The 238,519-nt window shown below is 39.5% G+C and overlaps 7 protein-coding genes across 24 annotated transcripts; 4 read left to right on the top strand and 3 right to left on the bottom strand.

Moving 5' to 3' along the window:
• Positions 1-28,148: 28,148 nt before the first annotated feature.
• LOC129775442 (myb-like protein AA) lies at positions 28,149-106,265 on the bottom strand. 10 transcript variants are annotated; one of them, XM_055780181.1, is made up of 16 exons: positions 105,332-106,265; positions 54,086-54,190; positions 46,270-46,390; positions 46,051-46,211; positions 45,799-45,980; positions 45,579-45,735; positions 45,242-45,511; positions 44,792-44,839; positions 43,804-44,049; positions 43,616-43,740; positions 38,685-38,763; positions 37,984-38,046; positions 37,110-37,163; positions 36,720-37,044; positions 36,609-36,623; positions 28,149-30,799 (listed from the first exon to the last, which is right to left on the bottom strand). In XM_055780181.1, exons 1-16 carry the CDS (start codon positions 105,443-105,445, stop codon positions 30,678-30,680), a joined length of 2,187 nt encoding a protein of 728 aa, XP_055636156.1. In that variant the 5' UTR covers positions 105,446-106,265; the 3' UTR covers positions 28,149-30,677. The 10 variants fall into 10 exon arrangements, with proteins under 10 accessions (XP_055636156.1, XP_055636155.1, XP_055636157.1 ...); XM_055780180.1 differs by having other exon boundaries at positions 45,799-45,983; positions 105,332-106,263; XM_055780182.1 differs by having other exon boundaries at positions 43,804-44,019; positions 45,799-45,983; positions 105,332-106,262.
• Positions 106,266-120,008: 13,743 nt separating this feature from the next.
• Positions 120,009-121,081, top strand: LOC129780468 (protein JTB). Its single transcript, XM_055788781.1, has 4 exons — positions 120,009-120,361; positions 120,430-120,530; positions 120,625-120,858; positions 120,922-121,081. The coding sequence occupies exons 2-4, from the start codon at positions 120,475-120,477 to the stop codon at positions 121,079-121,081; spliced, it is 450 nt and encodes a 149-aa protein (XP_055644756.1). The 5' UTR covers positions 120,009-120,361; positions 120,430-120,474.
• Positions 121,082-121,106: 25 nt separating this feature from the next.
• Positions 121,107-141,550, top strand: LOC129780466 (glutathione S-transferase C-terminal domain-containing protein homolog). Its single transcript, XM_055788780.1, has 2 exons — positions 121,107-122,208; positions 140,840-141,550. The coding sequence occupies exons 1-2, from the start codon at positions 121,107-121,109 to the stop codon at positions 141,517-141,519; spliced, it is 1,782 nt and encodes a 593-aa protein (XP_055644755.1). The 3' UTR covers positions 141,520-141,550.
• On the bottom strand, positions 141,542-155,664 carry LOC129780465 (transcription factor TFIIIB component B'' homolog). 3 transcript variants are annotated; one of them, XM_055788778.1, is made up of 6 exons: positions 155,548-155,664; positions 155,145-155,480; positions 154,448-155,089; positions 154,237-154,388; positions 143,033-143,223; positions 141,542-142,976 (listed from the first exon to the last, which is right to left on the bottom strand). In XM_055788778.1, the coding sequence occupies exons 2-6, from the start codon at positions 155,437-155,439 to the stop codon at positions 141,644-141,646; spliced, it is 2,613 nt and encodes an 870-aa protein (XP_055644753.1). In that variant the 5' UTR covers positions 155,440-155,480; positions 155,548-155,664; the 3' UTR covers positions 141,542-141,643. The 3 variants fall into 3 exon arrangements, with proteins under 3 accessions (XP_055644753.1, XP_055644754.1, XP_055644752.1); XM_055788779.1 differs by having other exon boundaries at positions 155,530-155,639; XM_055788777.1 differs by having other exon boundaries at positions 155,145-155,635.
• Positions 155,665-173,157: 17,493 nt separating this feature from the next.
• On the top strand, positions 173,158-175,166 carry LOC129777854 (putative nuclease HARBI1). Of its 2 annotated transcripts, XM_055784410.1 has the most exons (5): positions 173,158-173,399; positions 173,461-173,899; positions 173,964-174,108; positions 174,477-174,868; positions 174,939-175,166. In XM_055784410.1, exons 1-5 carry the CDS (start codon positions 173,272-173,274, stop codon positions 174,948-174,950), a joined length of 1,116 nt encoding a protein of 371 aa, XP_055640385.1. In that variant the 5' UTR covers positions 173,158-173,271; the 3' UTR covers positions 174,951-175,166. The 2 variants fall into 2 exon arrangements, with proteins under 2 accessions (XP_055640385.1, XP_055640384.1); XM_055784409.1 differs by having other exon boundaries at positions 174,477-175,166.
• Positions 175,099-197,438, top strand: LOC129777853 (peroxisomal multifunctional enzyme type 2-like). Of its 4 annotated transcripts, none has more exons than XM_055784406.1 (6): positions 175,099-175,230; positions 186,174-186,847; positions 186,906-187,420; positions 187,477-188,074; positions 196,805-196,990; positions 197,062-197,438. In XM_055784406.1, the coding sequence occupies exons 2-6, from the start codon at positions 186,199-186,201 to the stop codon at positions 197,271-197,273; spliced, it is 2,160 nt and encodes a 719-aa protein (XP_055640381.1). In that variant the 5' UTR covers positions 175,099-175,230; positions 186,174-186,198; the 3' UTR covers positions 197,274-197,438. The 4 variants fall into 4 exon arrangements, with proteins under 4 accessions (XP_055640381.1, XP_055640380.1, XP_055640383.1 ...); XM_055784405.1 differs by lacking the exon at positions 175,099-175,230 and adding an exon at positions 185,814-186,006; XM_055784408.1 differs by lacking the exons at positions 175,099-175,230; positions 186,174-186,847; positions 186,906-187,420; positions 187,477-188,074 and adding an exon at positions 196,284-196,437.
• Positions 197,439-202,295: 4,857 nt separating this feature from the next.
• On the bottom strand, positions 202,296-237,198 carry LOC129774861 (putative phosphatidate phosphatase). 3 transcript variants are annotated; one of them, XM_055778890.1, is made up of 6 exons: positions 236,913-237,198; positions 203,846-204,000; positions 203,612-203,776; positions 203,482-203,552; positions 203,129-203,426; positions 202,296-203,064 (listed from the first exon to the last, which is right to left on the bottom strand). In XM_055778890.1, exons 1-6 carry the CDS (start codon positions 237,019-237,021, stop codon positions 202,933-202,935), a joined length of 930 nt encoding a protein of 309 aa, XP_055634865.1. In that variant the 5' UTR covers positions 237,022-237,198; the 3' UTR covers positions 202,296-202,932. The 3 variants fall into 3 exon arrangements, with proteins under 3 accessions (XP_055634865.1, XP_055634866.1, XP_055634867.1); XM_055778891.1 differs by lacking the exon at positions 236,913-237,198 and adding an exon at positions 208,631-209,087; XM_055778892.1 differs by lacking the exon at positions 236,913-237,198 and adding an exon at positions 204,755-208,544.
• Positions 237,199-238,519: the final 1,321 nt, after the last annotated feature.

Genomic DNA, 238,519 nt, shown 5'->3' with positions numbered 1-238,519 from the left:
TTTTGCCGCGACTAAGTAAAAGTTTATAGATAGGATAGGAGGGATATGAAACAGGGACACAACGAAGAAAACATCATTAGACGTTGACATCAGCGTTTCTGAGGAACAGATATAGATTAAGCAAAAGATCAGGATCACGGCTACCTAAGATATCCCGAACGGGGATATCCGATTGTCTGCCTTGTGCTCTCAGTGCTCTAGAAAGCAGCATGGAACCGGATACACGACCAGACAATATGCTCGATGTCGTGGTAGCCATCGACACAATCACAAAGATTGTTTGCTGCAAGCCCAATGCGATAGAGATGCGCGTTTAGGTTATAGTGATTGGACATAAGCCGAGATATCACGCGAATGAAATCACGACCTACATTCAATCCCATGAACCATGCACTCGTCGAGACCTTAGGGATAATCGTGTGTAACCAACGACCAAACTCATCTTCACTCCACACACGCTGCCAACTTACGAGCGTGTGCAGACGAGGAATGTTGAAAAATTCGTTATAAGCAATTTGCCTTTCGAAAGGGTGCCTTTCGAAGCGCCCACCTTAGCTAGCGAGTCCGCTTTCTCATTCCCCGGAATCGAGCAATGAGAGGGAACCCATGCTAAGGTAATCTTGAATAATTTTTCGACCAAAACACTCAATATTTGTCTTATACCAGGGACAGGCATACAGCTGTACTTGCGTTGTACGTGTACAGCGTTGTACAGGTACCATCGTACCATGACAGACATACCAGAGAAGAGAAGTGGAACTTGAGAGAGAAAAGTGGCAACGATTTGTGGCAAGAAAATGTAAACAGTGAAAAAATTGACAGATAGTTTACGCTCTAAAAATTGAACATAATGTTAAGATGTCTCTAAAAGGGTGGGAGACATCATATATAAGGTGGGAGGTTCGTATATAATGTTATTAATGTTAGCATCATCATGATAAACACGGCGAATGGGATAGAAATTACGAACTGAAATGAATAAAATATACATATAGACGCTAAAACGCTGTGGATAGATATTATAATGCATTTTTATCGGTTTATGTATAATGCATTATTAAAATAAATCCATATGTATTGTAATCATAACTTGCTGTGCTATTCATAACATCATTTATGATCGTATTCCACCAATGATGACAAATGTGTAATTTACGAATGAAGCTTCGCCATAGAAACTGAACATTGAATAAAAAAAAATTAAAATGTGGTAAGAGCATCAGTTGAAATATTTTAAAGCATTCTCATCGGAATAAATTGAATGATACAATAATGATACGACGGTACGCTTAAAAAACAACATAAAAATATGATTTCTGAATATTTTTTTTCAGTTTTGAACACACCCCATAAAAAGCTATTTTTATTTTTTTAAATACCCTCTGTTGGTATTGTATCTAGAATTTACAAGGTAATAAAACGTTAACGTCAATTAGTTTCTAGTAATCAGTTTCTTAGTTGCAGGGGAAATTGACACCAAACTTTATTTTTTTAGTATTATATATAGATTCCATGCCAAACCGACATAGTGGTTCTCAGATTTTCGTGTAAATTGGTAGTTTAGTTTCTTTTCGTTAAATATTAGATACCATTCCATTTTAGTGTGGTTCGAAAAATCTAGTTTTCTCCTTTTTTCCAAAAATATATATTATAAAATATAAAATATATGAGGATTTTTTAGATAACATATCCAAAAATGTGTCATTTTTCTCTTTTTTTTTTTTCCAAAAATGACGTTTTTTGAAAATTCATAACTATTATCTACTGAATCGATTCATATAATCGACATAGTTATTTAGGTCAATAATTTCACACGTGCAAACATTTTTTTTTTATTTATGAAAAACAGATACAATTATTAATCACGAAAACAAAAATAATTTTGACGCAAGTGCTATATTTTTTCAAAATTTATTTTTCGTTTTATTATTTCTCGAACAACTCTGAATTCTTGGCTTTAATTTGATGTATCGATCATCTGAATCGCTCTAGCAGTTCAAATGTTATGAATTTTTGAAAATAGGAAAAAGGGGAAGAAATTAATATTCCGAACTATAAAATTTTGGGAAAAAGTGAAAAAATCGAATCACCCAAAAAAAATAATAATACAGGTTCAATGTTTTACCATAACGAAAACAAGCTACCAATTTTCGAAAAATCTGAAAACCACTATATCAGTTTGGCATGGAATAGCTGAAGTAATACTGCAATAGTTCACAAATTTCAAAGTTCGCGTTTTTCTTGTTGTTTTTCATGTCTTTTAGTGCGGCCATAATAATAATTAGAATTACTGCATTTGGATTGATGCTAGAAAATATCATTAACTTCCTTGAATAGTGAATGTGATATAATTCATTTTATATATGTATATATATATATATATATATATATATATATATATATATATTAATAAATATTTTCAAACGAATACATTTGTAAAACAAACTGCAAAACTAAATACTTTTATACTGTGCCTTAATTTTTTGAGTTTAACGTTCAAAGACCCTTCGATAAAAATGGCATTGGAACAACATAGTAAAACTGACATACAATTATGACAGATGATTGCTTTTTGATTGGCGCGTGCTCCAACTGGTAAACCGCCAATTAAAAGGCACTCCAACTAAAAAAACGCCAATAAGCGCCATAAGCAAATGGTACTGTAAAACTGTGAAAAATATATAAAAAATATACAATCTAAGGCTCTTTTTGTCGTTTATGAGTTTGTTTTTTTTAAGTTACTGCTTGGCTTGTTTGCGGATAACGGAAAGATATGATATGTTGGTTTGCACATGCCACTAGGGCCTCTTGCTGATTAAGTAAGTAAGATTTCTTACAAAACGTCATAACTTTACAACCATTGAGTCCATTTCAAAAATCGTCATATCAAATGAAATCTTATTCTTTTATGAATCAACTTTAATCTGTCATTCACACAAACTCAAAAATTAACTACAGAAAAACTTTAATTATAACGCTTAGAGAATTTGCGACTTAATTTTCCACAAATCGCTCTTTCACACCAAATTTTTATCTTGTCGCAATTTTAAACCTCTCAAATTGAATTGTTAAAATGATAGGTCAAAGAACGAAAAGCAGGAGAAATTAACAAATAATGGAGGGTAAATAATAAAGCAATATTAATCATGGATTTTTAATAACCATTTCAGAAAAATATTGAAAAAAAAACATTCCTTTTTTAATTTCTCTTTCAAATTTTGATAAAATTGCACTGAATAGTTAAATAAGAGCAATATTAATATTTGAATAAACTTATGTAATTATAAACATCCTTCCCATCTTCTCATTCTTCATTAAAGACCTTGCGTCAAGACAGCTAGAAATCCATACACTCTCAAATCAAGTGTGCCTGAAAAAATTATATTCTTCATTATATTCTGGACACTTTTTAGTCAGTGAATTGTATGGAGTTCCACTGCTGTGGACATACTTTGGTTGTACATTGTACCGTATGTCAAACTGACAATCAGATATTTTTCCAATTTCCACCACATATTTCAATGAAAAAGGTTTTTATTTAGTGTCTAAACTATCAAACACAACAGAAAAGTTTCCAATCTGAGTTATTAACTTAAAAGAAAGTCAATGAAAAGAACGTTTATCAAGTGATTTGATTCTGCTTGTTCATGCTACCCACCACTAACCGTCTATGGCGCTGCGCACAGTACAACTGTAGCCATGTACAGCGGTAAAACAGGTCGGTACAGGTACAGCGATTGTACCGAGTTACTTGCATGGTTCTAGCGCTGTACATGGTGACAGACATACAATTTTCGAAGTACAACGCAAGTACAGCTGTATGTCTGTCATAAGTATTATTCTTGTTAGGAAATAAGATGAGAGTTTATCAACTCTCATTGATAGGAATGAGTCTATTTAGCTGAGACTGTCTGAAAAAAAAATGGTCGATGGGCAGTGTTTCAATGATCCCTAGAGCATAGTATATCGCACGCACTTCAGCGACATACACGGAACAAGGATCTTTGAGTTTGAAAGGGGCACTGGAATTTTCATTGAAGATGCCGAAGCCAGTGAACCCGCTCTATTTATGAACCGTAAGTAAAAAACATTTTATCAGATCTAACTTTCCCATATTTTTCCGCAAATATCGACGGAATAACATTGGAGCCCTTATCATATCATATTTGATCTTGGATTCCATGGATTTTTTGTCGCATGGATAGATAAAAAATGACAGAACAATTGCAAAAGTATGGGAAGCAAACTTGGTTGGAGATGCCCTTCATGGGTAAGGAACTCATGGTATAAAGACATAAACCTAGACTGAGGAGTCAGTTGGAGTAGATTTTCGAAGTTATCAATCACCAATGGATTCATGATCTTGCAACGGATGAGAAATCTGTAATCCTCTCCAGCTTGAGAATATGAATCCTGGCATCTGATCGGAATCAAAAACTGCCATATTCTAACACTGATAATATCGTTGTTTTGTACAACTGAAAGAGGTCTCCTGGATGGGCACCCCACCATGTTCCGGTTATTGTTTGGAGAAAATTGATTCTTTGCTGGCATTTCTGTTTCAAATACGCAATGTGTCTTCCCCAGGTACATTTAGAGTCAAAATATACTCCAAGGTATTTGAAAAACATCGAGTGCCTGATCGTTTTGCCGGATAGGTGAAGCTGGAATTGGGCGGGTTCGTTCTTCCTAGAAAAAACGACCATTTCAGTTTTCTCCGTAGAGAATTCGATACCCAGCTTGAGGGCCCACGTGAACAGATTGTTCAGGGTATCTTGCAACGACTTTTGCAGAACGACGGGATTAGTACCCGTGATGGAAATAACTCCATCGTCTGCAAGTTGTCTCAGCGTGCAGTCTCTAGTTAGACAATCATCCATATCATTGACGTAAAAACTGTACAAGAGGGGGCTTAGGCAGGAGCCTTGCGGTAGGCTCATAAAACTGTAACGAGAACATTTCGAGCTACCATGAGAGAAAATCATGTGCTTTTCTGACAGTAAATTGTACAGGAAATTATTGAGAATTGGTGAAAGTCCACGATTATGAAGCTTCTCTGAGAGAATTTCCATGGAAACTGAATCAAATGCCCCTTTGATATCAAGAAAAATAGAAGCCATTTGTTCTTTACGAGCAAAGCCGGCGGAAGCCAAAATGCGTATTTGACAGCAAATTGTTCATTTTAACCCACTTGTCCATACGAAGTAGAATTTCTCTAACAATTTACGGATACAGGATAACATTGCAATCGGCCTATACGAATTGTGATCGCAAGCCGGCTTGTTGGGTTTTCGTATGGCTATCACTCTCACTTGTCTCCAGTCATGCGGGACAATATTCAGCTCCAGAAACTTGCTGAACAAGTTCAGCAAACGCTGTTTCGCCAAGTCGGGAAGATTCTTCAATAAGTTGAATTTAACCTTGTCCGACCCCGGAGCTGAATTGTTACATGAGAGATGGGCAATTGAGAATTCCACCATCGAAAAATTCTCATAATCGCTTTGAAGTGGAATGTCGCGTACGACGTTTTGTGCAGGAACGGAGTCGGGGCAAACCTTCCTTGCAAGTTAAAAATCCAACGGTCAGAGTATTCCTCACTTTCGTTTGTATGGTTCCAGCCACGCATTTTCCTAGCCGTATTCCAAAGAGTGCTCATAGTGGTCTCCCTTGACAAACCATTGACGAACTACCGCCAATATCCACGTTTTTTTGCTTTAATCAAACCTTTTAGTTTGGCTTCTAGAGCTTGGTACTTCAGAAACCATTCCACTAATCCATTTTTCCTGAATTTTTTGAAAGCGGATGATTTTTCAAGCTAGACCTTTGAACATTCCTTGTCCCACCAAAGTGATGGAGGACGACATCGGAAAGTGGTAGCAGGAACACGTTCCTTTTGAGCATGCGTATTCCATGATCTTGAAAAATTCAAATTGGTCGCCGCTAAAAAATGGCTGAATGGCTTGACATGGAGAATACACTACATTATGAACAACATAAATTCGAAAAGCCACCGCCACAAAATGGTCGCCTATGTATTTTTTGCAATCCCCTCAAAATTGGTATCAAATGAAATGCTTTGACTAATAGAATACAGTACATCATCAAAATATTCCGATGAATATCTATCTTGTCGCCATCGCCATCTTGTGGTGGTGGCCATTTTGAATTTGCATTTTCCATAAATAACTATGTTATACTAGTCAATCCCTTTCGTTTGATATCCATATTGATGAGGTTCTGAGAACATATGTAATCCGCCATTTTGTAGTGGCCGTCATCTTAGATTTGCATTTTTCATAAATAACTGTATTATACTAGTCAAGCCAAGTCAAGTCATTTGATACCCATATTGATGGGGTTGTGAAAAAACTATATATGGCGCCATCTTGTGTTGGTGGCTATTTTGGATTTTCATTTTTCATGAATAACTGTGTTATACTAGTCAAGACCTTTCATTTGATACCCATATTAATGGGGTTTTGAGAAAATATGTAATCCGCCATTTTATAGTGGCTGCCATCTTGGATTTACATTTTTCATAAATAACTGTGTGCTACTAGTCAACCCCTTTCATTTGATAACCATATGGGCTATTCAATATGAAATTATTATACAAATTATTCAGAATTTCCGAAATTCAAAAATAAAATACTCCGGATAATCGAATCCCGGATAATCGAGTCCGACCTGTATTGAAATCTGTTTGCGGCATATACAAGGTATGACCGATAAAAAATAGGAATTCACACTGCATGTTTAGAAAAATATCAATGTTGAAAATGTTCAGTTTTCACATACATTCACACACACTATCTACAACTGATTTATGAAACACTAATTTGAAGGAATTACATATCAACATTTGGGAAAACGGTTTTGGAACAGATGAGACGTGGGGGAGTAGTCTGATACATGCAAAATGAACACTTAATATTAGGAACTAGTATACGAAACAATGACATCAAGAATAATTTAGAAGCTTTCATGTCATAGTAGAGCCACCCAAAACGGCCATTAATGAGGTTTATGGTTTCATTCAAATATTTAAATGTTACGTAACGCAATCAGAAAGGAGGAGGGGATGCATTGGGAAGTCTAAAATAGTAAACAAACTGCGTTTCGTAATATTTGGACGACCCCTAGTTGCAAAATCAGCAAACTTGGCTTTTATCATGTCTGTGTATTCATAAAATATGTAGAACATATTGAAGAACGAAATATGAATGATTCTTATTTTTGAATTTATCATCATTTATTCATACAGCAATCATCGACAAATAACATCCGGCATCTGCAGCAATGTCGAAAATAATCGATTTTCATTGGTTTCAACTTATCTCAGGGTTGAAAAAAACATGGGGTGAGTTAAAATGCTCATAGCTATACGAAAAAAGATTTTTAAGTTCAGTTTTCAATACCACTCCCTATTTAACTATCTGACGTGCAATTCTGGCTATATTTTTGAAAATATCAGTGTTTCGGACCGATTGAGTCAGCGCGCAAAAATGTTTGTTTTGATTTCACGGAACACGGAAAAGTAAACAAAGGTGTGGGTTGCATAAAGGCATTCCAACATTCCGTAGCCACATTGGTTGCGCGTTCGCTTAGTAAGCGATCGATCGTGAGTTCAAAACTCAGGACCCTCATTGACCATCTTTGTGTTGTTACAGAATAGCTACGTCCACGCAACAATCATCAGCGACGGAGATCGATCCACGGTCGAAATAAGATCGATTCATCCATACCACTGCTCTGCTCTGCAAGACACATCGGGCTGCTGTTCTATAAATAACTCAACAATGATCAATCAACTGTCTCCGCTGTCCGGTGGTCTAACTGGATAATGGAAGAAAAGAAAGAATACTCTTACGCCTAAATGGCTACTGTGTGAATGTACCATATGTAATGGTATAGAAGGAATACTGGCGAACGGCAACTGTGTAATGTGCTAATTATAGATATGATAACCATGTGGCATGTACACGATTAAAATTTGGCACTGTTACAGCTAAAATGCTAATGAGCCTTAAATAAATAAATGGGATAAAAAAAACATTCTGGTAATGGCTGTCATAAGGTGGGTTGAAAGATAATGTTTACTATATATATTTTCAAAATATCTTGGAGTATATTTTGACTCTAAACGTACCTGGGGAATACATATTGCGTATTTGAAACAGAAATGCCAGCAAAGAATCAATTTTATCCAAACAATTACCGGAACATGGTGGGGTGCCCATCCAGGAGACCTCATTAAGCTGTACAAAACAACGATATTATCAGTGTTAGAATATGGCAGTTTTTGCTTCCGATCAGCTGCCAGGATTTATATTCTCACGCTGGAGAGGATACAATATCGTTGCTTGCGTATAGCCATGGAGTGTTTGCATTCGACACATACGATGATTCTCGAAGTCTTGGCAGGAGTACCTCCGCTTACTTTTCGGTTCACAGAATTATCCTACAGATTTCTCATCCGTTGCAAGATAATGAATCCATTGGTGATTGATAACTTCGAAAATCTACTCCAACTGACTCCTCAGTCAAGTTTTATGTCCTCATACCATGAGTACCTCACCCACGACGTGCACCCTTCACCAGGCATCTCCAACCAAGTTTACTTCCCATACTTTTGCAATTCCTCTGTCATTTTTTATCTGTCCATGCGACAAAAAATCCATGGAATCCCAGATCATCTATGCTCCAATGTTATTCCGTCGATATTTTCGGAAAAATATGGGAAAGTTAGATCCGATAAAAACGATTATTTTCACATTCCTCTTCAGCACATACAGGTCGGACTCGATTATATATTGTCGACTATTTTTTTTCAACAATTATTTCAAATCCTGTACATAATCGAATCTCAAGAAAACAATTTTTCATTAATGTATGAATGTCAAACATTAATAGAAAAATAGCTTTTTAGGTAATTCGACTATGTATTGGATTCGAAAATTAACGTTTAAAGCGAAATTGTAATTATACATAATCGAGTCCGACCTGTACTCGTAAGTTGGCAGCGCATGTGAAGTGAAGATGAGTTCGGCCATTAGTAATACACGATTGTTCCTAAGGTCTCAACGAGTGCATGGTTCAAGGGATTGAATGTAGGTTGTGATTTCATTCGCGTGATATCTCGGCTTATGTCCAATCACTACAACCTAAACGCGCATCTTTATCGTATTGGGCTCGCAGTAAGCAATCTATGTGATTGTGGCGATGGTTACCACGACATCGAGCATGTTATTTGGTCGTGTATCTGGTTCCATGCTGCCCGCTCATAGCTCTCCAGAGTGTTGAGGGCACAAGGCAGATATTCGGATATCCTCGTCCGGGATATCTTAGCTAGCCGTGATCCTGATCTTCTGCTTCATCTATACATGTTCCTCAGAAACGCCGATGTTAAAGTGACCAGACGTCCCGCATTTCAACAAAATGTCCCGCGTAAGATTACGTCCCGCGAAACGTCCCGCGAAACGTCCCGCGTTTGGCAAAAGAAACGAAAATGTCCCGCGATATCAGTATATTCCAATATCACAATCTAATCATGTTGATTTTCTTAAATGGATGAGCCTCAAAAAAAAAACTTTTATTTGGCAGGCTGTTCAAGAGCGCTTCTAATACATCCTAAGACTAATACGTTGAGCTGGTTTCATCGCACCGACAGTGGGCTTTTTGTTTAGAGAGTGTCAACTGGAAGCAACAGCAACAAAAATGGAAAATGATTTTTATAAAAGTCCCCTATTGATCCGCAGGGACCAACGCGAGTCAACCGAAAAGATCATCTTTGGTCCTCTAGCTCAGTCAGGGCTTAACGTTTTAAATAAACTTAAAACTAGTGTATACTCGACAGGAAGAGGGAGGGTTGTTTGATGAAGTATCGTGAATTAAGCGCTGGGCGGTTTTACGGAAGTTGGTCGGAACCTCAACCATGGTCAATGAAAAGATGTATGTCGGTGTGTTTTTTTTAAATTTTCGTGGCTTTAGTGGTCGACTGTCTCTCCATTTTGGCCATTCACCCAAAAGTTTTTAATGGTCGCAGCTGAGGAGTGTTGAGAAGGTTGGCGGTCTTCGCGACAATGTTTATCTCCAGCCGATCCACCCTCCAGTGATCTTTTGGCATAATGGGCTGATCCCAGGTTCGGCATAAAGACCACATCACCTTCGCAACTTCCGGCAATCAATTCGTACTATATATCTCCCCGTTCACAATATGATTAGAAAGAAGAGCGGCTTGGACATTTGCTTCACATCTGTCAGAGAAGGAGCTTCTTCGAGAACTTGGTGTGGATGTTATATTCGACGTCATCGCTTACCTGGGGAACGTAAAGTACCCGATCCCCTGCCATTCGTTAAATTCTAGCATCAAGTACGTCTCGTCTTTCATTATAAGCACGGAAAGAAGTTTTTCACCAGTGAAAAAGAAGTTTTTCACTTCTTCGGCCGGAAAGAGGATTTTCACCAGCACCTCAAGCTATTCCTTCTGGGTGATTGCTTGCTGCTCAGATACGGCCGGTCTCATCTGACGCTTCCACATAAAAATGTCCAGTTTGACCAGATTCTCCTCCGCCGTTTGGCCGGTTGCTTCGATGTCCCGGCTTAAGGAGCAGCAGGGATATGATGTTGTAAATACCAGATCGGCTATATCTGGCGGACACAAAGTGCCTCAGGATGTCCAACACCTTCGCTGTGGGGTGGAGCTTGCAGTATGAAAAAATCATCAAGTTGCTTGACAGTGCTGCTGCTGCGAATCAACAGCCTTGAATAAATTTTGTTTTAGGCTTAATAAACGAAAGATTTAAGAAAAAAATCGAGCATTCCATACGGTAATATTCGTAATTTCTTTTTCAAAGAAAATTGTAGAATTCTAATCGTGCTTGCCAGGCGTAAATGCTGAGCGAGTGATTGAGCTGCATCCCAATCAGAAGTATCCCGTGTCGCGCACACGTACATAGCATTGGAGACAGCAACATCCCAATTACGAGAACACTTGTAATCAGGGTTGCCAACTATAATTTGAAAAAATCAGGAAGAATGAAAATAAGAATCAGGATAAATCAGGATAGCTCATATTGGGTTGTCCGAAAAGTTAATGTCGATTTTTGGGAAAACAAAAACATCATTTTTAATCAAAGCATTATAATTTAATTTTATACCCATAGTTCTGTTTCACAATCTTTCGCCATCATTCACACAGCTTAAATATTCTATCCTCCCAGAACATGTTTGCTTCCTCGTCGAAAACTGCTGCGAGCCGTACATGTGAAAAACAGGTTACTTGGTAGTAGCTCATAATACAGAATCCATTCCAAATCCCACCAGAGACAGAGTATATGTTTCTTCGGGCGGATATGTAAAAGAATTGATAAACATGGTATAAATCCTCGCATAAGCGGAAATGCAAGTGTTTCGCCTGACTTTTTGATCGTTTATATTTTTTCCGAAAAACCTACAGCATCGCTCCAATCAATTGCGGAGAAATCAATATTCAAAATTTCACTGAATTCATCATCCATGCTTTGGAATAAATTTTTACTCTACAAATGAGAAAAGCATATCAGCAGTGGAAGACTTGTTGAATTTTTCCTAATTTTTATGATATTTAGTACGGTTTTTTTTTTTTTTTTTTTTTTTTATCTTCGCTTATTTTTCGTCGGCCTATTTCCGCCACTTTTAGTGCCAATCACCGACATCAGGGAGGCGACTCCACCTGTTCCTACCTATCAGACTCAACAACTCATGAGCCGGGCCAACTTCTTTTACTTCCGCTCCGAAGGAAGACGTAACCAGAGATTTTTCGCCTCAGAAAATCCCAACGACGCCAGCTGGGATTGAACCCAGGCCGATCGGATTGTGAGGCTGTTACGCTAACCATACAACCACTGGCGCCGTCAAATTAGTACGGTTATAGATATATATTTACCATGGTCCCATCATTAAACTTTGTTTTACTTTGAATCAGACGAAAAAATTACATACAAAATCTTTTTATATTGACTGTGGATTCAAAAATTTTCTCTTGAGTAATTATACACTCTGAAAAGTATTCCTACATAAATAACTCTGGGGATACATCTACATACACATTATCTTCAATAAAACAATGGTGTCCCTAAAACTTAATCTAGTTGTAATTTCATAAATTCGTCAGACAATCTGGTTTCATGAAATTTTCTAGCAATGCTTTGGGAAGCCACGAAACAATTGAGGGTACAGATAAAAACAAGTTAAGTACACAGTTTAACTTAATGTGCGAACCGGAGAACTATAATGACAGAAAACTTTGGCATGGAAACCAGTATATTTATTACGAATAATGTAAAGAGTACAAAAATCAGGAAAAATCAGGATCATTTCAGAAAAATCAGGATAAATTGAGTGTTCGTCAGGATATCAGGGAGCGTGCTAAAAAGTCTGGGAAATCCTGAAAAATCAGGAAAGGTTGGCATCTCTGCTTGTAATACTAACTTCGAGCCAACCGCGAGTAGATCAGTTACATATTACTAACATAGATAATAAGAAAAATTGTCAAAATATTGCACTCCCGGCCCCGTCAGGCTAACGCCATATGAGCCTTGATAAGAAATATATATTTTGGGTGAAAAATATATATTTTTTTATCATGTCAATCCATCATTCCTAGTAGAAGTTATGGTTCCCGTTTTAACTTACCCCGAATTTCAAACTGGCCCGGTGTACCTTATAATTTTTTTTAAAAAAAAAAAAGGATACAAAATCGGATATAAGGAGATTGTAACAATGTTGATGATCAAACTCAATTCTTAAATCTATTCGTATATGTTATTTTATTATAAAATACATTCATCTGACATAAGTCGTAATGAACCAGAGGGTTTAATATTATATGAGCCTAGAACCGGTAATACGTCGCTGGAAACGAACAGCAAGTTCTTCAAACTCGAAAAGCTCTTCAACTGAAGAAAACGTGTGGATCATACTCGTAACAGGATCGTGTTGTCCATAAGATGTGCGGTGTAGCTCATGCCGCAACAGGTACGTTGACCGGAAAGATCTGTTTGGAGACGCAGATTCGAGCGCAAGAGTAGGTAGAACGAGTCGATTTCATTGGCCAAAATCTTTGCGACATAAGTTGCTTGTTGAATTTTCTGTCGGCGTTCTAATTTACTCAATTACCATACGCAGCAAACGACATCTTTCAGCATACCGAGGCAAATTTCAAGGATCTCTCCAAGGAAGTTGCCTTAGGGCTCGACGAATGAAAGTTCTTTGGAAACGTTCAATTCTGATGCTACAAGACAGTTGGTACAGAATCCAAACCACAGACGCAGTCTCGACAATTGGTCGCACAAGTGAACAGTATAGTGCCTTTAAGCAGTACGGGTCGGAAAAATCTCTCGAAAACCTAGATATCTAGATCAACATGTCAAAAGGGTCTATCTTCTTTGATCGATTCTCTTCACCGTCTTTCTCTTTCGATAACCACGGCCTTTCAGACAGATTTTGCTCCAGTTTTGCCATGTAGTTTGATAAACGAGGTCCCCTTTCACACTCCTTGTCGTCGAACACATCGGGAAATCCTGTTACTGCTGAGTTATTAATGAAACAGAATGTAGATGAAGAGAATCGATCAAAGAAGATAGACCCTTTTGACATGTTGATCTAGATATAAATCATAGCTGTCGATTCACCGTAGTGACTACCATCGATCAATGCAAATCAAACGAAAGCTTTGGGCCTTTGGGAGATTCAGGGTTTAACTTCAGATAATACCCCAAGTATCGGATGGGTTGAGAAATAAATACCGTCGCGATTGATGGTCAACTATATACTAAACTTTATTTACAAATTTTAATAATTGATTTTAACATGTGCCATCGATCCGGCTTGCCGAGTAAGCCGATGACCGTCATAATCGGGTGGAGAATCGGTGTGTGTAGAGATGTAGCGCTAGTGGTAGCTCACCAGTACGACAAAATGATCGTGTCCGCCACAGTACTTCCCCCTTAAACTTTCCAGTGTTGGCAGTGAATATGAACACGACGACCTGATCTTGTTTGATATACTGGACGATCGGCGATGGTTGATGTTGTTCCACTGCACAATGGTCCAGGAGATGCATTTAAGTGGATATTAGCATTTAGAGCTCGACGGTTATTCTCTAGACAAAAACTGTCTTCGACAAAGTTGTTACATACGATAGAGCGCTCATTTTTATGTTATCAAAAATAGGGTGACCAAAATGGTCTATGAAATAAAAAATATAACTTTCTTATCTTTATAGATAGAGGTAAACATAGTTCAACAATGTTGTAGTCCCAGTTATTTGAGACATCTTTGTAGAACAAAGGTTTTTTTCTATCTCTTGAAATAACCAACATAGCACCTTTTTTCTAAGTTGCGTTAGGGTCACCATGAAAAAAATGGTTTTTATACTTTTACTTTTATATTTCAAATTCTACATAAAAACTGTCCTCGTTTTTAGAACATACTAATACAAACATTTTGCGATGCAGAACATGTCTATATCTCAACTTCACTCAAAGTTATTGAAATTTCTTCCCAAAAAATACTCTCTCTTCAATTGCTTGCCATTCTTTCTGGGGCAAACATAAAACATGTTTAGTGACGGAATTTGAAAGAACAAATTTTACTCTATATAATATGTGATTTTCGAAGATATGTTATTTTTTGTATTTGAGTAAATTAAAATTGAAATCATGACTTTATGGGTAAAACCCCATCAATAACTTTGAGCAGGATTAAGATATTGACAAATTCTGCATCGCAAAATATTGGTATTGATAAGCTCTAAAAGTCGTACGAAGATAATTTTAATGTCAAATTTGAAGTATAATAGTTAGAGTAAAAAAACCGCTTTGTTCATGGTTACCCTAATGCAATTTAGTTAAAAAACAACTTTGTGGCAGATATTTATTATTTAGACAAAAACTGTTTTCGAAAAAGTTGTTACATATGATAGAGCGCTCATTTTTATGTTATCAAAAATAGGGTGACCAAAACTGCCGATGAAATAAAAAATATAACTTTCTTATCTTTATAGATAGAGATAAACATAGTTCGACAATGTTGTATCCCCGATTATTTTAAATAACTTTGTAGAACGAAGTTTTTTTCTATCTTTTAATATAATCGATTTAGCGCTTTTTTTCCTAAGTTGCATTAGGGTGACCATGAAAAAGCGGGTTTTTTTGCTCTAACTTTTATATTTCAAATGCTACATCAAAAGTGTCTTCATACGACTTTTAGAACTTATTAATACCAACATTTTGCGATGTTTTTTTTATCCCATTTATTTATTTATCAGGCTCATTAGCATTTTATCTGTAACAGAGCCGGGTTTTTATCGTGTACATGTACATATGTTTATGTTTCTATAAATTGTAAATTACACAGTAGTTAGTAGTAGCCATTTAGGCGTTAGGTTTTCTGTTCCATTACATTATGGTAAATTACACTGTAGTAGCCATTTAGGCGTAAGGGTATTCTATCTGTTCTACCATTGTTCAGCAGACCGGACAGCGGAGACAGTTGATATTGATCATTGTTGGGTTATTTATAGAACAGCAGCCCGATGTTTCTTGCAGAGCAGAGCAGTTGTATGGATGAATTGATCTTTGTTCCACCGTGGATCGATCTCCATAGCTGATGATGGTTGCGTGGATGTAGTTATTCTATAACAACACAAAGATGGTCAATTGAGGGCCCTGAGTTTGAACTCACGATCGATCGCTTAGTAAGCGAACGCGTAACCAAGTGGCTGCGAAGACCCCCATTTTGCGATGTTGTTAATATCTTAATCCTTCTCAACGTTATTGATGGTGTTTTATCCAAAAACTCATGATTTAAATTTTGATTTACTCAAACACGAAAAATAACACAGTTTTCTAAATCACACATCATGTAGAGTGAACTATGTTCTTTTAAATGCCGCCAGTAAACTTTGTTTATGTTTGCCCCAGAAAGAATGACAAGCAATTGAAGAGAGCGTATTTTTTGGGAAGAAATATCAATAACTTCTCTTCGAGAGACTTTTAGAGCTTACTAATACAAACATTGTCAACATGTCAATATCTCAACTTTACTCAAAGTTATTGATATTTCTTCCCAAAAAATACGCTCTCTTCAATTGCTTGTCATTCTTTCTGGGGCAAACATAAACAAAGTTTACTGGCGGCATTTAAAAGAACATAGTTCACTCTACATGATGTGTGATTTAGAAAACTGTGTTATTTTTCGTGTTTGAGTAAATCAAAATTGAAATCATAAGTTTTTGGAATTTGAAATATAAAAGTTAGAGTATAAAAACCATTTTTCTCATGGTTACCCTAACGCAACTTAGAAAAAAGGCGCTATGTTGGTTATTTCAAGAGATGGAAAAAAAACTTTGTTCTACAAAGATGTCTCAAATAACTGGGACTACAACATTGTCGAACTATGTTTATCTCTATCTATAAAGATAAGAAAGTTATATTTTTTATTTCATCGACAATTTTAGTCACCCTATTTTTGATAACATGAAAATGAGCGCTCTATCATATTAGGCTGTCAAAAAAGTCCTGCGGTATTTCCGCGAGGTGTCGTTGTAAGCGCGTAGTTCTAGTTGTATTCATTGTATCGAGTCATACTATAGCTTGTTGGAAAGGTATTTTTGCGCGCTATAATATAGTCCTTGACAGTGTTTTGTTTGGTTAAGTCGTTCGTGAGTTATAGTGTCGCAAATATGGAGCAAAATAAAGAGAAAATCCGACATATTTTACAGTACTACTATGACAAAGGCAAAAATGCATCTCAAGCTGCCAATAAAATTTTTGCGAAAATTGCGACAAAATCGCTAAATTAGCCGAGATAGACCGGCATAGTAGCAGCCGTAGTATCGGCCAAGAGCTGGGGATAAGTCATCAAACAGTTATTAACCATTTGAAGAAGCATGGATTCACAAAGAAGCTCGATGTATGGGTGCCACACACGTTGACGCAAAAAAACATCTTTGACCGTATCGACGCATGTGAATCGCTGCTGTATCGCAACAAAATCGACCCGTTTCTGAAGCGGATGGTGACTGGCGATGAAAAGTGGATCACTTACGACAACGTGAAGCGCAAACGGTCGTAGTCGAAGCTCGCTGAAGCGGCTCAGACGGTGGCCAAGCCCTCATTAAAGGCCAGGAAGGTTCTGCTGTGTGTTTGGTGGGATTGTCAAGGAATAATCTATTATGAGCTGCTTCCCTATGGCCAAACGCTCAATTCGGACCTGTATTGCCAACAACTGGACCGCTTGAAGGTAGCACTCATGAAGAAGAGGCCATCTTTGATAAACAGAGGCCGCATTGTCTTCCATCAGGACAACGCCAGGCCACACACTTCTTTGGTGACGCGCCAGAAGCTCCGGGAGCTCGGATGGGAGGTTCTTTTGCATCCGCCGTATAGTCCGGACCTTGCACCAAGTGACTACTACCTGTTTTTGTGTAGCGGCGAACGAGCTAGGTAGAACTACGCATTAAATTATGAGCTTGTCGTGTGTTATGTCCATGGTTCATTGTATGTACTATAGTGTTATGGTGACTATTATTATCATTTATCATATTGTGAACGAGTTTACTAATCTCAAAATTGCGCAGCCCGATGAGTGGCAGTATACAATGAGAGTTGTTGAATACAACTCCATGGTAGGATGCAGATTCGGTAGCTTGTATATTACCTTCAAACAACGATTTTGTAACACTTGCAGTCTCCTGAGCCTTGGTTTGCATGCATGCCCCCATACTAGATTCCGTATTGTAGTTGTGAATGGATGCATGCCAAATAGAAGTTTATAAGGGCTCTTTGGGGCACAAAAGAGGACACTCTTTTCAAGACACCGCAGAGCGAAGATATTTTGTTTTCTAAGCAATTTATTTGGTACGTCCAGGATAAGTTACAATCTAGGTAGACACCAAGGTATTTGAAGTATGAAGATTTTTTTCCTTGGTGAGTGAAATAGCAGGTATTTAGTTTTTCTTAGTTTAAGTGATAATAAGTTAACCCGGAAATATTCACTGAGGATAGCTAGGTCATTTTCCATTAGTGAGACTACCGATCTCGAGTCACAGCATGGATAAAATAATGCTGTGTCATCCGCAAACAGTCTGACTGTTCCTTTCAAAGGCAGGTTTCCTATGTCATTGACGTACATTAGGAATAGTAGAGGCCCAATGAGGACCTTGAGATATGCCAATATTTATTGGACTTAGGGTACTTTTACCATCATTAAGAGTTACATATTGTTGTCTACCGGAGAGATAACTACTGACAAGGTCGTTCGCTATCCCACGTATTCCATAAATATTGAGCTTTTTTAGCAATATTTGGTGATCTATTGTATCAAATACCTTTTTGAGATCTAGGAACAGGCCACCAACAATCATTTTATGATCTATTCCACCAATTAGCTCATCTAAAAGCTCAGTGATGGCGGTTGAAGTGCTGCACCCACGTCTAAATCCGTACTGAAACTTGTAGAGAACGTTATTTTTATTCAAAAAATCAAGCAATCGATTCACAAGCAGTTTCTCAAATATTTTGTTTAGAACCGATAGTGTTGAAATCGGTCGATAGTTGCCTTGATTTGTGGAGTCACCGGCTTTGAGAACCGGTACAACTCTAGCAATTTTCAAGGAATGTAGATAGCTTCCGGTTGATAGCCTTATATTGAACATTGGTGAGCAGATTCTAGAAAAGGCAACGTGATTTTTCTTTATGAGAAATTGAAAAAATATAAAATCAGCAAAATAAGCATTTTGGAAGCCTCCTATCTACTCAGCGCAGTCGAGTCCATTAGCCATGTGTGCAGCCCTAGTCGCCCCGGCCCTGTGTATGACGTGAGAGAAGAGGTCTTCCGACTTGCTTGTCTAGGCAAGTATGGATGTAATTTTCAATATATCCTGCCAGATGATGTTCGCAACGCTTCGAACCATCTCTTGTCAACAGATGTGTGACCACCGGCATAAACGTTGCCTGGATGTACTTCCAGAATGTACGCGGTCTGAAAACGAAAATCGATTACCTCATCGTAGCGATTTGTGATTGTAAGGTCATTATCCTGATCGAAACTGGTCTTGACGACAGTGTCAACTCGCTACAACTTTTTGGAACCGACTTCAATGTTTTTCGTTGCGACCGTAGTCCACGCAATAGTCGCAAAACTACATTAGGAGGAATGCTCATTGCTCATCTAGAACAAGTTTGTGTATGTGTCTGTATTCGTGAAAAGCGGTTAATGCTTTGCGCCATTAACCGACTTCCACGATGTATGCTGCCAGCGCTGCTTTAGTTGATGTTTTGAATTTCTTGCACTTTCGGCAATACAGCTCAGTTCGCAACTATCGGGGCTGGATCCTAGATTTGGTTGTATGTGATGCTGATTGCAACATTGTTTTGAACGAAGCGATATGCCCATTGTTACCTATTGATTTGTAGCATTCTCCGCTATGATTCTTCTTACCAACTCTAACAGATTGTGAGGACCGTGCTAACTGTGAATCATCTGACCATGTTCAACAAACGCTAGACTACTCCAAAATCGATATTGACATGCTCAACGATTATTTGCAGAGTTGTGACTGGAACAGTAGGCTGGCAACAAATGACGTTAACCTTTTCAATACGGCAGGGTGCTCCGCCGAAGTACTACCGCTGTACGGAGCACTGCGCCGAAAAGTATGCACATCGCGCTGGTGCGATCAATGTGCAGTATTACTCTAATGTCGTCTAAAGACGACGCTTGTACACACAGCTCATCGCGCGGATGTCGTCTATAGACGACGCTCGTAGCGAAAGGGTTAATGGTATGGCTGCAACATTTTGCCACATTATTTGCAATTGGCTTAATGACAATACTCCGAGACGAAAACCTGCTGCCTCTCCTGTATGAAGCTCTCCTCTCCAACGACTTTTGAGACGCGATAAATATTCCTGTCAGCGTAAACTCCGTCAATATCGAACCACTGAAACTAAACGCAACTTTCATCGTGCTTGCAACGCCTATAGAAAGCTCAATTCAGCCCTCTACAAGTCGTATGTCTTGCGTGTTCAGACCAATTTGCGTCGAAATCCCAAAAGTTTCTGGAACTTTGTGAACTCCAAACGTAAATCATCGACTATTCCAAAGTTCGTGTTTCTGGGCGATTTGGAGTCAACATCTGTGCTCGAATCATGCAACCTTTTTTCTCGTCACTTCAGTTCCGTTTTTTGGAATGCGACTGCGAATACGGATGAAATTGTAAAAGCTGCTAACAATGTTCCAGAGAATCTCATTGATGTGCGCTTTTGACGTAGAACTACGTCTAACCGGAAAAATTTGGGGGGTTGAATGAAAATCTAGGCACTGAACAAGTAGGAAAAAATGCAAGATTTGGAACGCTTATAACTCGAGCATTTCTCAATAGATCGCAAAGGTTTTTGCATCAATTGATAGGAAATATATCTACGAAAAATATATATCTGCGTGAAATATCAAGCATTGTCCAAATGCACTATGTGCCCATTTTTGATTGGTCCATTTTGTGCTCCTCAAATCGTACCGACCAAAACGGACAACCAGAGCAGCAGCGAAATACAATGAACCACGATTGGAAAGGAAAAAGAAAAAAAAATGAACGAATCATTGGTCGCAGTCTCACACATGCGTAATTCTCGAGCCAGCTAGTCAGCTTAAAAATCCCCGCTCCGCTGCCGTAACAATCATCATTCTCGTCCAAACCGTAGTCACATTCTTTGTGTGGACACCGACTGGACAACATCGTTGCTGGACGATCTGGACGGCGAGGGATCGAGTGCCTTTCTCAAGGCAATGAGGGTGGAGGTGTAATGCAGGAGTTAGAGTAGAGTTCCAAGGGCCTTTCTTCTGGCTAGAGACTAATGAACTGAAAAGTTTAAAGTCTCTATAATACAAAACCACCACCACCGTAACAATCATTCTAATCGAAACCGTACATCGGTTCGCATCACATCACATCAACAAACCAACACAAGCAGCCATGTCTGGACATGACAAAGTGAAGGGAAAGGCAAAATCCCGCTCGAACCGTGTTGGTCTGCAATTCCCCGTAGGTGTATTCGCCAATTGCTCCGCAAGGGTAGCTAGGCCGAGCGCGTTAGTACCAGTGCACCAGTCCACCTAGACGGCGTTATATAGTTTCGGCCGCCGAAGTGATCGAGTTAGCTGGCAAAGCTGCTCGCGACGATAAGAAAACCCGCATTCAGAACAGACCACATTCGGTTCGGTGGACATCAAGACAACAACAGGCAGTTGCAGCGAGTGGCGAGTGGCAAACGCAATCGCAAAACGGCTGCAGGTAGCAGAAGAAAAAAGTTTGTTCTTTATACAAACTGCTTTGGTGGCAAATCCAGTACAAGGCGGCATCGAGTACGTTCGAAATAGTTTTTTTCAAAACCACGAGTACTAAGTTTTCTAAATTGGAACCATTCCATAAAACAAGGCGCTTTTCAGGCGCCATCCAAAAAAGAGTTTACGAAATACAGTTCAATGCTTTCTAAAACAATATCCCAAATAATAATAAAACACAAATTGATTTTTTCATAATTTGTTTTCCAGGATATGATGAGTATGAGAATTTGGCAGTTGTTCTGAGCTTATTGATGGTTGGGGACTTTCCCGATTATTCAATTTTCACCAATTCTTAAGGTGAAGGTGGAAGCTAGCCACAAATCGCTGCCACAATGGCGCTCATTTCTTTCATCTCCCTCCCTCACCCTTCGCCCGAAAATCAATAATTTTGCGAAACAGTGTGGAGAAAATGATCATTTTCGCACACTTCCCATGAAGTAATATCAGCCAAACTCTAATCGATTACTCACAAGATATTAAATTTTCATCTGCTGTCGCACTGTATAGTGAACAACGTCGGAAAACTCGAGCAAGTGCTCTGAAAGTTAAATTTTCATTTTTCACTGATGCCAGACAACATCATCGAAACATCTATCAAAACCACTCAATAAAATGTTATTCCTGAGTCATAGCGTTTCATATCATGAAAATCAATAGAATAAAATTGTGTTGATATCAATACAATCATTATTTTCACGTTTAATGGGTCTATAATGTAAGTTTCAGCAACTTCAACATTGGGTAAGAAAATTGTATTGCAGAGTTCGGAACACTGCCACGGCTGCCTATGCTTTCAAAAACAATAAACGGAAAAGTACTACATTCAATCAAAATGTCTCGGCCAACGAAGAGAAGAGTTAAGGCTCTCCAACGTGAATATGTGAAAACAATACGACCAACGAAGGAAAATATGAAGGAATTATCAGCATGCGGAAGAACTTGTTAATATCAAAAGAGGCCCAATTCGCATGTGTTATAAATTTGCTCATGTTACGCTCGCGTATAATCAGTATTGTCAGTGTCAATGAAGCGCCACACAGTCTGATAAGTGAATTGATCTATTTACATGTGCTTCGCTCTTCTCTCACAAACACTATTACTCCATTTTTACACGTGGGTTTACCTATACTACTACAATGGCTAGCTTCCACCTTCACCTTAAATTGCTTCTAGATTGAAAGTACAGTAATTTACATTTAGCTCGACATTTAGCTAATTAGACGGACCTGTAATGCGACATATTTAGTTGGATATTTTTGGAAACATAGAGTTCGGGGTCCAAATTATGATCCCACATTCACACTGTACCACTCGACTTTCACACTGTACCACTGTCATCGCAAATGTTCAATTACAGGTTAAAATCGCCTCCAACGCGACACTGAGTGGTGCTTCGGCACGTCGCATTAAATAAAATTTACTGTACAACATGTCACAAGCTAGATGGGAAGAAATTTTCCAACTGTGAAAGCTGTGGCGAGTGGCAAACGCAATCGCTAAACAGGAAGTTTAGCCGAACAAAATGGGGATATCGAGTGATAACAAAACAATAAACTCTTTAGATTAAAGATAATTTTGCGATCCTGAAAAGGACCCTTTTTAGCCTGCATGTGAATCCAACGAGCGAACAAATCGTAATGAATGTATTTTTTTTTGCCATCGCTGTATTTTTTTTGCCATCAGCATTGTATAGAAAAATAACTAAAGAGCAACATGATGAGCTATGTATTTCCTGCTGCTCTGCTCTTATTTTAAAGGATTTTAATCCGAAGGTCGTCCGTCCCTGTATTTATTGTCGGTTTTTCAGAACGCTTATAGCTCGTTTATCTCTCGACAGATCGCAGAGTTCGTCTCCAAAACCTCGGTTCTTTTTCATTTTTATTTACCTTGTTTGCGGAGACTACAAATCTTACAATTCTTTCGTCTCCGAAACCACAGTTTAAGGTACGGTAATGTGTTCAATAGTGAAATATATGACAGTGAATGAGCTGATGACCACCTATGCACCTATGCTGATGACCACCCTATCACAGCCATCATTTTGATTGTACAATATGTACATACGCCGAAAGATGCCCGGCGTTGAACATTTAATAAGTACAAAGCCTTCAGAAAAAAATAAAGAATCAAGTTTGTAAAAAAAACGCAAAAACACAACACCAAAGGTTCTTTTCAGAACCCCCAACATGTTCATAAAGAGTAAACAGTAAACTAATCCATTTTCCAGGTAGATAGGTAGGTATTCACGTAGGAGAAGAAAATAAAACAATATATTTAAAATAAAGATTTAGCAAAAGTTGTCCCCTTTGTATAGTCCTACGACACTCCGGTTATGTCCCCGACATTACCCACCCGTCTTTTTTTTTTGGGATTAGCTCTACAGATATCATTAAAGCCGTTAAGAAATTAAAGAAATCGGTCTCTCCGGGTCCCGACGGTGTACAATATTTTTTTACCGCTGTGTTAATGCTTCAGCCGAGCCCTTAGCCTGTATCTTCACTGCAGGATTTTTTCCCGAGATATGGAAGCATTCCTTTATGTTTCCAGTTCAAAAGAAGGGCGACAAACGAGAAGTAACATGGACACCGATCACATTCGATTTCTCGATTGATGAAGAGAGGAGAGAGTTGAACAAGTAAGTGACTCGGGGATAACGTTGGACCCAAAGCTTTCGTTCGATTTGTATCGATTAATGGTAGTCACTAAGGCGAATCGGCAGCTAGGATTTATATCTAGGATTTCGAGGGATTTTTCCGACCCGTGCTGCTTAAAGGCACTATACTGTTCACTTGTGCGACCAATTGTCGAGACTGCGTCTGTGGTTTGGATTCCATACCAACTGTCTTAAATCATCAGAATTGAACGTATCCAAAGAACTTTCATTCGTCGAGCCCTTCCTTGGAGAGATCCTTCAAATTTGACTCGGTATGCTGAAAGATGTCGTTTACTGAGTATGGATACTTTAGAACGCCGACGGAAAATTCAACAAGCAACTTATGTCGCAAAGATTTTGGCCAATGAAATCGACTCCTTTTACCTACTCTCGCGATTGAATCTGCGTGCACCAAGCAGATCTCTCCGGTCAACGTACGTACGTTGCGGCATGACCCACGTCGCACTTCTTATGGATAAGTCGTGGCTGCGGCAATTCCTCGATGATTTAAAAAAAACTGATGGAAGAATATATAACAAAGACCCACGAGGTTATGCACCAGAGAACCAAATTTCAAATCTAGTTTGTTTGAATAAGCACTAGTTATATCGTAAATTCTTTGAAACGTATTTGATTTTTATGCACCAACCTTAGAGAGAGACGAGTTTAGAAAACTACATAAATTATATTTAATATATTTTAGGTTTTCACTATTTTTATGTTTCTCAAGATATCTCTGCAGTTGCTTAACCAAACTTCAATATCTATATACCATTGGATAGATAATTAAATACTTGTTCGAAGAGCCGTCGGTAGACCAAGGTTTCATTTTGTAATTCGTGAGAAACAAGGATTTGAAAAACAGGTATTTTGAAGCGCCGTCACGTCACAAAAATAGAGCATTTTTTTAGTTTATCAGACTAACCTAAGTTCAAACATTTTTATACTTGGGTTTTTCTGAGCGAAACAATGAGGGTCAACAACCCACAAAATTTGGTTAAGATCGGTCCACAAATAGAAGTTTTTGTCACGTCAGACAAAGTGTACGATCCACTGCAGCGTGACGTAACAACATTTTGACTCACTACAAACCCTTTTTTACGTTTTCATGTATAAATCACACAAAATTAAACGATGTTCTAGTAAAATTAAGAAAATTTCCTACAAGAATCAACAGTTGGAGAATATTTTATAGTTATATTGGCTTGTTGTCAGTCAAATACTTTTGTGAGTCACAGCACCAGACTTTTTGCTGTTTCCGACTTTTGAACATTATTGTTGCATTTTCAGTTTCAAACATACAAATGAACATCTTCTATGTTTTGTCAACAATAGATGAACGTAGATTCAAGAATATAGAATATAATCATGTTTCGACTTCCGGTTTGCTGATAATAGTATTGAATGGCAAAAAATATGGAAAACCCGCGTGTGAAGTTGGACAAAGAAAGTGCACACGCAAACGTCAACGGTCAACGATCAAAGTCAAAGTGAAAGTCATCTTCAACACGCAAACATAAACGCCCTCGCTCACATGCACACGGATGCATACGAAGAGTTTATTAAAAGTCCCCTTTATTCCGCGCGGGGAGTGAGGTGAGATGGCTGAAGTCACTGCATTCCTGGAGGTGAATTGCGTGACTATAGTTTATCACTAGGTGAGATTTGAAGTCGTGTCCTCATATGTTATCAACACTGGTATCACTTAGGAGCTAAGATGTAAGGTGGGTTCCGCAATAAAGCGAGAAACTTTGTTATCTCACGTCATTCGCCGCGCGAATTAAAGGGGTCTATATGATGGCAAAATCAGATGCGATTCCCGAGTAGTGAACGCCACTCGTATAAACAATCACGGTGTTAGAAACTGGGGGTCGGTTCAGGACCACCCAGCTTTTCCCAAATAACGGAATGCCGTGTACTACATGTAACAGGTAGATTCAATTTGTACAGGTAATTTTGATGCACATACCATAAGCAAATTGCCTTATTTTGTAATGTTTCGCAATCTAAAAAAACGGTGAACTCATTTTGCAAACAATTCAAAAATATTTTTTCTCTGTTTTTGAAGCAATGAAGACGCAAAATAGCGCTAAAACGCTAGAATAAAGAAAAGCAGAAAAACGTTACCATATTATCAAATTGTCAGCGATATGACACCTTTCATTTAACACTACTGCAAATTCGGTAGGAAGTACCGTTCCTGAGATACAAAGAGGGGTAGCTACGGCTATTTAAAGACGACAATCTGTGATAAAAGTGTCGTTTTGACAGTGTTGTGATTGTCCTTTTCAGTCTCAAGTTATAGCGCGTCAAAGATGGAGTCCACCAAGCAAGAAATTCGCCATATTTTACGTTTTTACTACCGGCGAGGTAAAACTGCAACGAAGGCGGCCGGAAAAAATCGTGTATTTTATGGACCCGATACTGTAACGACTCGCACAGCACAGCGTTGGTTTGATCGATTTCGTTCTGGTGTATTGGCTGTCGAAGATACACCCCGTACTGGTAGGCCAATCGTCGTGGACACCGATTAAATCGTTGAAATCATCCAAGTAGACCGGCATGTGAGCACTCACTCGATTGACCAGGAACTGGGTATAGACCATAAAACCGCCTGGAACCATTTGCAGAAGATTGGATTCCAAAAAAAAACTGGATGTATGGGTGCCACACGAGTAGACCCCAAAAAATCCTTTAGACCGAATCAACGCCTGCGATGCACTACTGAAACGGGACGAACTCGACCCATTTTTGAAGGAAATGGTGACTGGTGATGAAAAGTGGATCACATACGACAACCTAAAGCGAAAAAAGTCGTGGTCGAAGCGTGGTGAGCCGGCCCAAACCATCGCCAAGCCCGGATTGGCGGTTAGGAAGGTTTTGCTGTGTGTTTGGTGGGATTGGAAGGGAATCATCCACTATGGGCTGCTCAACTATGGCCAGACCCTCAACTCGGTTCTCTACTGTGAGCAGCTTGACCGTTTGAAGCAGGCGATTGACCAGATACGGCCATAAATGATCAATAGGAATGGTGTTGTTTTCCACCAGGACAACGCTCGGCCTCACACATCTTTGATGACCCGCCAGAAGCTACGGGAGCTCGGATGGGATGTCCTATTGCACCCACCGTGTAGTCCGGACCTGGCTCCAAGTGATTATCATCTCTTCCGGTCCATGCAAAACGCTCTTGGTGATACTAAGTTGGCCTCAAAAGAGGCTTGCGAAAACTGGTTGTCTGAGTTTTTTTGCAAATAAGGAACTTTATAAGGAGTTTATAAGGAGGGGACAATGAAGTTGCCTTCTAAATGGTAACAAGTTTGCGAACAAAACGGCGCATATTTTACTTAAATTGGATAATTTTAAGTATGTTAAATAAAGCGTCAAAATTCGATCAGAAATACGACATTTGTTTTTCCCCAACCCTATATATTCCTCCCAGAACTATGGTAGTCATCAGTTTTTTTAACATCATCGATTCCTTTCCGGGCCGCAACTAGTCTTTGGAGACTTATGTTACGATCAGCTCCTGCTGCTAGTATGTGTTTAGTCTTAGAGCCCAATCCCTGAGCCCAATCAACCCTGCTCCGTGTTTCAGCCAGGTATACAAGTCCGTTACCGTTGCATGTGTTCTGATTATGTCCACGTAATCGACCACGTAGATAGACAGCATAACACCTTCGGAGCAATGGTGCTCGAGGGAAATCAACCTGGAGTGAAAGCAGTAAGATAGGAAAAAGGTGAGAATCCACTTAAGCGTAATACTAGACTGCAAGTAGTACGGATCCGTTGGCTGTTGGTGACTCTTTTCGACACGTCAGTTATGTAGTATTGAATTTTCACATCGTGTTGCTTCAATGGAATCCCAATAGCTATTTCCGGGATATATCGGCATAGACAAAATTACACGCGTGCTCCGTTTTCTCATTTATTTATCATGCAGTTGAAATTTCTATCACAGCGATAACTGCTAGATTCCTCTTGCGGTCATAAAGACATTCGTTCATCTGGTTTGTTTTTTAAAAATGTAACCATTAAGTATGATTAACAACAAGAGTTGGTTGACAATGGTCGTTTTATCTTTCATTGTTTCTGAAAACAACGTATGTGAGCTTGAATGACTTTAATTAGCATCTGTACACTTCGGACTACTTTGAAACATAATTAAACCAACGTATGCAGGATTTTGGTAGTTGTACAACAAAAACATGTGTCTAGAACATCCTGCAGAAATCCATAATCTCGTTGCGATAATTGACAAACACAAAAGTAACGATTGCTGATCTCGCTATTCAGTTCATTGTCGGGTCTCTCATCTGATAGTGTGAATAAAATCCAATCACGATTCACAGCTGTACGGTACGGTGCTCCCTTTCTAGTCGCGTATTCCAGTTTATTGGCTTAGTCTAATACACCTTTGGAAACATTAACAAATTTTAAGTTTGAATGCCGTAACTAGTCCTAAACTCAAGGGCATTTTCTTAAATATTTTCGATAACAAGTTTTTGCATGTAAAGGGAAATTGTGGCAAATGTGGTTACATACTCTAGGTTCATCTCATTTAAATATTTACATCCATTTTAGCTCAATTATAAATATCGTTCAATATTGTTTTTTTTTTCTGATTTAAAAAATAAGTCTATACAAAAGGTACACTTACAGAGACGTAAGGCGCAAGCTGGAATAAACTTGTGCGAATTCTCTTTTCCTTTTTTGTTGTTGTTGTTTCTTGTTTTTTTCTCTTTTTGTGTTCACACAGCATATCAACGTTAGATTTTGGATCGCATTCAAAAGGTACTCACGATGGTTAAAATTAATGCTCTAATTGTATATAGTTTTCTCGAAAAATATTTACTATAGTCATACTTTCATCAATCTCATTCATAAATGAACAGAACAAGTTAGTAAACAGGGTTCCAAGAGAATTTCCAAAACATGAATATCATGAAATGAAATTGGGAAGAGAGAAATAAAACAAATTGAAAAATCATCAACTATCTGCGAATAGAGTATAAGATCAACATTGGTCACATGACCCTCACTCAAAATAATTGTAAAAAACGAATGTGTGAACAGCAGCTAGTCTGCTCACAAAAAAACATTTGTTAGAAAAAGATTCAAAGCATAAACGCAGAACCATAATTTATACTATTTTGGCCTTAAATACACATTAACTCTCAATGTTTTATTCTCGGTTGAAGTGTTCGTAGTACAATAACAATGACTTTATAGGTTCTCCCATCTGTTGTTTAATTGTTCATTTACCCTTTTGAGTGAAAAATTTGTGGTATAATGATCTGGAGATATCTTTTTCAAAGTATTGAATTGTCTTTAACATGATTTTAATGCTTAATCGATTTGTTGTTGTCAGAACGAATCAGATAGAAAAAGAGAAATTGTTGGTATATTATGAACTAGAGGTTCGGTTTCAGCATATAACTAGACACAGTACTGGACCGGTTATGCTAGATAAAAATGCAAGACTTTTGGAAAGATATAGAGAGAAGAGAGAGCAGTATCTTGGGAAAATGTTCATTATTCGAATTGTTATTTCGTTCATTTGTTTACTGTTACTTGTTTGGTTTATTTTGTTCAAATGTGTTTTTTTGTCAGATCGGTTAAGGGATTTGTTTTCTTACCGTTAAAGTAGAAAGATGGGTTTGATATGTTACGATATTTACCTCTTCAACTTTTCTCTTTGAAATTATACACACTTTCTGTTTTTTTTTGTATCGTTTTTTGTTTGAAAAGGCTCTGAAAAAACACCCACACACCTTTCTATCTAAATACACTTTATTATCGTTCCTTAGTGTTTCGCACTAAAGATTGAGACTCATGCATAAAACATCTCTCAGTCACGAATCGGTTTGAAGTGTTGCTTTGAAACGATCGTTCACAACAGTATGGTATACTTTCGTCCCTCTTGTTTCTTTTCTGCTAAAAATAACAGGCTTGTCTCGCATACGCGTTACACTACTCTCGAAAGTTGCCTGCCTAGGTCCTATGCTGTGAAAATATGTTCCATGGCCATGTATAAATTCGCTAAATTTGGTACATGAAATATCATTCTATTTTACGGGTAAGTAATGTCTAATGATCAACACAGAACCGAAAAATTTGCGCCGACGCGAAGGTAAAAGTATACAAACTTGATTTGTGCTTCACACAGTTATTGTTTACTGCAGTTTAAAATTTTGAATTTGTTGTTTTCCTCATGCTCAAGGCGATGTCTAAATTCGATTCTTCTATCTTATTGTTGAATAGTATTAAACCTATTCACTGTTTCGTCCTATTACTATCGTAAAACTTACTTGTAAGTTTCCTTTTCTCAAGTAACACTCCGTGCTTAGACTGAAAACGTAACGCTAAAATATTCTAACCACTTGTAGCACTGACTGCATTCACGATTCGTCACATTTGGTTCCATACGTATCTTAAAAGCATAATTCTTATTACAAAAAAAAATGAACCATCTCTAAAACTGCTAGTGCTAGTGCTTCTTTCTAGCAGAGAAAGCCTGTTCTGTTCTTACATGCACGTTTTGATTATATCATAAACGAAAATACCTAACTTATAGCATAGTAACAAAAGCTTGTAACCTTGTCATCTTGTCGGCCTGGCGAATTTCATCGTCGTCTCACTGAAGCTCCCGACGAAAGCTGTCGTCGTCCATCGGATCGATCATGGTACCGGTGTCGGAAAGCATTTGAAAACTTTGAAAATCCATCTGACCCAAACCGAGATCAGCCTCAAAGTCGTCTGAGGGTAGAAAAAAGGGAAAGTAGAAGTTATTGGTAATTGAACTTGATGTTACGATAAGACTCTACAAAATCAATTCTATCTAATGTTGTGGGTTAGTTTAACCAGTTATTATATACAAGCAATCTTCATTTTTACGATTCCAAGATTTACCACATATTTGCTGATCAAGAAGAATTGGTACGATTGTTGTCAATTACAAAACACTTTTTTTTTGCAAGTGAGCAAAAGTCATCAACATCACATGACTTTTGCTCACTTGCAAAAAAAAATCTTTGAAAGGCTCCATCACATTGTAGTTGGAGAAAAGAGGAGGCTTTTTTACAGAGTTTAGACTAGTAATATATTCATATGAAGAAATATGATCAGATTTATAGAAATCGCATCAACCGTTTACACAAGCGCGAACTTATATGATGAATACTATTCACCTGAAATTGAACTGCCTCCAACTTTAGTGATTTCTCACAAGTGAGAAATTCACCAGCGTTTTTTATATGCCTGATTTTATTCTGTTCATAGTAGTTATATATATCTCGAAGAAGTGTATTATATATGATACACTTCTCACCCGTTGCGACTCGCTTTCAACAAAGATGTATCAACCTTGATCAATCGTCTCTGATATTACGAATTGTTTTCGATCGGACAGGTAACTTTTTATCAGATCTATGGCAACTCCTCTTACCCCATATCGATCATGTTTTTTCAGTAGAATTTCGTGGTTAAGAGTGTCGAAAGCTTTCTTGAGATCGATAAATAAGCCTCCTACGATCCTTTTTTGATCAATTTCGCAGATCAGTTCATCGACGAGCTCTGTAATAGCGGTCATTGTTCCACAACCTTCATGGAAACCATACTGATGTTTGTATATAACATTGTTGGCACACAAGAAGTTGGTAAGTCTACAGATCAACAGTTTTTCCAAGATTTTATTGAGAATAGACAATGTTGAAATTGGTCGATAATTCGAAGGATCACTATATTCGGATAAACTCCAGTTAGGATTATTCTATTGAAGATCTCGGAAATGATTTCAGAGAACCGACCTATGTTAGCTTTCATCAATCCCTCTGGAAAGTTGTCATAACCTTTGCTTTTCTTAACATCAAGCTGACCTATCAAGATGCGAACTTCGTTCACGCTAGTAGGTCTCAGAAAGATTGAGCTTCTAACACTTTTTACTTGTTTTATATAGTCGAAATTTTGCACTGTTAATTTACTAGCCAAATTGTTACCAATAGTAGAGAAATAATTATTAAATACTTCTGCAATTTCATAATCTGAATTAATGGTTCTATCATCAACTTTTAATTCAATTTGCTCACTAGACTTAGAGCGATCAAAGATTACGTTTAACTTTTTCCATACATTGGAATGATTAGAACCACTGAGAATAGTTTCATAGTACTCCTTTTTACATTGTTTCTTCATATGTGTTACTTTTTTGGATACATAAGTTAACATATCCCTGGCGCGTACATCATTGGGACTGTTTTTCACCTTTTCGAGATTATTATTCTTGATTTGTATCAACTTCCAAAGTCTATAAGTCATCCATGGACATTGATCCCTCTTTATTTTGACAAGTTTAGTCAAGGTTCTGGTACAGCTTATTAACAAGTTATTATAGGTTGTAGTAAGAGAATCTAAAGTAGCGTCAACATCGTCAGTAACTACAAAATCTTTCAAAAATATTGAGAACTGATTTTCAAGTTTAACACGATCAACAATATTCATTCTCGGTTCTTTTTGGCTCTTCTCATTATTCAAAGGGAGAGATGAAATAATAGGAAGATGGTCGCTAATATCATTAAAAATAGTGTGATTTTGTAGATTTTCAGCAAGGTTGATCGGACATAAAAAATGGTCTAAAATATTATTACTTGCTGGACGAGTTGGAATAGTTACAGGCTGATAAAGTGAGGAGGTTAAAAAAAATTGTGCCATGGCGTACACGATTCCAGCTCTTCTGGTTATCTGAAACAAAAAAAATCGAACAGATTCTAAATCAGTGTGGCAGTGTGAACAATGCGCTGAGTTACCAAGCTCTGGTCATTTTGGTTTACGATCGAACATTTTTTATTCACGGAGAAACCTCGCTCCAATTCATGCCATGCGACAGAATGAGGATCCCTCTGACAAAGTCAAACAAGTCCCGCTGCGCCTATGTTCTTATTTTCGACGATAGTTTTTCAGCATATCGCACGAACCCAGAGTATCACAAAACTCGACGAATTCCTGTTTGATTTTGTCCGCCACTGTACCACTGACTCTACCTTTCTCCACGAAATCTTCAAGAGCGAAATTCATGCGCTTTTCGCAACATCAGGATAGCTTCCGATAACTGCTGGATCGATACAAGAAAGATATCGTGTCACGGGATACGAAAAAGAATCGTTCCTTCATTTTTCGAAGAAATGCTCTTTACAGTTCGTCGAAAAATCAAGATATTTTTCTCAGAGACTTTATTTTTCTCCACAACAGCAATGTATCCTCAACACCCTCTGCAACTACTCCAAAGGTACTGGCAGTGGAAACAACAGCAAAGCTCCTACGGAAATCTGGATGTGTATCTTTGTACTTACACTTCTTTGTGCTTTGACTGCGACTACGTAGGTTTTAAGATACGGCAGCATGTCCAGGGCTCTTTCTGCATCCGGTTGTTTTCAATCCATCTTACTCCGCAAAACTTCCCGTCAATTGGACTTGCCTGTGCACGCGTTGTGCTTAGTAAGGCTGAGAAGTCTGGATTCCACCGTACCCTTCGTTTCATTTCAGTAATTCCAGTAACTAACATCCATCTGTTGCTTTTGAGAAATCTTATTTAACGTTTCCTCGAATACGATAACGATGTCCTTGCAATTTTCGAGTAAACGCAGGGTGCCATTCAAAAAGTATGGCGCAATGCCGTCTAGAACAGTGGTATTCAACCTTTTTTTCAGAGGGGCCACAAACACATGTTAGGCAGGGTATCGCGGGCCGCAAAAAATAAATATATTACGAAACTATAACCGCCTTGCTTATGAAAATTCAAGAATGAAACTCTTTTGTATGAACATTTGGTAACACTGATAAGGGCCAATGAATGAATGCTTTAACTGAGTGGGGACGCGGACTTTCACCAATGTTTATAGATTTTTTGTATGAGTCCCAAACATCATGCACACCAGATGGGCCAACTAGAAAAGCCCACAGGGCCACATGCGGCCGCATGTTGAGTATCGCTGGTCTAGAACGTCTCAAATCACGTTTAAAGGAGAAAAGTCGCCAAACCAGTCTCGAATTGACGGAAAAAAGAACTGCGATCATAAAACGATTCATGAATGAGGCTATTCGACTGAAAAGACCTGGTCGACATGGTCAGAGTATACTCCTTCACGACAACGCCAGGCCCCCATGTTGCACAAGTCGTCAAAGCCGCACTTCAAGAGCTCGAATGGGAGGTCCTTCAGCATCCGTCGCATTCTCCGGACCTTGCACAGACCGATTACCATCTTTTCCACTTTCTGTCAAACCATATGAAAGGATTACCTTCGAGAACAAAAAAGTTCTTTAACTCTTTGTGGCTGTTTGCTCTCAGCCACCATACCTTTTTTACCGTTCTGGTCGTTTGTCTGCTCTCAGCCACCACAGCAAGAAACCACGCTAATCTTATATTTTACTCAACCAAGTATCAGTTTATGCTTTCCCTAAACGAAGCTTGATGTCTAGGGTATCTGTCCAAGAGTCAATACGGTGCTCCTATGAGTAATAGATAACGGTACTCAGTATCAAAAACAGTAGTCACCCACAAGATAACGCACATTCGTGCGTGCATTCAATAGGAATGAGCAGTGTTTGGATTTCGATCAATATCGAATGATACACAATGTGTCATGCAAGTAACCTCTCACGAACATATAACCAAATATGAGTGGATTATTCAGATACTTGTATGAATGACAGTAATAACTTGTGTTACACTAAATGATTAAACCAAGAGAGGAACGAGGACTGTTGATTGCATATCCGAGCTGTACCAAACATCGCACACCATTTTCGAAGCCTGCATACAAGTTTGAACCACATGTTTCGTCCCGTTCTACTATAGCGAAAACTTTTCGGCGCAGTGCTCCGTACAGCGGTAGCACTCCGGCTGAGCACACTGCCGTAGTGAACTACCCTTCCCTTAGCCTCTATCGAGCTGAATAATCATATAGGTTGCACTCTCTGAGAATTGAGAAGCAGTATCTGCTACATTAGTTGAATAGGAATCATTCGCTTTGCGTAGTCCGTATGATCCTGCTGTTTCATGATGCATGGAGAGGTTCGATATGTATATGCAAAGAAGAAAATAAACTTTCTACACTGAAAGCGTACATGACAGTTTCGCTTGCATGCTGGTGTATCATGAAGTGCGAACCGATGCAGAGTTGTTTCGTTCTCTTTTGTGTCGTGATTTGTAGCACGTAACAACAAAAGAATGCCGCTGGGGGAAATGATTTCTGTAAGATCATATTTGAACGAACGAAAGCGATTTTTTCAGAGAATGGATCAATTGACAAACACTGGGAATGTGGGACAAAAATCATAACCATTAGCCATTGTAACACTTTGGTGTGATGGAAAAGATTGTTCATAAGTATCAGAACTACTGTTTGCATAAATGTCTCATGTTATTTGAATAATCGCATAAGTTTCTCAAGCGACAAAATCTTTTTTATAAAAAAATATCACATGAAAATACATTGTTAAGTTAATACATATATACAGTTCACAAAAAAAATATATAAAAAAAACTTTAATTTTCATAATCTTGCATGTATTACTGCTTTTTGAAGCAAAAATAATTCCGACCAGTACGACACCCGTGCCCAAATTTAATACGACCGCAAAGGGTTAAAACTGGATCAACAGCGATTTTTAGCGAAACGGCATCTACAAATTGGTCGAGAGGTGAGAACAGGTTGTAAACAGCAACGGCTACTGGATTAGAGGTTGGATTTTCCTTAAGGGGTAACTCCGGTCAGGAAGATCGAAAAAATAGAATTTTTGTTTATTGCATTTTTGGGAAGCTTATGCCCTCAAAAATGTTGTCCTAAAAGCTCAGCGATATTTGATTTAGCTGGAAAGTTACCGCCAAAAGCGTGAAGTCACCTCAACGGATATAGTATTGTTGTACGAATATTTAAACGCGTTTTTTCTCGAAACCATGTTTTTTCAACTAGTGGTATCGATATATCAGGATCTACTCGACCGATTCGGCTGAAATTTTATATCAGCATGTTAAAATGAATTATCTAAAGCGTTAAATAGTAGTTTTTTTGATATCTCCTTTTTTCTTCTTTCTTTCTTTGTTTTTAAGAGGCTTTAAACTTTGCAGTTCATTCGCCTCTAATCTCCTTTTTTCGATTTTGCATGGGAAATAAGTCATTTTTCCAGAAAAATGGCAGCTATTTTGGCAATTTTTCGAATTTTCAAAAACCCCTATGTAACGCTTCAGGTATTATCCAAAAGATTCAAAATTTTCATTGGGATTCGTTCTGCAACACCCCGTTGCTTCAGAACCGATACCACCAGCTAGGTACCGATTTTCAGACAGCATTTACGCGTCCAGCTGTCAACAGCGTAATAATCATTATTCGTGCACTCAAAAAAAAATAAAATGGAAAATACATCTTCAAATATATCTGCCATCTTTTAAAAATTCCTCGAATCTTATCGGTACTTCCAATGACTGTTGAAAAGCATGTAACTTAAGCAGTATGATAGTATGTTAACTATAACGATTCTATCTCTCGTCTCATTTAGAAAACTATGTACTCACCTCTCGTCGAGAAATCTGTAATGAATGTGAGAATGAATCGATTAGTCACACAACATATGAACGAATCTGCAGCATACGACAACTTTTAGTTAAGATGAATGAATAACCTACCCGTAAACACAATCTCTGGTATCGTGGTGGGAGTTGGCTGGATTTGAGGTGCTGTTTGTAGGCTGAGCAGTGGTTCATTGCTACCATTGTGAGTATGACTGTATGTATGGCTACTCAGGTGATTCTGATGATTCACATTGTTCGGAAGCTGACAGCAGTTAATCGTATTTATGTGCGACGATTGCTGCTGTGACGATGGCTGCTGCTGCTGCTGTTGTTGTCGCTGTTGCTGTTGCTGCTGTTGCTGCTGCTGCTGCTGCTGTTGGTGAGACGTATCCGTTCGCAAAATGAGATCGTTGTTCATTGTAAGGTAGGAATCCTCAAACTGGAATATAGATCATTGGAGTGAGTTAAAACATAATTGCTCGAAATGCTAGTTGAACAAAATACCGTTCCGAATACAAGATGGTTCGCTGCGAAGTCCGATGATAACGCATTGTCTCCCTGTCAGATACAGAAATTATTGATTTGTTAGATACTCATCAGAAATAATGCACGAGAAAAATCGATCACACTTCAGTGATGTCAAAAGCTTCTACGTAGAACTTATGCCAGCTCAACAATGCAATGAAAAAGTATTTCGAACTACAAATCTTGAACGAATAGAAGTAAGATAATCAGCGGAATATAATACATAGAAAATAAACAGATGAAGTAGAAAAAAAAACAAACAAATATTTCATTTGATAATGATTCGCAGACAAATATTCTCTTAAGGAAAACTTTATTGATGAAATTTGAACGACATGGTTCCTGGGGATATAAAACTCCGAAATGCAGAAAACGTAGAATTCTTCTTATGCGAAAATACACATTGATAAAATCTTTAATTGCTTGCTTTGTATCTTGAATTAAAAAGTTGCACCTAAACATCGTTCAAATACATGATAGAATCTCATTATATAACTTCTTTTTTGTAATAAAAACTAACACTACATAGAAATAAAGCATGTCGGGTTCAAGCACAAGTCACAAGGCTAAAATAACAAAATTTTGAACTGGAGATTCTCATGCGAAACTGTAATTGCTGAAATCTCAACATGATAAGCAGACGTGAGTACAATAATAAAGTTCGCAGGAGACTTAATGTATGTTTTGGAAATATTGACAACGCTCGAATAAAAACAAAACCCAAAACATTTTTTTTGTACATTTGCATTCATCAGAAACATAAACAATGATATATGTGGCATCAGCATGATTAAGAAAAGTAGAGAAAGAGAGTTTAATAAAGAGAAAAAAGTTTGACAAAATAGGTATCAACCTGAACTTGGGCGGTTAACGTACATCCAGATTCGACAAGACTTTGAACCAAAGTAGTCCAGTCCTTTGTAACCACAACGCACGTGGTTCATATTCCAGAAATGTATATTGAGTGAATGCCATTGCATTGTTGCATTCGATAAGCATCCCGATATTCATATTTTGCGTTAGAACAGTTACACATTCATTCAATTCACGGCCCACACGATGCATGAAAGTGATGGCAAACGGAGGCGATCATGATTGATTTGGTGTGGTGTGGATGAATTTAGTTTTATATTGTCGTAGGTCGTTTGAAAAGTGAATTGAATCGAGATTAGTTATTTGGAAATTATCATTTCAATGAAAATGTGTTAACATTTATTTGACTATACACTTTTACGAACGAAAACTGCCAGTTAGCAAATAATCTGAAAACGTAAACTATAGAAAATGGGATGAGACAATAATATCCAAGGTAAATAAAACAGAGGTAGAAGCTTCGGTGATGATTATTTCGAAAAATTTTGGTTCTATGAAGAAAATGTAAATGTGGTGGAAGGTATTTACAACAAACAAGTGAACGAAAAAGGCAATGATACATAATCAGCTCTCTGATTAATACTTGCTTAAAGTAAACGCCAACGTAATAGTTTAATAAATTAAAACAGTCAAAATAGTCAGTTTTATGTTTTACTTTAATTCAAATTCAAAGTTACTCACCAGCGTTATCGTTTCCAAGTGTTGGGGCAGGGTGTTCTGAACGTAAACGTCACTCGATGGATACTTGTCATAAGATTGTCTAGAAATAGAGTTGAACACGAAAATTAAAAATGAATCCATTAAAGAAACCGTAAAACCCATTCTGTCCTTTATATTTATAGTTCGGTCATGAACTAAACATGTAAAGAAATTACGACCATCCTAATATTGAAAGTCTCATGTAGAGAAAGTACATGTGATAAGAACTAAGAAGAAAGAAGATAATTGAACAAAGTTCGTGGAGTTTCGTTTCATCTGCACAATTATGTATACAACAGTTTCGTTTTCATAGTTTAGTCGAACTAGTTTACCAGAAAATATTGTTGCCTCCTAAAGCGAAATAGATGCTCTGAAGTAATATTTGTTGCGGTTTTTACGAACAGTAATAATCCTGAACACCAGCTGCACAATACTTCACACATAAATTTAATCCATAGCTACATCATCTCTACCTCACTCTGTCCAAATTCAAGATAAGTCCGGCCTTATCTGATGGAACTGGATTTTTGACCTAGGACTACATCTTTCATTTCTATACTGGAGTTTCGAGACGAGAGCGTTACGTCGGAGCAACAAGATTTTGAACATTAATACTTCCTAAACAACTGAAAGAAATGTTATGATAAACACTTCATTCGAAAGATAAAATGACTACGCGTTATATGCTTGTTACTTACTGATCCAAAACCTTGTTTCAATAGCTTTAAAATTGCTTTCAAAACAGGTGTCATTGAAATCACACAAATCTGTATATGAACGGGTGCTCGCTCCGAAATCCACTCAGTTATAATTGTACAGCGATTGGAGAATGTTGTCGCTGTTGTGGCGAAGCTAACTTCGTTCATCATGAAAGCGCTGATGAACGGTGTCATCAAGAGGTTGTATGTGCAAACAAACTGCATTGGTGGATCTGGTTCGTTAAAGATTCCCCCTCAGGTCAAAAGTGAATTCACCGGGGTAGAAGAATGGTACCGCTAAGAAGACGACCAAGAAAGCACCAGTATCAAAAAAAGGTTCCACTTGAGGAGGACTAGTGGACATTAAAGACAACCGTCACACACTGAATAGTTTGCCTTCGCTGCAAACAAGTCTTTCAACGACGTTTTGCACAGAGCGAACGACAATCTTGCTTTGCTAGCCATACCTTGCATAATGACTGAGATGACTGAGATGAAATTTCAAGCAGGGTATCGGTATCCATAGATTTTTGTGATTTCAATAATTTGTTGTTGTCTTGAATTATAGAAACTTAAAACTTCTTCAGTTCATTCATTCATCCATTCATCAAGAATTGATTCAGATTAAATTTTAAACAAATGATCACTAAACAAACGGTAGTTCTACGTCATCCTTGCGGCTATACCACAGATATAATTCACTTCCTGTTTTTCAATCGAAATTATACGAATTGATCAGGTAATTCTTTATTGAATTTCAGAAAATTCTTGCTGTTTTCAGAAACGGTCTTCCTACTGTTCACACTATTCCAGTTTTACGAACAGTTTCCATGGTGCGTTGCCCAATGCATCCAGCGTCGAGCGCACCAAGCATAAACCGGATACACCGGGTAATTCCATAATTATTCAAAGCCTCAAAGGTACTGAAGTTGGTTCGATGCCACCTCTTACAATTATTTATTCATTTCTATATTGCGACAACAAGCCTGTGACCTTTTAATGTTACATCAGTATATGTACGGTGGTACAAAAAGTATGAACATGATTCACCGAAACACCCTTCCAGTGATACCGACAGGACAACAGGCAGGTTCTGCGGTGGACTCCACTACGCTCGGGATTACAGGTACGAGAGTCATAAATGTTCCGAAAATGACCAGTACGGGCATAGTGAACATTGTGTTCTAGTGCCAAATCCCGAAAGACCAGAAGTGTCCGCCAAAGTTGTGGCCGTGTGCAGCAACGATGTAGATATGTCTCCGTTGGCCTTTCCGGAACGGATATTCGCTTGCAACTCGAAATCCCTGCCATCAGTAGGGTACTTGGCTGTCCTACGTTATCGTCAGCAAGGATGAAAGCGAAGACTGCATATGACAGCATACTATCGCTCGATGAAGAATTCGAGTGCGATGTCCCCATCGGAAACAGTACACGACGCGAGTTCTTACGTGTGGCCGAGAAGCAGCTGTAGTTACTAGGATCCTATTTGGTAAACAGTTTCAACCTTTGGTTACTTTCGCCGCCGTTGTGGCATCCATATCGACTTCGATAGTCTAATCGAAGGTGACTACTACCTGCTCGTCATCGAATCGAACGACGACCTCCAAACAATCGAGGACCATCGAACGAAACGTTACCGTATACACTAAACTCCATGGTTGAAACGGTTGGAATTGGGCTCCCGCAGGCTGCACTATCGTCATCAGGCTCATTAAATGATTTGCAATGATTCTATATCTCATTGAGATTAGATCTTCTTCACAACGTTTCGTCAAGAAAACCCGGTCCATGGATACAGCTCTCCAACTCTGGGCTACACCGAATCTCCACCTAGTCCGACCACCTTGCTCGCCTGGGCCCTTCTTCTTTTTGTCCCAACCGGATTTGATGCGAACAACATCTTTCCAGAGCTGCTGTCTTGCGACATGTCCTGCCCATCACACTCGTCCAGCCTTGGCGACTCTCTGGATGCTGAGGTCGCTCTAGACTTGTTCCAATTCTTGGTTCATCCGTTTTCCTCACATGGTTCGAAAATACCATATGCTTGAAAGTCCTCTTCGAGCATCGTCCATGCTTCGTGCCCTTAGAGAACGACTGGTCGAACCAAGGATTTTTACATAGTACGGAATCGGTAGTTTATTACACCTTAGGGGTTTGTTGATTTCATCATAGGCACGACTTCCGTTGAGTACCTACTTCGTATTTCATGGCTGTTGTTGTTGTCGGTCGTTATTAATGAGCCAAGATAGACGAATTACTCGATCACCTCGAGCTCGCCGCCGATCACAACACTACTACCAAGAAGGATTCTGTTACGATCACTCACTCATGCTACTATGTATTTAGTCTTAGACATTTTGATCCCAAATCCAATCAGACCTGCTTCGTGATTCAGTTGGGTATAAAAGTCCGGTACCATCGCATAAACTTGTTGAATATTGTGCCCGCTCTCCGCATAACACCTTCCAATGCCACGTTGAATAGCAGACAGGAGAGTCAATCGCTTCGTGGAAGACCCCTGTGAGTCTCAAACGATTCCGACAGATCGCCCGAGATCCGCACACTGCCCCCGCATACCGTTCATCGATACCTACATCATTCCTGTCAGCTTTTGGGGGAAGGTCGTGCTCGTAGATGATTCTAAATAGATGTCGTCGTTCGATTGTATCAAATGCGGCTTTGAAGTCAATGAAGATGTGTTACGTAGTGACTTGATACCCGTGGCACTTTTGGAGGATCTACTGCAGAAGCCAAAGACGCCAAAGCCAAAGAAAGCAGCAGCGGCTCCGAAAAAAACTACCGCTGACAAAAAGTACACAACTGCTACATCCGGCTATTTTTTGTTATCAATACATTTACGTTTTCTTACTTACGATCATGGGTCCCATCGCAGAACTGTTCATTGATTCATCTTCTAATTGTCCCTTTACAATTTACTTTTAATTTAATTTTCTTAGGACTTCTACCAAATCTCGTCATTATAATATCAGATTATTTTCATACACAATTCTCGTTCAAATTTTGTCAATTATGTGCAAATAGCATGTTTCTTCGTTACATCGAATACATGCTTGATTAAGAAAATATGATAGAATGAAGATAGCCCTAAATCGAATAATTCCTTCTTCGAGTTTTGCTCTTATCAACACATTCGGTGATCCATTTTTATTTACGAGGGTCGTTTAAAAATAAGTTTCAGTGCCTCAGAAATCGCGGAAATAAAAATGTAAGGACAAGAAACAAGGTGATTTTCTACGTTTTATTTTCAATTTTTCTACATAATCGCCGTAACGTTCGAGGCATTTTTCATAGCGTGGCACGAGTATTTCTATTCCGAGCGCGAAGTGCGTAGCGTCCAACTTTTTGAAGTACGATGTAACTGCGTCACGAATTTCTTCAGTTTTATCGAACTGTTGACCGCCGAACGCTTGTTTCATCACCGGGAATAAGTGATAGTCGCTAGGGGCGAGGTCTGGGTCTGGAGGTCTGGAGTAAGGAGGATGCTCGAATACAGCCCATTTGAATTTTTTCAATTGCTCTTGAGTTACGCGAGCAGAATGGGGCCACGCATTATCGTGGATGAGGAACACTCCTCAATAAACCTAGCCTTTTGTTCTTAATCGCGGTTCTTAATCGGTCCAAAACTTCACAATAATTATGTTCTATTGAATTGAATATTCCGAATTTTCCCATTCCCCTTCGAAAATTTTCAATTGTCATGATTTTTTTTCATCCCATCCGTTTATTAGGCTCATTTAGCAATTCAGCTGTCACAGAGCCGAATTTATTCGTCATGATTGATTGAAATATGTGTAATATTTTTATGGGGCCCCCTCTCGATTCCAGAGAAGGGAGGAGTGCCATACCATCATAGAAACATTTCTCTTACTCAAAAATCCTCACATCCCAAATTTGGTTCCGTTTTCTTGATTGATTCTCGAGTTATGCGAGTGTCAAACCACTATAGAAATATTTATTATAATTCATTGATTTTCGAGTTCGGCAGCATCCCCCTGAGGGAGGGGGAGGAGTGTCGAACCACCATAAAAATATTAATCGATCCCTAAAAACTTTTTACGCCAAGTTTGATTCCATTTGCTAGATTAATTCTCGAGTTATTCAGCCCCTCTCCCCTTCAGAGAGAGGGGAGGATTGTCAAGCAAATAAACATTCCGAAGAATGATCACACGACACAATTAAATCCGGCAAACTCACCCATTGTGATTCCCTATACTTTGAGATACTGGACTACATGGCGCACTAGAATTTGAGTCTGTGATGGGTACGAGACCAGGACTGGAACCAGGGCTCGGTCGATTTCGGTAGTCTAGCATCATATGCTGAAATATGCAGATAACAACTTTAAATATGAGAGTATTACCAACAAAAACTTCAACTCTCACCGGTGACACATTCCCATGAGATCCATACAGTATGTTTTCAGGTGAATTCTGTTGGTTCGGTGACGACATTCCATCGTTGAATTGACTGCAATTATCGTAACTTATCTGTTCTAATGTTGGTATCCTTTGTTGTTGCTGCGGTGACTGCTGCTGCTGTTGTTGCTGTTGCTGCTGCTGCGGCTGAGGCGACTGACTCACATCGTAAGTATTGTTACCCTGCGACAATGACCAATTATCAGCGCTAATCTAGGAAGAACGAGTTCTTTTTCAATTTTTTTGGGGGTAAATTTCTCCCATTAGTGTGAAGTCGTTCGCGATGGCGACATACGATATAAGTGGCTTGTTACGATTGGATTCACGAAAGGTAAATTATTTGTGGCTACATTTAAAGACCCCACCATATCAGATAATTCTCCATGTAATAGGATGTTCATTCTAGCGAATCACTGAGATTTTATTATCCAACATTATTTATTTTTTATTGAGTCTCGATAAAATTTCTTTAAATTTTGATCAAATATTTTGCATCTTCAATCTTAACAGTGCCTGAAATATTCGCAGGCATCCTTTCTAGTTTGCTGCTAGAATTAAACAAAATATGTCTGGAATCCACATCAAACTGCGGCTCAAATACAAACATCATAGCATTGCCACCCAACATGTGAACTGTTCAATCGCGAGCGACTTCAGCAGGATGAAATCTATCTTAGATTAACATGTGGCACACGACTGCGATATTTATTATACATCAATTGAACTGTTAAAACCTAAAACAAGTGAAGGTGCTATAGCAATGCGTTCTAGCGTCATACAGAATGCTTTATTTACAAATATGCAATATTTATTCGAGCAACATATATTTGACAACTCTATAAAATAAAACAGACGCGTGTTGCAATGAGTGAGAAAGAAAATGAAACCAAACCAATCTCGCTGATTGGTCTGATGCGCGCTTAGAACTAAAGATAAAAAAGAATAAATTATATACCTTTGACATAAACGTAAATATATTGCTATCTGGTACAGATAAAAAAGGCTGTAAAAAATTAATGATGAAGAATGTCAATAATCTAACACATTAAATGAAACAAGCCTGCAAGCAAAAACAAAATTCAAAATCTAAGGTAATGATTAATTAGAAGTACATCGAAAACAATCCATATTTACATGGAAAACGTTGAAGCCTCCACTGATTATATAATTTCAATTCAATCGAAAACTAACCTAAATTTTTTACTAGTAGCACAATTCATGCAGGCTTCAACGTTAAAACCACTGTTAAGGTGAGTGAACGTGAGATCCACAACCGCATTCAGGTTGTAACCGAGATGACCCAACGTAGTTCACATTATCAGCTTTTAGTAAATTCTACTACTAATAACATATCATTACAATGAGGAAGAATCTGCCGCAATTTGGGAAAGATACTCGCACTTACTTGACTAGATTTTGGCTTTTTATTTTTATTCTTAACGCTGATATGGTTACTACTACTGCTGGTGTTGGTAGTGCTGTTTAGATTAGTGGTACTGGTGTTGTTGTTGTTGCTTGGACTGACGTTGCCACTGTTGGGATGACTGCTGGTTGGAATCGGATAGCCTCCTCCCCCTCCACCGCCACCGCCAAAATTATTTGGCCGTGAGTGTGGATGGTGGTTTTGTACAGCCGACGTGGGCGATAACGACGACGGAGATGTACCAAGAGGACTCTAACGAAGCAAACATCAGAGGCTTAATCGAAACGTACGCCCCAAAGCAAAGCAAATGTATACTCACTGGACAGTAACTACTATTTTGCGCATTATGATCGTACTCCTGATCCAACGACGATGGATACATAGAATAACCCACCGACGTCAAATCCGGCAGTGAACCCGTATTATTGGGGATGGGAATTTGTATAGCATCCGAATGGTTTTGGGAAGGATAAATACTGAAATGCAAGAATTATTATGTTTACCACTATCGCCCATTAATTCGAGCTGCCGAAATATACTTTATTCCTGGTAACCTGGTTAAACCGGTCGATGATCGGGAGCGTAGATCATGCGTTGAATTGTTCTCAATGTGGTTCGATGTCATGTGATGAACTTTGGAGATACTTTGAGCATTTGAAATCTTTCTTTGAACTGTGGGACTTAACGTTAGCGGTGAGTGTGTATTTAGATGGCTGGAATCCTGCTATAAACCACGAATGAGAGACAGTTAGTTGCAATGGAAAGCTGGATGACACCATCGAATAATCTACCTGGTTTTGACATAAACTTTGATGGATGGCGGAATCGGATATCGATCGATGCCAATTGTTTTCCATTGGGGGTATGAGATGCACCGAATTGTTGCCATAGGGTGATGTGTCATGGTTCCGGCTCGATTGTCGATTCCTCATAGGACCACCAGGCGTACGACCTACAAAACGCACAATGTTACAATTGTTATTAGACATGTTCATGGAGTGAAGGTATACCTCTCGATTCCCTGCTATGGTTTGATGGAGTGTTGGGTTTAGGCACCGATTCCTTCTTCAGTTTAATATTCTCCAGTTGTGTGTATGATTTTAGTTCTGTTAGTGTGTTGCTATCATCAACCTATATCATGGAAAGTAAGAACACATTAGAACAGAAATCGATCGTTAACGAAATAACATTGACTATAAATAATAGAACTGAGGAAATCTAATAAATACTTCAGATAAGAACAAGTATACATAGGGGAGAAGCACAATGGAACTTCATTAGATGAACATGTACATGCATGGAACTAGAAAACGATCTAACATTGATCGCCTATTACTAGGAACGAAATACTAATGTCCGATTTCATTTGAATCATTTCACAAATTTCACAGAAAAAAAAAATGAAATGCTCGTATAACTGATACAGTAGATATCTGCTTCAATTTATCGCTCATTTTTTTAGGATCAAATTATGATTTGGGGGGTACGATTGAATACAAAAAAGTCGTAGTGAAACGAAATCCATTATTGTCGCGTTAACTTCAAGGCTTCAGCAATATAATCTTTCTCTAATAATTCCTTGTCACTATAGGCGAAACTAGGACAGACGGTGTTTTGACAACGACCGTTTCCACTTATATGTTGTCATAGGTAACTCATTTTCTATTACCGGTCTTCACCCAATTCAGAAATGGGTCGATTTATTGTGATTTGGAAGACATTCACAGGTAATAATTCGTATACCAAAAATGTCCGTCATTGGCTACTAAGGTGTAGTGACCATAAACACCATTCACATTTTCGACCGTCTGGCTTGCGTTTACAGTTTTATCGAAGCTGCTCATTATGAGCATGTTTGACGCGTCCTCAAACAATACTGAACTAGGCAAGCACTGAAATTGTATTAGGAACCTATACAATGCGAAAAACAAATTTTTAAAATCATTTATGGGAAAATAATGGATTTCTATTACTACACCTTGGGTAAGATGGGAGTAATAATGATATCCCGATCACTATCACAAATAAGCACAAAAATGGCAACATTCCTTAAACAACTGTCTACTCAATATGTTAAACACTTATAATGAAACGGAATCATATTGTCATAGAATATTCTTATATATATTCTATTTATTTCAAGCAGAAAACATTATGCAGAGTGGGGTCGTGCATCGGATGGGAGGTACTATATCTAATTAGTCAGAAATCAATGGTTCAAATCTCCTATTCCAGTCACGAATGTCACGAAACACTATTATCGAGAACCCAACAACTGCCGATGAGTTTGAGAGTTTTCCTGATTCACATTGTGGGTGTAACCAAGGGTGTAACGATCAAAAATTTGTCGATGAAAAATGCGTGTTGTTTTATAATTTTTTTTATTTGTATACTCATCTTATTTTTCTTTTGATAGTTCAATGAATATTATACAAAGAAAAATATTAATTTAGGGTTCCGCTATTCCAAATTCGAACAGTTATGTCGTGCGCTTAACACCCGCCATTATGTTTTGTACGGCGGCCTCATCGACTTTCGACATAGAACGATATAGAACGCTGATTTTCTTCGAATTTTGTTTCGCTCCCCAGTGTTTTTTGCGTCTTCTTCAAGATCTGCTTCAAGTTGGCACTATATCTCTCTATGGGCGGAGCTTCGAGGTATTGGGAGGGTTGTGGTCTTTGGTCACCACCATCAAGTTATTCTATGCATACAATTTCATCATCTTCTTTCCTAATGGCAGGATTCCAAATCCGGCCTAAACAGAATGTGTTTGTCGTGCTAGTTGAGGAAGAGCATCAGACGTTTCTTCAGACATTCCATTACGTATATGTCATGGATGATGGTCCCAGTGGCGATGAAAATTTACCTTTTCCAGCCGCAGATGTAGATGATCTGCCAAACGAGTTATTTTTTGGGGGAATTTGAATAGTGTTATGGTCTTGGAAATGTCTACCACGTTTCCCTATTTTCGTCGTCATGTAAAACTCCTGTCACGAAAGCACTCGAAGTCCAAATTTGCATACGTTGCGTCGTCCATAAACGACACAATCGAACTTTTTGAATACACACCCAGGAGAACTACTTCAAATCTAAATTTACCAAATTTTGATCGTTCCACCCGTCACGAGGTTTGTTCCATAAGTAAGAGTTACAATGTATGAAAACGTATTTGAGTACTATAATCAGTGCTGCACAAGATCATCACATTGATCAGTGCGAGCCTCAGAACGTTCATAGCCTAGCTACAAATAATTGGACGGATCGCATGTTACAGTTATGTAGTTAGTGAGGTTATGAAGGCTGGCCATCGCTTCCCTAGCAAAAAAGCATAGAGGAATACTATGAACAATCTGGAAAAAAAATAAGAACCGGAACAATCAGCAATGACCTAGGCGACGAATTAAGGATTGGAAATTGTATTTCCTGGATGGCGATGGAATCTACTATCTCGCCACTGCGGTATCGGTCCGTTGTAGAAGCCTTACCGAAAAGGGAAGATATTACTGAGGATGTGCATTCGCAGAATGAACTCCAACAAATTAGGTAATGTTTAATCAAATGACAGACGATCAGCGACAGAATGTGTATGTTGAGGATGGAAGACCAGTTCTACAACTACATCATCAACAACCAGTACTGTCGAAAGAAAGCACGGAGGCAGACCAGATGTCGAGAAGTAAGCGTTCTAGGAGTCTAGGACAGCTATTCACGTAGGGTCATTAAGATAGCGCAAACGCGCAGATCGGAAGTATAGATATATACAAACCGATGGTCAGAAAAGACAGTCTGCACACCGAAACAAACGACAACAACCAACGATGCGTGAACTTTGTGGCTTCCCGAGGACTGATAGTACCAAACTACCCGCAAGGACATCTACAAGGCCAATAAGTAGCGGTAGCATGCGCTCGAAACTGTCAACTGTGTCTGTGTCAGATGAGACCGAACCTAACCCCGCCTTACCGAGGGCCACAGCACAGCGGCTCGAAACGAAATAGCCCCCAACAGAGAGGTTAGACGCGGCACCTCTCGAGGATAGTTGGTACAGCCATCAGGGAATCCGCGACTTACCAACGTGAGGAGATACAAACTTACCAACGTGAGGAGATACAGTCTGTTGAAAGCTCTCCTTGAATGGCGTTAACGTTCCCTGTGGAACTTTTGCCGTCTCAACGTATGCATTAACTAGCGTCATTTATTAATGCCTAGTTGAGATTTCTTAAGCCAAATGACACGCCTTGAATGTATTCCGAGGGGCAAGCTTTAGAATACGCGTGACCACAGTGCGAGTCGAAGGAAATTTCTCTGACGAAAAATCCCCCGGCCAGAACGGGAATCGAACCCGAACACCCGGCATGATAATGTGAGACGCTAACCACTCGGCCACGGGTGGACTCCCAAAAAGCTTGAAAGCTCTAGTCATGCTGAATGTAAGACTGGCCAATGATGCTTTTACCAGCACCTTTTGCAGATATATTCGAAAATCCATTATCGATGTCGCTATCTACAGTTCATCGTTGACATCGAACATGAATGAACGATGACTACACGCACGGTGACCATTAAGAAATTCATTACGACGTCTGCAACGAGAATGCAACGATGAACTTCCTTGGAGCAAATTGTCTCCGAACCAGGTTGATACAAAAGGCTAGGACTCCCACCGACAGAGTAGATCGCAGGGTAGTACTCAAGCATGAAATCCGGTTTAATAAAAAAAACTGTTTCAAAAAGCTATACTGCTATGCGAATCCCTGGGACAAAACATATAGAGTAGTGATGGCAAAGATCGGGGGTCCTTTGACGCCCCGTGAAAGTTATCCTGCACCATATACTAATGAAGAAACCATTATTATAAGAGGATCAACACAGGGCCTGTAGAGGCAGCAAAAAAAACTGAAAGTAAACAATGCACCGGGCCCAGACGGAATCCCTCTCGAAGGCTCTCAAACCTGCAGTGCAAGCGAACCCAAATATCTTTAATGAAACGCTGCAGAAGTGTCTGAATGAAGGTATCTTCCCAGGTATATGGAAAGACTGGTGCTGCTAACGGAACCTGGGGAGGGAGTCACCAGGTGATCCATCTTCGTATAAGCTCATTTGCCTTTGGAATACGTTCAGAAAACTGATGGAGGCTAACTCTCAACAGATTGTCGTTCGAAATTACAGCAGTGGTACCACAAGACTCCATGCTGAAAGTCTTTTTCACAAATCTCACACCTGCTACTACTACTACCTGGGCTGAAAAGTTCTGGAATTTTTCAACAGATGGCGCCACTAAAAATGGACAAGATTCATTTCGAGAGGTTCATCTGTTACTAGCTTATGTGTTAAGTTTCCTGACATTTCATTTATTTGATCACAAACTACAATTGTCTAAGTGTTACTACCTGAGCATTCGTATAGAAAATGGAAAAAAGAAAAATATCGTATTTCGATCAAACATTGTTTTTTGATGGAAAAAAACTCCGGAACTCCACTGCATTGAATAATGCAGTGGTTAACGAAATATTATTCCACTTCTGCTCCTTTGAGAACAACAGTTTATCGGTGGATTAGTGAATTAAAACAAGCACCGCAGATGCACCTCGCTCTGGAAGGCCAAAAGAGGCTACGAATCCATAAATCAAACAAGTCCATCGACTCGTTTTGAAGTGAAGTTACGTGAGTTAGCTGAGGCCGTAGGCATTTCAAAAGAACTAGTGGGATACATTTAGCACGACATTTTGGACATGAAAAAGCTATCCGCGCGATGGGTGCCGCGTTTGCTGTTTTGTGACAATGGATGAAACGTAGATCCATTACCACACTCCTGAGTCGAATAAGCCGTCTGCAGAGTGGCATATTTCGATGAGTTTTCGTACTACAGAAAGGGAATCGAAATGTTGGAAACGCGCTATACCAAGTGTATTGCCCTCAAAGCAAACTATGTTGAGAAATAAATACAGCTTTGCCCAAAAAACGATTGTATTCAATAAAAATCCCGGAACTTTTCAGCTCATGTGTACTACGTAAAAAAGGAAACGGAAAGGACCTAGGTACATCAGTGCACGTGATCTACCGGGAGATTGGAGGACTGAAGAACAACAAAGCCGCCGTCAAAGACGGATTATCGGGCCAGCTTCGCAAACACAAGAGAGCATTGTACTGGATTATTACTAAGATCTGGGAGATGGAAAACAAACCACAAAAATGTCTTAAATACAATGTCCACACATTGTATTTTCATCGACTTGAAGCAGCGTATGGTGCAATTTATCGAGAACAGCTGTGGTACATCATGCACGAGAAGGAGTGGGATAAACATACTGCGATGCGATTAAGACTACCATGAAACGTGTAATGTATTTGGACACACTCGAAGTTTTCGAACAGAAGGTGTTGCGAAATTTCTATGGTGGAGTAAATACGGGAGAGAGAAAGTGGAAAACGAATAACCTCATCGCTCATCTGACAAAAGTCAATAGTTGGGCGTCGTGAGCATGTCGGATAACATCTCGACGAAAAAAACTCCTTTTCAGTTACCCTTTCCGGCACCAGGATTAGAGGAGCACAGTTTGCACGAAAGCTCGGCCAAATCGAAAGCTACTTGCGAATGGCTAGACGCCTGGGAGCCCATCCCAGGAGCCGAATTGAATGAAGACGACTTCTTGATACAGCACTATCCAGCCCAGCTCTAGCCTGCAAAACAAGGTAAGATAAGGTAATATAAAGTATGGTAAGGTAAGGTAAGATAAGATAAGATAAGGAAATATAAGGTAAGGTAAGGTGAAGTAATCTAAGGTAAGATAAGGTAAAGTAATATATGGTAAGATAAGGTAAAGTAATATATGGTAAAATAAGGTAAGGTAACTGAAAAGTGCGGGTAAAATAAATGTAAGTTGGGCATCAGGCTTGAAATTGCAGTAGTCCTAACAGATCCAAATTGTGCAGAAAGTGCGTTGCTAGAGACTGCACAAAGCAGCCGACGTACAAGCTTTGCAATAAAGAGGACGGAAACAACCACGCAACAGGTAGCGTCTAAGGTCCGGCATGCAAGAAGGCGATGGCAGGTCCACAATAATCATTGCGACGCAGCATAGCAACTATTGTGGCAAACAACAACAGAAATAAGTTGTAACGTTACAATGATCGCAGTGTCGTACCGATTTTCTCGCGATAACAATACTAGCTGCTTCCGAAACCAGAAAAGCCACTTGGATATCCAGTGTCATAAAGGTCAATATACTTGCTGGATTCAGTAGGAAAGTTCTAGGAGCGGATTGTTCCGAACAGACTGATGAAATGCACGGAGTGACCACGGGTTACCGAAAAGGCAGTTCGGGTTCCAGAAAGGAAAGTCAACGGCGTACTGCGTGATGATTTCGATCGACGTGAAGGAGTTTCTTCCAGAATCGGATCCTGATCTTCATAACAGACAAGGAACAGAAACTGAAGAACATCTCGACGATATTGTAACTACGGTAATCGACCAGACGCTCCAGGAAGTGGCGACTGAAGCAAGATACACAATTGGTAGCTGGATGGAAGGTACATAGCTATAAATAGCACACAACAGAACCGAGGTGCCGTTAGTGAGCAATCACAAGGCAGTGTTGCAAGCAGAAATCATGATCGACGACCTTTTATATTTCAATCAACACGTCTACTATGCTTGTGAAAAGGCGGCAAAGGTCATCAACGTGGGGACCAGAATCATGCCCAAAAACATTGTATCTTCTTCGATGCTGGGGTACGGTGACCCAGCTTGGTTGGCAGCACTGGAAACTCACCGAAATCGGAGAAAGCTGAACAGCAAGTTTTGTCTCAAGATAGCGGAAGACAACCAATGCTACAAGGAAAATCAGAGGTTGGCGGCCAAATGGTAGCAGATATGGTATGGTAGCACAAACTCCCGACAAAATTCCTCCCGACCTGGATGAACCAGAAAGTTGTGACAAACATAACATCGGAGCTACTGCGAAAGTGAGAGATCGCCGAAACATGAAGAAGTGCGACTTTTGTTTGATCGTGTCCACACTCTTCAAACGGATTCCCAATGATGGTTTCACAGAGTTGTGAGGTTATAAAATGCCTCTGCCTCTGTAACATACAGAAAAATATTTGAAATTATCGAATAGAAAAAATCCAATAAAAATTTCTGTTTATTTTCGGTCCATACTAGTATTTTGGTATATCGTATCAGAATTGCTAGTTAAATAGTTTAATGGTTTCTGTATTGATAAAACATAGTTTTCATGCTGAAATATCTTTTTTCCGCGTTTGTATTTCATTTTTAGCCCTTTATTGCGTAATCTGGCCAGACTCTTGCGCAGATAATCGGGGTTTTACTGTATATCGTCACAAGCAAATGTTTGAATGATCTCGACATCAATCTATTGAGGCATCTGCTTATAATCCCTGATTAGTCTCCCTCAACGATCACGTTCTCATCCGTGAATAACAGTCTATGGCGTATTTATGTGTGTATAAATTCATGTAATAAGCGACACATACATTTGATATTTCATGTAATTCAAACTAAAGTGACAAATTGTTCGGTGTCATCACAAACATTCGACAGAAATAAGAGTACATAACTAGGTATTCTCTTCCAGTAGTTCTTTGAAACTAATAAGTGATCACGGAAAACATTCATAATTTAAACATCCAAACTAGATCAGAATTTCTAACGACCCAAGTAAAACTATACCCCAGCATAAACTACGGGTACAACAACAAATATCTACGGAAACACAATGATTTTCTAGCGAATTTAAAACATTTCAAAACAAAATTTCATTACTCAAAACAAAAGACACAGACAAACTTCTGTGAACGGACCTTTTCCAGGAATTCGTCATTATCGTTGTTGACGTTGGGAAGTGACCCTCCTCGGAATGTGCCCAACGCACCCAAAGTAGGTGTAAGGTTTACACTCCTTGAGACCTGAGAGGCAGTGCGTTGATCATCGGAAACGAACGAAACGAAGATGGTGAAGGAATTAGTGAAAAAGGAACACACAATATGCATTTGATTTAAGACAATGCTCTGTCCGTAAAAGAGTAGTCCAATCGAGTTGATAATAGCGCGTAAGTTTGAACCACTGTTGCACCCCTATATTTGTCGTCGCATCCGCTGAAATCAAACCGTTGGTATTCAAAGCAGTTATCATTCATTATTATTCGACGCAGTAAAATCAAACTCATATGAATTCTATCTATTATGGTTTGTGAAACAAAATGACTAATCATCGCGCGCGCGGTGGAGGGAGTGTTCAGGCGTGATGTAAGAGATGATTACCCCAACCAAAGAATTTCGTTCAGCTGTTTACTATATTGTCATCCAGTACGCAGCGAAAACGTTCCGTATGCTACAATTAGCTCAATCTTTGCAATCTTCGGGCAATTATCGCAAACGCCAGTTTTTTTTTTTATTAATTCGTTTATTTTTACAGGCTCAGTTACTTAAGTTTAAAGGAGCCGAATTCTTAAAAATAATTTTAAAACTATATATATATATACAATTTTCTTACATCTATGGTTAGTAAGGTGGAAAACCGATTACTCGCGGTGTACTCGAGTTTAGGAGGGTGACATATTTTTAGGAGAAGGATGGGATATAAGGAAATTGTAACAATGTTGATGAACACTCATTTCATAAATCTATTCGTATATCTATAGTGTATTTACATTTCAACTTATTCTACTATTTATAGCAAGGGGACGAATTACCCGCAAAGGAAGGAAAGGAGGGTATAAGGATGTAGGGACAATCACACACGAAGATCTATAGCTTTAAGGAAAATATATATATGGGACATGTAATCAAGGTCTAACCGAGCCAACACATCTCTCACCGGCACATTGGGCTGTCTTCCTCGGGCCCGAAGGGAGTTTTCTAAATTCGATCTGGCGACCAGATACACCTCGCACGACCAAACAATGTGCTCGATGTCGTGATAACCTTGGCCACAAACGCAGAGATTGCTGCTGGCAAGATTGAAACGAAAGAGTAGTGCATCTAACGAACAGTGATTGGACATGAGTCGGGAGAAGGTGCGAATAAAGTCCCGACTCAAGTTTAGACTTTTGAACCACGGTTTGAGGCTAACCTTAGGGATAATCGAGTAAAACCACCGGCCCAATTCATCTTCATTCCACTTGCGTTGCCAGTTAGCGATGGTATTTTTGCGGACTAAAGAATAAAATTCATTGAAGGCGATTTGACGCTGATAAATATCGCCTTCAATTGCACCTACGTTTGCTAATGAGTCAGCCCTCTCATTACCCGGAATGGAGCAATGTGAAGGGACCCAGATAAAGGTAATGACATAACAGCGTCTGGATAAAGCACTCAAAATTTCTCGTATTCTCTCAAGGAAGTACGGCGAGTGCTTTTCCGGCCTCACTGAACGGATAGCTTCGACAGAGCTAAGACTATCCGTTACAATGTAATAGTGTTCAACAGGTCGTGAGGCGACGCTGTCCAGCGCCCAATGAATTGCTGCCAATTCAGCAATATACACTGAGCAAGGATTCTGAAGACTGTGTGAGGTGCTAAAAAATTCGTTGAACACTCCAAATCCTGTGGACTCGTTTATAGTGGATCCATCAGTAAAGTACATATTATCACAATTGATACCCCCATACTTTTCATCGAAGATCGTTGGAGCGATCCTCGATCGTTGGTAATCTGAATATCCATGGATATCTTGCCTCATGGACAGATCAAAATGCACAGAGGAATTGATGTAGTCAGGGAAACATACACGGTTGGGAATATACGAAGAAGGATCAACCTGCATGGAGATGAATTCATGATATGAACTCATGAATCCGGAGTGAAAATTTAGCTCGATCAGTTGCTCAAAATTTCCGATCACCAATGGGTTCATGACCTTACACCGGATGAAGAACCGAAGAGATAATAAATTGAAGCGATCTTTTAGTGGGAGTAGGCCTGCCAAAACCTCGAGACTCATGGTATGCGTTGAGGGCATACATCCCAACGCGATACGGAGACAAAGATACTGAATTCGCTCGAGTTTAATGAGGTGTGTTTTGGCAGCTGATTGAAAACAGAAACTGCCATACTCCATCACTGAGAGAATAGTTGTTCGATACAACATTATAAGATCTTCGGGATGGGCTCCCCACCAGGTGCCGGTAATTGTACGGAGAAAGTTTATTCTTTGTTGGCATTTTTTACTCAGATACCTAATATGGGCCCGCAAGTACATTTGGAGTCGAACCAGACCCCAAGATACTTGAATGACATAGCATGAGTGATCGGTTTACCAAAAAGTTGAAGCTTTGGTTTTGCTGGTCTATGCTTCCTAGAAAAAACCACCATCTCTGTTTTCTCTGTGGAGAATTCGATCCCTAGCCCAATGGCCCAGGTTGAAAAATTGTTCAAAGTATCTTGTAAGGGTCCTTGCAGGTCGGATTCGTTTGATCCTACGAAAGACACCACTCCATCATCTGCAAGTTGTCTTAAGCTGCAATTTTGTGTAAGGCAATTGTCGATGTCACTTACATAGAAGTTGTACAAAAGGGGGCTTAAACATGAGCCCTGGGGGAGGCCCATGTAAGAGACCCGACTTACTGCCGAATCTCCGTGAGAAAAGTTCAAATTTCTCACAAAGCAAGTTATATAACATATTATTCAATAGAGGCGGCAGACCCCGAGAGTGTAATTTGTCCGACAAAACCTCTATTGAAACAGAATCGATGGCCCCCTTTATGTCCAAGAATACTGGAGCCATTTGTTTTTTTTCGGCGTAAGCCAATTGAATTTCTGAAGAAAGCAACGCAAGACAATCATTCGTCCCCTTGCCCCTGCGGAACCCATATTGTGTATCTGAGAGTAGGCCATTCGTTTCAACCCATCGATCAAGGCGAAACAAGATCATTTTCTCCAGCAATTTCCGTATACAAGACAGAATTGCTATTGGGCGGTACGAATTGAAGCCGGACGCGGGTTTTCCGGGTTTTTGAATAGCTATAACTCGTACTTGTCTCCAATCATCTGGAACAATATTATTCTCCAGAAACCGATTGAATAAATTCAACAAGCGATGTTTCGCCACATCATGGAGGTTTTTCAGCAAGTTGAACTTAATTCTATCCGATCCCGGAGCATAATTGTTACATGAAAGCAGAGCAAGAGAGAATTCTACCATCGAAAACTCGGAATCAAGATCGCACCTACCTTGTGGTATATCTCGAACAATTTTTTGCACAGGAGCGGAATCAGGACAAACCTTCCGTGCAAAATTAAAAATCCATCGATGTGAATATTCTTCGCTTTCATTCGTTGAAGAGCGATTTCTCATGTTTCGAGCCACTTTCCATAATTTTTTCATTGACGTTTCACGTGACAAACCTCCCACGAAATTTCGCCAATAAGCACGTTTTTTCCCTTTGATTAAGTTTTCAAATTGATCTTCAAGGGCTAAATACGTTTGAAAATTTTCAGGAGTTCCACGTTTCCGAAAAGCTTTAAATGCATCCGATTTTTCTACATAAAGCTTGGAACACTGGCTATCCCACCATAGATTGGGAGGCCTTCGACGAATAGTGGAACCTGGGATGGGTTTCGTTTGAGCGCGAACCGCGCTGTCATAGGTCAAACGAGAAAGGAAGTTATACTCCTCCAATGGAGGTAAACCATCTCTGGAATTGATGGCTAGAGCAATCGCGTCCGCATATTTTTTCCAGTCAATGTGTCTTGTGAGGTCATATGCCATGTTTATAGATTCAGAAGAATTCGACCCAATGGTGATGGAAATTTTGATTGGCAAGTGATCACTACCGTTGGGGTTCTGGATTACATTCCACTTGCAATCTAACGATAGTGAATTCGAGCAAAGCGAGAGGTCAAGAGCACTTGGGTTAGCAGGAGGTTTGGGTACACGTGTTGTTTCCTCAGTGTTCAAAACGGTCATTTTGAAGCTGTTACAAAGGTCATATATCAACAATGAACGATTGTCGTCGTACTGTTCCCCCCAGGCAGTTCCGTGAGAGTTGAAATCTCCAAGATCAATCGTGGCTCAGGAAGGAGTGAGCACATGTCATCAAGTTGCTTGCGGCTAACCGCAGCTCTCGGAGGCCAATACAAGCTGACAATACAGAGGTCTTTGCCTCTGATGTTTGCATGACAAGCAACAGCTTCGATCCCTCCAATAGGTGGAAGGTCAATTCTAAAAAATGAGTGGCACTTATTGATCCTCAAAAGCACCCCTCCGTATCTATCATCACGGTCCAAGCGTATAATATTAAAATCGTGGAAAGAGATATCATCTCGCGAAGAAAGCCAAGTTTAGGACAGAGCAAAAACATCACAATTGAAGTTATGAATTAAAAATTTGAATGTATCCAATTTAGGGATAAGACTACGACAATTCCACTGTAAAACAGTGATATCTCCGACCTCTCTATTTGAATTAGACATCAAGAGAGATAATCATTGCAAGGAGGGGCCATGTTTGCATCAATTGTTGCAAAATTGTCTTCAATACTGGAAGCATTGAGATGACAATGGTTCTGATGGAGTCGGAAACATTAAAACACTTGAAGATTTGATCCAAAAGGTCAGACAACTTTATAAATCCCGATTGGGAAGTTGGACGGAAAAATAGGGACAGTTGGGGTTTTTGATGTCCCCTCGAGTGCTGGGTCGTTCGAAGATGAAATATTCCCACGGAAGCCAGGAGGAACTGATTTTGCTTGTCCGCTGCACTCGATTTTTTAGGCAAGCTAACAGAGGATATAACCGTGGGGACTTGTTCTTGAACTTTGGGAGTGGTCACATTTTTGCGCCGGGGATTCCCTTTGAAAATAAACGGTGTGCCCCCGCTAGCTGTGTCCGCTTCCATTTCATCAACTGGCAACGTGGAAAAGGTATTGTGTGTTGAGATTGGTTGTTCTTGTTGTTGGGTCAGTGGCGAAGCGCCCTTTAAAATTTCCGCAAATGTGCGCTTCGAGCGTTCCTATAAAGAGCGCTTCTGTTTCTCCCAGCGACTCTTGTAAGTTTCACAAACTGAGAGCTCGTGTGGGGATCCCCCGCAATATGGACATTTATGCTCAGTCGCACTGCAGGATTTCCCCTCATGTTGCTCTCCGCAAGTGGCACAGCGCTCCTTGTTGGCACAATAATCCGAAGTGTGACTAACTGACTTGCATTTGTTGCAAGTCATGGGCTTTGGCACGAAGAGTCGCTCAGGTAGTCTCAATTTGTCCACCATAACGTAGTCAGGGAGGGCGGGAGGTTGACTCGAAACGAGTCGGACGGCGTAAATTTAGTTTGGTCCCCATCATGGGAAAGTTTCCCGAGTTGGCGACAGTCCAAGAGTTTCACTTCCATTGAGGGGAGCTTCTAGAAACTTGCCTTTTCCTTCTGCTTTTATTTCTTCGCTCGTCAGACCCGTTTCAGTCATCACCCCCTCAATTTCTACGTTATGGGAGGGTATAAATGTTCGATATTCGAGAGTGAAATGTTGATCAGCAACAATCTCGTTTGCGTGTTTCCGGTCATTCACGACAACTCGCAATTTGTTCGGTCTAACCCTGCGAATTTCAGATACAGAAGTGTATCTGGCCAGATCTTTCATGATCTGAATCACGTTAAGGTTTTTTCCTTTCGGTTTTGGCCGGAGGAAAACAACCCACGGGCCAGTTCCAGGTGCATCTTCTGGATAAACTCTGACACGTGGAGCATAGACAACAGAGGGGGAAGATGAGGACGAGGACAAGGACGAGGATTGGGTTGGATCGGAAGCATCAGAAGGGGGAAGCGAAATCGATGATGGGAGAGGGGGAGTGAAAGTAACAGTGGGTTGAGAAGGGAGGCTTGCAATTTTCTTAGAGGGGGGCTTGGTAGGATGAGCGGATTCGTCCCCAGAAGAATTATCTTCCTTATGAGGGACTCGTTTATGTTTTCCCAGATTTTGTATGAGATTCATTATCGGAGATCTCCATCTCTGGAGATCCTCCACTATTCTCCATTTTACAAAAAATTCTGTCTTATTTCTAATTTATTATTGATTTTAACAATAATCTCAAAAAAAAATGGCAAAAAAAAATTATGATAATAATATTAAACAATGAACAAATAAATTGAATAATAATATTAATAATAAATATGTGTACCTTAATATAAAAGTTGTTCCAATAATGCGTTCTACTGCCCTAATCAGGGAGAGACAGAGGCTACGCGCTACGGAGACAACACAATAGCGCAAGAATAGCTTACGGAGCCACGTGATGATGAATCCCGTTTGCGACAGTCACGCGATGGCGATCCCGTTATGCCGAATCAGTTCAACAGCCGCAATCCGGCTCGCTGCAAGAGCGCTGCTTCCTTTGTTCCCTCGTTCCACTTAACAAAAGATCAGGTCGAAAGCGGACAGCAATGACCTTCACTCGTACACGATTCACTCGTACCAACAGCACAATAGCAAAAGTGGCAACGCACAATAGCAAAAGTGGCAACGCACAATACCGACACTGAACTTCACTCGTCAAGAGTTGGATAGCGAATGGAACGCCAGTTTTTAATTCAAATTAAAAATGTCACCTGAACACTTCTATTGAAACCAGAGGAAAAATTAAAAGTTACTAACAAAATGAGATTTTTTTTCTCACAAATAATAAACTATACGATGACACTTTACGCAGTAATGGTAATTCTTATGCCATACAAAGCATGATGTGAATTTTAATCCTTATTTGTCACTATTCTAGTTATACGACGATTTTTGCTGAGTTTCATTTGTGTGTCGTGGAGTCTGGCACTTACGTTGCTAGAGGAACTTTGTCGTCTCAATATAGCATTACTTGCAGCATTGTGAATTAGTTCTTAGTTGATATTTCTATCCCAATATCACTTTTTATTTGTTTTCTGAGTTCATTTTTTATTTCCCTTTCCAATATAAATCTTATAACGGAATGCAACATGGAATAATTGCAGGCGATTTCCATTCTTATTCGTATAATAAAATTCAAACCTTTATTCTAATGTAGCACCATCATACGGTACGGACAACATATCAACATCCAAGCTGGTTTTTTGCAACAACTAATTTAATCTTAAAACGATTAATAGTTTGTGTGAACTGAGTGAACTAAGCATAAAAGGCAACTTATTGCTTCATATCAACATAGCGGCCACTACCATTGAGAGCCAGCCTTTCGCGCGCTTTCTTCTCGCGCGAGCCCATCACCACCATACAAATAAAAATATATATATATAACCGCTCGTAATCTATGTGAGCGCCGCTAATGACTATTCACATACAGTTGTATCGCTGACCCCTCGTCGTCAAAAGAATTCATTTGATTTGCTCTTGTATGTGAGGCAGGCAGGCAGGGAGGCGGCTATTGACGTAACTGATATAGACGATGTTTTGCAGTCAAACCTTCATGTTTTTGAGGATTCCATGAGGATTGTGTGGCGACATTGTTTCGGAAATTCAACAAATGAAAATCATTCATCGCAAACAATTGGCAAGGCTCTACTAAAAATAGCAACAACAAAATATATAAATTAAAGGGCGCCTATTGGATTATTTTATATTTGCTTCTTAGTCTCTTAGCAATCTGATTCACAGTATTATGATAATAAACTCGGTCAGTGGTTGCGTCTTGTACTTTCGCTTGAAAACAAAAATACCGCTGCCAGATGTATGTGTAAGCTCTCGTTTCGAAGGTCCTGAGTCCCGTGATAGAGATTGAATATTGACAAAATTCTTTCGGCACGCTGTTTTTAGCATGGAAGTAAATATCAACCCCATCCAATCACAAATTGAACATGACCATTATTTTTACAAAAACTCTAATGAAATGAACAGAAAATACAGACTTAGTTGGAATACATCTGTCAGAAAACACGATCGGCTATAAATCACGATTATCCCCGCTGAAGCATAGTAATTTAGAATGACACTTTACTAGTAGTTTGGTACTAAGCTTCGAAACACTTAATTTTACCTTAAAACATTACTTCTTTGAAATATCAAATTAGGATATTGTGAATGTGTGAATATGAGTCAACCTTTTCTACGAGGACTAAATACAGTAACGCGTTTGAATCCGGACACTCTTTCATTATCTATATTCAATATCATACCAAACCATAACATTGGCAGGGTGTCAACTCAAAATTCGAAAATAAATTACCTGATGTTCCCTGATTTTCCAGTAATTTTTCAGAAAAACTACTAGACTACTAATAAATTTTCTACTAGTTTGGTAGTTGTAGTTCTTAAAACATTTAATTAGCAAGGAACAATGAAATTCAAGAACGAATGTCGATATCTTCAAATAAATTAATTATTTGAGATTTTTAATTGAGTGAAACGACGACTTAGAAGTGTCATAAAAGATAAACATTTGATTTATTAATACAGTTCAAAGTTATCTTGAAGAATCCTCAAACACTAGTATAGAAGGAGCCATTTTCATTTTGACTCGGATCATTTTCACGAAACTGTTACAATTTTAACGAAACAATGTTCTCTTGCTAATTTTCGGCTTCTTCCTGTGCCTTTTCAAAACTTTTTTTCGTTTGACCTCGAGAGATTCATCCCTTCTGCTTCTCGTAGTTGTTACATCAACTTTGATTCACTTGACGCAGAAGCTTCTTTCTTCTGACATTCCCTGTCTTCCAAAAGTCGTCAAATATCAAAATTGAAACTATTAAAACTATTGACTATTTTGATATTTGCTCCTCGAATCGTTTGCTAGCCAATTTGTGATCGAAATCAATGACGCGGTTTCGGATTTATTTTCACTGTATATAATTGAATACTGTATATAATCGAGTCCAAAATTGTATACAGTGGTAGACATTCGTTTAGCCGTACCCTATTTTTCCTCAATATTTTCAAAAATAAGTCAATTCTTTGTACAGTTTTGCGCATAAAAGACGATTATTGTTTATTTTCATCGAATTCATTCTTAAAAAAAAAAGTATAAATTCACTTTTGACGTAGAACTACGTCTTTCATTAAGGGTGCCAAATCAGAAAACAGGTCACGTTTTTATGAAATAAAGTTAACGTTAATAACTATTTTTGCCGCGAACGGATTTTGACGATTTACACACTAAACGAATCGAAAATTCCGTAAGATTTGTTTATTATGCTATATATTAGAATCCCCTGGTTTGTAAATGGTTAAAATTCATGAAAACTTTAAGCGTTTCCATTTTCCCATACATTTGTTCTGTCCATTTGTGTGCTTTCCCGAACAGAGCTGTCAATAGAGAGCAACTTATCGACGACCAACGGAGGGGAAATCGTAGGATTTCCCCTCCGTTGTATAAACAGTGGATCTCGCTGAGGCAAACTTTCATTCGGCATCGGACTGTTGAGCAATCCAGTTCACTTTGCTTTCGCTACGCTTCGATCTAAGATTGGACCCCACCAGTGGTAATCCAACTTGGATATCGTCGTGTGGTTTTTTCAGTTCGTTGTTGGCGTTATTCGTATCGTGTGTTTTACTTCCCGCGTCATAAATTGGACGCTTCGCGTAGTGTATGATGAGTAAGAAGAAGAGGAAGGCAGGCTCGAGCCCTGCAAAAAACGAACGCATTGCCAGGGGCAATAAAATTTCGAGGCAAGCGTCATCTGATGATGCACGCGATGTTGGTGCAGTGAAAAGCGCTCGCACTGAACCGAGCTTTCGCGAGTGTGACACCGCATCGAACATCAGCGAAGTAGGCGATTTCGGCGCGTCGGTCGAAAATGTAAACGCCGTTACCCCCCGCTGATGGTGAAGGCGGTCGCTCTTGACAAACTCATCAGCGAATTAGCATCGATGGGCAGAGTACATGCTGTGTGGCATAATTCAGTCTTTTTCCAAGAAGTTAACATTCTTTGTTTTCCGTCATCATAAGGGCTTCATTGATGCCTTTGAGAATGCATCAATGCATTAAAATGAAGTTATGGCGAAGCAGGCGTTAAGTTTGTGTGTCCAAAAAATATATGGGGAATACCAAGCATCTTGAATGTCTTACTGGAATGTTATAAGTTATTTAGGTTCGCGTGCCAGTCGCAAAACTGCCTTCAACTAGGATTGCATTTGCGCTAATATTGATCATAATGAAGCATTGCTACTGTATTCGAGGTTGTTATTAACAAAAAGAGTTTATTTCGCTTGTTTAGTCACCAAGAAAGTAAATGTCGTTCTGGAATTTTGTATGTGATTAGGTTTCGCTTGCCAGTAGCAAAACTTCCTCCACTAAGGGTGACAGCTGCGCTTCTCTCGAGCATGAGAAAGTAATGCAACTTTCAACGACAACGCAACAGTTGTTTCTAAAATTTCACAGCATTATAGAATAATATCCGAAGGTATAAATGAGCGACTTATATAAAATAACAGCGTTGTTCTACGTCAACAATGCGGTCGTATCTTGGATACAACCTCCTATAATTTTTTGTTTACTAAGTAATCCAAATATGTGGAATCAGGGTGGACATTCGTTTAGCCGCACCCTAAAATTTCAATAAAAGAAAATTTGTGCGGCAAATTTCGAGTCCAATCGGTCCAAGCTAATATTTAGTATGATCCATTTCGGATCACTTTGAAAACTTGATTGGCATCGAGTCAGACAGCTTTTAAAGTGTTGGCATATTGATTATACCCCAACATTCATCCGTTTGCATAGACCATCTCGGCCAAGATTCGCCATAGGTTCTTCGATAGGTTTCGCTTCGATCTCACGACATCCCGTTGACTTAAATTGTACCAATAGCAACTGTAACAGTCCGAACCATCCAAATTGAACTTTTTTCGCCGGAAAATAGAACATTTCTCCATTCTAGTTCCCATTCCATGTATTGCCGGGCGAAAATGAGATGGTTCTGCTTATGGGTGGCGGTCAGTTTCGGCTTCCCTTAAGGTTTCTTCCACATGATGTTTGGTGACTCATTCAAGATGCGCGCAATATGGAACACGTTACTGGAACAACCGATTCTGCTTTAATGTATGAGCAGGACAACGTTTCCTTGCTGCTCGTGTCTTATTCGACCTTTAAGACGCAAAGTAACTTTGGTGTTCCCATTTGTTGGTCGTTATATTCCATATATCTGGCATTAATTAAAGAAATTCCGTACCACTTCCTCAGATAGACCAATTTTTGTTACGATCGAGCGATTAGAAAACTTTTGTTCACTGAATATCTTTATAATTTTCCGCCCCTCTTCCGTCAATAGAATACCTTTCGCCATTCCTTCTACGTAAATCACTAAACTGACCAACTTCTTACGTTGCACATCTAATATTTATCTTATAAATTGAACATTCCCAAGTATTTTTTCAAAAAACACAGATTGGTGATTATGCGAAAACTCGATTTTATATGCCCTGCGGCTAAACGTATGTCTCAGGAAAAAAAGACGTTTGAATGTTTATATCCACCGATACCGCCTTGTGTGTGTGTGATTGTGACGCAAGTCAATAAAATTGACTTAAATATACTATCACTACAGCAAATAAGCATCCCGATAAAAAGAACATTCCTTGTTGTTTTGTAAGTGTTTCAAGTTTTTTGACGTAGGACTACGTCTTTCATTTCTATACCGGGGTGTAAAATCAAAGTTTCGAAAACGAAAGCGTTACGCCGGAGACCGAGATTTTGAGCGTTAATAGCTCCTAAACAACTGAACGAAATGGTATGATAAACACTTCATCCGAAAGATAAAATGTCTACGCGTTCTATACTTGTTACTTTCTGATCCAAAAACTTGTTTCAATAGTCTTAAATTTGCTTTCAAAACAGGCTATTGAAATCACCAATCGGTATATAAGCGAGCGGCGCTCGGAAATCCACTCAGTTCTAATTGAACAGCGATTGGAGCATGTTGTCGCTGTTGCGGTGAAGCTCTTTATTTATCATGAAAGCGCGGATGAACGGTGTCACCAAGAGCCTGTTTGTGCACCCTAGGCCAGAAGGGAATCTATCAGGAGGAGAGTGATGCCACAAACGGTTCCCTGGGAAGACATCGCTACACACACATACACGCGCGGCTATTAACAGGTGGTTATCGAGTTGGCATTAACCACTGGTGGGCTTCCAGTATCGAGGAAAATGTGGAAATATCTAATCGTTACTGAAAATAATCTGCCAGTTCCTTTGGGAATTTTCAAAATATATTCATGTGAAAGAATTTAATTGAATGTTTTCTATCCATGTAACACTGTGACCAAATATGTTTCAATCAAGTGCTATTAACAGGTGGTTATCGAGTTGGCATTAACCACTGGTGGGCTTCCAGTATCGAGGAAAATGTGGAAATATCTAATCGTTACTGAAAATAATCTGCCAGTTCCTTTGGGAATTTTCAAAATATATTCATGTGAAAGAGTTTAATTGAATGTTTTCTATCCATGTAACACTGTGACCAAATATGTTTCAATCAAGTGCTATTAACAGGTGGTTATCGAGTTGGCATTAACCACTGGTGGGCTTCCAGTATCGAGGAAAATGTGGAAATATCTAATCGTTACTGAAAATAATCTGCCAGTTCCTTTGGGAATTTTCAAAATATATTCATGTGAAAGAGTTTAATTGAATGTTTTCTATCCATGTTACACTGTGACCAAATATGTTTCAATCAAGTGCTATTAACAGGTGGTTATCGAGTTGGCATTAACCACTGGTGGGCTTCCAGTATCGAGGAAAATGTGGAAATATCTAATCGTTACTGAAAATAATCTGCCAGTTCCTTTGGGAATTTTCAAAATATATTCATGTGAAAGAGTTTAATTGAATGTTTTCTATCCATGTTACACTGTGACCAAATATGTTTCAATCACGTGCTATTAACAGGTGGTTATCGAGTTGGCATTAACCACTGGTGGGCTTCCAGTATCAAGGAAAATGTGGAAATATCTAATCGTTACTGAAAATAATCTGCCAGTTCCTTTGGGAATTTTCAAAATATATTCATGTTAAAGAGTTTTTTTGAATGTTTTCTTTCCATGTAACACTGTGATCAAATACATTTGGTTTTGTGGTTTTTCAATCAATCGCAATTAACAGGATAGCTTCAGAAGATTATTCTTCCCCATCAGTAGGATATTTCTGTATCCAATATTGTATGCGCCCGCAATCGATTATTGCTCAGTCGCCGAAAGTTCCGAGCTCAGAGAGTTCATTCCCCTCTAGTTTGCCTTCCCAATTGCCATCGTAACCACACCTTCTCTCGATTCAATCACACACAAAAAGCATACTTAAGCGATATTCTGGTGGTGAGACACACTCATTTTTCGTGAGCACATCGACAAGACAACATCGTTGCCTAACGTGCTGGAGGAGGTGGACGGCGAAGGATCGACACATACACGCGCAGAACTCTTTCCGTTAGGATGCCATTCAGCATCGAGAAAGTTCCGGAAAGATCTAATCATTGCTGGAAAATAATCTGCCAGTTCCTTTGGGAATTTCCAAAATATATTCATGTGAAAGAGTTTAATTGAATGTTTTCTATCCATGTTACACTGTGACCAAATACGTTTCAATCAAGTGCTATTAACAGGTGGTTATCGAGTTGGCATTAACCACTGGTGGGCTTCCAGTATCGAGGAAAATGTGGAAATATCTAATCGTTACTGAAAATAATCTGCCAGTTCCTCTGGGAATTTTCAAAATATATTCATGTGAAAGAGTTTAATCGAATGTTTTCTATCCATGTAACACTGTGACCAAATATGTTTCAATCAAGTGCTATTAACAGGTGGTTATCGAGTTGGCATTAACCACTGGTGGGCTTCCAGTATCGAGGAAAATGTGGAAATATCTAATCGTTACTGAAAATAATCTGCCAGTTCCTTTGGGAATTTTCAAAATATATTCATGTGAAAGAATTTAATTGAATGTTTTCTATCCATGTAACACTGTGACCAAATATGTTTCAATCAAGTGCTATTAACTTCCTGTTTTTTTCAAGTGCGGCTAAACGAATGTCTATCACTGTATAATCGAATCACATATAATCGAGTCTGTATATAATCGAATCCGACCTGTACTTCGCAACCCAGCGAAATTTCAGGATTTGTCTATCGTGAAGTTTTAGCAAGTTTTTTCGAATCCATCTCTGGATGAACCGTGTAAAATATGCAATCCGAAGCTACCCAAATTCAGAAGTGTTTCTTCTTAATTTTCAAGTCCAGTTGCAACTTGTTTAAAAAGACCCAATCAGGTTGGTGCCGTCCATTGGAACCAGAAGAAGTTTTTTCAAATATTAGGCTGTCAAAAAAGTCCTGCGGTATTTTTTTTGAATTTTCATTTGTTCATAAAATTAGTTACAATCATCTGTTTTAAGTCAAATATGCGCCGTTTTGTTCGATGACTTGTTCCCAACGAGATGCCAACTTCATAATACCCCTGTTATAGAAGCTCTCGCTTCCTTATTGGCAAAAAAACTCGGATAGCCAATTTTCACAGGCCTCTTTTGTGGCTAACTTCTGACTACCTAGCTCGTTCGCCATGGACAAAAACAGGTGGTAGTCACTTGGTGCAAGGTCCGGACTATACGGCGGATGCAAAAGAACCTCCCATCCGAGCTCTCGGAGCTTCTGGCGCGTCACCAAAGAAGTGTGTGGCCTGGCGTTGTCCTGATGGAAGACAATGCGGCCTCTGTTTATCAAAGATGGCCTCTTCTTCATGATTGCTACCTTCAAGCGGTCCAGTTGTTGGCAGTACAGGTCCGAATTGAGCGTTTGGCCATAGGGAAGCAGCTCATAATAGATTATTCCTTGACAATCCCACCAAACACACAGCAGAACCTTCCTGGCCTTTAATGAGGGCTTGGCCACCGTCTGAGCCGCTTCAGCGGGCTTCGACCACGACCGTTTGCGCTTCACGTTGTCGTAAGTGACCCACTTTTCATCGCCAGTCACCATCCGCTTCAGAAACGGGTCGATTTTGTTGCGATTCAGCAGTGATTCACATGCGTCGATACGGTCAAAGATGTTTTTTTGCGTCAACGTGTGTGGCACCCATACATCGAGCTTCTTTGTGAATCCAAGCTTCTTCAAATGGTTAATAACGGTTTGATGACTTATCCCCAGCTCTTGGCCGATGCTACGGCTGCTACTATGCCGGTCTTTCTCGGCTAATTTAGCGATTTTGTCGCAATTTTCGCAAAAAATTTATTGGCAGCTTGAGATGCATTTTTGCCTTTGTCATAGTAGTACTGTAAAATATGTCGGATTTTCTCTTTATTTTGCTTCATATTCGCAACACTATAACTCACGAACGACTTAACCAAACAAAACACTGTCAAGGACTATATTATAGCGCGCAAAAATACCTTTCCAACAAGCTATAGTTTGCTCGATACAATGAATACAACTAGAACTACGCGCTTACAACGGCACCTCGCGGAAATACCGCAGGACTTTTTTGACAGCCTAATATATAATTTAAAAACAGAATGTCCCAAGAACAATGAAGTCATGTAACGATTTGCAAACAAGTCATGTAACATAAGTACATACTTTTGCTTCAGTTGACAGTCGGAGAAGAATGTCAAACCACTTTATGATTTTATTGTACCTCTTTTTGTGCTTACGCAAACATATCTTCCAAATACAAGCAAAAACAGCGCCCATGTAAGAGCCGTCTTTTTTGCGCTATTTACCCTTTTGAAGGGCCAATTTACCTACAGGCAGAAGCAAACAACATACTGGAAAACCTAGTCAAATACATTTTTTTTTGTATCAATTTAGGGTAGTGTCAAGCTACCGGCAAAAAAATGTCAAACATAAAAATAAATATTTGTGTTTCACAAATCTATGTCCGGAATAAAAAAAACACATTCAGAAGATGATTTTAAACCGGACGGATCAAAAGTTGAAGTTGAAGAAGTTGCATAAGAGTATGTTAAAAGCCCTAGTATGGAGAATGAAGCATGGAGCAAAGATTTTCGATTCCGGAGACCTCAAAACTCTTGGGTATACAGGTCGGACTCGATTATATCTGCATATAATCGAGTAAAATTTTTTTTTGTTTCATATACAAATATTCAGCGGACAGGGGTTAATCAAATGCGTCTACTGATAGTAAGCGCTACCCAATGAGCCAGACTGGTGCGAGCCATCGAATGAACAAGTTAGATAATTACGAATCGAAAACAGGGGCTCGTTTAGGACTCCTTTTTGGAGGTCGGTTTGGGTAAATCCCCACTCTTGACGTAGGACTACGTCTTCCATTTCTATACTGGAGTATGAGTTCAAAATTTCAGAAACGAGAGCGTTACATTGGAAAAAGAAAATTTTGAGCGTTAATATCTCTTTGCCGGCTGAACGAAATGATATGATTCGAAAGATAAAATGTCTATGCGTTATAGGCTTGTTACCTATTAATCCAAAAACATGCTTCAATAGCTTATAAATAGCTTTGAAAACAGGCTATTGAAATCATGCAAATCTATATATAATACGGGGCCCGCTCGGAAATCCGTTTCCATTCTTTGTGGAACGATTAACAGGTGAACACCAATGGTAATTCGATATAGATTGCGTACAAATGGTACCATTGACTATGGATTCGATAGCGGAGAATACAAAATGTTTAATATAGAGGCTATTTCATCATATCAAAGAAGCCGCATTGTCTGATAAAAACAACAGTGCCAATGTTGAACAAACTTACAAGAGGAACGTTTAGCAAATTCACAAAATATCCATTCATTCATTGTGAAATGATTCAGATGCAACTTCAAACTAGGATTGGGCGATCTCGGATCGATTCTTAGAAGATCGATCTTTTCCATTCCGATTTCCGATTTTTTGGATCGATCTTTTGTACTCGAGAAAATCGAGAAAATCATTTTTTTTTTGCTTCCGATTTTTCGATCTTAGAAAAACTTTTCGTAGATTTGTTTTTCAGTATACATCGATTTTAATCTCACCAAAGAAATTTTTGGTGGCCATCATGCTAAGGAACAAAACGAAAAAAAAAAAATGAATATTAATGTGTATTCCCTGTTTAAAGGAAAGGCCACACTCATATAGAACAAGCAGATACATTGGAAAACAGCTTTTAATTTTTTGAAGATCGATTCTTCGGTACCGATTTAATCAGTGGATCGATTCCTACGCCGTTTGGAAAATCGATTCGAAAGATCGATCTTTTTATAAAGATAGCTTTAAACATACTTTAAACAAATGATTACCAACTGTAGTCCTACGTCCATCTTGCGGTTATATCACAGATATAACCCACCTTTAGATTTTCAAGGTATATTTCTAGTATCTAGGTTACGGTGCCAATGAAAATGATCATCTCGAATTTCAAAAAGTTACCCCATAAAAAATGTTCACCACCTCGAAAAAACACCCTATGCAAAATTTCAGCTCAATCGGACTTGAGTTTGAGTTTTGACGTAGAACTACGTCTTTCAGGGAGGGTGCCAAGTCAGAAAACAGGATTGCATTTTTATTAAATAAAATTAACGTTAATAACTATTTTCACTGTGAACGAATTCTCATGATTTGTATACCAATCGAATCGGAAATTCCCTAAGATTTGTTTAATATGGTATACATTACAATTCGTTAATCTATAAACGGTTTAAATTCATGAAAACTGGAAGAACTTCCTTTTTTCCCATACATTTGTTCTGCCGATTTGTGTGCTAATCCTACCCGTATTTCGAATGCTTCGAACATTTCTTAATAGATCGGAAAGATGTTTGCATCAATTTATTAGAAATATTTCTACGCGTCTCAATTAATAAAATGTTATTTTTCATGAGATGAACAATTCTCGCGTAGCTTTTGAAAAGGTCCAATGTAACAAATGTAAACGAATCGAGTTAATGGATGCACGCTATTAGTCTTCAATCATTGAATGCATTACAAAAACAATCGTTCACGTATCTATTTTCTTCATCTTTTTATCGCCGATACAAAAAATATCCAATGTACAGATTTGGATTTTAAGCACCCGGCACCCGGTTACTTCGGACGCCACTTTCCTCCGATGCCCGAAACGTCCGAAGTAACAAAGCAGTCAAAACAACACGAAGTCGTACTTCGGTCGTTTTGAGTTTTTGTTTCTTACAGTAGTTGTTATCGATTTCAGTTCAATTCAACGGGTGATGACAATAGTAATCGAAATGCTGATTTTTGGATTGTTGTTTAGTAGTTAGTTTCAAATTCTTATCGTGCAACGTAATATGTCCAATGTGCAAACGCGGGCAGTCAAAACGTCCAATGTAACATTTTTCGCTCCTTGGCTTCAACTTTAAACTCAAATCACGGAACAACAGCTACGATGGGTTTTGGAGAGCTATTCTTGATCGCTAGTGGTGAAAGGAGCGATAAAGATCGATAACTTTTAAGGGGGTATTCTAGTCTAGAAATCTGAAAAAATCGAAATTTTTTTTTTACCATATTTCTGTAGTTTAGGCATTCAAGAATATACTCTAGAAAGGACTTATCGAAAATCCTATTATTTACCTAGTTAGAGCCATCTTAGTGATGTGGAATCTAACCTGTTACGGCCATCACAATGAACTTCAAACGCGTTTCTCTCGGAACTAGTTTTTTTCTAACTGGCGTACACGATATCTCAAGTTCTACTGAACCGATTTATGTCAAATTTATATGAAAATAATCTGCATACATCTCTCTATCGCATGAACCAATAAAAAATTATAACTTTTTAATTTTACTATTTTTAAAAAATTGGTAAACGCAAAAAAAACGTTTTAAACAGCATTTTTGTTTTCAAACGGCCGCCATTTTGTTAAAACCCATGTTTTTGACTTGTCCGAGGTTCATGCCATAGCGACATCTTTACTGATTCAGAATCTGTTCGATTTTTTTGTTTCAGATAACCAGAAGGACTGGAATCGTGTACGCCATGGCACAACTTTTTTTTGAACACCCTCACTTCACCAGCATGTAACTATTCTAATTATGAATATTTTTTTTCCGTCCTATTTTTGTTTTATTGTTGAAAGATAGATAAACGAATAATGATATAATGGATAGTAAAAATATTCTTTGTTTTATTTTTACGGAGTTCGAAAAAACGTCCGAAATTCGTGTCTCTACACTAGAATACCCCCTTAAGACAATTCGCTGAATAATGTTCGGGTCTTCAACTTCGTTTTTCTCGAGTTGACGAAAATGTTACATTGGACCTTTTCGAAAGTTACGCGAGAATTGAATAACTGTAAAATATAAAGCGTTATCTAAACGCCCTAACTGCCAAGTTTTGATTGGCCCAATTTACGGTTTCCCCAACACAGACTTCAAAATCGATGTACCTGTTGAAATCCGCTATGCAAATATACATGCAAGTTGAGGGAATTTTTGTTCCCACCGAGCTGTGTTTCCGTAACACAGACTTCAAAATCAATGTGCCTGGGGGAATCCGCTTTGTCTGAGCTGTGTTTCCCTAACACGGACATCTAAATTAATGTGTCTGGGGGAATGCGGTTTGCAAATACATTGTGGTGTTGAGTACTTTTATACTCGCTTGTCGTTATGCAGACCTGAATATGTTTCCCTAAAACGTACTGAGAAGCCTAGGAAAATCGTCATTTTAGATACTAGAGGTGAATGAACTTTCGCGGTTCGAGAACAACGTAAACATGAGATGTGCAATAATTTCAGAGAGAAATGTAAAATACAGTGATCGTTTCACCGGAAGAATTGTCAAACGATCATTGTATTTTACATTTCTCTCTGAAAATATTTCATTCACATATTTCGGTAGTCCTAGGCATTATATCGAAGGTAAAAATACGTTCATCAAATTTATTTGTAATGAAGAACATAATCCATTACAAAAATTTCGATGCATTCTAAAATAATATTCGATATGGTAAACAAGTGGATTGCATCATATAATTACGTAGTTCTCCGTCGAAAATATGCGGTCGTGTCCTAGATACAACCACTTACATTTTTTTGAAAAACGAAAAATCACCGAAAATCGAGGTTTAAAAAAAATATGCTAAATGTCTTAAATTGCATTACTCGTCGAGATTTACTATGTCGAATTTTTTTTTGTCAAAACAAAATGTTTTTTTTTGCGCTAGGTCGTTTTTCCATTTGAAAAATCGATTTCTGACAAAAAAAAAATTGATAATCTGCTCAAATTGGCCTTGCGAATCATTTGCTCCATTCACTCAGTGCAAGCATGTATTCAACGGACAATTTCAGTGCTACCAATTATTTGCGCTAAAGAATTTCAGGCTTTGTGAAGGCTGAGGGTAAATTTTAAGGATATTTCTCTTACGAAAGTTGCAAGAATAAAAGAAAGAGCATGGATAATCTTCGAAAAATGGACTGCAAAATGCAAACATTTTTCGACGAAGATGACATGCTACACAAGCTCTCGGATCAATTGAATGGGACTCAAGAAGCCAACTCCATACATTTGGAGGCCGTGGGAAAGATCCAGAAGTTCGGAATAAAGGGTTCTACACAAGTTGAACGAAAAACAGAAGCAAAATCGAAAAATAAAATGTGAAATACTGCTCGTCAGGTACAGCAGAAAGTTATTTCTCCATCGGATTGAGACTGGCGATGAAAAGTGAATTTATTTCGAGAATCCTAAGTGTCGAAGATCTCCGATAAGTCCAGGGGAACCATCACCATCGGTCAAATCGCAATGGACAACGAACAATGCTCTGTGTTCAGTGGCACCTACTCATTACCAGAGAGATTGGAAAAATTTAGAGCTATCGATGGATGGAATACATTGAATCTCAATCTGATGAACACGTGTTTTCCTCGAAAAAGTTCCAATTTCATACTTGTACACCTGCTAGCACGAGGTTCTATTAGTTGCCTCAGCGGTCGAGAGGGAAAAGGTACAAAGTTTACTTTCAAGAGCATGTTTGTCTATTGAAAATGCAGATTGTGTATTTTCATTTATATCGAATATACCTCGAATCAAAGATGAATTCTTCAGTATGCAGTACTTGGGGGCATTGTTGTCGTCGTTCAGGACTCGTTTTATTACGCAATAAAAAAATCTTTGCGGCAATCGAAAAATTATGGTGGAGGTGCAAAACTACTCATAAAAAGAATATTCAGCTGATTGTATATGTATTGAGGTTCTGGGCAGGGTTTTCCCGTTCAATCGATTACGGCGGATGTCTGTCTACCTCAATCAATAAAACGACATAAAAACAAGATTTCGATTAAGTAGCGTGGATGCTTAACTCTTCCAGGAGCACTTGAATTCGGACTTTGAAAATAAAACGTATAATACCTGATGACCTACTATTATAAATCACCATAAATGTTACCGCAAAAAGATCAAAATATTACATGGAAACAACTATCGAAAGATCTTACCTATTTTACATCAACTTTTAGGTGGTGACAATTTAAAATATGACGCTGGCTGTTAAAAAAATGGGGTGTGTGTGGGCTGTGTTATTCAGAAAGGTTCGACACAACGGAAACCTGTTTTTTGGATCGGTTTTGCGTCACTGTAGCGCATATATTAGCTAATATTGCTTGTTTATTTGCCATTCTGGAGATGATTGTCACAGGTGCGGAATATCACCAAGAAGATACTGATCCCTACACGAAATGATCTCATTATCTAACAAAAACGCAATTCCGAAAAACCTTTTTAGTATATGTCCAGCCGAAGCTAGGACTCCGAAAAACCTTGTTCATGTTCCAAATTGCGTATCTAAGTAAAACTTTCAAATTTTGCGTTTATTAAATAGTTTCACTTGACAATTTGCACAGTAAACAAATGGAGCATAATAAGGTACAGATTGATCATAGATTATATATAAATTAACACATTATTCTTGCCACTACTCAAAAAATATATTGAACAAAATCCCATTGGTGATAGTGCCTAAACTGGAACAACGGATTGGGTGAATCCAGCTCTATGTGTACAATTATGTTCCAGCATACTTGTCCTATCCGCCACACAGTACAGATAGCAAAATACAACCGATGACGCAGTGAATATTCATGTTGAAGAGAATAAAATAAATTAGAAACTGGTTCCACACTGGGCTACAAGTTTCAGTTCTTGGGGTGCGTAAGCAAACTGAGTCGGTTGGAAAGGAAGATGTTACTTTCCATCAATGATAGCCGATGCTTCAATCAGGTTATACAATAGCGAAATGTAGAAGCTTCTTAATGAATGTTAAAATAAGAAATTATTGGAAGCGTGTGTTCAGTATATTTTTCACGCAACAACATCTGTATAAATGGCGATAGGTAAGTAAAAGGGGATCATTCCACCACGAATTAATGCAAAATATTTTATGAATCGTGAAAAAAACTGCTATTTTCTCAATTTGTTTATTTGACACTGTTATTGCAATTGAATTCAGTTTAAAATTTGCAACACTAAAATCGCACACGAGAATGCTTATATTTGAACATGAGTAAATACCGTAAATACTGTAGAGGCATCTTCAATAACTAGGAATCAAATATGGGAATCCCGAAAGTAATGACACAACAATTACGCGTTGATTTGATTTGAACAATGATGATTCGTCAAAAATAAATTCTCAATCCGGCTCACCCGAGGTGTAATGATCGGCGACACTTCTCGCATTGTTCTCTCAAACTCCAACTGCTGCATTTTCATCTTCTCCTCCTGTATTTTAATTTTATCACGATACTTCCTGGGATTCGTCATTTCTGCTAATCGGTTTCGCTCGACGCAAATAACAGCAGTGCGTTCCTCCGTCACAAATGTCCGCCAAACCACTTCAAAACAAAGTGACACAACACAAATTAATCCAAAAGTTAAAAGCACACAGCTCCCGTTCACGAGCACGACCTTTCGATCCGTGGAAAGTTTAAACGCGGCTGGCTTCTAGGTTCGCAGTACAATTAGATTGCCTCGACTCACTCGCCACTCACAAGCGCACAATTAGCTTCCACAAATTCGACTGTCGAAAGCGCTCTTCGCGAAAAGATTTGGCACCGGTTTGGGTCCCAGCAAAACAGGCGCTGCAAGTTGATTTTCACGATTCTTCGAATTTTTTTCTCCTTCGTTGAAGGCTTAACACATATACCCAAAAACGTTCACAAGACGCGATATAAAATAACTTGCCCCAGTACCCCGGGAACAGAGCGTCTGTTCACACATCCGAGAAGTTGGACTTGTATGTATTGATCATCTTCAGGTTAATGATATTCATCATACTTCTGGCATTTGGTTGTATACGTTTCTGTGGATAAATACCAGCTCTTAACGGATGTTCAGTACAAATATACTTCACTCACTAACAATAATTTTGCTATATTTCCACAGAAATGCATCATCAAATAATAGTGACAAGCAAACGACAGTCGTTTTCGATTTTAAGAGACGAATGAACTCTCTGAGTTTAAAGTCTCTTTAATTCAATACCGTTACCGTTTTCGATATAATATGACAAGCAAACGACGATCATTTTTGGTATCATAAAATTAGATCTTGTTTCGCCATATTTTCCCATCAAGTGTGTCCAACGGGGTTGTCGATCAGGGATGGTGGTGAAGATATGATGAACAAAGACCTGCTGCTATGGTCAGGCCACGAACCAGCTTTATCACGTACTCAATCTTGAATAGCAAACCACGTTAGATCACCACCTGCACCGTAAATTATTAAACGATGAAACATCTCTGAACAAAATGTATTATTTTTCATGATATAGGAAAGAACAGTAACTTTTGCACTCTGATACCAATTATCAGAACGATCATTTTAATTTCGTTTGTACACCATAAAAAAGAGATGCCGTATATCGAAATTCAATTTCAATACAGTTACATTTAACTATCGACACAATCCGATTGTAGAATAAGTCAGATTTTGGAAAGTATCGCAACAGCATGATCATGAACTGATTAACAAAATATTGTAATCAGAATGCAATCTTTGTGGGCGACATAATTTGTTGTTTATTTTACTGACATAACCGTAGGGTTGTCCAATAGTGACTTGATAGTTTTGTGTCTTCGTGTGAACGAACCCTCAAAACATTTCAATGATCTGTCAATATCAAAACGTTAGTCAAAATCAACATATTCATCATGATGAAGTACACGAACGTGCAACGCTAATGATTAATAAAAAAACAAGAAGTGGGTTATATCTGTGGTATAACCGCAAGGGTGACGTAGGACTATCGTTGATTTAGTGATCATTTGTTTTTAGTTGCATCTGAATCAATTCTGAATGAATGAATAGATGAATATTTGGGGGATTTCGAAAACGAGAGCGTTACGTTGAAGCAAAAGAAGCAATCACACAAAAGTTGTATAATTCAAAATACATTGCTTGCATTGTGATATGATTTGTATTCCATTTCCAATAGACAAAATATCAGTTGCATCAAATTAGTCTACATATTTTTTGCGTTCGCTCATCCTTTCTCACAAAACCCATTTCTCGTGTGAGAAATTGTTGAGTAAACATCGTTTGCCAGTGCGCGTAGAGCGGGAATTCCTTCCTAAGATTCATTGCACCTCTAATAAATTGCCGAAAGACGTGGTCTTACGTTGATCGCACTTGATTGAAAAATCACAAAACCAAATGTATTTGGTCGCAGTAATATATGGATAGAAAACATAATGAACTCTTTCGCTTGAATGTAATTTTCAATTCCAAGGGAACTGGCAGATTATTTTTCAGCAACGATAACATCTTTCCAGATTCTCCTCGATACTCGAAGCCCACCAGTGGTTAATGCTAACTCGATAACCACCTGTTCATTGCACTTGATTGAAAAATCACAAAACCAAATGTATTTGGTTTCAGTGTTATATGGTTAGAAATCATTAAATTAAACTCTTTCCGGAATCTTCTCGACGCTGGATGACAACCAAACGAAAAAAGTTCCGCGCGTGTATGTGTGTGTGTGGCGGCTGACCCGATGTCTCCGATGTTTTTCGATGCTGATGCTCTCTTGGTCGCATTCTCTTCTCCTCCTGATGGATTGGCTTTTCTGCGCTCCCTCACAGTTCCAAACGAACTGAATGCGTTTCAGGTCAGGTCAGACCAGGTAATGAATCCCTCGATCCCTCGCCGTCCAGCTCGTTCAGCTCGTTTAGCTCGTTCAGTAACGATGTTGTCTTGTCGACCAGAGTATCGCTTTTTGTCCGTGATTGAATCGATAGTAGGTGTGGTTTACGATACCAATTTGGAAGGCAAACTAGAGGCGAATGAACTCTCTGAGATTGAAACTTTCAGCGACTGAGCAATAATCGATTGAAAATTATATGGTTTTCGCGATGCGAAACATTTTCCGTTGCGCGCGCATACAATGTTGGATACGAAAATATCCTACTGATGGGGAAGAATAATCTTCAGAAGCTTTCCTGCTAATAGCACTTGACGATAACGATAACATCTTTCCAGATTCTCCTCGAACCTCGAAGCCCACCAGTGGTTAATGCTAACTCGATAACCACCTGTTCATTGTACTTGATTGAAAAATCACAAAACCAAATGTATTTGGTTTCAGTGCCAAATATTAAGATGGATAGAAAACATTAAAATAAACTCTTTCGCATGAATGTATTTTTCAATTCCAAGGGGAACTGGCAGATTATTTTTCAGCAACGATGACATCTTTCCGGAATTTTCTCAATGCTGGATTGTAACCAAACGAAAATAGTTCCGCGCGTGTATGTGTGTGTTGTGGTGGCTGCTCTGATGTCTCAAGCGGAACCGTATGTAGCATCACTCTCCTCCTGATGGATTCCTTTCTGGCCTAAGGTACAAAAACAGGCTCTTGGTGACACTGTTCATCAGCGCTTTAATGATAAACGAAGTTAGCTTCACCACAACAGCGATAACATGCTCCAATCGCTGTTCAATTATAACTGAGTGGATTTCCGAGCGGCGCTCGCTTATATACCGATTGATGATTTCAATAGCCTGTTTTGAAAGCAATTTTAAGGCTATTGAAACAAGTTTTTGGATGAAAAAGTCACAGGAGGGTTGTGTCCGAGACACGACCGCATAGTTAACGTAGGATTCTGTTAGGCTATCTGTTGATGTTGGATATGTTTGAAGAATTACATCGTTAAACTATTTGATAACGTTTTGTTTGGTTGTTGGGTATTGTTGGTTCACTCCACCAGTGTTTACCGAGTGATGATGATAGAAGGATGGTAAACAGTCATTGGATAGTGCGTATCAGATAAAAGATACTGAAGTGGAACGAGATATGATGAAAACCACTCTCTGTAATACTAGACGAGATGCTTCCTGTGTTATGTATGGATGAAATAAAGAGAAAAAAAACTCACCAATGTAATATAAGATAATTACCAATACCGAACACAATTATCAATTTTTCTCATCAGTAAAAACATATTACTTTAATATAGAGAAAACATATTTGAAATGGAAAGGTAATTTTCTTTTATAATTTTTACTTTCTGAGTGTTTATTCAACCCAATGCGAATTTTAATTGGACTAACAACACCTTATACTATATGTAGAGCATATGGGAAATCACTTTTTCTAATATTTCTTCACTTTTCCAATCTTTCTCGCCGTATAAACTTTCCTTGGGTGAAAACGAACACAACAAAACAGACAGCTTAAACCAAACGATCCATTCTCGAGCGGGAACACACCTTGGTTTTTATTTATGAAAATAAATCGTTTTTAATATCAAGTCATTTCACAACTGCTACCATATAGAATTTTACACTTATACCTGTGCTAAATTTTGCACAATACACGATCGCGAGTGCGAGCCACCTTAAGGAACACTTTTCGGTGAGAACAAAAGCACCCCCTACTTTCATGTATTCGCAATGTCGATTTCCACCAGGCAACTTGATTTTAATGTCTCTGTTAGGGAACACATTTCGATAGGAACAAAAGTTCCCCCTACTTTCATGTATTTTCAATGTCGATTTCCCCCAGACAGCTTGGTTTTGATGTCTCTGTTAGGGAACACATTTCGGTAGGAGCAAAAGCTCCCTGTATTCGCAATGTCGATGTCCCCTTGGCAGCTTAGTTTTGATGTCTCTGTTAGAGACCCGCGCATATGTCGTCAATTTCGACCAATCCGAAGTGGGTATTTCCATCAGGATAGGGGTTGAGATTTTTCAATTATTCGATAGTTAGTTAAATTATATATATTATTTTTTTCAAGGTGAAAATTTGTTATAGAGTGCCGAAAACGTTTGATGCAAAAATCTCCTCAATCCATCATGAAATGACTGAGCAATAAGTGTTTGAAATTGGACATTTTTGCGATGCGGTCGATTTTCGTTTTTCAATTCGTACCCCCATATGTTCCCGAAAGACGTAATCCTACGTCAAAAGTAACAAGTATATAACGCGTAGACATTTTATTTTTCGAATGAAGTGTTTATCATACCATTTCGTTCGGTTGTTTAGGAGCTATTAACGTTCAAAATCTCTGTCTCCAGCGTAACGCTTTCGTTTTCGAAACTTAGATTTTACACCTCAGTATAGAAATGAAAGACGTAGTCCTACGTCAATAACTACCGAAATTCGGAGTTGGTGGTTGCAACTTTTAGAGAAATAAAAGTGATGAATCAGCCAAAAAGTGCTAAAAGTCACTATAATCAGAGTGGCCATTTAATTTCCATTTTTGAACTCCCGCATTTTTCCCGCATGATTTCACGAAATTCCCGACTCTCAAAAATAAAAACTTAATAATATTGTGTCGTTAGTTAAAAATTTATTTTTGAAACCCGAATTGCGAAAAAGTTTATTGCTACCATGTTCCACATTTGACAAAAAATTGGACGGTGTGTTTCTCAGCAACTGATTTTGGGTTAGATGACGGGATTGTTTCTGAAATATACGCACCTGGGACCTGAAGCGCTTTAAAAACTAAAAACTCGAACGTCTCGGTTTCTCTGATACGCTACTCAGTTGGCAGTGGCAGTTAAAGTATTATTATATTATTATTATTTGTTTATTTGGTCAACAGGTAACATTGTACCCCAATGACAAGTAAAATAATATAAATTAACACAGAACACTTCTAAAGTTACACTTATTTGTTTCACGCGTCATATTAAAATTAAAAACGTGGTAACACCTATTGAAGAGACGAGACATACTCCGCATTGGTTCATGCAAACCATAATTCGTTTTAGCAGAAGGGGTACTAAGGAACGAGTGTGTACGAAGGCTGCGACGACGTATATTAATGTCTAAAGTGCCGAGCAAAGTAGAACAATCAGTGTTGCCCTGCAGCAGGTCTGCAATGAAGCAAGCCTTTGCTACGTTGCGTCTCTCATCCAACAACTCCAGTTTAATAAGTAAGCAACGGCTCTTGTAACTAGGCAGGTTAAATGGATCCGTCCACCTAAGATGACGTAGAGCAAAGCGGACGAATTTTCGCTGTACTGCCTCAATCCGTTGGTTTTCATTTTGGTAGTAAGGAGACCATATGACCGATGAATATTCCAGGATGGGGCGCACAATAGAACAGTATAGAGCTTTTAGGCAGTAGATATCCCTAAACTTTTTGGTAAAAAGAAAGAGAAAACCCAGCTGCGAAGAGGCTTTAGATACGACGAGTGTAATGTGATCCTTGAATGTAACTTTCGTATCAATCAGGATGCCCAAGTCCTTGATAGTCGATTCTCGCTGTAATTGTACACCTTCCAGACTGTAACCGAAGTGAAAAAGAGAGCGTTTTCGTCCAAACGAAATTACCGCGTTTTCGTCCAAACGGACACGTTTAGTGACATTCTATTACTATGACACCATTTAGCGAATGTTTCTAACTGTTGTTGTAGAAAAACCGCGTCTTGTGGCTGCTCAATCTTATAGAACAGCTTCAGGTCATTTGCATACGAGAGTTTGAGGCAGTTTAGTACGAAGTTGACATCATTCATGTATAGTAGGAATAGAAACGGTCCGAGTTGACTTCCTTGGGGAACACCAGAGCAAGCTGGAAAGGGTTTCGAAACATGGTCTTCAATCTTGACAGACATGCTACGACCACATAGGTAAGATTCCAGTCAGAGTAACAGATCGCCATCCATGCCTAGTTTGTCAAGTTTAGCTATTGCGATTTGATGGTTCATTTTATCGAATGCTGCAGATAAATCCGTGTATATAGCATCCACTTGCTGACGATTTTCTATTTGACGAACTACATAGGAAGTGAAGCAAGTTAGGTTAGTCGTCGTTGAACATTTTGGCATGAATCCGTGTTGGTCCTCCGATATATAATAATGCGCGTATCTGTGCACTAACTCGTTAAGAATGATCAATTCAAATAGCTTGGACGTGGCACTTAACGCAGCTATACCGCGGTAATTCGAAACGACCCTTTTGCACCTTTTCTTGAACACAGGGAAAACATACGACAGTTCGGAAATACGCCAGAGTTCAGTGAAAGATTAAACACTGTTGCGAGTGGTTTAGCCAGCGAATGCATGCAACGTTTGAGCACAAGTGATGGAATACCGTCAGGGCCACTTCCCGTGGAGGACTTCAATTTCTTTCCTGCTCATCGGTGATTAAAAAGTGTAGCAAAGAAGTAGAAAACCGAGGAACGTTTAGAGTGGCAGCTGCCACATCCGGCGGATCGAGTTGTTCGTCAGTAAAGACGTTGCTGAATTGAGAGCGAAACATATCGGCAATGTCAGAGATCGTATCAGCCTCAATCAAACCGTTGGACATCGTTGAAGGCAGTGCAGTTTCCTTTCGTTGTTCATTTACGTAGCGCCAGAAACTTTTGGGGTTATTCTTGATGCGTCTTTGCAAATTGTCCTGATGAGCGTTGTACAGACGATTGTTAAGCTGTTTGTATTCGTTATTTAACTTCAAGTATCTATTCCTCGTAGAATCCGTACGGTATTTGGCGAACCGTCTGAGTGCAGCTCGTTTCATCTTCTTAAGAAATTTGAGATCGGCATTTGTCCAAGCTGGTTTCAACGGCTCGCGTTTGGACTGCAAAGGGACAAATTGGTCGATAGCATAAAGCAGGATACCAGAAATAATAGAAGCAGCTAGGTTAGCGTCGCAATCTTGGAAAACTTCGTTACACTGCACACGTAAAAAGAAATCGTAAAAAACGCTCTCAGTAGTGTCGCAAAAGCGTTGTTGTGGACATATTTTCAATTCCGTTAGTATGGGAGGATGATGTCTACAGATTTTAACGAGCGGTGATTGAGCTTGCATAACCCTAACGTCCTGGCACAGCTCTTGACTAACGAAACACAAATCGAGCAAACGATTGTTTTCGTTCCCGATTCCACTCATCTGTTTGAGTCCAGCAGTGCAGTATGCATCAAGCAATTTTCGCGATGTTAATCCAACCGAGGATCGAGAGTTGATCGGATAGAGCGATCCAACCGAATTGTGCTGCCACGATATCGTGCCCATGTTATAGTCGCCAATAATTATAATGTTATCTCTAGGTTCCATCTGCGAAATCACCCAGTAGAGCGAGTCAAGATGATTCTCAATCAGATCCGCGTCATTCACTCGATCGGGAGGAATATATACTACACATAGGTAGAGAATAGCGTCAGTCGTGAGAATCGTGATCCATAATTGCTCCACCTTCGACGAGCTTACAGAAGGAATCAGCTGTCGGGATTTGAAACTCGAGCGAACGGCGATCAATACACCACCTCCAGTGCTTTTGGTGCTGTTTGAAGTCGACCGGTCTTGTCGATACACTGAGTATTTGTCGTCAAATAGCTGCATCATCAACGTGTTTTCTTTCAGCCAAGTTTCGGAAAGAGCGTAAATATCATAGCACCCGTCACAGAAGGCTGACTGGTACTCGGCGAGAGAACTGTTGATCCCACCAATGTTCTGATAATACATCAGGATGTTGGAAGTGAAAGACGTGGTGTTGCGGTCAGCGCAGAGACGACGATTCTCGACTATGCTGGACGGCTTGGGAGTTTCCATCATTCTGTTTTGCGTGCAATCCGCTGACGAGTAGGTGTAGGTGATATTATATCTGAACCTTTCTTCGTTACATCTGGTGTTCCACAGCATAGTCACATTGGACCCGTCTTATTTCTGCTGTATTTGAATGACATCAACTTTACTCTGGAATGTTTCAAACTTTCGTACGCAGATGACTCGAAGCTTTATCATGTGATAACGTGCCAAGAAGACGCGCAGTTCCTTCAGTGGGAATTCGATAGCTTCTCCGGCTGGTGTGCAATAAACCATATGAGTTTGAACGCTAACAAATACTCCGTCATCTCCTTCGCTCGCAAACGTTCCGTATTCTCGTTCGATTACACTATTGCCGATACAATTCTTAATCGGGAGGATAAGGTTAACGCTTTGGGCGTGCTCTTAGATTCGAAGCTCAATTTTAATGACCATTTAGCTTACATTACTTCCAAAGCTTCGAAGTGCTTCATTTTCCGAGCTGCTAAGAGGTTCTCAGACATCCACTGTACAAAAGTTTTGTATTGTTCGTTAGTCCGGTCTATTTTGGAGTATGCTGTTGTTGTATGGGCTCTGTACTATCAAAACAACTTACAACAAATAGAAGCAATACAACGTAAGTTTGTTCGCTTTGCTTTGCGACAGTTTCCTTGGAACGATCCCTTCAACCTTCTCAGCTACAAATATCGTTGTCGATCAATCGTTCTAGAGCTTCTCGAAAGTAGACGGAACGCAGTGAAGGCTGCTTTCGTCTCAGATGTTGTTCAGTCTCAAATAGACTGCCCTGCTGTGCTAAATCACGCGTGTTGTACAGGAGCAAATATGACTGGACCAGGGATCAATTTATAAATTCCGATGGGACAGTGGTCTACAGCTTTGCAAGCAGAAATGTATTCCGACATGTACAAATTGTATGGCTAGAAAATACAGGTAAACCAACTAACAATGCATTGCAATGCGGAGCTCAAAATCTGTGAAATATCTATGATTTAAGCCAATTGTAGGGCTCTCTCAACACCAAGACAATCCAAATTAATAATTTCTCTTTGTAACAGAACCAAACGCAGCTCAGTTTTAAAAAGGTACATCCGAGTACGTTGATCGGTATATTAACGGGTAATTATCTGAGCAGTTATCATCTCAAAAAATAGGAAATCTCACAGGTGATATATGTCTGTAATGTTGAAGCTAAAACGTCGGAACATTTAATGTGTCAATGCAGTGTATTGATTCAGCGACAACTGTGGATTCTTGTAAAAGATGTTTTTACGTCTAACGAGATATGGTCTGCTGAACCAAAAAAAGTAAGGGACCCCATGAAGAGAGTCATACAGACCGGACTCGATTATCCGGAGTATTTTATTTTTGATTTTTGGAAATTTTGAATAATTTGTATAATAATTCTATATTGAATAACTAATATGGGTATCAAAAGAAAGGGCTTGGTTAGTAGAATGCTGTTATTTATGAAAAATGCAAATCCAAGATGGCGACTACTACAAAATGGCGGATTACATATTTTCTCAGAACTCCATCAATATGGGTATCAAACGAAAGGGCTTGACTAGTAGAATACAGTTATTCATGAAAAATGCAAATCTAAGATGGCGGCACTACAAAATGACGGATTACCTATTTTCTCAGAACCCCATCAATATGGGTATCAAATGAGAAGGCTTGACTAGTAGAACATAGCAGATAATGAAAAATCCAATTTCAAGATGACCGCAGTCCCCAAACAACTAATTACTTTTTGAATGGTTTCACTCAGTTTGACCTGTTTCTATGTATGTTTGTTGGGTTGTCCCACATTAATAGAAAATTGACCCCGTTACTGTTGAATGATTGATCTGAAATTTGGAAAATACATTTAAATCTACTGTCATTATAAAACTGCGTATTCCATGATCTTGAAAAATTCAATTTGGTCGTCGCAAAAAATGGCTGAATGGCTTGATTTTGAGAATACACTACACTATGAACAACATAAATTCGAAAAGGTCGCCGCCACAAAATGGTCGACTATGTATTTTTTGCAATCCCCTCAATATTGGTATCAAATGAAATGATCTAACTAATAGAATACAGTACAGTTCGGACTCGATTATATGTGATTCGATTATATACAATTTTGGAACCTTTCAACGTATATCACCTCCAGAGAGAATTTGGATAAAATATTTTTTTGCATGTGAGAAAGGTGTTTTCTGACTTTAGGAGGATAAATCAAAAATCGAACTCCTCTTTTATTTTCAAAAAACAAAAAATACATGCAAAAAAAACAAATGAAGAAAAAAATTGTTTTGACTCGATTATCCAGAGGATTCGATTATCCTTAGTGGAAAAAAATCAATACTCCGGATAATCGAGTTCGACCTGTACTACCTTCTTGGTGGGAAATGCAAAATCCTAGTGCGACTATCACTTATTTCCAGAGTGGTGGAACGAACTGACACTACATGTATAGTAAAGTGGAGTGCACCACAATATATCAAACCAAATATCGCAATGGTTCAAAGTTTCTACAGAAGAAGAAAAACCTCAAAATCCATCTTCACGCATGTTCCTTCATCCATAAGCCGTACTTCCCGTACGTACAACTTCCAAGCGCGTACCGGTCCCTATACAATCGGGTTCTATTCCAGTTCTAGTCGAGGGATTTTTCGTAAAAGATTTTTTTCCGACTTCTACTGACCACGTACAGCGTGGACTCGATTATATACAGTTTTTGATTTCTTTTCACTGTATATAATCGAATCCTGTATATAATCGAGTCAACAAAAATATTTTTTTTGTGGATTTTAATGACGTTTTCGAAGTGAAAAACTTAAAAATTAATTATTTTTAATGTGTTATTATTAATTTTATCCTAAAAATTTATATTAAACTAGATTTTTTCTAACAATTAAATTGAAGTTCTTTAACCGCTCTACAATTTGTTCTTTGACGCCCAACTTCTATCTTTTTTAATTTGGCTGCAATATCGATATAGACAATTGACCCATTCCAGCGTGCGTGACAACGTTTTGACTCACTAAAAACAGGTTTTTTTGTTTTTATGTATAAATCACACGATTTCCAAATAGTAAACGATATTGAAGTAAAATAGAGAAAATTTCCTACAAGAATCTTCGGTTGGAGAATATTTTACAGTTCAATTTGCTTGTTGCCAGCCCAACACTTTTGTGACGTGACAATCCGTGTCTTTTTGCGGTTTCCAACTTTTGAACATTAACGTTGTATTTTCAGTTCCGTTTCAAAACACACAAATAAACTTTGATCTATGATTTGTCAACAGAAGATAAACGGTGATTCCTGTATATTCAGTTTTTCAAAAAACTCGCAACAACATTGTAAAAATCGGCATTCACTTTGTGACGTGACAACGCGCTCTGTGCGAATAAACAGTCTCCACGAAGCGTTGTCACGTCACACAATCAATAAGTTGTATCAAATAAGAATTTCACCGTAGTGTAGCCAGCTATATACTATTTTTTATGTTTTTTGTTACTCTGAATATTTCTCACTTTCCTCTGAGATCTTCCCTTCCGCTTCCAAGGGTCCATCCTATAGGGGAATGTGGTCCTAACGCGACCGGTGATCCTGAACTTACACCTATTTGTATCTCAGGAACGGTACTTCCTACCGAATTTTCAGTAGTGTCAAATGAAAGATGTCATAACGCCGACAATTTGATAACATGGTGACTTTTTTCTGGCTCTCTTCATTCTAGCGTTTTAGCGCCATTTTGCGTTTTCATTGCTTCAAAAGCAATGAAGAAATATGTTTGACCTGTATGGAAAATGAGTTCAATGTTCTTTTAGATTGTGAAACATTGCGAAACAAGGCAATTGTAATTGCTTATTGTATGTTCATCAAAATAAACTATATAAATTGAATCTTCCTGTTACCTGTAATACACGGTATGCCGTTATTTGGGAAAAGTCGGGGTGGTCCCAAACCGACTTCCAATTTTTACATAGGGATTGTTTAACACGTTCACTCTGACGCTTGCCATCAATGGCTAGCACAATCCCGGTTCATCGAGTGGCGCTCACTGTAGGGGGAACACATTTGATTTATCTATCAGAATTTTTTGATAAACACTTTGTATGTATCTGTGTGCATGTGCGCGTACCTGTGCAAGGGCATTTATTTTTGCGTATTGAAGATGACTTTGACTTTGACTTGCACGTTGACTTCGGTCGTTAACGGTTGACGTTTGCATGTGCATTTGGATGTGTACTTTCTTTGTCTAACTCCACACGGGTCGCTCATAGGCTAAGTTCTTACCACTCATATATCATCTCCCTTTCGTTTGAATCCTATCTGCTCACTATCAAACTTTATTCTCTGTTTTCGTTCTTCTTTGTGCACTAATGGGTATATGCAAACGCTACCATTCACGATCGCATTGAGGAATTTCATGCCATTTTCGGTCTTTTAGACGTTTTTAACGAACCGGAAGTCACCATCCTCGATTTTAAAATGACATCGGAATACGATATTCTATTTCCGTTCATTTGTATTTTTTGAAACGGTTTAAGTTCCGTTTCAAACACTAATGTTCAACAGTCCAAAACAAAGTCAGGTGTTGTTCCATCACAAAAGTATTTGACAGACAACAAGCCAATCTATCTATAAGATATTCTCCAACTGATGATTATTGAAGTAAATTTTCTCAATTTCACTAAAACAACGTTTAATGTTGTGTGTTTCATACATAAAAACACCAAAAAAATGTTTGTATTGAGTCAAAGTGTTACCACGTCACGCTGGAATGGATCGTATACTTTGCGTGACGTGACGACTTCTTGAGACAGTTGATACTCCTCTATTTGTGGACCGATTTTAACCAAATTTTGAGGGTTGTTGACTCTCATTGTTTGCTCAGAGAAACCCAAGTATAAAAAGGTTTGAACTTAGGTTCAGCTGATAAATTTAAAAAAAAGCTCTATTTTTGTGACATGACAACGCTTCAAAATACCACTTTTTCAAATGCTTGTTTCTCAAAAATTACAAAATATTACCTAGATCTACTCACGGCTCTTCAAACAAGTATTTAATTATCCATTCAATGGTATATAGACATTGAATTTTGGTTAAGCAAGTGCAGAGATATCTCAAGAAACATAAAAATACTGAAAACCTAAAATGTTTTAAATATAATTATGTAGTTTTTTAAACTCGCCTCTCTCAAAGGTTGGCGCATAAAAATCAAATTCGTTTCAAGAAATTTATTATATAACTAGTGCTTATTCAAATTGCGTTTTCGATTTTTTCCTAAAACTAATTTTGAAATTTGGTTCATTGGTGCATAACCTAATGGAATGGGTCAATTCCTGGTGAAAATTCAAGCAAAATCTTCAAGAATCACGATGTTTAAGCCACTGTAATGTGATAGACACTTAAACTTCACCTTAACGCTGAAAGGTTACATTTCTTCTCGAAATAAGCCATATTTGAAATATAAAATAAAATATTTCTTTCAAACTGTATATAATCGAGTCCAAAATTTTATATAATCGAATCACATATAATCGAGTCCGACCTGTATATCCTCAAACTTACCACTCAGGGTACAGACAAGGCGCGAGTATCAATAAAGATGATGCAAGTAATACTACGGTGAGAATACGAAGTTCTTCTAGGAAGGCTAGGGCCATCTTAGAACAAGAAGGATACAGATAAGCAGATCACTTACTATGGAATAAGCTTTTCAAAAGCTAATATTTGGAATGATTATCATCCCTCATAAAATAATAAGGAATGATTATCGTTTTTTTTATCCCATTTATTTATTTAAGGCTCATTAGCATTTTAGCTGTAACAGAGCCGAATTTTTAATCGTGTACATGTCACATGGTTATCATATCTATAATTAGCACATTACACAGTTGCCATTCGCCAGTATTTCTCCTATACCATTACATATGGTACATTCACACAGTAGCCATTTAGGCGTAAGAGTATTCTTTCTGTTCTTCCATTATCCAGTTGGACCACCGGACAGCGGAGACAGTTGAATGATCATTGTTGAGTTATTTATAGAACAGCAGCCCGATGTGTCTTGCAGAGCAGAGCAGTTGTATGGATGAATCGATCTTATTTCGACCGTGGATCGATCTCCATCGCTGATGATTGTTGCGTGGACGTAGCTCTGTAACTCAACACAAAGATGGTCAATGAGGGTCCTGAGTTTTGAACTCACGATCGATCGCTTACTAAGCGAACGCGCAACCAATGTGGCTACGGAGACCCCCTATTATCGTTCAATATATTTGATTTGTCATACAGCTAGAACAATCGTTTCCCGTATTTCTATTACATTGTCGTTTCAATCGAGCTACGATCGGATTAGTTTAATATCAAGATACACATTTCAAAAAACAACTACAAAGAAAAACTGAATTTTATCACAAAAATTCTGCAAGCGAAGTTTCGATGAATCTATGAACTTTTGACGCAGACAGTAGTTGTCAATTTTAAATATCACAACCACCACTTCATTGCGCAATTCAAACATTGACCAATTAAATTCAACTACTTATCAGTTCTTAAACTGAAATATTAAAAACAATAAGACACACGCGTCCAGTCTTCAATCTAGCAACAACAACAAAAAAAACAAGATCCGTGGGTATACTGTTTTTTTTTATTTAGCACTGTCTATAACGTGCCCTCAGCGCTCCATTAACACATAAACAAAGCAATGCTAAAGCGAAATTAAGACGCCTAGACTAGAGCTCGAATACAATCAACACTATGAATCCGATTCCTCCGATACTCGCGCGCTGCCAGCCAGGTCGCGAATATGGCAAGAAATAGGACGCTAACCGAAGCGTCACTATGCAAACACGACCGTCCGCAACAAACTTGTACAGCAAAAATCTCGGTAAGTATTCGTGGAGGCAGCAAAAACGCGCCCACCGCTGGCTAAGCTGTAAAACATATGACGAAAGCAGAATTGTTAATCCCAGCGGCAATTGCCAACGTGCCAAGTAATTAGTCTCAAACATATATATGTCATATTCACAAAAGATCGAGACGATAGGATCAATGTAAAATTTGGCCCATCTGTGTTACTATTTATTTTATTCGTCGGTAGATATGATTGGACGATTTTGAAGAATCGAGGCATCTGGAAACGCGGAATCGCATTTCCTCATCAATGAACCTCTTGTATTGATAACGACGGAAATTTAAAAAGTGTTTGGCACAAACAAGTCTATGTTTGCCAAACGCGCCATAATACAGTGTCGTCATTTGTATTATGACTTTTTAGCAGTCATGCTTATTTTCGCTCGATTCGACATCGATTGAACAATGTCTTTCAATTCACATGGCTCAACCGCAAAAAAATGATAGTCCCGGAGAATGCGTTATTATCAATTTTTATCAACGGGTCCAACAATCAAATATAACACTATGTTACAAATATTAAGTCACACATCTTCCTCGAACACTAGCGCAACACATCGTTCCTGGTCCCCAAGACACACACAGTTTTGTTGAAAACAGTGCAAAAAGCACAACACACGTTGTTATATTTATAAAAATACGAGTTTACTACAGAAGCGAGAGCATAGAAACGTGTGAAAGAACGAGAGAATACATCTTATGTGTGTTGCTGGTGTATCTTCCTCTATGCACACAGAGACGTTGATATAGTATTCTCTTATCACTTACTCCGATTTGAGGTTGGTATGCACCTAATCATACCAGAGGTTTTTCAATTCGAAAAATTTGAATGCCATCCGTTGAAATCAGATTGTTACTGTGCTCAGTAATACGTCTACCCCAATGGTGCCCAAACGGTGGTCCGCGCCAGACAGGAGGAGCGCGAATCCTATCCAGGGAAGTCGGAAGAATATTTCAAATTTTCTCTTTTTTCGTCCGTTGAATTAATGAACGAAACTTTTCCGAAGCGCTCCCAATCGGTTTTCGAGCTCAGCTTCGTAACGTCAAAATAACGCCATATTGGCATTGTGCTCAGAATCAAAGCGTCGTACAGTTTTAAGAACTCCAAAGCTTTTGGACTCCATTAACGGTTGGAATACGTGTGTATTCTTCGGAATATTTATTTTTTCTCTCAGATTCTTCACCGTTTCAACGTGTTATTACTTGCGTCATTTTCATTCATACTTGATTCAAATTCATATGCCAAATAACAGGCCTTGAGGACCAATACAAGTCGGAAGAAACCGACCAGAACGGGAATCGAACCCGAAATCCCCGACATGATATGTGTGACGCTAATCACTCGGCCACTCACATCGCAATACACCTGAATGGATTTCCGAGTGTGCGCTAGCTCATATACGGATTTATGTGATTTCAATAGCCTGTTTACAAAACAATTTTAAAGCTATTGAAACTAGTTTTCGGATCAATAATAAACAATCATTAAACTCTTGGACATTTTGTCTTTCGAATGAAATGATTATAATACCACTCCGTTCAGCCGGTAAAGAGGTATTAACGTTCAGAACCTTGCACTCCAAGCGTCACACTCTCGTTTTCGATACTTTGAATTTACACCCCGGTAAAGAAATAAAAGACGTAGTCCTACGTCAAAACATGATCAGTGTGGTGTCCAAGACACGACTACATTCTTTACGTAGGACTACGAAATTGTTGCATTTATATAGGATCGTCAGATCATCTGACCAACGAACAACGAATCAAATTGATCATATTCTCATAGCCAGACATCACTAACGAACGCACCTACGGATGTCGGATATTGTGCAGATATCGATTCAGACCACTACTTAGTAGCGGTTAAATGCGCTTAACACTGCTATACTCGCGCATTGGTCTGACAGACCGAGAAATCAATAATTCATTCATTTCTCAGAAAATATCAACACTACGACGTTGCGATTCTCTCTAGCTTCGTTATTCGTCGTTCGTCATCGTTTAGCGTATCGCATGTGTTTGTACAAAGGGGACGTGTGCCACTTTTTTAACACTTTCGGTCTGACACACCGACGCGAGTATAAGAGTAACTTTTTTGGACAAGTGCCTTTTTTCATATTCTAGAATATTATTAAATGAAATATATAAATTAATGTTAGTGGCGTGGAATATTTATAGAATATAATGCATCAGACCATTACCGGACTATTCTTATTTGATTTCAGTTCCTTTTGTAACTGGATTGAATGGATCCATATATTAACTATTCGTCGTTAGATTCATACGTTCAAAAGCAAAATATAGATGTTTGACTTTCGTATAGTTATTCGCTAAATATAATGGTGATACATATACACACTTGTGAAAGAATTTCAGTCGTGGAAGAATTGTAAACAGTAAACTATAAACTAATCGGTGGCTTCTGGTAATTTTTAACAATTACAGTTTCGGGGATATATTTTTTATAATGAACAATATAGACAAGAAAACAAGGAAAAAAAAGGGAGTTACTAGAAATCCTTTTATACCATCTTTTTATGCCCCATCTAAAAAAAGGTATTAATTCATTTCTTAGTTTACCAAGAATACAGAGACAAAGAATATTAGAAATATGTAAACTTTTTATTCCAGAACCTTTATTATCTGGTTTTTATCTAGAAAGTCGTTATACGTTCTTCTCTTCGATAAAAGGCCCGAAAAATACGCAACAACTGCATTAAATGTAAAAAATATGTTTGTTTCGAGCATGCAGTTATGCTATGTTCTGATTCTTACTCCAATGAAACCACAATCGATTAATACGTTTTTATGTTATTTTATAGCTCTTTATATTTCCATGAATTATATTCAGTTGCTTACTTTTAATTAATAACAATGAAAAATTCGAATTTCAATATTTGTGTTGGAGTATCAAAAATTACTCTGTTTTGAGGAGGCTGAATTAGATGACTAATAAAACATCATAAAGAGGAAGAAAACATATTTTTTTCATTCAATCATACCCTCTTCTTCAAATAAATGCCAATAAAGCCTGAAAAATACACAATGGCAACATTACAGAGAAATTCAATTTTCGGTCTGTGACACCGTGCGCGAGTATACGTGTTATGATTTTGCACGCGAGTACAGGAGGGTTAGGAAACATATTGTAGTCTGCACAAAGGCAAGCGGGTACAAAAGTAGAAAATGTCCACGCTTGTCCACGGACAGGAGGGAGAGGGTATAGACTAAGTCCACGTGGACAGGAAGAATCATTTTTTGACGTAGGACTACGTCTAACCGGAAGATATGGGAGGTAAAATGAAAATCTAGGCACTGAACAAGTAGGAAAGAATGAAAGATTTTGAACGCTTATATCTCGAGCATTTCTTAGTAGATCGCGAAGGTGTTTGCATCAAATTGCGTAGGAAATATTCCTATGCGTCTATCACAATGAATAACATTTCATTTTTCTTGATATAAACAAATGAATAATTGTGAAATGTCAAGCGTTTGCTTGCCTCGTTTTGATGGTCCGATTTGTGCTCCTCAAATGGCTCCGACCAAAACGAGCAACCAGAGTGATAGCGGAATATAATTTGGATACAAATGAAGAATCATATTGTAAACCACTCCCACTTGTGATTCTACCGCAAATCGAATGACATAAATTTGGCTGTTGCTTTTTCAAAACCATATTTTTTTTTTGATATAGAACTACGTCTTTCAGGAAGGGTGCCAAGTCAGAAAACAGGTAACGTTTTTGTGAAATAAAGTTAACGTTAATAACTATTCTCACAGCGAACAAATTCTGATAATTTGCACACCAATGGAATCGGCAATTCTCTAAGATTTGTTTGATACTATACAGTACAATCCACTAATGCCTAAACAGTTTAAATTAATGAAAACGGGAAGCATTCTCATTTTCCCATACATTTTTTCTGCCGATTTGTGTGCACTCCCGAACAGAGCTGTCAATAACGAGTAACTGATACATTAGTTTCTGCCGTTTTCAACATATTTGGTTTAAATAGGCCATCCGCGATTTCAGGCCACACCACTTCTCGTTTGGTGGTCATCGAAGCTACATGGTTGCCGCAGAGCGTTGAGCGGAAGAGGATTGATTTCTTGGCGAGTGAAGGAGGAGTATGGAATAGAGTTTCTTTCCACAAGGGCCCTTCCCAGGGCTAGAGGCGGAAACCAAAAATTGAATAGAATGAAAACACAGATGCCAGTGAGCTAGCATAACACAACGAGCGGATATCATTCATGCCTAATGATGATTTCACACACATACACACACAGCTCGATACAAGGAGAGGAAGCCCTCTGTATCGAGGTGTGCTACGACAAAGAATAGCAGCATACGAGAATTTTTTGTGCTAGTGCGGATATGGAAGATTATCCAGAATTTTGGAATATAGATATACACTGCATTTATTTAGATAAACGTATATTTCATGAAAATATGCTTTCAAATTCCAGCAGGGTAACGTTACTGTTGCATGTTGTGGGGTTCGATCAAAACTCAAACAAAATATAGGAGCAAAAGGGTTCATAGTTTGTGATCGATATCTGAGTGGGAAGGAGGAAGTCTGGTGCGAGTTCAACCAAATAAACGAGAAGTGCTGATAGCTTTCGACTCTACTTGACTCTTTCGAGTCTTCTAAAATAATATCCGAAGTGATAAACAAGTGGATTGAATAATATAATATTAAATTCTCGAAAGACTGTATTTCATTCGTGTTTGACAACGGAGAATAGAACGGAGAAGTAAAATCAAAAAGAGATTCCTAGAGTATTGGGTACATCCCATTCTCAATGATTCGCACGTCACGTATGTCGGATGCCAAAATTGAGAGCGAATTGAACTATCGGCCAATAAACAATCGTCGTGTTTGCGTAGATCGATGCTAGCCAGTACTGATTAAACGGACGGCGGATAGTTGACCGACCGAATAGTTTGAATGCAATCGAGAAGGTTATTAAACTTTTTTATCGGCCGGTACTGAATAGGTGTGGTATGCGCATATGCATATTGCTCCATACTGATTAAGTCGTCCAACCGATCTATCGGCCGACGAAAGCCTGCAGTCTGTAGTGAGCTCTAATTGTGTGGCGCTTATACTCTAAGAGCCCCTGCAGATTGCAGACTATTCTATGGCCGATAGATCCATCGGCCGACTTAATCAGAATGGAGTGATATGCATATGTGCACATAACACCGATTCAGTTGGGTCGGTTTTGGCACTAACAGGCCAACTCGATCGAACTGTCTGCCGATGAAAAGTGTGAAGTTTTCGGGGGCTCTAAGAGTCTCGGCAGACTGCAGACATTTCATCGGCCGGTAGTTTTGTACGGTTTGAGCTAGTGCAAACACCGACCCAACTGAATCGATGCATTGTGCGTGCACGTATGGATATCTCTCCGTACTGATCAAGAAACCGATCAAACTATTGGACGATTAAATGTCTGCAGTTTGTGGGGACTTCAAGGCCATTGTTTACGAATATCAGCAGTAAAAACCACCGTGTTTTCATCGAATGGACAACCGTTTTCCGTCGCTTTCGTGGAAATACTAATACTATATGTAGAGTATATGGGAAATCACATGAAATTTCACGAAGCAACCAACATTAAACATCCAAATTTGCTAGAATTGATCGTATCACTCACCTTACTTGCAATATAAAAATGTGCCCGAATTCCATATTTTTGCAATGCCGATTTCCCTCGAGCACCTTGGTTTGATGTCTCTGTTAGGGAACACATTTCGGTAGGAACAAAAGTTCCCACTACTTTCATGTATTTGCAATGCCGATTTCTCCCAGGCAGCTTGGTTAGGGAACACATTTCTGTGGGAGCAAAAGCTCCTCCTACTTTCATGTATTTGCAATGTTAATTTCCCCCAGCCAGCTTTGTTTTGATGTCTCTGTTAGGGAACCACTGCATGTGTCGTTAATTTCGACCAATCAGAAATGGGTATTTCCATTAGGATAGGGGTTGAGATTTTTCAATTGTTCGATGGTTAGTTTCATGAAATATATTATTTTCTTCAATATAAAAAATTGTTATGGAGTGCCGAAATCGATTGACGCAAAAATTTCATCAATCCATCATGAAATGACTGAGCAATAAGCGTTTGAAATTGGACAATTTTTACGACGTGCCCGATGTTCCCGAAAGACGTAATCCTACGTCAAAACTGGATTGTTTCTATCAACCAAATTGAAGCTCTCCAACCACTCTACAATTCCCTCCTTAACACCAAACTATTATCCTTCTTGTTATCTTCCACTAATCTAAATGTTTCACAACAGAATTTTATTCAAAATTTCCTTAAATGGCAGACAGTGAATCGTGCTAAGCAGCGTACTTTTTGAATTAAAGTCAGTTCAAGGTAAAAAACCAGTCTCAAGGAAAGATTAACAATTCTTACGTAGTTGAGATTCGACCATAAGCTTGAAATATTTTTTCATCAAATATGATTCTCTATCACCTGAAATATTCCGGATCAGCTACCTTACAACCTGTATATTTTAAACCGATATAATAGTTTTCAGTATTTTATTCAATTCATGAGAAAGTTCGAATTTTATAAGTGATGTTTTGATAAGGATTTAAGCGAAGGAAAACTAACACCCCTATTCTGTATTTCGATCGATCCGAAATATTTCAAACGACTGGATAAAACTCCATTCAGTATTCCGTTCGAGTTGTTTTTGCATTTCGTTCGAGTTGTTTTTGCATTTCGTTCGATTTGTTTCTCTTCGAACATTGAATGGGCAAAACGTTCGAAATAGGGAATACGAAATTATAACTCGAACGAAATGCAAATCCGGTGGAATGCAGAATAGGGGTATGAGGAGCAATAAAAATAATTTTTCGGGCAAAGTAAGTAAGAAATCAATGTTTCCTGATGTAATAAGAACTACATTCGACAAATAAATAAAGGAACAAAATGCGACATAAAAAATTATTTTTGGAACACTGTAATTCTGTTATGAAATAATGTATTCGTCAAAGCAACAACTGAACCTTGTATAGAATATTTCCAAGTTTGCAGTGGGCAGTTTTGACCAACGATTTGCTATGCGTTCGTTGTTTCATGAAATATTCTTAATCGAAAATTTAACGAATAATTTTTCATTCGATAAAGAATACCTCTGAAGTAAATAGTTCTACTGAAACTTTCTATTGATCAAATAGAAGCGAAATAATCAAGTTGATTGGGTTGTTATTGGGAATATATGTTTAAAATCTATAGAAACTTTAAAAGTAAACCAAAAACATTTTATCTTTTCTTGCAATGTCTTTTGTCTACAGAGCATATACACATCAAATTGAAAATATGTACGTACGATATCTCTAAACTAGAAATTTGTAGCTCCAAAATGCTGTATTTTATCTTCATGTCATGATTTATATCGAAGCTACGTCCCGGTTTCGCTCGAAAATTTGGACCCTTTACTCCTCCATCCTTTGTCAAGTCAAGACCAAAATTCTTCATGTACAACTCTAACATTACGGCTTCGAAGCTGTTGAAAATCCGAGTTGTTTCTTCTTCAAGTTCCTCCAAATTCTGTGCCTTTTTAACATAGTAACGGTCCTTCGCGTACCCCCAGAGGAAGTAATCGATGACGATAAATGTTGAAATTCTTACCATAAGAGGACAAAGTTTCATTAATGCTTCGGCCAACCTTCCTGATTTTTCAGGATTTCCCAGACTTTTTAGCATGCTCCCTAATATCCTGACGAACACTCAATTTATCCTGATTTTTCTGAAATGATTCTGATTTTTCCAGATGTTTGTACTGTTTACATCATTCGTAATAAATATACCAGTTTCCACGCCAAAGTTTTCTGTCATGATCGTTCTCCGGTTCGCACTTGTATATATCTTACATTAAGTTAAACTTTGTACTTAACTTTTTTATCTTTGAATCCACAGTCAATATAGAAAGATTTATATGAAATTTGTTCGTCTGATTCAAAGTAGAATAAACTTTAATGATGGGACTATGGTAAATATATCCATAACCGTACTAAATATCATAAAAATTAGGAAAAATTCAACTAGTCTTCCACTGCAGATATGCTTTCCTCATTTGTTGAGTAAAGATTTATTCTAAAGCATGGATGATGAATTAAGTGAAAATTTGAATATTGATTTCTCTGCAATTGACTGTAGTGAGGCTGTAGGTTTTTCGGAAAAAATGTAAACGATCAAAAAGTCAGGCGAAATACTAGCATTTCCGCTTATGCGAAGATTTATACAATGTTTATTTATTGTATTTCCATCCTTTGTCAAGTCAAGACATCAGTGCATGCTTCCTACTTTATCTTCTCTTTTCTTGAAATTCTTTTTAATTCGGATGCGGATTGTTCAACTGTGTGATGTGCATTTCCGTGTTGGCAAACCAGATAGCCAGATAATTTTAAAACAAAGTATTACTAGTATTTTAAGTAATTTTTTATACTCCATGTCGGTACGTACCCTCCAATAGGCAACACAATTGGATTGAAGATAATATGGGTCGCTGGCGTTTTAAACGGTGAACAAAATTCTTCATGTACAACTCTAACATTACGGCTTCGAAGCTGTTGAAAATCCGAGTTGTTTCTTCTTCAAGTTCCTCCAAATTCTGTGGCTTTTTAACATAGTAACGGTCCTTCGCGTACCCCCAGAGGAAGTAATCGATGACGATAAATGTTGAAATTCTTACCATAAGAGGACAAAGTTTCATTAATGCTTCGGCCAACCTTCCTGATTTTTCAGGATTTCCCAGACTTTTTAGCATGCTCCCTGATATCCTGACGAACACTCAATTTATCCTGATTTTTCTGAAATGATCCTGATTTTTCCAAATGTTTGTACTGTTTACATCATTCGTAATAAATATACCAGTTTCCACGCCAAAGTTTTCTGTCATGATAGTTCTCCGGTTCGCACTTGTATATATCTTACATTAAGTTAAACTTTGTACTTAACTTTTTTATCTCTGAATCCACAGTCAATATAGAAAGATTTATATGAAATTTGTTCGTCTGATTCAAAGTAGAATAAACTTTAATGATGGGACTATGGTAAATATATCCATAACCGTACTAAATATCATAAAAATTAGGAAAAATTCAACTAGTCTTCCACTGCAGATATGCTTTCCTCATTTGTTGAGTAAAGATTTATTCTAAAGCATGGATGATGAATTAAGTGAAAATTTGAATATTGATTTCTCTGCAATTGACTGTAGTGAGGCTGTAGGTTTTTCGGAAAAAAATGTAAACGATCAAAAAGTCAGGCGAAATACTAGCATTTCCGCTTATGCGAAGATTTATACAATGTTTATTTATTGTATTACATATTCGGTCTTCGCCAAAAGGAAGATATACAGGAATACCTCGATATAATGCCACTTTTTTTCTCGTTACGTTATACCGAAGCAAAAACAATTTTTTTTATTCATGCAAAACTGTTCATGATTACTCAAAAATGCGCAAAAACTAATTCTCTATCACCCAGCAGTCTTTATAAAACTATCTTATGCCCATTTAAGATAATTTTCGTAGACAAACAGGATCAGTTTTAAGTAGAGGAAAAGGTCTGAAATTTTTTTAGTGATCAATTAGTGATGAAACGGATAGTAGTTTGGCCGAATACCGGATAGCTTCAAGGCCTGATAGTCGGATATTCGGCTTTTTATCTGCAACTACGAAACTGGATGACACTGCATTTGTGCATGAAGCGAATAAAGGACTACATTTTAGAAGAAATAAACACATTTTTACATAAAAATACTGAACTATGAATAAATTTCCCGTTTCCGTGGATATCCTTTAATAGAGATTCAATTTTTCTGCAAGTGATCTTCAACAGGGTTTTTTTCTGATAAGGATTTAACTACTTAGGAGAAGATCAGAATTACAGGTCGGACTCGATTATATATAGTCGACCTTTTTTTTTCAACAATTATTTTCATATCCTATACATAATCGAATCTCAAGAAAACAATTTTTCATTTATGTATGAATGTCAAACATTAATAGAAAAATAGCTTTTTTGTGATTCGATGATGTGTTGGATTCGAAAATTAACGTTGAAAGTGAAATTGCGATTATACATAATCGAGTCCGACCTGTACTTACTGGCAACCTTTTCAGACCCGAGGATCGAGTCAGACTATTTAGGAGTTCTTGAAACGTAAACAGTCTTGCTGGCGATGTTATTGGAGTATATAGAATATCTTGCGAGGAATCTTCTTCTGAGAGTAACAGCTCATCGTCGTCTTCAAGACCTGTAAATGAAACAAAAGAGACTAAACTGAATCAAACCTTATACACGAAACTCACGACACACCTTTTAGGACTTTTAGGACGAAGTGGCAAATTAAAATAAGAGTCGCGATTAGGAAAAAAAAATCCCGTTGCTAACGAAATCGACGAAATGTGCATCACGTTTGCGATCGATTCTATATTTGGTGGTCATTAAAATCGAGGCAGTCAATCGAGGGCAAGGATTGCTAGAGTTTATCTTTCAGCTCCTTGCAGTAGTATTACAGCGAAGACTATTCTCTGAAGTTAACCTGGTTTACGAAGCAAAGCGTAATCGGTTGCCATCATCAACTTCCGAAAATTTATTATTTATTCATAATAATAATAACCACTGGCAAATTTTGAGTACTGTTCATAAATTAATGTTATGAATAAATATTAATTTAATTTTAAAAAATCTGGCATTTCAGCAATCAAATCTTATTTTTAATTATGCATAAATGGTTATGCTATGCTACGTTTTTTTGTTATGATTTATGTTGTTTTTTTTATCTTCACTTATTTTTTGTCGGCCTATTTCCGCCACTTCAGTGCCAATCACCGATCAAGGAGGCGACTACACCTGTTCCTAGCTGTCAGACTCAACAACGAATGAGCCGGGCCAACTTCTTTTACTTTCTTTCCGAAGGAAGACGTAGCCAGAGATTTTTCGCCTCAGAAAATCCCAACGACGTCAGCTGGGAACCCAGGCCGATCGGATTGTGAGGCTGTTACGCTAACCTCACAACCACTGGCGCCGTCCGTTATTTATGTTGTGTTAACACTTTCGACACCCCGTCATATGGGTGACACTTTCCTCGTTCAAATTGAATAGGATTTTTAAAAGGAATTTGATAGAATAGGCAAGGTGTTACTATAGGATATGTAGAATAATAATAAAATTATAACCATATTATTATAATATTTATACTATACTTTTCATTAATCTATAGTGCGGATGGTTTGTATGGCAGCTTTTTGCAAATCCATATAATATGACTTTGGCATGTGAAACTTAGAAAAGCCGCTTTGGGCGATGAACGTGTTAATAAGAAATTGTGGTTTTTTTGCAATATCCGGTATCTAGCCGGATAGCTCCAAAAATGCCATAATAATACCAAGTGGAAAGACCGCCCAAGAACATCAGGTTGAAGGCATGCCTATTTCATAAGGGAAATTGCCGTGGACTGTAATACAAAACGGTGACCGGAATAAATCGCCACAGTAAACAACTGCAACAGAAACAACCGCTTAGAAAAAGTGTAGTAGGCTAGAAATATTTGGCGCGGGAAAAACATCATGTGCCTCACATTTCTATTATAAATTTATTCTCTTGTTCTCGTTTTTCGAAATTTATTCTGAGGACAATGTAATGGGGACGAAGTCCCCATTTGGCGAGGATAAGGAATCGAGGCGGCCCATGCCGCCAAGATGACGCAATCCGAGTCCACCGCCGACCCGCCGTCGGAAGCGGCGGTGTCTCGCACGCAAACCTGGGATCCACTGATTGCCCGGTTAGTTTGAAACATAGGATACGATCCTTTAGCAATGTCCGACCGAGCTCTAGCGAGCGTCGGACGGTATACGTCTGCCCGGGGCGTTACGTTTGCCTGGGGCGATACGTTTGCCCGGTTAATTCTTGTTTTGAAATACAATACCGCGCCACAATATTTATAGCCTACTACACATTTTATAAGCGGTGGTTTCTGTTGCAGTCGTTTTCTGTGGCGATTTATTCCGGGAACCATACAAAACAATCCGTACATTGCTTTTCCACAAGCTCCTTTTTATCAAAAAATAAAATTGAGATCCAAAAGGAAAACTAACAATGCTACCCCATTTTACGGTACTTATTTGTTTGGAAACTTACGAGAAACATTTATTCGAAATAATTTATACTATTTCTGTATTGTTTATTTTTACATCTTAAAAAGTTACGTTATATCGAGGTAGAAGTTACGTTATATCGAGGTTGCTTTATATCGAGGTTGCCTTATATCGAGGTATGACTGTACTCTGTTTCTGGTGGGATTTGGAATGGATTCTGTATTATGAGCTACTACCAAGCAACCTGTTTCTCACATGTATGGCTCGCAGTAGTTTTTGACGAAGAAGCAAACACGTTCTGGGAGGATAGAATATTTAAGCTGCGTGAAAGATGGCAAAAGGTTGTGAAACAGAACTATGGATATAAAATTAAATCGAATTGCGTTGATTGAAAATGATGTTTTTGTTTTCCCAAAAATCGACATTAACTTTTCGGACAACCCAATATGAGCTATCCTGATTTATCCTGATTTTTATATAGTTGGCGACCCTGCATATGAATGTCAAAATCACTCTGATTCAGACAGATTCAAATCCTATATGAATAAAGTGGGTGAGTTGGGAAAAAATATTACTGAGATTAAGTCATAATCAATATTGGATCGTTATTTTGAAAAATCTGTAAATCTGTATGAAAATTTAAAAAAAACTGTGATCTGTGTCTACAGATTTTGGTTTCAAAAGGTCTGAAAAATCTGTATAATGCAGATTATTTTGTAGATATGGTAACCCTGGATCTAAACGTGTAGAACTTTGCATTCGTAATACATTGGCATTCAATACAAATATTTTATATAATAATGTCGCAAAAAAACCATTGGTAATTTTCTATTCAGTGCATACGAGCCTCAAATGCGAACTTATGATGCTGCAGCTCTACTTTGCAACGCATTCTGTCTCTTATTTCACACAATTATTTTTAGGACGAGACGAACCACGAGTATAATAACAAATTGAACCATCAATACGATAATATTCATCTTTTACTCTTCTCATATATGTCATGTATAATTTCATAGGAAATAACAAAATATAATCGAATTCATCCTCTGCCACACGACGTTAAGCGCGCGGCCCATATTCTCGAACATCAATACAACTCAGTCCTCACTTTCTCACACACTTTAGGATTAATGCCGGGACCAAAAAAGAACCTCCATAGCCTACCTTGGATGTGACATCTGAAACTTCCCGCATAATTCGCTCAAATTCTGCAGTCTCTTCCGCTTGTTTCTGATTGTGCAAAGCAATCTTCTCGCTGAATTTACGAGGGTTCGCCATCTCTTTTTCTAATTCGACTTCTGTTGCTCTTCGAGAGTAGTATATTCCTTTTCTGGCAAGATTTTGTGTTTCTTTCACAAAATTCAGATCACTCTAATAACGATCAACACATGTTCTTATGTGATTTATTTCCAGTGGGAAAACACACATACACTTATGTCGAAAAGCATTTAATTACACAGAGCACAAATCCGATAGGAAAATATCCTTTATTTTGATTCAAAATCGATGAACATCAGGAAGATCACTCCCACCCTCACCGCAACTTCCCGTTCGCTATCTGGTTTCAACAATGTTTCCTTCTAGCAACTTGCAGCTCACTTTTTCCCACGGAATCGCATTATTTTTCATCTGCCATAACACGGAGGCCTTCTTTTCGTCTAAAGAAAACAAGAGCTAGTTGCAAAAAAGTGCAACATTTACTTATATTCTAGACACAATCACTGATATCCTCCCTCTGAACGATGCTGGCAATAGATAGAAAAACGGACGGCGAATGGACCAGAAGAAATAACTTCACAGAAAATTTTCTATACAGCCATTCGTCAACCAATCGGAAAGATTGGCCGAATCCCTATTTCTCTCCCAACAAGACTTTTTCAAACTCCTACCACGGAGCACTCGTCCAGATGGACGTGAAATCTTTCAATTTTTATCGGTAAAGCAATTATCGAAAACACGACGGAAAACCCGATTTTCGCTAGATTACTAAAACTTTTCTTCGATCGCTATTTACGTCTCTGTATAATTTTTCCTTAGCTCTGCTGACTGTGTGACTGAATCGTCTCAATGCGAGCGGACTACGAACCGCTACGAACACTACCAAGTCCTCTACAAGAACGCATTGCACCAATACTGGCGCGAATGGACTAAACTCCTGCTGGTTCAGGCTAAACGAAAGCATCAACATCGCATGGGTAAAAGAGAGCAATTCGTTCATTTGGTCATTTTGTCCTTGTCGCTCCAACGAAATAAGAATTTGCTGAAATCATGAACCGCTGCTTCTTGATAATTGCTTCCTAGAATACACAAGACGCAAAATTGGTCTGAATGTCAAAATTTACCACAGACGCAACAAGTGCACAGACATTATGTGCGAAAATGTGGATTGATAGATTTATTCACATGACCGAGTATTATTTCATGTAGCGTTCACTTTCTTTACTCGCGCTTCCGGTTGAATAGATGTTTTGTTCAAATATTAATATCGAACAACGGTTTTGGTTTGAAATAGTTGCTTGTATTTCTTTCAATTTTCAAGTGTCGTTCCAAAGTCTTTATGAAAAATACTCTCTTTTTACGGATATTTTTAGATTGTTGTGACATTAAACTTTCACAAATATTTTCCAAATTTATTAATGGGTCCAAAACACCGCATTGTTGACGTGGGATTACAAAACTAGAATTGGGCAAAACAGTTCACTTTGATGAACGGTTCACTCACTAACCGTTCATCTAAGTGAATCAGTTCTTTTGAACCGTTCTTTCGCTCTTTCGTTCAGCGGTATTAACACTTTGGCGTCCGGCGACACCACAGTGGTTACGCACGCAAACTAGCGCCTGACTGCCGGCGACACCACAGTGGTTACGTGCGCATAGTATCTCAGTGGCCGGCGATGGCACTCGAGTATCATTGTCATTCTGTTGGGGTTTGGTTTAAGTAACAATAAAGCCGGGTTCAGACGGTGCGAGTAAACATACGAGTCGGTCTAGTCAGTTACTGCAGTGCAGCTACTCACACCGTGTGAACACATCATGCCAGCTAGTGTCATGTGTGATTCGGTGTGCGAGCTACTTCAAAGTTTTTTGAATTTACTCGCACTCGCATCCCTCAAAACGTCAAAAACAGATTTTAGCGCTCGAATCAGGGATGCCAAATCTTGACATTGTCTTTACATTTCTCTATTTTTAAGATATTTGAAAATATGCGAAGATATTTATAGACTTGAAAATTATTGGAAGAACAAATTAAACCCTCATAGTTTCTAAACGGAATCGTTATTATTTAGTTTTGCACGCTGACGGGGCACGTTTTTTAAAAATAGTTTTCTTGGGGATCTAAATATAAAATCATTATCGGGCACGATTTTAATTCAAAATTCACTCAAAACTTGCAAAAAAGTATTGTTCTAAGAAACAGAATACATATTCGATTTAGAAAAAGTAGATTTTCATTCATTATTTTAGTTTTTGAGGCGTATTAATTGCTCCTGCAAATCTACTAACATTTTTATTTCACAAATTGGTACACGAAGCTGCTGTCAAGGCGAAATAAATCAAATTTTGAAAAATCTTTTAGACTGCCATTTGGAGCACCACATACTTTCGGAATTATTTTAGCTATGGATGCTTTCGAGATTTTAAAAAATTTCGACAATAATCTGAACGATATTCCAGAAGAAAGGCACATCATTTCTAGTTTCACTCTTGTAGGTTTAGCATCCTTCATGAGTGTATCTTGGCGTTATATTTGTGGAGCAATTAAATCCAACAGTTTTCTCACTTTTTCAGGTGTTATTCTCAACACTGCTCTGTACTCTCGGAGATCATCATTGTAGAGTTACTTCAATATTGTATTTGTTGCTTCTTTTCTTTGCATCCAATTTCTGGCCCGAATCCTTTTTTCTTTCTGCTTTTTTCGGATAGTACCTTCAGTATAAAATAAATTCAGCACAAAGTATTTTTAAACACGGCCAGCGTGCGTTTCGCTATAAAATTGTGTAATGATAAATTCAACTGAAAACCTAAGATGAAAACTGCCAATAAAGAAGCCGATTTCGGATCAATCATCTGACAAATTCGGACCTGATTGCTGTTTCTGACTATTTGATGGACATTTGAAAAATCGCCTGGCATCTCTGGTAAACCCGTGTCGTGGTATCTGGTTTCTTGTCAGCAGCTCACATTGTGTGAACGGACAAGGCGAGTCAACCATTTGTCAAGCGAGTTCACCGGGTCAGTAGCTGCTCATTGTGAAGTCAGCTACTAGCAACGTATAAATGGGCCTTAACATACACAGACTATCAATTTTAATATTTTTATAAGTAGGGAAGGTGGGGAAAAACGGACATATTAAGAAGAACTATTATTATATCTTTCGAAACTCGTGTTTTACCAAACTTAAATGCAGTTTCTTGCATTTCAATGTACTGTTTTTCGAAATAATCGGTCGAAGGTTTTTCAATGTTTTTAATAAAATTAAAACAGACCGAAAAGTAGAACATTTATTCGATGATTATCCGCATTGACATATAGTGGGGGGAATACGGACATGTTTGTAATATTTACTTATGTATATCTTCGAAATTTCATGAACGATAACACGTACACGCAATAGGCCAAACAATGAATTGAAAGCAACGAAAAAACTTTTTTCTCAACATGCCCTCACTATAAAATTGTATGTTTACCTAATCCATGAATCGCCCCAGCTTCCCCCAATTTTTTTTGATAATCAGAAAGTATATGATTGTTACGCGGAATTGAAAGAATACATGAAATTGAAAATATATAGTTTTGCTTTTAAAATTACGAAAATCTAATTTAATTTTTAACTCAAAATTGAGTATACATTAACAAAATAAACCCTGCGTTACATGCATTTTGCTCATAAATGACAAATCGTTTTGTTTTCCTTACAAGCGTTGTATTTATCCATTCCGTCCAGCGCAAATCAGTTCAGCTGCACTAGTTCGTTCGCAAACACTTCGTTCTCAAACAGTTCGTTCCCAAACAGTTCACTCTCAATCAGATCTTTCCCATACAGTTCACTCGCAAACAGTTCAGAATCGACCTCCATCCAGTACAGTACAATAAAGTTTTTTTCAATGTAAAACGTGTTTTCAACGCCTCCGAAGACCGCGTAAAATACCATAATAGACAGAAAGAAAAAAGTCACAGGAGGGTTGTGTCCGAGACACGACCGCATAGTTGACGTAGGATTCCATTGGGCTATCTGTTGCATGCTGATTTTGGATATGTTTGAAGAATTACATCGTTAAACCCTTTGATAATGATTTGGTGGCCCTGAAAAGGGCCGTTTTGTTTGGTTGTTGGGTATGTTTGTTCACTCCATTAGTGTTTACCGATCGATGATGACAGAAGGATGGTAAACAGGTGTTGGATGGTGCGTATCAGATAAATGATACCGAAGTGGAATGAGATATGATGAAAACCGTCCTCTGTGATCCTAGACGAGATGCCTCCTGGGTTATGTATGGTTGAAATAAAGAAAAAAAAACTCACCAATGTAATATAAGATAATTACCAATACCGAACACAATTATCAATTTCTCACATCAGTAAAACATGTTACTTTAATATAGAGAAAACATATTTGAAATGGAAAAGGTAAATTTCTCTATAATTTTTACTTTCTGTGTGTTTATTCAATCCAATGCGGATTTTAATTGGACTAACAACAACTAATACTAAATGTAGTGCATATAGGAAATCACTTTTTCTAATATTTCTTCACTTTTCCAAATTTTCTCGCCGCATAAACTTTCCTTGGATGAAAATGAACACAACAAAACAGACAGCTTAAACCAAACGACCCGTTATCGAGCGGAAACACACCTTGCTTTTTATTTATGAAAATTGAAATAAACCGTTTCATATTTCAAGTAATTTTCAACACAATTGCTACCATATACAATTTTACACTTACACTTGTGCTGAAACTACACGATCGTTCATTGATATGAAATTTCACGAAGCAACCAACATTAGAGTTCAAAATTTAAATTTTATTTGCTAGAATTAATCATATCACACACCTTACTTGCAATATTAAAATGCCCCCGACTTGCATATATTTGCAATGCCGATATCCCCCGGGCACCTTGGTATTGATATCTCTGTTAGAGAACACATTTCGGTAGGAACAAAAGTCCCCCTACTTTCATGTATTTGCAATTCCGATTTACTCCAGGCAGCTTGGTTTTGAAGTTTCTGTTAATGAACACATTTCGGTAGGAACAAAATTTCCCCCTACTTTCATGTATTTGCAATGCCTATTTCCTCCAGGCAGCTTGGTTTTGATGTCTCTGTTAGGGACCCGCCGCATGTGGAGTTCCGATCGGGCAGTCGTCGGATGCAGACGCATTTTAGTTCGCTCCGCGTTTGTTTTTTTTTTCTTCGTCGTACAACATGTTCAAACGTGTTTCGGTTTCATCCACCGTGTCAGAATTTGTCGGTTGATTTTTGCGAGTGTCTTCGAAAAGTGTTTGTTCAGAAAGGCTGAAAGTGTATTTTTTTCCGTTTATTCGTCCAATTGCCCAATTTATCGAACCGGCTCAGACTTTTTCGCGTGTTTTCTCTCCATCTGGTTTAGTGCGAAGTGTTTGTGTGTGTATATGTCGTAGTGCATTTATCACCGCGGAAGAAACTGCAGGCGTTATGCCACATCGTGAGCTAAGTGCTTCTCTTAATTTTTTAAATTTTTTTCATAAATATTTGGATGCGATATAAGGTGCAAGTCCCTTTGGTGAGGAGGTGGTTCCATAAGTTGGTGGCGTACAGTGGGACCTCTATTTTTGTGTTATGAATTCCCCGCACCGTTGCAATTCTGTGTAGCCATTCACTTCTCGCAATTGCATAGGATTCGTGCAGCCGCATTTTCGCCGCATGTTGGGGAGTTTTAGCTTGTTTCGTCCCATTGTAATTATTTAATTTTTTTCAGTAGAATAGTGATTCTAAAAGTAGTGGTGGATTTGACAACGGCTTTCTCATGCTAGCAACGAGTGCCAGGAAGTCTTCTTCATCAGCTGTAACATGAACCAACATGTTTTTGCACTTTATTGGAACGATTGAGATTGCTATGGAGTGGTACGGAGAAGGAGCGGATTTTCAGATGTGCACTTTTTTCATTTGATTAGGAGGTGTTGGTGCGCAGTTGTTCAGCGTTTTTGCTTTCTTCTCTTGTCCTCAGTGTTTGTGCATGTTTTCTTTTTTCTATTTCTGGAGTTCATCGCTGGTATTTTTTTCTTTTCAGTGTATTTTTTGTTTTCTTTCGTTTAGGCAAGGCGCAAATTGAGACGCATATAGCGCGAGTAACTTGGCGCGATATAGCGCCTGTTTTTGTGGCTAATGGAAACAGATAGAACGGCGCAAATTGGCCAGATGACGCGGGATTGTGGAGCGCTCGTGAGACACGACTCGCGCGACGCTGTGGCTGAACCACAGTTTCTCGTGCTGGTCATGCCGGTTGTGGTAGTTGTGTTGGTGAACAATCATATAGCGCCGTGGGTTTGACACTGTATGGCTGTGCTGGTCGGGTGATTGTGTTAGTAAATAAATATATCGCACAACTCTGTGTTAATCAGTCATTGTATGCGAGTGGCATGTTATTTACACCAAACTGCGACTCAATATGCGCTTCACCACGCTACGTTTGTGGCACGTATGAGTCGTGTTGGTAGTCTCGCGTTCGTTTACGAGCGCTATACGCTTCTCAATTTGCGCCTAACCTTAGGGATGTTTCAATCCATCGTTGTTTATCTGATGTATTGTGCGGATAATAGGGGGCCTGATAGCGAGCGCCACTTCGCGTTGGGGACTGGATGATTTGTATGCAATGTTAAATACACTTCGTCTCGTTTTCACCGAAGGGTGGCGTTCATAGTCAGGCCCATGGTTTAATTATGTTAGAGATTTTTAATCTCAGAATTTAATAATTTGAGTCAGAAGACTCTAATTTTAGTTTTCGTTTGAAGTAAGTTAGCTAGTTGAAAGAATTTATACATTTATATTAGTTTTTGGCTCCTGGTTTTTCAATTCCAGTCACTAAATTGAGTTTATAAACTCAGATTATAGGTTCTTTATTCGTTTAGTTCTCTTGGTTACCTTCTCAGGTTTCCGAAACATAACTCCCCGCCATCGTTATTAGAGTTTGATTCGGCTCAAACTAAATATATTACCCGTCCTATTGTTGCCACAGAAATTCACTCGGTTACCTTTTCAGGTTTCCCAAAGAGACTCTTCGCCGTCGCGATTGAAAAAAATACGATAAAATAACAAATTATATAGCCAGTCCAATCATATTAAGAGGTTTTCCTATTTAGGATCGAAGACGAATGAATCACTAGATGTGATGTCTCCGTAAACAAAGGAAAAGAAGAAGAATTTTTAGGATACTCTTCGCCGCGTGTTACGACTTATATGATTTTCAGAATTTTGTTTCGTCGAGTGGTCGATAGCTCGCCTATACATAATCACATCACTTACCGCAGTGAATCCTGATTTTCCTTAACAATTCCCACTAACAACTATCCCTTCCATGATAAACGCTAGGGAACCACGCTATAGAAGCGACCCTTCTGGCCTTCGGGCGGCGAATATCATACTAACATTCCTTCCCTTCCCCTGGTGACTGTAAGGACGTGGCCGGCGTCGTTATTGACCATTTAAAGCTCGAATCACCGAAAATTGCACAACGAGAATGATTTGCTAGTCCCAAGTGTCATTCTGTGTGTTCTTTGTGCAATTTGGTTGATTCAGGTCAATCACGGAGAGCAACTACGAATTGTACAGTCTACCCAAGCTCAAGCTCAAGCTCTGTTAGGGACCCGCCGCATGTGTCGTTAATTCGACCAATCAGAAGTGGGAATTTCCGGTAGGATAGGGGTTGAGATTTTTCAATTGTTCGATAGTCAGTTTCATGACATATGTTATTTTCTTCAATATAAAAAAATGTTATGAAGTAGCGAAATCGATTGACGCAAAAATTTCATCAATCCATCATGAAATGACTGAGCAAAACTACCGAGAGAACTAGATAATTTATTCGCATCCCACAATTCACACTCTTTACAGCTCTGCCGCTCCACACCTCCACAGCTCTTCTGCCCCGCAGCTCTGCAGCTCAGCATCTCAGCAGCTCGTCAGCTAAGCTCTGATGTGAGTTAAATAACTGTGTTTTTAATTGCTCGCTATGATGAAGCGAGTCGGATGAATAGCTCATGAGCGGATGGCACATCTCTACCCCTGGTCCTGATGTACAAAAACTACAGTGAAGTGGCTTCATCATCGCGCATTAAAATGCTACATGATTTTTGGATATTTCTTACCAGTGGGTAAAAATTCGAACGAACGAGTGGCACCATCCTGGAGATTAATGCAGCGAAAAATGACAGCTATTTTGGGAGGTTGGCAACGTCCCTCTTTTGATGAATTACTACGACCCTCATTACACAGCAGAAGAGAAAACCAGAGAATTAAATTATTGAGAACCTTCATCAATTATGTTGAATTCGTCAATGAAACAAAAGGACTGATAGATGCTGCAGCCTTAGAATTTTATATAAATGTGAATATATAATGACACTTTTTCTTTATAATAAATAAAATTGACATTGCATGAATAAAAAAAACTTGTTCGAGAGAAATCGACGAAACTGACAAAGACTACTATTCGTCATCAAAAGAAGCATTGCCCGATAGTTTGGAATTGCTATTTGCAAATTTCACAAAAGGTGAGAAGTGTCTGAAGACTGAAAAAAACAACAATTTCACTCATGATGCGAATGCGAATAAAATATCTGAAAAACGAAATTGAAGTTCAGTGTTCTGCAATTTTCGAAGCTTTCAATTTTTTTGTTCAGTATTGTTCCCAAAAAAGTTAGCTACTCTCTGACAACACTGTGACGTATGATAATTATCATTTGAACGAAGTACCTAGTAGCTTCAAGAAAAAGTTTTGTTGGTTTGAATTTGGTGCTTGAAAATGGTTTTAATTCGTATATCGAAAATTGACGCATGGTTCACTCTGTTCGTACAGGATATGGATTCATTATGGATTTATCGCCATGGTTAATAGCACATGGTCTGCTCTGACTGCATAGTATGAGGGATTTTCGTTGATAATCAAAACAATTTCGATCCGTTATTCCTGCTGTATGCATTATTTTAATTTTGCGACTTGGTCCTTTCTGACTTAACACCGACCGTTCGTGAACGAAAGATGGCCAGACATCGCGTTTACTACGTTCTCGGCCAAACATTCTTATTGTTCCTCTGGCAAATGACAAAACGGAACCAGCTTCGCTATCGAGGTTTGGATAATCTAAACATTCACAATCAGAGTGGATTGCTACTTCAAAGCGCCACTCAGTGTAGTCTTTGTCCAATTCTGCTGGCTTAACTCAATCATGGCGAGCTACGATAAAGTGTACAGTCGACCAAGATCTGGCTCATTTTTTAACGTGAACTAACACGGAAAAAACGCTGTAGAAATTCGCCCAGTAGACCGATCCTTTTGAAAATTTTAGACAGTAAAATAAAAACTATTAAACAACTTTTGGCACTTTCTTTTTATTCATACTTCGAGCCCAAGCCCGTTTGCTCGCACCTTCCTCTTTACCCCGTCCATAAGGTTCTGTACAACGTCAGGTTGTAGTTTTTTTAACAGAAATCCATTTTCTCTTGAAGTCCGCCTCCGATTGGACAACTTTTGGGTTTTTCCGGAGGGCCTGCTTCATAATCGCCCAATATTTCTCTATTGGGCGAAGCTCCGGCGCGTTGGGCGGGTTCATTTCCTTTGGCACGAAGGTGACCCCGTTGGCTTCGTACCACTCCAACACGTCCTTTGAAAAGTGGCACGAAGCGAGATCCGGCCAGAAGATGGTCGGACCCTCGTGCTGCTTCAATAGTGGTAGTAAGCGCTTCTGTAGGCACTCCTTAAGGTAAACCTGCCCGTTTACCGTGCCGGTCATCACGAAGGGGGCGCTCCGCTTTCCGCAAGAGTAGATCGCTTGCCACACCATGTACTTTTTGGCAAACTTGGATAGTTTCTGCCTGCGAATCTCCTCCGGAACGCTGAATTTGTCCTCTGCGGAGAAGAACAACAGGCCCGGCAGCTGACGAAAGTCCGCTTTGACGTAGGTTTCGTCGTCCACTACCAGGCAATGCGGCCTCGTCAGCATTTCGGTGTACAGCTTCCGGGCTCGCGTCTTCCCCACCATGTTTTGCCTTTCATCGCGGTTAGGAGCCTTCTGAACCTTGTATGTACGCAGGTCCTCCCGCTGCTTGGTCCGCTGGACGAATGAACTTGACAAATTCAGCTTATTGGCGACATCCCGTACCGAACTTCTCGGTTCACGTCTAAACTGCTTAACTACGCGCTTGTGATCTTTTTCACTGACGGAGCATCCATTTTTGCCGTTCTTCACCTTCCGGTCGATGGTTAGGTTCTCGAAGTATCGTTTTAGTACTCTGCTGACCGTGGATTGGACGATTCCCAGCATCTTACCGATGTCCCGATGTGACAACTCCGGATTCTCGAAATGAGTGCGCAGGATTAATTCACGACGCTCTTTTTCGTTCGACGACATTTTTACAAATTTACGAAAAATTGACAGTGAAGCATGGTCAACGTAATCTATACACTCTTATCTGATTATAAGCGAAAGCTGAAGATATAATTCCTAAAAATTAAATTTTTACAGCGTTTTTTCCGTGATGCAATTTGATGTGACACACCCTTTATGTCTTATATAAGGGTGCCAAATCAGAAAACAGGTCACGTTTTTATGAAATAAAGTTAACGTTAATAACTATTTTTGCTGCGAACGGATTTAAACGATTTGCATACCAATCGAATCAGAAATTTTCTAAGATTTGTTTGATATGCTATACATTACAATCCCATAGCCAGTATATGGTTAAAATTGATGAAAATTCGAAGCATTTCCATTTCCCCATACATTTGTTCTGTCCATTTGTGTGCTTTCCGGAAAAGAGCTGTCAATAACGGGCAACTTATACAGCCGCTAGAATAGAAATAACGAAGGGGATAGCGAAAAGAGAATATTCGGGAAGTAAACTCCACCCTTGCACAGTGAGTAAACTGTCGCTGGTGTATAAGTATTGCATCTCCTTTGAGGAAAATTCTCAGAATCTTTTTGTGCCCGAAACAACGAAGGTCGCTTATTCTGCTCGTTTTGAGTTTTATATTTTTCTTCGAGCTGTGAACGCCATCGAATATTTCACATGAAATGTGTTTCGATGTTTCATTTTTATGGCTGCAACTGTGTGCATCTGTTAAGGCCCATTTATACGTTGCTAGTAGCTGACTTCACAACGAGCAGCTACTGACCCGGTGAACTCGCTTGACAAATGGTTGACTCGCCTTGTCCGTTCACACAATGTGAGCTGCTGACAAGAAACTAGATACTAAGTACGGGTTTACCAGAGATGCCAGACGATTTTTCAAATGTCCATCAAATAGTCAGAAACAGCAATCAGGTCCGAATTTGACAGATGATTGATCCGAAATCAACTTATTTATTGGCTGTTTTCGGCTTAGGTTTTCAGTTGAATTTATCATTACACAATTTTAAATTTTATCGCGAGACACACGCTGGCCGTGTTTACAAATACTTTGTGCTGAATTTCTTTGAACTGAGGGTACTATCCGAAAAAAGCAGAAAGAAAAAAGGATTCGGGCCAGGAATTGGATGCAAAGAAAAGGAGTAACAAATACAATACTGGAGTAACTCCACGATGATGATCCCCGAGAGTACAGAGCAGTGTTGGAAATAACACCTGAAAAAGTGAAAAAACTGTTGGATTTAATTGCTCCACAAATACAACGCCAATATACACTCATGAGTGAAACTAGAAATGATGTGCCTTTCTTCTGGAATATGGAATATATATCAGATTATTGTCGCTATTTTTTAGAACCTCGAAAGCATCCATAGCTTAATTAATTCCGAAAGTATGTGGTGCTACAAATGGCAGTCTAAAAGATTTTTCAAAATTTGATTTACTTCGCGTTGACAGCAGCTTCGTGTACCAATTTGTGAAATGAAAATGATAGTAGATTCGCCGGAGGAATAAATACGTCTCAAAAACTAAAATAATGAATGAAAATATACTTTTTTCAAATCGAATATGTATTCTGTTTCTTAGAACAATACTTTTTTTTGCAAGTTGTGAGTGAATTTTGAATGAAAATTGTGCCCGATGATGATTTTATATTTAGATTCCCAATAAAACTGTCTCAATAAGAAAACGTGCCCCGCCAGTGTGCCAAACAAAATAACAACGATTCCGTTTAGAAACTATTAGGGTTTTATTTGTTTTTCCAATATTTTTCAAGTCTATAAATATCTTCGCATATTTTCAAATATCTTAAAAATAGAGACATTTGTTTACATTTGGCATCCCTGATTCGAACGCTAAATTCTGTTTTTTGACGTTTTGAGGGATGCGAGTGCGAGTAAATTCAAAAAACTTTGAAGTAGCTCGCACGCCGAATCACACATGACACTAACTGGCATGATGTGTTCACACGGTGTGAGTAGCTGCACTGCAGTAACTGACTAGATCGACTCGTATGCTTACTCGCACCGTCTGAACCCGGCTTTAGACACGTGTTTTATGGTTGTTGAATGGCGATGCACGGAAGATGTCTCTGGTATACTCAGTGCAATGCGTGATTGATATAAAGAAACAAATTGTAACGTATGACCAATTAGTGTATTGTTCTCGCAAAGGCAAGAAAGAATAGTTGCTTCTCGAAATTATTCTACAAAACCACGCAAGCTATTAAAACTTTTCAGAGTCCCTGGAACTTCTTACTAAAGAGTTATTTATGGAATTTCGACGTATTCGCAAATAATATCCGAAATGATAAACCAACAAATTAAAACAAAAAGATTGCGTAGTCCTACGTCCTGAGCGGTCGTGTCTCGGATACAACCTCTCGATTTTTTTTTCTCTTGTAGGTTTGACACTCACCTCTATTCCGGATCCCAATCGGGTTTGAAATTAGCAAAATAATGTATTTTGTAACCCGTTTGACTTCAATTAAGCAGTGAGATGAGTGATTTGTGAGTTAACAGAGAAGTGATATTAGGTATATACGGAGAAGTAAATTCATTTTTGAGTGGAAAATTAAAATTATTGAAATAATTGTACTGGGGGGTAAAACGGACAGTTGTCAGTGGAAGTGAGAAAAGTCTGTTTAATCTATTCCTAAGGAATGCCCTAAGTCTATAAATGGAAATTAAATCGCCAAATGTGGAATGTTTAGAAGCTGACTGAAACCAAAAGCAAAATAGTTGAGGGCCTGTCCGTTTATACTGCTGAAAAGCACGATATCACTACTAGGTGGATTAATTCGATTTTTTCATCATTTAACGGACATTCGTGACGAGTTCAGACCTTAGTTGAATAAAATTATTCCTCTTGCGATCGATAAACCTCTACGCTTCATGTATCACAAACCTGTCCATATTACCCCCACTATATGTCCATATTACTCGCATCGAAAAAAATGTTGTACTTTTCGGTCTGTTTTAATTTCAGTGAAAAACATTGAAAAACGCTTTTTTGTAAGTATATTGAATTGAATTGTATAGTATATTGAATTGCAAGAAACTGCATCAAAGTTTCGAGAAACATGAGTTTCCAAAGATATAATTGAAGTTCTTCTTAACATGTCCGTTTTACTCCCACCTCCCCTACTTTTTCTCGTCAGTGTGTGATGTCAACACCAAACCACTGCTTGGGCGGTGTTTGTTTTTTGTTGGTGCTTGAAAATGTTTTCTATTAAAATGGCAAGTAAAAGGAAAGAAATAGTTATTGTTACACGTACAATGATAATAAGTAAGACTTGTAGAGAAAAGACATTGTGGGAAATAGCTTCTGTCGGAAGAACTCAATCTACAGTAAATAAAATCATAAACAATTGGAAATGCGAAAGAACACAGACACTGTTCGGAGAGCAGCATACAGGAACAATCTGAGAGGTCGTGTTGGCCGTGTAAAGTATTTCATCTCAAAGGTGAATATGAAAAACGACTACAGTTTACTAAGGCATATGTAAACAGACCAGACCTAAGGAGTTCAGGAACAAGGTCTTTTATACGGATAAGCCGAAAACCAATCTCTTTGAATCGGATGGAAGAAAGATGGCGTGGAGGAAACCAGAATCGGTGCTTCAGTATTTGGTTACCACAGTAAAACACGGCGGTGGTAGTCAGTTGATGTATGGTACATTGGTGGCTTCTGGAACTGGAACCATAAAGTTTATCGATTCAGCGATGGACAAGATGGCCTTATTGATCTTCCCGCAACGTAACCTGCAGTCTCCCGTTCAGAAACTTTTGTTTTGGCCATGGCTTTCACATTATCTGACTATTGGTGTATACACCCTTCTAGATGGATAGTTTATTGATTTCTGTATTGAGAAAACCTGGTTTTCATGCTGAAATACCTTCTTTTCGTGTTTGAAACTCATTTTTAGTCCTTCATTGCATTATCCGCGATTTTCGTTATTCGCGGTGAGCTAGCCAGACTATTCCACGGATAATCGGGATTCTACTGTATTTGCATCTGAGCACACTGGGAAGATAGAAAGCTTACACGGAACACAACGCGACGCGTTGTAAAATACTTACCCATAGCTATTTACCTTGCTTATCAGCGGTGAACTTAGCATCAGTGCACTATGTATCCAACTACTTCCAGGGGTACGACTAAAACGTCAAATCCCTCATATTGCCAGTGTACCCAATATTGCTGCGGTTTACTGACATTTTGGTTCAATCAATTACTGTTGTGTACAACTCGGTGCGGTTATATAGTCGAATAGTGGCTAACTTTAAACTCCATATTAAATGTGAACAGCTCCATGTGAAACCGAAATATGAATATCGCTCATGCAGTTAGAATAAAGCAGCGCATTTTTCGATTTCAATCCTCGTAAATGATATGTTGATAAACAAATGACGCCATATTGATTTTGATTTTGGGTAGCCTATATTCAATTGATGTCTAACCCCTGACTACTCCCTGCGTGTGGTGACATTTGAGTTACTTTGTTGTTTTCTACAAAGTGATTATTGAAAAATTATTACATGCGTTTACAAAACTAGGAAAAAAACAGCAAATATTGAACAGTTTCAAGTAAGTGAATCATACATCTATTTTGTCTGGAGTTTATCGGAAATACAGTAACTGCTACGTAATAGCAGAAATATTGATTCCGCGTGGCGCCGTCAATTGATGTAGAGGAAAACATGATAGAAAATCTTTCCAAAAAGCGAATGGTGTTTGGAATAAGTTGTTTGATATTGTGAGTAATTTCCATGCGAATATATAAACACTTGTTCTTTACGTCGTAATATGTGTAGTGTTTATTCAAAAGAACAATCTTAATTTTATTCCAGATTAACAATCATAGTGTTGATAATCGAATCTAAATGGATGAAGAGCGGAACACGTCGTCAAGAGTTTATTATTGAAAATAATTCCACCTGTTGGATACGTGAATCGTATGAGGTCATAAAGGACTGCCATCCATGCACAGCATTCGAAATAGCCAGTAAATCACAAGGGGTCTGTGTCCACACGCACAACAAAGAAGTGCTAAAGTGCCTTAGTGGAGAGATTGTCACTCGCAGGTATTTGCCAGAATATTTTTCGCTTGGACTCAATTTTAATTTAATCCTGTTTCTGGTTTTCAGCTGTGATAGAGTCGCTTGGCTTGACGAGAAACATTTTTGGTCCTTCCAGATATCGCTAACAATTATCGGTTGTTTATCAACTGCGGTGTCGTTTCTTCGTCAAAAATCGCTCAATCGAAGGGCCATGCTAAAAATTCAGAACCAACTTGGGACCTGCTAAACTTGCTCAACCACAGTGCGAAAAGATGATCAAGCTATATTTAGAGTGCTTCACCAAATCTAGCTCCGAGGATAGATTAACGGTGAAAGTGTCCCTTGAAAGCTACATTGTTTTAGTTCTTTGTAAATACTTAAGTCAACCCGAGATTGGTGTGGAGGTGCAAATTAATTTTGTTCAAAGCAAAATTGAATCTATGGATAGCTCTCACACCATTGTAGTAAATCTTCAAAAGCTAGGAATTGAATTTTACGAACAAGAACATTGGCCATACTTCGCAAATTTCTGTCAGTTACCTACGCTCACATGCAACGCGTGGGTTATTTCCGGTCTTTGCGGAATTTGTCGTCGCGTGACGAAGAGTCACATTGAGCTGTCAAAGAATCCCAAGCGTATCCTTGGCTTTAAGGGAAATACTCTGCTGGCCCCTGCTGAAATATCAATCTGGACTAAATTTTGTGAGGTGGACATCGAAAAATGTGTTCGTGTCGTTTTGGAAATGGAACGAACTTCATCCTGCACTCTTCCAGAAGACCTTGGAAAACTAGAAAGTCATCTAGCGCAACCCCTTAAGGTGCACAACATATACAAACTGATTAATAATGTGCACAATGTAAAGATTTCGTCGAATCAAGAATATCTAAAATTGGAAAACGACGCCGAACGTTTCGATTTCTACGCCAACCACAAATTTGTGGAAGGTTACGAAAAAACGCTGGCCGATATAATGCTGTACATTTGTGTGAACATCATAATGAAGCGGATTCCATTGGAAAAACTCGAAAAGAAACTACCGAAACTAGTAAGTTGGTATAATCTAGTTACAGCGGATGACGACTTCGATTTAGAAAACGCATGCAATGACCTACTCTCCGAGGGCCAGTCCAACTTGGAGGCGCTGCTGTTGGACCAGCTGGAAGTGCTCGTTCCGGAGAGCTATAGTCTGTATAAGGCAGACACGAAGAAGATGAATTTACTGGGCGAGAAAATACTCACAACGAACCAGGCGGAGGTACTTGGCATCCTAGACAAAGTCAAATGTCTTAAGTTGGACATCGGTAGCGCCCCGGGTGATAGAGATAGCAACCTTTTTGACTGGGATGATGTGCCAATAGACGCAAAACCAGAAGGTATTTATCTCTTAGACATATCTCATTTGACCAAAATGATGATGATGTTGGATTAAAGAGGCTTTAAACTTTTCAGTTCATTCGCCTCTACTTGACCAAGATAATTCGATGGATGGTTATGTAATTCTTTCCATATGCGCCTGTGCCTGTTTGTTTATTTTCAAGCCTTGTATTCTTTCTTACTCTATAGCTCTAACAACTCTAGCTCTCTAGTTTTACAGTATTGGACAAAACATTTGCAACTAGTATTGAACACTGTTGGGGGTCTGGTTGCGTGTCCGCTACTAAGCGAACTATCATGTGCTCGTAACCAGAGATGCCAACCTTCCTGATTTTTCAGTATTTCCCAGATTTTTTTAGTACGCTTCCTGATATCTTGACGAACGCTCAATTTATTCTGATTTTTCTGAAATGATCCTGATTTCACCTGATTTTTGAACTTATGGAGACACGCTCGAATTGATTAGCCCCTCGCACCAAGTATACACACACACACATACCATCATATATTTTAGGTAGTTCGTTTTTCAGAATGAGAAGTTTCAGTAAGCTTCCATCAGTCGACGCTAGAACAAGAGAATACAGATTTGTAATTAAAATAAAACGTGTTTCCTCACTCGCAACTCGAATCCCACATTGGTGACCCCACCGGTTCGTTAAAAGTAAATCGCGTCCGGAAATCACTCGATTTGACGTTTTTTTTAAAGGAAAATCGATAAGAATAATCCACTACGATCGTTTATAATTTTACCGATAAAAATGGTGGACGAAGTCGCAAGAGTAAATTAAACAGCAGCCGCTGTTTCTGTAAAGCTACTAGATTTTTGGCGAAATGATCAGGCTATGTGGTTTGCACAAGCCGCAGCACAATTCGTTTTGGCCGAAGTCGTTGCTGATGGCACAAAATATTACCACATCATCAGCAAAATTGATCAATCTGTAATCTGCCATATTGCTGATTTGATGCAAAACCCTCCGGCAACCGAAAAATATAAAAAAAAGTGAAAGAGCGACTCATTTCCCGCTTCGAGATTTCTCCTCAAGGAAAATTAGAACGCTTACTAAACGCTTGTGATTTGGGAGATATGCGTCCGACACATCTACTGGCACGCATGCGTTAATTGTCCGCCGGACTTAATATAAATGAAAATATTATGAAAGTGCTCTTTCTCCAATGAATGCCAGAAAAAATTAAGCCGGTTTTGACGATCAGTGAGGATGCACTGTCGAAAAATTCAGAAATGGCAGATAAAATGCTGGAATCCTCAAACTCCGTCACAGTCGCCTCTACGTCGACCCCTACTTCAATGGTGACTGAATCTGAGTTGAACACCATTCAAGATCAAATTGCCGCGCTCACGGCTGAAATTCGCTGTTTGAAAACAAGTGGGTTACGCATCCGCTCATAGTCACGAACCCGTCAACCTTCAAATGAAACAGTATGTTGGTACCATAGAAAATATGGTAAAAACGCACATCAGTGCCGAAAACCCTGTTCGTTCGTCAGTTCAAAAAAAATCGAGGGGTTGTATCCGAGACACGACCGCTCAGGACGTAGGACTACACAATCTTTTTTTTTAATTTGTTGGTTTATCATTTCGGATATTATTTGCGAATACGTCGATAGTTCACAAATAACTTTACACTTAACATAAATTAACACTGAGTATTTAACGAGAGGCATCTTCCGTGCATCGCCATTCAACAAGCATCAAACACGCGTCTAACAGATGCACACAATTGCAGCGATAAACTTTAGTGAAATATTCGCTAACGTTCACAGCTCGAGGAGAAGCATAAAACACAAAACGAGCAGAATGAGCGATCTTTGTTGTTTCGGGCACACAAAGATTCTGAGAATTTTCCTCAGAGGAGATGCAATACTTAAACGCTAGCGACTGCTTACTTACTTCGCAAATATTCTCTGTTCGCTATTCTCCTTCGTTGTTTCTATTCTTCTTTTTCTTCTTTTCCTTTATTTACGGAGACTTCAAATTCAACGATTCATTCGTCTCCGAGTGTTTCTATTCTAGCGACTGCATAAGTTGCTCGCTGTTGACAGCTCTGTTCGGGAAAGCACACAAATGGACAGAACACTCAATGGAAATACTTCCAATTTTCATCAATTTAAACCATATACAGACCATGGGAATGTAATGTATAGCATATCAAACAAATCTTAGAAAGATTCTGATTCGCTTGGTGTGCAAATCGATAAAATCCGTTCGCAGCAAAAATAGTTATTAACGTTAACTTTATTTCATAAAAACGTGACCTGTTTTCTGATTTGGCACCCATAATGTAAGACGTAGTCCTACGTCAAAACTAGATTTGTGTCCACTTGAAGCGGCAACAGTGGATGCACCTCCTGAAAGCCGCCGCCTACACATCTTTGACCGTACTAGTAGCAGTCGTTTTTTGATAGATACCGGATCAGATGTCTCCATAATCCTTGCTATCAGAAAAGATCGTTTGGAAGGACCCACATCGTTCCAACTTCATGCTGCAAACGGAACAATTATCAGGACCTATGACTCTCGATTTGTTACCACAGATTTAGGCTTACGACGACGTTTTTCTTGGAATCTCCTGGTAGCTGACATAAACACTGCTGTCATTTGTGCCGATTTTCTAGCTTTTTTTGGTCTACTCGTTGACTTCAAAAATCACTGTTTGGTAGGTAGTGAAACAAAACTTCACTCAATTGGTGGATTAATTACTGCTTGCGTGCATGGTGTAACAACAATCAGTGGTGACATCCTTTTCGTGATCTTTTGTTGGAATACCGCGAGATAACGCTACCATCAACGATGCGAGCTGCAGTGCAAGAACGTGACGTGAAGCATCACATTGTTACGAAGGGCCCGTCTGTTGCTTCCAAAGCACGGAGATTAGCTCCGGATAAATTGGACGCTGCGAAAAAGGAATTACAACTTATGTCCGAATTAGGCTTATGTCGACCATCTAGTAGCCCATAGGCAAGTCCGTTACATTGTGTACCGAAGAAAAATGGACAGTGGCGTTTTGTAGGCGACTATCGTGCGTTAAATAAAGTAACCGTCCCAGATCGTTACCCTGTGCCACACATTCACGATTTGTTAAATACATTCCAGGGTAAATGAATTTTCACCACAATCGATCTCGAACGAGCTTATCATCAAGTGCCGGTTAACGAAGACGATATCGAAAAAACTGCAGTTATCACGCCGTTTGGACTGTTCGAGTTTTTAACGATGCAAAATGGTTTATGCAATGCTTCGCAAACATTTCAACGGTATATGCATCGGGTATTTGGAGATCTGGATTTCGTCATCACTTTCATCGATGATATATGCATTGCTTCGACTTCGGAGAAAGAACACCGGGATCACGTACGTATCGTTTCCGATCGGTTGAGAGAAAATGGCCTTGTTATAAACCTTGCGAAATGTCGTTTCGCCCAACCTCAGGTGGAATTTCTCGGATACATTATCTGTAGTGATGGAATTATGCCTCTTCCGGATCTCGTAGAAACTATTATGAAATTCGAGCAGCCTTCAACTGTGATACAACTCCGTCGTTTCCTCGCTCTTGTGAACGGTTACAAACGATTTATTCCTCAAGCTAGTGATCAGCAAGCAGATTTCCGTGCGATGGTACCAGGAAATAAATAAAAATGATAATCGAAAACTGATTTGGACAAATGCTGGAAAAGAATCATTCGAACTTTGCAAGAAGGCTCTTTCTGATGCCGTGTTGTTGCATTATCCCGACTCAACCAAACCAATAGCGCTAATGGTAGACGCTTCAAATACTGCAGCTGGTGCCGTATTGCAGCAGTTCTCGAACGGTGGCTAGAAGCCATTGGGCTTCTATTCAGCTAAGTTTTCGTCTGCACAGCAAAAGTACTCCACTTTCGGAAGAGAATTAACGGCAATGAAAACGGCGGTACAATATTTTCGACATCTTTTGGGAGGACGCACATTCACTATTTATACCAATCATCATCCGTTGACTCACGCCTCATCATACAACTCCTCCGCACGACTACCACATGAAAACCGTTATTTGCAATTTATTCCACAATTCACTAGTGATATTCGTCGCTGACGTATTATCAGTCAGTGGATTCTGTGTCGTCACCGATTAACTTCAGTGCTGTTGCAGCAGACCAAATAAATGACGTCGAAATGCGAAAATTATTACTGTCGTCGTCACTAAAACTGGAAAAGCGAATCCTTCCCGCTTGTACAGTTCCAATTTATTGCGACGTGTCGATTGAAGGTAAAGTTCGACCATATGTTCCGCCACAATATCGTCAAACTGTTTTGAACGTTGTCCACGGATTAGCACATCCTGGAGCTCGTGCTACTCGTAAACTGCTTGCCGACCGATTCGTTTGGAAAGGAATGAACAAAGATGTGAAGAATTTCGTTGAGCATTGTATCGACTGCCAACGTTCAAAGGTTTGGCGACATACTATGGCGCCAATTCGAGTAAATATTTGACCTTCCCAAATCATGTTTTTGTCACGTTCATGTTGCTATTGTTGGTCCGCTTCCACCTTCAAATAGTTTCCGCTATTTAGTTGCTGTTCGGTATGCCACCGAAGCGCAACAGAAAAAGGAAGAAAACATGAACATGTATGTTCGCCCAATGACGGGTATAAAAAGCCGCATCGACAGCTAAGAGAGTTTCAGTTTCATTCCAACCATTGTATAAGTAACATCGAAGAAATAAAGAAAAACCTATCCGAACAGTGTGTATCTATTTAGACCAAGTGTGTAGATCCACATAAGAACCCCACCCGTGGTAATTCTGTGTGGACACCTACATGCAACCTAAGGTCTATTGAAACCAAAATCCAAAGTTACAGTCCACTGGTCCAACTATCCTGCGTCCGATTCAGGATAGAACATATGGTTCAAACGAACCGGATTTGGAGAACCAGTATACCAGAAACCTGATACGAGATTTCCGAGATACCTGTGTTTCGAAGAAGAAGTGCCGAAATTTTTGTTTTGCTACGCGTTGTTGCGTGTTTAGACGCGATCATTCGAATTGTCGCGTGGGTTGTTTTTATAAAATGCGTGTCGTTGTGTGCACAAACGCGTTGTAACAAGTTTGTTCGAGTACATTCGAAAACGCTTTTGCGCGAGTTGATTCCGTTTGTTGTGTAAATCGGACAAAACGTAAAAACCATTCGCGAGGTGATAGTGCGCGGAAACACATAAAGAAAAATGCCGCTTGATAGATCGCCGCCTCCGGGAAAACAAACCCCTCCAGATGAACAGCAACCAGTCCCAACAGATCCTCAGCGTGGCTCTTCTGAAAATAGCGAATCATTTCACGGGTTCCAGGACTGGGAAGTCGAATTGGATACAACAACCGTCAAAGAATTGACAGGAATTTTTCGTCAACGAGTCCAGGTGCAAAATAAAGTAATGCGAATCCGCAATACACTCCAGTCCCAGCAGCAGCTCAGTTTGGCACAATTGAATGTGATGTCGAAAAATTTATCCGCGACCTATGCTGAGTTTAGTACGTTCCATAGCAAAGCGATGCCACTCATTCCGAATGAAGCGATTGATCAGCAAGAGGAAGTGTATGCTGAATTTGAAGAACTTCACAATTACGTTTCCACAACTGTAGAAGAGTTAATTCTGACAATGAACAACACCGTCCCCCAAACCAAATCAGCACCGCAAGTTATTGTGCAACAGAAGCCTTTGAAGGCGCCGATCCCGACATTTGATGGCAGTTACTCCAACTGGCCAAAATTTAAAGCGGTGTTCCAAGACCTAATGACGAACTCTGGCGATTCAGAAGCTTTGAAGCTGTATCATCTCGATAAAGCCCTTGTCGGTGACGCAGCAGGAGTTTTGGATGCCAGAATATTGAGCGAGGGAAACTATCAGCAAGCTTGGATTGTATTATCTGAGCGATTCGAAAACAAACGGGTGATAGTCGAGTCTCACCTCCACGGATTACTGTCACTCAAGCCTGTGCGTCTTGAATCCCACAAAGAATTACGTGCACTTCTGAATGAGGTCAGCCATCATGTAGAAAGTTTACGCTTCTTGGATCAGGATATCACCGGTGTTTCTGAACACTTCATTGTATATTTGATTAACATCGCCCTCGATAAGTCCACACGAAAGGCTTGGGAATCGACGCAGCGGAAAGGAGAGCTCCCAAAGTATGAGCATACCATAAATTTTCTGAAATCGAGATGTCAAATACTAGAAAGCTGCGAGAGTGCATTCCAGCGTCAAATGCCAGTTGTACCTAAGGCGAAGCAGTTTTCATCACCTCCAAAGTACCCATTGCAGAAATGTCATGCGGCTTCCACCAGCCCATCTGAAAACGTGTGCGAAATTTGCAGCGGTGCACATCGTAACTTCCAGTGTACAGCTCTGAACAACCTCACTGCAGTCCAGAAGAATAATATGATTCGAACGGCTGGATTGTGCTTCAATTGCCTGCGGAAGGGACATCGTTCCAAGGACTGTCCTTCTGATAAAACTTGTCGTAAATGTCAGCGACGACATCATACTTTGCTACATGAAGTAGAAGTATCTTATGCGCGGCCGAATGTAACACCTAATGTCTCTGTTCCCATCAAAGCAGAAATTGAGCAGCCATTGCGAATTCCTCAGATGTACAATCCAATGACTGCAAAACAAAATAGCTCAGTCTTACAAGATTTTTCGATTTCCACACCATGTTCCTGTTACGTTGGGGAACCAACCAAAACCGTACTACTACTTACTGCGGTGGTGCATGCTCTTGACCAGAACAACCGACCTCATCCATGCCGAGTACTATTGGATAGCGGCTCTCAGGTGAATTTTGTGACAGAGGAAATGGCCAATCGACTTGGAGTACCGAAGAAACGTGCGAATGTTCCAATCACCGGCATCAATGCTCTGCGATCCTTAGCTCGTGAGAAGATCAACATTAGTTTTCGATCCCGTGTATCTAGCTTTCATGCGAACCTCGATTGTTTAGTCACAACACAAGTCACTGGAACTATCCCTACATCGAAACTGGATATTGGCTCGTGGAATATCCCAACTGGTCTGATACTAGCAGATCCCCTGTTCCACATGCCTGCAAAGATCGATATGCTAATAGGAGCAGAAATATTCTTTGACATCTTCAAACCAAGTCAGCTTCTTCTAGAGGATGGCCTTCCTCATTTGCGCGACACCTACCTTGGATGGATCGTATCTGGAGTTATTCACGAACCGTACTCTCCAACAGTAAACCTCCAACACTCCAATATAGCTTCAATTGAAGAAGTTGAAACCATGATGCAACAATTCTGGAAAATTGAAGAAGTGTCAGATGTTCCCAAATTTTCTGCCGACGAATTGGCTTGCGAGGCGCATTTCCTGTCCACGTATAAGCGAGACCCAAACGGACGATTCATTGTAAAACTACCTCTAAAGAAGAATGTTGACAAGATGAATGATTGTCGAGCCCTGGCACTGAAGCGATTCCTGATGTTGGAAAAGAAGTTGGTGCGCAACCCTGAGTTACAGATGCAGTATATTCAGTTCATCCGAGAGTATGAGACTCTTGGTCACTGTCACGAAATTAACGAAGCCAATGACCTGCCTAATCAACGCAATTTTTACATGCCGCATCATGCTGTTCTGCGGTTCCAGCACAAAATGTCGTGTAGTCTTCGATGCCAGTGCGAAGCCCACTCCTGATAGTTTATCATTAAACGATGTTCTCCACGTCGGGCCTGTAGTACAAAGCGAATTATTCTCCATTGTACTAAGATTCCGGAAACACCAAATTGTAATATCGGCGGACATAGCAAAAATGTACCGCCAGGTATCAATGGCAGCTGAAGATCAGAACTACCAACGAATATTCTGGAGAGAACATCCGGCACATCCGCTGCGAATACTGGAATTGAAAACCGTAACGTATGGAACAGCTTCCACCCCTTACCAGGCCACACGATGTTTAGTGCAGCTGGCAGAAGAAGAAGGACGTGATTTCCCCGTTGCCGCGCGCATAGTAAAGGAGGATATATATGTGGATGACATACTCACTGGAGCTGAAAGTGTGACTGATGCTATCAAAGTTTATCGTCAATTAAGGCAGCTTCTTGGTCGAGGCGGTTTTCCCATACATAAGTGGTGTTCGAATTCGAAAGAGCTACTGGAACACATACCGCCGCAAGAGTGTGAGAAACAAATACCAATGGATTATTGTGAAGCAAACCAGGTAATCAAAATTTTGGGATTGCTGTGGGATTCCCACGAAGATGCCCTTTATATCGCCAATCAACCTAAGCAACCAACGATACAACAACAAATAATTACAAAGAGGATTATCTATGCTGAAGTGGCTAAGTTTTACGATCCACTTGGTTTGTTCTCGCCGGTAATAGTTCTGGCAAAATTACTTGTGCAACAAATTTGGAGAACTAAGGCAGGATGGGACGAGTCAGTTGACACCGAACTGACCCAGAAGTGGAATCTATTACTGTGTTCGTTGTCACAACTCAACCGAATAAAGGTTCCGAGATGTGTGACTTTTAACAATGCAATTGCCTTCGAGTTACATGGATTTGCCGACGCCTCAACTGTAGCCTACGGAGCATGTATTTATCTACGAAGCATATTCAACGACGGAACAGCCAAACTTCGAATGTTATGCAGCAAGTCCAAACTTGCTCCCTTACACGACCTTTCCATACCCAGAAAAGAGCTTTGTGCAGCTCTATTACTTACGCGACTTCTCCAGAAGGTGATACCAGCCCTTGGAATAACGTTCCAGGACATAGTTTTATGGAGTGATAGCACGATTGTTTTAGCATGGATAAAGAAACCTCTAAACCTACTTCAATTGTTCGTACGGAATCGTATCGCCGTCATCCAAGAACATACGAGTGAGTACCGATGGCATTATATTCGTTCTCAGCAGAATCCTGCCGACCTTACATCACGTGGTCTGCTACCAGAACTTCTGGAAGAAAACATGCTTTGGTGGAACGGCCCCGAATTCCTCACAAAGTCACAATACAAAACAGAAAATGTTGAAGATGTTCCCAATGATATGTTACCAGAAATGAAATCCGCTATAGCTACAGCAGCCGTGAGTAGTCCTCATTTCGCATTTTTGTATAAATTCAGCAGCTTCCGTAAAATACAAAGGATAATGGGATACATCCTGCGGTTTGTTGCGAACTGCAAAAAGATTGCGTCTGAACGAGAACGATCCCACTTGACGATTCGTGAGCTGTATCAATCGTCAGAAGCTGTCATCCGCATAATACAACTAACTCACTTAGGAGACGAAATTGAACGAGTTATTGCTAATGAGCCCTGCAGAAGAATCGGTAATCTCCGGCCGATGTACCGTAACGGTTTACTGCGAGTTGGTGGTCGCCTTAGTCATTCCAAATTGCCGTTCAACAATCGACACCAAATAATTTTACCTGACAAAGACCCTATAGTTCGACTGATGATTCAAGAAATGCACATCGAATTGCTTCATATCGGACAGACTGGCCTGATGAACGCAATGCGTCAGCGATATTGGTTGTTAAATGCCCGATCTACTATTCGACAAGTCACTCGATGTTGTGTTAAATGTTTCCGTACGAATCCATCTAAGACGACGCAGCTAATGGGAAGTTTGCCGCCAGCAAGAGTTGTACCATCGCCTCCATTCGCAGTGACTGGAGTAGACTATGCTGGTCCATGTTGGATCAAGCATGGAACTCGCCGTCCGACATTAACGAAGGCCTATATAGCAGTTTATGTGTGCATGGCTACTAAAGCCATTCATTTGGAAGCTGTCTCCGACCTAAGCACCGATGCCTTTTTGGCATCCCTTAAACGTTTTGTGAGCCGAAGAGGATTGGTTCAACAACTACATTCGGACAACGGGACCAATTTTCGCGGTGCCCAGCATGAATTACATGAGTTATATCGTCAATTCCGGAATCAACAAGCAGTTCAACGTATTCAGCAGTACTGCCAGACTAAAGAAATCGAATGGCACTTCATTCCACCAGATGCCCCAGAGTTTGGAGGGTTATGGGAAGCAGCAGTCAAATCCGCTAAAACCCACTTGCAGCGTATTGTTGGACCTGTGAAGCTAACCTACGAAGAATTTGTAACAGTCCTGACTGAGATTGAAGCAGTGTTGAACTCTCGCCCACTTTATAGTATTTCGAACGATCCTGCCGATCCGCTAGTTATTACACCTGCTCATTATTTGATTGGACGTCCTCTCATCGCTCCAGCCGAACCATCGCTTGAAGATATCAAGGCAAACCGCTTGGATCGTTGGCAACATCTTAGGCTAATGCGCGAGCACTTCTGGCGTGCTTGGAACCAGGACTATCTCAACACGCTGCAACCGCGGAAGAAAAATTTACAGGTGATGCCCAACGTTCGTGAAGGTATGATTGTTCTTCTACACAACCGGACCCAGCCCCCTCTCCACTGGAAATTGGGTCGAATCTCCGCAGTGTATCCAGGAAGTGACGGTCTGATCCGAGCAGTTGATGTATCCGTGGATGGTTCGATTTTCCGGAGACCTATCAACAAAATTTCAATTCTGCCTATCGAAGACAACCATTCTATTCGAAGTACATCTCATCCAAGCAGATCGTAAGTCGTACCGATCGGGGGGAGTATGTTCGGTATGCCACCGAAGCGCAACAGAAAAAGGAAGAAAACATGAACATGTATGTTCGCCCAATGACGGGTATAAAAAGCCGCATCGACAGCTAAGAGAGTTTCAGTTTCATTCCAACCATTGTATAAGTAACATCGAAGAAATAAAGAAAAACCTATCCGAACAGTGTGTATCTATTTAGACCAAGTGTGTAGATCCACATAAGAACCCCACCCGTGGTAATTCTGTGTGGACACCTACATGCAACCTAAGGTCTATTGAAACCAAAATCCAAAGTTACAGTCCACTGGTCCAACTATCCTGCGTGCGATTCAGGATAGAACAGTTGCTTTGGTTGATAGATTCTCTCGTTGGCCAGAAGCAGTACCCATCACGGATATTACGGCGGAGATAGTGGCTAAAGTGTTTATGTCTTCGTGGGTGTGCTTTGGGGTGCCGCATCGCATCACTACTGATCAAGGCAGGCATTTTGGGGCAATTCTTTTCGGAGAACTTTACAGAATTATGGGAACGGAGCATTTACGAACGACTGCTTATCACCCACAGTCCAACGGTTTGGGGGAGCGTTTTCACAGAAGCGTAGATGCGAAACACTGGTCGGATAGGCTCCCATTGGTACTTTTGGGAATTCGGGCAGCGTTGAGGGAAGATTTTAATTATTCTGCAGCAGAGCTAGTTTACGGCTAACAATTACATATACCTGGCGAGTTCTTCAACGAACCTGGGAAACAACTAAATCGTAGTGATTACGCTCAGCAGCTGCATCAGATTTTCGATAATCTGAAACCAAGCTCAAAAACTCATCACGCTAAACAGAAGATATCCAAATAACAAGCACTTCAAGATTGTAAATATGCATTCGTACGGATTGACCTGGTAAAAAAATCCTTACAGCAACCATACGAAGGACCGTGACAAGTTTTTCGATTTGTTGGTGGCAGGAAAACGTCAACGAATATCAGTCGATCGAATAGGATCGAATCAAGGCTGCATTTGTATTAGAAGAGAATGACAACATAAAAGTAAATGAAGACGTTAAAACTAAAGTGACACCATCTGGTCATCGTATACGAATTTTGGTGTAACTGGAGGGGGTACTGTGGAGACACGCTCGAATTGATTAGCCCCTCGCACCAGCAGATTGCCAGCCAGATTGAAACCAGATTGTGTGACGAATTTATGAAATTACAACGAGATTAAGTTTGAAGAACAACATTGCTTTATTGAGGATAATGTGTACTTGATTAGAAATGTTGATTCCTACGAAAAACTACCCTATGCAAAATATCAGCTCAATCGGACTTCATTTACTAGTGTCGCAAAGCGGTCAAAGTTTGAGTTTTTTGAAAACCGAAAAATCACCCTCCCCCTTTGGGTGAGGGGGTTTTCTAAAAAAAAAATTAATGACAAATGTCTTCAAATTGCATGAAACGTCGAGATTTCTGTCATCTCTAAAAAAATTTTTCGTCAAAAATCGACACTCTGGGATTTTTTCGTTTTTTTCGGAATACGAGGCAAAACGTATGGTTTAGGATGCCAATGAAAATCGTCATCGATTTTTCATACGGGACTCCCTACGAAATGTTGATTAGCACGTTAAAATACCTTCTGCAAAATATTGGTTCATACGGACTTCATTTACTGTTGTCGCAGATCTCAAAATTTTAGTTTTCTGAAACTCAAAAAATCACCCAAGGGGGAAGTAAAGGAAATCGGGGTTTTCAAAAAAAGTTTTTCAATGCCAAATGTATTAGAATTGCATGAAACGTCGAGATTTACTGTTATCTTGAAACAAATTTTTTTGACAGAAATTGACTTTTGGGCACTTGGTCGCTTTTGTCTGAAAAGTCGATTTTTGACGGAATTTTTCGAGATAAATGCAATGCAATGCGTTTCATGCAATTTGAAGACATTTGGCATAAATTTTTTCAACAATCAACAATCAACAAGTCTTCCACTGCTGATATGCTTTCCTCATTTGTTGAGTAAAGATTCATTCCAAAGAATGGACGGACGATGAATTGTGTGAAAATTTGAATGTTGATTTCTCTGTAATTGATTGTAGTGATGCTGTAGGTTTTCGGAAAAAAATATAAACGATCCAAAGGTCAGGCGAAACACTAGCATTTCCGCTTATGCGAGGATTTATACCATGCTTATTGATTCTTTTACATATCCGGCCTTCGCCCGAAGAAAGATCTACTCTGTTTCTGGTGGGATTCGGAATGCATTCTGTATTATCAGCTACTACCAAGCAGCCTGTTTCTCACATGTATGGCTCGCAGCAGTTTTCGACGAGAAGGCAAAGATGTTCTGGGAGGATAAAATATTTAAGCTGTTCGAAAGATGACGAAAGATTGTGAAACAGAACTATGGATATAAAATTAAATTGTAATGCGGTCTGATGCATCGGTTCGAACAATAGGAGTATTCTTAAGCCAAAACAAAGGCGGCATTGTGTAATTTACAACATGTGTATCGATAAGATGGGAATACACTAACGCCTAAATGGCTACTGAAAACTGAAATCCAACTCGCATTTGCTCGCAAAGAACAAATAGATTCCGTTTTCCTCGATATCAAAGGGACATTTGATCCAGTTTCCATAGAAATTCTCTTAGAGAAGCTTCATAATCGTGGACTTTCGCCAATAATTTCATGTACAATTTGCTGTCAGAAAAGCACATGTATTTCAATTATGGCAGCTCGAATCTTCTCGATACAGTCTTATGGACCTACCACAAGGTTCCTGCCTAAGCCCCCTCTTGTATAGTTTTTATGTCAATGATATAGATGATTGTCTAACTAGAGATTACACGTCAAGACAACTGGCAGACGATGGAGTTATTTCCATCACGGGTACTAATCCCATAGTTCTGCAAAAGTCTTTGCAAAACACTCTGAACAATCTGTTCACGTGAGCTCTCAAGCTGGGTATCGAATTCTCTGCGGAGAAACCCGAAATGGTCGAAAAACAACGATATTCATATTTTCAAGCTGGAGAGGATATAATATCGTTGCTTGCGTTGGGGTAGTTTGCATTCGACACATACGATGAGTCTCGAAGTGGCAGGAGTATCCTCGCTTACTCTTCTTACTTACTTATTGGTCCGTGTCTGCCTGTTGGGCAGAACAAAAGGACGATGTCAGAAGTCTCCACTGTCGACGGTCATCTGCCATGGCTTCCACTAGCCGCCAGGTAAGATTGGTATCAACATTTTGGATGTCATTGGTAAGGCTACGCCGCCACTAGCCTCTGGGTCTGCCTCTTCTGTGCTGTCCTTGTGGATTCCAGTCGAGGACCTCTCTGCAGATCTCGTTTGCTCCTCTCCTAAAGCGGTTTTCGATCCACTTCCACTTACGTTCGCGAATTTCTGTAGCTATCGGGGGCTGATGACATCGACGATGAAGTTCCACATTGGATATCCAGTTGAGGCCACCATGCTCGAATTATATATCGCTGGCAACGATTAACGAAAACCTGGAGTTTTTGCGTTGTCTCCGCTTAGCCGTACCACGTTTCAAATCTGTACAGTAGTACGGATTAAACGTACGAATAATGAATTCGAGTTTTCTGTATGTAGAGTGATCTGATTTTAGCGCCAGATATTTCGTAGACCTGCAAAGGCACCCCTGGTCTTTCTGATCCGTGTGGCTATATCGGTCTTGGTACCACCATCCGGCGTTGTTTGGCTCCCAAGATATTGGAACGTTTCCACCTGTTCAATTCTTTGTTCCGCTACTGTGAAGCTAGAGGTATTGTCAGTGTCCACTACCATGGATTTAGTTTTGGCGACATTTACTGCGAGACCTGCTGCTTGGGAGCTCTCGGAGAGGTCGTCTAGCTTGCTCTGCATATCACTTCGGCGTTGGGAGAGCAAAACAATGTCGTCGGCTATATCCAGGTCGTTTAAGTGCTCCATTCTTAAAGGATTCCAAAGCAATCCTCTGTTTGGTCTCTTGTCAATAGCTCCAACTAGTACCTCATTCCAGAACGATAAGAAACAGTAGTGGTGATAATATGTAGCCGTCTCACACCGGCAGTAACCCGTATTGGGTCGGACAAGACGCCATTGTGCAATGCCTTGCACGAAAACGCCTCGTATTGAGCTTCTCTTAGATGGACCAGCTTCTCTGGGACCACACTGCTGACTGTAGAAACTTTCGTTCTCCTGCTGGTCGGCAGCATCTGTTGGCGCATAGCACTGGATCGCTGTAAGGTTTCTCGCCCGTGTTCTGAATCTGGCACCAATTATTCTTTCGTTAATCGGTTCCCACCTCATCAGGGCCGCATGGGCCCCTGGGCTCAGTAGAAATCCATCTCCTCTTTCCCGGGGAGCACACCACCCCCCCACCCCTCTTCACTGTTAGCATACGACCAAGATCCCACTGGGGTTGGTTACCTGATCTTCACTGTGGGTACTCATATACCCCAGCCGGCACCACGGGGAGGTAGGGATATGAAATACTGGATAAAAGGCTGAGGATCACTATTGGGATCTATTTTATAACTGCAGGTACGCGAAGTACCGATGGTACGCATTATCAAGTCATTTATCACCACCGCTTACTCTTCGGTTCACAGAATTATCTTACAGATTTCTCATCCGTCCGTTGCAAGATCATGAATCCATTGGTGATTGATAACTTCGAATATCTACTTCAACTGACTCCTCAGTCAAGTTTTATGTCTTCATACCATGGGTACCATATCCACGACATGCACTCTTTACCAGGCATCTCCAACCAAGTTTGCTTCCCATACTTTTGCAATTCCTCTGTCATTTTTTATCTGTCCATACGACAAAAAATCGATGCAATCCTGATCTTCTACGCTCAAATGTTATTTCGTTGATATTTTTGGAAAAATATGGGAAAACTGATGTTCTTTACTGACGGTTCATTCATAAACGGGTCCACTGGCTTCGGCATCTTCAATGAAAGTTCCAGTGCTTCTTTCAAACTCGATGATCCTTATTCCGTGTATGTCGCTGAACTGGGTGCGATATACTATGCTCTAGGGATCATTGAAACACTGTCCATCGACCATTATTTTATTTTTTCAGACTGTCCCAGCTCAATAGAGGCAATCCGCTCAATGAGAGTTGATAAACGCTCATCTTATTTGCTAACAAGAATAAGACAACTATTGAGTGCTTTGATCGAAATTCTCATTGCTCGATTCCGCGGACAGAATGAGAAAGCGGACTCGCTAGCTAAGGTGGCCGCTTCAGAAGACACACTTTTTGAAAGGCAAATTGCTTATAACGAATTTTTTCATATTCCTTATCAGCACACGCTCGTAAGTCGGCAGCGCATGTGGAGTGAAGATGAGTTCGGTCATTGGATACACACGATTATCCCTAAGGTCTCAACGAGTGCATGGTTCAAGGGATTGAATGTAGGTCGTGATCGATCATCTTAGGTAGTCGTGATCCTGATCTTCTGCTTCATCTATACCTGTTCCTCAGAAACGCCGATGTCAACGATTAATGATGTTTCCTTCGTTGTATCCCTGTTTCATATCCCGTCTATCCGATCGATAAACTTCTACTTAGTCGCGGCAATACATACATACACACACTCTTTACAGATACACGGGCCGAAGGTTGTGCAGCCCACTGATCATTCAACAAGAGCCAAAGGTTGTACCATTCATGACAACTCCACACGAGCTGATGATTGTACCGTCCAGTGACCATTCTATTCAAGATTCCTCTAGTCAAGTGAGATGCACCACGATTGATATGGGGTACCGACTAAGGGGACGTCGCCGATTAATGGTCAGTGGCCCCTTAATAGGAAGTATCCCGTGTCGGGCAGATGTACAAAACAATGGAGACTACAACATCTCCATTATGACAACAAATTGTAATACTAACCTCGAGCCAACCGCGAGTAATCGTTTACATATTACTAACATAGTTTATCAGAAATATTGTCAAAATATTGTACCCCGGCCCGTCAGGCTAACGCCATATGAGCCTTGACAAAAAATATAGGGTAAATGAGGTTAAAATGAACAGGGTTGGTAAAATGAACCAGTGCTCAAACTTCGATATTTTAACTGTAAACAAATTGATACTTCTTCATTGTCCTACTCTTAGAACATTTAAAGCTGTTCAAGACACCTGGTTATGCAGGAAACTGTGAAATGTAAAAAATAAAACAGAAATTTCTCTCACGGTAGCCATTTTGATGTACTTTTGTGCGCATCGTATTTGAGGAATTTCCCGTGAAATTTAAATTATTCGACCTGATATCTTCGACAAATCATCAGTTTGGACAACTGTTCACATATTCAATGAGAGGTAAACAGATATTTTGTTTGGTTTCAGTGATTAATTCACATTCGAAATTACTTTGTTGTTTGGGGCAAAATGAGCCACCACTGGATAACCACTAACAATGTCATGTTTTCCAAAGCTGATTTACCTCATCAAATGTAGCTTTTCAAGGGGTTCCTTTTGTGGCTTTGACCCTGTAAAAAATATGCCACCTCGACCAAAACCAAACCTCAATATGTGAAGCGTTGTGGGTTTCTTACTACGTTTTTGTACGTATGTGAAAATTCTAATTCCTACTCTAGGTGGATAATCTCAGCTTGATTCATACATGTACCTACTATTTCAATAATGATTTAAACAAATTTAGATAAGGAACAACGCATAAATCTATCCCATTTAGCATGATATATGTAATTGTTCATTTTACCTTCACCATGTGATCATTTTAACCACACGATAAAAAAAATGTTCAATTTTACACAGTGTTTGCCAAATGATCCACTCATTGAAAAAATCGCTTCTCAGAGAGTGCAAATTATATTATTATTTAGCTCGGTAGAGGCTAAGGGAGGGTAGTCAGATTATATTTTCCATTTTTAACGCCGCTATCCCTTGAAATATGTATATTCATATAGACCGTATAGTTTTACTAGCAACACCGCTCCAGTGAGAAGCAAAAACTCTCGCGTTTTATCTCTTTTCCCATTCGCTGCTCTCCGCAAATGGTGACTGAATGATGACGTAATTTTTCTTGTATCATCTATTGCTTTGTACTTTTCTGTGCAGTGGGTTTCGCTATAGTAAAATGGGACGATATATGCGGTTCAAACTTGTATGCAGGCTTCGAAAATGGTATGCGATGTTTGATACAGATCGGATATGCAATCAACAGTCTTCGTTCCTCTCTTAGTTTAATCACTAAATGTTACACAAGTGATTACTGACATTCATACAAGTATCTGAATGATCCTCTCATATTTGGTTATATGTTCGTGAGAGTTTACTTGCATGACACATTGTGTATCATTCGATTTTGATCGAAATTCAAACACTGATTTTACATCATATTTCCTTTTGATGAAAAATGTATTATTTTTATTTTCTATAATAAAAACCGTTTGATATCTTGAACAACCGTTAGTTAAGCTATAATATTCTCCGAAGAACGGAAATTTTAGCAGCATGTGGACGCAGTAAATGGGCATATTCCTTAGGGTGTTAATTTTAACCGCTTTTCCCCTATATATTTTGGAAAAAAGAACTCCTAGGCATCTTCTCATGGTGCAGATTCTTTCCCACGGGGCGGTACCATGGCCGGAGGACATCTTTGTCATTCAACCAACAACAAGATCAACGCAAGGCAGTAATCGAAAATGAGCGATTCGCTGTGGGATACCCAAATATTTTCTGATGAACAATAATCAAAATTCCATTTGTTTTATACAGGAGGGAAATGTGAAAAACGAATGCAATTCTCTAATGATTGGTTCTATGATTAGCCATAATTAGCTCAAATTATTGGTCCAATATTAGCATTACAAAAAGTGGTCCTTTGATGGTTTCAACACGGCACTTATGAAAACATTCGCAGAATGGAATCATTTGAATCACAAAAAAAAGCAATCAACTTATGTGTCCATCATCAGTAACATTAAAAAAAAGTAGCTGAACAATTGTTACTATGTTTCCAGGTGGAAAACTGCCAAACAAACGCGTCCAGCGCAAGAAGCATCAGCTGGAGTGTCTCGCGAATGAGGTGATAACGCTGGCCCGCCCGGGAGATGTAATCGTTGATTTTTGTTCGGGCACTGGACACTTGGGGATACTGCTAGCGTACCTTCTGCCCGAGTGTACAATCTATCTGCTCGAGAACAAGGAAGAATCCCAACAGCTGGCAACGGAACGAGTGAAGCGACTGGGGCTGACAAATGTTGTTTATTTGCAGTGCAATTTGGACTACTTCGAGGCCAATTTCGACATCGGAGTATCGCTACACGCTTGTGGCGTTGCCACCGATATTGTGCTGGAAAAATGCTTCAATCGAAATGCGAACTTTGTGTGCTGCCCCTGCTGCTATGGTAAGCTGTACGAGTTTGATCGAGTAAGGTACCCTAGGAGCAAGGTTTTCCAACAGTCGAATTTGCTACTCAAGGAGTATTTGTGCATTGCGCACTGTGCAGATCAAACACATGATTTGGATAACGACAGAACCAACGTTGAAAAATCTCACCAAGGTTTTTACTGCATGGATGTGATAGACAAGGATCGTGCATTGCGGGCGGAAGAATTCGGTTACACGGTGAAGCAGAAACGTTTGAATCCGGAGAATTGTACCCCTAAAAACAGAATCCTGGTTGGACGCCGTAAGTAATTAGACAATGAATAAAACATGGTTTCTTGAACATCTCTCCTGACTCGCCTTTAAATTAGACAAAATCACACTTCACTTAATTTAATTACTGCCTTTTTCTCTTAACAATTTACATTATTTCTACTTAATCTCCGACTTCCAGAATCGAACGAATGTTCTCGATTACATCCTCGGGCACGTCCAGCGGCTTTTCGCTGAGTTTGCCTGTCTTCGGATTTATCACATAAATCTCGTAAATGGTTTTCTCCGGGTCCGTCGTGTCTTGACTTTCAACCAACACGAGAGAGTTAATATCAATGGCCTCCAGCAGACCCAAACCGCGGGGTTCCACTTCTGTCTCTCCCGATTCCTGCTGCCGATCGTCTGGAGGATTATGTTCTTCCTTGCAAACCGAGCTGCTGCTTGCAGTGGAGATGTCTTCGGTGGCAGGGTTAGTTATTGCTTTCTCGGGTTCGGGTTTAAATTCTACTTTTGGTTCCGGTTGCACCTTGACGGGCCTGTCCTGTGTCGAAACTGGATTGGGATCAGCATTCAGCGTCGCAGCTTCGTTTTGAGTGATTTCAGCGTTTTCGAGTGCATCAACGCAAATCACTGAATGCGAATCGTTGATGGCTGACGGAGGGGGAGTAGCTATCGTAGGACAAGGTTTTCGGGTGTACATATCAGCCTTCACTGGGTGCGCAATCGGTGCGTTGGTTGGCATCGGTATGTACACCGCATCACATCCACCATAGTACTTAGATTCAATCGCTTCAAGCTCGACATCTGGACAGTTATCGACCATGTCACTACTGTCCACAACATCCGGTTCCTGATAGGTTACCGTCGTTTGAGTTTGATCATCTAGATTCTGCAGAGTGATTACATTCGTTATTTCCGGGACATTCTGGTGGACCTCGTGGAGAAGCACATTTTGATTTTTTAGTTCAGCTTTTATTTCGTAAACACTTTTTGACTCTTCATCGACAATATCGATGTCCATTGCCTCGATGTCAAGAGGGGGCTCGCTCGGAATTTCCACAGTTGGGACGGAATCCGAATTTGTATGTGAAGACTCATTCAGCTCTACAGAAGCAGGTGCTTCCGGTGCTTCAAACTCTTTGAACATCACGTTCGGAACGTAACGAATGTCTTCCACGTCTGTTTTTCTAACCTCAGACAGCGAGTCTCCTATGTCAGATTCGCCCGAATGATGCTCATCATTAGGAAAACTTTCCACGTCCACTGAATCTTCATCAACCGCATGTGGACTTTCTATTGCTGTGCTGTCCGTTAATTTAATAATTTCCTGCTTTTCTAGAGATTCCTTATCGAACGTTTTTCGTTTCCTCGACTTTGGCTTTGGGTCCTTTAGTAGAGGCTCAGTTTTGTTTATTCTTTCTCCGTCCAGCATAACACGGGCAGCCCTGCTCACACGCTTTTTGGGGTTCCGATTTTTACTCTGATTTATCTGCAACCTAAAACAAAAAAAAAGTTATCTATACATGAAACACCTTATATTTAAAAAAAATACTTTTTAGCACTTTTCTCCAGCTTCAGCTTCTCCTTTGCCTCCAACTTCATCTGGCGTTCGACCTCACGCTGTCGCTCTATCTGCTCATCTTCCTCCTGGAATTGGCTTTTCAACACTTCGATGTTGAACTCTTTCGGATACAGAAGAGCTTTGTTGACCAGCATCAAATTTAGACGCTCTTCTTTTTTGAACTGTGTTTGAGAAACAAAAACATTCACTGTTAGAACTGATTATGTAGTTTAAAAAAACCGTTACAATTGATTTTTTTATATTATTTATTTATTATTTATATGTACTAAGCGAACGTTCGAGGGTCCAATCTCAGAACTCTTTATTGACTGATCTTTTAATCAAGTTCAAAGCGACGAGGCAAAACGTATGGTTTAGGGTGCCAATGAAAATCGTCATATCAATTTTTCATACCGGACTCCCTGCGAAATGTTGATTTGCACGATAAAATACGCTCTGCAAAATATCAGCTCATTCGGACTTCATTTACTATTGCCGCAGATGTCAAAAGTTAAGTTTTCTGAAAATCGAAAAATCACCCAAGGGGGGAGTAAAGGAAATCGGGGTTTTCAGAAAAAAAAAAGTTTGATGCCAAATATCTTAGAATTGCATGAAACGTCGAGATTTACTGTTACCTCGAAAAAAAAAATTTTTTGTTGTTTTTCAAATACCTTGGAGTATATTTTGACTCTCAATGTACCTGGGGAATACACATTGCATATTTGAAACAGAAATGCAAAGAATCAATTTTCTCCAAACAATAACCGGAACATGGTGGAGTGCCCATCCAGGAGACCTCATTCAGCCGTGCAAAACAACCATGTTATCAGTGTTAGAATATGGCAGTTTTTGCTTCCGATCAGCTGCCAGGATTCATATTCTCAAGCTGGAGAGGATACAATATCGTTGCTTGCGTATAGTCATGGGGTGTCTGCATTCGACACATACGATGAGTCTCGAAGTCTTGGCAGGAGTATCCCCGCTTACTCTTCGGTTCACAGAATTATCTTACAGATTTCTCATCCGTCTCATCCTCTGGGGTCGATTTGGGGGTCCCAGGGGTCGACAGAAACGAAAATAGGTTTTGGGGGTCTACGGGTCTGAATATCGACCCCTATAAAATAACATAAATTCATATTTGAAATATTTAAGATGCTACATAAGTTGTGTTACGTTAACCACTCTGTTATAAGAATGATCAGAGTTGCCACGTTTGATCCTGTAATATTTTCTGAAAAAATCTGTATACCTGTATTTTTAACAAAAAAATCTGTATAAAAAAAACTAACGGAAAAATGGAAAGAAAGGTTTTTTTTCATTCTGAATTTATTGCTCTCATTTATGGTTTGCTTAAGTCGTGTCAATACAACAAATTAAATCATAAAAAAGTTTTCTCATAATAAATTGTATGATGTTTATACATGGTTTTGTTGAACTTTGCTTTTCTTAAATTTTCCGTCAATTTCATCCTTGACGCTCCTCCTTGAGCCGATACATAGTTTTTTGCTTTCAAAATGGAGTCAATCATTGTGGATCTTTAACTTCTGTATCTTTGCAGAAAATCTGTAATTCTGTATATACAGATTCTCTATTTGAAATTTGGCGAAAAATCTGTGAAAAACAGAATATTTTGTATATGTGGCAACCCTGAGAATGACTAATATCTTAGATGAAAATGAAAAAGTACAAGATGATAAAATTCGGCAAGTAAAAAAAACGTGAACAGGTTCGTGCAAGATAATGTGTTTGAGCGTATGAGTCCTTCAGGCATGTTTAACATGTCTCTGTATTTTCATCATATACGCGATTTAACACGAAAGAAGTCATCATCAAATTTATGTTCAAAAAAGCTCCTGACATTTTACTGTATAACAAGCTTGCCCTTAGGTTGCAATTTCATATGCGTTCTGAAATACGTTGGAGCTTGAATGATAAAGTACTCAACTTCTAATTTAATTCAAGAGATTTAAAGGTATTTACATAGCCAAATGAAGTGAATTAGAATAAAGTGATGGAAAAAGAATTGACAAAATGCTTGGTCATATATGTGCATGGCGTAACAAATTTAAAAAAAAATTATTTCAAGAAACTTGAAATGGGTCGCGAAGAGAGAAAAATGTTACTCAATTTATTATATACCAACAGATTTTCTCTCAAGCTGGAGGAGTCTATCATTACTCGGTTACCTCTACACACTGGCATTCGCTGACCTCCAAGAGTCTCTTGCCTAGCAAGATTTTCAGCTTTTTTGAATTTGTGCTTCAGCTGCAGGGTGACGAATTCAACTTGATTGAAATTAGATCAATAATCAATAATATTTTGACTTTCTGGCAAAACTTTCAAAACAAAATTTAAGCAGAAGAGAATATTCACAGTTTCCGCATTTGTCAAAATTATCACAAAAGCTTCAAGACCATGTTATATTTTCATATGTCACTCACTTGGACGCATTACACAAGGATTCTACTAAAATGTTTTTAGATCTTCAAAATTTTCAAATTCCTCAATGATAATAAATCTGTACTATATCACATCCATGGAATTAGCCAAGGTGATAATGCAAGAATCAGTGCTCCCGTGGCCGGGTGGTTAGCGTCACACCTAACATGCCGGGAGTTCGAGTTCGATTCCCGTTCTGGTCAGGGGAATTTTTCGTCAAAAAATTTCCTCCGACTTGCACTGTGGTCACGCGTATTCTAGAGCTTGTCACTCAGAATGCATTCAAGGCGTGTTAATTGGCATATAAATCTCAACTAAGTACCAAAGATTGGACTCGGAAAAAATGCGACATTTTGTTTTGGGTGTAACTTTTTATCGCGTGGGTAAAAAATAATGAAATCTTTGGTAATATGTTATGTTATGTGTTATGTTTATGTGTGCAAAATTTATCACAATCTGTTAAGTAGTTTCCGAGATGCATTCGAAATAAAAAGAGCTACGCCAGCAAATGGCGGTGGGCGCGGTGATCGATAATTCTGGTCAGTCGTACAGGCCTGGAAGCGGCCGAAAACCGAAAACGGAATACCCAGAAAAGGCGCAGAAGATGAGTCAGTACTTTAAGAAGAACCCGAACCTTTCCACCCGAGACGTGGCCAAAAAGGTCAATTCGTCGAAGTGATTCGTCCAGCAAACAATGATGTTGAAAGCTGGGCTACGTGTTTTCAAGATCAGGAAAGCGCCAAACCGGACTGACAAGCAAAACACGGTGGCCAAATGGCGTGCACGGAAGCTGTATCGTGAGTGGCTGGTCAAGCCAGGTTGTCTCGTCATGGACGACGAGACATACATTAAGGCGGACACCAAACAAATCCCCGGCCTCGAGTTTTTTGTCGGTACGTCCCGCATGGAGGTTCCGGAAATGTTCCGAAAGAGAAAAACGGACAAATTCGCGAAGAAGTACCTGTTGTGGCAGGCGATCTGTGGGTGCGGACTAGGATTGGGCGATCTCGAATCGATTTTTAGAAGATCAATCTTTTTCATTCCGATTTCCGATTTTTTGGATCGTACAAATGTACAAATGTACTTGAAAAAAAATAGAAAAAAGATTTTTTTGCTTTCGATTTTTTCGATCTTAGAAAAACTTTGTTGGCTTTGTAAGTATACATCGATTTTATTCTCAACAAATACCACCTAAAATTTTTGTTTTGAACATAATGTCATTTGGATTGATTTTTCTACGATTTAAACTGAATTTTTGGTGATCATTTCTGTGTCTCATTTTTTCGAGTCCAATCTTTAGTAAAAATGACGCAAGTAATACTACGCTGAGACGGCGAAGTTCCTCTAGGAACGTTAGTGCCATTTAAGAAGAAAAAGAAGAAGAAAAAGTTGATGCAAGAAAAGTTGACTATCATCAGCACAGATGAGGCAGGAGTACAACCAAGGTTTTCATATGTTCTAGTTATAACGAAACATTGAAAAACAGTATCCTGCGATGTGGGAAATATCTGAAAAAATATCTTCTAGTTTTTCCATCATCATACTTTGTCGAAAAAAGCTTCATTATGGTTGCAAGCAACGCGAAACCGAAGGAACCATTTGAAAATCAACGAACGCGGAAAATTAAGGCTTTAACTAACCAATATTGAACCGTATTTTGATATTTTGGTAGCTGTGGATAGATTGGTTTGCAATCTGAATGTTTTTATAGTTTGTGAGTAATTTGTATTCATAATTATTAATTACACTTGATAATTACTAAATTTTATCTCTATTTATTTTGTTGAATATGATGAGAAAATATTATATTTCTGTATTATAGTGACTTTCAACACTTTTGGTTGGTTTGTCACATTACTTCCAATTTTTGGAAGAATGTCCGGAGTATGAATTGAACTCGTGACTTTTTGCGGGGAAGGTACGGATGTTACCATTACGTCAGTTGCCTCCGTGAAAAAATAATGTCATGTTTATTCATTTAACCAACTGCAATGTTTTCAAATTGATAATTATTCTGTAAAAAAACTAAAGATAGGAATTTCAAAGAAATTCGGCTATGGGGGTCTAAGATATGAGTTAATTCTGGAAAAGGGGTCTCTTGCCCAAAATAGTTTGAGAGCCCCTGCTTTTTACCATCAGTACCTTACCCATGAAGTGCACCCTTCACGAGGCATCGGAAAAATATGGGAAAGTTAGATCTGATAAAATGTTCTTTACTGACGGTTCATTTATAAACGGGTCCACTGGCTTCGGCATTTTCAATGAAGATTCCAGTGCCTCTTTCAAACTCAAAGATCCTTGTTCGGTGTATGTCGCTGAAATGGGTGCGATATACTATGCTCTAGGGATCATTGAAACTCTCGGATAGAGCCGAAGAACAAACTACTGCTTTGGTTGAGAACACAGTTACTAATGAAAATTTTATTTCTAGGTTTAAAGTCAGCGCCTGCTGCGCATGGATATTCAAATTCAAATTCTGCACGCTAATATTATCTTATGCTAATACTCCTCCTCGTGCTAATCTTGAATTACTCCCATTTGGCTTCGTAAATCCTCCAAACGGACTCGTTGCAGTGGCTTCGTCAACATGTCCGCTAACATCGATTCCGAAGGGCAGTACTGCAGGTTGATTAGCTGTTGCTGATGGAGATCGCGAACGAAAAAGAATTGCGTTTCAATGTGTTTCGTCCTTCGCTCCAAACGGTCGCTTTCGATTACCTTGATGCAGCTCTGGTTGTCTTCGTATACTGGAATTGGCTGGGTTGAAGACTCGCCGATTTCATCCATCAATCGCTTCGTCCAGATAAGCTCTTGGCATCCCTCTGCAAGTGCAACCAGTTCGGCTTCAGTTGTGCTGAGGGCCACACACGACTGCTTTCTGGAACCCCACTGGATCAGGCCTCCTCCGAACATGATCAAATGCCCAGATTTAGACTTCCGGTCCCGCTGGTCTCCTGCCCAATCCGCGTCAGCGTATAGCGACAAGCCATCGCTGTTGCATCCCAGTGCCAGCTTGAGGTGACTGCTTGTTGCTAGATATCGCAGCACTCGCTTAGCTTCATTCCAGTCTTGTTGGTTGGGGCAACTGGATTTCTGCGCCAGGATCGTCGTGCTTACTGCAATATCCGGACGAGTGTGCAGTGCCACGTAAAGCAATCCTCCAATAAGGCTAATGAATTGGTGGTTATTCGGTAGCTGGTCATGCTCCTCCTCCTTCAGCTGCAAATAGCCTGGATCGATGGGAACCTTCGACGGTTTGGCATTTTCCAAGCTGAACCTCTTGACTAGCTTCTTGATGTAAGTCTGTTGGTTCAATTTGAAGCCATTCTGTCCACGTTCTACCTCCATACCCAAGAAATGATGAAGATCTCCCAGGTTGGTAACGGCGAACTGTTGCTCTAGATATCCCAAGATGGAGCGGAACTCTTCCTCTGACTGCGCGACGAAGACCATATCATCCACGTAGATTAGGATGTACGTCAATGCTCCTCCTTTCTTCCGGATGTATAGGCATGGATCTGCCTTCGACTGGATAAACCCTATGGCCTTGAAGATAGAATCCACCTTCTTGTTCCATACTCGCGCTGACTGTTTGAGTCCGTATAGGCTCCTCCTCAAGCGGCATACGGTACCCTCATTTCCGGTATGTAAACCATCGGGTTGGCGCATATAGATGACTTCATCCAGCTCTCCGTTAAGATACGCCGTCTTGACATCTACGTGCTTCACAGTCAGATTCTTCCGGGCAGCGACGGTTAGCAACATGCGAAACGTGACTTGCTTCGCCACAGGTGCGAAAACTTCGTAGTAATCGACACCAAACTTCTGGGTGAAGCCTTGTGCCGCACGATGTTGCCCTTTTCGTCCTCCTTGGTTTTGAACAGCCACTTGCAACCAATTGCACGCTCACCGGGGGGTAGATCGACGAGCTCCCATGTGTTGTTCCTCACTAACGCTTGATATTCTTCGATCATTGCAGCTTTCCAAAGTTCGGCGTCAGCGAATTGTAACGCCTCCTTGAAACTACGGGGGTCACTAGCGGTGCGGCTAGCGAGACAGTTGCCCTTCTTCATACGTTGCTGCTCCGATGCGATCCGACGAACCAACCGTTGGCTGAACGTTGCGCTGGCCTGAAAATTGGTAGGACGGTAGGCCTTTGCTCGGAATATAATAATCAAGGTACTTGCCTGGTAATGCGCGCTCCCTTCCGCTGCGCCTCAATACCTGTGACTCGGGTGGTTGTGAAGATTGTCGCGGGGGGAGCGCAATGATTGTCACGTCACCGTCAGAAACATCACTTTCGCTGGTTTCGACTTGCGAGTAGTAGTTGGATGCCTCCGAATCGTCCGAATCATCATCTGACTGCTCCTCTTCTTTTTCTTCCTCAGGTGGGTGCGCCTCGATGACATCGACGACATCTGCTTGTGCTTCTTCGAAATCCAAGGACATGAATGTACGCACCTGCGTTGGCTTCCTCACTGGAGCTGGTACGATATCGGATGGTTCGTGGGACGGTTCACTAATGAAGACTACATCCCGACTCTTGAAAACCTTCTTCGTGGCGGTATCATACAAGCGGTATGCCTTGGTATCTTCATCGAAACCCACGAGAATCGATTCCTTGGACTTGGCATCCCATTTGCGCCGTTTTTGCTTGGGAATGTGTGCCATCACCTTGGCACCAATCACACGAATGTGTGACAAATTCGGCTTACGGCCACTCCAAGCCTCCTCCGGTGTTTGCTTGTGCCCTTTGGTCGGGGAACGGTTCATAAAGTACGTTGCAGCTGCCACCGCTTCGGCCCAGAATGCCTTCGGTAGCTTCGCTTCAAACAATATGCAACGAGCCCGCTCGACGATGGTGCGATTAACTCGCTCGGCCAGACCGTTTTGCTCCGGGGTATACTCCGTTGACGTCTGGTGCCGGATGCCCAATACTCTCAGCCGGTTCTGGAAAGACTTATTGGTGTATTCCTTACCATTGTCAGTCCGAAGAATTTTCAATTTGCATCCGGTTTGCCGCTCTGCGAGACTGTGGTAGTGGATGAACGCTCGCAGCACCTCGGCTTCGGACTTGGTCTCCAGAAAATAGACGGAAATTCGTCTCGTCTTATGGTCGGTGAAGGACACGTAGTATCGACTTCCGCCCAACGATGTCTCCTCCATCGGACCGCAAATGTCTGAATGGACGACCTCCAGCACTTGACCTGCACGATGTCCCTCCTTAGGAAAAGGTAGACGGGACTGTTTTCCCATCGCACAGACGACACAATTTCCACAAGTCGTTTCATCGAACTGTATACCAGAAGCTAGACCACCTTTCAGCTGCTTCAGGCTGCCTACATTCAGGTGACCCATTCTCCTGTGCCACGTGTCGATATTGCTTGATGTGCATGCCACTGACGTTGCTATAGTCTTTTTCGCTTCGAACCGAAACAGCCCTTTCTCGATGTCATGGCAACCCGTTGCTATGACGACGCCCGATGGGTCGATCACCTTGACTCCGGTTAGAGAAAATTGCACCACGTGTCCACGGCGAACGATTTGACTTACCGAAAGAAGGTTGTTGGACATTTCGGGTGCCGTTGACTTCTATCGGTGGGCTTTCGGGAGTACACTTCGCATCTAGCTTGACCAGGCCACTCGCAACGATATTCATCGTCACTTTGTCTGCTGCTATAACTACACCGCGTGCATCCCTCGTGTTCACCAGAAGTTTTCGGTTGTTGGTGAAATGATCCGACGCTCCTGAATCAAAATACCAAGCTTCGTCATCCGAACCGTTGTTAGTCGATAACACGGCACTAAACGCTGATCCTCGTTGATTCGCTGGGCATTCTCGGGCGATGTGGCCAAACTTCTTGCATCGCTTGCATTTGGGTCCCTTGGGCTGCTCTGCTGACCTGCTTTCGGCTGCGCTTTGCTTCTTCCTCGTTTGAGGTTTCCTTTTCCCAAAAAATGCGGTTCGGTCGGTTTGCGTTTGCACTTCTTGTAACAATTTCGTTTTGATGCTGTCCCCTGTAATCGCAGTCCCAGAGCTTTCCAATGCCATTATCATGGGTTTGTACTCTTCCGGTAGACCTGCTAACAGCAACGTTCCGATCCATTCCTCAGAGATATCAAATCCAACGCCTCGAAGCTGGTGGGCGGTGGAAATGATCTGGGTGACGTACTGGTCCACAGAATCGCATGCGGCCATCATTGTGGTGATGAGCTTTCGCAGGAGTCCTACTCGCCGGGTCAAACCGGTGTCTTCAAACGCTGCTTCCAGTTTCGCCCAACACTCACTTGCCGTTCTTGCGTCCTTCACGTGAACGTAGTTGATCGGATCAAGTAGAAGGATGATTTTCGCACGCGCTTTCCTATCCTTCCGTTGGTCGACGGCTGGGAAAATTCCATCAGCATTCGCTATCGGCTTCACCGCATCCCACAGGTCCTCAAGCTCCAAAAATGTTTCCACCGCAAATTTCCAAGTTGCCCAATTGTCGCGACCAGTCAGGCGTTCTATGGACGGTAGGGTTGACGAATTTTGAACTTGAGTTGCTGCTGGTACCGGTGCTGGTTCGCCGCTTCCGCTTCCTCCTGAGTTACTACCTCCAGTCGACATTTTTTCTTCACTAATCTCGAACTTTCTTCAGTTTTCCGCTGGGCCCATAACCTCTCGGATAGAGCCGAAGAACAAACTACTGCTTTGGTTGAGAACACAGTTACTAATGAAAATTTTATTTCTAGGTTTAAAGTCAGCGCCTGCTGCGCATGGATATTCAAATTCAAATTCTGCACGCTAATATTATCTTACGCTAATAGAAACACTGCCCATCGACCATTATTTTATTTTTTCAGACAGGCAATCCGCTCAATGAAGGTTTATAAACGCTCATCTTATTTCCAAACAAGAATAAGACAACTATTGAGTGTTTGGTTCAAAAATTATTCATGATTACCTAAGCATGGGTTACCTCTCATTGCTCGATTCCGGGGAATGAGAAAGCGGACTCGCTAGCTAAGGTGGGCGCTTTAGAAGGCACACTCTTTGAAAGGCAAATTGTTTATAACGAATTTTTTCACATTCCTCGTCAGCACACACTCGTAATTTGACAGCGCATGTGGAGTGAAGATGAGTTCGGTCGTTGGTTACACACGATTATCCCTAAGGTCTCGACGAGTGCATGGTTCATGGGATTGAATGTAGGTCGTGATTTCATTAGCGTGATATCTCGGCTTATGTCCAATCACTATAACCTAAACGCGCATCTCTATCGCATTGGGCTTGCAGCAAACAATCTTTGTAATTGTGTCGATGGCTACCACGACATCGAGCATATTGTCTGGTTGTGTATCCGGTTCCATGCTGCTCGCTCTCAGCTCTCTAGATCATTGAGGGCACAAGGCAGACAATCGGATATCCCCGATATCTTAGGTAGCCGTGATCCTGGTCGTCTGCTTCATCTATACCTGTTCCTCAGAAACGCCGATGTCAACGTTTAATGATGTTTCCTTCGTTGTATCCCTCGTATCCTTCGTTGTATTTAATGATGTTACGCTAGATATGGGATACAGACTAGGGGCGTTGCTGATTAATGGTCAACTGCATCCCAATAGGAAGTATCCCGTGACGGGCACACCTATAGAGCATTGGAGACAGCAACATCCCAATTACGAAAACACTTGTAATACTAACCTCGAGCCAACCGCGAGTAATCGGTTACATATTACTAATATAGCTTATAAGAAATATTGCCAAAATATTGAACTCTCGGCCCCGTCAGGCTAACGCCATATGAGCCTTGATAAAAATATATATTTTGGAAAAAAAAATAAAACCTCCATATACCAAATTTGGTTCCTTTTGCTTGATTAGTTCTTGAGTTATGCAGAAATTTGTGTTTCATTTGTACGGCAGCCACCTTTTAGAGAGAGGAGGAGGGGAGTGTCGAATCACCATAGAAACGTTTATCGATCCCTAAAACCTCTATATGCCAAGTTTGATTTCATTTGCTCGAGTTCTTGAGTTATTCAGCCCAGCCCATTTTGATAAAAGGTGCTCCGTGTATATTCATGTGTCTAGATTAGAAAATTACAGCCTGAGTCTTACGAGCATTGAGAATCAATTCATTATTATTGCTTCAAGATATCATATTTTGAGTATCAATGTTGACCATGTCTACGATATTTGTTAAACCATTAAGCTTCCCCGATAGGTATAACTGGCAGTCATCGGCATACAGGTGAATCATACAGTAGTTCATATGGTTAGGTAGGTCATTTATGAACATTGAAAATAATAGAGAGCTTAAGATAGACACTTGCGGTACGCCACTTTCAATCTGGACAATATCAGATTTCGTACCGTCGGAATCAACATATCAAGAGCGGTTCGACAAATAGCTTAACATCAACGCAACGGCAGATTCATGTAGCATAAAACAGCGTTCAAGTTGGCAGATGGCAATTTTGGCAGACATTCATTGCGAACATAAACATATCAGCTCAACAAAACAATATAAACTTTGATAATTTACACTACGTTAAAATTTACTGTAATAGAAGCATAAATAGCAGAATTTTGATAACATTCTTTCGGTATAAGGCGGAGGAAGGCCGCCCGACAGGACCTCGAAATATTTTTGTAATATGGTCAATAAAATTAAGTTTTATGGGAAATTCGTCACATTAAATTACAAATTGTAGTTTTTTTTATCGCCATCTGAAAATTGTACATTTTTTTAATGCAAATGCTAACACAACCAACATACCTTAAGTTTAAGATCCCTTCGGCTGCGATTCGGAAACAGTTGAATCATCATCGAAAAGTCCGTCCCAATTGTGTGCAAACAACGATAGAAGCGAATCGTTTCTTCAGGTGGCCAATCTTTGGTCCTTTTATATCGGCTGTAGTATCCTGAGTCTGAAAAAAAAATTACAAATTCAGTATCGTGGGAGCACCCCGAATGTTACATCACATACTCCCACTAAATTCATCATCGTACACTATTTCCTGCTTGGCCATTGTGTCCCTAATCTCCCGCTCCCGTTCATTCTCCACCACCAGACTGGTTTCGTCCAGAATCATTTCCCCATTAGGACCAAGTTTGAGTTGAGGCGTTAGTTGTACGAGTGGCTTTGGAGGATCCGGGGGCGGAGGTATCGTGGGGGCAGGTGTAGGTGAGCGAGATTTGCTGACACTGTGTGAGTCTCTGTCCACCGTGTTGGGGATATTTTCAAGTGAACCCTTTTTGTTTGTCAGCGTCGGATTTTTCATAGGGTTCTTGACGGGATTATAATAGATCATGTCAAACATTGTGAGCGACTGTTTGTCAACATTTTGTATGTTGTTGAGACGCTTGCGAAGATCTCGCTTTGCATCGGACGCCTTCTGGGATTCTTCCTGTTTGATTGTTTTGCGAGACTTCAAGCTTACTTCCGAATAGGACTTGTTCGAAGTCATCGATTCAGTACGGATGCGTTTCCTGGAGCTGTTTATAGTGTTGAGGTACGCAAATTTGGAATCTATTTTTCTTGGTGAAAGTGGTTCTTCGGTACAGACTACCGGCAAAGATTGCTGAATTGGCGCTGGTGTCATTACTTTGGCTGGTTCTTCAACTGGTCCTATAATAAAAAAGGTCGTTAATAATCACGAAAATACGTACATAAATATTCTTACTTGGTGATTTGAAAGTAGACTGATCTTCGCATACATTTGATTCATGTTTTTTCAAAATATCAATCTTAACTTTGGTATCTTTACCATCCTCGCGATTCACATCTTTGCTCCCCAGATTATTGTATTTCTTGTCTTCAATCAGTTCACTTGGATCCTCAGCTTTCCGTTCTTCCTTTGTGCTAACGGATTCGGTCTTCTCGAGTTTTGTCTCAGTTGATTCACAGTTAGTTTGTTTTGGTGGTCTGCGAATTGACAAATTCGCAGCCACTTTAACGCGTGGTCGTCTCGTTGCCATGATTTACAGATTCACTCTGTAAGAATTTCACACCACTAGAACTGAAAACGTGTGTCACTTAGCTACATTGTGTCTTAAGATTTCAAGAACCTCTAGCAATGTTTATACATGCCGAATCCTCCCATGAACTATTTCAGAATGAAGACATTCTGGCGCTGCCTTGGGCCAATCTCTGCTGTTTATCATTACAACGAAATTGACAGTCTGTTGCATGGTGGTTTCACATGTCACTTTTGACATTTTGATATTTCAACTTTCTGATCAGCTGATTATGAATTCCTTTGTTTATAAACAAACCTATCGTTTGTACATTTCTCGCGTAACTTTTGAAATGGTCCTATGTAACAAATGTAAACAAATCGAGTTAATGGATGCACGCTATTAGATTTCAATCATTGAATGTATTACAAAAACAATCGTTCACGTATTTATCTTCTTCATCTTTTTGTCGCCGATACAAAAAATATCCAATGTACAGATTCGAATTTTAAGCACCCGGCTGTTACTTCGGACGCCACTTTCCTCCGACGGCCGAAACGTCCGAAGTAACAAAGCAGTCAATACAACTCGCAGTCGTACTTCGGTCGTTTTGGAATTTGTTTCTTACAGGTGTTGTTATCGATTTCAGTGCAATTCAACGAGTAATAACAATAATAATCAGTCTTTAGAACGAAATGCTGATATTTGGATTGTTGTTTATTAGTTAGTTTCAATTTTTTATAGTGCAACGTAATATGTCCAATGTGCAAACGCGGGCAGTCAAAACGTCCAATGTAACATTTTTCGCTCCGAGGCTTCAACCTTAATCTCAAATCACGGAACAATAGTTACGATTGGTTTTACGGAGTTATTCTTGACAGCTAGTGGTGAAAACAGTGGTAAAGATTGATAGCTTTTAAGACAATTCGCGAAATAATGTTCGGGTCTTCAACTACGTTTTTCTCGAGTTGGCGAAAATGTTACATTGGACCTTTTCAAAAGTTACGCGAGATTTGATCTATCCACCTATAAGTGCGTATTCGCGCAATACAGTGATTTGACTCTAAGAGCCCCCGCAGACTGCAGACTGATTTGTCGGCCGATAGTTTGGTCGGCTTCCTAATCAGTACGGAGAAGTATGCATTTGCGCACATTACGCCATTCAGTTGGGTCTGTTTTTGCACCAGAAGTCCGACCCGACCAAACTGTTGGTTGATAGAAAGTCTGTAGTATGCGGGAGCTCTAATTGAACACCTAGCTAATTGGACAAACCTGTAATACGACGCGAATAATTGGACATTAGATCCTCTATTTTTACCTTGTGCAAGTTTGTACAACACGATACATTTTTAGGAGTGTTTTCAACCGTTTTACTAGATTATTCCAGAAAACGAGTCGGGGGAATGAGCGCTCGTCTCGTTTGTTTTGGTATTCCAGATGACGAGCTCGACAAAAAAACAGATGGAGTTTAAGCTTTAGATGCTTTTAGTTTGTAAATTAATGAATTACTGTTACAAGTGGTCTTAAAAGAAAAGTGTTATTCTGAAAACCATACCGAGAATGGTTGCAAAGTATTGTTATGATTCGAAGCGGCGAATGTGAATGAAACCAGAAAAGTCTGGGATTCGTTCGATGCAAGCTGCAAGGGTAAACTGTTCAATCAAATGAAGAAAGTAGCTGTCGGCAAAGCTATTAAAAAAGCTTTAATTTGGATATATAAAACTGCATTGGAAGAGTGGGATAGCGTTTGTGAGCTACAACATGTAAGTTTATTGAAAAATCGTTTCATTACAAGCCGTATTTTTAATTCGTATGCATATTCAACAGTGACCAATGCATTTACCACCAAGAGCAGATATTAAAACCTATCACCTTCCGCAAAAGAAAATCCGTCATAAAAGCAGAAAAGCCTCGCGGACGGAAGTTCAATGAAATACCACATACAGTTACACACATGTGAGAACATGTTGTTTCTCATTTTGTAAACATTAACAGATAATCTATTTCAGGAAAAAACAAATAATTAAAATTTGTAAAACGCTGATATTTAAAATACGAAATCTAATTGCAAGTTGGAACTCATTCGAGTTGATTAAAACGAGGTCTATTCAATAATTAATTCAGATTTCATCCACATTTTCCGAAGACGTTTAACGCTCTACAACCTAACCCCGCCTTTAAACGGGCTTCACGGATTTTTGACGTAGAACTACGTCTTTCATTAAGGGTGTCAAATCAGAAAACAGGTCACGTTTTTATGAAATTAAGTTAACATTAATCACTATTTTGGCCGCGAACGGATTTTGGCGATTTACATACCAAATGAATCAGAAATTCCCTAAGATTTGTTTGATATGCTATACATTACAATCCCATGGTGTGTAAATGGTTAAAATTCATGAAAATTATAAGCGTTTCCATTTTCCCATACATTTGTTCTGTCCATTTGTGTGCTATCCCGAACAGAGCTGTCAATAACGAGCAACTTATGGACGAGCAACGAAGGGGAAATCAGAAAACTTAAAGTCTCCGTGAACAAAGGAAACGAAAAAGAACGAAGGGGAATATTTGCCTAGAGTATAAACAATGGATCTCGCTGGCAAACTTTCATTCTTCGTGAGGACACCGACTGAACAACATCATTGCTGGGCGAGTTGGACGGTGAGGAGTGGAGGAGTAATACGAGGAAAAAGTAAAGTTTTCCAAGCCCCTTTTTGAAGGTTAGAGACGAATGAACTAAAGAAGTTTAAAGTCTCACGTGTCTTAGTTTCGGATTGAGCTGTGGAAGCGACCACATTACTGACTCGCTGATGCCTCTAGCATTGCAATAATTGCATCAAACTGACGCCATTGCATTAGTGTTCTGAGCTACACAATTGTGTGGGAAATCATCAAGCTAGGCTATCGTCAGCTCACCAGGAAAATAAATGTTCTGGAATTTTGTCTGTGATTTGGTTTCGCATGACGGTAGTAAACTCTCTCCACGAAGGATGACAGCTAAGCTGATCTAGACCGGCAATATTAACAAAAAGGGCTTCTGTTGAGAAGAACGCAATACGGAGATAAGTGTGTGCATATGTAATTGCTTCAAGCCATCGATATATGGATATTTTTGTGTGTGTACGTGCGTGCGTTTTAACGTATTGCGCTGTTGCGGGTGAACATGTTGATCCGAACATGGCGACAAGGAGGGGAGATAGCGGGAGGGAAATATTTGCGCTAGGGTATTAGTAATGAATATCTGCTGAGACAAATATTCAGCCTTTTTCCAAGCAGTTGACATTGTTTGTTTTCCGTCATCATAAAGCTTCGTTGGTGCCTTTGACATTGTATCAATGCATTGAATTGACGCTATGGTAAAGCAGGTGTTAAGGTTGTGCATCAAAAAATCATTTGGGAATACCAAGTTATTCAATAAGTTATAATAAGTTATAAATTTATTTGGGTTCGCGTGCCAGTTGCAAAACTCCCTTCAACTAGGATTGCATTTGCGCTAATCTTGATCATAATGAAGCAGTGCTACTCTTTTCGAGCTTGTTGAGAATAACAGGAAGAGTGTAGTTAGTTTATTTAGTCACCAGGAAAATAAATGTCGTTCTGGAATGTTGTATGTGATTTGGTTTCCTTGCCAGTAGCCAAACTTTCTCCACTAAGGATGATAACTGTGCTTATCTCGAGCATGTATTGTTCTGAGAAGACAAGAATGAATCATCAAACAATAATCGTCAAATGATTCTACAAGAAAAAAAATATTTCAGAGCGACCAAAATGGTAGAATGGTTATTTTTCTAATCTTTCGTAGCATTATAAAATAATATTCGCAGTTATAAACAAGCGACTTGAATTAAAGTACAGCGTAGTTCTACGTCAACAATGCGGTCGTGTCTTGTACACAACCTCCTATAATTTTTTTTTCAAATTATTCAGACATTATTTTCAATGTACACCCTCACTATAAGTTTTTAGAATACTCTCATCTATCACACATACAATTTTTGCATGAAAAGGCAACAGTATGCGTTGTTTGTTGTGCACCCGTGGCCGAGTGGTTAGCGTCCCACACTATCATGCCGGGTGTTCGGGTTCGATTCCCGTTCTGGTTGGGGGATTTTTCGTCAAAGAAAATTCTTCCGGCTTGCACTGTGGTCACGCGTATTCTAGAGCTTGCCACTTTAGAGTACATTCAAGGCGTGTTATTCGGCATAGAAATCTCAACCAAGTATTAATGAACGACGCTAGTTAATGAATACGTTGAGACAGCAAAAGTTCCACAGGGAACGTTAACGCCATTCAAGAAGAGAAGATGCGTTGTTTGTTACCGCTACCATATTAAATGATAATAATATAGTTCCACTCTTGGTTTCAAAAATGATATTTACGTAGATATTTTATGATATATAAAGCCTTTATACAATGTTTTGTACATATTAAACAGTAAGTAAAAGTTTCAAAAATAAACATCGAACAGTTTGGGTATCAAGAAACCATAATACTCGTCATACTCTATATCCCTTTATGGCCACGCAAGGTGTCGTCAGTGCACTCTGTAGTCATTAATTGTTGGTTTTAATGCTTCTTGCGCATTGACAATTCGCTAAAACTTTGTAATGGCTAATTTTTACTTTACACAGAAACAGGTAAGCGATCTACTCCTATGTTTCATATAGGATAAGCTGTTTCATAGGATTTCATCATTGTTGCTACTGCTCCTGTTGTTATTGTTGCACATGCTTTTGCTAGGTGTACCACTCAGTATGGTGTTATTACAGCTGCCTCCAACAATGAATTCTCGAAAGTATAAAATATAGTATTATCCTGGTTCATAGGTCCGATTGGTAATGCTAAAAGTGAAATGCCTTCTGAATATCATTTTATAATTTGAGTTTCCTGCCACACTATTTTCCAAAAATTATCTACGCTGTTTAGCCCCAATCTCACACTCAGTTCCTCATAGCTCTCTTCAATAAAATGATTCGAGCAAACACCATATTTTTTGGTCTGGACACCACCCAGCAAACATTAAATCGTATAATTTTGCACGTGCCAAGTCTTACAAGAAATCCGAATAAATCATAATCGCATATAATATCAATCAAAGTATGTATCGTGTATATTTAATATCGCATAAAATGTAAAAACTCGATTTTATATACCATTATCAAATTGATCACAACTAATATACACACCTTGGTCACAACCAAATGTAAATCAAGGCGCCTAGAAGTATATACTAAGGTGGGCCAACTTGCTAAAACCACTCTTCAGCCATCTTGGAAGTCTACTGTGTTTTGTTTGTAAACAAAACACAATACGCTATTGCCGAAGGTCGCTCGTGATCAGTCTGTCTCTTTCACGCTACAAGCAAATAATTCCCCTTCTACTTTCTTCCGTGCTGTTTTCATATACCGCTCCCCTAACCAACTTAGTGACGAAACGGCCTCACCTAGTACCATAGACCCGTCTTGATGTAAATATTGATATTTGTATCCGTCAAAAATGAAAGAGCTGTACCAGTCTACCTAATAAAACATTCCATTGAAATTCGTGTACTGGAATAGGATATTTTGCTCGTCTCGACAGTGACTGAAGCCGAGACGAGACGAGACGAATTGCTCGTCTCGTTTTCTGGAATAGGGCCCTATGTATTTCTAATGGTTATTTGTTAGATTTTCAATGATTTTCTGATTTAACTTGTTTTCCACATTGTGTTGTGTTTGTTGTTATGTCCAATTACAATCGCCTCTAACGCGATACTGAGTGGTACTTTGGTATGTCCATTTAGAGTCAAATCACTATACTAAGAAAAAAAAAGTAGAATGACAGCCAGTCCGCGTTGACGGCATTGAGATTCGTATTACGGAATGGGGGAGTAGGCATGACAATATGAGTTTGCAGAAGAAATGAACACACTTTTAAAATAAAAATTATGAATTAAAATTATTATTCTCAAATCAAATTAGTACTCTATGTAAATGAAAATAACTTTTCCTTGCAAGTAGTGGAAAAATATCGTACAAAAATTGTGTCTAAAGATAATTTTATATTATAATGGTAAGTTTTGGTGAGAATATCTGAAAATTCATAAAAATAGTCCAAATTAGGGTCAGAACAACTGTTCCGTCTGCTTGGAACTGTGGGTGGACTGTATTTTTGTTATGTTGTTCCACTCATGGAGACAACGGGTGCGTGGAAGAAACCCTCGTGTTTCTCGCGCTTTATTCGACTGGTGGGATCCCTTGTGGCTCCGCTCCGTGCTGTGAAAGGCCTAACCTTTTGGGATGTGCTTCGGAAAGGGTTTGAGCAGTGCAGAATGAACACATGGTGTTTGAGTACTATCTACACTTTATTCATTATAATCATAATCACTGAATACTAATATATACACTATATTTACACTTATGCGATTAATGCGCATGCGAATGCGCCATTATTCTCTTGCTGGTAGAATTGCACTCCTGTAGAAAATCTGCTGCTGATGTTATGGCTACCTTTGTAATAAGTTGCTAGTCTTGCTATTTGCTCTGGATTTGCACTTTGCACATGCTACTTGCTCGACGGTTGAATAACGACTCCCCTCGGTCGGGAAGCTATCTTTGTGTGTAGTGTTGCACCCGAATAGAAAAAGGGGTGGGGACTTACGATTTAAGTTTTCCCTTCTCTCTTTCTCTCTTCAGTGCGTTTGACGGACTGAACAACAACTAGAAGTACGTTGTTCTGACCCTAATTTGGACTATTTTAAATAACGCCAAGAAAAAAATTTCCTACAAATTTTAGGAATTTAAAACTGTCCTATGGCCGAATAATCTAATAGAGAATAGTTGTTCTCATACAAATTAATGTCGTATCCAGATGTCGATGCCATTCCGCCGTCAACGTGAATGTTTATCAGGGAAACATGTTTTACCTGGATTCAGAGGTTCGCTCCCTGTGGCTTGGCTGTGATTTTTATTCTTTCAACCTCCTACTGAACTTTGTTTTGAGAACTCAAAAACTAAACTGATTTTATTATTCAAAATTTGAACTTTATATACAACAAATTTTAGGTTTTTTTAGGTCTAAAGTAACAAAGGGGAAATAGTTGTATTTCTCATTCAGGTAATAGAAATCGCAACAATGATCTGCCTGTTCATTCATATGGGTAGAAAATACATTTCTTTTCAATACCCTCGCGTTTGACAAACTTGACTTTGAAACTTTGCACTTCAAATATATGGCACTTGAAGTATTTTGACAAAGTAAAGATACAACAATAGCCATTCGCCCATGTCATACTTGGTTTGACAAACTTGACTTTGAAACTTTGCACTTCAAATATATGGCACTTGAAGTATTTTGACAAAGTAAAGATATAACAATAGCCATTCACCCATGTAAGGCACCGACGAGTTTAGGTAGGTAAAGGATACACGTTCGCCTATTGCGTGACATTCCCCTAGTAAGTAGAACCCTAGGTTCTGCTCACTTGGTGTTCTCTTTCTTTGCACTGCATGCTTGGCTGTCCTTGGTTTTGACGCTTACAGCTCTTGATGCTTCGTCCACGGATTTTTTGATAAATCCGGATCGACATTTATCACAATGTCACCGATCTGGTTTGATTTCACTAAATAATGCCATTTCATTCGACGACTGATCGCACACTCCATCTCTTCCTAGTGCTTGGCAGAACGGCTTGGTTAAAGCGACGAGCCTCGTTGATGGAGGGTCAGCGATTAGGGGTTGCAGTATACGAGCTCTAATATTCTTACACATCTGATATTATCGACTAACCTTGTAGCACACATTGCGAAGTTCAGGGATACGATACCTGAATACGTCAGTAATGATATTTCTTCACTAAATCCGTCCATCATGAGTTCCGGTCGTTTGTCTACCGTACTGCCCACCTACCAAACATTAAATCGCATAACAAGTGTTCGCGACAAACTCAGCGATAAACCGCTGGTCTTAACGGGTTTAGGAATATAGCGAAATTCCTACTGCACCTCACGAAACTAGGTTAAGATAGCGTGGCGGAAAACTGCGGATAGGCTTTTAAAATAAGTGTGATCGCTTCTATGGTTCGAGATCTACTGACTCTTATTCATGAGTGTAACAAATATATTGCCTTCGTGGCGTATGTATGTGTGGTTTATGAAAGCGGATATACTAATCGTTAACCTCAGTGTGCTATAATATTGAGCGTTACATTTAATGCACAAAAATTCAAAAATGGGCAAGATAGGATAATAATTAAACGTTAAACTCATAACAACAAGCGTACATATAACATCATATGCCCTAAATTTTGGTTGGCATATAATGCGCCTAACTGGCATATGAATGCAATAGTGGAGGCCATATACATACATGGCAAATGATTAACGAATTAAGTGCGCTACACATACAGCGTCACCGTCACCGTCCCGTCAACCATTCTCTTGGACTTATTTTGCCGACGTCAAAGTTGCCGGTGATTGTGTATGTGAATGCTACCATACGATTCCCATGGGAGAATATTTGACATTTCATTCCTTCGCGTTGACTTCACGGTGACGGGACGGTGTATGTGTAGCGCACTTTAGTTTGGATGAATATGAAACTTTGACCGGCTATAATAGCGATTATGATGAAATTGAATTGCGATCTAATATGAATATATTCATGAATTGTCAAAGCACTTAATACGACTTTTGCCATACTCATATACGATTTATTACAGACACAGAAAAAAAAACAAATGGCGGAAAATATTTTCGTGAAATGTGTATTATAGCCTCACGAATCGCCATTTTTATATATGAGTATTTATGTTTGTAGAAATAATAATTGTTTAATTGACTTGTGTTGGGAGTGGAATATAAATGTTTAAAATAGCACAGATTGATGTTTGGTAAAAACTGCTCCGATGTGGGTTCGAACTTCGGTCATTTGGATTATCATCTACCAGCTATCTCGCGCGGCTATCTGAAATTAAATTCAACAGCGGTTAAAACTGATACATATGATTCGATATGATATAACTTAATACATTCTATGCAGTAGTATCAGTCATTCCTGGTTGCCGATTTTATTATTTAACTATGTTCTGATTTCCCTATCATAGAAACCAAATGTATAATATCATTGAACTGGAATAATAAAAAATAAATGAATATCAATAAAACTATCTCAATTTTGAATTATTTTTATTACAATGTTCACTGTACAATTTGTTTTCTCAATCATATCCAACTAAATTCTGATTACTATTATAATAAATAGAATAAATCAATTTGGCAATATTGCAAAGCGATGCGATGCAATGTGCCAAATTCGATGTGGTATATATCTAAGATAGGCATTCAATGGCGTAGTTCACTTCGTTTTGCTGCATGTTTCATTAGAAATGAAATGAAAGTAACAACGGCAAACATCCCCGTTGTTACTTTCATCGAACATCAGCAATTTCGAGCGCATTTCATCATTTTCGAGTGCATCAGCATTTCATTTCAGTCGCATCTAAATTCGTATACAATTACAATCGTATAATATATCAATCAAAGGATGCATCACATGTATCCGAAATCGTATAAAAATCAAAAACACGAACATTTTTCAACAAAATATTTCTCATATCATTGTTGGATAAAGTCGTATATCGGTATAACGATCATCCTAGCATCGCGATATGCAGTATTATATACCCACATTCTGTTCATCTTATATAGCATTGTCGGGTCAATTCGCATACCACTTTAAATGCATCGTATATCATTATATACGGCTCTATATGCGTATAAAATATGGCATATACGTATATCGCCTCCACTACGTTTATTATTATTATTTTCGTTTTGTTCGATCAATTATATAACTTTATTCTAATTTACATAATGCATATAATGAAAACGTTACGTTAAGGGCTTTCCATTTTCCATGTCCACAGATAAAAACGGCCTCACAATTCAACTGTTTACAAACTGAAGACATGTTATCATATCTGGCATTCTTGTGCTGGGTTGTTTACATGTAGAATGGAGTGGAATGAAACATCAAAAAACGCGCGATCTGAAGCGATCAGTATGTCATAGCATGCGATGAGCTCCAATTCATCGCTCCGCATCGCATCGCACCGCACCGCGTTTACTATGTCCTCGGCCTTACGCTAAACGATGACGGACAACGAATGACGAAGCTAGAGAGAATCGCAATGTCGTAGTGTTGATGTTTTCTGAGAAATTAACGAATTATTGATTTCTCGGTCTCTCAGATATATGCGCGAGTATAGAAGTGTTAACCGTCATGGTGTTTCGTCGGAATTTATCGAATATGCTAAACCATTTACGGTTGAAACATAAAAATGATTCCCTGGTGGTGGAGGAGACTGGGAAGAAGAATTCAGGGTCTGCAGGATTCAGGAAGAATTCAGGGCGGGCTTGAAGAAGGTGGTCTCAGCTCCCTTTCTAAAATAGTAGTATTCAAATTCAGAGTGCCAAGGAAAATATACCATACTAGTGGTCAATGATTCTATAAATATACTTCTTTTGAACTAGTAGCTATAGGGACCAAGCAGAAATATTCAAACAAATCAGTTATTTTAACATTCGAAGAACAGATAATTTTGAACAGAAAAAAAAAATTAGGTTGGTACAATAAGAATATTGTGCATCATTTTCATGGTGTGCTTTTTTTCAATCGTCCTCAAAAAATCATTAAATGGTAAATTTATCAATATACTGAAATACCATTTCATTAAAAAACAATTATTCTGTACCATGTTTATTTAAAAATTATATTTAATGTAACTTTTAAAATTATGACATCATATTTTTTTATTATAAATATGTCTGTTCTTTTTGATTTCAAGGAAAAAATATTCGCTCGATTAATCGAATACTGAAAGACAATTATTCGAATGAATCGAATATTTAAAAATGACCCCACGATTAATCGACAATTGAATAAACGAAAAATTTAGACATCTCTATTTGCAGTCAAATTCCTTTCCACAGTTCTCTGCATATCTATACCGAGATGGAAAATGAAAGGTGGGAAGATTTTTTAAATCTGTGACGTCACAGATTTTGTTTATGAGTTAGGTTCGGATTTAGAGAATGTCACTTTTTTAAAAGATAAATTTATTAGGACACAAACTTAGCTCTACGCGATACAAATGAAAAAGAGACCGAGCCACGTTGTCGTGGCTCTTTTATAACGTTATTTGTGCTTGTTTAGCACATTCCTATTGCTGCACATGGCTTGCACGCCATGTGCTCCGATTGGTCGCTGGTGAAGGTAATGATTTCCTAACGGCTCCCCGTCTACTTGAAAGTCGTCCTCGACTTTCCGATTATTACTGCTGAGGAATCAACCTTGGTTGTCTTATAGATGGAACTGCCGCCCGTACTTCCGTTACTTCGTTTTCTTCTTCTTGGTCTTTCCTTCTTGTTATGATAATCTTTCCTTTGCTGCAGGATGATGCCAGTTTACGCATAGCCCAAACGAGAATAATTCCGGTTACAAATGGTGTTGTTATCGAGAATGATCCGAGCCATAGCCATTTTAGTATTCCCAGCGTACCTTGGATGCTTGTTGTAGTCAGGTTGAGCGTTTTGATGTGCTCTCGGTGATCGATATGGTAAGTCTGTAAGTATTCTAGCGGGATACGATCTATTGTTTTTGTTGCATTTACCTTTAACCCGATCGTTGGTATAAATGATCTGGCGGGTATATTGGTGTCTTTGTTGGAAAACTCCTCTCCGTTTATGTTTATGGAACAGTTCGATAGTTGTATTAGGAATGATCCAATGAGTTGTTTCTGATGAGTCAAACAGTTTGATGACATCGTCACATTCGCGTTGCTTACAACGATGTTGAAGTCATCAACCTTCTTGATAATATTGTTGCCGTATGCTTTTTCCATGAGGCAGTCTGCTGAATCTCCAGCTAGTAGTTTCTGGGTACATTCTTCGATGGTTTCTAATAGCGGGTTGTTACAAATGTAGATATTTCGTAATTTAGGACAATCCGTCTTTACATAGTATATTTGTGGTCCGGTTAGAATATAATTGTAGTGTAGATATATCCTTGAACCGTTATTAACTATTGGCTCTAAGTATGTTAATTCATAGTTGACATCTTTGATTCGAGGAATTTTGAGGGCATAAACAATGGATTCTTTGCTATGCATAACATATGCACTGGCTATGTTCAAAACGTTGTCGAGCGAGTCCAATCTTAGACCGTTGTTGATTATGAATTGTTGAGTTGCTTGTAGTTCTTCATGTGTGACGAGTCGGCTGCTTGGGATGCTGAATCTAGCTAAGGTGATCGCCTCCTCGATTGCTTCTAGTTGATTGATTAATTCATCTATATTGAATAATAGGTTTACTGAATCGAATCCGTCTAGCGATTCGTTCCTAATCATATCGTTATTGGAAGCTAATACTGATATTGATTTAGTTAAATTTACTATTCTGTCTTCAAATTGTTTATTTATTCTTATCTGTTTATCGTTTTGTAGAATGAGTGAATTTGTAGTGCTGTTGATTATCTTCAAATCGTCTGCATCTGGGCTTCCTGAAATATATTTCCATGCAGTGCCTAGGCTATTCCATCTTTTGAATCTCTTGTTCCCTGAGTGTTTTAATTTTTTATATGTGCTCATTAGTTTGTATTGTTTGGCTTTTATTAATGGACCTAATAATTTATTATTTACAATCTTCTTCGTGGCGGCTTCATTCAGAAAATCTATTGTGGTTTCTATAATTTTTATGTCAATTTTGTGCAGAATTCTGACGTAATTATTACTAATCCTGCCCTGTCCTAAAGGAATAACTGCTATTGGGTTGCGGTTTAGTTCGTGAACGTGTATGTCCGCCATGACAATCGTTATTAATAGGCATAGTCTGCAAATAGAGGTAGTAGGGAGTGTCTTGTTAGTGTACAGTATTATTCGTATAGTTCTATGTATGTCTTTTCATGTCCAGTTTATGTGTCTTGATACCGTGTTCGTCCGTCACAGTTTTGTCTGTTTGTTCTTTCATTTCTATTTGTCGGTATCGTTGGGTGTAGGGTGTTGGTTTCGCCTTACTCTTAACGAGGACATGTTTTTGGCTAATTGTTTCGTACTTCTGGTTGTCTACTAAATTTATTTTTGAGTTGTGGAGTGTTGCCTCCCGGGCAATGTTATCGCTAGCTGTCTGTATCATTTTCATTTTGTGGTCATTAATGTCGTTTGAGTCTAGTGAAGTGGAATTTCCGAAGACGATTGATTTCGGGGTTAATTTTGTAGCAGAGTGCTTTGTCTCGTTATACAGTGCGGTTACCAGTGAAAGACCTTCGTATAAAGTAAGGTTTTCCACCTTTTCGCGGTTTGCCAAATACATCTCCAGGAGAGTATTGTGGAACCGCTCTATAGTACCGTTGCTGTTACTATTACTTGCAAAATGTAGGGCTATATTGTGTTTTTTGAGAAAGTCTTTAAATTTAGCGCTTCGAAAGGATGTGGCTTGATCACACGTAATTGTTTTTGGAAATCCGAAAATTTTGAAATATTTGATCAGGGTTTCGGTCAACTCGTCTGCCGTTTCGTTACGAACTTTGTATATTTGGGCGAATTTTGAAAACGCGTCAATAAGTGTGAGGCGGAAAGTCTTAGCAGAAAAATAGATGGCAAGTAATTCTTTTGCCGTCGCGGAGTATTTTTCTTTCGATAACGTCCTAGATAAGTACGCAATCGGTTTCTCTTTACCGTCTACCATCTGTGATAGTACACCACCAATGGCAACATTGGAGGCATCGGTAGTTAGAATGAATGGAAGGTTAAAGTCTGGGTATGTTAGTATAAGATCTGATGTCATGATGGTTTTCAAATTTTCGAATGCAGTTTTGAATGAGTCGTCAATTGCTATTGTCTTGTGTTTCCCTCTTAACTTGGAAGTCATTGGTTTCGCTATGTGAGCAAAACGCGGAATGAATCGCCTGTAATAGCTGATCGTTCCTAAGAATGACTTCAGTTCTTTAGGATTTTGAGGAAGGGGCCAGTTTTTGATAGCCTCAACTTTTTTCGGGTTAGGTTTTACTCCCTCGGTGGTCACCACATGACCAAGGAATTCAACCTCCCTTCTCAGGAACTCTGACTTATCGCTCTGTACTTTTAGATTTGCTTCCCGCAATGTTTGTAGGACCTTCTTTATGTCCTGCAAGTGTTCCTCCAATGAACAAGAGAATATTATGATGTCGTCCATATAGACGAAGCATCTAATGTTCAAATGTTTTCGGAGAACAGAGTCCATTAACCTTTGAAATGTGGCAGGGGCGTTTCTCAGCCCAAAAGGCATTCAAACGAACTCGAATTTACCTCCATCCACGTTAAAAGCTGTTTTTGGAATATCTTTTGGTTCGATCTCAATTTGGTGGAAACCACTCGCGAGATCTAGAACCGTGAAGTATTGGGCTTTTCCCAGTCTATCCAGAATTTCGCTTATTTCCGGAATTGGATATCGATCTGCAGGAGTCTTCTCATTTAACTTCCTGTAGTCGATAACTATCCGGTACTTTTGTTTTCCTGAACTATCCAATTTCTTTGGCACCACCCAAATCGGTGATGTCCATGGGGAACAGGATTCTCTCACGATTCCTGTATCTAGAAGTTTGTTTATTTGTTCCGATACCACATTTCTCAAATGATATGGGTATCGATAAGTTTTTTGGTGGATAGGGGATTCATCAGAGGTTGTGATTTTGTGTTTTATTTCATGAGTAAAGGATAATCTTTGCCCTTCATGAAAAAATACGTCTCTGAAAGGTTGGAGAGCATGAATCAATCGTGACTTCTCCTTCTGATTTAAATGGTCGCACCGAAGATCTAACCGTGCTGGCTTCTGCGATTTCAACATAAAATTATCGTTGCGGAATGGTTCGAATTTTTGGTTAGGTACCTGTGATTTATTTGAAATGTGTACAAGAGCATTGTTGTCTTTAGCCGAGTACAATCCTGGTTGTAGTGCTATTTGCGGTGTTAAGTTTATTTCGTGGTCAATGAGGAATGTACCATTTTCGGTGGTACCGAGGGGAATTATATTGTTTTGATGGATATGGAGATTTACTGATGAGGGGTAATATTTTGAAAATTCAAACGTTTTATTATTTATTTTCATTTGGTGGCCTTCAGTATCAATGATGGCGTTCATTTTGGAAAGGTTTTCGTATCCAATCAGTCCGTCAAAGAACTTATGGAACTTGAAAACGTAGTACGGCAATTTTTCCGAGAATGCTTCAGAGAAAAGATTAGCATGGATCACTTTGTTAATATAAAATTTACCGTTTTTGTTCGTAACCACGGAGGGATTATTAATAATTTTGTATCTTTTTATATGTTCTGGATTGATATAAGATTTGTTCGCTCCCGTATCCACAAGGAAATTCAAAATTCCTTTGGAGGTCGGAAAACGAACATATGGTATAAAATTCAGGTTTCTTCGTTTGCTTTCCTGACTTGGTGAAAATTTATCTCCTCTACATCGGCGTTATCATCGGGGGCATCGTCCTCCCGTTCATTGTCGGAGTAAACTGGATCGTCTACTTCTTCTATTTCATTATTATGAGCTTCCATTCGTTCCTTTGGAACAAACGGTTGTCTTCTGAATGAATTGTTAGCGGGCGCGTTTTTATACTGGGTGTTCGGTTGCACATTCATTCGCGTAGTTTGTTTATAATCACTAGCACTTCTATCGTAGCCGTGGTTGTCGTTCCGTTTATATGAGGTGTTGGGTTGCATATTTGTTTGAGCATTTTGCGGCTTGTAAGGTTTTACATAATTTGATTTGGTTTGGATTGAGTTTGGGTGAGGCCTTATTCGCGTTTCTGCATTTTGGTTAAGCATTACCGCTTGGTAAGCTTCTTCCAAATTCTTTGGTTTTGAATTTCGAATAATGGAACCTAATGGTTCCTGGATATTGTCTAAATATTTTGCCACCGTTATGATTTCTATGATTTCGTGGCCGCTCAGTGGGTTTGATTGGAGGTTTGCTTTCAACCTTATATTTGTCTCTTTAATATCGTTATAGAAACGTATATGAGTTTTGTCTCCCTTCCGGATGCGGAATAGGGGAGACAGATTTGTGGTGAAGTCTTTTTCATCACCGTAGTGCTCTGTTAGTACTTTTTTTATACCATCTATCGTATTCGGGTTGCCGTTCGCACATAACAATGTGCGGGCTTCCCCTTTAACTTTGTTTTTTATTGCCCGTAGGTACAGGCTGCTTAGGGAGTATCCCCCGTCTTGAAGTTTGACTTTGAAGTCATTATATAGGTCGTCGACCTCTTCCAGCCAAGCTGAAAGTTCTTTCTTATTACCCGTAAATTCGGATAGGTATTTAAATGGGTCGGGGAGTTTAAATGCATCTCCACCGCCCTGCAGATTTCTTTCTGCTAGTTGAGCACGCAGCTCATCGAGCTCAGCGCGAAGCTCTGTTACTTGAGCGTTTCGACGCTCCTCCATATTTCGTGTGGAGATCTCATTTCTGAGCTCCTGCACGTAAGTTTTAAGTTGCTCAATTTCGTTTGCACGCGTGTCTGCCGGCATGATATATATATATATGTATACGAACCCTTTACTTACAAGAGTTTCATATGTCCGTGGGACCAGCTTGTGCGCGGATTAGATTGCGTCGTCCAGAGGGCTGCCTTCGACTTCTCCAGAGCGGTTGTTCTGATCACTTTTTTACACTACACTCGCGCTGGTATCCCACTTCTGACACCAGTTAGGTTCGGATTTAGAGAATGTCACTTTTTTAAAAGATAAATTTATTAGGACACAAACTTAGCTCTACGCGATACAAATGAAAAAGAGACCGAGCCACGTTGTCGTGGCTCTTTTATAACGTTATTTGTGCTTGTTTAGCACATTCCTATTGCTGCACATGGCTTGCACGCCATGTGCTCCGATTGGTCGCTGGTGAAGGTAATGATTTCCTAACGATGCATGTTACTTTTCTTATAATAGTCCACTACATAGGAAAAGTGTTGTTATTAAAAATAAAAATAAACAAATGAAATGAACTACTTTTTTCCTAAATCAATGCTAGCGTTCAAAATCACAAGGGCCCGACATTTTAACAGAAACTGAAATTTCAGTGTTTTTGAAGTGTTCTAAACATAATTTCAATTCAATTTTACTTCTCGTTACGTCGACCAAAAACGTAAACGAACAAAGTCAGAGTCATACAATCTTTTATTCCTTTGACGGATAAACATTTGAGACGAAAAACTTTCCGCTTGCGTCTTAGTTTTAGACGACTGAAATTTTTAGCACCTTAATTGTGAAAAAGTAATTACAATTGCTGACAAATGTCAAACTTCCATGAAGTTGCTCTAGAATCCAAACATAGTAGACATTAGAATACTATATCTGAAATCATAATAATTAAACATTTTAGTTCGTGATATGTTTCGTTTTTTTTCATGATGCGAAAAATATGATTTGGTAAGCTAATTACACTTCTGTATATCCTTTTTCAACGTTATTCGTTGACACATTCAATTTTGTACCATTTGAGTAACTGGTATGTGAACTTCCTATCTTCCTGGCTACTAACACAATCAAAGTTCAACACAACCAAAACCCGTGAGTCTTCCCACCTTCTATTCTTCATCTCGTATCTATACCGTTTCACCGGTTTCCCCTCACGAACTTATTGACGACACGGTCACACCTTGAGTATATATACACACCTTGGACCCACCTTGATGACGCTAATGACGTTCATATGAGAAATGTCAGTCACACAACACTTGTTTTGTTTTGATTCAGCAGTTTTAGCTGGTTTCAGTTTCAGCGTTTCAGGTTTACATTTTCAATCGGATGGAAATTGTGTTTATTTTTGTTGCAAAATGAGCATAGAATTGTGGTTTGATACAGATAGCGAAGATGACACGGATGATGAAGAATACGTCAACATATCTATAGAACGTAGACGAATAAGGGATACATCTAATCCGCTGGACCAACCGGATAAATCGTGAGTACTTTGGAAGAAGTTTATTCCAAAAACTAAGGGTCATTTTATGCGTATTTTTCAGTTTCATTGAATCGTTCAGAGTATCCAAGGACATTTACAAACACCTGTTGCATATTATAGAGGCAAACATAAACCGTGTTCAACGTTTTACGTCGGTTCCCCCAACGATCATGCTGGCAGCTTCGCTAAGATTTTTCGTTGGAGGCAACTATCAGAAGGGCGTCGGCGACGATCGTTTTATTGGATTGGCCCAACCAACGATGTCGAAAGTGCTGCAATCAGTTTTGAACACAATCGAAGCGAATGTCTGCCCAGACGTAATCCAGTTTCCATCTTCAGAACAAGCCATAAATGCGATCAAGAACGCATTCTACAAAAGAACTGGTTTTCCAGGAGTAATGGGGTGCATAGATGGAACACACGTGAGCATCATTCTTCCGGCACGCGACAAACAGCTGTACCATAATAGCGAAGGCTTCCACAGTTTGAACGTTATGTTGGTAAAACTAATGCAAAGCATGAGGTTAGATTAAATTCACTCAAGTATCCGTTCAAAAATTACAGGTGTGTGATCACACGTTGACGATCAGGTATCTCGATGCCAATCATCCGGGCTCATCCCACAAATCGTCTGCATGGAACGATAGTTTGCTGAAGGAAACGTTGGCCGACAGATACGACAGTGGGGACAAGAATACTTGGTTGATTGGTAAAAACATTGAACACATTGATTTGCAACCCATATTTTCTCAACTTTCTATAAAATACGCTAGAGCTAAAGCTTATCTAGTTTGATTGAGAATCTAAGCTACAGAATCTGGAGTTCCTGGTTTAGATCTGTTTTTAGTCATATTTGTGATGGAATTTCCAACTATTTGTTGATTAATAATATGTACTTGCTATATCTTCCACAATCAAACTTAACCTTCCCCGTATGGGATTCTGAATATGCTCATTGTAATCCCTTTGTCATTTTATTAATTTTGAACTAATTTGTGGTGTACCTACATTAAGAGATAAGTGGATTTTTTACATGACATTTTTTCTTATATTTATGTCCTCATGCAATCATTTCAGGTGATGCTGGTTTTCCCTTGGAACCGTTTCTCATTACTCCTTTTCGGACCGATAAAAATACCTCTGAACGACAGACGAAGTTCAATGAAATCCACTCTAAAACTTGGGTCACAGTGAAACGGGCAATTGCAGTGCTCAAGAATACATTCCGATGCTTATCAGCAAAACACCTGTACTATAAGCCAGAAAAGGCCGCACAAATTGTAAACGTTTGTGTTGCGCTACATAATCTTCGCATACAGTACAAGATGGATTTCGAGGAGCCCGATTTGTCAACAGCAAAAAGTGATGCAGATTTACTGAGCGTTGAAGAGGATCAGAATGATGATGATGCAGAAAGAACCAGAGAAGAAATTATGAACAGTATATTCACAAATACAATGTGTGTCAATGTGTGTATGCATTTCAATAATAAAACCTAATTTTATTCCTGGCGCTATTCTTAGTTATTTTCTTCTGTAGGAGTTATTTTAAGTCACATTCTACATGGCACTCGGAGTAGGTCTAAAGTTGCTCTACATCCGGTTCTAAATATGATCATTGTGGTACCTGAGTAGGGACATGCGAGATTAAACATACAAACCTAAATACTGCCCTGATCGAAGATATGTTTGACAGTTTAGATTGGAAGTGAAGAGAGTAAAACGTGTCTGATAAGGGTGCAATAAATGAGTTATAATTTCTTGGCAATACCTGAGTATTTATTCATTGCATATCGAATGCCACATTTGGCGACGAGGAGAAATAGCGAAAGGTAATAAACCATTTTATAAACAAACAATCTTATTTGGAAGAAGAAAGAATTAAATTGAGTACATAACCTGAAATTCTAATAGCGCTCTATTTATGGGATCGATTTTTGGTATACTACAATCCGGTTGTGGTAACTGTCTAGAGGGTAGTGGTCAAATAAAGCTACCGATCAGTAGCAGCTATACTGTATCGAGAAATATTACCACAACGGTGGAATGGTGGAATAGATATCGATTATCACAAAAGTGGTAGGCCGTTGGGCGAAGAAAATTACCACCAAAACAAAAGATTCTTTTATTTTATTCTTTTATGCTACTTTTAGGTAGCGGCTTGTGAGAGCGGTACAAAAAAAAAATCAGTAAAATCGATATCGATTAGAACAGGCACTTGACAGGAGTACGCTGTAGTGTGACACTTTTTTGCAATGGAAAAGTGAAAGATCCCGCATTTCAAATTTAAGCAACTACCGCGGAACTGCATCCGCAGTGAATGGCTCAATTATAAACGGCATTTTGAGTACATTGTAGCGGCGACCGGGGAGACAGATAAAACAAGAATCAAACATGTGTTTTTAGCAAAAGCTGGACCGGATGTTCAGGAAGTCTTCTTGTCCATACCCGGTGTAGATGTTCAGGAGAACATAGAAAAAACAATTGACCCCTACCAAGTAGCCATTTCTAAACTCGATACGTACTTCTCACCAAAGAAAAACACGACATTTTCGAAAGAAATATGTTTTGGACGCTAAACCGAATTCTGATTAATGTTTTTGAAACACGTATGCTCAGATGCCAGGAACAGGCTGGAAAGTGCGACTTCGATAAGACGTTGGAAGGTAAGGTTATACTATTCGCGCCAAACGATCTCAAAGAGCAATTGCTCCAAAAGGAGATACTGGACATTTAGTTAGTAATAAGGATGGTCAGTTCATACGAGTCCGTTAAGTATCAGGCTCTGAGCATGAATCTTCCGCCAACGACTATGACTACGAAGCGGTATCAACAAAATCCAACATTCTGTGCGGCGAGTGTTTTCGGTGCGGTAAATTAAATCATACCCACCGAGTAGGCGATCGAAAATTGAACGTGTTCACGAAATTGCTAATAGAGAAAATACAACTGATACCCGCAATTTTATATTCAGTATTAGTGATGGCGACAACTTCATGTGGCTCAAGCTTGGAGGTGTGATGACACAAATGATGATCGATTCAGGGTGCAAGAAGAATATTGTTGATGAAAGATCATGGCGGTACCTGAATGGAATTGATGTATGGAATCAGTCGACTAAGTGTGTTGAGATATTTCTTCCTTATTGCAGTCCGACTATGCAATTAACTGTGCTGGGAAAATTCGATACAACGGTGTCGGTCGATGATACAGGAAATACAATCGTATGCCAAGAATCCTTCTATATTATACAGGGTGGCCAGTAGTGTTTACTGGGTCGTTTAACCGCGACTAAATTAAGCGTATTGCACATCGGTTTACCCAGCACTTATATTAACGCGATTAAATCGCAGAAAAGTCACCCTTTCCCTAAAATCAAAGGAGTGCTAGTTCAAATTATAATTGATAAATCAATTACACCAGTGTGTCAGCACTCTCGTCGTCCTCCAATTGCGCTGATAAACATAATAGAAGAGAAACTCATGTCGCTATTGGCTAACGTTATAAAACAGAAAGTGGGTTATATCTGTGATATAACCGAAAGGGTAACGTAGGACTATCGTTGATTTAGTGATCATTGGTTTTTAGTTACATCTGAATCAATTCTGAAAGAATGAATAAATGTATATTCGGGGGACTTCGCGTATGAAAGCGTTACGTTGGAGGCGTATGTGCGTGTACGGCGGCTGCTCCGATGTATCAAGCGGAACCGTTTTTCGATGCTGATATTCTCCTAATCGCCTTTTCAGTGGCATCACTCTCCAGGCGCTTGGTGACACCGTTCATCAGCGCTTTCATGATAAACAAAGTTAGATTCACCACAACAGCAACAACATGCTCTAATCGCTGTTCAATTATATCGGTAACGGCATTGAATTAAAGAGACTTTAAACTCTGAGAGTTCATTCGTCTCTTAGTTTCAATTATAACTGAGTGGCGCTCGCTTATATACCGATTGGTGATTTCAACAGCCTGTTTTGAAAGCAATTTTAAGGCTATTAAAACAAGGTTTTGGATCAAAAAGTAACAAGTATATAACGCTTACCAAGTATATATACCATATCATTTCGTTCAGTTGTTTACACTGAGAGAAATAATTAGTAAATATAACGAATTTTGACGTAGGACTACGTCTAACCGGAAGATATAGGGGGTGAAATGGAAATCTAGGCACTGAACAAGTAGGAAAAAATGCAAGATTTGGAACGCTTATAACTCGAACATTTCTCAATAGATCGGAAAGGTTTTTGCATCAATTGATAGGAAATATATCTACGCATCTATCATAACGAATAACATTTCATTTTTCTTGAGATAAATAATTGAATAATTGTGAAATATCAACCATTGTCAAAATGCACTATGTGCCCATTTTGTGCTCCTCAAATCGTACCGACCAAAACGGGCAACCAGAGCAGCAGCGAAATAGAATGAAGTACGATTGGAAAGGAAAAAGAAAAAAATGAACGAAACATTGGTCGCAGTCTCACACATGCGTAACTCTCGAGCCAGCCAGTCAGCTTAAAAATCCCCGCTCCGCTGCCGTAACGATCATTCTCATTCAAACCGTACACCACATCGTTTCACATCACATCACATCAACAAACCAACACAAGCAGTCATGTCTGGACATGGTAAAGGAGGAAAAGTGAAGGGAAAGCGTGTTGATCTGGAGTTCCCCGCAAGGATAGCTAGGCCGAGCGCGTTAGTACCAGTGCACCAGTCCACCTAGCCGGCGTTATATAGTTTCGGCCGCCGAAGTGATCGAGTTAGCTGGCAAGCTGCTCGCGACGATAAGAAAACCCGCATTCGGAACAGAACACATTCGGTTCGGTGGACATCAAGACAACAACAGGCAGTTGCAGCGAGTGGCGAGTGGCAAACGCAATCGCAAAACGGCATCAGGTAGCAGAAGAAAAAAGTTTGTTCTTTATACAAACTGCTTTGGTGGCAAATCCAGAACAAGGCGGCATCGAGGGCGTTCGAAATGGTTTTTTTTTCAAAACCACGAGTACTAAGTTTTCTAAATTGGAACCATTCCTTAAAACAAGGCGCTTTTCAGGGCCATTAAACCTTCCAAAAAAGAGTTTAGGAAATACAGTTCAATGCTTTCTAAAACAATATCCAAAATAATAATAAAACACAAATTGATTTTTTTATAATTTGTTTACCAGGATATGATGAGTATGTGAATTTGGAAGTTGTTCTGAGCTTATTGATTTTCACCAATTCTTAAATTGCTTCTAGATTGAAAGTACAGTAATTTACACTTATCTTGACATTTAGCTAATTGGACGGACCTGTAATGCGACATATTTAGTTGGACATTTTTGTTAACATAGAGTTCGGGGTCCAAATTATGACCCCCACATTGAAAGTCGACACTGTACCACTGTCATCGCGAATGTTCAATTACAGGTTAAAATTACCTTCAATCCGACACTGAGTGGTGGTAATGCGACGTGCCATTGAATGTAATTTACTGTACAATATGTCACAAGCTGGATGGGAAGAAATTTTCCAACTGTGAAAGCTGTGGCGAGTGGCAAACGCAATCGCTAAACAGAAAGGTTTAGCCGAACAAGATGGGGATATCGAGTGATAACAAAACAATAAACTCTTTAGATTGAAGATAATTTTGTGATCGTGAAAAGGACCCTTTTTAGCCTGCAGGTGAATCCAACGAGCGAACAAATCGTAATGAATGTATTTTTTTGCCATCGCTCTCTTTTAACACTCATTCGTTCGTCTCGTTGGACTCGCCCCTCTGGCTGAGTCTGCCGATTTGTCTCTATCCTGTGAGTGTGTACCGCTAGAGTATAAAACACGCGGACCCCAAAAAAATATCTTATTTTCTTTCAAACCGTAAACCCGTGTGGTTGTACGGCATCGGCATCCTGGACGTAACAAAGGAGGACAAGTTAAGGGAAAGGCAAAGTCTCACTCGAACCGTGCAGGTCTCCAGTTCCCTGTTGGTCGCATTCACTGATTGCTCCGCAAGGGTAACTAGGCCGAACGGATTGGTGCCGGAGCACCAGTATACCTAACAGCGATTATAGAGTTTCGGCCGTCGGAGTGCTCGAGTTGGCTTGCAAAGCTGCTCACGACAATCAGAAAACCCGCATCAAGAACAAAGCAGCTTCGGTTCGGCGCTCATCAAGGCAACAATTAGTTTCAGTGAGTGGCAAAGTGTTTCTCCGGAACGTCGCATTAAATGTAATTTATTGAACAACATGTCACAAGCTGGATGGGAAGAAATTTTCCAACTGTGAAAGCTGTGGCGAGTGGCAAACGCAATAGCTAAAAAGGAAGGTTTAACCGAACAAGATGGGAATATCGAGTGATCACAAAAACACAACACCAAAGGTTCTTTTCAGAACCATCAACATGTTCATAAAGAGTAAACAGTAAACTAATCCATTTTTCAGGTAGATAGGTAGGTATTCACGTAGGAGAAGAAAATAAAACAATATATTTAAAATATATATTTAACATAAGCTGTCCCCTTTGTATAGTCCTACGTCACTCCGGTTATGTCCCCGACATTACCCACCCGTCTTTTTTTGGTAAATACTATAGTCATTTTCGACCGTACTAATAAACACATATGTCAAGCAGAACCATGATTCGGAAGCCCAATATCGGCTACATTCTCTCGCCGAAAATGCACGTATCAGAATTATATCCTTATTATACCTCCGTATTGCCTTATGGGAACAATGAAAATGGGTAATACGCGCTTTTCTCACCAGTTTTCAGATATGACAATATCCAAGCTTACTAATGTTATCGAGTAAAATATACTAATCTCTGGTAGGGATGCGGGTTTGTTGACAATATGTACAAAAAATTTGTACATTCTACTAATTTTGCATTACCAAATGTATTTGGTAGTTTTCGACCGAGGATTTTTCTAAGTGTAGAAGCTATTAACCTTGATTTTACACCCCGGTATAGAAATGAAAAACGTAGTCCTACGTCAAAAATTACACCAATCACAAAATAGCCTCGAATGAATTTCAAAAAAGACGGGTGACGTTAATTCTAAGACTTCAATTTTTTTTATAAACGAATATAACTTAAACGGGCGTGGGTGTCACCTCTTTGAGGGTGACACGTGGAGCGGATCGCTCCCCCTACACTACGCCACTGCATATTTTATTCAAGCCGCTTTAGAGCCCCCGCGCACTACAGACTTTTTTTTCAGCCGACAGTTTGGTAGGATCGGCCTACTGGTGCAAAAACCGACCAAACTGAATCGTTGTAATGTGCGCACATGCATATCTCCCCGTACTGATTAAGAATAGAAATGTGCCATCCGCTCATGAGCTGTTCATTCGAATCGCTTCATTAGGCTAAGGTTACTTTGGATAGGAGTACGCACGAAAATTTGATTGTACGAATAGAAACAAACAATTTTGTACGATAGAAGGTGACGAATACGAACGAAGCAAGGGGGAAGCAATGTAACCACACCAATACAACTCAATGTGGTTGTTTAGCTTCACTATTGCATACATTTCGTACGACCACTTTTCTGCATCCAGTGTCACCACCGCCTTATAGTGAGCGTATTCGGATCGGTTCGCAATCAAAACAACGCAGCTCATCAGCTCATTACGGAGCTGTTGAGCTGATGAGCTGCTGAGCTGTTGAGCTGATGAGCTGCTGAGCTGTTGAGCTGCTGAGCTGATGAGCAGCTGAGCGGATGAGCTGCTGAGCTGTTTAGCTGCTGCGCTGCATAGCTGTGGAGCGCAAAAGCTGCAGAGAGTGTGAATTGTGAGACGCGAAATAATTTTTCGTCTCCCGCGTTTTATGATATGACGTCAGTTTGTTTTCGTGTGTCCCTCTTCGTTCTTTAGCTTTAGCAGAGATGCCAGATAGGAAAAAGGTTTTTGTTTTGAAGATATTAAATCGTTCGTTACCAAACAAAATAATAAACATTATAATATGCTTGTAAATGAAATTACTATATTATATTGTTATTTAAACATGACTGTTGAAACACATAAATTTATTTCCGCGTGCTGAATCAAAACAATTCAGATACAACCCGGCAAAAATGCTAATGATTGATAATGGTCTTTTTGTTACCTTTGTCATCACGAAGAATTATTTCTCGTTGCGCCTATTAGTGGATTTATTTTTATATACTTGGATGCAAAAAATATCTCGGTAGTTTTATTAAAAGACGTTGTGTCGGCCAATATTTCTGAAAGAATTTTATTTGGCTACTGCTGGTTTTTCTGTTGTTTAAGTTCAGCATACCCTAAGCATCTTCTATGTTGGATTTCAGCATTCAATTTTTGTTTTATATCATATTATTAGAATTCATATTAGTTTTAGTTTGTGTACAATTATATATTAAATTCGTTTATTTTTTTTGCTTTCCGTCCATTATGAAAATGCACACTATAAAATGTCCCATGGTAGTTATGCAATTGTGTGGACAACCGCAAAATTCAACTGAGCTGAAGAGCTGTTCCAAATGAGCAGCTCTCTTATATGAGCTGAACGGCTCTGAGCCGCTCACCATGATGAGCTGATTTGCCCATCTCTAATTAAGAAGCCGACCGAACTATCGGTCGACAAGTCAGTCTGCAGTCTGCGGGGGCTCTTACCATAATTTCTAAAGCAGCATCATATAGGAATAGTACATCGGTACGGAGCAATGAGGTACATATAGAGGTGGAGCAGTAGGCGAAGTGTATCTGTATTGGCAAGCAAAATATCGTGTCGTAATTATTTGTATTCAATATGGAATGTATATGGAAGAAACAAAACAATGTTGAGTGTACTCACGGTTGCATGATAATTTGAGCCAAAATTCTCATGAAATCATTCAACTGGTTGTTTTTTAACAGATCGTGGCTTGTTTCGATTATTCATGTGGTAAAAAGGTCCAGAGAGCAGTCGTATGCTTATTTCTTGAAAGCAGTAACATTTTCGGAGAAATTTTGATTAACTGGCGATTGTTATCTCACATCATACACACCGACACTGAGAGCCTTCATAACGGTAAAATAATGAAACTTCGTTTGTTTCTAAGAACGTGGGAGAGTGAAAATGCCACATGGAAATATCACTTATATCCGTTTTTTTCAAAAATGTACTTTTTTAATTGATAAATTACTTCCTGAAAATAGCATTTTCACATGGATGCGATGGGCAATCAAAGATAAACACAACGACTGACGTCACTATTTGCGAAATAGTTACGGCAGCGCATGCTATGTCGCTCGAAACTCAACCATCTTCATTACCTTTTTTTCCAGGACATTGGGTACGGAGAGAGCTGAATTCGGATGCGAGTGTATTGGTAGGGGAGCCGCGGGTAAGACGGACAGTGGGGGTATAATGGAAAGGTGGTTGATTTGTATAGTTGCATTATGAACTTCAAATTTCTGTTGGTGGGAATCCCTTCTACATGCTATTCTAGAATATTTAAACCATCCCCGGACAATGAATACTGATCAAAAGTGAAATAGGGAAACAAAAAACCGAAAATCAAACATGATTCCGCGTGTGGATGTAATTTTTGCGGCTTCGATATTAAGCATTTTGAGTGATTTGATTGCAAAATTGAATTCGACGATGGTTATATTTCGGTTTGTGAGTTGACAGAGAAGCGATATTAGGTATGTACGGAAAAGTAAATTAGTTCGTAAGTGGTAAATTTAAATTATTGAAATAATGGCACTGGTGGGGTTGAAATAGACAGTCACATCCATAATCACATCCAATGTATGATGGATAGTGAAAGGAATAATATTGAACTCTTTTTTTATATCGCTTTCTCTTTTTGTTCTATTTCAATTACTGGACGCACAAACACTGAGAAAGAGCGAAATTATTCCTCTCGCGAGCGATAAACTTCTACGCTTCGTATATTATTGACCTGTCCATATTCCCCCCACTACATGTCCATTATACCCGCCTCGATAAAAATGTTCTACTTTTCAGCTTGTTTTAATTTCAGTAAAAAACATAAAAAACACATTTTTATAAAACATTTGGCCAATTATTTCGAAAACCAGTATATTGAACTGTAAAGCAGCCCTTACACGATCAGTAGCATCGACGTTATCAGTAATGGCAATACTAGCAAGACACACTCCATTCGGCATCATCATTATTCTTCAACCCTACACGATCATTTTTATTGCTTCGAGGAATGCAGCAACTCTAGCCTTCATAGTCGTAAGAGAAATATACACATTTTCGAAATGAAAACTATCAATGAAAATCAATTTTATTGTATCAAATAAACATCAACATCAATAATTTGAAAGGTTTTCTGCAAACAATGAAAAAATCTAGAACGAAAGTTGTTCCTAATAATGGTTTCTAATTATGATTTCAACAATTTGATCTGTTAATATAATGTTTTTCAGTGATGGATGCAGAAGACTCAAAACAATATGTTATGAGCATTCGAAGACCATTTTGAAATTCTTTTCATTGATCTATTCACAATTTAAAACTGTATTTTTCAATAGTAATCTCAATATCTTATGCTTGATTCATTGTCATTTAATATCTTCGTAGATGTCGACACCATATCTCACCCGTATGCATCATCAACTCATTTGGGCAAAAGATGTCGACACTGCACCGTCGCTATCGCGAATTACCATTTTAGGCTTCGTGCTCCATCGTTGTGAAGCGAAAATGATAACGAATTTTGAGGTAGGAGAAACAAACTTTTAAAATCAAAAAGTATAAATGAAAATCTTTTTTTTTCGCATCAAATATGTTGCTCTATGTATTAGAGCAACAGGTTTTCTGTAAATGGTGAAAAAATAGTAGGGATTTCAGAAAAATTATAGAAAATTGATCAAGTAAGGTTTAGTGCTACGTGCTTTATGCATTCAAGTAACAGCAAATAATAACTTTCATTCAAATTTTAAGAATTTTAAATTGCTTTGGGCCCACTAATCTGCTAGAGAGTAAATTGGCTCACAAACATAGATTCTGATATAAGATGTCGCACAATATGCTAGACACCTCGAATGATAGTGTCCCTGCTCTATTACAGTAAGGACATGTTCTCACTGCAGCGGGGCGTGTTCACTTCTCGCAACGACATTTTAATTCACTCACATTGCACCGTGCCAGCGGCGTGTCTTCGGCGTGTTTTATACAAATTGTCAATGTGTGTTTTTGAATGAAGGAATGAAAATTGGTTTATTTTGAAATAATCCAACATCGTTGGACGAACCGGGATAAAAATCGGACGGTGAAAAACGTAAAAACTAAAAAAAATGCGAAAAATTAAAATTATGTCACTACTACAAACAAACATATTCAAGAGAGAAGCGGAGAAGTACAAATATCGCCGTCGTGAAGTGTTATCGTTTGCACGTTTGCAGCCACACACCAAAACCACGTTCACGACACGTCAGCCTGGTGTGAACACATCGGTAAAGGCGCGTCCACATTATGCCGAATGATGCCGATCGGCCTGTACCAGGCGGCATATTCGTTATGTAATGTGGACGCACCATCGGGTGCACGAAGCCGAAGTCCCATCGGGTGCACGAAGCCGAAGTCCCATCGGATGCACGAAGCCGCCACGAACACACGAAGCACAATGTCGTCAACGCTAATTTACTTCGTTTTGTTTTGGTTCGACTTTCTCGAACCGGACCCACTTGTTTCGGGTTGGGTTCGGTTTGATTCGAGTCGGTGTTCGGCACGTCGGCAAGCCCGGGCGGTACGTCCACATTGAGTCGGCTTTACCGAGCGACCAAGGCTGATTGGCGTAATGTGGACGCGTCTTAAGAACACACACGGTTAATAGTAAGCATCACACGCCCCGCCCAAGCCACGCTGACGCCCGCTGTAGTGAGAACAAGGCCTAATGATGAAGCGAGATCAGAAAATCCGGATTTGCTTCATTATTGCCCTTCATATCAATTTTGTCAACCTTACACGAACATTGTTATTGTCATTCTGATGAAGTAATGTCATTATTATTTATCGTGTAAGGGACCCTTAAGAAACTGCTTTTAAGTTTTGGAAAACATGAGTTTCCAAAGGTAGTGCTCCCTTGGCCGAGTGGTTAGCGTCATAACTAACATGCCGGGTGTTCGGGTTCGATTCCCGTTCTGGTCGGGGGAATTTTTCGTCAAAGAAATTTCCTCCGACTTGCACTGTGATCACGCGTATTCTAGAGCTTGCCACTCAGAATGCATTCAAGGCGTGTTATTTGGCATAGAAATCTCAACTAAGTACAAATAAAAATGACGCAAGTAATACTACGTTGAGACGGCGAAGTTCCTCTAGAAACGTTAGTGCCATTGAAGAAGAAGAAGAGTTTCCAAAGGTAGAATTGAAGTTTTCCTTAACATGTCCGTCTTACCCCTATCTCCCCTACAAGTTTTCTTGTTCTTTTCCTGTTATTACGGAGAAATTATTACGTTGTGCAACTTCAAAGTGCAATCAGTTTCTCACTTCATTCGTTTGGAACTGGTTGGAGTTTTGTGTTTTTGTTTGGCCAGTGTTATTTTGCTGTAAATGAATTTCGTTCACTTCTAAAGATTGACACAGGAACCCCGTATTTGCATGTGCATTAATTAACTAACTGCGGTACTTCGAATTTAAAGGTTTGTATAATTGGTAGACGTTTATTTTTACTGAATTCACCCTATGACTTGCCATTTTTGCTAGATTCATAAGATTTGAATACTTTGCATCAAAGAGACTTTATGATATCACTAGCTGGAGAGATAACATTATCGCTGATTATTCGCAAATACATTCTTCGTTTCAGACATTAACAGGAACGAGCTGAAGAGATGGTATCTGCAAATGCAAATCAATTGCGCTACGATGGTCGTGTGGTTATCGTTACCGGTGCCGGTGCAGGTTTAGGCCGTGAATATGCGCTGCTTTTTGGTAGTCGTGGTGCGAAAGTAGTGGTCAATGATTTGGGTGGAAATTTTCACGGTCAAGGAAAATCAAATGCGGCCGACAATGTTGTAGCTGAAATTCGAGCTGCCGGGGGAACTGCCGTACCGGATTACAATTCGGTGGTAGACGGCGATAAAATTATCCAAACAGCAATGGAAGCGTTCGGACGGGTGGACATTCTGATCAACAACGCTGGTATTTTGCGAGATAAAAGTCTAGCTCGGATTTCAGACGAGGACTGGAATTTAATTCAGGACGTGCATCTGAAGGGAAGTTTTGTCACCACACGGGCGGCTTGGCCGATTATGAAGAGGCAGAATTATGGTCGCATTATTATGACTTCGAGTAATTCCGGTGTGTATGGAAATTTCGGCCAAGCTAATTACAGTGCGGCAAAGCTGGGTTTGGTGGGATTGGCAAATACTGTTGCGATAGAGGGCGAAAAAAATAATATACACTGTAACGTGATCGTACCAACTGCAGCTTCGAGAATGACTGAAGGCATTTTGCCAGAGATATTGTTCAACGAACTGAGTTAGTACAAATGTCACTGATAAAAAGAATTATCGCTGATTTGGTTATATTTTTCCAGAACCTAAACTGATAGCACCGGTCGTTGCCTATTTATGTCACGAAAGCTGCGAAGATACCGGTTCTGTTATTGAAAGTGCTGCTGGCTGGGCAACGAAAGTGCACTTTGTGCGCGGAAAGGGTTGCATTTTGCGTACTTCCATCGGCGATGTTGTTAGTCCCGAATACGTCCAGAAGGTGTGGAGCAAAGTAACTGATATGTCCAATGCCACTCATCTGAACGCGATTGGCGAGGCCAGTCTGACACTGGTAGACGTTCTGGAAAAGCTACGTGACGGCCAAAACAATGAACAGTCGATCACGGATACGTACAAGTTTAACTTTAAGGACGTCATCCTGTATGCCTTAGGAGTTGGGGCCTCAGTAACAGATGAAAATGATTTGCGATTCTTATATGAAAATCATCCAGATTTCTCTGCACTTCCCACGTTTTTCATTCTGCCTGGTTTACTATCAGTGATGGGCTCCAATCTGACTGCTTCTGCAATTTCTCATGCGAATTTTGACTTGACTAATGTGAGTTTCATTAAATACACCTCTCAAATGTTGATTAATGCATTACACTTATTCAGATTTTGCATGGTGAACAATACATCGAATTATTTGACTCAGTCCCAACTGAGGGCATGCTGACCACGACATCGTCTGTGATCGAAGTTTTAGACAAGAAATCGGGCGCTCTGGTGATTACGCAGTCTGATTCGTACGATGACAATGGCACTCTAATAGCCCGGAACCAAAGCAGCACCTTTGTGGTCGGTGCAGGAAATTTCAATGGAAAAACTAAACCAGGTCCAGAAGTGAAACCGCTTGTACCAAATCCGAAGCGCTCGCCGGATGCATCCGTTCAGATTAAAACCAATCGGGACCAAGCTGCACTGTATCGACTATCTGGGGATCTGAATCCCATGCATATCGACCCGAGCTTCTCAGCAATCGCCGGGTACAAGATACCGATTCTGCATGGTTTGTGCACTATGGGTATTTCGGTGAGGTCGGTCCTGAAGCAGTATGGGGATGACGATTCCAGTTACTTCAGGTGTGCCAAGGTTCGCTTTTCGAAGCCCGTTCTACCAGGACAAACGCTGCGCATTGATATGTGGAAGGAGCCAAACAATCGGGTCTGTTTCCGTACGGTTGTTGTGGAAACTAATACGGAGGTATTGTCGGGTAAGTGTTTGATAGTTAAACATTTATGGTGCGTTCCTTTTGTACATAAGCAACATATTTTACCCTGGAATAAACACGAAACAATTCACGACATTTTTTTAATCCCATTTATTTATTTATTTAGGCTCATAAGCATTTTAGCTGTAACAGAGCCGGGGTTTAATCGTGTACGTGTACATGCCGTTTAGGCGTAAGGGTATTCATTCTGTTTTTCCATTGTTCAGTAGACCGGACAGCGGAGAAAGTTGATATGATCATTGTTGTGTTATTAATAGCAAAACAGCCCGATGTTTCTCGCAGAGCAGAGCAGTTGTATGGATGAATCGATCTTTGTTCCACGATTCCATCGCGATTTCCATCGCTGATGATTGTTGCGTGGACGTAGTTACTCTATAACATCACAAAGATGGTCAATTGAGGGCCTTGAGTTTGAACTCACGATCACGTATTCTTTTCTGTATCTTCAATAACTAATAAATTCGTTTCTGCCCGTCTTCAACTTATTTGGTATAGATAAGCCATCTGCGATTTGAAACCACACCACTTCTCGTGTGGTGGCCATCGAATATAGTGATCCCCGATTTTTGAAGTTAATTGTTCATCAGCTAATCGAATACTTTTCAGCAGTTTGTTATTCGATACGATTAATCGCCACAAATAATCGATTAATCATCACACTGGGAGAAATAATTAGTTAGACTAATATTTCTCATTTGCTAAAAAGCCATCTGAAATCAAAATAGTGTTCATTCCGACGAGCGTAAAGGATAATAATTGATTTTCAGGATAAAACTACAGGCCCTTTGGGTTTTTTTTCTCTGGGTTTGGATCGGTTAATCGACGTAAATTATTCGTTCGCTTCGATTATTGGTTGCGCAGTATTCGTTCGATTGATAACCGATTTCTATAGGAAGTATTCGATTAATCGATTAATCGAACGATTATCGGGTTTAGGTTTAGGTTTAGGAGGAGTATGAAGTAGACTTACTTTCGCAGGGCTAGAGGCTAAAAACCTAAGACAAGATGAGACAACTGGCTTCTTACTCTTCTTCGTCGTACAAAAACGAAGCCATGACATAAAGATGCCAGCGTTGCCAAATATTATAAAATTTCGATTTTTTTAAATTTTTGTGTTTATGAATCGTAACATTTGGTTGGTGCAAATTTATTGTTTTTGCATTTTTTCAGTACGGCAATCTCAAAAAGGATAAAGGATAAAATAAGTGTACCCATATCTATAATATAATAATGATATCCATAACAACTCGTCCAAGATTGTCTGGAGAATCTTTTCTCGTTGATTCGTGCAAAACAACGGCGCTCAACTCCATTGTAATTCAGGAACAACTTGAAAATCGTGACTCTTTCGCAATACATGACCGTTGTACCGAATGCTTCGCATACAGCCGATACACAAGAACATCTTGTTGGATTGATGGACTTGCTATCAAAGCGGCGAGAAGAATGTTCAGCCCAGAAATTGATGGACAGTGAAGCAGCATCGATATCATATCGAATTTCAGCTTCATCTAATTTTAGTGGTAATGTGGATGACATGAATATTGAATTCGACTATGAGTACACCGATGAAGCGAAAACTTTCCTCGAAATAACAGAACAAAATTAGTAGCTCTTTACATCATCAAAATAAGTCAGCGGGGAAGAACATGTCAGCAGTGTAACAATTGGCAGTCAGCAAAACACAACCTGGATGGTATAAACCATCTCTTTTTCATATTTACGAGCTAGAGCTAACAACTCTCCATTTGCATAGTGATTGATGAGACTTTCCATTTCTTCTTAGCAATGAAAATTATATTCCGAAATATGAAATCGCATTAGGGACCTAACGAAGCTAAATTGACAAATGAGTGTTTTGCCGTTCACTTTACTCCATTTTGAAAAAACACACACATAAAGTTGCATATAATTACTTCACATTTCCTCTAAACTAAATATCGTAATATTCATTAAATTCACCAAGTTCAATACAAATCCAACGCTATTTATTTTTATTGGCAACACTGAAAAAATCGGCTTTATTTACAAAATTTATCGAAATCAGCCAATCAGAAATCAGAACGACTGCCAGAAATTTGGTCCGTATCTGACAGAAATTAGGTCCGTAAAAGACCCCCTATTGTCTGATCTTATCTTAGCTAAAAACAAAAATGGAATGAAATGAAACTTAAGTTGCGAGAGTGCTACCAAGTACAGTAAACATTCACTAACTGGGCGAAGAGGGAAGACCAATTATCGACATTCGCGTTCCAAATGGTCCGGCATGTAAAACATCAAATAAAATCGAGGGGAACTTCAATGAATTGTTTGATTTGTGTTGATCATGGAATTGGTTGAACAAAAGGTTTCCAATTGAAGTTTTGCATTGAGTGTGACAACAGGTATGAAATATAATTTGAGAAAATTATTTTTCTGTAACTTAATCAATGTTTTTGTCATCCGAAGATAATGTCAATTTTTATAACATTTCAAATTACATTCGAATGCCCAACACGATTTTTTCAGGTTATTAGTCGAAATAGCAAAGTTGCCATTCGAATCTTGCATTTGAATATGGCGTCGATTGTTTACGAAATTCTGTTTTTTAACTGGTCCAAGGACCAGTTAACGTTCGCCCAGTTAAAAAGCAGACCAGTTAAATCATGAACAGTTAGTGAACGATTACTGTACAACACAAAGATTCATGCCTAACGCTGATTTTACACACATCCGTACACATTGCTCGATACAAGAATAGGAAGCCCTCTAATCAAATTTTTTTTTTGTGCTAGTGCGAATATGGAAGAGTATCCATAATTTTGGAATATAGATATACCCTCAATTTATTAAGATACAACGTGTCTTTCAAGGAAGCATGCTTCCAAATCCCAGTAGGAAAACTTTACTGTTGCATGTTGTGGGGTTCGATCCCACCTCAAGCGGAATATATGAACAAAAGTGTTTATAGTTTGTGATCGATATCTGAGTCAGAATGAGAAATTCTGGTTCGATATCTGAGTGAGAATGAGGAGTTCTGGTTGGTAAGAAGGAGAGAGCTCCACGTAAATCGAAGCTCTCCTACCGGGATAAGCGGTAAATAGCAACGGGTACTGGCGTGATTTGCGGAAGAAGGAACAGTCTTTTTCAACCAGGAGTTTTGGTGGAGGCTCGTGCATGGTTTAGGCGAGATTCTGCGCAACCGGAAAGCTCAAGACAGCTTTCACATCATTCAAGGATACATACATGTTCTGGAATCCTCTCTTCTACCGTTTTGCGTGGATATCATCGCAAAAGAAATCATATTCCAGCGAAACAATGCTACTATTCATACCAGCAAAGAAACTGAGCTATGGATTAAGGACCGAAAACTTAATTTTATGGAATGGCCGGCTCGCTCTCCAGACTTGAATCCTGTAGAAAATCTTAAGAAGATCCTTGTACGCAGAATCTACACTGACGGAAAACGGTACATCACGATTGAAGAGCTCAAGGTCGCAATTTCGGAAACATGGAAAATATGTTGGAATCCGTTCAGCAGAATTTGATAAATAGTATTCCAACACGATTTTTTCAGGTTATTAGTCGAAATAGCAAAGTTGCCAATTATTGACATGTAAATCAGCCGATCCTTTTGAATTTTTCATTGAGAATACTTATAAATTTTGAAGTGGTCTTATAGAAACTGGACAGCTGAAGTCATCATATTTAAGCACAATAACTAAAAAATTCTTTCGAACGAAATCGACGTTGAATATACTTTATTCTAAGCATTAAACAATGTATGAATGTATCTTGTTGAAATTCTAACTGTTTGTGCTGCAACGAAATAGAATCAGGGTGGTCTTATAGAAGTTGGACAGAGTGTAGGAGTGTTAAAGAATCAAAGAATTGATTTTATGGTATGCGCAAGTAAGTAGGCCGCGTATTAAAGTGAAAAAGGGACATCGAATGTTGATCACGAATGGAATCATTAGGGTTTGAGTTATTTTCTTAAGGAATTTTTTTTTATGCGGTGGATTTGTTTTTTTTTCAAATTGTGTAGCGAACACTATTTTCAAAGCTACTGGTGAAGTTAAGTACGATTTTTTGTGCGGTCCCTGTCCCCCGCACAACAACTGGGTTACCTTATAAAAATTCGTTTAATACTGGTTGATAAATCAATTTCGGAATATCCGCTGGAATATCCTATTAAGGATCAACCTCTTTTAGGTGCGATCAGGGTGCGATTGACATTGCTCCACCACTGACAATTGTGTTTGCTGATATATCCATTTTTTTGAAAATGTGTCCCAACGAAATATTGTTAATGTTCGATTGATTTTCAAGTAATTCAGTTGCAAAAACGATATGCTTTGCGTTATTCACTGGTGGTGAATCTATCTACGCATGTGCTCCCTTGGCCGAGTGGTTAGCGTCATAACTAACATGCCGGGTGTTCGGGTTCGATTCCCGTTCTGGTCGGGGGAATTTTCCGTCAAAGAAATTTCCTCTGACTTGCACTGTGATCACGCGTATTCTAGAACTTGCCACTCAGAATGCATTCAAGGCGTGTTATTTGTAGAAATTTTAGTAGAAATCTCAACTAAGTACTAATAAAAATGACGCAAGTAATACTACGTTGAGACGGCGAAGTTCCTCTAGGAACGTTAGTGCCATTGAAGAAGAAGAAGAAGAATCCATCTACGCATGGTGAAGCGTAGCAACCCAACAGCATGTACAGAAAAAATGGCAGCGTAATCAATAGGTTTGCAGCAGTCATGGCGTAAACAATCAAATAACAACCCTTGATGCTTAGTACAAACTACCAGCTTTATCCTGGAGCGAATATGTTGGACATCGTGTCCACTAAATAAAGCCAATCTGGCATTTACAACATCCTCTCCATTTCGAAGATAGGCGAGAGCGTTGATAGAAAGTCTGGTCCCAGATGCACGACGGTACTGCGCGGCCGTAAAGTGCGATAGGAGCTGAAGAGGAAGGTCGAAAGCAAAGCGGCCGGAAGGTAGGAGCATCCGGTCAAACGGTGATGAAGTACCGGGTCAAAATGGACATTTTTAGGCGGAATCTTCAGTCGCCATTTTTGAACAGCAGGCAATCACCTACAAGGAGTGGATGATAGCGTTGGTGAAAAACATTTTACCGACATAGCACGAACATCTTTCCGAAGATGATCCTTCTTTGGCTGACGATCAGCGAGAAGTAAATGTCCAAGTCGCTGTTCTTTCCTATGTTATTTGCGCTGAACTGGGTGATGCACATTACGAAGTGCCTGCCGGAAGTTGCTTCCAGTAACAAGAATTATCGGCCCATTATGCAAAGCTATCACTGGAGCCGGTCCATCGGCTGTAGATAAACGTTGTACCAAAGTCCGACATTACTCCCAACGACCTCCAACTGCGAAAAGTTTGGGATGATCCTCAAACAGAGGATTTACTCCAATAAATTCGTGGTCAAAACGGAGAAGCTTGTTTTATTTCTGAGCAACATTTTCAACGACGAATTAGATTATTTGAAGACAACTTAATCGAGAACCGATAAATCACAGCAACGGAAATTCGGATGAAGTTGGAGTTGTTCCTGGAAGTGTTCAATAAATCGAGCACCATCAGCATTGTCGCTCGAATGAATCATTACTGTGTAACTTCGATCGCGGAGTTAAACGTAATTGATCTTGACTGGATGAACGCATCTCTAGTCCAAGTCGCTTGGTGCATACTGAAAACAGACGAAACTTTTATATTTTCTTTTTCGGCCCAAGCGACCAGTTCCGTTCCATGGCGTTCAACAAGTAAAAGAGGATTTGGAGCTCCATCATTCGAAACAAGGTAAATTCGAATGATCCGAAGTGAATGAAATACTGCAAACAGATGACACCAATACTGATATTGGTCTTGAAGGAACACTCCTGGCTGACTTCTAGTAGGAACCTGGATCATTGTCGTGTTCAACCCCGTTGCAGTATCAACTGGGAGCCGCTGCGCCGTCCCGTTGAAAGACGTAATGATTCTTCCCGTAGAGGTCCCGAAGTGCCGGGGCCAAAACTTTCTCCAGAAGCTCGGTGTTATAGTACACGGCGTTGATTTTCACGTTTTTCTCGACAAACTCCAGTGGGAGCTTCATAGGCCTGGATATAACCCCCCAAACCATCACCGACATGGTACTCTGGAACCGCGGGATGTTTATGTGGGACGGAGGGATGCTGGCCATCGTCGGCGCCTACAGCCGATCATTTTGGACATTGTGCGGCTGTTGCAAGACAATGGGTTTCTTAGCAGAAAACAAACTCCTGGCCTGCGTGCCGCGAAAATATTAGTTTGGCTCTGTCCAGCCTCTTCTTCGTTATAGCCTTCATTACCCTGTGAACCTTACGTTTCTTGTACGGCTTGTATCCTAGGTCCTTCGTCATGATGGTGTGGATAGTCCCGACCGACACATCCAGGTCAGCTCGGTATTCCGGATCGAGCGGTTCATTTTCCGACGAACCCGCTCCCTCGTCACCTTGATGGCTGCTGGCGTCCTCCCCGAACGCAGTCGCCCGGATCTCGCACAGTCTCTGGCCGAGCTCGTCTCCCGATACCGACTGATGGTGGTATGGATAAAATACCGCTTAACCCCATGGGATTTCAACCACCGGAATATGTCGCCGGGTCGCTCACCTCTCGCAAACAACTTTACTACAACGTCGCAGTACTCCTCCATAGTGCGCGGTGTACAAGCAACAAATGAGAGCAAGTCGACATCGTGCGTGTCGGTTAGCCTATTAGCGAATTCGTTTTTGTTCAGTTTCAACCCCAGTGTCAAACTAACTGCTGTCAAAACGTTTTTTTATTCACTCAGTTTCAACCTAGTTTCGTACTAGGTTCACCCCGAAAGCTGTTAGTTTCGCACTGAGATGTTTCACGGGTTCGCACTCGGGTTCATCAATACAACTATACTGAACTGTCAAGTTCCGAGTATTGTTTTGGAAAATCTAAAAATAAAGACTATGAAAATGGAAAACCTGCTGCTTTTGTATTTGTATTATTGGAATCGTAATCCAATTCGGATTCTGATTTTAAAGAGTATATTCGCTTAGACGGCATTAAGCTTCGTGTGCTTTCATTGGGAGGCGAAAATAATGATGGATATTCAGGTGGAATAAACATGCTTATAAAATCAAAATTATGAATGAATATTTACTTTAATGTATCGAATATTTATTTTATGTGATGAAATAATAGGTTTTTTGTCGATATCCCAGAAACATATTGAACGAAATTTGTGTCTAATGATGATTTTATATTATAATAGTTATTATTTGTGGAACAAACATGGAACAAACATGAAATGCATCGACAAATGGTTAAGTGAGTGTCAGGACTACATGTGTTAGGCAATCAAACAATATGAAGTAAAAATTTTCATTCAAATTTTTATTTTTTTTACACTGCACTTGGCCCTTCTGAACTGATGGAGAATAATTTACCTCCTAAGCACTAATATCGCCACCAGACGAAAACGCAAACGCAAACGCAAAATCCAATTGGACTAACAACAACGTCATTGTGGAACATATGAAAATTGTTTTTGAAAACTTTCTCTCGAAGCCTTTCAAAAAAATCTAAACTTTTTACACCATAGCATAGATCTATGAGCAGAGACAAATACAACAAAATAAAGACGGCTCAAATTGAACCATTTCTTCTTCGGGCTTCGCGTTTAGCAACCCATTTGGCATACCATTGTTATTTATATAGATAGAAGATATAGAAGTGCGTTATTTCGCATAAAATCCATTTCCACCTTCAAACAAAGATCAAATAGACTAAATAGACGAATAGACTAACAACATTTATCATGATGTAATTGTAAAACATATAAACAATTTTCCGAATTTTTCGAACTTTCTTCAGAGTTTTCCGGTTTTTCGATTTTTCTCTCCACTGTATTGATCTATGGGGCAAACACAAATTCATATGTTTTTCAAACTTTCCGATTGATTTTCATATTTTTTTTATCAATTGCATAAAAACCTGACGTAGAATAAAATGCATCAAACCTGATTAGAACTGTTTGAATCCGTTGTTCCGCTCTTGCGGACAAACATCAAATCATTTTTATTTTTATGTATGATTCGCATAGCACAGTATATGACTGGAAAGCGACTCGCCCGTGTAGGGGTCATGCACACTACCTTCCAGCTTTGTCCGACAAAGAATACATAAAAACCACGATTACGCTGTAGTAGCACGATGCTGAATGTATCCATTCATATTTGTGACATCGACCGGTGAATATAGTGTTTCAGTGTTTATTTGGTGTTCATAGAGCACCACCATTTGGGTTGAAATTAGCATTATCGAATTAAATTTGTTTGCCTAAAGGTTATTAAATTGTGTATTTCTAGCTTCGGTTTTATGAATTTCGTAAGTTATATAATTGGGAGAGAGCATTGGCTTACAGATTAATAAATCTTTTTATGAATATATAATCTTATCAAATATCGACAGTGCGCTCTATCCGCTATCAGCTACAAATTGCACATCATGGTGTTGTTTTTGGCGAACTTTTTTTTTTCGTTTGAATTCCAGTTTTTAAACATTAACATTTCCTGCTGAACTGCTCACACCAAAATATAAATTAACAGGGGTTCATATCATTATTGCCTTTGCTGCTGAACGGACATTTCACCGTCTACCGGAACCTGCGCCTGAACTTTGAACTTTTATTTGCTTTTTCTTTACTGTATAGGTGCGTACGTTGATTTGAAGAAAATTGTCGTCAAACCGAACATGACCGCTGCATCTAATCTGCAAAGCGATGCCGTATTCGCCGGAATCAAGGAACGCGTAGCGGAGAACGAAGCCAAGGCAAAAGCAATCAACGCAGTATTTCTGTACAAAATCACAGATTCTGGCAAAGTTGCAAAAGAATGGGGTGAGTCTCATTGCTGTCTAAATCAAATGAATCTGCTCTAAATCCACTGTTGCAATGTATGTTCGTTCCAGTATTGGACTTGAAAAAGGCTTCAGTATACGAAGGCCCTGTGCAAGGAAAAGCCGACACGACGATGACCATCTCCGATAGCGACATGGTAGATTTGGCGCTAGGTAAGCTTCAACCACAAACCGCCTTCATGAAGGGAAAGCTAAAAATTACCGGCAATATTATGTTGGCCCAGAAGTTGGCACCGCTACTGAAGACGGAAGCGAAACTTTGAAGTGCTTCATTATACAGGTATATACGCCAAGTGTATACAATACGCACTTTGTAACATTCTTATGGTTACCTTATTTTAAGCATCATTGTGGTATATGATACATATAGAATTGGTTATTTTCTATTCTGCATGTGGGTTGGGATAATAAAATGATTCAGAAGATGATGCTGCATTCTGTGAATGTCCGCATAATCATATCACATGTCCCTGTGGTAGAAAACCGGGATCTGGCACTACACTACTTTGGTATAAGGTTCAATAATTGAGTTTAGTTAATTGTATTTAGGTATTGGTCTAATAATTTAGTTTAAATTCCCTCACTCTATTCCACAGAACATCGATTTCATCATTAGTAGTATGCGTTGTGTCCACTAGAGATAGTTTAATTAAAGTGAATAGTCTCTGTGATGTATATTTTGGCGTCATTCTATCTTTCGTGTATCGTGCTGGAGTCGCGGCTGTGGATCGGTCACCGTTAGTGCGATTTTTTTAGGTGCGTGACGAACCCAGCCTCTGGAAGAGTTCTTTAGATAGACTGTACATTTACCTACATTATTACCTGATCATTTCATGGTTCTGTTCTGCATCTAGCAAAGTTTTACGATGTGTAGATACTCGGATCTAATTTGCGCTTCGTGCTACCCTGAAACATAATCTTTAGAAAAAGTTCAATCAAAGTGTTGTCGAATGCTATTCAAACAATAAGCATCCAATGCTACAATAGAGGTTAGGTTACTTTGAGCTTGAGCTTGGGCTATAGTTTAAGCTTGGCTAGACTGTACCTTTTACAGTTGCTCTCCGTGATTGACCTGAACCAGCGAAATTACACAAAGAACACACTGAATGGCGTTTGGGAGTAGCAAACCATTCTCATTGTACAAGTTTCGGTGATTCGAGCTAGGATTGGACGATTTTGGATCGGTTCTAAGAAGATCGATCTTTTCCATTCCGATTTTCAATTTTTTGGTTCGATCTTGTACTCGAGAAAATCTAGAAAATCAATTTTCTTGCGTTTGATCTTTTCGACCTCACAAAAACTTTTTGTAGATTTGTTTTTCAGTATACATCGATTTTTTGTCTCACCAAAAGTTACATAACATTTTTTTAAACATATTGTCAGCATTTGGATCGCTTCTTCTACTATTTACTTCTGTACAAATGCTGACAGAGACTTCTGAGGGGATGTACTGTAACCACATGATTGCGCAAAGGATCACTGAACCTGATGTTGACATCAATTACAGGCGAAAGGTTGTTTTTAGAACTGGCACCAAAATCAAGAATCGGTTTCGACTAAATGATAGATGTATGGCACGATTGGCTTCTATGGGATCATTGTCAGCTGAGTTCTGGGCGGTTGTTGAATTTCTAATAACGCTTTCCCAATTAATTTGTTTAATAGAACGATTGCCTGACGGTATAACATGAATGCCCTGTGGCTGTGGCCTTCATGCTGTTGTTCCTCCGAATGCTTTTGTTTAAATAGAAAAATGAAATTTATATTCCATGTTTGGAGAAAAGACGAATTTTAACGAAAAATAAATTTATATATATAACTAAATATATAACTAGCTGACCCGGCAAACTTCGTCCAGCCCAAAATTTGTTTTTTGTTATCAATAGCAATAAAAAAAATCAATACCTTCAAACATTCATGTTTTCTTACTAAGCGCAAGTTTATGAGTCCAATCGCAGAACTGTTCATTGATTGATTTTCTAATCGACCCCGTTGAATTGACCTTTTACTAAAAAAATCCTAGTACTTCTACCAAAACTCATCATTATAATATCAGATTATTTTCAGACACAATTCTCGTTCAAGATTTTTCAAACACTTGCAAATAACATGTTTTCCGTTACATGGAATAAAAGTTTGATACAGAAAAATATGATAGAAAAAATCCCTCCCCTCTTCTCCCCTTAGAGAGGGGGGAGGAGTGTCCATTCACCATAGAAACGTTTCGTGCCCCCTAAAGTCTTCAAATGTCAAATTTGGCTCTATTTGCTTGATTAGATTTCGAGTTATGAAGAAATTTGTTTTTCATTTGTGTGGCAGCCCCCCTAAGAGAAGGGGGAGGAGTATCTAACCACCATAGACACATTTATTACACCCTAAAACCTCCATATGCCTAATTCGGTTCCATTTGCTTCATTAATTCTCGAATAATGTAGAAATTTGTGTTTCATTTGTATGGCAGCCCCCCCTTAGAGAGGGGGGTGGAGTGTCTAACCACCATTGTTGGCAACACGGATTCGCGAGTTCCTTATCACCCTAACAATGTACCACAGGGAGATGTGGAATGGGCGAAAGTCTGACAAATGTAAGATCGATAAGGCAGTCTCAGAGATCAATAAAAAAAACAACAACCATCTTGAAATTGATTACAAAACGTTATTCTGAATTCCTAAAATTGTTCATAATTAATTGTGTCTAATTGGTGAATAAATCACATCAGGACCGCAACTTATTGTTACGACACGGCGGGTAGATTAGAGTAGAGGACGAATAAATGTAAGCAACGAACAAATGTAAAACATATAAACAATGAACTAAAATAATTGAATTACCGCTTTAAGCATATACTCAAACAAAACATACGAGTTCGCTATAAAGAAGTCCGAAACGAAAACCGCTCCCGTAACAACAACCATAGAAACATTTTTTGCACCCTAAAACCTCCACATCCCAAATTTGGTTTCATTTGCTTGATTCATTCTCGAATTATGCAGAAATTTGTGTTTCATTTGTATGGCCATTTCCACTGTGATGTGGCGAAAGGTCAAGTTGATTGTGATGAGATGTGATTTTTTATCTGATCTGTCAGCATAGGATGAACGAGCAGAGACAGCAAATTTCATATAACGAAATTTTTCGTAATGGACTTTTAGCATAATGCCTTCTTTCTTGTTAGAAACCACTTTTCCGAAAAGCTCGTCACGCCAAATGTTTACAAATCAGGTACATGTACTTTCTGTTTAAAAATCTCAGCAAATATTTAAATTCATAAAATCAGTGTATTACTGTTATAACATATTGCACATAAATATAGTAACTGAATAGTTCAAACTTATTAATTTAATAGTTGTTTACAAGGATTTTCCAATAGCGTCTTTAGTCTTCAGGTATCAAAGGACAAAGCGTCTTGACGGTGTTTACCTTCCTCGCCTGTTCAGTTCCTCTTTCGGATGAATTGAAGCTGAGAGTTGATTGAAGGGTAAATGTCAGATTTGATGAACAGCTGCACTCTTCTAAATTCTCCATCGAAACGCATCTTATGATGAAACTCAAAACATCCACGCGTAAACTGTATCTTCTTTAAATCGGATAATTTCGGACGGCATTATCTTATATAACACGGATGGTTTCAAATGCATTTTGGATTGAAAAAAAATCGGTGCTGGCCATAATTATTACAATCCGGTTCCCAATTATGTTAACTTGCTCGACGCATGCCACAAAGTCGGAAAATGTGTAGAACTCTGCTCCCTAATGCTTCCTCATGCTTCACTCAACGGCAGCATGTTAGATAAGATACTACATGCGCTGAAATGTCCCGGGATTTTTAACAAAAACAATAGTTTTTTGGGCAAAACTGTATTTATTCCTCAACATAGATTTCTTGGTATAGCGAGTTTCCAACATTTCGATTCCATGTAGTACGAAACGTCTAAGTCTTCGAAATATACCTTAGTTTCTGTGATGATTTCCTAATTCGATGCGAATCTCTTTCTCTGGAGCCACTGCTTGATGTTTGGAAACATATAGTAGTCGCTGGGAGCCAAGTCTGGAGAATATGGTTGGTGAGCAACCAATTGGAATCGTAATTGGTCCAACTTGGCCATCGCTTTTAACGACGTATGCGACGGTACGTTGTCATGATGGTACAGAACTTTTGAATTCTTCGCCATATGGGGCCGTTTTTTCTTTATTTCGTCGTTCAGTTTGTCCAATAACGCTGCATAATACTCTCCGGTAATTGTTTTTGTCTCATGCAGGGTAATCGATGAAGATAACGCCACGCGCATCCCAAAAAACGGAGACTAATGCCTCCCTGGCCGACCGTTGGTCTTTTGGCCGTTTGGGCCGGCCTTCGTGGCTTGTCAGCCACTCTGTAGACTGTCTCTTGGACTCAGGAGTGTGGTAACGGATCCACGTTTCATCCATTGTCACAAAACGTTGAAAGAAGTCCACCCGATTACGCTTCAACGACGTCAAACCGGCTATTGAATTATCAACGCGTCGCTGTTTTTGGTCGACGGGCAGCAAACGCGACACCCATCGCGCGGATAGCTTTTACATGTCCAAAATGTATCCCACTCGTTCTTTTGAAATGCCTACGGCCACAGCTAACTCGCGTAACTTCACTTACGATCGTTTCAAACGAATCGATGCACTTGTTTTACGATTTCTGGATTCGTAGCTTCTTTTGGCCTTCTAGAGCGAGGTGCATCTGCGGTGCTTGTAAATTTACTAAAGCAACAATAAACTGTTGTTCTCGAAGGAGCAGAAGTGGAATTACATTTCGTCAATCACTGCATTGATTGTTCAGGAATTTTTCCCATCAAAAACAATGTTTGATCAAAATACGATATTCCTCTTTCCATTTTCTATACGAATGCACTTAAACAACTGTAGTTTATGAACAAATAAACGAAATGTCATGCAACTTTACATATAAGCTAGTGACAGATGAACCTCTCGAAATGTATGTTGTTCATTTTTGGTGGCGCCTTCTGTTGAAAAATCCCGGGACTTTTCAGCCCATGTAGTAATTAGTACATCATAATCGCAGCCGACCAGCTATAAAGGAAAATAATTCGCCAAATTTTGATGATTTACAGACAACAGTTTTCGAATAATCTTCATCTAGCTTCTCGTTATCCAATTTGGTTAGCAAATTTAGCCTGAAACATGGTAATGCGATGATTCATAGATGCTATCAGATTCGTAGCATTGTTTGTTGACTAGATGAGTACAACGTGTATTCGGATAAATAAATGCGGAAGGGTAAAATATATTTCTCTTTATTCACGTGTTTCACATATCAGTCGGTCATATTGTTGTTATTGTACAAAGTTAATCTTTTACCATGTACAGGGTCATAAACTATAGCCGATAAGGGCTCATCTTAGCCGATGCTAGTTGCTATCTAGCCACTTGTTTAAAGCTCCTGCACTGCTTTTTCTTACATAAGACAATTTCGCTCTTTTTACTTTCGTCGTCGCATCACATGACTAGCAAAGTGCAACCGGTTCTATCGCTTCCAGTCGCGCGCATTTTCCCCTGTTTTGATACTCACTCTAGCATGCATTTTTACTTCTGAAGAGACGGAAATTGCACAACGAAGAACGGTTTTGTGTTACATAGTTACGTAGTTGGGGTTCGGTATAAACATCTCAAGTTTGCTCAATGAAATACTGTGTTTCCGTGACATTATGTTTCCATTATAGACACTTATAGAAATAATTATTAGTTTACACACTAATATCACAATCTACCTTTTCTGTCGATATAGTAAGTAATTGTAGCATTCCTGGTTATCCGTTCACGCATTGGTATGAAACATAAAAGTCCATGCCGTTTAGGATCAATGATTGTACATTATTTTTTATGGAATGATCAATTTCCAAACAGAATCTAACAGTACGAGTTTGTTGATTATATTGAATTAACTATTCCAGGCAGATTATCCTCTTTGTAATGTGCCACGCTACCCATCAGGTTGTCGTTATGAACCTTATAGTTCGATTCCCGTTTGAATCGATCGAAGTTGTTGCAACTGATAAAACACTGGGCAGAGAAATAACAAATGATATTCGTCAGTATACAGATTGAGATACGACGCAAGACTTACCGTTAAACCCGCAGCTATGACTCCAATTATTGCGCCAGCAAGAACATCCCACCAGTGATGCCGATTGTCCGCTATTCTTGATAGCGAGCAAAATACGGCCCACGTTGCTAATAAAAATTGCGCCAGAGGTAGCGCCATGGTTGACTTAATGTTAGGAATACGTTTTTGCAGATACCAAATTACGAAAATTGCCTGATAGACACTCAGTGAGGAGTGCCCAGAGGGGAATGATTTACTGGCATCCCGGATAAAATACTGATTATCCACGGTGTTTGTGCAAATGTAGCTTGATACGTATCTGAAACAAAAACATTGAAGCGATTAAAATGATTCATGAAATTTCGCTGAATTACTCGCTGCCTTCACAGATTACATTGGGTTTACAAGTATCTAGAAAATGTGGTCTATGTTCACCGGAAAATATCTGAAAAGAAAAAAGTCGCTACAGAAAATATCAGTACAATTTATTCCGTTACTAAATACCTTCATAATATCCACTAAAAGAAGCTTGATGAGTAAACCGCGTCCGTACTTCTTGAACCAATGCCAAGTGTTGTACCATGAGTCAAGACAGCGGGAATTCGAACTGTCAATTTTGGTACATTCCATCGCAGTTGGAGAGTAGAATAATGCCTCTGTGAACCATATCTGTAGGATTATATCATACCAGTAAACTTCCGGGAAGCGCGATTCGTCGGGGAAATGATGGCTACTCACCAGAAACAGGGGAACAAAGCCACTCAATATTATTACGGCAATGGTGACTGTATCTCCTTTATAGGGACGCTGTATTGTTCGATCATCGCAGTAGAAACCTCGCTTAATAAAGTGTGGAAACCATCCGAACTCAGATACCGAAATGAATACAATAACTGAAAATAGAAATATGTTTTTAATGATAAAGTTCAATTGAGGGGCTCAGAATGCAAGGGGTGTAAGTGACTTGATTGATTTCTCTTCATCAACTTTTTATTTAGTTAATAACTCAACTGCAAAAACTTTCCAATTTAAGTTTGCTATAGAATCCGATAGATGAGGTTTCGACCTATTTTCCACATTGGTAAATACAGCTGGGAATGTATTTGCAGCTGAGTTATGACCCAAAGAGAGAGTCGATGTAGAGAAATCGATCAAATCACTTACACCCCTTTTATTCTAAGCCCCTCAATTTAACTACAATGCTCGTTTAAGAGCAACAATAGTATAGGTAAAAAGTTTTGGCAGTTGGTTGTTTTGAAAGAGTTTATGATTACAGTCAAAATTTTTTTATATTTCTAGCGATAGAATCTCGGATGACAAGGCCACAAAAATTGGTCATGATGCTGTGGCCAACATCTAAATGTATTGCCCGAACAGTGAGACAGGTGATTAACATACTCCAACGTCAACCAACAACGACGTACATTAGCTTGAAGTAGAATGATTACTGGATGATAGTATCGGATGCTTCGTACATTGTTCGATTCTTCGTACATAGAGATTCTTTGGTTAGTTTCTGGCGTAGATAAGCAGAACACCATATCTTACCAACGCCACTAGACGAAGCAAACGCCTCTAACTAGAAGAATTTTCGCCAGTGGTTTCAATTGATTTGACATAACAGGCCACTGCTGTCTTGGACCTCACCTGGATTTAGCGCCATGGGACCAGCGACTTGAAGATGATAAATCCGATAACTTCTGCGATGTTGCGCTATCAGCTACATTCTACTTCGGTGGAACCCTATTCCATTCCTTTGGCTCAACTCTAGCATTTCCCTGACTGACCAACACTGCTACAAACAGACCGTGAGCCCTGTCAGAAGATATTCTACCGAAACTACCGAAAGCTTGTGTGGCTTTATGATGTAATTTACTAAACGTGGTCCGATTACTGCTGCTTGAAGCTCGAGTCTTTGAATCGGTATAAACCATACAGGAGTAACTCGTTTTTCGCGCCGGCAAGTGCAAAATCCACATCTTCAAATCGAGGATACGTATCCGCAGTGAATCCACAAACGCATGAAATTGTACATTATTGCTCTCTTCAAAACTTGTATTTGTGCGGTGCGGTTCCATGAAATTATTGAAGTAGATCTTTCGTTTGAGGTTCGCCCTGAAATTCTCCATCGATCGCAAATGGGGGACGTTGGAAGGGTTGGTGGTCTTAGTTCAATTTCCACCAGGGATCGTGGCATCGTGGGCGGAGATCAAAGACCTGATTCTCCTTCGCGTGATACTTCTTGATGATGGCGGCAACTTTCGGTAGTTACTTTATACTGTATATCTCCACGTTCACCGCATACCTTGAGGCAAAGTACAAAGTCTTGAACATTCCCTTCCCGGTGATCGTCAGCCACAGAAGAATCTTCGTCGGGCACTTGTTGAGAAAGATATTCTTGACGTCATCGCTTGGTGCGGGACGTAAAGTATGCTTTCCCCTGCCAGTCGTTCCGTCCAGCGTCGAGTAGGTCTCGTGACTCACTATGACGAAGACGTCGGAAATATGTTTTCTATTAGTACCTTCAGCCGCTCCTTCTGGGTAATTGCTTGCTGCTCAGGCATGTCCGGTTTTGACTGACGCTTGCGCATGAAGATGTTCATTTTGGTCAGGTGCTTCTTCACTTCAAATACTTCCATCTTGATCTCGGTTTTACTCTTTAGCTTCTGCTGCACATTACGGTGGGAGCTACAAATCAACTGATAAGGATGTCGAAACGTAGGATTTAAGGAAGATTTGTTCCATTGGAGTATCTTTCTTTTTTGACATAGGACAACGTTTTTCAGTAATGGTGCAAAATAAAAAAATGAAATGAAATAATTTTAACGTTAATAACTCTCTAATATTTGTTCGATATTCTATATTTAAATATTCAAACCGTACACGGTTTGGAAAAATTTCCATCTTCCTACGCATTTGCTCTACCCATTTGAGGCGCAGCTTATGCATATGTGAGGTACCATATTTAGGGTAACACGGGGTGAGTTGGACATACGGGGTGATTTGGACCACCCCATTATCTCAAAAAGTGCGGCTCAAAGAGGATTTTTTATAATATCATCTTCTTTCATTAATGAACCGTATGTAACTAAAGTAAAAAAATTTTGGTCAAATTCGACAGGTGGAAGGAAATGGTAGCATGAACACAGCAAGCACTTTGATTGCCAAAAAATGTGAATTTTCCGATCGTGGTTTTAAGGTTTTTCCCGCTGATTAAACAAACTTTTCGTGTATTGTGCAGTAAAGTTCTGTTCGTCTACAGAGGAGGAACAATTTGATACAGCGAAACTGTAAGTTTGATAACAATAAATTAAATTAATTACATTTTAATTTTTGCATGTTGTGTGGGGTGACATGGACACGCTTTTGTGGGGTGAATTGGTCCTACAGATTTGAGGATTTTCTTTGGTCTAATTGATTCCAGATGCCGCTGAATTACAAAAAGAGGATGAGCAGACAACATCGTAAGAAGGAGGAGCTTGAAAGAGCCACGCAGGCCATTAAGAACAGATTTTCTTTGGCCAAGCATCGAAAGTGTTTGAAAGTGCTCGAACAACAGTGAAAAAATCCATGCAGAATTCGAGATGGTCTCAATCCAATTTTTCTGGTCTGGAATCTGGCCAAGACACCTGGTATCGATCCCAAAACACTGTTACTGACTTTAACATTATTCCAAAATACTTTACATAAACATAAGTATGTTTTTTTCGATGAATCACACACTGGACCAAATCACCCCGCATCAAATTTTAATGTCCAAACATCATCTCTTTTATTTTATATATATTTGGTAGTTTTAAGCTTGATATAATGATTAAACATTATTGATTGAGAGAAAACAAGTGTAGCTTAGTATACAATGTGACATTTTTTATTTAGACCGTATTGGTTTGGAAATATTATGCGATTTGCTTAGGTGGTCCAAATTCCCCCCTTTTCCCCTACATATCACTGCGAATCAAATGCAGCGTTTTTTTCTAAGAGCAATGTGGAGAAAGGAAATATTGCAATGTAAGTTCCGCATGTTTTCAACTGATTGCACATCACAGTCTCCTATTGTGGCCGAACGGTTAGAGTCCCACATTATCATGCCGGGGGTTCGGGTTCGATTCCCGTTCTGGCCGGGAGATTTTTCGTCAAAGAAATTTCTTCCGACTTACACTGTGATCACACGTATTCTAGAGCTTGCCATTTCAGAATACATTTAAGGCGTGTTTTCCGGCATAGAAATCTCAACTAAGTATTACTAATAAAAAAGGCAAAAGTTCCACTGGGAACGTTAGTGCCATCTAAGAAGAAGAAGAACATCACAGTCTCAATCCAGCTAGCGAGCGGACAAAATTCTTTATTGATGCTGAGAGGTTTTGCAAAAATTTTGCACGATACAGACGAATAATGGATTTTTTGTGGCTGTTCAGTCAACTTTTCGTGCGTAGTGACGTGTTTTAGACACGTTTTTTGAAGCTTGCGGAAAATGGGTGGAAAGCAAATCTTAACATAAATCTTCTCATGGGTTGGGGTGGGAAACTTAGCCCAGGTCAACGGTATTATGACTGCCGATGGTTGCATCGAGAGCTGTGCGAGGTTGTGCGAGAACCTGGAAGAATTCATGCTGAAAATGGGACTACACCCTCCAGCAAGATAAGAACCCGAAGCACACTGCGAAGAAAACAGCATCATTCTTCCGATCGGTCCGGGTCAAATCAATTATGTGGCCTCCTTAAAGCCCCGACTTGAATTCTATTGCGAATTTATGGGCGATTCTGGACAACAAGATGGACCAATCCGACTTTACGAACAAGCAAAACTATTTTGCTGCGTTAGGCTTAGGACAAGTTGGTCCCCCTCGTGGAGAGTATGTCGATGCATTGTCAGTTGGTTATCGAGACCAAAGGTGGTCCGACTTCTGAAACTTCAGAGTAGGATATGGAAACAATGAAGAGCTGAATACGGAAAAATGGCCGATGTATTTTGTCTGTAATCCTTAACACTCCATAACCTGACTATGTAACTGCAATGCTATTCGATGACCATATTGGAAACAAATATGAACAATACATATATTGTGTATGTTCCCAATCATGGATTAAGTTAGATTGAGGAAACAAGCTAAAAGTATGACATTGTAAATTGAATTACACACACGAAATTTGTAAGTACATAAACAATTATAAAGATGGGTGAAATATACTTGTATAGAACGGATACGAATGTAATACACTAGTGACACTTTAAAAATATTCCAATTTATATTGATGTAAAGAATCGTGTCTATACACTGACCCTGTGCTATGCGCATTTCATTTTAGATACGTTCTTCGTTGATACAGAATAGAAGTAAATACTATATGAAGTTCATAATATTTTACTTCGAGATATATCCAGAGATTAAATTAGACCATTTACTCTTTCATGCTTTTTTTCAGTTTAAAAAATTATGCAAAATATAAATAAAAAACTCCTATTGATTATGGCTTATAAATTTTAGATCTTATATAGATAGTATTTTACTGAATATATTACCTGAAATAACTACAGTTATATCCACAATTTTTGGCCAATTTATTTTTGAATGGACTTTGGCAAATCTCATGGCTTCAATATCCGCCATTGTAAACTATTCTGCGGCCACAAACAGTCTAATCTCACTCTGATTCGCACACACTTTGTTTATCCTCAAATTTAGAAAATCACATTTGCATCCAATAATGAGTTTATGAAACACTGTGAGCAGTAAACTGTCAGCAAACACTGATTAGGAAACCTTGCACAAGAAACAATTCTGTCGAGAACTCGCTATAACCTAGAATCCCAGGGATCGTTGTTCATTGCTGTGAACTGCTAGTATTATCAATATTCTGCCAATGACCGTTGTCAGTGAAATTATCATTCGAAAATAACATCGGAATTCGCGCCGATCATTCGCAGAGCACAACACAAAGCACAACCGTAGGGCACGCAATCAGAATCAGAACTGAAGTCTTGCCGGGGAAATGCTACTCTCTTTTAATCTCGCTCCATGGCGTGGTTTCGTGTGGAAGCAGGTAGACGGCACGGTGTGCGGCTATTAAGGTGCACCGTTGAGATATATTTTGATATGATTTGAAAGATGTCAGTTGATAACTGCTTTTAATTGGCATGAATCCTAAGGAGGGATCATTTTGTTATGCGAGGATCGAAATGAAACTGAACATGTTTCAAGGCATCAACTTAGGAAAATAAGTGTCTTGTATGTGTCACAATTTTGAATTAACAAAGTCTTATAAGTAACAAGCCGTTGATTGTTGTGCCTAATTCAATTATGAATATGTAGTTCTGAGCAGGAAATCACTGCTCGGTAGATCAGCGAATGAAGTGGTATTGACGGCAACATTTGCGTTTTTACTCAAGATAAGTTTACTTATATGTCGAGCATAATGATCAAAACGAATAAGATCAGGTATTAAAAGAAAATGAGTGAATTAACTGTGAATATGCAATGTTCCCATTCTTCATAATCGTATAATTTAGAAAGTATAATCCTTGGTTATGTTACTCTCATCAAAATGTGGGTCATGCGGGTAGAATCAAATTGGCTGTCAAAAAGAATCCAATAGAAATGTCAAAAGAGGTCCAATAATCAGGAGGGAAAAAAAGTGTTTTTTTATAATAATCCTTAACAAAAGTATTGTCATTAAAGGCAAAAATAATCGAATTAAATAAAATGAATGAACTACACTTTTTCGTCAATTATTGCTAGCTAGCCTTTAAAATCATAAAAACACAACTGACATTTTGGTAGATACTGAAATTTAAATATTATTAACTTCAAAAATTTTCCTAAACTTATTTGAAACTCAATTCATGATTTATATGATTTTTATGATTCTGAACACCAGAATTATATTATTTGAACTTTTTTCCGTCATCTAAACAACTATAAAATAAAAATTATCCAATTTACAACATTTATTTCAATTCTAGTTCGGTTACAACAGGTAAACGGACAAAGCTCGAGTAACGAAAACATTTGCTCCTTTCATAGTAGAACGATTGACAGCATGGGGAAGAACGTTGCAAGATTTTTTTTAAAGCAAAACGCACTTGAAAATAGATTCGGTTGAGTCCGCATGACCCAGATCAAAATATACAGGATAGTAGCAATTTCATGAACAAGATTTTTTTTTTGCGTTGTGACACCTTTCACTGGGCCCTACTAAAAATTCTGTAGGTAGCGCCATTCCCGAGATCCAAGGAGGGGTTGTTTCAGGCCCATCTTCCCCTATTGATGTTCTATCACCATCGGTTTTTATGTCGTTGACTGAAACTGATTATACTAGTACACGTTGGGAAAAGCACTTTTGTGTAATTCCTATTCAAAATTTAACCCTTTGCGGTCGTATTAAATTTGGACACGGAATTATTTTTACTTGATAGAGCAGAGATACATAATTTGTAAGACTTTGAAAAATAAACGAGATTTATTTGATTCTTTGTCAACTTCGGATATGTACCTACTGAACAATGTGTTTTAATGTGAATTTTTATATAAAAAATTAATTTATAATTCCCCTTCGTGCGATATCTTTCAAAACAGTCCTCAACATGCAGTCCTCGTTTTTGACTACATGTATTGTAAAAATAATTAGATTGTCGTCTTCCTTTTTTTATCTTTCTGTTTCAATCTACAGAACAACCCTTGCTCTTTACATCTCCACAGTAGGGGAACTGGGGGGAATGTGGTCACCCGAAGGAACATGCCCATTTCCTTCCACATACCACTAAAATTCCCATTTTTCGAAGAATATTTTAGGTCAACTTATTGTAGCTCAAGATAGTAAGCGGTTTTTATTAAGAAAATTGAAAATAGTACATTTTTCATTATTAGGAAAAAGTTGAAAAATCAAACTTTTTTTTCATTCAGTGGCAATGTGGTCACTCGCACATATCACACTAGAAGAGATAGATTTATGCGTGTTGGGTTGGCATATTTTTCCTCAAACCACAAAAGGGACCCTTCTAGGATCAGAAATGATAAGGTATATCAGCTTTTGAAAACAGAATATTGTCAGTAGTAATCCTCCACTGACCACTTTGTCCGCCAAACAACGAAATGAAAAATATGCGAAATAATCGCTGAAATTGAACAAAATATCTGTACGTCTCCTAGAATATGTGAACAGTCGTCCCAACCGTTGATTTGTCGAGAATATCAGGTCAAATAAACTAAATTTCACTAGAAATTCTTTAAATTCGAAACGCACAAAACTACGGCCGAATGTCTACCGAGAGAGCGATTTTTGTTTTTATTTACATTTTGACATGCGACAGTTCCACTGAAGTACAGGGTGACTCAAAACTCATGAAATTCTTCAAACATAAGATGACTATCAATACGGTGTCAATAGTCAATAGGTATACTACCAAACAAGCAGGTGACCACTTTACCTCTATATGGAATTTTCCATTAAACCATTCCCCAAGCATGGGTTTTTTCATTTTTATTTATTGGGTTTAAATTTACGCACGATTTGCTCTAAAAGAGTTCCTGTGAGTTGAAGTGTCTCGGTAGTTTTTCTCAAAGGTTGGAGTCGAAAACCAGTTCGTCTTTAAGAGTCACTACTCAAATTCCCTTTTGGGAAAAATAATAAGCACTCCGCAACTCGTGATAAACTGACTACGATATAAATAATATTCGAGTCTTTTTGATCATCATTTGCGTCAGAAGTTACCTTGACTAACTTATCGGTTCTAATCAATGCATCAACGCTCAATATTTTACTATCTATCGTGATAGAAGGAGTTAAATGTGGCGCAGGGTCTCGTAGCTTCGTTGACGGAGAAGATGGCGCCCCTTATGATGGTATTTTCTTAAATGCACTGGTCATCGTGGCGCAGTTGGAACCGTTATCGAAATTGGAATGGTGTGATTTTCAGTATCTGAATTATGCGTTCAAGGCTGCATATTATCAACTGATATTTTCCCGCATAGTTGTAAATAATGCCCCTCATAGACTGCAGACTGCAGTCTTCTTTTCAACAAAAACAATAATCTACTGCTCCTGATGAAATTGATGTTGGAAAGACTCAGTGACCGACACAAAGAAAAATCCACCCTCAATATAATGAAAAATTAATAAACTTTGTTTTTAAACTCTTCTTGAATCCAAAAATGAAACTCCAACGCTCAATTATACCAAAAAATAATCTATGTTTTTCCAAAAATAAAAATAATAATTTATAATATAATAATAAATAGATTCCTTAAATCGTAGTTGGCATGGTATGGCATAAAAATCCACTACTGTCATTGGTGCACCCCTCGGTTTCGACACTCCATTGTTTACAATTATCACAAACATGAATTGTAGAGCTCTGAAGTCGACTTCCGAGTGCATTGTTTTTGAAAATGTGGAAATTGTGGGAAAATAGAAGGACACAAAATTTCAGTGTTGTGCCGAAATCCTTAGGCGGCGGTGACATTAGGCCATATGAATAAAAACAAAATTCAGCTTTACTTGAATCGAGCTGTCGAGCAGTGAGATTTATTTTTTACTACGTTTGATATGAATAAAAGTGACAACTAAGTATTTACTTTTCGAAAATGGAAGTTTAATTGAGTTCGTATGAATAAAACAGCATTTATCAAGTATTTACTTCGTAATTATCAAGTTTGCTCATGAGCATACTTTGCGTCTGAAACCCTTTTATTCGTTTTGATATCTATGAGCGCAATATGGCAGCATTAATCATAAACCGGATATTATGATTAATGCTGCCATATTGCGCTCATAGTTAAAAAAATAACAAGTACTATGACGCGTCAAACATTTCGTTTCCACTTTTTGTGGCATCGGTCCTGAATTACAAATTAAGCAGAGAGGGAGATGATGACAATTTAAAACAGTTGCATAGGTTTAGTCACAAAAACGTAATTTTTTAACAAGAACCTTTCTATCCAACTATGGGGAAACCAGAGGTGAAGCGTTGCAAAACTAGTTTTTATATTCCTTCAATATTACTGTCATCCCTTTTTGTTCAACGTTCCGCTAAGCCGGGACATTAACAGAACTGAAGGTGCCGAAGGAAGCAGAATATCTTTTTATCGCTTTCCAATAGATAAGTCGTTGAGATACATTTAATCGATGGTCTTACAATGGCTTTTTACTTTTTTTGCCCACTATTACATAGACAAATCGGAAAGTAATATACCTGGTAGTATATTTGCTTTGCGGATCACAAGCCAAAACAATCTGCTGACAGATGTTTGGCAAAGTAAAAGCTATGTTCGAATTCCGAAAACGAAATCAATAAATTAAACTGTTATTCATACGAATTCAAGTAAATACTAGCAAAGTTTACTTTACTTGAAAACGAGCAGAATAAGTAAATATTTTTTTTTATTCATATGGCCTATTGGCTGCGGAAATCTGGTCGTACAAACTGTATGTAATAGTGAAAGTAAACAACCACATTGAATTGTATTGTTGTGGTTACATTGCTTCCCCCTTGCTTTGTTCGAATTCGCCAGCTTCTATCGAACAAAATTTTTATTTCTCTTCGTCAGTTATCGTACAATCAAATTTTTGTGCGTACTCCGAGTCAATGTCACCTCGGCCTTATTGTGCGTGACATTAAACGTAACAAATCTCAATGGAAAATAGCTGAGAAGTATGAAATAAATCCGGAAAGACGATCAAAACGTAAGAATATATACGGACAACCTGATTATCCATCAGATCAAAAAAGATCCACGCACAACTATTCGTGCAATTTAAGAAAGGCTAAGGCTAAGGTTACATTGGCTCGGAGAACGCACAAAATTTGATTGTACGATAACTGACGAAGCGAAACATGCAATTTTGTTCGATAGAAGCTGGCGAATTCGAACGAAGCAAGGGGGAAGCACTTTCACTACTCACTTTCACTTACTTTCACTATTGCATACAATTCGTACGACCACTTTTCCGCATCCAGTGTCACCGCCGCCTTAATCTGACGATTTCTTATCGCACCATTCGACGACCGACGCTTATCAGATTGTGATCTGAAGACTTATTTTGCTAGGAAGTGATAGAAGAACAGCAAGGTCAACAAGAAAAAAAAACGACTTTTTGCACAAGGAATCATATCAACAAGCTGAAGTTCTGGAAGCGTGTTATTTGGTCAATGAAATCAAGGTTCAAGGTTTGAGACGGTGCAAATATTATGGAAATATTAAAGCTTTGGGCTATCCTCGACAACAAGGTGAAAAAAATCTCGTCGAAAGCATGCCAAAGGGTCTGCAATTGGTAATTGAGGTCAAGAGGATGTATTCTAGAACTTATATGATATAATATGAACATTTTCCGTGTCTAACTAACAAAACTATAGTATGTAAAAAATACTATCCACCCCTGCTCTTAATTTGCACATGTTATGTTTTTTTTTAAATATTATTCTTATAAAACAATTTTAAACATAGTTTTTATGAACTGATCAGTTTCTAATTCAATGTGCTTGAAATTATCCTTACATTAAGAAAATATGTCGTTAAAAACTAAAAACAAAAGCAAAACATGCAAAATGTTTATTATTGTGTTTTGTTGTGTGATATGCCGTTCCTGTCAGTTTGTCGAATGTAAACATTGCATAGAGTAGTGCGAGGCAAAGGTGCGCACCTCACTGCTGTCGTCCTATATAAGATATCTGATAATGTCCAACATTTGAAACAGGTTTCTTTTTATTAACAAATCAAGTTTATAAATACATAGTTACCTTTACCTGATTTATTTGAAATTCATTGTGAGAACAAACAAAAACGAAACATAACTGTTATTGAATTGAATGGTGAAAATAAAAACATTTCTCAGTTGAAATTTATTTTGAGTTATTTTGAAGCCGAAGCTTCTGTCGGACCACTTCGAGGATTTCTTGAGTGCATTTCTTCAAAGTATTTTTCTTCTTGTGGGTTCCGTTAACACTCCTATACTCGCACATTGGTCTGTCAGACCGACAAATCAACAATTCGTTCATTTCTCAGAAAAAATCAATACTACGACTTTGCGATTCTCTCTAGCTTCGTTATTCGTCGTTCGTCATCGTTTAGCGTATCGCTTGTGTTGGTAAAAATGGGACGTGTGTCACTTATTTAACACTTTCGGTCTGACAAACCGACGCGAGTATAGGAGTAACTTTTTTGGACAAGTGCCAGTTTTCATATTCTAGAATATTGTTGAATGAAATGTATAAATTAATTTATTGAATTATTAAATATAATGCATAAGATCATTACCAAACTTTTCTTATTTGATTTCAGTCCCTTTTGTAACTGGATTGAACGGATCCATGTATTAACTATTCCTCATTAGATTTTTTCAAATTTTTTCATCACTTTTAAATCATCCAAACCATTTCTACAAAGTATAACCGAAGGTGCGGAGTCATCATAAAGCTACAATTTTCATCCAGTGGAAACAGAAATTCAAAACTTCTGGTGCTTTTCAGCACAATAAAAATTGAACTGGTTGTACGGAACTCAAAGACTTGTAAACAATATTTGGTTGACAGATGTCGAAACTTTCCCGATTCAGCAAAAATCAGCTTTCGCCGACGGTTATTCATAGAACCATGAGTCATCTTGTGGAAATGGAACGAATTAAGTTACACACCCAATATTTCGAATGTTTAAGTTCAGGAAAACAATCCAACAAGCCTTCAACAACTACGGCAAGTAATTACAACTAAAGGTGTTTCAATTGCTCCAAAAAATACAGCTAAGCTTGTTGAATCAATGCCACGGTACTACCAAGCTGTCATTTGTTCCAAGGGAGGTCACACAACCTGTTAAGTGGATATCCGGAATTGTCTTTTGTCTTTTGAATTTTTGTCTTATTTTTCACTGTTATTTTAATCATCTGACTTCAAAAATCAACCAAGGCTGCTTGACTATGATTTGATTTTATTGTTACCGATATAAAAATAAACATCAATTTGATAAAGTCATTGTCATTATTGTCATTATTTTAGTGGATTATTTGAAGTAAGTTTGAAAATCTGCTAGGTGGATAAACTGTTTTTACATTCTACAAAATTAGGCCGTAAAACGCAACGGAACAAGCAAATTGTGTCGGTTGATGAAAAATTAATCACTTACAACAATGTTGAGCGAAAAATGGACCCCAATAGCATTCGTAAAAAAATCATGCTCTGTATTTTGAGCTTCTATCAAGTATGTTTCAAAAACAAAAGACATTTCGATGTTTCAACCTGTACGAATTATAGGAAATAAAATATAATTACGCTGTAGTCTTCGATATAGTTTAGTATACACCAATGGAATAAAAATACATGCCTTCCGATGAAGGTCTGTTTGCGATGGATTGCTAGTTTAGATTATCATTATGGATTATTTGCATACGGTACTGTTACTCAGAAATGCTTTGTGTTTCAAAGTAGAATATACATGGAATTATAAAATAAAATCATTGGATAAATGTTCTCTACGAGTTACTCATCGTTTAATTACTAAATAAATTGCTTGTCATGATTTGTTCATTTCGTTGATGTGCCACAAACGTTATCAGCACAGAATCCATCGTAGGCAGTGTCCAACGTGAGTAACACCTATTTAGTTGTTGTTACTTATCTAGATGTCAAAATGTCTGATGTCCATGATATAATATGATGAGTCAACAGAGTGGAATTCTGTTGTTGATATTTTGCACGGACAAATTTAGTTTTTTTTTAAATTATTCGAATTTTGGAAAATGTACAGATAGGGTAAATGATCTTGGTTTGTCCGATTTAGGGTGTTTTTACGCAACTAGTGAATGCAAATCTATTTTTCTTCATGAAAATCACATATAATCGATATGAGTTTGGGTTTGTTGCCCCCAGTCTCTAGTTGCTAATACTACCACAAGGCGTTGAAATTATTCAAATTTTTATGTTTTTTAACGATTTCCCTCAAAGAGAAATTATGATCATGGTTTGGTCACCTCTGATCATGTTTTGTCCAAAAAATGATGTTTGTCCGGTTTTAGAAATAACCATTATTGAATGAAAAAAATTGAATTTCCAAATATATGTTGCATTCATCATTGTTTGAGTTTACTGTCATCATATTGATCCATTCATAATTTAGGCTTTCTTCAGAATATTGCCTTTTCTTGGGCATTTTAAAAGTGTTCACCTCAACACACTCAACACAGAGAAACTTTATTTCTGCTATGCGCGAAAGACACAATAAACAAACTGCAGCGCGCCAAGCAGTGCCATAGAAATCATGTGCCCAAAACAGCATGAGTGAATCATGATCAGAATAGAGGTCATCGAAATGCGTTACAAATGAAATGAAACCAAAAGAAACATGCAACAAATTTCTGCATTACTCGAGAATTAATCGAACAAATGAAATGAAATTTGGCATGTGGAGGTATTAGGGTGTAATAAATGAATCTATGGTGGTTATATACTCCTCCCCTCTCTTAAGAGGAAGTGGGTGAGACTGGTTCTGCCATACAAATGAAACACAAATTTCTGCAAGAATCATTCAAGCAAATAAAACCAAATTTGGCATGTAACGTAACGGAGAAACATGTTATTTGTAAGTGGTTGAAAAATCTTGAACGAGAATTGTGTCTGAAAATAATCTGATATTATAATGTAGAGTTTTGGTAGAAGCACTAGGAATTTTATAGTAAAAGGTAATTTTAAAGGGTAGATTAGAAGATCAATCAATGAATTATTCTACGATTGGACCCATGAACAGCGCTTAGTAAGAAAACGTACATGTGATAACGAAAAAAAATTTTGGGCGGGACGAAGGTTGCCGGGTCAGCTAGTATTAAACTAAAATTGTAATAATTGATAATAATTTTCTTTTATAATGGTGAGTTTTTGAGAATGTTTTGAAATACAAGTCGGACTCGGTTATCTGGAATGTTGTTTTTTTGTCACTCCGGATAATCGAATTATAAAAAAAAATTGAAAGAAAATCTGTTGGTAAACGTAAAATAATTATGATTTGCACTTATTTATTTGTATATTGCAGTGTTGTAGCTACAAATTGTCTGGCGCCCCCTGTAGGGAGGGGTAATGTTTTAAAAATCGAAAAAAAAAATACATCGCCTTGTTACGGGCGACAAATTGTTAAAATGTTAGGCTGCGGTCTACCAACGTTGACTGTATCAAAAAAATCATTAGAAAATGGATGAAGTACTAGACAATAAAACAAAGTTTTAACCCATAACCCACAACTCGTATACTCGCGCACGGTGTAGCAGACTGTGCGTGACTTTGTATTTTTGCTGTTGTGTATTTTGAGGTGTTATCAGCAGTGTTTATTCAAAGTAAAAAAGATATAACTAAATGAGAAATCTACAGAATTTTTTTTCAACTTCATTCAGTTTCAATGGTCATTTTATTCAGCCTCCTCAAACCAAAATTATAGATTCTCGATCTGTAAGACCGTATGTTCGAGTATAGGAGGGTTTTTTTTTTTTTTTTTTTTTTTTTTTTATAGAGGTGAGGAACGCTCTTCCAGCCTTATCTGGGAAGGGATAACCCAGACGTCGAGTGGGGATCGCACCCACAAAAACCAAGCCCTCTACTCGTAGCCTCATTCCCCCCGGGACCACATCTAGGCGACTACTTCAGGGGGCGGCTGTGCTCATGCACTTCACGAGTTTTCAACGCTAACTAGCGTTGATCCTTCCCTTTTTCTCTATACCTCTTATTTACGTTTCCGTTGTACTCCGCCACGCACATCCGCAGCACAGGCTTCCTTTTACCCGTCGAGACGTGTACCGATTAGGAATTGCCCTCCAACTTGACGCGCAACCCGTCACAGTCACCCTCGCGGGGTTTCTCACCTGTCGAGACGTGAACCGATTAGGAAGCTCCCTCCATCTTGACGCGCGCCCCGTCACAGCCACCCTCGCAGGATTTCTCTTCCCAACGGAGCGCCGATTAGGCAGTGCCCTCCAACATAACGCGCACTCCGTCACAGCAACTCTCGTGGGGGTACCCACCGATTTGATGATGCTCTCCTAGGCTCTCGCTCCGCCGAAACGACCCTCGCAATGTTCCTCTCTCAATCCACCAACAGGCATTGCCAGCATTTTCTTGACCCTGCTCTCCAGATTCCGCTTATCCGTCGAGACGTGTACCGATTAGGAATTGCCCTCCAGCTTGACGCGCAACCCGTCACAGTCACCCTCGCGGGGTTTCTCACCTGTCGAGACGTGAACCGATTAGGAAGCGCCCTCCAACTTGACGCGCGCCCCGTCACAGCCACCCTCGCAGGATTTCTCTTCCCAACGGAGCGCCGATTAGGCAGTGCCCTCCAACATAACGCGCACTCCGTCACAACGACTCTCGTGGGGTACTACACTTTGCAACAGTCCTCGCATTTGTTCCTCTTCTATGGTCAGGGGTTATTACTACGCTGGTCGGCCCTCCACTTCCGCTGTAGCTCGGACATGATGTGTATGATTACACTGTTCACAGCGTTCCAGGTGCCCTCGTCGCGACACATTTTCTCTACTATGTTCCCGGCATGAAGGGCAGGCAGCCCCTCGCGTCTTGCGGTGAACCTGGGACACACAAATACCACGTGTTCTGGTGTTTCCTCCACATCTTCACACTCCGGACAGAGTGGCGACGTTGCGTGCTCGAACCGGTGCAAATATTGCCTGAAGCAGCCATGTCCAGACAGGAACTGTGTCAGATGAAAATTCACCTCCCCGTGCTTCCTGTTCAGCCAGGTCGATAGTACCGGTATGAGCCCATACGTCCACCTGCCTTTCTCCGCCGTGTCCCATTCCTGCTGCCACTTCAAGAGTGATTCTACTCTCGCTGTTTTCCGGATACCCCTGATTTCCTTTCGTCTGTAGCACTCTCTGTCTTCCGCCAGAGTGATGCCAATAGGGATCATGCCGGCGATAACGCAGACTGCCTCCAACGAGATCGTCCTATACGCGCTCGCAACTCTCATCGCCATGAGCCGAAACGTACGGTCCAGTTTTCTACGATTCCGGTGGGTTTCGAGAGCCGCCGACCAGGCTGGTGCTCCGTACCGCAGTATGGACGAGGATACAGCAGCCAGGAGACGCCTTTTGCTACTGCAAGGTCCTGCGTTATTCGGCATTATTCTCGCTATCGCGCTAATGGACTTCTCTGCTTTCTCGCAGACGTAGTCGACGTGGTTGTTGAAATTCAGCCGGTCGTCGATCATAACTCCCAAGTATTTCAACCTACGCTTAGAAGTTATCACGTGTTCCCCGACTGTGATTTCCGCTCGCTGCACGGCTTTGCAGTTACTCACCAACAATACTTCCGTTTTATTATGAGCAATCTGCAGTTTCGCTGCTTGCATCCAGTTCTCTACTGAGACGATGGACTCGATTGCAAGCATCTTCACCTCTTCGAGTGTCTCGCCTGCCACTGTGAGAGCGATATCATCCGCGAAGCCCACGATCTCCACGCCTTTGGGAAGCTTCAGATTCAGTACTCCGTTATACATTACGTTCCAGAGCGTTGGGCCCAGGATAGAGCCTTGTGGTACTCCGGCCGTTATATTCAACGTTGTCTGCCCCGTGCTCGTCTCGTAGACTAGGACGCGGTTCTGGAAGTAGCTTCCTAGAATTCTGCACAGGTACCCAGGAACCTTCATACGGTGTAGGGACTCGGCAATGGCTTCCCAGCTAGCGCTGTTGAAAGCATTCCTCACGTCGATCGTTACTATAGCACAATGTCGGTCGCCCCTCCGCTTTTGCTGTGACGCCTTCTCTGCCTTTTCAACCACTGTCCGGATAGCATCAACGGTGGACCTACCTTTCCGGAATCCAAACTGCATCTTTGACAGACCATGGTCACTCTCCGTACATTTCGTCAGTCTGTTGAGGATAATCCTTTCCAAGAGTTTCCCAAGAGTATCCAGCAGGCATATAGGCCTATAGGATGTTGGTACCCCCGGGGGCTTTCCTGGTTTTGGCAGCAACACTAACTTTTGGATCTTCCATTTCTTAGGAAAGTGACCATCATCCAAGCATTTCTGTAGCACTATCCTGAAAATGTCCGGGAACGCCTGAATCGCCGTTTTCAAGGCCGCGTTGGGGATTCCGTCGGGGCCGGGCGCTTTGTTTACCTGCAGTCTCTTCGCCACTGCTACCAGTTCTTCACTGGAAACTTGAGAACGTTCGGTAGCTATTTCGGCGTACGGTGTCGGTGGCCATATCGTAGGATCATGCATCGGAAATAAACCCTCCACAATGACCTTCAGCTTCTCGGGACACGATTCGACGGGCGTCACAGGTCCTCTGATCTTCGCCATCACGACTCGATACGCGTTGCCCCATGGGTTGGCATCTGCATCTCGGCACAGCTCCTTGAAACAGTTCGCTTTGCTCAGTGTAATTCCCCGTTTCAAGGCGGCTCTAGCTGCTCGGTACACCGTATTTCGTTCCTCTCTATCAGCGCTATTTCGTGCTCTCTGAACGCGTCTTCTGGCTTGAAGACAGCTAGCGCGAAGGTTGCGAAGAGAGTCGTTCCACCAGTAAGCTGGGCGTCTTCCATTTTTTGGTACAACTTTCCTCGGCATGGTAGTGTCGCATGCTCTCACCAGTAGATCTGTCAACTTTTCTGCGTTCCAATCTGAAGCTCCGCCAGCTAGACGAAGTGCTTCGACGAAAAGGTCATTGTCGAAAGCATTCGTCTTCCACTTCCGCTCACCGCTTGTTGTCCTCCGAACTAGCACGTGGTTTCGTTGACCGATTCTGTACCGGATCGCCTGGTGATCACTGTGCGTATACGACTCGCACACTTTCCACTCCGTACTCGCCAACAGCGACGGACTGCAAAAAGTAACGTCGATGATGGATTCGCGCCCATCTTTCCGGAAAGTGCTAGTGGTACCTTCGTTTAGTAACGTTACTTCCAGCTTTGCTAGAGCTTCCAGTAGACTGTACCCTCTGATGTTGGTGCATCTACTTCCCCACTCCACCGCCCAGGCGTTGAAGTCGCCTCCAATGACGATCGGTGTTCTACCGATTAGTTCCTCGGTCATTGCGTCTAGCATCTGGTGGAATTGCTCAGTTGTCCATCTCGGGGGTGCGTAGCAACTACACATGAAGATTCCATTAATTTTGGCGATTACGAAACCTTCATGTGAACCTCCAACCACTTCCTGGATAGGATATCTGCCCATCACCTGTATTGCAGCAATCCCTAAGCTATCCGTCGCCCAGCTGCCATTATCACGGGGTACTCGGTACGGCTCCGCTATGATTGCAACGTCGCATTTTGTCTCTGTTGTCGACTGCCACAACAGTTGCTGAGCTGTGTTGCAATGGTTCAGATTGATCTGAATTATCTCCGTTACTGCGATTCTGCTAACGCCTTCTTATACGAGGGACACTTGAAGCTTCCTGTCGCATGGTCGCTGCCGTTCTCTGGTTTGCAGAGCAAGCATTTCGGTTGCTTCGTGCAGTCTCTCGCAACATGCCCTTTCTCACCGCATCTCCTGCACAGTTCAGACCTGTCGGGGCCTGTGCAGCTTCTTGCCTGATGTCCAAAGCCCATGCACTGGAAGCATCTCTCCATCCGCTTGGCCACCCGGGGCACCATCTTCAGCGAGCAAACCGACCAGCCAACTTTTATTTTGGTCGTTTCTACCATCTTATTGGCTGCGACTGTTGAGAGCCGTATCGACGCCGTCTGCGTGCCACCATACGCCTTCCTCATACGGATCGTCATTGGTGTATTGTCCAGCTTACACTGTTCTATTAACTCGCGCCTTAACTCCTCGTCTGTCGTGATTTCGTCGAGATTTCTGCATTCGACCACTGATTCCTGGGATAGAGCCCTCACCTTCGCCTCCTCACCGAGCGACTTCGCAACCAGTTCCTTGAAGGCTGAACTTTTGACCGCCGGATCCCTCTTGAGCTCGAAGAGCATCTCTCCTTTCTGGGTGCGCCTGGTTTTCACCACATTCTCTCCCAGTTCTTTCAACTCCGGATCGTCTCTCACTTTCCGCAGGAGTGATGCGTAAGTCACTCCTTCCTTCACCTCGACGATCAGAGCATCTCCCTTACTTCGCTCGCGTCTGGGCCTGGTTTTTTTTGTCTCCTGCACACCTTTCTTCTTTTCTTCTTTCTTCTTCCGTTTCTCCGTCTGTTTTTCGACAGTTCGCCATCCACTGCCTTCACCTTCCTTTTTGTTTTCCAGGTTGTCATTTTTAACCTTCTTCAGGTCTTCTTCATCCCCTGGGGTATCCCTCTTCCTTTTGTCCGATCGTGGGTTTCGTGGCGTCTTAGGCGTCTCCTGTATCTCGACGGACATCTTCTCCCTTGCTTCAGCGAGTGCTTTTTCAACAACCTCTGCTCGCGTGATCATCTCCTTCTGTTCGCGGTCAGCAGCCGTAACGGCGGATTTGATGCTTGTGACTAAATGTTTGATCTTAGTATGGACATTGTTTTTGTCCTTAATGAACTCGTAGAGCTCGTTCACTTTTTTCTTGACCTCCATCAAGCTTGACCTCCCGACCTGCAGCCCTTCTAAAGAAGTGGTGGTGTTGGCTTTATGCACTTGTATCAGGCTAGTCTCTCCTTGTTGTGGATGCTGTTGGTGTCCTATAGGATTCGCTATGGTTGTCTGGTTGCGAATTGGTGATCTCTGGAGCTTACCGCTCCTTGCGAACACGCTCGCCTCTCCCGTTGGTGTGTCTTCATTACCGTCGTTTCGTCTGTTGAATTGTTCGATGATATTCATGTCTGTTGGGTCCCAACTTCGGGCCGCTATCTCCGCTCGTTGTACATAGTCGCTATCAGTGATCCCATGGTTGTATAGGAGGGTCAATTGAAGGAAAAACATTGGTCATACTTACAAAAATTCAATGATGAATTATTCGAAAAAAATTAAAAAAAATTATCGGCTACTAAATAATAAGTAATACTTTATTTTCTGTAAAGCTTCATCAATCAATTTCCCTACAATGATTTTTGTAGGGAAATCGTCATTTATGAACAAAGCACATTTTTTCCAGCCGGCAGACTGTGCATAGTTTAGTGACTAAATTTGAGTCAACACTTTTGCTGTTGGATGTTCCCGTGCCAACGAGAAGCCGCCCCGCACGAAGCAACGAAAATATTGCAGCCGCAAGTGAATTGGGCATCTCCCAAACCTCATTGTGGCGAATTTGGCGAAAAGATCTTAGGCTACATCCTTACAAGATAAAATTGACTCAAGAATATGAAGCGCTGAAACTTCTCCGATTGTGCTCCGGCGAATCTTGAAGAAAATGATGGTTTTTTTAAAATAGAAACTTTTTTTTTATCTCATTGATTTATTTATTAGGGTCATTAGCATTTTAGCTGTAACAGAGCCGGGTTTTAATCGTGTACATATACATATGTTTATGTTTCTATAAATTGTAAATTACACAGTCGTTAGTAGTAGCCATTTAGGCGTTAAGTTTTCTGTTCCATTACATTATGGTAAATTACACAGTAGTAGCCATTTAGGCGTAAGGGTATTCTTTCTGTTCATCCATTGTTCAGCAGACCGGACAGCGGAGACAGTTGATATTGATCATTGTTGAGTTATTTATAGAACAGAGCAGTTGTATGGATGAATCGATCTTATTTCGACCGTGGATCGATTTCCATCGCTGATGATGGTTGCATGGACGTAGTTATTCTATAACAACACAAAGATGGTCAATTGAGGGCCCTGAGTTTGAACTCACGATCGATCGTTTGGTAAGCGAACGCGTAACCAAGTGGCTACGAAGACCCCCTAAAATAGAAACTTTAATGGAGCTAATATTTTTTATAAAGGTTAACATAAACACCTTATAAAATGATCACGGCAAGATGTGGAAGGATATTTTATCCATTGTGTTTGGAGGTGACACTATCCTAGACCAGCTGGCGGGCGCCTAAGAATACATACGTGGGCGACCGGTAGACCGCGGACTACCGTTTGGCCATCCCTGGCCTAGACCAATTTCAATCAAAAGCTTAATCGTGAGCTTCTTGGATGCCAAGGAGAGTTCTATGACATGGTTAAGTGAATCAACATTAGGGATGCTATATTTTGGGTGGCCGAAGCATGGGACGAGGTAGGGTAACACGGGGTGAGTTGAACATACGGGGTGATTTGGACCACCCCATTATCTCAGAAAGTACGGCTCAATTTGGATTTTTTATAATGTAATTTTCTTTTATAGTTGAACCGTATGTAACTAACGTAAAAAAACTTTGGTAAAATTCAACAGGTGGAAGGAAATGGTAGCATGAACACAGCAAGCACTTTGATTGTCAAAAAATGTGAGTTTTCCGATCGTGGTTTTAAGGTTTTTCCCGCTGATTAAACAAACTTTTCGTGTATTGTGCAGTAAAGTTCTGTTCGCCTACAGAAGAGGAGCAATTTGATGCAGCGAAACTGTAAGTTTGATAAATGAAATTAATTGCATTTTAATTTTTGCATGTTGTGTAGGGTGACATGGACACGCTTTTGTGGGGTGAATTGGTCCTACAGATTTGAGGTTTTTCTTTGGTCTAATTGATTCCAGATGCCGCTGAATTACAAAAAGAGGATGAGCAGACATCATCGGAAGAAGGAGGAGCTTGAAAGAGCAACGCAGGCCATTAAGAACAGATTTTCTATGGCCAAGCATCGAAAGTGTTTAAAAATGCTCGAACAACAGTGACAAAATCCATGCAGAATTCGAGATGGTCTCAATCCAATTTTTCTGGTCTGGAATCTGGCCAAGACACCTGGTATCGATCCCAAAACACTGTTACTGATTTTAACATTATTCCAAAATACTTTACATAAACAAAAGTATGTTTTTTTTGATGAATCACACACTGGACCAAACCACCCCACAGTTGGTCCAAATCACCCCGCATCAAATTTGAATGTCCAAAAATCAGCTCTTCTATTTTATTATATTAGGCTGTCAAAAAAGTCCTGCGGTATTTTTTTTTAATTTTCATTTGTTCATAAAATTAGTTACAATCATCTGTTTTAAGTCAAATATGCGACGGTTTGTTCGATGACTTGTTCCCAACGAGATGCCAACTTCATAATACCCCTGTTATAGAAGCTCGCTTCCTTATTGGCAAAAAACTCGGATAGCCAATTTTCACAGGCCTCTTTTGTGGCTAACTTCTGACTACCTAGCTCGTTCGCCATGGACAAAAACAGGTGGTAGTCACTTGGTGCAAGGTCCGGACTATACGGCGGATGCAAAAGAACCTCCCATCCGAGCTCCCGGAGCTTCTGCCGCGTCACCAAAGAAGTGTGTGGCCTGGCGTTGTCCTGATGGAAGACAATGCGGCCTCTGTTTATCAAAGATGGCCTCTTCTTCATGAGTGCTACCTTCAAGCGGTCCAGTTGTTGGCAGTACAGGTCCGAATTGAGCGTTTGGTAATAGGGAAGCAGCTCATAATAGATTATTCCATGACAATCCCACCAAACACACAGCAGAACCTTCCTGACCGTTAATGAGAGTTGGCCACCGTCTGAGCCGCTTGAGCGGGCTTCGACCACGACCGCTTGCGCTTCACGTTGTCGTAAGTGACCCACTTTTCATCGCCAGTCACCATCCGCTTCAGAAACGGGTCGATTTTGTTGCGATTCAGCAGCGATTCACATGCGTCGATACGGTCAAAGATGTTTTTTTTGCGTCAACGTGTGTGGCACCCATACATCGAGCTTCTTTGTGAATCCAAGCTTCTTCAAATGGTTAATAACGGTTTGATGACTTATCCCCAGCTCTTGGCCGATGCTACGGCTGCTACTATGCTTGTCTTTCTCGGCTAATTCACCGATTTTGTCGCAATTTTCGACGACAGGCCTTCCGGAGCGTGGTGCATCTTCGACGACCTCTACACCAGAACTAAAATGTTGAAACCATCGTTGTGCGGTGGAAATGGAAACTGTATCGGGTCCATAAACTGCACAAATTTTATTGGCAGCTTGAGATGCATTTGTGCCTTTTTTTTTATCAAAAATATATATTTTATTAAGGCTCATATGGCGTCAGCCTAACGGGGCCGGGAGTTCAATATTTTGACAATGTTTGCTTACAACTATGTTAGTAATATGTAACCGATTACTCGCGGTTGACTCGAGGTTAGTATTACAAGTGTTCTCATAATTGGTATGTCGTAGTCTTCGATGCTCTGTACGTGTGCCCGACACGGGATACTTCCTATTGGGATGCAGCTGACCATTAATCAGCAACGCCCCCCTAGTCTGTACCCCATATCTAGCGTGGTGCGTCTTTCTCGACTCGAGGAATCCAGGATAGAATGGTCACTACCGGCGCAATCATCAGCTCGTGTAGAGTTGTCATGAGCGGTACAACCTTTGGCTCTTGTTGAATGATCAGTGGACTGCACAACCTTCGGCCCGTGCATCTGTAAAGAGTGTGTGTATGTATTGCCGCGACTAAGTAAAAGTTTATCGATCGGATAGGAGGGATATGAAACGGGGACACAACGAAGGAAACATCATTAAACTTTGACATCGGCGTTTCTGAGGAACAGGTATAGATGAAGCAGAAGATCAGGATCCCGGCTACCTAAGATATCCCGGACGGGGATATCCGATTGTCTGCCTTGTGCTCTCAGTGCTCTAGAGAGCTGAGAGCGAGCAGCATGGAACCGGATACACGTCCAGACAACATGCTCGATGTCGTGGTAGCCATCGACACAATCACAAAGATTGTTTGCTGCGAGCCCAATGCGATAGAGATGCGCGTTTAGGTTGTAGTGATTGGACATAAGCCGAGATATCACGCGAATGAAATCACGACCTACATTCAATCCCTTAAACCAAGCTTTCGTCGAAACCTTAGGGATAATCGTGTGTAACCAACGACCGAACTCATCACCACTCCACATGCGTTGCCAACTTACGAGCGTATACTGACGAGGAATGTGGGAAAATTCATTATAAGCAATTTGCCTTTCAAAAAGTGTGCTTTCTAAAGCGCCCATCTTAGCTAGCGAGTCCGCTTTCTCATTCTCCGGAATCGAGCAATGAAAGGGAACCCATGCTAAGGTAATCTTGAATAATTTTTCGACCAAAACACTCAATAGTTGTCTTATTCTTGTTAGGAAATAAGATGAGCGTTTATCAACTTTCATTGAGCGGATTGCCTCTATTGAGCTGAGACTGTCTGAAAAAATAAAATAGTGGTCGATGGGCAATGTTTCAATGATCCCTAATGCGTAATATATCGCACCCATTTCAGCGACATACACGGAACAAGGATCTTTGAGTTTGAAAGAGGCACTGGAATTTTCATTGAAGATGCCGAAGCCAGTGGACCCGTTTATGAATGAACCGTCAGTAAAGAACATTTTATCAGATCTAACTTTCCCATATTCTGCCGAAAATATCGGCGGAATAGAATCGGAGCGTAGGTGATCTGGGATTCCATGGATTTTTTGTCGCATGGACAGATAAAAAATGACAGAGAAATTGCAGAAGTATGGGAAGCAAACTTGGTTGGAGATGCCTGGTGAAGGGTGCACGCCGTGGGTAAGGTACTCATGGTATAAAGACATAAAACTTGACTGAGGAGTCAGTTGGAGTAGATTTTCGAAGTTATCAATCACCAATGGATTCATGATCTTGCAACGGATGAGAAATCTGTAGGATAATTCTGTGAACCGAAGAGTAAGCGGGGGTACTCCTGCAAAAACTTCGAGACTCTTCGTATGTGTCGAATGCAAACACCCCATGGCTATACGCAAGCAACGATATTGTATTCTCTCCAGCTTGAGAATATGAATCCTGGCAGCTGATCGGAAGCAAAAACTGCCATATTCTAACACTGATAATATCGTTGTTTTGTACAACTGAATGAGGTCTCCTGGATGGGCACCCCACCATGTTTCGGTAATTGTTTGGAGAAAATTGATTCTTTGCTGGCATTTCTGTTTCAAATACGCAATGTGTCTTCCCCAGGTACACTTAGAATCAAAATATACACCCAGGTATTTGAAAAACATAGAGTGTTGGATCGTTTTGCCGGATAGGTGAAGCTGGAATTGGGCGGGTTCGTGCTTCCTAGAAAAAACGACCATTTCAGTTTTCTCCGTAGAGAATTCGATACCCAGCTTGAGGGCCCACGTGAACAGATTGTTCAGGGTATCTTGCAACGACTTTTGTAGAACGACGGGATTAGTACCCGTGATGGAAATAACTCCATCGTCTGCAAGTTGTCTCAGCGTGCAGTCTCTAGTTAGACAATCATCCATATCATTGACGTAAAAACTGTACAAGAGGGGGCTTAGGCAGGAGCCTTGTGGTAGGCCCATAAAACTGTAACGAGAAGATTTCGAGCTGCCATGAGAGAAAATCATGTGTTTTTCTGACAGTGAATTGTACAGGAAATTGTTAAGAATTGGTGAAAGTCCACGATTATGAAGCTTCTCTGAGAGAATTTCCATGGAAACTGAATCAAATGCCCCTTTGATATCGAGAAAAACGGAAGCCATTTGTTCTTTGCGAGCAAATGCGATTTGGATTTCAGAAGATAGCAGCGCGAGACAATCATTTGTCCCTTTACCTCGGCGGAAGCCAAACTGCGTATTTGACAGCAAATTGTTCGTTTCGACCCACTTGTCCAAACGAAGTAGAATCATTTTCTCTAACAATTTACGAATACAGGATAACATTGCAATCGGCCTATACGAGTTGTGATCGCAAGCCGGCTTGTTGGGTTTCCGTATGGCTATCACTCTCACTTGTCTCCAGTCATGCGGGACAATATTCAGCTCCAGAAACTTGTTGAACAAGTTCAGCAAACACTGTTTTGCCAAGTCGGGAAGATTCTTCAACAAGTTGAATTTAATCTTGTCCGACCCCGGAGCTGAATTGTTACATGAGAGAAGGGCAATTGAGAATTCCACCATCGACAAATTCTCATAATCGCTTTGAAGTGGAATGTCGCGTACGACGTTTTGTGCAGGAACGGTGTCGGGGCAAACCTTCCTTGCAAAGTTAAAAATCCAACGGTCAGAGTATTCCTCACTTTCGTTTGTATGGTTCCAGCCACGCATTTTCCTAGCCGTATTCCAAAGAGTGCTCCTAGCGGTCTCCCTTGACAAACCATTGACGAACTTCCGCCAATATCCACGTTTTTTTGCTTTAATCAAACCTTTTAGTTTGGCTTCTAGAGCTTGGTACTTCAGAAACCATTCCACTAATCCAGTTTTCCTGAATTTTTTGAAAGCGGATGATTTTTCAAGGTAGACCTTTGAACATTCCTTGTCCCACCAAAGTGATGGAGGACGACGTCGGAAAGTGGTAGCCGGTACACGTTTCTTTTGAGCTTGAAGTGCGCTTTCGTAAATCAAACTCGATATAAAGTTATACTCTTCGAGTGGAGGAAGTTCATGCATTGAAACAATTGCTTCAGATATTATTTCCGCAAATGTTCTCCAGTCAATATTCTTCGTGAGGTCATACGAAATATTGACTGACTCACGAGAGCTTGATTCATTAGCGATCGATAAAATTATTGGTAGGTGATCACTACCGTGGGGATCTTGGATTACCTTCCACATGCGATCCAAGGATAACGAAGAAGAGCATAGAGATATGTCTAGCATGCTTGCCCGTGCAGGAGGGTTGGCTATTCTGGTTGTTTCTCCAGTATTCAAAACTGTCAATTTGAAGTTGTCGCACAGATCATAAATCAAAGTGGCACGGTTGTCATCGTAGAGTGATCCCCATGCTGTTCCATGGGAGTTAAAATCACCTAAGAAAACCCGCGGCTCCGGCATTGCCTCGATAGTATCAAAGAACTGATGGCGGCCTACCGTAGTTCTGGGAGGGATATATATCGAAGCAATGCAGGGGTCTTTGCCATTGATTTGTGTCTGGCAAGCAACAACTTCAATGCCTGTCATCGGTGGGAGAGTGACTCTATAGAAGGAGTGACATTTTTTAATCCCCAATAGTACGCCACCAAACGAGTCATTTCGATCGAGGCGAATAATGTTGAAATCGTGGAAATTCAGCTCATCGGCTGAAGAAAGCCATGTTTCACAGAGAGAAAATACATCACAGTTAGAGCTGTGAACTAAAAATTTAAACTGATCTAGTTTAGGAATGATGCTTCTGCAATTCCACTGTATTACAGTGGTTAAATCCTTGACCTCTTGCACTGAATCAGGCATCGAGGGAAATGAACGCTGCCAAAAAACCACATTTTTCTTTCAAAAATGTTCTCACAATCGGAAGCAAACATAATACTATGCTTTTAAGAGGGTCGTTTATATTTAAAGCATTTAAAATGTTGTCCACCAGGTCAGAAAGCGCAAGCAAGCCAGATTGTGGCTGTTGCCTCGACCGCGAAAAAGGAGCAGACGTGTTGGGTGCTGCTCCGGGAAGTGCTGAGGACCCCTGGTGCGTAGAAGAACCGCTTAAACCAGGAGGTACTTGCTTCGGTCTATTCTCAGCACGTTCGATTCGAGTTTTCATTCCAACTTGAAAAGTTTCGGTTTTCTTTCTGGGGAGTGATGGAAAAGAAGTTATTTTTCTTTTCCTGATGGCACCCTGCGATGTATCGGAACTTCCTGCATTGGGAGCGTCAGCAACAGGCTCGTCGTTCTGCAGAATGGGGTAGGGATTGTCCTGAGTCGTTGGAACGGGACTCTTAAGCATTTCTGCATAAGTCCGCTTTTAAGGAACGCTTGATTTTTTCCCCTCGTTGTATGTACACCGGGCATTGAGTAAGATCATGAGGAGTCCCGCCGCAATGAAGACACTTGCGCTCTTTCGGGCAAGGATTCTCATCATGGCTCTCTCCACAATCTGCGCAACGTTTTTTGTTGCAAAAATAGGCGGCCGTGTGACCGAGTTGCATACATTTGTTGCATTTCATTACCCGGGGTACAAACAACCGAACAGGTAAACGAAGTGCACCTATTGCAACGTAGTTTGGAAGGGCGGAACCCTCAAATGTCACACGAAAAGAGTTTGTCCGATTGAGAACTCTTTTGTCATTTTTAAGTGACACAGATTTCAATCGATCGCATGCAAGAATCTTCACACTTTTAAGTGAAGAGTTCTTGAAGCGACCGACACCATCGAGTATCTCTTTTCGAGTCAAACCCTTTTCGTTTATTACACAGTCTATTTCAACGTTACAACAGGGTACGTATACGCGATACTCGATCGCAAAGAGATCACAGCGCGTTATTTCATTCGCTTGGGTTCTGCTGGAGACGACAACTCGTAATTTGTCTGGCCCCATCCGAGTAATCTCGGTAACTTCGGAAAATTTCTGTGTCAACTCTTTTGAGATGCGAATGACGTTAAGAGGTTTGGATTTTCGTCTAAAGTATACGATAAATGGGCCTTTGGCGCCATCAGGGTATTCTTTTAGACGAAAATCCTGCTTCTCGTCTTTTTCCTCATCTTGAGAGCTTTCTATCTCGTAAACAGAATTTTCCTCCTCATCTTCTGTTTCATCCTCCTGCTCTTCAGGAGGACGTTCATTATCTGATATATTGTTTGGCGTGGATGGGGGATCCTCCCCGCCCTCTGCCATATTAATAAAAACGAAGAAGTAGACAACTGTTCGATATGAACAGAATATAATAATTTGGAAAATATAAATAAGTAAAAGAAATTATATTTCTATATTAGTTATTGTTGAAAATTTTATTTATTTCAATTTTTGTTATTATGTGTCATTTGAAAATGAAAAAAGTAATATATATAATAGTTCCAATAATAGTTCAACGGTGATGTATCAAAATGGACACCCCTAATGCCAACGCTTGCCGATTTGGTAAACACAAAGTTTAAACAATGGTGTAAATCGTGCACAGAAGCTATACAGAATGATGGAAGAAGAAAGAGTAAAATAAACTTCTACTTGCCGCCGCTGTGTAGCGTGTGTCTTGCTGCCGGATTGTCTCGATAGCGCACCACTTTTTATGAGCTTTACTTCGCTCGCAGCGCACCAGATGAAAAAACCAGGAAGTGGGTTATATCTATGGTATAACCGCAAGGGTGACGTAGGACTATCGTTGATTCAGAGATCATTTGTATGAAGTTGAATCTGAATTCATTCTGAATGAATGAATATTTGGAGAACTTCGAAAACGAGAGCGTTACGTTGGAGGCACAAGGTTTTATGCATCCAATATTGGATACGGAAATATCCTACTGATGGGGAAGAATAATCTTCAGAAGCTATCCTGTTGATTGCGATTGATTGAAAAATCTAAAACCTAATGTATTTGGTCACAGTGTTACATGGATAGAAAACATTAAAATAAACTCTTTCATATGAATGTAATTTTAAATTCCCAGAGGAACTGGCAGATTATTTTCAGTAACGATTAGATATTTCCACATTTTCCTCGATACTGGAAGCCCACCAGTGGTTAATGCTAACTCGATAACCATCTGTTAATAGCACTTGATTGGAACATATTTGGTCACAGTGTTACATGGATAGAAAACATTAAAATAAACTCTTTCACATGAATGTATTTTTAAATTCCTAGAGGAACTGGCAGATTATTTTCCGGATCTTTCTCGATCCAAGGTGCACAAACGTTGAGCTTAAGGTGCACAAACAGGCTCTTGGTGACACCGTTCATTCGCGCTTTCATGATAAATGAAGAGCTTCACCACAACAGCGACAACATGCTCCAATCGCTGTTCAATTAGAACTGAGTGGATTTCCGAGCGGCGCTCGCTTATATACCGATTGGTGATTTCAATAGCCTATTTTGAAAGCAAATTTAAGACTATTGAAACAAGTTTTAGGATCAGAAAGTAACAAGTATAGAACGCGTAGACATTTTATCTTTCGAATGAAGTGTTTATCATACCATTTCGTTCAGTTGTTTAGGAGCTATTAACACTCAAAATCTCGGTCTTCGGCGTAACGCTTTCGTTTTCGAAACTTTGATTTTACACCCCGGTATAGAAATGAAAGACGTAGTCCTACGTCAAAATACACACTAGAAACGGATGTAAAAAAAACACCTGTATCGGATCAAATATAGGTTCGACCGATCTGCTTGCGAGTTGTCGAAGCAATGCCTTTGTCATAGTAGTACTGTAAAATATGTCGGATTTTCTCTTTATTTTGCTCCATATTTGCGACACCATAACTCACGAACGACTTAACCAAACAAAACACTTTCAAGGACTATATTATAGCGCGCAAAAATACCTTTCCAACAAGCTATAGTATGACTCCATACAATGAATACAACTAGAACTACGCACTTACAACGACACCTCGCGGAAATACCGCAGGACTTTTTTGACAGCCTAATATATTTGGTAGTTTAAAGCTTGATATAATGATTAAACATTATTGATTGAGAAAAAACAAGTGTAGCTTAGTATACAATGTGACATTCTTGATTTAGACCGTATTGGTTTGGAAATATTAGGTGATTTGCTTAGGTGGTCCAAATTCCCCCCTTTTCCCCTACTGGCTGATTCCATTGTCAAGTCGTGTAGAATGCTGATTCAGCTTTTTTGAAAACCGTTAAATAACTCAATGAATATTATCAACAATCAAATTCTGGGATTTAGATGACAACAAAAATCGTGATGATAGTAGATCTCTACGTTTCATGCAATTTGAAGACATTTGGCATCATTTTTTTTTAAACTCCGATTCCATGCACTTGGGCGATTTTACGGCAACTTGGCAACTTTCGACAATAGTAAATAAGTCCCACTCGTAAATTTGAGATAACCATTTTCATCGGCAATTAAATAATCATTCGCCAAACAAGTTTTATTAAATCTATTCTGCTATAATATTGTAACATATGAAGATGATAATTAGACATATTTTGAGAATCCAATAAATCAATGGACTATCCAAGCAAATTCTAAGGCTTATCACTTATTTTGTATTCTTTGCAACAATCTCAACAGTCCTACCCCAACTTTTCCTTTTCCTCACTACATCCATGGTATTTTGAATGATCATATTATATCAGCCATTCCATGCCAAACCGATATAGTAGTTCTCGGATTTTCGCCAAAAGTGGTAGTTTTGTTATTTTATAGCAACATATTAGACCCGTACTTTTCTATTTTTTTATTATGATGCCCATTTCCATTTTAGGGTGGTTCGAAAAATCAACTATTCCCCTTTTTTCCAAAAATGACCTTTTTTTGTTATATTTTTTCTTAAAAGCTGAGGTTTTTACATAATGTCAGAGAGGCGTTTTCTTTCCTTTTTTACGACAAGCGGCCACGGCAATTATCTCCTCCACACGGTACAATATTGACCGTCTAGGAGTCACCGTCAGAATATTGGGCAACCCACATTGCTCAATAATATTGAACGTCTATGGGCCGCATTAATTTAATGGTTTAGCTATGTAAATCTAATACAAATGGTGTGCAAGTTTGATGTTTACAATATTTGTAAGTGGAATGTCTGAATACGTGCCAAATAATCATCTGGTGATTGATTAAACGTTACCTCAAATGAAGGGCGCATTGACACCAATAGAAGTTGTATTTTATAATCCTTTAAAACTTGCGAATCCGTAAAAATATTCTATAAAACTAATGTAAATTATGAAAAAGAACATTTTATTTATATGTTTTGAAACATTCGAATACCTGATTTGACAGAGGTGTGCTGAATTAGAGCATTCAAAAAAAATTGACAAACCATGATCACATTTTCGACTGGACAAACCAAAATTATTTACCTTACATAATAATATTACTTATGTACATTAGGTGAGACGGACAGTCTTATTTCAATAATAATCCACATCTAATTTGATCCGACATGAGAAATACCTCTTTTTACATCTGCTTACATCTGATGAAGTTTTCTAGAAAACCGAGATTTCTCTTGAATTCATTTGCTCAAACAAGGGCGGACGTTTATTGTTTTCTTTACTCCCTTTTTTGTATATTAACAAAACAGACAAAACATATGAGTCCAAGGAAGGAGTCGTGGGAAATCGTTAGGTGCAAAAGGTAGAATAAAGGCATAGGATTTGAAGAGGCGAAAATTCATTGTCGAGCGATTATCAACGGATGCGCCGTACCTTTCAGGTAAAAATCCTTAAAGGGCCTGGGAATAAAATCGAATACCCTTAAACTATCCATTCGATTGTTCGCTCAGGGTTGTTTGGTAATAATTAAAAATCACCTGTAGGAGGCATCTCTGTTTTGAATTAGATACGAATGTACTGCAAAGTTTAAATCCTCATCACGCAGGTGTAACCTGGAATAAGATTCTCAGTAGATAATTATAAATTGTTTTCATATTTGATGTCGTATTCTGCAATATGGTTCATTTGACCAACAACGGGTAAGACTTATTAAAGTTTTAAACAAAGTGTTAAATCTGCGTAACCACGTTACGTTGCATGATTCTCGCTACGTTTGATTGCGCGCAGATTACCCAAATCGTGTTACTTCGGTCTCTTGGAGAACATTTTTGTATCTTATTAATGAATCAACAAAAGTTTAAAAATCATTGGGACTGTTCGTATTTTTACTTTATTTTTCGGACTACGAAATGAATAACATTGTATATTACGCGCGTAAAATCAATTTGATAGAAGGGAACATACAACTCCCATATGCTACCGAATCTTAAGCAATCCATTATTTCATTATTTCGCTCCTGAAGCAAATTTCAGTTTACACAAATTAGAAAGCAGCAATATTATGGACTTTACGGTACACATGAAAAACCGTATCTTATCACCATCGTTGTGTACTGGCATGTGTCAGCAAAACTATTATCCATTTTGATGCAACAAAATTATTAAGGAGACTCCTGTAATATTGTACTCACATATCACTGCTACTCTCCGAAGCGTAACCATGTTACAGATCAACCGCAGCGTTCGGTTGCGTATCACTCTATCTAACCACCATAGGTGGAGGATATTTGTTTTCTCCATTAACCGCACTATAACTCGCTAATAACTTTAAAAGGACATTAGGTACCAAAATTTCTTTCCGAGCAGTAAAAAATTTTGGTTATATAAATCGTTGTTTATATTGTTATCGGCCAAGAATCGCTGACTTAATTGAACAAACTATTTGTACACAAGCTGATTGGTATATACAAAGGAGAGCACACATTCGAATGGGAAGAGTCTCTTCCGATGGAAGCATGAATGAATTATTGACAAATGCATATGTGTTGCGTAAAAACAGCTGTGGAAATGAGAGTGAGAGGAAATCGATGGATACTACCAAGAGAACCGGTTGACAAATCTCTCGCTCAACATATTTTGCAATATAGGGTAAAGAGCCCGAAAAATGGCTGAGCATTGATTTCAATGCAGAAAATATTTTGAATTAGAGAAATATGAACGCTTAACTTCGCATTGCGTTGATGTCCGTAGTTGTCATGTTACTATTGATCATCATATAAGCGAAATCAAAATTATTTTCATTTATACCATTCATACCATTCTAGTTTGAATTCTATCTAAGTTTGTTTTATTTTAAAACAAAAAAGAAACAATGTTTTTATTTATAAAAAATAAAGAAATAATGAAAGTAGCAGGAACCGGTGTCCAGTGATTTAGTTCTTTTGTCCATGTTGACTTTGTTTGTTGTAAAAGATTGTAGATCACCCGTTAACCCGTTAGTCTTAACTCTTGAGTTTCGTTTCGTCTTTCCCAATCTTGTTTCTGTCCAGCCCAGTACGTCAACTTGACCGTTGTTGTCAACGTCACACGAAATTTCTTCCTCCATTGCTCAGAAAAAAACAAAAACTGTACCTTTAGTGTACAGTACAGTACTAAAGTTTAGGACACATTTGACCATGTTAACTTATCGTGCATTAGCGTGTGGTAACACCAGCGTAACCATTTTCAAGAATGGCAATTCTTTATCGATTTATTCGACGGTTCATTGGATATTTGGCAATTCTTCACCCGACACAACACCCCCCCCCCCCCACCCCCCACCAATCTTATGCCACAATTTTTTTAAAACTCATACTGGAAATGCGCGTAATTTCACCAATAACAATCAATCACACTCATTTCCACAAGGCTTCCCAAGAACATACAAATCGCAATAACTGATTATGGATTTGGCGCCAGAGTCGTTAAGCGCCTCAACCGCTGGTCGCTGATCGATGTCCTCGTCGATACTGTGAATGTAGGTGGTAGTTACTAAATTATTAGTTTTTGTTTTTGGAATGCTTTCAACTTTGCAGATCATTATAGTTGCTACATGCGCATCGATCTGAGTTATAAAAACATTGCTCACTGTGTAGTTTTGGATCGTTTAATTGTAATTGTAAAAATATGCATCTAATACCTGATGCAGTTTTCTTAGCTGATCCACAGCCTAACCATCCCACTGAGAACAGTTTATGAACACACAGGCTGCGTAGAGTCTGGCGGCTATAAGGGACCGAAGAAAAATCAACCTTCAGTA

This window comes from Toxorhynchites rutilus, chromosome 3 (assembly GCF_029784135.1).
Source record: "Toxorhynchites rutilus septentrionalis strain SRP chromosome 3, ASM2978413v1, whole genome shotgun sequence".
Lineage (NCBI taxonomy): Eukaryota > Metazoa > Arthropoda > Insecta > Diptera > Culicidae > Toxorhynchites > Toxorhynchites rutilus.
This window is presented reverse-complemented; position numbering and strand designations above follow the sequence as displayed.

What these genes read in the sequence shown, in the direction of transcription:
- LOC129775442 (XM_055780180.1), bottom strand. Translation starts at nt 105,445, where the DNA reads ATGGCGAACCCTCGTAAATTCAGCGAGAAGATTGCTTTGCACAATCAG. An exon ending in CTCATGGGAATGTGTCACCG is followed by an intron (nt 43,741 to 43,803) that starts GTGAGAGTTGAA and finishes TGCATATTTCAG; the next exon opens with CATATGATGCTAGACTACCG. An exon ending in CGTTAACCGCCCAAGTTCAG is followed by an intron (nt 37,164 to 37,983) that starts GTTGATACCTAT and finishes TGTATCTGACAG; the next exon opens with GGAGACAATGCGTTATCATC.
- LOC129780468 (XM_055788781.1), top strand. Translation starts at nt 120,475, where the DNA reads ATGATAGAAAATCTTTCCAAAAAGCGAATGGTGTTTGGAATAAGTTGT. An exon ending in GGAATAAGTTGTTTGATATT is followed by an intron (nt 120,531 to 120,624) that starts GTGAGTAATTTC and finishes ATTTTATTCCAG; the next exon opens with ATTAACAATCATAGTGTTGA. An exon ending in GGAGAGATTGTCACTCGCAG is followed by an intron (nt 120,859 to 120,921) that starts GTATTTGCCAGA and finishes TCTGGTTTTCAG; the next exon opens with CTGTGATAGAGTCGCTTGGC.
- LOC129780466 (XM_055788780.1), top strand. Translation starts at nt 121,107, where the DNA reads ATGATCAAGCTATATTTAGAGTGCTTCACCAAATCTAGCTCCGAGGAT. An exon ending in AATAGACGCAAAACCAGAAG is followed by an intron (nt 122,209 to 140,839) that starts GTATTTATCTCT and finishes CTATGTTTCCAG; the next exon opens with GTGGAAAACTGCCAAACAAA.
- LOC129780465 (XM_055788778.1), bottom strand. Translation starts at nt 155,439, where the DNA reads ATGGCAACGAGACGACCACGCGTTAAAGTGGCTGCGAATTTGTCAATT. An exon ending in GTCTACTTTCAAATCACCAA is followed by an intron (nt 155,090 to 155,144) that starts GTAAGAATATTT and finishes TTTTTATTATAG; the next exon opens with GACCAGTTGAAGAACCAGCC. An exon ending in GAAGGGATCTTAAACTTAAG is followed by an intron (nt 143,224 to 154,236) that starts GTATGTTGGTTG and finishes TCTCAAACACAG; the next exon opens with TTCAAAAAAGAAGAGCGTCT.
- LOC129777854 (XM_055784409.1), top strand. Translation starts at nt 173,272, where the DNA reads ATGAGCATAGAATTGTGGTTTGATACAGATAGCGAAGATGACACGGAT. An exon ending in CTGGACCAACCGGATAAATC is followed by an intron (nt 173,400 to 173,460) that starts GTGAGTACTTTG and finishes CGTATTTTTCAG; the next exon opens with TTTCATTGAATCGTTCAGAG. An exon ending in ACAGTTTGAACGTTATGTTG is followed by an intron (nt 173,900 to 173,963) that starts GTAAAACTAATG and finishes CAAAAATTACAG; the next exon opens with GTGTGTGATCACACGTTGAC.
- LOC129777853 (XM_055784406.1), top strand. Translation starts at nt 186,199, where the DNA reads ATGGTATCTGCAAATGCAAATCAATTGCGCTACGATGGTCGTGTGGTT. An exon ending in CGAATTTTGACTTGACTAAT is followed by an intron (nt 187,421 to 187,476) that starts GTGAGTTTCATT and finishes ACACTTATTCAG; the next exon opens with ATTTTGCATGGTGAACAATA. An exon ending in TAATACGGAGGTATTGTCGG is followed by an intron (nt 188,075 to 196,804) that starts GTAAGTGTTTGA and finishes TTTACTGTATAG; the next exon opens with GTGCGTACGTTGATTTGAAG.
- LOC129774861 (XM_055778890.1), bottom strand. Translation starts at nt 237,021, where the DNA reads ATGGAGAAAACAAATATCCTCCACCTATGGTGGTTAGATAGAGTGATA. An exon ending in GTAATCTGTGAAGGCAGCGA is followed by an intron (nt 203,427 to 203,481) that starts GTAATTCAGCGA and finishes TTTTTGTTTCAG; the next exon opens with ATACGTATCAAGCTACATTT. An exon ending in TCATAGCTGCGGGTTTAACG is followed by an intron (nt 203,065 to 203,128) that starts GTAAGTCTTGCG and finishes TTCTCTGCCCAG; the next exon opens with TGTTTTATCAGTTGCAACAA.